This window comes from Sarcophilus harrisii, chromosome 1, assembly GCF_902635505.1.
Source record: "Sarcophilus harrisii chromosome 1, mSarHar1.11, whole genome shotgun sequence".
Taxonomy (NCBI): Eukaryota; Metazoa; Chordata; class Mammalia; order Dasyuromorphia; family Dasyuridae; genus Sarcophilus; species Sarcophilus harrisii.
In genome coordinates, this window is record NC_045426.1 from 332,669,837 (window position 1) to 332,958,194 (window position 288,358).

Genomic DNA, 288,358 nt, shown 5'->3' on the forward strand with positions numbered 1-288,358 from the left:
AATAAATGCTATCTGACTTGACTTTAACTATTTAACACCCATGCTGCTCATTCAGCACTTAATCCTCTATATAGTCTTGTCTCAGTCTTAAATTTCATGCTTACATCTTATCTTCATAACAATTTTCAAAGTCTATGAGGGAAGGAAGAGCCATGTTTTGTATTTTTCATGTGCATTCTTGAGCCTGGTACATGGCATAGAACAGATTCATAGAAAGATCATAGGTGCTCAATAAATAATTGCTGAACAAATTACCTTTAAGTGCATTAATTTTGTAGCAATTTTGGACCAGACAACTTATATTTACTCTATTCTTTACCTTTACTTACCTTTCTTTTAAGAAAAGAATCTTATGAACACAAATTAATAGTGTAAACAACATTGCAGAGGGCATGTTTTGCCTAAGTGAGAAAATTGTTAAGGAGTTAGCACATTAATTGCATTCTAATAGCACTGCTGATTACAAATGAGTTATCTATTCTTTAAAAAAAAAAAAAAAAAAAAAAGCCCCCAAGGGTGTCTGTTTTGAAATACTCTTAGCAGTTAGTTCCAATTACTGTATATGCTTTGAAACGATAAAACCTTTCAAACTAACCTATAATTCAGTCTATCCTTTCTCCCCATTCCCACCTTAGTCTAAATTGATGACTTTAAATCTAAGTCTCAGTTTAAGTTCCACCTTTTGCAAAGAATCCTTTTAAATCTTCCTTAATACTTTAAATCCTGCTGTCTATGTCTTGTTTGCATGTTGTCTTCCCCATTAGACTGAGATTTTTGAGAACATGGAGTGGTTTGGGTTTTTTTGCTTTCCTGTGTATCCTCAGCACTTAGCATAGTGCTAGGCACAAAGTAGGTTTTCAGTAAATGCTAATTTACTGTATCTCAAGCACTGAGGCTTAAAAGATGATTAACTGCCCAGAGTAAGGGCCATGCTCCCTTTCCAACAAGCTCAGGCTCTCTTCAGCACCCCCAATAAACATGGAAGAATAGGCTTATTATAATAGTATTTCCATCTCTGAGGACCTTCTTCCTTAGACTTTTCAGACTTTCTCTGTATTTTTCTTATGTTCTTATCACAGATTACATATAGTCAAATAATTAGCTAGCATTTATTAGGCACCTACTGTTCGCCAGGTATTGTCTTAAGTGCCTAGGATACAAAGAAAGGCAAGGCAGTCCCTATTTACAAAGGGCTAATATTCTAATGGGAGAGGTGACATGCAAATGTCATGAGAATTATGAAAAGGCTCTCCTATGAGATTTGAGCTAATCCTAGAAGAAACTATATATTTGTTTTGACTGGACTTTTTAGGCAATCAGCATCATGGAGTCAAAAATTGTGTTTATACAATAAAAACTGCTGCTAGACCCAAGGTTTTGGTACATTGGACCATCTCCCACTCCATTAAGGAGCTCTTTTGGCTTTTGACCTATAGACTTAGTGATCAAGTTCAGTCATGAAGGAATGTGACCATCTGTAAAAAAAAAAGGTCACGCACTTTTGTTTCATTGATTTCTTGGTTCTTTACAATCTGTTCCCCCTTCTCCCCAAGAACCCTACAGGAAATTATCTTTGGTTTTGGTTCATGTCTAAAATTTCCCTAAGTTAGAATAGAAAGATACTCAACATACCCTACCTAGACCAATCAAGTATTAGGAACAATTTCCTTTGTTTTTAAGAGGAAAGAAGACTTAGCCTCCCATGACAAGAAATGTGGTAGATATTGTTCCTAATGTGTCTGCTGTATTCTTGCCATTTCTTCCAGAATGGAGGAGAAGGCACCAAGTTTCTCCCAGGATAGGGAAAAGGCACCAAGCTCAGAGTCCTCCCATACGGGAAAAAATAGAAAACAGAAGGGGTAGGGATGTGGTGATCACACACTTGAAAAAAGCCATCAAATCATTAGTTCTTCCTGATTAAGTGGCCAGTAAGGGGATTGTTTCATTATTTCAAAATACAGTGTCCTTTATCATTGAATCAAACATGTCCTTCTTCTTGAAGGTGTCAGGGGAGGTTAGTGTAAGCCCAATAGGTTAGTTCTGTAATTATCCTTATATTTCCCCTAAGGCCTTAGATGCTCTGTAGAGCCTTAGAATGGTGATATATAGAAAAAGCACTGGATTTGGAGTCCAAATACCTAAATTTAAATCCTAGCTCTGCAGTTTAATTAATATGTATGATCTCGGGGAAGTCACAACTTTCCTGGGCCTTTTATAGAATGAAGGAAATGATCTATATGAACACTAATGAAGCTGCCAGATTGAATTTCATGATCCTAATTAAAAAAAAAAAAACTTTATTAAAAAAAAAAGCCCAAACTCTTGCTGCCCCTTCAGTTATTTCTTCTATGGCAAGATCCATAAAAGCCCCTCCCCACACAGTATAGATTTCAAGTGTCTGTGGTCAGAGGAATTAAATTCTAATTATTATAAGCTCCTTAAGGGCTTGTATATCTTCATTTTGTCCTTGGATCCCTGGTGCCTAACACAGTGCCTGGCACACAATAGGCACTTAATAAATGTTTGTTGAATTAAATTGATTTTTATGTTAACTATTGCTTAGGAGAAAAGAAACATCAAAAAATGTGTCTCCAGGAAGGTTTTTTGAAGAGCTAAGTGACTGTGGCAAAACAAGGTGACAGAGGCATTTTGTAACCTATACAAGGTTTAAAAAGTGTACCTTCTCTTTGCTACTGTCTACTAGAAGATGTGAACTTTCACATGTGTATCATATGTATTGTGAAGAATATATTAAAATGTAAGCATAAAATGGGAGGGAGGGACAAAAAACCTTTTCTACCTTGTATCCTTAGTGACTGTATATCTTTTCGATTCCAAATTTCAATTCTAAGTGTTAGTTTGTAGGTTGGGCGTGGGAAAGAATTGTGAAGAAATTTTACTATTTTAAAGAAACTAGGTCCCAAAAATATGAGAATAGATTTGAATAAAGGAGTAGCAAGAGTCTTTCTGTCTCTATTTTCCTCTCTCTTTGTGTCTCCTTCTCTCTCTCTCTCTCTCTCTCTCTCTCTCTCTCTCTCTCCAGAAAAAAAAAAAAAAAAAAAAAAAGAGAAAAAGAGTCTATTTCTCTGTCTGTCTCTGTCAAGGAAAAGGAATTTCTAGTATAGAGATATGATATTGGAAAAATCTGGAGAAGCAAGTGAATTGAAGGGCAATGGTCTGAATAGAATCTTAGAATCACACTCTCAGGAAAGGTTCTTCCTTTCTTCATGTCTCTTAATGCCAGTGCCTTCCTTCTGAGCCAACTTCCAACTGATCTGGTATAGATCTTATTTGTACACATTCATTTATATGTGAGAATGTAAAATTCTTGAGGGCAGGGACTGATTTTGCCTTTATATCTCAGTGTTTAGCATACTGCCTGGCACATAAAAAGTGCTTAATAAATGCTTGATGATTAATTGACTGATCTAGTCCAACTTGGACCTGACCTGTTCAGCCAGATTCCACTTAATGTCCCATAGAAATTGCTGTTGTTGTTCATGGTGATGTTTGTCCTTTGTTCTCAAAGAAGACCATAACATGCAAGTGAATTAGATTTAAGTGAGGGAGGGTTGTGCAAACTTACAAACCTCACTTTCCCCTCTACAGACATTTGGTTCCAGTGGCAAGATGTAGATCCGGATGATTGGAGATGGCCCTAAAGGCAGTGAAAGGCTTTGGCCTTTATAAATTAAGATTTTTAACAGGTTTAAGTTTGACTGAGGCAAAGTCTAATCAGTGATTAAGACTAGGTAATAAGACAAAGAATGTAAATTTTGATTCCTGAAACCTCACATGATATGTTGGGATTTACTGGCCAGATTTCTTTCATAAGGACCATGCCTTAATCCCACCCCATCCCATCCCCAGAGAAATAGGCCTCTTAATAAAGGCAATTTATTGCATGTTTAGATAGTTCTTAATATTAGGAAATTTCTGTGTGATTATAGATGTGTGTGTATGTGTGTGTCTGTATGCATAGATATATTTCTACCAGGGACTGAAAGAAGTATTGAAACTCAAAAACAACTTTACATTGTATGAATGACTAGAAAATCTATACTACCCCCCACCAAAAGTGTTAGTTTTGAAGGAAAGGGGAGAAAAGAATTATTTCCTACTTGTACTGTATGTAGTTTGTTCACACAGATTTGTTTGCATGTTGTCTCCTTTATTAGACTGTGAGCTCCTCGAGGGGAAGAATTGTCTTTTGCCTCTTTTTTGTTATCATAAGAGCTTAGCCATCCTGAATGATGTGTAGTAGGTATGTAATAAATGCTGGCTGTTTGAATCTATGTCATACTAAAGTGAATAATAAAATTGTCCTTCCTATATTTGTCTGTATTATGTTATGGCCAAGGATTAAATCTTTGTGTGCAGGTCCCACCCTCTGCATAGGAAAGATGTGGGAGCATGCAGTCCTATCTCTTTAAGCCCTGGAACACCTTATTCTCCCTTTCTTATTCCCATACAAGGAAGACTTCTCTAGGATTCTGGGCAGTGTAATCAATACCAACACAAGAAGGTGAATAGGGGAGAGAATTCAATTGGAAGACAATAAAAAAAAATTTCATTTACTGTCAAGAGTAATTCTTCAGCTAGCCAGGGACCTTAGTTCCTGATTGTCAGGCTGCACAAAAGACTTGTGTACACTTTGTAGACTTTATCTCTCCTCTTCTTCTATTCCAGCCCCAGCCCAGATAACTTTATTATCTGACATCACCCAGTGTGTGGTTACCAGTTACCCTTACACACCCACACAGGTTCACAGGGTTCAAAGACTCAATAAAATTTATTTATAATTCAAGTAAAACAAAAAAGGCTTATGATAGTTGATGGAAAATGAACCAGCCCATGAACAACCTTCCCCCAGAGTCTAGTTTACCCTACCAGTATCATGTTGGGGGTCTGTGCTCCCAGCAGGTGATGTGTTCAGGGTGGTTTCCCAAAGTATGCTTCATTTGAAACTCTCCACCCTTTCTAAGGATATGGTATCTCATTGCTGGGATCCTCCTGGGTTCTTTCATCCAACTGTGTGGGCTTTCCACTGTTTGCAATTCTTCTCACCACCCAGCAGATGGCAACTAACACCCTCTTCAGAAACTCTCAGAAGGCACTGTTCCATTCAGAAGTTGGTCCAGGGACCAATCCAGGTCTTCCCCATGTGACTAGAGACACTTAGTTGCCCTTCCTCCAACTTGAATGCAGGGCTAAATAAGTATACTGCTTCTGGATTCGCTACACTGAAATTCTGATCTCCGAATTCACAGAAGTTCACCCATTGGTCAGGAACATATTGCCCCCCACATTTTTCCCTAGGTGCACTCTTTTGCCAGTATCAAGTTTAAGGATGATCTTAAACATTAGGACATGCCATTATGTCCTTACTCTCTCAGCATCCATATAGACCTCCGCCTAGCCACATCAGCTTCTCCCACAGTTCTAGTAGCTCAGCAGAACCCCATGATTCTTGGTCCCAGTTGTTATATTTAGGTTTCTCACATTCCTCTGGAGACTACTTGGTTCAGTTATTCAAATTAACCTAGATTACACTATTCAGAATAGGAGCAACAATGACATTGGAGGGAAGAAAGAAAAGAAAATTTCATAGTAGCTAAAGATTTTTTAGGCAATTGAGTGATAACAGAAGAGAATATTGGACTCGGCATCAGGAAGACATTCCTGTCTCATATATTTAGTAGATCTGTGATCCTAGACAAGTAGCTTAACCTCTCAGCCTTTTTCCTCTAGGATAATAATAGGACTCATCTCATAGGGTTGCTAGTCAGCTAACAAATATTTATTAATTATTTGCTATGTACCAGGAATTGCTGTGTTCTGGGGAGACATATACAAGCAAATAAAGACAAATCCCTATGGTCAAAGAGTTTATATATTCTGAAGGGAAAAGTCAACACACCATGGATGTATGATAATAGAATATGGGATCAGAATCAGAGTAGGAGAGGAATGAAGGATAGCTGGAGTAGGCCTTCCTCAAAATTGTGGAATTCATCAACTGCAGAAGGGCACTGGGGGGCACTCCCAGCATTTAAACGCTTTTAAATGACAAAGCATTTAAGCCATAGTAGAAAAGGGTAGAAAGTCAAAAGCAGAGCTGAAAGAGAGTTGTGAAGATCAAATGAAAATGCTTTGCAAATTGTAAAACAGTACTTAAATGCAAGCTAGGTAACTATTATTTACCTTCCATGTTATACTTTAATATTTCAAAAGATCATGATTTTATTGGGGTGGGCACTCCCTTATTTGATCACATCAATGACACACATAATTATAGTTTCACCAGTTGTTGCAATTAAAAAAGAGAATAAAAAAACACTTGGTGGCCAACCTTCTGATAATGGGCTTTTGCAAAGTATATTATACTGGTCTTTGAGCTTGCAAAGGTTTCCATGCCAAGATAAGGCATCAGGAGAACACTTTAGTGGAAAAAGTGGAATCCAGAAGGCAGAGAAATGTTTGATGAAGCCACAAAACATTGTGGCGGCTGCCATAGAGAAGCAGCAAGAGAGCACCCCACCCACAATGCCTTCTAAAGACTAAGTCAACAAACATCAATCCCTAGCAAAATGCTTTTAACAAGGCTGGTTATTTTAGATGAGGTGGTCATTAAACCTGTAAGTAATTGTTAAAGCACAACTCTCTTTGGTTCTTTAGTCCTGAGTGTCTTCCTAGAGTTGGAAAAGACTGAGCAGTTTGTGGGATAGGCTAAGAAACTATAGAGGGAATTCCTATGGCAAGAAAATAATCTCTTTGTACCCTATCAGACCAGCTATCTCATATGAGATGATTAATTGATGATTTAGCTAATATAATGTTACAAAGGAAAAGAAAAAGAAAATCTCCTCAAAAATGCCTTAAAAATAAACAAACATTTTTATTTGCCATAGCTTAAATTCTTTGCCATGCCTTTTTACTGTTTTACAATCCTAATAAAATGTCTTTGTCCATATGCTTTCAGGAGTAGAAATGATCAAGAAGTAAGTTATATGAGAGAAAATTATAAAAAGCAAAATACTTTCCCCACCAGACACTAAATTTAATAGTATCTTATTTTGGAAGAGGCATCCTTGCTTTTCTAGCCTTCTACTCTCACATACATGTTGTTGTTGTATAGAAGAGAGCAAAATTAATAAAGACAACATAATGGTACTCGGCAAAAGAAGTATCAGCAAATTTGTAAAGATTGACACAAAGGATGAATTCTAGACCAACCCATTTCCAAATTCTTATATTTCCCTGACTAAATCTTTTTATGAGTAACAACTTCCTTATTTATTTTTGTATTTCTGATGCAATCTAATCCCCTCTCCAGCAGGGTCTTATACCTAGTAGGGATTCATTAAATTGTAATATTATTACTATCATTGAAGATAAAACTTCTATTTATGCAAGCTCTTTATAGTTGTAGAATAGTTCTAGTAAGGCTTGGGAGCCTTAAAAGGGAGCCTAAACTAGCAAAGATCAGGGGAACTATATTTCTTCTCAACCACAAAGAGAGGAAAATAAAGAAATAAGAGGACTGCAAAGTGGGGCTTTCCCCCTACAGCAGTAGTTTTGAAATCTCCCTAAAGAAAGAAAAAACGAGATGAAGTAATATTTTCTCCCCACACATGGAATAGCAGCATGCTCTTGTAGCAAGACACAGCAATACCTGCATTTACCTTCCTTCCTCAGACTTAAGCATCCAAAGGAGATTACAAGAGGTAAAAACTAAAAAGCAAGGAATAACACTGTTTTGTGAGAGTTTTATATTGTTTTTTTTTTTTAATAACCACTCTTTTATGTAGTTGGAGTGCTAAGATAAAAATAGGAATAGGTTTCTAGAATCCCTTTCTTACCTTTGTCTTAGTTTTGATAGATATGAGTGGTACCATTTCTACTTGTGTTCATCTAGTCCATTAAAGATAATATATGACTTTAACATATTTAACATATATGGAACTACCTGCCATCTGGGGAGAGAGTGGGGGGAAGAAGGGGAAAAGTTGGAACAGAAGATTTTGCAAGGGTCAATGTTGAAAAATTACCCATGCATATGTTTTGTATATAAAAAACTATAGTAAAAATTAAAATAAAAAAAGATAATATATAGGTTTTCCCCCTTAATTATAAAATTATAAAAAAAATTAAGGGAAAAGGATCCACATTTACAAAAATGTTTATAACGTCTCTCTTCAGAAACCAAGAAGATGCACATCATCTGGAGAACAGCTGAATAAACTGTGGTATATGAATATAATGCAATACTATTGTCCTACGAGAAATGATGAGCAGGAGGATTTCAGAAAAGTTTAGAAAGACTTACATGAACTGATGCTAAGTAAGGAGAACCAGAACATTGTACAAAGTAACAACACTGTCTGATGCTCAATTTTGATAGATTTTGTTCTCAGCAATACAGTGCTCTAAGACAAAAGACTCAATATTGTAAAATACTATCCACATCCTAAGAAAGAACCATGGAGTCTGAATGCACAACAAAGCATACTATTTTCACTTTTTTTTTTTTTTTTCTCATGGTTTCTCCCTTTTGTTCTGATTCTTCTTCACAACATGACTAATATGGAAATATGTTCAATATGAGTGGACATGTATAAGCTATGTCAGATTTCTTGAAGTCTTGGGAAGAAGAAAGGAAATATAAGATACTACTTGGTGGTAAAAAAAAAAATATATATATATACATATATATATATATATATATATATGTATGTATATATATATTTTAAAGTTCTAGTGACTTGAAAAGTAATCATGGATATCTAGGTACTTTCTTACCATTTCCCTGTAGTTTCATCTCCTTAGGAACTTTTTAAAATGATATCATTTCCAATCCAAAGATCAATTTCCTTGACAGAGATAAGAGAAGCAGTTAATCTAGATCTGCATTCTCTCCGGCACTTGTTATGATCCTACCCACCCAGTTACACACCCTTTATAAATCATTTTTTTAGCGTTAAATAGATGTTAACCCTATTAGTTAAAACAAAACTTTGTTGTCCTTAGTTTGCCTCCCCATCTTGAGCTCATTCTGAGCTTTATTGATACAGGAACTAATTTTTAGAGAAGTATTAAAAGTATTCACCCTGACCTTGCCTCTGTCTTTTGTATAGGCCATTCTATATATCAGGTGATGTGCTCCCCATTACTCACATCACTCTCTTTTAGAAAGCTAATTTCTTTACTTGTACATTGGAAATGTGTGTTCCTTTGTCTTCTGAATTTCATTCCTGAGAATTCTCCATCCATCTTGGGATGACTTCTTTGGTAAAATTGGCGTCCATAGGCTCTTATTTACCCTTTGCTAGAATACTTTCAAATCTGATCTTTTAAAATTTAGGTTTCATGTCAGATTATATCTGTGGAAGGGGCTAAGGAAAGCTGCAGACAATGACTTAAGGAAGTCTGCAACTTTGGAGAATGAGATCCCTTGTGGACAGAAAAGTGATGACTGTGGACCCAAGTCACAGACTTTCAGGGCCCTGATGGCCAGGCAGTCCAGAATGGGTCTATTTTTAAGAGGAACTTCAGAAGTATGCTGTGAAAGGAGAATAGGATTTCCAGGATCAGAAATTGAGAGGTACCCCTTTGCCACTGTTCTCTAAACAGATACCTCTCTTATCATTGTATTTTTTTATGTCCTCATGGTTGTGAGAGGAAGAAGCCCAGTTTGGGGGAGAAATGCATTGTACCAACTGTTTTACTACAATCTTTTGTAAAACCTAAAGGAATCCTGCTGGCTGATTATTTATGTGACAAACCCTAGTGAGGTCTTGTGATTGACAGCACTAGAATCCTCAGTACATGACATGCTGAGTTTTTTTTTCAACATTCATTTTTTTCTTTATTATTTTATTTTTTCTGGTTATATATGTATGTTAACTCTTTAATACACATTTCTTTATGAATCATGTTGGGAGAGAAAAAAAAAAAAACAAGTGAACATAGCATGTGTTGATTTAGAGTCAATCTCCATAGTTCTCTTTCTGGATGCAGAGGGCATTTTCTATCCAGAATTTATTGGGATTGCCTTGAATCACTGAACCACTGAGAAGAACCAAGTCTTACATAGTTGTTCATCATACAATCTTGCTTTTTTGTGTGTACAATGTATTCCTGGTACTGCTTGTTTCACGCAACATCAGTTCATGTAAATCATTCCAGGTCTTTCTAAAATCAGCTTGTTCATCATTTTTTATAGGACAATAATATTCCATTACATTTATATACCACAGCTTATTCAGCCATTCCCCAATTGATGGGCATCTACTCATTTTCCAAATCTTTGCTACTACAGAGCTGCTACAAACATTTTTGCACATGTGGATCTTTTCTCCTCCTTTATAATTTTCTTAAGATACAGATATAAAAGTGGCACTGCTGGGACAAAGGGTATGCACAGTTTTATAGCCCTTTGGGCATAGTTCCAAATTGTGGAGCCAGTTTTAATAGGCTTGCAAGGATTGTGTTCAATTTTCAATGCGAGCATTTATGCCTTAGAAGTCAGTAATTGCTATAAATCAGTGGTTGATTTATTTTTTTTAAAATGATTGCCTAAACTATTAATGGGGATTAAATTAAAAAATGTATGTGTATATGGTTTTGTTTTGGGGAAACCTTGTTTTTTTACTCTAAAGACATTGCTTGAGCCCAGCAGGAGTGCAATGGAAGAGTCAGGATGAAGTTATCACCAGCCTGGGGAATGAAGGATAATAATAATAATATTAATAATAGACATTTATATAGTACTTTGAGGTAGTTAAGTGGTGCAGGAGATAGGTGCTACTATTATACACATTTTATAGGAGAAGTACAAGGATTCTGGTCAAGGTTCCAGAGCAGAGTCCTTGTAGTTGCTACCGGAACACAACACAGGAGAAAAACACTTTGGCACCAAATTGAGTTCACATCTGGCTTTAGACACTTATAGTTGTCTGACTCTCAGAAAGTCACTTCCTCATCTGTAAAATGAATTAGAGGAGGAAATGGCAAACCACTCAGATATCTTTGCTGAAAAAATACCAAATAGGGTCACAAAGAACTGGACAGCAGCAAAACAACTGAAAATAACATATAGCACTTTTAGTTTTTAAAGTTGTTTACATCCATTATCTCATATGAGACTTTCAATACTGTAGTCTCAGTTCCTCCCAGAAATATAGAATTCAGCCACACTCTGGAAACAGTAACTTTTTAGTGCAAATTGGAGACTGGGGGTGGAGAAGAATTAGATATTCCTGGGAAGAATGTTACATAAGACATAAGAAAGAAAGAAAGAAAGAAAGAAAGAAAGAAAGAAAGAAAGAAAGAAAGAAAGAAAGAAAGAAAGAAAGAAAGAAAGAAAGAAAGAAAGAAAGAAAGAAAGATGATGAGAACCTTGAGGGGAAGTGACCACAGTCCTCTTAGAGTTCGTGACAAGGAAGGGGAGGAAAACTGGCCATAGTGTAATATGAAACTTACATTTTAGAAGAACAGGTTGTAAATTGTTATCCATGTCTACTCTTTATACAGTAAACTCCATCGGCCCTATTACATATAGGATCAAATAGAAAATATTCTGGTTGGCTTTTAAAGCCCTTCAGAACCTGGACCACCTCCATCTTTGCTGACTTCTTACACCTGACTCACATCCACATATTCTTGTGATCTAGTGACACTAGCTTTCATGCTATCCTTGATAGAAGACTATCTCCTGACTCAGGTTATTTTTATTGGCTGTCCTTCATGCCTGGAATGTTCTCCTTCCTAGCCTTCCCGCCTTCTGGCTCCTGTGCTTCATTCAAGCCTCAGCTAAAATCTCATCTTCAAAAAAAAGCCTATCCAGGTTCTGCCAAATTTATCCCATGCCTATCTTGTTTGTATATAGTTGTTTATGTAACTATTTCCTCCATTAGATTGTGAGTTCCTATGCTCAAAAAGTTATCAATCTGTGCATACCCTTTGATCCAGCAGTGCTACTATTGGGCTTATATCCCAAAGAGATACTAAAGAAGGGAAAGGGACCTGTATGTGCAAGAATATTTGTGGCAGCCCTGTTTGTAGTGGCCAGAAACTGGAAAATGAATGGATGCCCATCAATTAGAGAATGGCTGAATAAATTGTGGTATATGAAAATGTGGTATATGGAATTTTATTGTTCTGTAAGAAATAACCAGCAGGATGATTTCAGAAAGGCCTGGAGAGACTTACATGGACTGATGCTGAGTGAAATGAGCAGGACGAGGAGATCATTATATACTTCAACAACGACACTATATGATGATCAATTCTGATGGACCTGGTCCTCTTCAACAATGAGATGAACCAAATCAGTTCCAATAGAGCAGTAATGCTACATCCAGCGAAAGAACTCTGGGAGATGCCTATGAACCACTACATAGAATTCCCAATCCCTCTATTTTTGTCCATCTGCATTTTTGATTTCCTTCACAGGCTAATTGTACAATATTTCAGAGTCTGATTCTTTTTGTACAGCAAAATAACAGTTTGGCCATGTATACTTATTTTGTATTTAATTTATATTTTAATATATTTAACATGTATTGGTCATCCTGCCATCTAGGGGAGGAAGTGGGGGGAAGAAGGGGAAAAATTGGAACAAAAGTTTTGGCAATTGTCAATGCTGTAAAATTACCCATGCATATAACTTGCAAATTAAAAAGCTATTAAAAAAAAAAGATTGTGAGTTCCTTCAACATTTTAAAAACAAATGTTAAAAATTGTTCTACATGTAATGGGAAGAATAAGATATTAAATTATGAAAAAAATTGTTTTAAAGATTGTGAGTTCCTTGAGAGTAGGGACTATCTTTGCCTCTTTTTGTGTCTCCTTCCTCCCCCCTGTGTTTAGCATAATGACTGCTTGAAGAATGCTTCCATATATCATAGTTGGGTTTTTTGTTGTTGTTTTTTCCGGCCATTCCTTGAAAAAAAAAAAAACAAACAAACAAACCAACCAAACATTTTTACCCACTCTTGTTGAAAGTACTTCATACTAACGAGAAAGCCCTTCCTTCCTATATTTTAGGCAATGGTCCAAAAATCCAAATCCTATCCCTGGGCACCATCTTCTTAACCACATATATATTTCTCTTCTAAAGCCTTTGCCTTTGATTGGCAGCAATGTTGAAAATACCATGCAGGACTAGAAGGTATTTGGTTTCTTGCCTAAAGCTTCATAATCCTTAGCATTGCTTTCCAGGTTTCTTATGGTACCATTATGGGCTATGTGAAATATCAGAAGTAGGTACTTGTTTCCATAAAACCTCCAGGTCTCTCAGTCTAATCTAATTATTCTGGTTTTGGGACCATCCTAGCAACACTCAACTCTAAGATTTGCTTATAGAAGCACATTCATTTACAAAGAATACACAGACTTAGCTATAACAAAAATATATTACTGCTTTATTATAAAATTAATTCATAGCTCCAGGCTTCAGTTTTCTCATCTGCATAATAATGATTATTGTATAAATGGAAAACTGCTAAGAAATTATACTCTAGTCTAGTGTTCTCAAAATCAAATTGCATTGTTTTAAAACTTTTTATCAGTAACTTACTTATATTGCTAATATTGTAAACTTTTTCTTCTTTGCACAAAGTTTTTTTGTCCAATCATATATTCATCTAAACAAAAGACTTCATAGTATGACTGAAGAGAGAAGATTTGGAAATTTGATTAGGGGTGGGGATTGAAGGAAAGGCTGTGTTTTTGAGATCTGTATCCTAGTTAATGTTTATTTGAGTCAGCGTCTTTAAAATACTAAGAACGTAAAGATAGCAAATGGCTATTGGCTTTTAGTCTAATTCTGAGTAAGAATATTCCTTTTGAAGAAGTCCATTACTTCTGTCAAGCCCTTTGGTACTGTTTCCAATAATCACTCCTTATATTATCATAGATGATGTCCCTTTTATTTTTTTCCCCCAGTCATTTTAGTTGTGACTCCATTTAGGGTATTCTTAGCAAGATACTATTGCCATTTTCTTCTGTAGCTCATTTTACTGATGAGGAAACTGAGACAAACAGATTTAAATGACTTGCCCAGGGTCATACAACTAACTGTCTTGAGACCAGATTTCAACTCAGGGCTTCCTGAGTCCAGGTCCAGTCCATTCACTATACCACCTAGTTCCTGGATAATAATGCTCCTAAGGACTAGAAAAATTTAATGCGTCTTTTCTTAGTGAATAATCCACTCCCTTTTCATTGGTGGAATTCAACCTATTCGATTTCTAAATTAGACTCTTTATTAACTAACCACCTTAAAAAAAAAAAAACATTTTTGTGGGTTTTCTAATATTAAAACAAGAAAAAGGAAATTTCCATTGCTAGAAGAGGGAATTTGCCAATGGTATATACTTCATTGGGGTCCACTACAATGACACCAGAAGGTAATGATGGCTCACGCTATTTTGCTCTTGCTTTGCCATTTATTTCCTAAAAAGGTCCTCATTTTAAATATTTACAAGCAACAACTTTTAATTCCATTTCAACAGTGTCCTCTCTTCCATGACTGTCAGAAAGAGCAAGAAAGAGAAAAGAGAGAAGAGAAAAGAGAAAGAGAAAAGAAAGAGCAAAAAAGAGAAAGATGTTTCAGAAGAACCATCCAAACTCTAACATGTTGTAAAGATAGGTTGTGAAATTTTTCACTGAAGTCTTTTCTTTTTTAAAAAAATAATTTTTTATTTTCAAAATATATGCAAAGGTAGTCTTCAACATTCACCCTTGCAAAGAAATGGATGTGTTTGTTTATTTTTACATAAAGAATTAAATTCAGGGAGAATATTTGAAACCTTTTATTGTTGCCAAATTATCCAAATTTTTTTCCCTTCCTTCTTCTCCAGCTACAGTAGACAGCAAGTAATCCAATATAGGTTAAACATGTGCAATTCTTCTATTCATATTTCCTCATTTATCATACTGCACAAGAAAAATCAGATCAAAAAAGAAAAAATGAGAAAGAAAACAAAAAACAAGCAGACAACAACAAAGGTGAAAATACTATGTTGTGATCCATACTCTGTCCCCACAGTCTCTCTGGGTACAGATGGCTCTCTCCATCACACTATTGAAATTGGCCTGAATCATCTCATTATTGAAAAGAGTCATTTCTGTCAGAATTGATCATTGCATAATCTTCTTGTTGCTGTGTACAAAGTTCTCTCTGTTTTATTCACTTCACTTAGCATCAGTTCAGCTAAATCTCTCCAGGCCTCACTGAAATCATCCTGCTGGTCTTTTCTTACAGAACAATAGTATTCCATAACATTCACATACCATAATTTATTCAGCCATTCTCCAACTGATGGGCATCCATTCAGTTTCCAGTTACTTGCCACTACAAAAAGGCTGACACAATCATTTTTGCACACGTGGGTCCTTTCCCTCCTTTTAACATCTCTTTGGGATATAAGCCTAGTAGAAACACTGCTGGATCAAAGGGTATGCACAGTTTGATAGCCCTTTGGGCAAAATTCCAAATTGCTCTCCAGAATGGCTGGATTCATTCACAACTCCACCAGCAATGTATTAATGTCCCAGTTTTCCCACATACCTATCAACATTTATCATTATCTTTTCCTGTCACCTTAGCTAATCTGAGAGGTGTGTAGTGGTACCTCTGAGTTGTCTTAATTTGCATTTGTCTGATCAACCAGAAAGTTTTTAAAAACAGTGATTTCCTGATTTACATATTTAACAGCAACTGTAGTTCATATTTCTATATCATTTCAAATTTTATAAAGCATTTTCCTCAAAACAACTGTGTGAAATAGATAATGAAAGCATTTCATATGCCCTATTATTGATGGGGAAACTGAGGTGCTAAGTGTTAAATGACTTGCCTAAACTAATAAGTATAAGATCAAGAGTTCTAACTCCAAGACCAGTGTTCTTTTTATTGAATTTGGTAAACACTATACATACTGTCAAAATGAGTAGTAAGAAGGAAAAGTCAAGAGGCAAAAATGAGACAAGCAACCATTCTAATTAATTCCCGTGGTTTAAATTGAGTGGTTTAAACATAATTCTGCTCAAAGGCAAGGGAATGAATTATGTAACTTCCCACAATTCTGTGCTACTATGATATGTCTGCTGCATTTCCCCCCACAGATTCTTCATGTACTTGGCATCAAGGAGAATAGAAAAAAAAAAAAAAAAAACAAAACCTGAGGTTTGATTTTCTTTAAAAGAAACTGAGGTCAAGACACTAAACCTCTGGGAACAGAAAGATAATCATTTTAAACAGCTGGGCATTACTGCTTTTTCTCCACTGTTTGAGAAGCAGCAAAAATAGTTGTTTATTTTTCATGGATAATCTCTGGAAAGGCTTCTTAAAGTTTTTCCACTCACAACCCTTTTTTGCCCAAAAAATCTTTACAGGACCCAGTATGTAATATATGTAAGTATATAAAATAGGTAAACAAAGCAAATATTTACTGATAATAAAGCATAAAGAAATTTATTTTAAAACAATTTTTATAATTTTACCATTAAGAGGAAAGCAAATTTGCATACCAAAGAAATGGATGTGCTTGTTTATTTTTACATAAAGAATTAAATTCAGGTGGAATATTTGATACCTTTTATTGTTGCCAAATTGTTCATGACCCCTACATTCAGTTATGCAACACCAAGTAAGATCCAGACCCACAGTTTCCAAAGCTTTGATCTAGGGAAGAGAGAGATGGTTTCTCTCCTTAGGTGGGGGAAGTCTTTCACTTTAGCACTTAAGAAAAAATGCTTTCAGGTCACATAAGAGCACTACTGTCAGATAAGCAGCATCTTAATTATGGAGACAAGAAATATTCCATATAATTTATACACGTTCTTCTAAATTACACACTATTAGTAAAAATGAATCAGCCTAGCTCCAGTAAGAAAGGAAGGTCTGAGAGAACTGATGGATTTTAATGGTTTGCCCAATAAAATATGAATAATTTTTTAAAGTCTTTAAATTCAAGGTAATAATTACAACTTTTATTCTCTACTATAAATCTATTTGCACACCTGGATGGAAATTGACTTGCTGGGAGATAACCCTCACATTTATTAGTCAGGCAAAATATGCTTTCTTCTGCAATGGTACACTAGGCCCCACATTATTTTGGTACAAAATGGATGAAATGGTGGTCAGAAATTGACTTGATTCGCAGATAGCTGATATTTTCTTAGAGCACTAGGGGAGCCAGTTAGTTTCTCAAAAAGTGATACCTTGCTACTCCAGAAGAGTTCAATTACTTCACCTAGGTTAGTAATTTCCTACCAGGGGGGAAGAGTCCTTATCCTAATTCTCCAAGGGACAGAACATGGTGTGAACATTTCAAAGATCCGGACTTCTCCAGTTAAGGATATGGTCAAACCTTAACAAACTTAGAATTGTTGGTGAATGGGAGACATAATTTATAAATACCATCACTTTTGTAATTATGTTAATATTTACTGATAGACATAACTGAACAAATACTGACCACTTTTGAGGTTAATTTATATTTTTCTCTTTTTAATTTTTTGTTTTGGTCCTCATGAATTTCCCTTTAGATAGAGCTGTCTACTGGATAAAAAGAGAAGGTCAGTTTTGTAGTGTATATAGTCAGCACTTCCTCCACCACAAAAGTTGATACTCCAGAAGCTGTTTTCTTCCTCCTGTGCTTCTATTTGAGCACCTATCTTTATATGTTTTAGCCTCAGTGGGCCTTTGGTGTGTTTCTCTAGGTGCATTGTCTGCCACTGGTTCAATCTCTCCAGAAAAACTTTCTCTCTTACCCTCAAAGCAATTCCCAAGGACTTGAATGTTGGGTCCTCCAGCACTGGGTTGATCCACAACTTGACTAAATAACTGCTGAAATCTTCCCAAGTGATATAAAGGTCCTATGGACACAATTGCCTTACATTTGGTTCACACTTCATAAAAGATTTGGGGGGTGAGAGGGAGCCAGCTACACATTTTAAAGCATAATCCCATCTGTTGACTGATTCAGCTGAGGATGTAGAATTTTCTCTTACATTTCAATAATCCTCATTTTTTTGGGGGGACATCATTATTATTCACTCTTTTCTCTCCCAAGGTCCCCAATTCTCCCCCCTTGAAAATAACATCATCATCAACAACAACAAACCACCTCTCCTTGTGAAAATAAGCATAATAAAGCACAATAAATCCACATACTGTTCTTGTCTGAAAATGTAGATCTCATTCTGCATTTACCTAGATGCTTCCAAGAAAGAAAAACTATTATGCAAAATTATCCAATATAGTGATAACATAAGATGATGTATACAAAATTATGTCCCAGTATTCTCCTGCCTTTTAGCCACATGGAGGAAGGTACAATGAATTATCTGTTCAATCTGGAAAGTCTTAGTTGTAACCTTTCCTATCTCCTCTGGGCCCTTGCTCTATAAATTAGTTATATTTCTCCTTTGCATCATTAATCTTTTCATCTAAATTAGCTTCTTCCTCCATGCCCATAAATATGCTCAAGGCTTTTCCTTCCCCATCCCCTACTTGTTTAAGTGTAAGATTTCACTGGTATAGGGCTCCTATCACCCTAACTTCCAATAATGATTAGTAACTCATGTATATTTAGTCTCAAGGGCTGTCCATGGGCACTGAGAGGTTATAAAACTTGCCCATGACATGACGACATCATCTTCTCTTCAAAACTTGCTCTTCCCTCTTCTCTTCCTCCTTCTGTAATTGTTAAACTTATAGCATTATTCTCTTATAGTCAGTCCAGACTCAAAACTTCAGTAATCAGTCAGTTCTTGATTTGATTCCTATTTTCAATTAGTCATTAAGTTACTTTTCCTCTAGAAATGTCTCTTTCCTCTGGATCCTCCTTTCTACCACCATAAATTACCACACTGATAACTCTAAATCCCAGACATGTTTCCATTCTGATACATTATACACAATACTGTCAGATTAATTTGCTAAGCAAACAAACAAAAACTTTACTGGTTCTCCATCATCATCTAAATGATGATCTAAATCTCACCATTTCTTCTAGTCTTATTTTCTACTTTTTCTCTACAAAAACCTTGTATTCAAAGCTACATTAAAACTTCCTAGATCAGTGGTTCTCAAACCTTTGTTCTCAGTATCTTCATGTTGTTAAAAAACTATCGAAGATCTGTTCAAAGAGTTTTTGTTCACATGGATTATATTTATAGCTATTTACTATATTAGAAATAAAAAATATTTTTGAATTTGTAGACCCTTTTCTGAAAGGGTTTCAGAGACCCCAACAATTCTTTGGACTACACTTTGAAGACCACTGTCCTAGATAAACATTATAAATTTCCTGTCTTTCTTTTCCTGGATAGTGCATCTGCTTTTTTTGACTAATTCAATCTTTCAAAATCCTAAACTTCCACACTTAGTTCAAATGTTACTTCAAAATAATATATAAGCATATATTGTATTTAACTTATACTTTAACATATTTAATTAACATGTATTGGTCAACCTGCCATTTGGGGGAGGGGTGGGGGGAAGGAGGGGAAAAAGTGGAACAAAAGGTTTTGCAACTGTCAGTGCTGAAAAATTACCCATGCATATAACTTGTAAATAAAAAGCTATGTTAAAAAAAAAAAAAAAAACAAGAAAATGTATGAGGTGAAACTAAAAAGGGGGAGTTCTTAATTAATGATGTTTCCCAAGTGTATTAATGAGATTAAAAGGCATAAGCTTTGTTGGGAAGGCATCTGAGGACCACCAACTCATGGAAAGTGGGCATTCTATTAGAACCTTGATGAAAGAAATCAAGAGAATCACTTAAAGGGATTAGAACTAAAGAAGGATTGACTTTTGTTGAAAAAGCTGCCTGGCCCCTCCATAAAGCAAACTGATAATTCAGTTCTCTCCCAATCTCTTATTGATATGTATGTACCTGTGCACTTACACAGTTTTCTCTTTTGAGACAATGATGGGAGTTTCTCACTTTACTCATTGTGGGAAAGGAAAGATTCTAAGAATGTACTTTCCTAATTCAAAGCCTCTCCCCTAGGCCATATCTTCTTCCTTTTTCTCTGTCTCTGTCTCTGTCTCTGTCTTCACTCTGGGTTTTATTGTTTTACTAAGCTAATTTACATCTCAGGGAATCCCAGATTCCTCATCTAAAAAATGACACTAAATGAGATTAGCAATCCTCAAAGTATGGTCTGAAAATCCCTTCTGAGACCCTTAAAATTCAAAACAATTTTCAAAATGATAGTATGTGATGACCGTGTATTTTAAAATCAGCCGGGGTCAGGAATTCAGGTTAAGGGAAAATCTTCAATCTTTATTCTCAGTAGAGGTAAAGAAGGATTGGAGGTGAAAGGGGATCAGAGGTGAAGGGGGGATGGTGATAGCAATGTGTGCAGCTGCGACAAGAAGCCAGCCAGCTGTCTCTCCCCGCCTCTCTTCTTGCCCCTCTGCCTCCACCCACCAAAATCATCATTTCCTATACAACACATCAGGACTTGCACAAAGAGTGGGTGGGGGTCATTCTTTCTCCAAGCATATATATTATTAGAGTATGGTCCAAATTACTATTTAGCCTCACATGCTTGGGACCTCAGTGCATCAACTGAAGTTTCAGCCCATTACATCTCCCGCTTTCTTTTGTTTTAGAACACAGGTGGTCATGGTGATCACACCCTCCCTACTTCTCAGGAAAGGAGGTAAAGCACTGAAAAGGAGGTGATCATGACCCCCCTGACTTCTCAGGAAGGGAGGTGAAAAGTACCAAAGGGAAGTGGGGGTTGCTAGCGGGTTTCTGGGCTGAAGGGTCTTATTATGCACAAACCCATCAGCATGGGAGGTATTACACAAGCACATAGCAATAACGCAGAGGCTATTAGTGATAACCCTCCCCTCAGTCAGTGCAGGCTTGATGTGGGTTTGCTTGTATCTCTACAGGTGGAGAAGGAATCAGATGGGTGCCAACGAGCCATATTCGCCTTGTCCATCGCAGAGAGACGGAGCAGACCTTTGAAACAAAGGAGAAGACCCAAGAAATATCGGGTGGTGCTGTTGCTGATTGTGCTCACCATTGAAAGAGCGTGGCAGTTATGGCGTTTGACTCATGGACATCAAAGATTGTCGGACTTCAAAACCCTCAGGAATCATTGGATTCTCTGAGCCATAGGACTCGAAAACCCTCAGGAATCATTGGATTCTCTGAGCCATAGGACTTGAAAACTCTCAGGAATCATTGGATTCTCTGAGACATAGGACTTGAAAACTCTCAGGAATCATTGGATTCTCTGAGAAATGATAAGACTGTTACAACACTTCAAAATCTGCTGGAATCATTGGATTCCCTAACACATAAAAAGACTTTTTCAGGACTTCAAAAACTCAGGGGGAATCATTGGATTCCCTGACATGTGAAACAATGGACAATAGATTGGTTTTGGACTATCTCTTGGCTGCTGAAGAAGGTGTATGTGTGACTGTTGTTTACATACCCACCTTCTAGGACTTCTGGTGATCTTTTCCAACACCATGTTGATTTATATTGTTTGCTATTCCACTACTTGTGTGTACAATTCATGTTTGTTACACCACATCGAGCCTGCACTGACTGAGGGGAGGGTCATCCCTAATAGCCTCTGCGTTATTGCTATGTGCTTGTGTAATACCTCCCATGCTGATGGGTTTGTGCATAATAAGACCCTTCAGCCCAGAAACCCACTAGCAGCAAACAATATAAATCAACGTGGTGTTATAAAAGATCGCCAGAAGTGCTAGAAGGAGGGTATGTAAAAACAGTCACACATACACCTCCTTCAGTAGCCAAGAGATAGTCCAAAACCAATCTATTGTCCATTGCTTCACATGTCAGGGAATCCAATGATTCCCCCCCCCAAGTTTTTGAAATCCTGCAAAAGCCTTTTTATGTGTTAGGGAATCCAATGATTCCAGCAGATTTAGAAGTCTTGTAACAGTCTTATCATTTCTCAGAGAATCCAATGATTCCTGAGGGTTTTGAAGTCCAACAATTTTCGATGTCCATGAGTCAAACGCCATAACTGCCACGCTCTTTCAATAGTGAGCACAATCAGCAACAGAACCACCTGATATTTCTTGGGTCTTCTCCTTCGTTTGAAGGGTCTGCTCCGTCTCTCTGCGATGGACAAGGCAAATATGGCTCATTGGCACCCATCCGATTCCTTCTAGACCTGTAGAGATACAAGCAAACCCTCTCCCCCAAGCAATTAGCCTATCTGGTCCCTTCCATTCATCTCTTTCTGGGTCTCTCCACATCACCTGGTGATTATCTAAAGATAGTGGAACTGCTCGCACTGGACACTGCCCTTCCGGTGGGTTATAAACCTGCTTGCCGGAGCCAGTGCATCTTTGTCAAAAATCAAGAAGTTAATTGTATAAAGGGTTAGATTTAGAAGTTCTCTAGGGTTACCTGTGGCTCCCCCTTTCTTTTGTTTTTGGAGGAGCGTCTTAATGTCTCTGTTTCTCCTCTCTACTATTGCCTGTCCTTGAGGATTAAAAGGTATGCCAGTGGTGTGTAAAATCTTATACTGTGCACAAGTGTGCAAAATGTTTGGAAATATATTCAGGACCCTTGTCTGTTTTTATTGCTTGTGGCACATCCATAATGGCAAATGCTTGTGTGAGGAATTCAGTGACCACTCGGGCTGTCTCTTTTGCTGCTGGGATTGCAAAAGTGAATCTTGAAAAGGTGTCTACCACAACGTGGATAAAAGACAGATGACCAAAAGATTTATAATGGGTCACATCCATTTGCCAGATTTAATTGGGTCTCAAACCATAAGGGTTCTTCCCTGGAGGCAGTGTAGGAACGTGGAAAGGAAGGCAAGCCATACAGGCTTTTACTATGCTCCTAGCTTCCTCTCTTGTTATTCCAAATTGTAGACGTAAAGCTCGAGCAGCCTGATGATATTTAGAATGAGATGCCTGGGCTTCTTGGAATAAAGGAGTATTGACCAACATAGTTAGAAGGCTATCTGCCTTTGAATTACCATCAAAAATGGGACCTGAAAGTCCACTATGAGAGTGGACATGCAAGTATAAATCTTACCTGGATGCTTTCTCTCTCTTTTTTTTTTTTTTTTTTAATTTAATAGCCTTTTATTTACAGGATATATGCATGGGTAACTTTACAGCATTAACAATTGCCAAACCTCTTGTTCCAATTTTTCACCTCTTACCCCCCCCACCCCCTCCCCTAGATGGCAGGATGACCAGTAGATGTTAAATATATTAAAATATAAATTAGATACACAATAAGTATACATGACCAAAACGTTATTTTGCTGTACAAAAAGAATCAGACTCTGAAATATTGTACAATTAGCTTGTGAAGGAAATCAAAAATGCAGGTGTGCATAAATATAGGGATTGGGAATTCAATGTAATGGTTTTTAGTTGTCTCCCAGAGTTCTTTTTCTGTGCATAGCTAGTTCAGTTCATTACTGCTCCATTAGAAATGATTTGGTTGATCTCGTTGCTGAGGATGGCCTGGTCCATCAGAACTGGTCATCATATAATATTGTTGTTGAAGTATATAATGATCTCCTGGTCCTGCTCATTTCACTCAGCATCAGTTCGTGTAAGTCTCTCCAGGCCTTTCTGAAATTATCCTGTTGGTCATTTCTTACAGAACAGTAATATACCTGGATGCTTTCTCACTTGCTCTTGAAGTTTCTTAAAGAGCTGATATATATTAGAGGCTACAAATTTTATTTGGGCTGGGGCAATTCTTTGTACCACACCTACTGAATAGATTGAATCAGATATTATATTTATATCTCCTGGATAATAAGTAAGAGCTAGAAAGATCGCATACAATTCATTCTGCTGAGTGGGACTGAAAAGGAGTTCTGACTACTCTCTTTATAGTTAAATCATGAGAGTATACAGCACAAATATTATGTTTGGATACATCTGTGAAGATAATTGGTCCTTTAAGAGGGACTTTAGAAACTTTTTCTTCAAGAATCTATTGCCAATTATGTAATAGTCTGGTTATCTTTAATGGAGACCCATGTGTAAAAAAAAAAAATAACCATGGCTAATAAAATTTGCCACTCTGGGATGGCCTCACAGCACACATTAATTTGTGTATTGGTATAAAAGGTGTATATCTTGTTAAGTCTTGTCCCAGATAATTGTACTGCTTGCTTAATGGCCTTTAATAAAATTCTAGCCACAAGCAATGGGTAAGGAATAAGGCTTTGTTCTGGTTGTGCCAGGAGGTTCACCCACTCTATCACACTGTCTCCTTGATGAAGGACTGCTTTGGGTGCCTCTTGTGTGGCAAAAACTGATATTTCCAAAGGTTTTTGAGTGACTCTTTCAACCACATTGGATAAAGCCAGTTTAACTTTTCTCAAAGCCTCTTGAGCTTCTTTTGTAAGCTAGTGTGGTGAATTTAAAGCACTGTCTCCCCTTAAAATGTCATATAACAGTTGCAATTGATAGGTAGTCAGGCCTAACACTGATTGCATCCATTGGATATCTCCTATCAATTTCTGAAAATCATTCAAGGTGTTTAGCTTCTCTGTTCTTAAGGACAGTTTTTGTACTGTAAGCACCTTAGGGTATACTTCATATCCTAAATATTGAAAAGGAGCATGTCTTTGAATTCTTTCTGCAGCTATGTACAATTTGTAATTCTTTAGTGTTTCTATGGTCTTTTGTAGACATGCTTCTAACATTTGTTCCTCAGGTGCACATCCCAATATTCGTCCATATAATGTAATAGCATAACTTTTGGAAATGCTTTTCTTCCTGGAGCAAGAGCAGCAGCAACATACATTTGAGACATAGTGGGGCTGTTTTTCATTCCCTGTGACAAAACTGTCCATTCATATCTTTTATAAGGCTCAGCTAAATTAACGCTGGGCACTGAAAAGGCAAATCTTTTCATATCCTCCTCATCCAGAGGGATAGAATAGAAATAATCCTTAATATCTATGACCCAAAGAGACCATTCTCTAGGCAATTGAGTAGGAGATGGAAGTCCAGGCTGAAGAGTTCCCATAGTTTCCATCTGTTCATTTACCTTTCTTAAATCTGTCAACATCCTCCATTTTCCTGATTTCTTTTTTACAACAAACACTGGGGAATTCCAAGGACTTAGAGAAGGTTGTAAGTGTCCTTGGTCAAGCTGCTCCTGTACTATATCTAATAAGGCCTGAATTTTATTGCTACCTAAGGGCCACTGTTCTATTCACACTGGTATATTAGTTTCCCATTGGATAGGAACAGGTGAAAGTGTTGGCAGGCCTTCAACAGCAGCCCTGCTTAAAAAACCAAAGTACTCATTTTTAACCCTAATTGCTGTAAAATGTCTCTTCCCTACAGATTGATGGGGATTTTTTCAATTGTAAAAGGAGTAAAAATTCCTGTTTTGCCTTCAAAAGTCCATCTCATAGGGGCAGCACTAACTTCAGCTGCTATTGATCCTCCTACACCAGACATGTAGGTGTCTGCTTTAATCTTTGGCCAGTGACTGGGCCAATTGGCACCTCTAATGACTGAACAATCTGCACCTGTGTCAACCAATCCTTCTAATGGTAGGCCATTTATATAGATTGTGAGCATAGGTCGGTCAGTTGTTACAGCTGCTGTTCAGTATATTCCTGGATTTTGTGGTCTGGAGTCAGAATCTGGGTGACTATCATCAGGTTGCTTATTAGGATTCTGTATGAGTAAACCTGATGCTGCTACTTCTCCTGGGTGATAAGTCACACATTGTCTCCCTGTATTAGTGACTGGGATATTATCTATACATTCCCCAGTTTCCCACATCAGTGTGTGGATGGACACTGTTTTGTACATACAAAAAGGAGGTGAAGTGGTCAAGCCTACTGTGCCTGGAGACAAGGCATCCATAGGCTGGAGAGGAACAGATTTCACCTCTCCAGGGGGTATCTCAGTTATCCCAGCTGCATACAACTCTATTCTCCCTAATTGTAATCCATTTCTCCCATCAGGTTGCTTCCTGGCTCATTGGTCATGTCTGGGTATTGGACTTCTAGGCATTCTCTGGGTGCACCATTGGCTGCCATCATGCCCCAAGTGTTTTTTTGCCTGGGGCCCTGGGGCTGAGCCCCTCATCCTGTTTCCCTGAACCTGTCTACATTCTGAGGCCCAATGGAAGCCTCTGTTACATTTTGGACATGGGGTATTGGGTCTTGTTCTCCCACCCTGTTTTCTCACTCTGGTTCTATACCAACATTGAGATTTCAAATGCCCTACTTCACCACACTGAAAGCATTGATGAGTCTCTCTGGAAGTCCCTTGCCAGAAGGGACCCTGTCTTCCCATGTTGGGATCTTGGAAGTCTGCATCATAGCCCGGCTATAAAAGGCATTTGTGCCCACTGTGGCACAGCATCTTATGATCCTCTCTAAAGGAGCATCCTTGTGCAGTCCTAGTATAATTCTTTTACAAACCTCATTAGTATTTTCCTTAGCAAGTTGCCTTATCAAAATGTCTGGTACTGCATTTTCCCCATTAGTTCTTGTGATAGCTGTCTGCAAATGTCCCACAAAGTCAGCAAAGGGTTCATTTGGCCCTTGTGTTATTTTTGTGAAGGCCTCACCCTTGTTGTCTTTATTGTGGAGAGAAGCCCACACTTTGATAGCATTAGCAGCAATTTGCTCATATGCTGCTATGGAATAATTAATCTGTACTGCACCGTCTGCATAGGAACCTACACCTGTTAGTAGGTCACAGGTGATTGCAGCATGAATTGCACTTTGACTATTTTGTTGGCCTTGTATTGTACAGAGCTCACTATATTCAGAAAGCCATTCAGAAAGCCACAAGTAGTTTTATCCAGGTTCTAGGCATACCCTTGCTATAGATTTCCAGTCATTAGGGGTCAAGATTTCAAAAGCCAAATTCTGTAATAACATCTTAACATAAGCTGATGTAATCCCATAAAGAGTGCAAACCTTTTTCAGGTCTTTAAGGAATTCTATATCAAAAGATGCTAATTTTCTACTTTCTTGACCTGAAGAATTAAACTGTTGAATTACAGGAAAAATGTGATGTTGAAGTTCTGTTACATCTCTCCTTCTGCTTTGGCCTTAATTAGTCCCTTTTGCAATCTAGTCATAGGAGCGGCTGTATGCTGGGGAGGTGCTGGTGCTGTCACTGCCTCCCCATCCCTCCCTCTACCTGTTCTCCCTCCATCCCGGAGGAGAGTCAATTACCTGCTTCTTAGGTGGGGCTGAAGTTGCCTCAGATTCACCACACCCTTGAGCCTCACTTAAGTCTCCACACCCTGTGGGGATATGGTCATTAATCTGTTCATTGTCTTCCTCCTTTATCTCAGGCTTCCTCATTTGGCTATTCCTAGAGCTTTTTTCCTTTCTTCTATAAATCATAGGATTTTTTAAGGCCAACTGTATTATATTGTATAAATAGAATGCCTCGATGGAAATTGAATGAGGACCGTTTTGGTTGTAATATGCGGAGATCTGTTGCCCAATTAATGTCCAATTATCTTGAGAGGTTTGCTCTTCCTCTAAAAACCAAGAGGAGGTGTGTTTTAATGTACCCAGAAGTCTAGCTATCTGTTCCCAAGTTATAAGTAGCCCTTGTTCTTCTATCAGCTTAAGCATGGTTTCTATAGCGCCATTCCTAGGTGAGGGTGGGAGGATTGGGGGAGGGGATGGAGAATCTTTAGCTAGCATCTGTCCCATTTCAGCCAAAAAAGGTTACCACTTTAGTCTTTAAGAAAATAAGTTCCCTGTTTGTCTATTACAATACTCACCCAAGTTCCTGGTCACTGGAGACTTCTTCAGTGAAAGTAGGGTCCTTGGTTCCCACGCTTGTGCACCAAATGTGATAACCACGTATTTTAAAATCAGCCAGAGTCAGGAATTCAGGTTAAGGGAAAATCTTCAATCTTTATTCTCAGTAGAGATGAAGAAGGATCGGAGGTGAAGGGGGATCAGAGGTGAAGGGGGATTGTAATAGCAATGTGTGCAGCTATGGCAGGAAGCCAGCCAGCAGTCTCTCCCCACCTCTCTTCCTGCCCCTCTGCCTCCACCCACCAAAATCATCTTTTCCTATACAACACATCAGGACTTGCACAAAGAGTGGGTGGGGGCCATTCTTTCTCTAGGCATATATATTAATAGAGTATGGTCCAATTACTATTTAGCCTCACATGCTTGGGACCTCAGTGCATCAACTGGAGCTTCAGCCCATTACAATAGTAAGATGGATTTCTCTATTAAAAGATTCCTCTCTTTTCCAACTACATAGCTGTATGAGGCAGGATTTTCTTGATATACTTGGACCAAAACAATAAATCACAGACTGAATGCAGAAAATAGGAAATTACAGTTGTCTTTTATTGTCAGACAATAAAGAGATTTGTAAAACTATGTAAAATGATGTTACTCATTAATTTTTGGAAAGTAGTATTTTTCATAAAATGCTATTTATGTTAATATGTAATAGATTTAACATTGTTTTTAATGAAATAAAATTTTTAAATTTTATGAGTTTTAATTTCTAACACAATAAATGTTATAGAAACAAAAACTCTCTAGGCTCCTCAAAGAATGTAAAGGGATGCAGAAGTCAACCCCCCTCTCCATGAGAACCACCATACAGACAATCTTCTCCCAATTTTAAATCCTATTATCCTAGTTACTTTATTTAAGCAAAGGTCCTAGGCCCTCCCCTCACCCAATTTTTTATAGCTGAGACAATATTCATGACAAATGAGTGACCAATCAGCCTCCCAATTATACTAGCATTCTCTTTTCTCCCTATCTCATTCCTCCACTCCCCAAAAAACCAAGATAGAGAACTTCAGATATTTTTGTATTATCAGGGAGAACTGGGCTTGTGAATTCATTGGTAGAGAGAACCCTGGTTTAAGGGAGAGACTCCCTCTTTTCTTTTATTCCTTCTTTTTCTTTTTTTTTTTTGGCTGAGACAATTGGGGTTAAGTGACTTGCCAGGGGTCACATAGCTAGGAAGTGTTAAGTGTCTGAGGCTATATTTGAACTGAGGTCCTCCTGACTTCAGGGATGGTGCTCTATTCACTGTACCACCTAGCTGCTCCTGAGACACCCTTTTTTCAAAGCAGGTATATATCTTCACTGCAATTTTTAGTCACATTGTTATTATTATTATTATTAGTAGTAGTAGTATTCTCCTGGAATACTATGAGGTTGCCTGAATTACCTAGGCTCACATAACCAATATGCATTAAGCAGAGATAGGACTTAAGTTTAAGTTTTTCTGGCTTGTGGGTCAGCTTTCTATCCAATATGCCACACTTCCTCTCTCGTATTACAAACATATTCTAATATTAAGGTTGCTAAATTATATAGATTTAGCTTTCTGGCAAGTGTCAGATAATTAAATGAGATCACGTATGCAATGTATTTGATATATTTTAAAATGCTACATAAGTGCCAACTACTGTTCTATTATTGTACAAATGACACATCAGGTGGCAACTCAGACATTTGGTGAATGACTTTAAAAAGGTTATAAATTAAAGTAAAATCAATTAAAAATCAATAAGAATTTCTTAAGAGTGTATTATGGACCATATACTATATGAGGAACTGAACATACAAGCACAAAAAAAAAGAGACTGTCTTTGATTTCTAGGAGCTTCCATTCTATAAAGGGATGGAGTACAATATGTTTACAAATAAGCAAAGACAATTTATATACAAAATACTTATTTATTTTTTTATGCCAGGAGGGGTAACAACTAGGGTAAAACAAGAAACATCTTTTGAAAGTAAAGCAGTATTTGAGCTGAATCTAAAAGGGAGCTCTAAGTTTCAAGAGATGGAGATGAGGAAGAAGAATATTCCAGAATGATATGGACTGTCTGTGCAGTCATGAATGGGGAACAGCAAGTAGGCCAGTCTGGCTGTAACACAGAGTATAGTGTGTGAGGGGGAGTGATGTGTGATCAGCCTGGAAAAGAGGTTAGAGCCAGATTGGGAAGGACTTTAAATGCCAAACCGAGGAGCTTCTTGAAAAAGCTATGGAAAAAACTCTGTACCCTACTCCCACTCCACCACAACAGTGGTGAGTAGTCCTTAAGAAAGCCCACAACTAGGACCTAAGAAACAAATTCAAATGAAGTCATAAATACAAATTCATATTACCAATTATTTTTAATGAATATAGGAATAAAGAATCATTAATCATAATTGTCGACAGGAACAAAGTTGTTGAGCTAGGGATGTAAGATGCTTCTAAGCAACTTGTATTTATCTAGGAATAATAGATTTTTTTTATTCTGTTATGCTATGTCTAATTTCGGAGAGACTTCTTTTCTTTTGGCCTTTTACCTTCTGGGTTCAACTAGAATATTCAGGTCCATTTGTGTATTTCTCAAAGAGAAATCTGCTCTTTTCTTCCTGGTAATGAATGAAAAGTTACAGCCTCTGGATACAATTAGTTCTTCCCATTTGGAGTTTCTCCCTGAGGTTGTTTGTAAATGTAAAGCTTAGTAGTTGAGTTTGCTAAGGTTCTCACTGATCTGGATGCCTACACTCTCTGGCTGAATAGGATCTGTTCATTTGGTATGCGGCTGTGAACACAGTATGTGCTAAAATTTAAATAAAACAGCAAAAGCACCAAATGCCAAGGTTTTCTAATCATGAGAATAATCTAATTTAAGCAGTTTAAAAAAAAATACAAAGATTCTTCTCCCCAACCAGCTTGAACAATAGGAACCGAGGATCAAAAATGCTGTATCAGAACAGCCTGATGGATCAGTCAGGCCAGAGTTTTGCCTCCGGCAGTGGCCAATACCAAAAGCTTCATCTAAAGCAGAAAACCCCAGAATTCACATGGCCAATTATGCAATATTATACCACCGGGAAACATTTCTGCCTGGCTCAGCTGGTGATCAGCTTTTACCCTGAAGCACCAAGATTGATGGACCTTATAATTTTATCCTGGCTAGTGCAGATGCTATTCTTACATAAGTTTTAATCCTTTTTTTCCTTCCCATAAACAGACATACATACATTTACACACTCATACATACCTCTAAACCCTTACCAAGCTATTTGCCTTAATGACATCCTACTGCAGTGAGCTACATGCCTTAATCATGTGCTAAAGGAAAAAGCCAAGTTATTTTCTTTGGTGTTTCCTGCAGTAGTTTGGGTGAATCTGCAGTACTTTCATTATACTGAGTGCTTTCTTGTGCTTGTTTATGAGGAGGGGTAATGAGCAAATAATAAATTTTCCTTCTCTAAATAATTTTTTTAAACATCTTTGTGGGGGAGGAGGGAGAGAGGGAGTAGAAGGGAGACGAGAAGTTGTACAATGTCAATTTGAGAGACCACAGTTCCTCATGTGGTAATGAATATTCCTAATACATAAATTGAAATATTCCTATGCACTCCTACATAATTAGAATACCAGGTATTAACAAACCAAATTACTGACCCTCAGGATTATTTGTTCTTTTAAACTAAATAATATTGTTCATTATTTTCTCTAGAGAATTGTGGTTCAGGTAAATTAAGTCCAAGATTTTCTTGATCACCACCTCTTTTTAAATCATTACCATCAAACATAATTACCATCAAAAAGCAAAACTTGCATTTTCTTAACCATCATCCCTTCCAGTAGCAGGTAAGAAAGATCTTTGAGGTCAGGGATTGCTTTATTTTTGTCACAACAACCCTGAGAGGGTGGTGGTATTATGTCCAATGCAATTCAGACTTTTCAGAGGAACCAAGGCTGAGACAGATCAAGTGACTTGCCCAGTATCATACAAGTGTCCAAGGCAGAATCTGAATAGTCTTCTTGACTTCAAATCTAAAACTCTTGTTGCTGGGTCATCTAATGGCCATCATTAAATTGAAAATTATATCAATAAAACTTTCAATAGAATGTTCTCTTTCCTTTCCCTATTTCCTCAATATTCCTTAAAAGTATTTATTAAATGGTTGACAATGGTAATATAAGAACATTTTTCTATGTCTATACAAAGCAATCTGTCAAAAATCAAGCCACAGAAGAAAGTCTGACTAGAATTATCCATACACCTTTCTTCTTACTTTGACATCATGCAGTACTATTTCTACCACACATATGATACTTAGCCATACTTTATTAGAGGGGCCTTAGAAGTCACCTAACATATTAACCTCATTTTCCAAATGAGGCAACTGAGGTCAGGAGTAAATAACTTGGTTTAAGATCACACAGGAAGGATGAAGAAGAATCTAGGTCTATACTTAGGTGTTATGACTCTAAAATCTTTTCCACTATACCACATAAGTCTTCTCACCTCTCACTAGGCATAGGCATTTTCTTTAGAATATACTGAACACATATATATGGTCTTCCAGCCTCAGTTTGAATACTTCCTAAGGCAGAGGCATTCATTACTTTTCTTACTCTTTAAAGTGGCCTATTGTTTTATGGAGTGAAAAAAAAAAAAAACAAATCAGTTACAGAGTATCCACCAAAAGTAGTGGTTGACAATTGAAAGGATTTGAATTAAATTTACTCCTAAATACTCTCTAGGTCTTTATGGTATCACTAATAACCTTTTTTTCTCTTCCCCAGTTTTGGGAAGGAAATTTTAAATTTCAGAATTCTCTTGTTCTGAAGCTTTGTTTTTCCTATAACCTTCAAGGATATCAATGTGCTGTGCCAAACTCTTCCTCTTCTGCTGGTAAGATTCTTTTAGTGACTTTGCAACATTGTATCATGTATAGATCAGTAGCAGACAGTGGAAGTTCAATACTTTTCCAGACATCACATTGTCCCTTTCTTGAGGACATAACCCTTTATCAAAAATTCCACCCTCCCTACCCCTTCATCTTTCTTTCTTTTAAAGAGCAAATAGGAGATTAATAAAGAGAAAATAAGATATTTCAAATATCTGCAAAGTAGAACTGAAAATGAAATTATACACAAAACTGTGAATCTGTATATTGGACAGTTTGCTTTTCATCTAAGTATATGCTAAATTCAGCAACTTTATGTTCAGATTTTTGTTGTCTCTTTCCTATGGAACTCTATTATGCTTTTTTCTATGCATCTCAGCTGGACTTTTGTAATAGTTTCAAAAGTGACTTCCCTGCCTCAAATTTACCCCTTTTCAAATTATTCTCTTCACAACTGCCAAAATGATAACCCTAAAGCATGAAATCTAGCCATATCATTTCTCTGCTCAAGAAACTCTAGTGACTCCCTATTACATTTGGGATCAATCACACGACCTTAAATATAATAGAGGGAGGAATAAGATCCTATGTTCAGTATTTACAAGCTGGCTCTAACCTACATTTTTAATATTATAACCTGACTCCTTTCATCCACTTCACATGTTCACCACACAGATTATTCCTTTGTCCTCTCAGAGACTTTGTATAGGCTGTCCCCTATGACTGGAATTCACTCCCTCCTTACCTTCAACTTAGAATATTTAATTTCTTTTAAAGCTCAGTTTAAGGGCCACCTTTTTCACATGAACTTTAATGATCAGTCTCCGTTAAATTAACTGGTATAATTGGTTTGGCAATCAACAGTCAATAGAAGTGGTTTCCTCGTCAGTACTATTAATCAATCCCTCTTTCCCCACACAAACTCAACAAAAGTAAAGGAAAAGATAACAGATAAACGAAGTTTTTAGTGTTAACAAAGATCTTTATTTTATTGCCAAAGTGTGAAGGAATTCTTCCTAATAGAAGTAGAGCAACAAACCATTGGCTGTCTAAAGACTGGTAACATTAGTGGTAGTCTTTGAAAACATAAGTTTTGGAGACATTCTAGCATTTGCGGCAGGAAACAGCTTTTGGGAGTGAGACCCCTTCATCTCTATCCAAGATATTAGGGACATCTCTTTTCCACTATTCCCCCTCCACTCTCCACATCTTCATCATTTATAGTGTGTTGCAAAGGAATTAAAAGCCCAGAATAAGAGGGAAAAAAATTCATATGGATGTCAACGTGGAGACAAAACAATGGGAATAATTTCAATGAACTTGACCTTTGGCATCTGAGAAGTGAGCTGACTATGGATTCTAGAAAATTACCTTGAGAGTTGAGAATGAGAGAAGCAGACCCAGGGAGCCCAATCAAGCACCCTGTCTAGCAGCAAAGCTGCTTCCAGGATAAAAAATTATGAAGACATCAAGAGAAGATGGATTTGGGGCCCTTTCAGTTCCAGGGATGTTAGTAGCTTTGGGCACATGTATTCCCTACTTGTGTCTCAATATCAGAAAAGAGGGAGATATATAAACATATATGATATACCTTTTACTGTGCACCAGGCATGGTGTTAAATACTTTAGAAATATCTCATTAGATCCTCATAATAACCCTGTTACACCAATTTTACAATTGGGTAAACCAAGGCAAACAATGGTTAAGCAGCTTGCCCAGGGTCACACAACCAGTAAGAGACTAGATTTGAAGTCTTGTCTTCCTGACTCCAGGCCCAGTACTTTAATCTTGTGCTCTCTCTTGTATTTTGTAGAACGGCTCCAAGTTCATGTAAGAAGAATGTTTTGTGCTTTGTTCTGAATACATCATCTCAGTAAATGTCTTTGCTTGGAGCTGATTGTTACCTAAAGGTTGACTGTTTACTGTGGGAGCACGAGATATAATATCAGGAAAAGAGTCAGAATTTGGAAGTAGTCCCCTCTTCACTCCATCCAAGGGGCCCGGTCTGTAAAAACAAGTGAGAGTCTAGCTGGAAGGAGAACTTCCAGAGGATGCCCCTATTGTCCATGCTCCTTAAGGGAAAGCACTGTTTCATTTTTATCCTAAGTGTCCCGCACACAGCAGGAACATTAACAAGTACTTTTTAAAGCACTAATTATTAGCATCAATAATTTAAAGCATTAATTATTATTCGAGAAAATCCAACTCCCTACAACATCCATAGCCTAGCATTGCTCTTTAATATTAATGACTTCTGTCCCTCTAACGAGAGTATAAACTTGAGAGCAAGGTACGTACCTAAGGCTTCCCCCCCCCCCAAAAAAAAAAAATCTATTACGGTGCCCAAGAAGCATAAAGACCATATTTTTAAAACTGGCTTATCTAATACCAAGAGACTTAAGGTTAAGTCAGCGGCTTGCTCCGGGTAACCCGGTAGGAAGCATTATGGGTGGAATTCCTAATGAGGTCCTCGGACTCCGGTCACCCCACCCCCCACCCCCGGTTACACCCCCGGTGGCTGTTTCCAGCGTTCCCAGCCCTCAGTTTCCCAGTCAGTAAAATGGAGCCGATAATAAGAAGGGATTACCCGCCCTCTTTTCCCCGACCTCCACAAAGATGAGGGTAACGGCTGGTTTCCTTGTGTCCCCGAAGCCGGAAGGATGCTAGGAGATGGGGAGGAGGAGATCCGTCCCGGGAACAGCCCCAGCTTTCCCGCGGGGCCCGCAAGTCCCGCTCCTAGCCCGAGGGGGAAAAGCCTCGCCTCCCCGCCTTCGCTTCGCTCCGCCTCAGCTTCCGGAAAGCGCCCGGCTCCTTTTAGGCAACGTACCAGTACCGCTCCGCCTTCCCTCCGAAGCCCCAGCAACAGCCCGCCTCCTTCCTTCCCCGCCCGGGCCGCGTCTGTGCCACAGAGAACTCGGCTCGGGAGCTGCTCGGTGCCGCTCTCCGAAGGGGCCGCGCCGCGCAGGGAGCGCGGGGGGCGGGGGGAGGGAGGGAGGAGCACGAGGAGGGTGGGGAGCCGGGACTCTGATGGGAGACTGGAGCGGCGCGGAGGAGGAGGAGGATAGGGAAAAGGAGGAGGAGGAGGAGGCGCCGCCGCCCCCCGCCCCTTTCCGCTTAGAAGTAGCAGCAGCAGCCGCAGCAGCAGCAGCAGCCGCAGCAGCAGCAGCCGCCGCCGTCGCCGCCGCGGCCGGAGCAGCAGCAGCCGCAGCTTCAGCAGCAGCCGCCGTCGCCACCGCCGGAGCAGCAGCAGCAGCAGCAGCGGCTGGAGCCGGGGGAGCAGCAGCAGCAGCAGCAGCAGCAGCAGCGCAGCCGCCCCCCGGGCATGTCGCTGGTGCGGGTCCTGAGCAGCTCCCCCTGAGCTGTAGCCGTCTGGTCCCTGAGGCGGAGCAGCACTGAACGCCAGCGGGTGCCCGCGGAAGAGGAGGAGAAGGAGAAGGAGAAGGAGGAGGACGGGGGGGACAGGCCGGCTCCCTCCCCCGGGCCGGCCGCCGGGGTTGTGGATGCCTAGGGGCCCCGGGGCGTAGCTAAGCGCTCGCCCCCTTCCCCCTTTCCTCCTTGGCATCCCCGGCCCCGCCATGGGCTGCTGCAACTCCACCTCCGCAGCACAGGTGAGCCTAAGGATGTCTCTCCCCTCTCTGTCCCTGTCCCCAGGGCACCCCGGAGAGAGTCTCCTTCCCCCCTTCCCTTCCATCCTACTCCCCCCTCCCCCGCCCCCCGGGTCCGCCAATCTGCAGCCTTTCCTCAGGGAGCCGACTGGCCCCGACCTAAGGGAAAGCTCCTCATTCTCCCCGAAAGGGTCCAAGCTCCTACCCGTCCTCTCAGGTAGGACAGGTTCCTCCCTATACCCAAGTCACTAGGTTAGACTCCTCTTATCTTCCTAGATCCGCAGCGCTCCCCACGCTCCCCAAGTGGGAGTCTGAAGCTCCCTAATCCCCATCCTGTGGCGCCGGGAGGTGCTCAGCTCTCCTCCTTTCTCTCTTTACATACTTACTGGGACGTCAGTCTCTCCATATCCCAAACGGAGCTTTTATCCCCTCTTCACCGATCTGATCTTACCACCCCCCCCCCACTCTTCTCTCTTTGTGCCTCCATCCCTGGACTCCCCCTTTCCCTGAAGCACCCTGCAGGAACCCAAGGGTGGGGTGTGGAAGAGGGATGAAGCACCTGATAGAGGAGCGCCGCGAAAACTCCCTCTTTGTTGTCCATGTAACAGGAGGAAGAGGTGCCAAATTTAGTTTTCTGTGGGCACTGGCCAAATGTTGTCAGGGCTGAGATGCAGAGATTTCTCAGGGCTTCTACCCTGCCCCCACCCAAATATTATGAGCCACTCTCCTTCCCAGTCTTAGACTTTACCCTGAAAGGCTGTTTTCTGATTAAATTGTATACAAATCAAATGTAATAGAACTTGACTGCTGCCCACTAATAACTGAGAAGACCTGTTTGTAAATTACCTAATTTAGTGGATTAGTGAGTGTGTTTACAAATACGATAAAAAGCAATCAGGAATACTGCATCAAACTGTCCTGTGCTGTACAGTGAAAAATAGGCTGTGACAATGACTAGGATGTAATCTAACAACCTAGTAAGTGTAGTATTTGTGGTTTGTTTGCCAATGGGGGTACTTCATTTTCAGAATTAGAGGTTGGTTTACACTTTGGAAAATGCTTGCTTGCAAAAATTTAAAAAAAAATTTCCACCAGAAATCTAGCATCTGTGGTTAATGGCAGCAAGGTTTTTGCTGTTGCTAAAGCACTATATATAACTCAGTTTTAAATAACCTGCATATTTATTCTGAAAATCTCATCTGTTAAGGAGAAAATGTCTCTAGAATTACAGATGAATGGGGGATGTTTATTTGAGCAACAGAAAATCATAAGAGTTAGGGACCTTAGAGGTCACCTAATCCACTCTCTTCCACTTGGTGCAGGAATCTTTCTACAGCATTGCTGACAAGTGGTCATCTACCTTATTCATGCCATATTTATACAGTTTATTTTTCCGGTTTTTTTGTTGGATCCTTCTCCTTTCCCTTCTCCTTCTCCTTTCCCTTCCCCCTCCTCCTCCTCCCTTGAGGGGTAATAGGGAGGCTGGGCTATTTGGTTCACTATTAGTTGGTAGCATTCTATGCCATTAAAATAACTGTAAAATCTGTGCAGTGGTAGCAATGCGTATAATCAGAAAGAGAAGGGGTAAAGTGGCAAAAGCTCTTCAATAGATAATGCATGGAGTGGTTATAGGCAAAAACTTTCAGCTTATTGGATTTTTAAATTTTTTTTATATAATCCTTCATCTAAACCTTAATAATGATTATAATAAAATAATGTATATAAAAACACTTTCCTAATAGCAGCTCTGTGAACATACGATCATGGATTTAAGGTAGAAGGGGCCTCAAAGGTCATTTATTCCTAGCCCTCATTTTATAGATGGAGAAATAAGTTGCTTTCTACTACTGATAGAAATAGTATCAGTTTTATTGATTAAGGAACTAAAGTTCAGAGACATTAAGTGATTTGTAATTTCATAGATTTGGTAGTCAGTGGCTGAAATGGAATTTGAACCTTGGTCATTTGACTTCTAATTCTGTATTCTTCCCATTATACTGTATAGCCTTTCATCAGTTAAGTACTACATGAATATTTTGTAAATGCTACATTTTCTTCTAAGCACCAGCTAATTCACACATCTTCATTATTTTGGCCATGAAATGCCTTTATGATGGGTAAGTGTTGATGGATTTTATGCCTGTTTTTTTTTTGATGTGAGAATAATTAAATTCTGGAGCCATAGATGTCACACTATAACTCTCACCTTTATTTTTCACTGTTCTCTCTACTTTTATACAGTGACCAAGAAAAAACATGGATATTTTTTGCCCCATGGAGTGACTGAACTCCCACAAGGACAGATGTCACTCATCTTTAGGGAATTTTGTGTTATGTGAGGGAATATCCAGTAGTAGGCTCTGTACCACACAGCTAGCCATAGAACATTCTTGGATTTTTCATATCATTCCCTACTTGTGAGACATTATGACCTACTAAAACTGCTGACATAATAATAGATCCTCTTCCATTGACAATATATTTGTGGAGCATTGCCAGTTTGGAAATCTTGTCTATTGCTGTACAAATTTTCTTGAATAAGCTGGTAAACATTGCTATCCTGATATTACAAGGTAATATATTTATAGATTGGGTATCAGGACATCCGGATTCAAGTCCTAATTCTGTCATCAAATTGCAGCACGGTTGGGCAAGTCATTCCTCTATGATTCTCAGTTTCTTCTTCTGTAAAATAAAAAAAAAGTTAAGACAAGATTAGGTGGTCTCAAGAAATCCATTGATAAAGGTTTTTTGGGGGAAGGGGAAGGTGAGGGCCAATGAATTTGGATTAGAAAAAAAAATATTTTTATTTCAATATAATTGGTTTCCTTTGTAATCCTATGTATTTTATGTATTTAAAAACATTCTGTGAAGATTTCCACAGGCATAACTAGACAACCAAAGGGATCTACGACATAGAAAATGTTAAGAATCCTTGGACTAGATTACATTTTCCTCTCATAATAAAGTAAGGGTTAAAAGCTTTTGATATAGGCCTCATCTTGGATTGTATGCATTCATCAGAAGACCAGCCTAGCTGAGGTATGACCCAAATTCAAATTTAACCTCTGATGTTACTGTATGACCTTGAGCAAGTTGACTGATCTTTTTTGGCCTTAGTTTCCTCATTTGTAAAATGAGAAGTTGAACTAGATAGTATCTAAGGTCCCTTTTAGCTTTAGATTTATGACCCTAAATGATAAAAGGGTTTGAAATCTCCATCATTGTCTTTATCACTGGAAATATAGTTATATTGATACGTAAGTAGGGCATTTTTACCCTGATAAATTGCTTAAACAGTAAATTTTGACATTGTTATCCAGATAACGTAGAAAATATTAATATGGCAATAATTATCACATTTAACAGAGACTGCCTAAACTTAAACTTTACATATTTGTTGCTTAACAGAAATATATTAAGAGAATTGAGGATATAAAGAATTCCTAAGTTTAGAAACCATTTCACTTTGAAAAACAACTCTTGAACTTATAGAATGTGAAAGTCTTATGTTACCATCTTATTCTTGCTGCAGCTATCAGCTAATGAATGCCTGGCTATTGTATCTATTTTTTTTTTTTCTTTTTCTTTTATATTTTATTTTTCCCAGTTACATGGGAATCAATTTTTTAACATTTGTTTTTAAATTTTTGAGTTCCAGATTCTTTCCCTTTCCCCCTCCCACCCCTTATCCCCATTGAGAAGGCACATGTGAAGTTATACAAACCATTTTCATAAAAGTCATGTTACCATTTTTGTTATCTATTATAGTTTAATTCTCAAAACACTAGCTGATATATAGCCAGCTTGATCCCAAGACCAAGTAACATCATTTGATAAGCTAACAGTCCCTTTTGAGAACACCTAACATCACTTTAATGAGTTATCCAATTGTAAACAGAAGGACAATCTTCAGAAGTACAGTTTTGAATATGTGATTCCTGAAAATTACATATACAACCTATGAAGCTGTTAGTCTCTACTGCTAAATAAGAATTACAAATTTCAGTCACTGATAGATTGTTATTGGAGTTGGAAAAAAGGATATTAGAAATCATCAACTCTTTCATTTTTCAGATGAGGAAACAGGCCCACAAATTAGTGACTAGTCCAAGGTCACATATCTTAGTGGAAGAACTGGGACTATGTCCCACTTTGTCTCATTTTGTCTTCACCCAGTGGTACTCCTACTCTAGCACATTGCCTTTTAATGTGCGATTGCCTCCCCACATCCATAGGTACAGAAATTTTCGAATGAAGTTCTTAGAAGCAGAGATCAGCAGAGCCTTTATAACTGTAGCATTATATAATTGAAGAATAGCACAGCTCTAAATATGTAATAAATATGTGGGGATGAGGGGGAAGTACTTTGTATCAATTGGAATTCCTCAAAGTGAGTTGTCAAATCTGAATCAGTAAATTGAGTCTATTAACTTCCTATATGATACTCTTCTTGCTACTAAAACAAGTACTTTTCTTCCTAGAATTAGGTAGGAAAAGTGTTAAAGAGTTCCTGGCCTTTTGATGTTATGGCAAAATATTTACATTTTAGCTGCAATACTGGTTTGGATACACTGTTTTCTCATCTTAAAAGAAGCTGTGTACAAAGGCCAATGATAACAGGCCTTATAAAACCTGCAATGTACATCAAAGCAAAATGCTCTGAGCTAATCTCTAGCTCAGTTAAAATTTTCTCAGAGGAACTTAGTAACTTTCAAATCCTGGCAGTTTTTTTATCAATGTAAATAAAGATATTTCACCTTTATAGTGGGAATTCACCTTTGGAATTGAACTCTGTTCCATACCCCTATCCTTCAGTTTCTTACAAACTTATCAATATTTTCTTTTTAGCTCAAATATTTATGATCAGAGATTTTTATTATCCTCAGTCTATTTTTGTATATTTGTATCCGTACTCCCAACATGATGAATTTTCTGTTTGATTCTGCACTGATACGGTGTTGGATTTATATCTCATAATGAATCACACATAAATTCAGCATAATCTCAGTGGCGAATCAAACCTGAAGAATTTTTGTTGGCAAAGTTTTGGATGTCAAAACGAAATTATTCCTTCACTATAAGATTTAGATTGAAGAGAAATTTCTCATTAAATACTTGCATGCGAACTAATTGTTGGGAAAATATAAACAAAAACTGGCATATTAATGTTCAGTATAAGGTTAAGAACATCTATTTAAATCTAAGGCTGATTAGTTCTGTGATAGCTCTTAAAGATTGTTTCTGTAAAAGTAACTATAAGCAAATCACTGTCAGCACATAAGGAAGTGAAATAGAGAAGTGGTTACGCCTAATTCACACTGAATGGCAAGAAAATATAAAACTTCAAATTCCTTCTGAATTGGTTAGATTAATCCTCATCCAAATTCTTTTAAAAACCATTCCCATCTTTCCATATTGCTCTGTTTGACCCAGGATATAAATTCTATAAACAATTGCTATGTTAAGCTTCACAGTTCTCATGGTAAATCTTCAGATTTATTAAATAATATTTCTCATAGAGAAACCAGTTTGAATGGAAAAGTTTTTGGAAAGATTACTTAGCAAATTGCCATAAGTCTTTATTGCTAATGACTAGATCATCATTTCTTACAGCAGTAATGTGGAGACCAAGAGATTTTGTAAGGGCTCTGATGTCCTGTGTCCTTCAGTTCTGACATTAGAAATTGTGAGAAGATGGAGGAAACTCTTTCTGTTTGAACAAACTGCCTGCCTAACCAGGAAAAATAGTATCTGTCTGCTAGCTCAGAATGAGCTCTTAAATTTGAAATGTGTAAGTTTAGCTAGCTTCTCTTTTTGTCTTCTGTCCTGAGAATGATTTTCTTTTTTTTTTTATTATTATAGCTTTTTATATACAAAACATATGCATGGGTAATTTTTCAGCATTGACCCTTGCAAAAACTTCAGTTTCAACTTTCCCCCCTCCTCTAGATGGCAGATAGTCCCATACATGTTAAATATGTTAAAGTATACGTTAAATACAATATATGTATACATATTTATACAGTTATCTTGCTGCACAAGAAAGATCGGATTTAGAAAGAAGGTAAAAATAATCTGAGGAAAAAAAAAAACCAAAAATGCAAGCAAACTATAATAGAAAAAGTAGAAATGCTATATTGTGGTCCATACTCATTTCCCAGTGTTCTTTCTCTGGGTGTAGCTGGTTCTGTTTACCACTGATCAATTGGAACTGATTTGGATCCTCTCATTGTTGGAGAGCCACGTCCATCAGAATTGATCATCATTAGTATTGTTGTTGAAATGTATAATGATCTCCTGGTTCTGCTCATTTCACTTAGCATCAGTTCATATATGTCTGAGAATGATTTTCAAAAAATTATTAGAAGCCCACAAATTTTATTAGCATTTATAATATATCACTTTATGTTATCTTAGGATGTCAGTCATCATATTCTTGTAAATTTGCTGTAAAAATGTAGAAATTTAGTATCAATTACTGACAAAAAACTTTTCATTTACATGTGATCTCCAAATCCTGCTCGAAATACCTAGAGAAAATTTGGAGAGGATCTTTATTGTGTGGAGCTTTTTTTTCCACTAAAGTTATCCTTTCATACCTTATCATATTATGGAAGTGTGATGGTCAGAAAAGACTTTGGATATCCGCCTGATTTTTAAACTTTTTTTTCTTGACCATCCTAGAAACTTAGTACTAATTTGGTCAAAGGATAGAGTTTTCCTGTAATAGCAATTCTCAAAGACTGTCTTTTAAGACAAAGAAATTGTTATTTTCATGGTTGGAGGAATTAAATACACTTATTAAAAAGTGAATCCTTTTTTTATGAATGTATGGTGCCCTGTCTCTGTGAAAGAATCAGGCAAACAAGGAAGTAAATTTTGATGTCATATAGAATAACTAGAAAATATTCATGTAGCAGTCAGGGTCCCCAAATCTTAAAAATATAAGTCTCTAATGCCTAACTTTTTTAAAATAGAATTTAGAATATATAGAATTTATAAGTTAAGGATTAGACTTAATCTGAATAACAGCATCTCTTGAGTTTATAGTCTCTGAAGAGACTTTGCTGCCATATTTCCCTTTTTCCCAGATAATTGGTGCCTGGCCATCAAACTTATTATGGTTAATTCTCAGAAACTAGCCTCTGTTTGATAACATGTTCCCAGGTTCAGTGAACACACAATATGATGTGCTAAAAGCTTCTTGTGAAGACACTTAATATAATAATACTTTAACAAATGCCATTGGTTTGGAACAAAATTGACCACAAAGGTAAATCCCTGATTTTTGTTGGATATATTTTGTCTCTTGTAAAATCAGATTATCTCTGAAGCTATTGGTGAATCTCCACATTCGACTAATGATTAAAGATTTAAATCTACTTTGACTTTTAGAGGTGGAAGTGATGTTAAAAATCATGAAGCCCTTTATTTTACAGATAAGGAAATGATTCCTTAAAGGTAATGACTATTCCAAGGTCATATAACTAGTTAGTGTCAAAGGTATAGTAGATCTAACTTGCCTAAGCCCTTTGGTTTTTCTACCATACCACAATGCTTTTTAATGTGCTGCTGCTTCTATCCTTCCAATAGTATAGAAACCATCTTCAATTTTAAAGTAGACTAGTGATCTTAAATTGAATAAACATCTTCAAGCAAAGACTGAATGGCAGTTGTTAGGGATTGCTTCACTGATTGGAATAAATGCTTCTGAGATTCTGTACTATCTTACATATCAGGTTTCGAATTTATACAAAGATAAAATGGAACTGATTTTTTACCTTGGAAAATAAGTTGTCATAGGTTTCCATAAATTAACAATCTTCCTTTATATGTTCACTGATTCATTTTTGCCAAAACTGATTTGTACAAATTTTCCAGGAATACTACTTTTTAAGTTAAACTGTTACATATAAAGATATTTAGAAAAATGCCTAAAGTTCAAGTAATGGGAAAAGCCTTGGTTTTTAAGAAAAAGGAAAGGAAATTGATAGAAACATAGGCAATATATGAAGAAAAGAGGTAAAATAATGATGGGGACAAAGGGCATAAGAGCATACTGATATTGCTATTTATTCATGTATTTTTTAATATGTAATTTTGGATAGAGGTATTTTAGGGTCCATTCCTGCCAAAATAAAGAATTAGTTAGATTTCATAACTGAGAACAAGGAACTGTTTATCTAGTGGTTCTCTTGTGTTCTCAAGTGTTTGTCAGTCTAGTCAATGCATGGGGACCCCAGGATAGCTCCACTAAGGATGTTTTGTTGACTTAGAATAAAAACAGTAGTAGTTATGGAAAGAAACTTTGAATTCATCATTTTCTTTTACTTTCATATAATTGAGAGGGACTCAAAATCATTTAACTTAACTTAGAGGGTTAACTTAACCCTCTCGTTTTTTGTACAGGGGGAAACTAAATCCCAAAGATATGAACTGTCTTTGCTCAAGGTCATACTGGTAGTAAATTAATTAAGGTGCCCTGAGCATCCTTTCCAGGATCCCTAGATTTTTCTTTTGGACTTGGGATTTAAAACTTATCATTGAATCTTAAAGTGTGATTTAATTTTGGGGTTTTTTTGTTGATCAAAAATTTTTTGTAACCAATAAAGGGCTGTTTTTGGCTGCCTCTTCAAACTGCCCATGATAATTTTCATAAATGAATTTTAAAGGCAAACTCTAAACTATAGGGATTATTATATTTTAATATTGCTAGGTGTGCATATAACTGGTAGAAAAAAGTATGTTTTCTGATACATGTATTTTAAGTTGAGAATAGGGAATATAAAACTTTTCTTAATAAATGTAGAGATACACTTCAGTTCTAGTATGGCCAGTTAGGAAAGTGTAATGATTATAGATTTAGGAATTAGAAGGAACCTTATCATAGTAGATTTTCTAGTGGCTAGATGCAAATTAAGAATACTGTTTTAAATTCTAAAAAGTAGAAATCTAGCCTTTACTTTTAGAGGTCCTAGGCTGAAGAATTCAACATTTACCCTTGTGCAAGTGCACTTTTGCTCTGAGAAGAAGACACAGCTCATGTTCCCAGGGAATTTAGCTAATTAAGTGGTGGTGGAGAGGGAAAAAAAAGGAAATAGATACACAGAGGGAGTGAGAGAGATGAGAGACTGAGAAACAACTGTACAGAGGAAAAGAATGACAAATAAAAAAGAGGTACCTGCTTGTCAGTGTTATCACCTTAGCACTATCTTTGGAAATTCTGACTAATTACTTCTCATAGTTACTATCCTTAAAGTCTCAGAGACTGTATTCAAAATGTCACACACACAAAAAAACCAGGGTAGTCAGAGGAAGATAATTCAGGTCAGTGCAGTGACCCACCTGGATAATGCCTTTCTGAGTAGCTGTAGGTCTGAAGAAAAACTGAGGCTTACCATACTTCAAGATATCACTGTAGCAAAATCCCCAAAGCCTGAAAAATGTAGGCATTAATACTTTGCTTCTTCATTCTGACAAATGTTTCAAACCAGTATTGATCACAGGGGAGACTCTAGTAGTTTTAAGAGATCTGTGGTTTTGCAGGCAATTGAGGATGAGATCTTTGCTTGCTTGCAAGAATATAATCATGATAGTATTACTTTTTACTTCAATACCCTATTTCTCCCTTTTCACCAAAATGGATACTTTCTCCACTGACAGGTTGGAGGCACTCTACTCACTTTAGTAGACTGTTTGCCCGAGTTGCTGAAAAGAGTTCAGGACTAGTAGGCAGAAAGATTGGATTTAAATCCCACCTGAGAGACTACTGTACAACCACAGGCGTTCCTTATCTTTAAAATGGGAATTGTAATTACTAAAATAATTTTTCTTTTTAGACTGGGTTTTCTTGTCTTACCCTGGGTGGAAATATAGCAATTATTCATAAGCTTATTCCACTACTAATAAACATAAAAACTTTGCCCCAATTTATTTCTAATCTGTGTTGGTTTGCTTCTCTCATCTCTTCCACTCTGGAATTGGGAGGGGGGAGGGTAGAGTGAGGGAGAGAAGAATGATGGAAAGACACCTGATAGACTTTAACTTTACTGTGGCTTAGAACTCCTGAGCTCAAATGATCCATCAGCCTTGGCCTCCTCCAGCAGCAGAGATTACAAGGGGGTGCCTGGTTCATAGCATTGTTTTAAAACTTAAATGGGATGATATAAGTAAAATGCTGTGCAAACCTTGAAGTCTGCATAGATAGTAGATTTTGCCAGAACTATACTTGGAAGGTTTTCCGGCTTGGAAGAACAGGTCAGGGCTTGTTTTCTTCCTGTCATATTCTTTTAGAACTGAGCATCACATGACCTCTATACTCAGAAGAGGGCCTTGGTGGAAACATCTAATTACAATGCTATAAATACATCAAAACTTAATTCCTTCTAACATAATGTCTGTCACTTGAGCATCTTAAAATGAACACTGATTTTTTAACCCTTTTTGCCATTTTCTTACTCTTTGCTGTGATATATATTCCCAAACAACATAGAACCATACAACACGATTTCTGTTTCAACATTCAGTTGTATTATAGTTTATAATTGCTTTGGGGTTGAATTAGAGAGAATGAGGAAGCTTTGGAATGATCATCAGAAATTCCATGGAGAAAGTCAGATGTGAGTCATGGTGAAATGGAACAACATGAAATAAGACCTGCTGATATTATAATGCTTTTAAGTTTGTATTGAAAACCAAGTCTTACACCTGAGGAAACTGGCTTGATTAAAATGGAAACTCCATATTGAAGACAATTGAGCTAGGTATACAGTTATGTAAATAGGGTTTTGATGGAAAAAGAGGGAGTTCAGCCTTGACAGAGAGAAAAAAAGGAAGCATTTGGTTTTGGTTTTGGTTTTGGGTCAGGGAGTAGCATAGTGAAAATGGTGTTTAAAGAATATCTATCATGAAGTGATATGTAAGTGATTTGGAGGAAGGAAAGACCAGAACCAGGAGTTCTAGCTAGGAGGCCATTTTCAGTAATTATTGGAGGTGATTTTGAAAATGGAGAAGTACATATTTGAAAGGCATTTTTGATTTACTGTTTTTGTATCCCCAAGTTCACTTCTGTTTTCCACAGAATCAGTGTGTTTAACAAGCTACTATTATATTTAATTAATTAGTTTGTGGAGGTACTAGAGTCCACACAGAGTCACACAGCTAGTAAGAGTTAAGTATCTGAGGCCAAATTTGAACTCAGGTCCTCCTAACTTCAAGGCTGGTACTCTGTTCACTGAGTCATCTAGCTGCCCCTTTAGTGCTTATTATTGAATTATTGAATTATATATTATTATATTATATTTTAGGCACTTTCTTTACCCTAATTTCCCAAATCCAAAAAAAAGTTCTATCCATTTTATCTTTATCTCACATCTGTCCCTTTTTTGCATTTCCAGAGTCCTGATCCTCATAACCTCCCTGGTCCATTGCAATATTCCCTTAAGTGGTTTTCCAATCTCTACATTCTGGGTTCTGGCCTCTCAGACTACTGCTATGTTACTATGCTCAAAACCTATCAATAGTCCATCAATGTGGCTGAATAACCTTAAACTATGAAGACCTGCACTCAAATCCCACCTCTGACACATAATTGCCAAAATCTGGCAATTCTCTAAGACTTGTTAGTTGCAGAAAAAGAAGATGCCAGCATTCATTTTGTAGAAGGAGTTTCTTATCTAAGAGTTCCATATGCTAGCGACATTATAGATATAATCCTTATTCCTATGATCTTGGAATCTGAAATTACGATGTTAAATGTCTTCTCACATTTTAAAAAATAACAAAGTGATTTAAAAAAAATAATCCGACTCCTGTCCCCCTTCACTCTTGAACAAAAATGATTATGGGATGATGAGGATCGTAAACATTCCCCAATGTGTTCCTACAAAATCTGACAAATCAGATTCCCACTTTAGCCATGCCCAAAAACACGTCTCATGAAAGAGAAAGGAAAATGGAAATAATTTGATCCTTTCAAACTTGGGTGGTTAGAAGAATGGTGTTCATACACACACACACACAGGTAGGATTCTGATATGTTGGAAATTTTAAGTTTGGTGTTGAATAGATTGAAATTTAGCTAATAGAGAGTTCTGTTGTCTTCCCAGAGCATGTATCTGGAATGTGGCAAAGAACCTGGAAACCAGGACTGGTCAAACCTGATGAGTAATTGTGCTTAGCACAGTTCCTGGCACATAATAGGCAGAATAAATGCTTATTGACTGATTGGATGACTGATTCTCACTTCTGATGATTCACATAGGTTTAAGTCATACTGCTGGAGGGAATTTAGAAAAGCACTTCTAAGGATTATGAAGTCTGGACAAGAAGCTGAAAGCCTTAGAAACACAAGTGGTATTTTCTTCACAGCTGCTCATAAAAGACAAGGACTTCAGAAGAGAAAAACAGATTTAGGAAAAGAACAGCTGGTTAAAGAAGATGGAGTCTGAAAATGGGTTTTGAATATTCTGGTCCAGGTCTTAAAATACCGGAGTGACAGGCTCCTGATGAAGCTTAACTAACAAGAAATGGAACACACACACACACACACACACACACACACACACATACTTTGCCAAGAGTCTTGCAATTCACATCAAGAGCTTTAAAATGGAAAAGAGATGGGCAGGAAACTTTTTAATTTTACCAAGCTAAATACTGTAGAGATAAGGTTGACAAAGAAAAATAGCAGTTGAGATGCCCAGAACTTTACAGAGACAAAAACTAAAAATGGAGCCAACAGTAAAAGATGAGCTATAATGTTTATACATAGATGCCCAAAGAATAACTAACAAGAAAGCTTAATTAAACATCCTAACTTAAGAAATCAAATAAGTATCACTAAAATTTGGAAATGTATAATTGGTATAAAAAGAATGTAGTATAAGGCAATGATATATATGTGGGGAAGGAAGATAAGGGAAAGAAGGTATAGCATAGCTCTTAAGAAAATATATACATATGAGGAAATCCAGGAACCAAAGCAGGGAAACATAGTGAGTGAAAATCATTCAAGACAGATAACAAGTTGTTGTCAGAGTATACTACAGACTACCTAGAGGAGGGGACAAAAGGAAATAGGTGAGTGTTGAGTTCAGGAAATATATGATATGGAGACAAGATTTAGTAATGATAGAAAACTTCCAGACATGTACAGGAGCTTTATTTGCCAAAGTCAGAGAAACTAATAATTGAACCTTAATGATAATTTCCTCTTTCAAAAAAGCTGAAGCAACAAGAACTGTTATTCTGGATTTGATTCTCATTATCAGGGAGCAACTGATTACTGAAGTAGAAATGAAGAGCCCACTCCATCTTAGAATTTCTAATAAAGGACAAAAAAGCTGGGTATAGTCTGACTTGCAGCCTACATTTTGGAACAACAAATTACAAAGTGTTCAAAGAAAGAATTGGTAGGATCTTATGAACTTCTCTGGAGGAAGTAAGCTTAGAATGAAAAAAAAAATTTAAAAATAAAATTCCAAAGAAATAAGCAGAAACAATTCCAGGGAAGACTAAAAGGGTGAATTCTTTAAATAAATTGTTCCTGACTGACTATAGGAGGTTCATTGACCAATTTAATTTTAGAAAGGCATGCACAGAACATAGAAGCAAGTAATGGAACATATATACATGTGTGGCACTTTTGATAATAACTGAGACAATATTGTCTTAAAGTTTGCAAAGTATTTTACCTATTTTCTCTCTTAAACCTAACAACTCTATGAGGCAGATACTATAGGTATTCTCCCCTTGCCCCCCTATTTCACAAATGAAACAGGGTCAGAAATAAAGGGACTTATCCATGATGACATGGTAGCAGAAATGGGATTCAAACTCAAGTCTTCCTATCTTCCAACTCTAGCATGTTGGCCATTTTACCATGCTGTATTCTCCAAGGAAAGCTCAAGAAAACAAAAAGAATTTGTTTTTCCAGCAGTACTGAAAAAAGAGAATCTAAGAAGGACTAGACTGCTGCTAAAGGTAGATGGGAGATGATTTTTTTTTTTTTTTGGCTTGTTTTCTCTACTAAGGAGAATGATCTTTAATCTTTGGACTGTAAAGGACAGCACAAAATGGATAATAGTATGCTGAAATTCAAGATAAATAGGGAGAGCATCTGGATATCTTTGAGGAATTCTAATCACCAAGCCCAGATGAACCTTATTCTATGCTGCTGAGCCACTTTCAGTGGTAGAGGTACTACAATCCTGGAGAGAGACAAATGTCCTGATTTTTAAAAAAGGGGGGTAGGGGAATGGTAAAAATGGGATCTGACTGCTATAGACCATAAAATTTGGTGTCAATTTTTGACAAAGTTCTAAAATAAATTATTAAAAGAATGGTTAATGAACAGCTAGAAAAGGAAGAGATATCATAAAGTACCAGCTTGGCTTCATGAAAAAATCATGCCAGGCTATCCTCTTCTCCTCTCCCCCTCTCTCCTCTTCTCCTCCTCTGCCCTCTCCCCTCTCTCCTCTCTCTCCTCCTCTCTCTTCTTTCCCCTCCTCTTTTCTCTCCCCTCCTCTTTCTCTCTCCTCTCCCTTCTCCCGTCTCCCCTCAGTGATTTGAAAGCATGTCCCAGTAGGATACCTAGGAAGATAGCACAATGATTCTGGGCCTGGAATTCAAATTCAAGTTATCCTCAGATACTTAGAAGCTGTGTGACATTGGACAAGTCATTTAACTTGCTTGCCTCAGTTTCCTTACCTGTAAAATGAAGATAACAAGAGCATGTACCTCCCAGGATTGTTGTGAAAATCAATTGTGATAATATTTATAAAATGCTTAGCACGGTGCCTAGTTCATAATAGATACCATGTAAGTGCTTATTGCTCCCTTTCCAAAAAACTAATGCAATCTTAGATTATATTAAAATACAATTTCCAAGATGAGAACAATGATAGTCCTATTATATTATCTCCTGACCAGATGATAATCTGGAGAATTGTTTTCAGTGCTGGATACCATATTTTAGAAAGGATATTGATAAGGCAGAGTGCCCAGAGGAGATGGTGAAGGAAGGACTTACTTCATGCCACATAACTGGCAAGCAGTTGGCATGATTTATTTTGGTGGAAGGGAAGGAGTGTGATGATGGCTGGTCATGTTGAAAAAGAGTTAGACTTTTCTGTTTGGCCCCAGAGAGCAGAAATAGAAGCAGTAGAGAAAGATATAAAGGTACAGACTTGATGTAAGAAAAACTTTCCTAATCATTAGAAGTATTAAAAAATGGAATATACCAGAGGTGTGAAGTGAGACTAGAGAATATATTTGCGAGACAAAAATGTATGGAAAAAATGAAAATGAGAAAAGCTTATTTAGTTTCTATCAAATTCTGACTCGGTTTAATGTAGTTGTGAATTTTGTTTAATATTTATTGAATGTCTACTATGCTCAGGAGAGCAATTGAAATTATCAAGAAAATGGCTATAAGGAAGTTGGCAACTGCATAGTGCAAATGATTTAAGTTTTACTTTAGGATCAAATTATGTATGCAGAACTTAACTAGTAGAGTAGGAACTAGAGTTCTTACCTCCTCTAAACCACATTTTGCAGCTCAGTATACTTCAAAGGAGAATGCCTTCCCATGCCTGCAAAGTGCCTACTAGGAAGGCCCTTTTTCAAATGGATTTTGTAAGCATTTTTAGAAGATTTTGTTAAGAACAATTGAGTTGTTTTTTTTTGGGGGGGGGGGCTTCAAAAGATGGAGTTGCTTTTAAATAAAATCTAGCACTTGAAAATGTACTTGATGCCTTCCACTTTTCTCTTCAGATAGTCTTAGTACTGTGTTAGGCTTTATTGGAGTTAGAAAGCAGAATTCAATGAATGAAGATTTAAAAAATATTTTAATAAGATAGACTTTTTATATTTAAAATAGGATCAGATGAGGAAGAATTATTTTGGAACTGGTTGGATATTGTAATCCAAGGACAGAAGCTCAGATCAACATATTAAACTTTGGTAACTCTATGGATGCTTTTGTAGAAACATCTGCTTATAATAAGATAGTGACAAACAAAAAAGAACAGGAGGGCTTATGAAGCTACTCAGATTTTCTTTGAGTTTTATTTAGCCAATTGTTAGCAAAAGTGTAAGCTGTAGTTTACTCATCTATAAAATGAGAGGATTGGATTAGATGAGTATTAAGTTCTCTTTTAGCAGTAAAACTGTGATTCTATCATTAGGAACTGATGAGTCTGATGAGTTCCTATTACACATAGTAAGGTAAGAAATTGTCAGCAAATCTGAAATTGGATTTGACCACTTCACAAATCTTAATAGGATACTATTTAAAATACTGTGATTAAATGATAGAAATAGCTTCAAGCTGATCATTTAAAATATAGTATATTTTGAAATCTTTTGTTGGCATAATTATTTCTTGAATTGGTTCGAAAAGAATTATGGGTAGTTCCAACTGGGTTATAGAGATTGGCTCTTAAGAGAGAGAACAGCTGTTGGTACTGATGATGACACCTTGATGTCTACATGAAAAGGGTGAACTAGTCCTCTCTACTTCTTGCATTTTCTCTTTATAAACTTGTCTGTCATGAGGAGTTCAAAAGTTTTAGGATCTAGTTTGAAGGCGACTTTCTTTTTATCCTTTCTGAGAGAAGAATGATTAAGGGCAGGGCTCGTGTGTTATATATCTCTTTGGCACTTTGTACACAAAAGGTGCCCAATAAATATTTATGGATTGAATGAATACAGACTATGTTTGAAAAGGATGGAGTCTCCACAAATGATGGATTTAAATTAGGTAAGACCTTTGATACTGATTTATTAAAACAGCAGCATTATTAGCCCTCCCTTATTAGCCCATGGGAATAAAAAACAAATTCCATATTTTTTTCTTTCTGCTTTAGGGGAAAAATTCCTGAATTTGAACTTCTTACATGGTTAAATTTCTTCAGCAGCACATGTTAATGTGAGTTGTAAAGTTGGTTAAAGCAGTCCAGAAGAGAGAAAGAAGAAAGAGTGTAGTAAAAAGAGTAGTCATAGTTGTTGCTCTGAATTCAGTTGCACTGAATGCTAGAGACTGTCGCATTTCTTCACAATCTAAAAATGTTCCTGGACTACCACATATGGCATGGCTACTTCTCTTGCCCCTATGTACTGATCTGTAAAACACATAACAGCAACAAGAGAAGCATAATGAATTTTTCTTTGCCCTTTTCATAGTATCTGACTAGGTTCAGGGGAGAAACATCCATATCTTACCTTGTTCCAGATGATATGAGAAAGATCTTGAAGGACTATTGCAGAAGTTGCTTCCACTCCCACCTCAGGGGAAAAAAAATTTGAGCTGGAGCATGTTTGAGGAAAAAGAAAGGATTGGAGAGAATGAGACAGATGAATGTGGAAAGGAGGGTCTAGAAATTGTTGGTATGCTAAGAGGAAAAAAGTTCATTTGTGATCCCTATTACCTCATCTATTTGATGAGTATTATTTGTAAGCTCTTTCATTTATGAGCTTTCTTTTATAACAAAGTAATGCATCTCACTGGCAATTTCTGGACTAATTTTTAGATTAACTCTAAGATCTGAACAATATAAATACAAAAATAAGAAGGGCCTCAACAAAAAAAAGGCATTTCTTTTGAAAAGTCTTTTATAGCCAAATATATCTGTATTTAATTGGTAAGTACAAGCCTTCAATTCTGTAAATTTTAGGCTAAATATAAATTTATTTTATCTGTGAGCAAAAGTCTTCCTGCTTGTTCTCTTTAATATAGTCCATAAACAGGAAATAGGAAAACCACAGTTTTCCATTGACAAGTCCATAATACATGTAGCAGTCCAATGGAAATTATTAAAATGAAATTATTTAACAAACATTGTAAGGATGATATTGATATATTTAAGATTATAATTTTCTTCGACAAAAAGATTTTTTTCTTTTATAAGATTCTGGAAAATGAATAAAGGTCATTCTAGAAAGAGCAAATATTTTCTCATTGGTTATTAACATCTGGTGGTCATTTTGCTGCTTTCATATATTCACTGACTCATCCTACCCACTCTAGCCCAAATTGCTGTATTTTTCTTCTCTCCTACTCTTCCACTTCCTTCCTTTCCTATATATAATAAGGTTTACATTTTCTCTTATTATTTCATGTTCTACTGTGTTATGCTTGCATCTCACTTATTCTTTCACACATATAATATAAATCTCCTATGTGACCTGGTACACATTTGTTTTCTTTAACATGCATTCATTTTCTGTTTCACTCTAATACTTTAAAGGGGATGATAGTGACAAAAGGTTTGGGGGATGGGGAATGGAATATACCAAGCTGCTACATGCTTCACTTTTTTTCCCCCCAGTGCTTATTTTCTTTATTTGTTGGAGAAATTGAAACAAACTTAATTTTTTCCCCCCAAACAGGAATAATTTCAAGTAAAACCTAACTAGACTGTAGAAATTTAGGAAAATGAGGCAATAAAAGTAGCACAATCATCAGAAGGTGTAGGGGAGGGGAGTAGGCTTTCTTTCTTTTTTTTTTTTTAAGCAACTCCTTATGATTCATCTACTTATAGCAAGCATAGGGATTCATTCCAGGTAATTGTTTCCCCAAAAAATCTTTTGAAGAAACTTAAATTTAAAAATAAGTTATATTTTTAAAAAGTAACCAGAAAAACCCACCACAAATAACACAACTACAACTGCCTTCCTTTATTAATCACAGGAGTTTTTATTTTATAAAAAGATTAATAAAAATATTGAAAAAGTTATCCTTATTTTATAATTTTTAAGCTAGAATTCAGAAGTTTCTTAGAATGGAGGAGCCTGATGGTATGTTAAAGGGCTAAATAGGAATGAAAGAGAATTACACCTTTGTTTCAGTTACTCTGTTATTATGTATTTGTTTTCAACTCTTTTAGGGCAGAGAAGATGAAAAAATCAAGCAAAAGTCAAATTTTGACCTTATGTTTAATGTGATTTTTTTGGGGGGGCGGGGCAGCTTTCATTAAATAAAAGGAAAGGTGAGACTCATTCTAGTGAGGGATATAAGAGAAATTTATTTTTCATTTTAATTATTATGTGAGATGATATTTTGTCTTCAGGATACCAAGAAGAGGCAGAATGATAATGGAAATGGGGTAGGCTGAGAGCTCATCTTGAACTCGGAAGAACCCAACTTCAAACCTTACCTCTAACTCGTACTAGCTATGTGATTATAAGGCCTTTGGCCTCTCTGCCTCCTAGGCCATTAAGACCATAAATTGCAGGCTATTTGCAGATCTATAGAAGTAGAAGAAATTTCTGCATGGGACGTTGTCCCAAGGAAAAACAAGTACAAGATCAAAGAGTGATGTTTACTTTTCCCTGAGCCTGCCTTGGCTATCCTAACTTTAAGGATTTTAATTAAGTATAACCATACATATTAAGTATGTAGCCATATGTCATCAATTAAAGAAGTAATCAACTTTAATATACTGTCTTTAAAGAAAAATTTGGTTACCACTGGTTACTGATTCTTTGATCTTGTGATGAGTAGATCTTTCTCAACACTTAAAACATGTTATTGTCACCAGTTGTTATGGATTAGTCCACATAAGGTAAATAAGAATCTGTGTTTGGTTCATAATTGAAATTATTGATGAAGGAAAACAAATTAATTGACTCTAAAAAAGGCATATATTATTTTTGGGAGAAGAGTATTCCTCATGAATATAATTTGTACTGGACCCTTTGAGGCTAAATTTATTTTTACAGACTAGGAATAGTTTTCCCAAAGATGCCTCAATTAGTCTTTTAGGGACTATGCAAACTGTTTATGATCGAAAGTAACTTAAGGATCAAGTAAAAGAAATGTTAGTTTTACATATCAAATATAGGAATGCAAAAAATTTCGAAAATATTTTTCAAAAATTATTTTCTTTTTGTTATTATGCCATCTTTATTTCCAAATATATACCTTTCTTTCCCCCTCTCAGACAGCCATCCCTTGAAACAAATGAGGTGAAATGTTGATGATAACAATTCTAAGAGTTAATATTGAGATGGTATTTCACAGATTCTAAAGTTCTTTCCACACAACAATTCCATAAGATGGGTGGCATTATTTTCTTTATGTGAATTATTCCATTTGAACTTCACAACAACCTTATGAAATAAATGCTATGTCATCTTACAAATGAAGAAACTGCATTTTAAAGATGTAAAATGCCTTGTGGAGTCACAGACTAGCCTTTAAGAATCACTGAAATTTTACAATTGAAAGAAACTTACTGATTTGCCATCAAATCCGTCCAACTTATGGAGTAGTTTGTCATTTCTTTTTCCATATCACTTTCCAGATGAACAACTGAGGAAAGCAGGGTTAAATACTTTGCCCAGGCTCACACAGCTATTACATGCCTTAAGGCTGGATTTGAATTCATTAAAACATTAGTCTTCCTGATTCCAAACCCAGTGCTCTATTCACTTTGTAACCTAGTTGCCCTATTCAACTCATATCTGAAAGGAATTCCTCATTATGGCATATTTGACAAATAGCCAAGACAAATATCTTGAGCATTTCCACTGAGGGAGAACTCACTATCTCTTGAGACACTCCATAATTATTGGGAATTTTTTGTTTGATATCATGCCTATTTTTCCCTTTTTATGCCCATTGTCCTTTTTTCAGCTTTCTTGGGCTAAACAGATCAAATTGAATCTTGTTTTTACGTGTTAATCCCCCATATATACTTGGTGTGCCTTCCCTATCGCTCCTGCTCTTCTTTATGGGCACACACGAGAAGACATTTTTAGCAAAATTAACCAACAGATTACCCAAATCTGATAGTGTATGTAATGGTTCACTTCCTTAGCTCCCTGAATCTGCATAACAGAGATACATTTTTTTGGCCATAATAATTACACAGCTGAATTGTATTTCAATGTAGATTTCAGAAGATAGTGCTCCTTTATTTAAACTACTTAGTTTTTCTGTACCTGTTAATCCACCTGTGAAATATACTATTTCCCTTTTATTTAAATGGGCTTTTGAAGACTGAGAATACAGGCAGTTTCCTAACTTGGGTAGTGTCCCCAAAGTATTTTAGAAATTGCTGTTTTGAAAGTTGGGAATGAATGCTTTCCCCTTAAAGAAATCATAGGGTTGATGGTTAATTTAGGTTAGGAATGATGATCTGTTTCCCAGCCCAAGCCACAGAAGTCTATATTTAACCTGTAACATGGCTGAATGTGATATTAACTGGTACAATTCTGAATTATAGCTGCTGGGGGAGAGGAACTATTTAAAAGGAGGGAAAAGAGTGCCTTTCTGCACTACAGAGTTTATTCTAAGTCAAATTTTGAAATGATTTGTCTTTGCTATTCTCCCATCTTCTATTTCCCCTTCTATCTTTATTCCCCTTTAAGCCTTCTTCTGCAAGCATGTGTGCTTTGTGAGACTTTAGAATTCCATATGGTCAAATTACTTGTTTCTCTTTTCTTTAGAAAAGAAATCCCATTTTCTCACGTGTGTCTCATTTACAAGGAAGAAGAAAAGCAATCTGATTAAATTAGATTACATTAAGGTTTGACCCATTCCTCCTTAATCTTCCCAGAATGTTACCCCCATGTTAAGGGAATGCTTATTAGGAACTAAAATACTGATTAGTGGAATTTCAGGTAGTTTAGTAAAGTGAGGTGAAAATTTTGATGGTAGACGAGGAAAGATATTGTGGGAAAAGAGGATGAAGAGATTTATCCCTTCTGCCAACTCAGCAAAACCATTTGTGGTTTTTCATTGTTTTACAACAGATATTTTGAACTCATAGATTCTATTCTCCCTTGTACTCCTTATCCCTTGTTGTGATAGTTGTGACCATTGTAAGTGTGAATTCTGGTTAAATTGGGGAATGCCTTCAGCAGAGCACACTGTTTTATTTATAGACGTATCCACTTAAGCAGAAAATTCCCCATTTCAGACAATGAAGTCAGCCACACCCCCTCTTTTCTTAGACTTTCACCCCAAATCTTATCGTGCTTTTAACACTATTTTTTTTCCCCTTTATTTGTATCCCAGGTTTAGCAAAGTGCCTGGCATAAAGTAATAAATGCTTATTAAAGACTGATCCAGCTTTGAAGCTAAATTCTATAAATTAAAAATGGCTTAAACTCTTGTTAAGAGTTAGACCTAAAGAGAATTGTATAAATATGTTTACACAAATTGGATTTAACATATATTTTAACATGTATAACATATATTGGATTGATTGCCATCTTGGGGAGGGGGTGGGGAAAGAAGGAGCAAATCTGAAACACAAGGCTATGCTAGAGTCAATGTTGAAAAATTATCTATGCATGTTTTGAAAATGAAAAGCATTTTTAAAAAAAAAAAGAATTAGGCCTAAAGTATGGGTCAAAAATGAGGGAAATTTTAAAATTGGGAGGGCTGAAGGAGGAGAGTGTGGATATTCAAGGTAACTCTGTCATCAAGCAACAAATTAACCATAATCTGTTTAAACCAGAAAGATACCATTTAGACAGGAGGAAGGAGGTGGCAGTGAGATATAGGAAAAGATAAGAAGTAGGTAGGAGAAGGAGAGGAAGCATTCACAAACAAAGGATAAAGCCTGCTATAGAGTATATTTGAGATTGGTGGAGGGATGGACTTGTGAAGGAAGGGAAAGTCAATATGGTACCTCCACATTGGCCTCTGGCACAGTTGGGGTCCCAACTGTGGATGAGACTGAGAGGAACCTCTTGAGTCTGTGGATGGCCCATCCTGAGGACTGAGGCTTGAGGAGAAGGAAGCCATAGAAGCTTGTCTTCAGTGCAAATGGCAGCGGAGGCCCCCCCAGTCCAGTCCTGTTGCCACAACCTTCCTCCCCTGGAAGGAAGCTAACCAGAATAGGATTGCTCAGTGGTTCAATTGGCAGGCATTTTTTAAAGTGCTTTACTATGTGCACTAGAGGTACAAATACAAAGAATGAAACAATCCCTCCTCAAATCTGTACAAAATAGATAACTGAAAGCAAGAACCACTCCAAAAGTTAGTGAGGGAAGTATTTTCAGTTGGTAGGATGGGGAAAGACATCATGTAGAAGGTAGTATTTGAGTTGCAGGAAAAAGTTGGATTCTCTGAGTTGAGGACTAAGTGCATTCCAGTCATGGAGCAGGTAGTGCAAAGAGGGATAGATGGCAAGCAGAAACAGCTAGTGCAGGGGTCCTCAAACTACGGCCCGCTGGCCAGATGCAGCAGCTGAGGACGTTTATCCCCCTCACCCAGGGCTATGAAGTTTCTTTATTTAAAGGCCCACAAAACAAAGTTTTTGTTTTTACTATAATCTGGCCCTCCAACAGTCTGAGGGACAGTGAACTGGTCCCTTATTTAAAAAGTTTGAGTCTGATCTAGTGTAATATCTCCCTTTTATACCTTGCCCAGAGTCACACAGCTGGTAAAGAGGAGAGCCAGTATTGGAACAGGGTCTTCCAAAACCAACTTCAATCTGTCAATAATTATTTATTGAGCAGCCTTTATATCCCAAGGGATAAGCCTTAATTACTCTTTCTGCTCTATTTTGTTTTGTTTTTTTCCTACTATGCCATACTGACTCAATATACATAAATAGTGAGATCCTTTTGTGGTTTTAAAGTAAAGGCTGGGCAACTTTATCATGGGATATGTTGTAGTGTATAGTGTTTTGTTCCAGTGTATTAACTGAATTCGGAGGTTTCTTCCATTTTTGAGTTTCAGGATTTTACGATAAGATTTTAAGTGCCTAGAAGCAGGGATAATAACTAAGTCTTATATTTTGTATTCCTCCTTAATAAATAACTTGTTGACTGATTGATTACCCATTACTTTTAGGATAAGTAAATATGATGCCAGATGTCTGCTACCTTTACCTTAGTTCTCTTGTCCTGAGGAGATGGAAGGACAAAATGTTGAATTCTGGCTCTACCTGTGCAAGGATATCACCATATAGGGTCATACAAATGACCCTATATGTTATTTTATTACCTCTTGTTGAACATAAACATGACATTGATTTTTGATTCATTGATGGGATAAATATGGGCTGTTTGTTGTAGCCAATCTATTCCTTCAAGAGAAAAATAAAATGTCTAAGCCATCTTTGTCATTTACAGTGACCTTTAGCACTAGGGCTCCCCATGTGCAAATGATTAGTTCTGGGATTTCTGGAACTAAATTTTAACATCTGAGCCATGTTCTCCTTTAAGTAGAGTTCTTAGCAGTCCCAGAATCAATCAATCACAAAGCATTTATAAAGCACCTTATATATGCTAAGAACTATATTTTGAGATACTGGAAACTTAAATTCTGATAAAGAAGAAAAAATTTGCTTAGGGTGAATTTATTTTCCTGAGGGTTTTGGGGGTGGAGGTAGAAATGCATGTGATCCTCTGATAATGGAACCCTATTCAGAACTGTTGGAAACCAGGAGTGCTTTGGAGTTTAGAGGGCTCATTCAGCAGTTCTTTTAGGCGTTGTGAATATTATATGCATTCCCAAAGATCATTGCTTTTATCATTGTGGTTACTTACTCTACCAAAGGATCATTATAACCCTTTCATGCCTGTAATAGGAAAAAAAAAATTGACTATCTGATAATTAAACTTCTAGTGGCAAGTTTCTAGAATTTAGCTAGCTTGGATCTTCGAAAATAAGGTGCCACCTGTGGAGTTCTACAGATTTTGAACCATAAAGAAGGCACTCATTAGCCCATGTATTTAGCCCATATGTATAAATGTTAGCTATTCTAAGTTCAGAATAGGTCAAATCAATTTTCTCCTTTTTAATGAACATGCCTATAATATTTTCATTAATATTTATTCATTTTGTCTTTTCTCACCCATCGATATCCATGCTGTTACATGTTAAAAATATTTTAACTGCTCAGTTACTTGAAAAACAGGTTAATTCATCCTGCTGAATTCTTCTTATGTAGTAGATAACTTGTATAAAATGATAAATGGAAAAAGCATAGCATTGGAACCAGAAGACAAGGTTCAAACCCTGCATCTGATAACTACATGAGTGACTATACAATTCATTTAACCTCCATAGACCTCAATTTTCTCATCTCTAAAATGGATGGGTTAGATTATAGAGGCTAGACTACAGAGGCTTTGAAAGTTACCTTCCAGTTCTAGATTTATGATACTTAGATAAGTACTACAAAGTGTGGGTCTCTTGTAAAATGAAATTATTGTCTTCTAGGTGTTTTGAATAATTTTTGAACTTCATTTTCACAGAATGATAACATTACATTTTGGCATTCCAATAAAAAGATATCAATATCTTAGGTTATTATTATTTAATACTTTTTTGTAAAATTACTATTCCCATTTTTTACTGACAATACTTATTTTCTAGTTATTGATATTAGTAGCAAATTAATTTTCATAATGATGCTCTTTAAAGATTTCACTTTTTTTTTTAATGGTGAGATTTATTCTCCACCAGAATTATTCTCCTGTGCTTCATTGGTTCTTACAGCCTAATAGAGAAATTCTGGCAAACCTTTTCAGGCTGGAAAACCTTTGAATATATGTCCAGAAATATCTGAGGATCCACCTGCCCTGAAGGCTACCATAATGTAATATTTTGGCCAGAGCAACTCATGAAAAGATGGAGTAGTTGGCACTCTGCAAAATTGTACGATGTACTTCCATTGATAAAAATCATGGATCTTTTGAAAAATTGAAGAGAGGATTCCTTTATCTTGGATCTAATGCTTCTTTCCTCTTTTTGATGAAGATTGTTCATCCTTTGTTTTTGAGTTCATAAGCTCAGATGTTCATCATTATAAATACTCATTACTTGTATTTCTTTCTCCATTTGTGATCCAGTACAAATTTGTTATTTAATCCCTGTTAGGTCTTAATGCTAGCAAGATAATATTTTTTATTCCTCCCTAATTGATTCTCATCTCATGGACTTATTAAATTCTAATTCTGTCAGTTCTATTTTTCAGGGAGATTTTTATTGGATAAGGTTTTGTTGTACTTCTTGTTCTTATTTTTTTAAATAGTATTTTATTTTTCCAAATACATGCAAATAGTTTTCAGCATTCACCTTTGCAAAATCTTGTTTCAAATTTTGCTCTCTCCCCCCTGCTTCCTCCTCCAAAGATAGCAAGCATAGGTTAAACATATATAATTCTTCTAAACATATTTCCATATTTGTCATGCTGCTTAAGAAAAATCAGATCAAAAGGGAAAAAAACAGGAGAAAGGAAAAAAAGAAAACAAACAATATCAGCAAAAAGATGAAAATACTATGTTTTGATCCTAGATATTTTAGAGTCATTCTCTTTTGGGTTTATCTTGAGCAACTCTATTCACCATAATAGCTTTTTAGTATGGGATTCTTTGTGTGTGTGTGTGTGTGTGTGTGTGTGTGTGTGTATGTATATGAATGACTTTGGACTTTAGGTTAGGCCTGGAATCTGTGCACTTCTGGGAGAATTCTGAACTGAACTTTTGTTCTGCTGGGTCCTTCTGCTGCTTTCTTGGGATATTGAGTGATGTGTTATTCCAAGATCTCAATGCCAGCTCAGGCCGGGGACCCATAAGCTTTCATTATTTGTAGAGAGTTATGTGATCTAGGACAAAATGAGCATTGTACTCCTGATCTGATCTCTGCAAGTTCCTGATCTGCATTTGGGTCTGTATTACCTTCCGATTGACTTGTTCCTGATTGAAAATTCCAGTAGATTATGGTTGAACTCCGTCACTATCAGCCAGTTGTAAAACTCTTCTGGTTCTGAGTGACAGAACTATAAATTCTCCCCAGGTCTAAGATTCCTACTCCACTTTTTCCACTGTAGGCTTTAGATTGTGCTGTAGGCTAGAGCTGAGTTAAGCCTTGCTCCTCTTCCAGGCTCAGAGCCACACAACTGTTTTTTGCTTTTAAACTTGTTCATTATTCAGCACATAACTAGGGCCCATGACAGAACATTACCCCTACAAATAGTCTCCTGCAACTGTGATCTGGAATTGAGTAGTAAGAGATAGAGCTTTTAGCAGACACTTTCCCTTTCCATCTTGTGCAAGATTGAGGTCCTCCTGTGTAGGTCTAGGATCTCTTTTTGCTTCAGTGTTTTCAATTTCTGTGTGCTGGAATGCCCCAGCTTCACCCTCTTTAGGGCCTATAGACTTCTCTGTCTGTCTGTACAAGGATTGGAAAAGTGACTCACTGTGATTTTTTTTTTTCCTTGGATTTCTGATCAGGACTTGATCTAGTGCATTTTTTAGAACCTTGTAGAGAAATTGTTTTGGAGGAAGTAGATCATATTTCTTCCCATCATTTCTATCTTGATTTCACCTTTTCTAATTAATTCTCTATCTAATTCTACAATAGTTGTTTCAAATCTCTTTTCTTCTCAAACCTCCTCCTAAGACCTTGTCTCATTTTTATTAAGGAAATGGGAGTCCGTTTGCTGGGTATTTCCTTTTCTGTATTTCGTAACCCTTCAATTTGATGACCCATTTATTCTATTTCTCATTTGCTCCAATCTCCTCTTCTGGAACATTTCTAAACTAATGGCTCCAGCTCCTACTTTTTCCTCTTCTCTCCGCTTCTAGCTTTTTTTCCTATTAGAATTTCTGTGCTCTAGCAGAGTTTCAGGTTGTGAAGTAAACCCCCCAAAATCAACAGCAAATTTATGAGGTAATAATAAGAATGGAGAGATCATTTCAAAATAACTATAAAATGAATAAATTCTTTGGAAATCAGATTCTCAATACATACTCAATATTTTTACATATTCAATTATTTAAAGAAATAAAGAATAACTTAAATAGATGGAAGACTTATTTGGTGCCCATGCCTGAGTGTTATCAATATAATAAAAATTACAATGCTGTCAAAGTTAATTTACTGTTTTAATGCCAATCTAAACCCATTATCATAGGAGTACTCATCAGACTTTAATCAAATAATTTATTTGGAGAAAGAAAAGACAAGAAAGACAAAGAAAGACAAGAAAGAAAATAACAAGAGAAATTAAAAATAAAGTTACCCATAGCTGTGAAAGCTTAAGTAGTTAGGTCACACATTAGTTGTGAATTCATTGGGAATATGATGTTATGTGTTGGTCTAAGCCTAATTTCTGTCATATTGCTTTGTAGTTTTTCTAACAATTCTAATTAAGTGAGAGGTTTTATCTAAGTAACTTGAGTTTTGAGATTTATCAGATACTGAGTTACTGAGTTTCACTGTTTCTAATTCTTTTTCCAATATGTTCAAAATTCTCCATTTTTAAACCAATAACAAATAATTGAAGGTGAGATAGCTCTTCTAGATCTCAGTCTGTATTATAAAATAGCATTCATCAAAATTATTTGTTATTGGTTTAAAAATGGGTAACTTTATTTTTAAGGAAGCAAGGGACAGAGCTACTTACAAAAAATAAAATAGATAATTGTGCTGACATGAAATTGAAAAACTTTTGCAGTCAGAACTAATATATCTTAAGAAGGGATGCCACTAAATGAGAAAAAAATCTTTTTTTATCAGATGTCTCAATTGGATTTGGAATCAAAGAAAAATAGAAAACTAACAAAAATATAGATATATCTATCTACTGTATTTGTTAGTTGGGTAGATCTCTTGGTTGGGGTACAGGATGAGTTCAAGAAGGGCTAACACCTGTGGTATGAGGATTTGCTGAGCTCTTTTCTGTGCTGCTAATCCACTTTAGGTTTTTGCTTGCCTCCTAACTCTTGCCTGTGGCTCCAAGAAACTATAGCATGCATAGTGGTCACATCCTGAAAAACCATCTCAGCAAATGGCCCATACCAGGTTGAGAATAACCACAGACTTTAATCCATCTGTGAATTTGGAGGGGTTTGTGCAGTAGGGGGCTAAAGAGGTGGTATACTCTAAACATGTGAAGCCTTTCCGGTGAAAAGGATAGCTGAGAGCAGTTTGTTCCAGCAGCCATGAAGATGACTGAAGCAGGTGCTATGGAGTACTTTAATAACTTCAGAAATAAAATTGTTACAAATTACAAAAACATTATTTAAAACTTTATCAAATTTGTTCCATATTTAGTTTTGTAAATTTTGAATAATAAATTTTTCATTTTAATTCATCATGGTACTATGTCATCTTGTGTTACACAGTTTATGGATGATATTTTATCAGATCAGTAGATGAAAAATGAAGGTCTTTTTGCTTGACCACTTCAAACATTTGATCTATCTCTGTTAGACTTTTTTCTTGTGGAGTTATGTCAAAACTGTCATACATATATCAGAACCTCATTCTTTCAGTTACTGAATAGCATCTGATAAAAATTTTTTACAATGTCTGAAAACTAACCATTGCAATGTATAGTACAAGATAGTGGTTATATTAAACTTTAATAAGAAACATCAATATTTTAAAATTTTAAATAATTAATCTTTCAAATGTTGCCTTTTTATAAGTTTGTAGCTTTTGTACTTCTGAATTAAAGTTTAAAACTGCGATTAGTACATTTGGAACACCCTGCATATAGCCAACAGATATTTTGTTTGTAGTTTGTCCTTCATTTTCAAAGAGGACTGATGACATCACAGGGCAGTGTCTTGACTTTATAAGTAAAATGGATTTAAGTGAAGCAGAGTTACACAGTTATTAGAATTCAGTGGCAGGACAAAAGTCAGGACTGTTGGCGATGGCCCAGGATGCAGTGGGCACCATTGGTGTCTTCAATGTCTGACCCAGCTCTAAGCACTCCATAGCTTTTATTTGTATCCAGAGCTTAGTACTTAATTGGATTGTTCTGTTTTTTTTTCTTATTTCTTATGTCTATAATGATCAATATATAGCAGGTACTCTGAAAATGTGAGGAGGAGGAACACCTTTTGGTGTAGTGTTTGCTCAGTGTTTGTCAAGAATCATTTCTTGACAAAATGATTTTACCCACAAGCCCTCTTCGCCACTCTTTGTTTCCTTTAATACCAGACCCATCAAAAGATGCAGACCCTTGGATCTTTAATGACTAGTTTGTCACTTATTAGCCCAGAGTGGAAGCAATGAGGTGGCTCAGTGTATAGAGCACTGAGCCTAGAGCCAGGAAGAACTGAGTTCAAATATGACTTCAGACACCTGGTAATTGTGTGACCTCTGTTTGCCTTAATCTACTCAAAAAGGAAATGGCAAACCATTCCAACTAACTTTGCCAAGAAAATCTCATTGATAGTATTGGTGTAATATACTTCATGAGATCAGAAAGAGTTGGAGAGGACTCTAGTGTAGAGTCACATTTTTTCCCTTTTCTTTCTTTTGAGGCAAAATCCTGAAGTAAAAAGAATGTTAGTCTTGAAATCAGAAGACTTGAATTATAGGCTTAGCATCTCCCACATAACAGCCATGTTGCTTTTTTGAACAAATAATTTGACATTTCTAAATCTCAATTCATCATCTGCAAAATCAGCTTAATGATTTTTAATAATTTCTAAGGTAGTTTTGAGGCTCTTGTGAAATAATTTGAATATATTTAATGTATTTTAAAATGCTAAAGCACTATATGGTGTGTCCTCAAAATCTTAGTGCGGTTTTAATAGATTAATAACTTAAAACTTCACTAAGACTTTGGGGACATATATAAATGTAAGTTATCTTTTTTCCTATCATCTAACACTACCCTTCATGTAGCAGGTACTTAACATTTGCTTATATAAATGAATAGCCCATGTCATTTCTGTAGAATTTCTATAAATTAATAGGAAATGGGAAAAACTGGAGAGAAAAGTAGGTGTTCAGTGGTTGGGAAATGTCTAAATTAATTCTGGTAAAAACAAATAAATATGTAAAAATAAACAAATTCTGGTTCATGAATTTAAGGAAATGTAAGGAAATTGTCGCCATATGAAATGTCAAATGTGAGGAATTAAAAAGAAATATGGAAATATTTGTATGAATTGATGCAAAATGAAATTAGCAGAAACTAGAGAAAAGTATACAGAAATGATTAAATAAGGTATGAAAAGTCAACTGTGCATACCCTTTGATCCAGCAGTGTTACTACTGGGATTATATCCCAAAGAGATTATAAAGAAGGAAAGGGACCTGTATGTGCATGAATGTTTGTGGCAGCCCTTTTTGTAGTGGCTAAAAACTGGAAACTGAATGGATGTCCATCAGTTGGAGAATGGCTGAATAAATTGTGGTATATGAATGTTATGAAATATTACTGTTCTGTAAGAAATGACCAACAGGATGATTTCAGAAAGGCTTGGAGAGACTTACACGAACTGATGCTGAGTGAAATGAGCAGGACCAGGAGATCATTATATACTTCAACAACAATACTATATGATGACCAGTTCTGATGGACCAGGCCATCCTCAGCAATGAGATCAACCAAATCATTTCCAATGGAGCAGTAATGAACTGAACCAGCTATGCCCAGAAAAAGAACTCTGGGAGATGACTAAAAACCATTACATTGAATTCCCAATCCCTATATTTATGCACACCTGCATTTTTGATTTCCTTCACAAGCTAATTGTACAATATTTCAGAGTCTGATTCTTTTTGTACAGCAAAATAACATTTTGGTCATGTATACTTATTGTGTATCTAATTTATATTTTAATATATTTAACATCTACTGGTCATCCTGCCATCTAGGGGAGGGGGTGGGGGGGTAAGAGGTAAAAAATTGGAACAAGAGGTTTGGCAATTGTTAATGCTGTAAAGTTACCCATGCATGTATCCTGTAAATAAAAGGCTATTAAATAAAAACCAAAAAAAAAAAAAAAAAAAAAGAAAAGAAAAAGAAAAAGAAAAGAATACTCAAACAAAGCTGAACTTTGATTTGTCACTCTAATAACAAATCATGGCTCCTGAGAACAAGTGAGATAGAGAAGCACAAATACAAAGTTTTGAAAATATTGTTGAGTGCAGTGACTATGTCATTTGGTTTTTGCTTAATCATTTTAATTTGTTCCAAGGTAGAGTGTTCGTTGGATAGTAGAAGGGTAGTACATCCAGCAGTGAATGTGTTGTTATTTCCATACTTGTCACACTGCACAAAAAAAACAAGAAAGGGAAAAACAACAACAACAAAGTGAAAATACTATGTTTTGATCCACATTCAATCTCCATAGTTCTCTCTCTGGATCTAGGTGGCTCTCTCTCCACAAATCTATTGGAATTGTCTTGAATTACCTCATTGTGGAAAAGAATCAAGTCCATCACAGTTGCTCATGACATAATCTTGTTACTGTGTATAATGTTCTCTTGGTTCTGCTTACTTCACTCAGCATCAATTCATATAAATCTTTTCCAGGTTTTTCTGAAATTAGCCTGCTCATCATTTCTTATAGAACAATAATATTCCATAGCATTAATATACCACAATTTATTCAGCCATTCTCCAATTGATGGGCATCCACTCAGTTTCAGTTCCTTGCCAGGACAATAAAGGCTACTACAAACATTTTTGCACGTGTGGGTCCTTTTCCCTCAGAGAATCTTGTTAAAGAATTGTGTGGGACGAGTACTAGACCCTCTTACCCCAACTGACTACTCAAAAAGGCATCTTCAGATACAAAGAAGCATTTATTTGGTCCTTGCAAGGAGAGGCCCAAACTTATCAGCTGAGCAGACAAAGAGCCTTTCAGCTCCCATCTCATAGCATGGCGTGCCTGGCCTGGCGAGCTAGAAATAGTGAATTAGTTAACTAGCAAAAGACTCGAATTCATTGGCTGAATTGAAAAGGAAGTAATCACTGACCAATGGTCAGCAATGCTGTCTACTTCCTGTGGGTTATGTAAATGCCTGAAGCTTAGGTCTAGGGTCTGACCTTTTCTGCCCTATAGACCCTTGAGAATAGGGATCACATAACTTAACTGAAGCTTAGCTCCCTTCCAACTCAGACTTTCTGAAAACTCTTCACCTGGTCCCAGTCAGTCCCTCTGCTTTTTCATACGTGTGAAGATTTTTCACACCAGTCCTGATATATTTCTTCCACTAGAGCATCTTTGTTACCTAGACCTTCAGACTTCTCCCTCTCTTCAGTATTAACTGTGACCCACCCTCTATCATTTAGAACCAATACCTGAACATCTATGGAAGCTTTCAGAAATCATTTTAGCTAAGAAATCTTGAACTATTCTAGTGATTAAGCTCATAAGCTAGTGGGTGATAGGATACTGCTGCTTAAAGCAATAAGGAGGAATCGGAGACCTCACTTCCATCAACTCTCACTATCTTTCTTGGAAACCCTGTCATCACAGACCAACAGATTAGCATCTGGCAGTCAGTTATCCATAGAACTAGATAGAGCATTGTGGAGGTCTGGGGCCTCAGGGCCATTGTCACATCATTTCCACCTCAAGCAGCCCGGACCCAGATTCATTCGGGACAGAGGGATGAAGGTCTCATCTTCTGGAACTGCTTCAGGCTGACCAGGGGCGTAGAGCTGGCCCTGCCCAGTTGGGTCCAGACTGAAGAGGAGACGAATGACTTGTACATGGCATCAGCTGTGTCTGGAACTGAATGTCAGAAGCAAGTATCAGGTGATTTCAGGTTGACCAAGTCGTTGGAATTTAATGAGTCTGGAAGAAGCAGCTCTCATAAGTATATTAAAAATACAAAGACTGAATATGAGCAAAAGAGAAAGAATAAATGGAAGTGGAGTTAATATGGAGGTTACTAGGAGCAATAACCAGGAACCCCACCCAGAGGAAGACTGGGGGTGATATGAGGCTATCATGAATGTCTCTCATCCAGACAGCTTTTCCTGGGGTAAATACCAAAGAATGTTTTCCCCAAATTCCTGCTTTTGTTCCTCAAAGGAGTAGGGACGCTGGATGGAATACTACTGTGGCCTTAAGTGAGTATGCTCTCCTTTAGTAAAAACTCTTAAGGCTTTTTCATTCTTACAAGGGAAGGCTTTTACCCAATTAGTACAGGTGTTAACAAAACCGAAAGCACTTTGAAGCCCCTGCAAGGGGGCATGTGTGCAGGTCTTTTTGACAGTTCTTTCAGAATTTACTTGCCTGGGAGCTATATAAGGGAATGCAGGAGTCAGGAGTTGGGGAATTAAAGGTGCTATGATCAGGGACAAACAATCAGCAGCATGGGCAAATGAATCTGCAAGGCTATTTCCCTTGGCCTGAAGTGAATCCCCTTTCCCTTACAAAACATAAAAGAAACCTCTTTAGGTCCATGGACAGCTTACAGTAATTGTTCCCCTGTGTACTTAATAGCAGAATATTTGGCTGTCAAAAATCTCCTTTCTTTCCATATACTCCCAAGAGACATGCAAAACATATTGGAGTCAGTATAGATGCTCAATCTCATTCCTTTCCCCAATTCTAAAGTTCCGATATAGGTAAAAATGCTCCAAAGCATTTGTTGGGGCCAGAATTTCCAACAATTAACCCAGGATGAACTTAGGAACTTCCTCAGTTAGACGGGCTGTGGCAGCTAGCTCTAAGGCAGGAGTTTCACCCCAAAGACACCAAGTTTCTTTGAGAAGTAATCAAAGGGTCTAGGATATGGTTCCAGAGACCCCTAGGACCTGCCCCCACCTTCTATCATTGTACAGTATAAGAGGCTTTAGGTAGGGCTAAGGCTTAGGCAAGAGATTAGTTTAGCTTTCAGGGTCCTTAAAGAGGGAAGGTGAGAGGTCGGCCAAATACTGAGTGCCTGAAGTAACACAAGGAATCCCACTCTTAACCAGAATAATTCTTCTAACATGACAAAAAAATTGCCCCAACATCCATCCTCTACCAAATCACCCCCTGCCTAAATATAAATATCCTCATTATCCTTGTGGAGTGAGCCTTCAGACAAAGAAACTCTCGCCCCAGGAAGCAAGAGTTAAAAAATTTTATAGCTGCAGCTAGAGAAGCCTCCAGAGTTGGGCTGTAGATTTGTTTTGTGCCTCATATCTTCCACTGACCACTTGCTCTGATTACAGAAATTTGTTATGAGGAAAAAGCAGGGATATTTTTATAACATAATGTAATCAGTCAAAACATTATTCAGGGCCTCAATCTGAGAGTACATACATGACCAGGATAAAGCATCCTTAACTCTGATTCATATAGTAATAATTCACCCCATAGTCAGACTCGGGAATAATCAGGTGGGAAGCAAAGAAACAGAACTGGGAAACTAAGTCAGAAGTTTCCCATCTTAAGCAGAGGCTAAGGTTGTCCTCCCAGCTCTTATCCAGATAAGACACCTGCCTTACAGGTAAATCTGTACCTGTAATCTACCTGTAAGGCATTCCTCTGAGTAACTTATAGCATTTCTCTGGAATGGTGGGTTACTGACTTAATAATCCATCAGGCAATCATATCCAAATTCGAAACTCAAAACAATATTAGTTACAGTACCAAGAGATTTCATCTCAACAGCAAGTTTCATCAATTAAGGGCTTCAGGTTTATATGAAAACAAAGAAAGAAAAATCTTAGAAACTATTGTGCATAATCTATCAAATGTACCTGCAAAACAGTCAAAACTACTGTAGGGATATCAGGCTAAAGTTCTGCTCTAGGTATTTCAACAAAGCTATAGATCATGTTCATTAAACAAGGAGACCATTATGCACTTAAATAAATATTAAATAATTTGCTAAAGACAGATGGAGACCTAGGTAGAAATAGTAATTTTCGGAGAACTTGCAGTTCTAACAACCCTCTTAAAAGTTCCTTACATTGCTAGCCGTGGAATCTTTGACACAGCATCAAAAATGAACTTGCCTTAAAGCAGCCATAAACTTGAAAAATAAAAACATTCAGTTGTTAACATCATACAAATGTAAGCTATTCCTTTAAACGATAAAAATAATGTTAAAGTAATTTCATTTAACTAGCAAGGGGGGGAGGAAGGAAAGGGAAGGTGAATTCCATTGAGTGGGTTTATTCTCTCACTCTAAGAAGCAGCCACACCCAGTAGGAGGAGGGTGAATTAAATCTTCACCTTTCCAAGTCCACAGATCTTTCCCTATACCGTTCCTCTTCCCCCACTTCATGTAGTGTCTCTCCAATTCCACCATGCTTCCTGACCCCACTTCTCCCTTCAGGATTTAGTCTGTCAGGCTAAGAATATACCCAACCTTATGGGGTATTTTCTTTCCCTTAGCAAATGGCAAGTTCCATTAAGAGCTTTCCCCTTTCCATAATAATTCTACCTTTTACTAAAGATAATGGCCAATGCAAATTTCCCACATGACCGAACCCCAACTTTGGTGCCTATCATCACTTGGTATCTATCTAACCCACATAATACCTAACAATTTTCAATTGAAACCTAACAAGGTTTCAATATTACAACAATAACCCCAAATAATTTTAATTAGCAATTTCACAATTTTTATAAGTGATAGCCAGATAAATATAAAATAGTCTATCACAAAAATGTCTAGGAATGTCATGTAACTTACAGTCTTTTCCAATTTTAACATAGACACCAATTAAAAAGTTATTTTAAAAATCTATACTTTACCTTGTAATATTCTAACTTAATGTTCCATTCAAACTATCAATTACTTTTGCAAATCAATTGTTCTTGCCCCTTGTTTTTAAAATCACCTCTTTTTTTTTTAAACTTTAAGATTCACAATATAGTTAATATCTAAATAACTTTGGACCAAATTTCATAAAACTTACACATATGTCTAACAGAACTGACAAAATTTTAAAGCATAGCTCATAATTTTTACAAATTACGTAATGTACATTTTAAAAAGCAACATGCTTTATCTAGATAGGGGATACAAACATGTGACCCCCTAAGGTAAGCTACCAGAACTTTATTTTAATAACCTATTTTTTAAACTTCAAATCAAATACAGATTTAAGTTTCCAGTAGTAATGTTTTAATATTTGCACACAAATTTCTAAGATCTTGTGCTTAAAGTAAACAATCTCACAATTCTAGCACATATCATTTAATAGTAATCATCTTATATAATTGTAAGAAATTCATCATATACAATTTACAATTCATCTTGATATCTGCCTTAAACTCAACATTCTTCATGTAAAAGCCAATCATTATAAATTGTTCCTACTTAACAAAGTTGTAGATTGTCAGTAAACATTCCTTCATTGGGACCCATGTAACTGAAATAAGTTATTTCTTAGGGATATTAACCTTACAAAACAGTTTTAAGAAGCTTAACAAATTTACAATTTAAGAGAAATTCCAGAAGAAGACTCCTCTTTACTTCTTATCAGTTTACTTTCTTTGTTTGACATCAGTTTTCTTTGTTCTCTTTAACCTCCCCCCATTTGGAACTGCATAGTCTCAAGTTGCCAAACTTTAAAAATGCAAACCTAATGAAGATAAAGTTTTGCTCTCTCCTTTTTTTTTCCCTCTGTGAATCAGAAAAGACTTGTGGACTAGGCCGTTTGTTTTAAAACCAGCTGAGCACTTTTTTGTTTTTCCCAAAGTCAGTGCAAAAAGATAACAATTTATGCAAAACTGCTTTTTCTATCATATCTTAAATTAAAAAAAAATTGCTGAACTGATTGAACATATTTTCTTTCTCTCTAGCACTCACCTCTTTGTTTATGTGTCTCTGCTGCAGTCAGGGAATGAGGGAAGGAAAAGAGACTCTCTTCACTTAGCACGCTCCTCCTCATGGAGGTCTTAATTTAGTTGAATTTGTTTCCAAATTACTTTACACACACACACACACACACACACACACACACACACACACACAATTCATTTATCTCAATGTTCGTATTGCATGTTGGTCACATCTAAAAACAAATATAAAGTTACCAAATAAGAAGCAATTAAATCCAGTACAGTACTTAAGACTCATATAGCATTTGTTTTATGCTAAGCACATTTGCAATCTTGAAATGACCAATTTCCAAACTCCCCAATCATTGCTCTAAAAAAATTAGCTAACTTTCTACAGCCCTCAGCTTGGCCAGAGCTGAAGTACACAGGAAAAAGTCAGGCCTTTTCTTTTTTTTTTTTTTAAACAAAATCTAGCTCACAGAACAGACATGACACAGATGTTCTGCATAAAATGACACTCAGACAAAAATTACATAAGAGGAGGGTTATTCCTTCCCCACACATGAGGCAGAAATATTTCATCAAGTGCACTTTTGCTATAAAGATTTGATTTGGATTGCTACTTCCCCTCTCTGGGGAGAGCAGCTCCAATCTCATGGCTTGAGATCCTATAAAACACAAAGCTGACCTCTCAGCCCAGATCCCCAAACTTGGAGGGGTCACTCCTATCCAGCAATCATCCAGAGCACCCCTGCTCTGTGCCGTTTATCAGGACTTCCTTCTGTGCCTCTTCAGGTACTACCCTTTAGCTTAGAGCACTAAATCTTGATGATCCCAGAGTTCCCTTTTGCCTAACAACAGCCTAAGGACACAGGCAGTTCCCTGGAGAGAACAGTTCCAATCTGAACTAGTCCTCCCCGTTGCCCCTGGATTATGCATGCATAAATTACCTGACTGGCTATTTGCCCATGGGTTTCTTCTTCTTCGGAGACTCATGCTCCTGGTTGTATCTGGGGGCCTATCTTCAGGCCCTACTCACAGAGAAGGAGGCTGAGAATCTGATCTCAAGGATGGTCAAAGAAAACTCAACCTGGTACCTCTCTTGAATCAGAACCCCAGCCATCTCTCTAGGAAGTCACAGATCTCGGACAAGCCCCCATAATCTGTGTGGGATGGGCGCTAGATCCCCTTATCTCAGTTGACTTCTCAGAGATCTCTTTAGATACAAACAGTGAGAATTTATGTAGTCTTTGCAAGAAAAGGTCCAGGCACACCAGCTGAGCAGGCCCAGAGCCTTTTAGCTCTCATCTCCCAGCATGGGGTGCCTGGCCTGGCAAGCCAGAAGTAGTGATTTTGGTTAAATAGCAATAGATTTGGGTTCATTGGATGGATTGAAAAGAAAATAACCATTGACCAGTGGACTACTTCCTGTGGGTCCCATAACTTCCTGAAAGACCTGGAGTCTGACTTTATGTGCCCTACAGACTCCTGAGAATAGGGATCATGTGACTTCCTAAAACTTAGGCCCAGGGTCTAATCTACTCCATCTCAGAGACTTTTTGAGAAATTTTCACCTGGTCCCATTCAGAATGTTGGAGTCTTCTGTCCTAAATTCTCTGGTCTTTAGACTGGCTAATTTTATTTCTTTGGTGTTTATACTTAATTTTAATTCTTCTAGAGATTCTTAGAGTTGCTGTCTTGTCACTTCAAGGAGCATTTCAGATTTTGTCATGCTGGCTTCAGCTTCAGGAGATTTGATTGTTTTTGTTGCAAAGTACTTGCTCATTGTGATGAAATTTTTCTTAGAATGCTTATTTATTTCTCCTTAATTAGCTGTGGTCTGTCTTAATCACTTTGTGATTTTTTTTTCAACTTTGGGCTTGCTGAAAATTTACCATAGATCCCTTTTCATAAGAACTATTGTGTCCTTTCCCCACCCCTTGCTGTCTGCTCTTCAGACTCTTGGGCTTGCAAGGTTGGACAACATCAACATCAAGTGTTTCCAGTCATGAAGGTGGCCAGTTTGGAATATTGAGGGAGGGAGACTGAATAGCTGATGTAACTAAGCAAGTCTCTATAGTTACCAGTCAAATGTTCTGTGAACTGCACTGAAACCGAATTTCTTTAGTCTTTAGACTGGTTACCAGAGGCTGATTAGGAAATAAATAAGGAGAGGCCATCCCAGGACATTACTGAGAAAAGTTTTCCAGAAGTCCTTCTTTTATATCTGTTCACTGTATTTTTCCTTCTGTATAAATATTAATTTTAATTAGCATTGTGTTTCTAGTTTCTTCCTCTATTTTTTTATACCTCCCTCCCTCTCAGGCTTCATACTTTCCAGAATTGTCCTCTTTCCTCATTTTTTGATCTCATGACTACTATAACTGAATAATTTCAACTTATCCCCCAAAATAGGTACTTAAAATTGCAGCAGCTGAGAATATTACCAGTGTACTTCCTATTTGGAGAAAGCTTTGTGAGTAGTGAAGGAAGCTGAAAGCATGCTCTTCCACTCAAAGATACCAATACGAAACTTATACCCAGAGAGGTAATAGAGAAGAAAATAACTATATTCAGGGAAATATTTATGGTAGCTTTTTTTGTAGCATCAAAGAACTAGAAACTAAAGGGTGTTCATCAATTGGAATTGATGAAATTATGGCACATGGCATATATGGATATAAGAAATAATTGTACTATAAAAAAATGATAAAATGAATAGTTTAGAGAAACTTGGGAAGACTTGTATAAATCAATGCACAGTGGAATGGACAGAACCAAGAGTACCATTCACACAATAAAATTGTAAAGACAAGTGATTTTGAAAAACACCCATTTTTGAATATCACCAAAGATGGGAATGAGTTTTGCTTGACCATGAACATTTGTTTAAATTTTTTTTCCTATTGAGGAGGATACTTGAAAAGGATAGATAATAAATGCTTGTTAACTGAAAAAAAATAAAAATTTTAAAATAGATACTTGGATATTCTGGTATATAACTTAGTTGTATGGATACTCTCTACTAATATATATTGCTACTCTTCATGTTGTATGAATCTTGTCTGTGTCTTACTCGATGTATTAGAGATCTTTTTTCTGTTATTTTTTATATTTTTCTGATAATTTAATATCATGGCTATCAGTGTAATATGGCTCTTCGGTATTCTTTCTTTGCTCATACTAAATGGCCAGATTATTTCCTGTTCCAGTCATAAATGGCCTCTGTGACTTTTTGCAGTATTTTTTTGCATATCTTTGCTCTTGAAATCCTATGGTCTTAAATTGTTTGCTATATGTCTTTATCTTTCACCCTGGAAATCTTTTTAAATTCTTATGAAATTTTGTTATTTGCCCCTATTTGACATGACTAGAAGTCTATGACTTAGTACTTCATTCAACAATTTCTCTTGTACATATATAGTTGTAAAGAAGGATAGAGTTAGAGGTCAGCATTAGAAAGAAGTCAAGTGTTTTATACAGTGTGTTTCAGAAGTCTTAATGCTGTTTTAAGTTATTAAAAGCTTATCTGAAGCTTTCTAAGTTTAAAACTAAACTTTTTCAGTTGGGACAACCCATTTTTTTTTTTAATTGAAAATGAGCAGGAATTGGTGAAAAACATGATAAATAGGTTTATAAGTTGTAAATTTCAAGATAAATTGATGTATTCTAGGACAAATGGTTCTAAACATTTGGCCCTATCAAATGGTCCTAATAGTCATTTTTTTATTTTGCCATGTTTTTGCAAATCCTTGTCAAATATTGAAGAGATAGTAATTGAAGATTGTGGGTCAAAACATCATTGTAATTTTATCAGGAAATGTATAATTCTATTAATAAATATATATACTTTATAGATGAATGAACAATATTTCTTGCTCATATGTGGGGTTTTGTTTTTACTTTTGTTTTCAATCTGTACTTTTGAATTCATTATTGTAGAGAAATTCCTTGGTGTAGAAACTCCCCCTACTGACAAGATCAGCTTACTTTGCAAAGATAGTTTTTAGAGAATTGCCAGGGGATACTAAGAGATTAAAGGAATTATCTGGGATAACAGAGCTGGTATGTGTCATTTCTCTCCTCACACCCATGCCATTCCTTCTCAGTAGCTTTGCTGGGGGCTTCTGTGACTAAGCTGTTAGATGCTTGAATCCTTCCATTTCCAACCAACTACTGGGTTTTATATGTCTCACAGAGAGTAATCATCTCTCTGCCAATATGAACAGACTTTCTGCCTCACCTAGTTGATGTGCCTTTGACTGATTAAAGGGGAGGTATTCAAGGCTTGTTCACACCTAGTGAACAATTGGGGTGTTCTCATTTGATAAAGGTATCTAGGCATCTTGTCACTTTAAGTGGAATGAGGTTATTGATTGTTGACTCAGTTAACACTCACCCTTATGTAATTAATAAAATATTAATTTGTTTTAAAGTTTTACTGATTTCCTAATTGGATTTTTTTTTTGCCTATATGTCTCAATCAACAGATAACAATATAATGTCTACTATGTTAGGATTTCATCAATTTTTTTTTTTACCTTTTTTTTTTTTAAAGGGATCGTGATAGAAAGATTTGCTCAAATTCAAAAGGGATGAAAATAGCTGATTTTAGAAGTTCTGAAATCATTAGAAATACTGTTTGAGGATTACAGCAAAACTTTAAGGGTTGAAACATTGTACTTTATTATTAATGGGACATTCGTTTAAGATCTATTGCATAGATTACATTATATATATTTCTTTTTACTGCTATATACTGACATTTCTCTCTTAGATTTCTGATTTTATCAATGATCCTGAAGAAAGGTTCAACTACTGTCAAAGTATGTCTTAAGGTTTATCCCTGAAAGGTTTTTGTGTTGATATGTATACAATTTATAAAAACTGCTAACGAGTGACATTTCTCTTTGATTTTGTTTGGTGGTAAACTAGATGAATTTTAGGAATTTAGCATTAAGTTCATGAACTAAGAAAGTCATTTGGACACGGATGACTGTATTTTTCCATTCAGTGTATCTTATTACCTTTAACTGCCTGTTACAATCATGCTTTTATTTTTACCTTTCAAATATAGATTGCTGTCATCAGACTTAGCAAATGAAGCAGATTACTTATAGTAACTGTAAGTAGTTATACCCTCTAAATCCTTGACAGAGCTTTCCCAAAGGACAGGCAGTGTCTTTCAAAATCCTATTACAGGGTTTTATTTGCAGGTGGTATGAACAGAAGGATAAAAAGCCTCCATGTTTTATTGCTATCCAACTTCATTAAACTGCTCACTGTATTGAAAACTGTGGCAAAAATGATACACATCAGCTCTTTTATCCTTTTGTTGCTATAGTACTCCCTACAAATAAAAAGCATATTGTAGAATTTCATGAAGCAGAATGTCCTTGGAGGGAGCTTTGACAATTTTGAGTGTATACCTGTTTGTCTTACCAAAGGAGACTCCTGTCTAAGAGAAATTAGTATAAACTAATATATCTCCTCTCATCCCTGAGAGATCAACTTTTGTCATCTCTATACCTGAATTCTCGTGAGAGTTTGAGGACAAGTAACCATACAAGACTATTTATGAGTGACTCCTGGACGTGGTGAATTGAAATACTAAACTGGTTGAAAAGTGTTTGAGATATGTTCTGTTTTCTAAGAAAAAACAAAGGAGTCTGTGAAATGGTCATTAAAGTGGTTTCAAAGAGAAAAATTAGAGACATTTAATTCTATGTTAATCTGATTGCTATTCCCCAGGTACCAGTGCATATGCCAGCTTGCTCTGGCTTTCATTTACATGACTTAGTAGTTTTTTTCTTTTTTAAGCTTTTTATTTTCAAAACATATGCACGGATAATTTTTCAACATTGACCCTTGCATAGCCTTGTATTTCAGATTTTACCCTCCTTCCTTCACCCCCTTCCCCAGATGGCAAGCAATCCAATATATGTTATACATGTTAAAATATATGTTAAATCCAATATGTATAAACATATTTATATTATTCTCTTGTTGCACAAGAAAAATCAGGTTTAAAAAGGAAAGAAAATGAGTAAAACTTGGTATTTCTTAAAGACTAAGAGTGGTTACTGAGTTGAGGTAGCAGTGGCAGAATATGAGTCTCATTTATTTTCCTGATTTCTCCTTGGTTTTCAGAGCTGACACTGAGGCCCTTGAATGCCTCTGTTTGTCTTCAGATACTCTGCCTATTCCCACTTGGAGTATACTAAACCTGCCCAGTCTCCTGGGACAAAAGGTTGACATATAGTACTCCATCCTCCCAGAAGTCCTCTGAATGTGGGAAAAGCTACTGAAATATGAAGTTAGGTTGCCCTTATTTTGTTAATGATATCTTATTTTATTCTAGTAAATTGGTAAGTAGGGCACTATACTAAATACCTTAGAGAATTAAGAAAGACTATTTCCTTTATCCTCAAGAGGTATTAAGACCTCATCTTTAAATGGAACAGACACATCTTTAAAAGAAGCCTGGCAAAGGTCGTGTGTATTTGGGATGGGGTTAGAGATAGGAAAGTTTGTTTTCTGGGCATTGATGTTTATTTTATTAATTTTAAACATTTCTGAATAGGATGGTCTACATTTGACATTCAGCATTGCTCTTTCCCCTCTAATGAAATAATGTTCATGTGCTTGAGTAAGAAATAGAAGGGGGCTTATTTACAAGGAAAAAAAAAGGGGGGGGAGATGGAAACTGCTTAAAATGTTGGAGTCATCTTAATTTTGGTAGTTCTTTGTGAATTTGAATTGGATGGGGAAAACAACATTACAGTCAACTGTCCTTATGTTAAACCTGTTAAATAACCATTAAAATCATTCAACCATTGGGCTTCCTGCTTCATTTCAGTAAGTTCATGACTCATAACAGGTCTCCCATGCCTCCTTCTCTTTCTGTATACTTATATGAGTACAGAATTTGGCTACTGATTATATCACACTATAGTGTCAGCATTGAGGGAAGAATACATTTGAGGCTTTTACTGTTGTTAACTCTTGTAGCAAGGTAACTGGTACCATGATGACAAGGTTTGTGGAATAGGGAGTCACCCCATCTTCTCTATCCTTATCAGGCCTCAAAGTGCCACTTTTATTCTTATACCAGTGAGACCAGGATTGCCATTATACTGAGTTTTCAACAATACCATATTCTCTCTATCTTGGGTTTCCAGTCACACACAATTCCTTCCTCTTTCCCTATTTCCAAGAGTATATGGTTTTTTTTTAGCTGAGAATGACCTGATATCAGTCCAGAGAAAAACACATTAAGTGCTATGGATATAATACAGCATAAAGGGTGTTAGAAGGTTTTTCTCAAAGTTCTTATAAATTAGTACCAGTATAGTGTTCCCTCTTGAAGACATTGGATATGTTTTTTGAAACTCCCTCTTCCCAAATCTCTTACCTGACCTTGACTTTGATATCCACTACTTCTAGTTCTTTTGCTATGGTTTTGACCATCTGGGCTCCTGCATTTCAGCCCTTTAGACTCTGCTTCTTCCAAATTCTAGGGACCATGTACTCTTTTTCCTCCTGTGTATCTCCTTTGTCTCTTGCCCTTAACCTTTTCCCATTCACTCATTCTTTGGGATTCAGTGAAATATATTACCTAATTCTGTTGGCTATGACCTTTTAAAAATTTCTTCTACAACATCTAGCACAGTGCTGGATCTGCAGTAAGTGTCCCATAAGTAAATGCTTGACTGATTTGATTAGAACAAAGGAGAAAGAACTATAGTGGCAGGAAACTCAGGTTTTTAATATTATGATATATGGGCTAAAGCAAGAAAAAAAAGGAGGGTTGCATGATTAAGTTGTTAATAGATAATTTTGTTGTAATGAGATATGTATAAATGTTTATATTTATATACATACATGCATACATATATTCATATATATCTCATTACAAAAAAATTATGTGCTCTGGGCTGGATACTGGAGCTTTAAATTTTTATTAGAAAAACACAATTAGAGCTTTGGGAGCATGTTATAATAGAAAATTATCCATATTTCTTTGAACATTGATTTGGGTATTTTGTTATCTTGAAATGAATTTTCAAATGTAGAATTTTATATGTAATTGTAGAAGGTTTATGAATATGGGACAAGTTAGTGTCTCACTAGTAAAGTAATTATTAGTAGTGTCCTAGTACTGTAGTGTAATTATTATATTTTTCTTTCTGTTTAGAGTTGTATGATTGGGTATGGTTGCACAGGCCAATAATGTGCAAGCAGAAGGTACTCAGTCAATATAAATTGATTATGATGGTGACAGATCTTTTATAACAGGGTGTTCTGAATGATTATTTTTCTAGGCTATAACTTTTAGGTTTTTCCATTACACAACTAATGGGGAATTAGCTTTGTTTCTATTTTTTTGCTACCATAAATGTGCTGCTATAAATACTTGTACTGTATGTAGGGTTTTTTTTTGTTTTGTCAGTGAATTCCTAGGATCAAAATACCTGCAGATGAATACCTATTGCAGAATCTCTGGGTCAAAGGGTTTGGATATTTTAGTTACTTTATGCAAAATTCTAAATTGTTATCTGATAGTAGTTTTTATATTATGCCTTAAAGTTTTCAAAGTGCTTACAAACATGATGTCATTTGATCCTCATAATAACTCTAGGAGGTAGTTAAAGTTATTATCTTTATTTTACAGATAAGGAAATTAAGTCAGCTAGCTGTTGAAATGACTTGTTCAGGATCAGACAACTGGTGTGTTTTTGAATCCAAATTTGAACTTGGGGCTCCCTACCAGATTCAGTACTTTATCTACTTAACTACCTAGCTGTTTCCAAAATGGTTGTATGAAAGTATAATCCAACAGCAATGAACTGTTATACCTATCTTTCTACAGACCTTTACCTATTGACTTACCATCTTTTGTTACTTTTATCAACTTACAGGATCTGAGATGAAAACTTCAGCGTTATTTTGGTTTGCATTTGTTTTGTGCTGTAATACTTTTTAATGATTAATTTGACTCTTAAATATAGTACTGGCAGTCTTAGATATGTGAATTATTGGAGCAGCTATTGGACTGCCTTCCAATGAAGCTGACTCGTCTGCTAGAGCCAGCGCCTAAGAGCCAGCATCTTTTTTTTCAAGCCATTCCCATAATGGCCATATAATCCACTATGCTGCCTTTATGCTGCCATGGAAACTTACCCATCTATCAGAATATTCAACCTGTTACTGGTTCTCCTGCCCTACTCTGCATATTACTTTGGTTTTAGAAGGTTTTAGAAAAGTTAGAAGAACTTGGGTATCAGCTTAGAGATCTTTTAAAGGAAGGAAGAGCTATTATTAGTACTTTTCCTTCTATATTATTGGATAATTGGATTTTTGTGAAGTAATCTCAGATTTGTTGTTGTTATTTAGTCATTCAGTCCTATCTGACTCTTCATGACCGTCATTCTGTCCTTGGGATTTTCTTGGCAAAGATAGTGAAATGATTAAATGACTTGTCCAGAGATAGTAAATATAGAGTCCAAATTTGAATTTGGGTCTTCTTGACATATCACTCCTTTATGTACTGAGAACCTACCTGTTTCTAGGGAAAAGTTTCCTAAAACATATTTAGCAACAGAATTATAAAATCTTAGAGTGTAATAAGTGCTTGTTGACTGATTGACATTAACTTATAGAGAAAAATCATTTTTTTTCAAGGTTGGAAAGATCTACAAATATCTTTATACAGCAGGAAAGAATCTAGTAAATAAGAAAAGATCAAAAATCAGTGCGAAATTAGGGCATTTAGAGCACTTTGCAGATTTACAAAGAGCCCCAATTTGGTTAAGAGACTTGCCTCTGAATCCCTTCCAAACTGCTTTTTCCCAACCTTTAACCCCAACTAGAAAGGAGATCTCCTTTATCTAATATCTCAAAAGTGCCTTTTTAGGTATCTTTGTGTGCTTTTAATTTGTTACATTGCCTTGTAGTCCTTTTTAAAATTTTCCTGACTAGAATATAAACTCCTTGATATCTTGTTCTCCTTTATAATACTAATTCATAGCACTATGCTTTGTTTGTAGTTAAAAATTTTTTTTCCTGACAATTTTTATTTTAGAAAATCATACAACCTCCCAACTTAATGCTCTCAGATTGTACAATTTCTCAAAACAGTAAATCAACATAAGATTGATTTTACATGTAATCTTATGTTTCTAAATTTCCATTTCTTAAAAGAGGTTTACTTTCTAAATCAGTACCAATGTTGTCTGTTGTTTTTATGTGTGAATTTTGTAGCCATTTAAAGTTCCTTACTCAGGCCACAGCCTCCATAATAATATTTGTCATCATTTGCAACACATGATCAACAAACCTATAAACCCTATCTCAACTCTCTGACCATTGAACCTCCCTTTCAATAACTTTAGCTCTGGCCATCAAACTAGACCTTGCTCCCTTCTACTTCTGAGTGCCCGAAGTAATCCTTTACATAGTTTAGTAATTGCATCCTGTTATTTTTCATCTGATTTTTTAAAATCTGCTCACTTTATATGTCTTTTTTGAAGAATTTTTGACACAGTAATATTCTAACAGGTGACTGAAATATTAATTGTTTCATTTTTGCCAGTCACATAGCTATAAGTAATGGAACTGGGACTTAGTCTCAATTTTTTTCATCTGGTATTTATCACTTTCTTTTCTTGCTTAAAAATCTTTAATGTCTCTCCATTACTTACAGTGGAAATCCCTCCACACCAAACTCTTAAACTTGTTATTTAATTCCCTCCTCTATTTTTCATTAACAAAAATGGAACTAATCACTTATAAGCCTGACATTTTTGTTTCAGAGAAGACTGTCTACTCAATATCCTGATCATGTCTTTGATCAAAGAGCATAGATTTAGAGCTGAGAGGAACCTTGAGTTCATTTAGTTTAACTCTTTTATTGTATAAATCAGGGCTTCATAAACTTTTTCCACTCCCATCCCTTTTCACCCAAGAAATTTTTATGTGACCCTAGGTATATAGGTATATAAAATAGGTATACAAATCAAACATTTACTGATAATAAATTATAATTTTGCAAACCCTCCTCATTCAGTTATAATCCAATATGGGGTTATAATCTGAAGTTTAAGAAGCTGGGTTATAGATAATGGAACTGAAACTTAAAATGGTGAAGTTATTTGCCTCCTAAGTCATACTGATTAAACATACTTATTAAACAATAATTAAACTCCAAATGTATGATTCAAGCGCACTGTTTTCCCTCTGCTGTGTCAGAATTATTTCTGTTTCCTGTTTCAAATTCTGCCCATTCATCGAAACCCAGCTTGAATTCTACTTCTTCCCAGAGGCCTTTCTTTATGCTTCTAGGAAACAGCAGTTATAGTTCCTAGAACTTCACAGCACTTATTGTCCATACCAGTAAAAATCATTTAACTGTGTTTCGCAATTTACTGTTACTTGCTTTAATAAATGTCTTTGTAGCTAGATTGTAAGCTCTTCATGGAATGTCCTCAAGCCTTACACTTTTTAATCTCACACAGTAATGTTCTTAATGAGCATTTTTTATTTCATCTCACCTATTTTTTCAGGCTATCAGTCCTGCTATCTGACCTTGCTTTCCTCTTCAAAATCTTGACCCTATCCAGTCAACTTTGCACTACTCAATCTTCAAATTCCGTGTCCCATTGTCCTATTGTCAATCATCACTTTCCAAACACTAGCTGTCTTTCTTCTTTACTCCTGCTTAAGTGTTACGGAACATTGTTGGAGTTGCAAAACTACACTGACTGTAGCATTCACTGCTGCATGCCAATCCTTTTACTCTCTCTTGATTGATTCTATTGTACACCACATAGCTTTTTCTCAAGATTCTTATGTCATTGATTACTTTCCCCATCCTTTTCATTAGTTGCCATTACCTCATACTTTCAGCTATTGTTCAGTTGCTCACTTTCCTCTCTTAAGTCCATGTTTCAGTCTTTTTGACATCATTCCCCATCTTCTATAGGAGCATGAGGTAGACCTTGTCCTTGCCAACACCAGTTCTTTTAGCTGTCTGTGCTCTTGATTCTATCTCCTCATATCATTCAGTAGATTGCATCTTTGACCAAGCCCTTTTTTCTCACTAATTTTCAACCTTTTCTATTTAGTGGGTCTTTTGGTATTCAGATATTCTCAGATCTTTCCACCCTTGAAAAACCTTCACCTGATGTTTTTTTTTTTCCTTTAAGTTCTTCTCAGTCAACAAGCATTTTTAAAATGCTTACAATATTCTAGGCATATACTAAGCTGCATTGGTAATACAAAGAAAGGTAAAAATACAGTCCTACTTTATAGTAGTTCGCATTTTAATTGTGGAGACAATATACAAATAGCTATGTATATATAAGATACTTTCAGTATAATTGGATGAAGGTATTTGTAAAGGGATGAGTCTAAATCAGGAGGGGGTGAAAAAAAATCAGGAAATTTCTTCTGCAAAAGGTAGTCCTTGATTCGAGTTTTAAAAAAGGGATTCCACGAGAAACACTACATTCCAGCAAGGTTGACAACTAGTTCAAAGGCACAGAGACAGTAAATGGAACATCTTGAGGATGAGGAAGTAGGTCTACAGAGCTTGACTGAAAAATGCTCTGGGGGAATTATGTGTAAGATAAGAAAAGTTGGAAAAGGCCATATTGTAAATAATTTTAAAAATCAGACAAAGGGATTTCTATTTGAGGTAACAGGAAGTCACTAGAGTTCATTGAATAGAATTAGGCTTGTACTTTAGGGAAATCTTGGCATCTGTGTGAGAATGGATTAGAATAGGGACCTAAGTCAGGGAGACCAAGAGGTTATTGTAGTAATCTAGGAGAGATAATGAGAACCAAAACTAAAGGGGAGACTGTGAGTGGAGAAGATAGGGATATACTTGAGAAAGGTCGAGAAATACCAGGAATTAGCAACTGATTGTATATGTGGAATGAGAGAAATCAAAGGTGTTGCTAAAGTTACAAACCAGGGTAACCATAAGGGTGCTGGTGCCTGGGCCCATAATATATGACTTCAGAAGAAGGGTGGGTTTCATGAGGTAAATGAATTCACTTTTAGATATGTTAAGATGCTTGTCAACTTGCCAGTTTGAAATGTCTCATAGGAAGTCAATGATGTCTAACTAATTACTAGAACTTAGAAGAGAGATTAAGCCTGGATCTCTGAGATGTGCAAGTCATGCATAGAAATAATGAATGAAGTTAGGGGAGCTAGTGAGGTTGAAGAAGGGACCCCAAACTCTAAAACTCCTTGAAGGAGAAAATCTCCTTCAACTCTGCCTCAGTGAGGGGCCGCACCTGAGGGAAACAAGACAACTATTTCATTCTGTTATCTAGGTGGGATTGGTTCAGTCCTGAGCTAAAAGAATTCCAACCCTATTCAATTAAAGAAACTCATTCAATTCTACTCAAATTCCAGCTCAAGCTGAAATCCAGCTTGTAGATGAGCCAATTTGGGACTTCACCCACAAGCCCCCTTAAGCTTGTAGCCAAAGCTTCTATTATAAAAGAGCCAATTTAAATCCTCTCTTTGCAGAGGTTCTAAACATGCTAGGCTGTGCCATGCTAGGCTGTGCCATGCTATGCCAAGGAAACCTCTGCCCACTGGAATAATATTCTCTTCCAGTGTTACCCTCTCTTTATTCTCACCAGTTTCCCTAAGGAGACTTTGTGCCTTTCTGTCAGGTTTTCTAACCTTACTTCCAATTCCTATAATAAACCTCTTTTATCAGTCTAGGTTTTCAGGTTTTTAAATTCCTTTACAGAGAATCCCTGCGCCGCCAGAAGGGGGGTCCCCCAAAACTCCCTACCCTTGTGCCGAATCCCAAGGAGTTGCAGGGGAGCCAAACCTCTCCATTTGGTTCCCTGAACCCCGAATTGCCACTAGACCTTGTCATTTAACTCCCTGACCATCAGAAACTAATCTCATTTTGGTTCCCTGAATCTAGACCTTATTTATCATTTGGTTCCCTACTAAAGGGAACCCCAAACCTAAACCTCATCATATTTTTGTTTCCCACACCGGGAGCCCCCAAAACTAGACTTCACTTCATCAAGGTCACCAAGTAAGAGAATATAGGACTAAGATAGAGCTTGGTGGTATAGCCACAGTGTATATCATGGATGAAGTGCATATCATGTATGTATGACCATACAGCTAGGAAAACAGTCATGAAAGAGCCTGACAAAAAAGCCAGAGAGTAGAGATTATCTTGAAGATCTTGGTTAACACTATTAAATAGTGCATGCTAAGAAAATTGAGAAAAGACTTCTTCAAATTATCAATTAAAAGAAATTTATGGTGATTTTGGTGAAGCAGTTTCAGTTGAGTGATGAGAGTTGAGACTGGAAGCCAGATTGCTAAGGATTTATTTAGCATTGGAAGAGGAAGAAGATAGAACAAACATGTTCTCTCCTCCCTTGAGTTTTTGTGACATTGCTCTGTCATGGTTCTTTCCCTGCCTATTGAATTGATCCTTTAATCAATCAATCACCAGGTGTTTGATGGCTGCAGTGCTTAAGACACTGTGTTAGATTTTAGGGATATAAATACAAAAGGTAGATAGTTCCTATCTTTAAGGAGTTTATATTCTAAGGGGACACAATATTAAGTAGGGGAGATGGCTGACAGAGGAAGTTTTGTTCTAAGAAATTCATAGCTATTATAAATTAAGGTCTTGAGGTAGCTAGATGGTATAATGGATAAGGCTCTGGGCCTAGAATCAAGAATACCTGGTTCAAATCTGGCCTCAAATACTTATTAGCTATGTGGTTCTTGGGCAAGTTCCTTAATCTGTTTACCTCAGTTTTTTCCAACTCTTACAAATTAGAATAATAATAGCATCTACCACCCAGGGTTGCTATGAGAATCTAATTAGACAATACCTGTAAAATACTCAACTAGCCTAGCACATAGTGGGCACTATATAAATGCTAGCTTTCATCATCATTAATTTTGTTCTAACAGCATGAAATGGGAAGTGGGGGAAGGGGAGATAGTAATTAGTCGTAAACTCTGGGTGGCTTTGGTGTCTTGGTGGGTAAATGGATAAGACAGAAAATATAGTCTGGATCTAGTCTAGCTAGAGATACTGAGGTGAGTTACCTATCACTTTGTTTAGTCATGGTCTGACTTTTTGTGACCCCATGGGCCACAGCAGCCAATACTGTCCATTAGATTTTCTGGAGTGGTTTGCCATTTCCTTCTCCAGGGGATTAAAGCAAATAGAGTGGGGCCCATGACTCTGGGCCCAGCACTTTATCCACTGATGGCTGCCTTTTATGCTTCCACTTATTCCCCAATAAAAACTAGAAAAAGTTTCAATACTGGGTGGTCCTTAGAGGTCTAATCTGGAGGCCTCTTATTCCTAGTAAAGAGAAAGGAGTCATCTGTCATATTGCAGAGTCATTATCCATATTCCTTCCTTAAAGTGTTAATGTAACTCAGATATGTATCTGGACCCTCTTTTTTTTTTTTTTTTTTTTTTTTTTTAATTCTATGCAGATAACTCTCAGCTCTCCATGTCTAATCCACTCTCTTTTCTGCACTACACAATGATATATCTCTCACTGCCTGTTGAACAGTTCTATCTGGATATCTTAGAGGCATTTCAAACTCAACATATCTAAAACAGAACTCATTATCTTTTTTCTTAAATCCTCCCTTTCTAAGTCTCTTACTTCTGTTGAGGGTACCACTATTCTTCCATTCCCTCAGGATCTGAGCTTAAGAGTCCTCTTTCCCTCTTTACTTTTCATTTGAACACCTCCCAACTCCCAAAGCCAACCAGTCATTTTCCAGGATTGTTGATTTTACTTCCTAAATATCTTGCATGTGTACCTATCTCTCTTCATACTAAAGTGTCTTAGTACAGGCCCTTATGAGCTCTTGCCTCAATTATTGCAATAATCTCCTAATTGATCTTCCCCTTCCCCTCTTGAAACCTTTAGCTTTTTTCAAGATTCAGCTCCAATGTCACCTCCTTCAAAAAGCCTTTTCTGATCCCCTAGTTGTAGTTTTCACATCCCTTCCACTGTCTATTTTTTTCTCTTTAAAATTGTTTATTTTGTAAATATCATAGATATACTTACCTCTGGATATGGGCTATCTCTCAATAAAAATTAAACTCCATACTCTCATCTAACTTTCATATTTATATCTTCAGTGCCTGGCACAGGATTTGGCACATATAGAGACTTAATAAATGTTTATTTTAATGATTGATTTGTTTGTTAGATTTCTAAAGGCAGAATAGGGAAGTGATCTGGTTTTTGTGAGTTTATATATATTATGGTTTTTAACTAACTTATCTCTATTCTCTCTTATTTTGTGTTTTCAATTTAGAGCTCCAAGCGAGAGTGGAAGCCTCTGGAGGATCGAAGCTGTACAGATTTACCATGGTTACTGCTCTTCATCCTCTTCTGCCTTGGGATGGTAAGGAGACTCTCCTAGGTGGAGATGTAAAACATTTATAATTCATGGTTGCAGTGGAATCCTGGGGAATCTGTTTTGCATTTGCCTTCTTTTCCCTATTGCTTATTTCATGAAGGGCTTTGTTTCTTTATGCCTGATTTAGTCGGTGTGTATAATATAGTATGCTTATTTTCTTCTACAGGAAAACTGACACTTAGCCTTTGAAACCTCATTTAATTTTTAACCTTAAAGTTTCCGATGTCATACTCCTTGATGAACAATATTAGTGCTAGGACCTAGGGATTATTTTGATCATCACATGCTTGCTAGTATTGATTTTGGTTTCTAAATAAGATAATTCGGAGCAATGCAAGTACAAAACCCTTTGTTTTTATAGTTGCTTTCAGTTTCCATAATGTCAAGATTTATAGGTGATTTTTTTCTTAGTCTCTTCCATTGGTTTGAAATGTGGCATATAGAAAATTCTGTGTATGAATGATTTGTTTTTATTTCTAAAACTTTCTTTTTGATTAGTGTTAGAAGAGATATTATCCAGATCTTATTAGATTTTATTTAATTCTTTGTTTCATGTTAACAACTTAAACTGTCATGAAAACTAATGAAAGGATATAAGTTATACACTTATACATAGTCCCTTTTCTTTGAGTAGTAGAATCCCTTCTCTTTGAGTAGTAGAATTGTTTGTATTATGAGATTAGTGTAAAATTTCCCCTGTAATTTTTTTCCTTTTTTTTTTTTTAAAGCAAAGGTTGATTCAATTGCAAATGAAATAAAATATAAAAGTATATTAAAAAACTTAAAACAGTATATATATATATATATATATATATATATATATATATAATTGCTCGTTTTTACATGTTTTACTTTTAAACATTCAGAAAATTGCTATATTTTTATTATGAGATTATTTAGAAATCATTTATAATCTGGTTTCTGTTTGCATATAAGCTTGGGCAACCTTGTCTTTCTGGCTAACTGTCTTTATATGTAAAATGTTGTTGGAGGATTAGATAATGTTCTATGAGTCCATTCCAGTTCTAAATTTCTTATAGTCCAGTTTGAATGTGTATAAATATATAATATCTGATTAGAAAACTATGCTCTTTGTTGAAGTACTTTGCATAAATAAGTTTGATTTCTTTTTTAGCCATCGTGATTTACCTTTCTAAAATTTATTATTTTTAATTGTAAGCATTTAAAAAGAAAGTTTGCTAAGTGTGGGAGTTACTTTTTTTAGCATGATTTTTTCATGTGGTTTAAATTCACTCTTGCAGTAAAACCTCTTCTTGTAATACTTGCAAATTCAAAACTTCAAAAGTACTAACAAAATATGAAACTAAAATTTTTTCAGGAGGTTTGCTTTTTAGAGAGGCTCAGGAAAATTAGACCTATTTAATTCCTAATTTCTGTATTCTTTAGCTTTATTATTCTTTTGAATAAGCCATTTAGGCTTTGGTGAAGGCATTATTATAATTCTCTATGAGAACCTACATGTTCAAACATCAGTCAGGAGGTATAGATAGATAGTTATCTCTTTCCAACTTGAAAGAAGATTGTATCAGAGGATAATGTTTACTAGAATCTTACATGGTTGGAGATAGTTTAAAAATCATATATTTAAAACTCTCTTCTATTACATACCTGTTAGATGGACATGTAGCCTCTGCTTGAACAATTCTGATGATTATGAGTCCATTAAATCAAGAAAAAGTTTGGTGCTTTGTTGGATAACTCTTCTCTGCCACTCAATAACTCTGTGATCTCGAATCAATCAATTTACCTCCCTGAGCCTCAGTTTCTGGATATGAATGTTAGGAAGTTGAATTATATAATCTTAAAGTTTTCTTCATGTTTTAAATTGCATGATTTTATTTGGTGAAGTGAATTTATGAATTTCCTGTGGTCTTTATAATAAAAAGTAATGAAACATATAAGAATAGATTTTTGTTTTCTTAAGAGATGGGAGAAAAATGGTAGTTCAGGCTTCACTCTATGCTTAAGAGCACTTTTAAAATGTTATTATATCTATTTTCTTGGCTCTTAAACCTTAAAAGTTCTAACAGGTTGTCAGTTCTGATAGATTATCTATAATATACATGAATAGAGTTAGAGATAGTTCTACAGCAGAATTAGACTATGAACTTCCTCCCTCTGATTTTAATTCTAGCATAAATAGCTTTTGATCTCAGAATTATATACATGTGGAACATGGGTTAACCATGATTTTGACTTTTTGTGTGAAAATAGTTCTGTGAAATGCAATCATTGATGTTAAGGTTCTGGTTTAGGGGATGATTAACTTTGTGTGCTGAAATATTTTAATGTAATGGTGATTAATATAATTTGGATGGCAGTTAAGACCCACCATGTACACTTTTAAATGCAAGAATAATTGCTTTGTTTATTTCTAGATGATTTTTAAAGGGATTCTTTTAATGGTATTGAGGGATTATAAAATTATATAGCATAGAAATAGGTAGAGATCTTGAAAGGTATGCTACCCATCACAATTCCCTAGAATGTGCTCAGTTAGTCAACCCAGTTTTAAATGATTGCATCTTCAAAGTCCAATTTTTTTTCTCTTGAGGCTTTCTTTCTTATACCACTTTAATGTGTCCTTATGTTCAAGCTGGAGACATACCTTATAGAAAGTTGCCAAGTATTTTATAAAGTCGTTACTAATATGTTATGAAGTTATGAAATTGCATTGTAACATAGTTCTTCTAATTGCCTGTTTGTAATCTGGCTTTCCTAGAGATAACTGTCTCCAATAAATATGTATTCCTATTATCAACTAAGGACATTATGTGGGTTATTTCTTTATATCCAGAGTTTCACTACTTCTGCTTTTGCTTTTGTACCCAGTTTTGCAAAAATAAGTAAGTTGTTATTTACTTTTGACCAACTCTCAATTTCATAGAATCTTTTGATTTACCCATTTTCATTTCCTACGGTTTTTTCTTTTTTCTACCCAGTATTGCAGAAGTTTTTTTGAACTTAGTATCTTATAAAAATCTCCACTTCTAAGTGGAGAAATTATATCCCATTTAAAATTTGATGCCTCTTTTTATTCAGCCTAAAGTTAGAATAGATCCTTTTGCAACTTTTTTTTATTTACCACATACTCTTGTGTTCTTTCAATGATTAGCATAATTAACACTGCTGCTTTCCAAGTCTTTTTCATCAGCCATTTCTATTTGTTGAGGAGTTTATCTTCAATGTATTAATGTTGGTCTTTTATAGAATAACATTTCACAATTTTTAAATATATAATAACTCCTTAGTATAATTTGTTATACAGTTTTTTAATAGTAGGAAATTTTTCAATAGCTATCTAATGGATAATTTTACAAATATAAATGTGAAATAATAGTGTTTTTTTTAAATAAATTTTATTTCTATCTTTTATTTTTACATCGCTTAACATTTCTAAGTGTATTCTTCCCCCCTTTCTCTTCCAGAAATCCATCCTTTGTATAAAAAAAGAATAAAAGGGGATCAATGGGAAGGGAAATCCAAAAAAAACAATCAGCAGAGTGAAAATTCTGAATTCGTGTAATATTGCACATTCATAGTCTTCCACTTTTGCAGTTAAAGACTTTGATTCTTGTCAAAGAGCCTATTACTATCATTCTTCTTAGGTCCAAGCTTAGTCATAGTTACACAGAATTCACCTTCATTATCTTCATATTGTTGTTCTTATTGTTCCTTTTGTTGTTGTTGTATATATTGCTTTTCTGTTTCAGCTTGTTTCACTCTGTACCAATTTATAGTAGTCTTCTTGCTTCCCTGTATTTGTCATATTCATAAGTTTTTATTAAAAATAAATTTTACAGTTTTATCTTGCTTTTACATTGCTTAAATTTCCTCCTGTATCCTTTTCCCCTTCAAAGTTATCATTTCTTAAAACATAGTAATAATATTCCATTTATATCATATATTACAACTTGATTAGCTATTTCCAAAGTAGTGGACATCAGTGTTATACGCATTTGCTTCCACCCAAAAGAAAATGCTTACAAACTATTTTGCTTATAAACTATATTTTCAAGCTATTTTGGTATATGTAGAACTTTTGTTTTTATAATCTACTTCCTTGGGAGATGTCCTTATCTGTAGTATCTGTGGGTCAAATATTATGTGCGCTTTTATTTATTTGTTTGTTTGCTTGTTTACTTATCTATTTTGGTGTTCTTTTAAAAGTGTGACATTCTATCCCTTTTGCAACAAAATGGAAAAGTGAACACATGTTACTTCCTTTACATTATAGCCAGATTCTCCAAGTTAAAAGTTGTGGTATTTCATAAAATAAAACTTTTTTTTCTTTTGCAAGGGGGAAGGAAAGTGAGAAGCACCTCTAATACTTTACTGTGTGACCACAGCAGGTCACTTACCTCTCTGATCTTTAGTTTCTTCAACTTTAATATGGCAACAACAATACCTGTTATACTTCTTTCACAGGCCTTTTCGTGAGGCTCAAATGAGATAAACTGTCAACAATGTTTGACATAGAAAAGAGGGGCAAATTAATTAGGAGACTGTTATCCTATAGGATTGAAGAAGCTGAGAGCTATACAAGATTCAAGTGGAACTTGGTGATTGGCTAGATATTGGAGAAAAAAATAAAGGAAATTAATTATAATCCCAGGTGTTTGAGCTCACGTGATTAGGGATAGAATGGCAGATAAAGGGAGCCCTTGAGGTACACTATCATCTGCAGCTTTAAGAGATCAGGATCAGACTTTGATGGATCCTCTCTAAAGACCAGAATGCAGACCAGAGCATTGGCCATAGGTCTTCTCATCACACGATCTTGGAAGCACTGAAAACTTTTAAAGCTTCATAATTAATTCTGAAAAGAAAAGTGCAAAAAAACCTTGAAACTTTTGAAAGTACCTCTCACCTACCAAGAATAGAGTCCACGTGTAGTGTAATGTTTCAAAATCAAGAAACAGGTTGGGGAAATAAGCAAAGAACAATAAAACTGAACATAAAAAGTTGCTATGATGATAGGAAAGCTCAAGACAGAAATTTAGAATAAGACAATGATGTCAAAATAGTTACAAGCAAATCCTCAAAGAAAAAATATGAATTGGATTCAAGCTTAACAAGATTTCCTGAAAAAGTTAAAAAAAAAAAAAAACACAACCTTATTACCAAATAAGAGTAGTAGAGGAAAAATTAGGAAAAGAAATGAGAGTGATGCAAGAAAACTGTGATTGGTAGCTTGGTAAAATAAACACAAAAAATAACAAAGTATTATAACAAATAACAAAGGTATTATTATACCTTAAAAATAGAATTGGCCAAAAGGTAAAGAGAGCTAAAAAGCTAAATTGGTGAAAAAAAACTCCTTAACACTAGCAATTTGATTTTCTTTTTTCCCTTTTCTAATCAAATTAACTAAAGTTTATCTATTTCATTGTTTTTTTTTCTTTCATAAAACCAACTTTTTGTTTATTACTTCAATAGTTTTTCTCTCAATTTTATTCATCTCTTTTATTTTCGGGAATTTCAAATTTGGTATTTAATTGGGAGGGGAGTTAATTTGTTCTTTTTCTAACTTTTTTAGTTGCATGCCCAATTCATTGATCTTATCTTTCTCTATGTTATTCAAGTAAGCATCTAGAAATATAAAATGAAAATACTAATATTTCAAGCATCCAGAAAGAAACAATTCAAAAATTGTTGAGCTACAATCAGGATCACACAAGATTTAGTATTCCAAATTAAAGCAATAGACAGCTTGGCATGTGATATTCTGGAACACAAAAGGAGCAAATATTACAATCAAGAATAATAATACTCTAGCAAAACTTAGTATAATTCTTCAAGGGGAAAAAATGAATATATGGTGAAATGGAAGGCTTTCAAGCATTCTTGATGGAAAGATCAGAACTGAATAGAAAATTTGACATTCAAACATGACTCAAAAAAAAAAAAGCCAAAAAAAGGTAAACACAAAAGAGAAATAATGGACTCAATAAGATGAAACTATTTACATTCCTATATGGAAAAATGATACATAGAACACCTAAGAACTTTATCATTATTAGGGCAATTAGAAGGACCTTTCTACATAAACAGATGCTGTGGGAATGAATCAGTTGTTTTGGAATGATGTTGAAAAGAAAATGAATGGACAAGAAAGAAGGAGTGGGAAGAGGAAGAGAAAAGAAGAATGGGGAAAATATCTCACATAAGAGATATGTCAAAAGGATGACATGAAGGATGACATATTAAGTATAGATTTGCCTGTCAGATCTATAGATAAGTGTTTAAGACAAAACAAGAGGGAATGAGATTCATAAAAATAATAATAATGTTGATCACATGAAATTAAAAATATTTTTCACCAGCAAAACAAATGCAGCAAACATTAGAAGGAAAGCAAGAAACTGGTAATTTTTCACAACAGATTTTTCTGATAAAAAGCCTCATTTCTCAAATGTATAGAGAATGGATTCAAATTTATAGAATACAAATCATTCCTCAATTGAGGAGTGATCAAAAGATATGAATGAACAGGCAGTTTTCAGATGAAGAAATCAAAGCTATTTGTGGTCAGATGGAAAAAAATGCTCTAAATCACTATGGATTAGAAAAATGCAAATTAATGCAACTCTAAGGTACCAGTTCACACTTAAATCAGATTGGTTGATATGACAGAAAAAGCAAATAACAAATAGTGGAGGACATGTAGGAAAAACTGGACACTAATACATTGTTTGTGAAGTTGTAAACTGATCCAACCATTCTGGAGGCAATTTGGAACTATGCCAAGGGTTATAGAACTTTACATACTCTTTGACCCAGAAATACCTTACTAAGTCTGCAATCTGAAAGAGTACAAAGGAAAGGGAAAAGGACCTTTATTAAAAAATATTTATAGCAGCTGTTTTTGGGGTGGCAAAGAATTAGAAATTGAGACAATGCTCATCAATTAGGGAATGAGTGAACAAATTGTGGTATGTGAATGTATTATAAGAAATAACAAGGGGGATGATTTTGGAAAAATCTGGGAAGACTTATATGAACTGATGTAAATTGTGGTGAGTGCAACCAGAAGAACATTGTACACAGTAACAGTAATAATGTAAGGATGATTGACCATGAAAACTTTTATACCTCTGACCTAGAAAATGATACAAGACAACTTCAGTCATTTATGAAAAATACCCAGAAAGAGAACTGAGGGTCATTGAATATAGATTGAAACCTACTTGTCTCATTTTCTTTATTTTCTTGTCCTTATTATTTTTGGGGGAGGAGCATGACTAATATAGAAGTATTTTGCATGACTTCACATGTATAATATACCTTAAATTGCTTGTCTTCCCAATGGATGAGGGAAGAGTATGAGGAAGGAAGAGAATTTGGAACTGCTCTATTTTATGGTATATATAAATATTCATTTTACTTAATATTTAATAATTAAAATTAATATTAAAATAATTTTAGAAGTTTAAAAAATAAAATATTTAAAATTTTAAACCAATGTAAGGTGATTTTTTAAAAAGAGAAAATAAGCTATCTTATCTGGTCAATAATCATTTATCAACCATATAATTATGTTCCAGGCACTATATATATATATATTAGAATTACAATTATAAGTAGGAAGAAAGATAGTTCTTGTCCTAGAGTAGTATACACTTTATGCTACATTAAGGGGAAGATAAGGCATAAATGAAAGCTATAAGTTGGTGGAAAATTGAAGGTATTCAGCAGAGGATCATGCTAGAAAACCTTGTAGAGATTAAAGCAATCAGCCTGGAGTGGAATGAATACATAGTTGACCTGGGGATCCTTCTTACAATGGAGGTGGTGGGAAGAAACATAACTATCAGAAGAAAATGCCACAGAATCAAAAACAACTGACCTAGAAAGCAGATTAAAGAGAGATAATTTAGGAATAAATGTTTTGAAAACCACATCCAAATAAAAAACAGGGACACCATATTTCAAAAAAAGAAAATTGTGTCAATCAATTAGAATCAGAGAAGTAAGAATAAATATAATCTATCAATTTTCTCTGTAAAGAAACTCCAAACAGAAAATTCCCAAGAATATCAAAGCCCCAAATCAGAGCTGCTTGGTTAAACACACACAAACCTCATCCCTTTATACATATATGGATGTATGTGTGAATATAATATATATATATTATACATATATACATACATATATAATATAATATATACATATATGTTTGTATGTATGTGTTTGGGTAAAGATATATATATATATATATACATATTTTCATTTTTATTCTCATATAAAAACATAATTTATCCATGTTGAGTTCTTTGAAATTAATCTTTGATATTGGCTCTTATGTGTCAAATATATATATATATATATATATATATAGAGAGAGAGAGAGAGAGAGAGATAAATATCTCTCTGTATACACACACAGGTGTATATACATATAATTACATATGTGTATGTGTGCAAGTATCAAAAAAGAAACAGTTCAAAAGTCAAGGTACTATAATCAAAGATCATTACAAAACTTGCCAGCAACTGTTATAAAGAAGAGATAATTTGGGAATGTGATATTCAAAAAAAAAAATGAATGTGATATTCCAAAAAACAAAAGATTTATAGCCAAGAATGATTTCCCTACAAATTTAAGTATTAATTCTATCAGAGAAAATAGATTTTTAATAGAATAGAGAATAGCTCACTAGAACTGAAAAAGAAAAAACAACTTTGAAATGTGATATGAATCAAAAGAAAACTAGAAATCTAAATAAATACATTTGTGCAATTATTTATCATTAAACAATGATGAAATATTTTTTAAAAGGAAAAGACAAAAGTCCTTTCAGAATCCTAATGTCTTTAGGTGTTAACAGCAGGAGTTAAATAAGACAAACATAAGACATGGTTAGTGTTTTATTCTATTTTGTTGCTTTTAAGAGAGAAAAGCAAAGTAAATCGAGAAAAGAATGAACTAGGTAAAAATGACGAGGCAGTGGAATGAATTTGTATTTTCATATATTAAGTGCATGAGAAGGTGAGCATACAAACATGAAGGACTGAGAAGTGGACATCTCATAATCTCACTTTTATAAACTCCATAAAAGAAAGTTGAAAATAATACATGGATAATACAGAAAGTTTTATATCAAAATATATTAAATTGAGATTTGGCGAGATGCAACCCAAACAATCTGTAGAAGAAAATTTATATATTTAAAAACCTTTATCAAAATGCATTTGGTGTATTACAAAAATTAGAAATGAAACCCTTAACCAAACCCCTCAGAAAGAAAAATTTTTTAAAAATGATAAAATTGGGGGCAGCTAGGTGGCACAGTGGATAGAACACCAGCCCTGAAGTTAGGAGGACCTGAGTTAAAATCTGGCTTCAGACACTTAACACTTCCTAGCTGTGTGACCCTGGGCAAGTCACTTAACCCCAAATTGACTCATTAAAAAAAAATTAAAATAAAAAAAGTGATGCAGTTAAAAGTGATAAATAAAAGTATAAAATAACTAAAACCAGGAGCTGATTTTTAATATAATTTATTCATATTCTTTTCAATTAACAAAATTATTTTCTCTCCTTTACAATCTCCTTTTCTTCCTCTGCCCCCATCATTGGAGAGAAAAACGACGACAACAACAGACAAAAACTAAAAACAGATCCTCATAACAATTATACATAATCAAGCAGAGCAAATTCCCTTACTGGCCATGTCCAAAAAATATATCTCATTTTGCACCCTAATACTGTTGTCTTTGTAATATGCTTGTTTAATCCTCTTATTTATTGCATTGATCAGAATTCCAGTGTTTTCCATTGTTTTGTTCTCATATTTCTATTACTTTGTATAAATTGTTCCAGCTCTGCTCACTTTGTGTTGTATCAGTTTAAATAGTCCTCTCCAGGTTTTTCTAAAACTGTCACTTTTTAAAAATTTAAATTTTATTTTTAAAAAATTAGTATCTGTTATTTCTTTTTCATACTCCCTCACTCATTGAAAAAGGAAAACAAACAAACAAACATAATAAAACAAAACACCCATTCCACACCATCCATATCCAGATATATGGGTCTCATTCTAACATTAGTTCATCATTTTACTGTCAAGCAGTAGACAGCAAAGTTCTTAAGTCTTTCAGAGTTGTTTTTGCAGTGTTTATATCATAGTTTAAATTGTTCCAGTTGCTCATTTCACTCTATCTTAATCCATATGTGTTCTTACCAAGTGGTTTCCTGAAGCTATCTGTTTCAACATTTTTTACAATATAGTGCTCTTCCATCCCATTCATTTGATATAATTAGTTTAGCAATCCCATGATTGAGGAGTACTCTTTTGGTTTCTATTTCTTTGCCACCAAAAAAAAAAAAAAAAAAAAAAAAAAAGAACTGCTGTAAATATGTACATTTATAGATGCGATATGTATAACTATGTGTATACATGTCATATGTATAAATAAATTTGGGTTTGTGTAAATATGTCTATGCACATACATAGATATACATTTTTATACATGGGAACATTCCCTCTTTATTTGATTTTCTTTGGCCATAGACCTCATCAGGATATTGTTCATTCAGGGGGTCATACTTCCAAATTGCTTTCCAGAATAGCTATACCAATTTGCAGTTCATCCAACAATAGCTCAATGTACTTTTCCCTTGTAGCCCTTTCAGCATTTGTCATTTTCCTTTTTTGTTCACTTTACCAATCAGGTGGATGTATGTAGCAAATTTTCAATGATCTGGAATGTTTTAAAATAGAGTTTATGGAAAGCTTAGATTTCTTGGATAACTGGTCCTTTTCAGAAATTTGTCACAAAGATTTTTTTTCTCCCTTGTTTGCCTTCTGAAATTAGGATTAGATTTCTTAATGACAAATCCTTTCTTTGTACTCTTATTATTATCCCTACTCTTGTTTCTTTCAATTTCCCTATTGAATTAAATATATTTATTCATTAAATTCTGTATATATGTGTTCTATTTTGCATTTATCATTTCAGATGAAATTGAATTTGTTTACTTCACCTCAGACCCTTCCTCATTTGTGCTTTTACTTACTCCCTCTTGTTATGTGAGATAAGTCCTCTCTGAATTCTTCCCATTTCTCCTTTAGTTTTCCTTCCCCAACTTACTTTTTTATTTTATTTCATTTTTTTGTTAAACTAAATACAAAATAAAAAATAGAAAAAGAAATTTTAAAAAATTGTCATATGCCTGATAGAATATCAGAAAGGATTCAAAATATATAACAATAAATTTCCATTTCAGAAGTATATGATAAATTATATTCATGACTGCTCATCTTTTCTTTGTTTCCCCTTGTAGGTAATTCTTTTATTCTCTGCTGTGAACTTTTTACTTTATTCTTTTCCCCCCACCTTCCTCAAACAGGCTCCAGTAAAACATGCATCTAAAACAATATTAATATGCTGGCATATAATGTATATTTCTCTCTTAATTGAATTTTTAAATTTGACGTTGAAATTTTCTAATAAATTCTACTCCTGATTCTTGTTGTAGTGTTTGTATATATTTCTTACTTCTTATCTCTACTAATTTTTCTACTTTAATACTATTCCTTGATTTGACTTGCTATTACTTTACCTCCCCCACCCATGAATCCCTCCTTTATTTTCTCCCCACACCCTTTCCTTCCCTCTTTATTCTTTAACCGTAATCTGTACACCTTGTCCCACTGCCATTTATAAATCTACATAACCTTCTGTACCCACCTTATCCTATTCCCTCCCCTCTTATTTCTTTATAGATTGGAGGGTGCTATATACCCTTTATCACACACACACCCCTCTGTTTAACCCATTCTCAACATGAGAATAATTGTTATTTATTATAACATAATTATATTTACTTCCTAGACAGTTTTGCGTTTTAGAGCCATATCATATTTAGCTCTGCTCCAATCTTTCTTTTGAGTTACCCAATTACTGATGCCAATCTTAAACATATTTTCATTTTTATTCTCATATAAAAACATAATTTATCCATGTTGAGTTCTTTGAAATTAATCTTTGATATTGGCTCTTATGTGTCAAATTTTCTATTAAGTTCAGGTTAGATTGAGACAAAACCCCAAAAATCTATAAATTTGTTGATTCTTTTTTCCCCCATTCATTATTATGGTTAGTTTTGCTGGATTTGATATTGTTTTGGCCATAGGCCTAGTTATTTTATTTGTCAATATATGTTATTCCAGAATCTTCAGTCTTTTATTGTAATTGCAGATAAATCCTGTATAATTCTAATTGTAGTTCCAGCATATTGAATTTGTTTTGTTTTGTTTCTTGTAAAATTTTCTTTTTGATCTGGAGGTTTTGAAATTTGGTGACAACATTTCTATGGATCTCTTTCCTATGTGTTTTCCACATAGATGGTAATCTGTTTTTTTTTCTCTTTCTATTTTCCCTCATGTTCTATCACTCCAGGACAATTTTCTTTGATTATTTCTTGCATTATTTGGCAAGGTTCTTTTTTTTGGTCATGACTTTCAAGGCCATGATCAATTATTCATATGCTTTATCTTTTTAGTCTATTCTCCAGATCTGCTGTTTTTCTTGTTTCACCTTCTGTTCTATGTTTTTATTCTTTATATTTTCTTTTGTTATTTTTTGTTTTCTTATAGCTTCACTGGTTTCCTTTGCCCAATCCTAATTTTCTTCTTCTTCTTCTTCTTTTTTTTTTTAATAATAATAGCTTTTCATTTTTCAAAATACATGTGAAGATAGTTTTCAACATTGTCCCTTGCAAAACCTTGTGTTCCAAATGTCCTTTTTCCCTCCCCACCTCCTTCCTAGACAGCAAGTAATCCAGTATACATTAAATATATGCAATTCTTCTAATTATATTTCCACATTTATCATGCTGTGTATGAAAAATTAGATTAAAAGGAGAAAAATGATAAAGAAAAAAAACAAAAGAACAACAGCAAAGATGAAAATACTATGCTATGATCCACACTTACAGTGTCCTTAGTTCTCTCTCTGGATGTGGATGACTCTCTCCATCACAAGTCTACCCAATTCTAACTTTCAAAGAATTAATTTCTTCTTTGAGATTCCTTTTCTAGTTGGTCAATTTTTTTTTTTCATAATCTTGTATGCTTCTTCTTTTCTTTTCTTTCCTTTTTTGTTTTTTTTTTTTTCTTTTTCTCTTTTTTTAAAGCTTTCCTCTATCTCATTTGATTTTTGAAGTCTTTTTCTGAGTTCTTCTATAAATTCTTTCTGGGTAGGTAGCCATTTAACATTACTTTTTTCTAAAACTTTTTTTTTATTTCACTGTTCTCCTCTGAAGATAAACTTCAGTCTTCTCCATTCCCATGGTAAGTTTCTATTGTTGGTTTTTTCTTCTTTACCTGTTTCTTTTCTTTTCTTTTTAATGAAAACTGTTAGTGTAAACACCTCTAATATTAAAGTGGAGAGGGGAGGGATGGTGCCTCTAGCTTCACTTTAGCTCTCCTCTATGACCTGGAACTCCAAACCAAAAGTTTTACCTTCTTGCAAGTATCTCTAACTAGTAGCATCCCTGTCTCACTGCTTTTGCATTCACCAGATTTGTTGGTTTTTCTTGGCCCTTGTCTCAGCAGCACAGGTGGGCCTGACATTCCTAATCTGCAGAGGTTTGCTCAGTCTTCCTAAACTCAAACCCCAGACTCCTGAGCTGTTTGTGAGGTGAAAGTTCTTGTTATTAAGGCTGAGGCTTTCTCCCAATACAGTTAGCTGCAGGGTTCCCCACTTGCTTTTTCTGTGGAGCTAGCCTGGAGATGTTTAATACTTTGCCAGTTAAACTCCCCAAACAGGGGTTTTCATGTCTTCTAGGATTGCACTAGAAGGTCTCCTGCTCTGCCTCAAGTCTTACTTATTTTTCACTACTCTATGTTCACCCTGAAGTGCAATTTTGTTATATTTATGGGGGAAATCTGAAAACCTTGAAAGGTTTTGATCAACTCTGCTATCTTCCCAGAATCCCTTTCCTTCCCTTTCTTTTAAAAACATTATTCAAAAAAATCACCCCCTATTCTTCATCTCATTTGACTTCTTTTATGATTCCTGATATTGTTATACTTTTCAGAAAATGCATATCTCATTTCCATCCTGAATCTCTCCCCATTAAAAAGCAGACATTTCATGCAGTCTTTTCTAAGTACACTTCAATTTAATTTTAGATGTTGAGCTTTATTCTTGTGTTTGTATTTCAAAGTTTCTATTCAATTTTACTTGTTTCACCAAGAATGCTTGAAAATCTTCCGTTTCTTTAAAGGTCTATCTCCTCCCCATCTCTTCTTTTAGGATTACATTCAGTTTTGTGTTTTACATGACTTCAGATTTATAATGGATATTGTACTTCTTACATTCTCATTTGATGAGGGAGAGGAATGGGGAGGGAACTGAAAAATAAAACTTTTACAAATAAATTTTTTTCTTTTTCTTTCTTTTTTTTAATTTTTATTTAATAGCCTTTTATTTACAGGATATATGCATGGGTAACTTTACAGCATTAACAATTGCCAAACCTCTTGTTCCAATTTTTCACCTCTTACCCCCCCACCCCCTCCCCTAGATGGCAGGATGACCAGTAGATGTTAAATATATTAAAATATAAATTAGATACACAATAAGTATACATGACCAAAACGTTATTTTGCTGTACAAAAAGAATCAGACTCTGAAATATTGTACAATTAGCTTGTGAAGGAAATCAAAAATGCAGGTGTGCATAAATATAGGGATTGGGAATTCAATGTAAGTTTTTAGTCATCTCCCAGAGTTCTTTCTCTGGGCATAGCTGGTTCAGTTCATTACTGCTCCATTGGAAATGATTTGGTTGATCTCGTTGCTGAGGATGGCCTGGTCCATCAGAACTGGTCATCATATAGTATTGTTGTTGAAGTATATAATGATCTCCTGGTCCTGCTCATTTCACTCAGCATCAGTTCGTGTAAGTCTCTCCAGGCCTTTCTGAAATCATCCTGTTGGTCATTTCTTACAGAACAGTAATATTCCATAATATTCATATACCACATAAATTTTTTTTCTTTAAAAAAAAGATTATATTCAGTTTTGCTAGATGTCATTCTTGTTTGTAAGCATATATCATTTGCCTTTTGGAATATTGTTCTTTAAACTCCCATTAAGTATAGCTAATAAATCTTTTGTGATCCTAACGGTGGTTTCTCAGTATTTGAACTTTTTCTTTGTGGTTACAGTATTTTTTTTTCCTTTGATTTGAAAGCTCTAGAGTTTTGCTCTGAGTTTTAATTTGAGAAGTTTTTTTTTTTTTTTCAGGTAAATTCTTTCTTTATCCCCATTGTCTCTGGTTCAGCTAGATTCAGGCAGTTTTCTTGATTTTTTTGACTAGTACTTTTATTTTTTCTTTTTGTTCTAGGCTTTAAGGTAGTGCAGTGATTTTTATTTTTCCTTGTTATGTTTTCCAGGTCAGTTTCCTTTCCCCCTCCCCCATTTTTAAACTTTTTAAATTTTTTTTTTCTTATGGAGTCATTAACTTTGGTCCATTTCAAAATGGGAAATAGTCTATTATTTGGGTAGGTTTTTTGTTTCTTCAGATAAGTTGTTAATTTTCTTTCCAAGTCTCCTTTTAAAGTCTCATTTCTTTTTTAATTCCTTCTGCTACCACTCACTTCATTTAATTAAAAAAAATTCTAATACCTAGGTATTTTAGAAATTCTTCTAAGAATTCTAATTCATCTTGTGGGTGCTTTTTTTTTTTTTTTTTTTTTTGGCTCTGCTTATGGGTATTTTGGAATACTCCTTTTCTAGATTAGAGTCTTGGCTATACCTGGTATTATAATGGCTTTTTTTTTTTCTTTTTGGTAAAGTTATTCTTCCTGTGATCTGCGTTGTCAAGCTAGCTAGGAGCTCTTAGGAATGAATCTCCAGTCTTTGCTCTTTTAGGAGACAACCTTTTTGTTGTGTTATTGCCCCTGGTCTCCTTTGGAAGAAAACACCATTCTCTTTGCTGATGCCATGGGCTAGAGACTGAATTCATGATATGCTCTGGGCAACCCTGGATTGATGTACTCTAGTTACTGAGTCCATATGCCAGTATCCCTGAAAGATCTGGAACTGCTGATCTGACCACTGGATGAATCTGAAGTCAGCTCTGCTTGTCTCTGAACAGCTGACCTAGCTCGTACTTCTAGACACTGAGTCCAGTCATCCCATTCCATAGTTTCTACCTTGGCCATTTGCTTGTAGTTCAGTTCTATAATCTTGAGTTTGAAAAATCAATCATTTCCTTCAATTTCCCAATTGCTACTTGGTCTGGCATTCTTTTTAGATAGTTGTTGGAGTATTTATGAGTAAAAAGGCTAAATTGCTTTTTCCTATTCTGCCCTCTGGATTCAGTCTTTCTAAGAGCTGATTAAAAAAAAAATAGTAACATAAAAAAAAACCAGTTACAATCATTAGCTAATCTTATCTTTTAAAAATGGAGAGGAAAACTGAATTTCTACCATTAAAAATGAAAAATAATTCACAGAAATGATAGAATAATGGAAATTCATCAGGATTGTTTGTGTCCATGTATGTGCCAATACAATTGATTACCTAAATCAAATTAATAAACATTTTAAAATAACTTCATGTCTTTAAAGATTAAAAGTACCTAGATTAAGAGAACAATCAATAGAGGCAAACCCTGTATCTCAAAAAAAAAAAAATGACATTTAATAAATCATAAATGAACCCCCAAATTTAAAAAAATCTTCAGGACTAGATGAGTTTTCAAGGGAATTCTATCAAATTTTCAAAGAATGATTAATTATAATATGATATGAATTATTTACAAGGATAGAGGAAGAAGAGATGGTAACCAATCTCTTAATATAATGAATATATAATGAAGGTCTTGATACCTAACTAGGGATTAATAAAGTAGAAAAAGAAAACTATAGACCAATATTTCTAATAAACATTATTTTCATAATAGTGAATAAAACATTAGGGGTTGCAACAACATTGTAAAGAAAATATACAATTTACTAGGTTGAATATACTTAAGGGATGCAAGGTTGGTTTAATATTTAGAAATTATCAATGGCAAAAACAGTAGAAAATATATCAGAACATCAAAAGATACAGGAAAAGCTTTTGACAAAATGCAGTATTCTCTTTTGTTAAAGGTATTAACATAAATTAAAAAAAAATAAAAACAGAAAAAGGCTATAGGAATAAATTGACCATTCTACAATAGCATCTGTCTAAAACCAAGAGCTGGCTATGTTTGTAATGTGAAAATGTAAGAGGACTTTCTAATAATATCAGAGATAAGTCACCTTATTATTTTATATAGTTATAAAAATGCTAGTTATAATAATAAATCAAGGAAAACAAATAAAATAAGTACAAGAAAGAAGAAATAATCATTACTTATTGGAAATAACATTACTTAGAGTATCCTAGAGACCCAATTAAAAATCAAGTGAAATATGTAAAAAGTAAGATAAGTGTTATGACCAAAATCCAACAGAAAGAGAAAGACAAATAATTTCTATTAAAAGTATCCAAAGAATGTGTAAAATATTTGGAGGTCTAGCTACCAATGATGAGGTTTAGGTTTTGGGGTTCCTTTCTGTAGGGAGCCAAATGATGAGGTCTAGATTTAGGGAAACAAAATGAGATTAGGGTTTCTGGTGGTCAGGGAATTAAATGATAAGGTCTAGTGGCAGGTTCAGGGAATCAAATGGAGAGGTTTGGCTCCCCTACACCCCCTTGGGATTCAGCACAAGGGTAGGGAGTTTTGGGGAACCCCCTTCTGGTGACACAGAGATTCTCTGAAAAGGAATTTACAAACCTGAAAATCTAGATTGATAAAAGAGGTTTATTTTAGACATTGGGAAGTCAGCCTTTATTATGCAAGAATAGAAAGGCTGTATTTCTCAGTGGAGGGGTTCTGGCAGAGAAGTAAAGTTTAGAGAAATCCCGACAGAGGAAAAGTCTCATTAGGGAAATAGGTGAGGTAGCACTGGAAAAGAATTCCAGTGGGCAGAGGTTTCCTTGGCATAGCATGGAATAACCTAGCATGGCATAACACGTCATGGCATATCAGGTCTTCTGCAAAGAAATGAGTTTAAAATTGACTTTTTAATAGGAGCTTTGGCTACAAGCTAGGCCTGCTCCATGGAGGCTGGGCTAGTGGGGGTGGAGTTCCAAGTTGGTTCTTTTTATCTACAAGCTGGATTTCAGCTTGAGCTAGCTAACTCTACCTGGAATTGAATAAAAAATCTTCAATTGAATAGGGTTGGAATTCTTTAGCTCAGGACTGAACCAACCTAGGTAATAGAATGAAGCTGTTTATCTTGTTTCCCTCAGGCGGGGTCCCATAGATGCAGGATCTAAGGAGAATCTCTCCTTTAGAGAGTTTCAGGGTCCCTTCTTCACCAACATGTAGCAATTATGAATACAACTATAAAATACTCTTTCCAGAATTTATAAAGACAAGCCAGAATAATTTTAGAGATTTAACTACTTATGGCTTTAGTTATATCGATATAATAAAAATGACAGTACTAGCTAAATTAATTGGAAATTCAGAGTCTTGCAGTTTAAACTACCAAAGGACTGCTTTGTAGGGCTAGAAAAGAGTTCAACCCGATGAGCTAAGAGTTAAGACTCTCAAGGGGAATAATGAAAAAAGTGGGAATATATAAGATATATAAGATCTCAAACTATACTTAATCATGACTTATACTTAATCAGACTATACAGTAATCATGTAAATAATTTGGTACTGAAAACAAAATTATTCAGTTGTACTGATAAGTTACTCAGAATTCATAAGTAGTTGAATAGTATTTGAAAAAAACTGAAAATAGTTACTGTGGACTCACTCTTTGAAAAAACACTGCTAAAGAAACCTGGAAAGCAGAATGGCAGAAATTAGATTTAGATAAAAATTTCTTACCATATATCACATTAAAGTCTAAATGCTTACATAGCCTAGGAGCAAGAAAAGAGATACCTTTCACAACAATGAGGAAAGTAAGTTATTGACCCACCAGAATCACAGTAGATAAGACAATTTTGATTACACAGAATTAAAAATTTTCTGCATAACCAAAATCAGTCTCATTCAAACTTAAAAAAGAAATGGTTACCTAGGAGAAAATCTTTGCAGCAAATGTTTCTGATAAGGATCTTATATTGAAGATTTATGAGGAATTGATATAATTATTTAAGAACCAGAGTTATTCCCCAGTTGATAAATAGTAAAAGCATATGAATAAATACTTATTAAAAGAACAGCATGTAATCAATGACTATGTGGAAAAGGTGCTTTTGTTACAATTTTTCCCCTCCTTCCCCCATCCCCTCCTCCAGATGGCAGCTTGACCAATACATGTTATATATGTTAAAGTATATGTTAAATACAATATATGTATACATGTCCATATAGTTATTTTGCTGTACAAAAAAGAATCAGACTTTGAAATACTGTACAATTTACTTGTGAAGGAAATCAAAAGTGCAGGCGGACACAAATAGAGGGATTGGGAATTCTATGTAGTGGTTCATAGTCATTTCCCAGAGTTCTTTCCCTGGGTGTACCTGGTTCAGTTCATTACTGCTCTATTGGAACTGATTTGGTTCATCTCATTGTTGAAGAGGGCCACTTCCATCAGAATTGATCATCATATAGTATTGTTGTTGAAATATATAATGATCTCCTCATTCTGCTCATTTCACTCAGCATCAGTTCATGTAAGTCTCTCCAGGCCTTTCTGAACTCACCTTGTTGGTCATTTCTTACAGAACAATAATATTCCATAATATTCATATATCACAATTTATTCATCCATTCTCCAATTGATGGGCATCCACTCAGTTTCCAGTTTCTGGCCACTACAAAGAGGGCTGCCACAAACATTTTTGCACATGTGGGTCCCTTTCCCTTCTTTATGATCTCTTTGGGATATAAGCCCAGTAGTAACACTGCTGGAACAAAGGAAATGCAGTTTGATAACTTTTTGGGCATAGTTCCAAATTGCTCTCCAGAATGGTTGGATGTATTCACAATTCCACAACAATGTATCAGTGTCCCAGTTTTCCCACATTCCCCCCCATCATTTTGCATTCTCTTTCCCTGTCATTCTAACCAATCTGACAGGTGTGTAGTGGTATCTCAGAGCTGTCTTAATTTGCATTTCTCTGATTAATAATGACTTGGAGCATCTTTTCATATGGCTAGAAATAGTTTCAATTTCTTCATCTGAAAACTCTCTGTTGAGATTCTGTTCATCACTGATCAATTTTACCATTTCATTTTAAAGTAATCTACTCCCCTTCCCTGTGATCTTAAATTTCAGTGCCACTGGCCTTTTTGCTATTCCTTGTACATGACAATCTTATCATCTGACTTGATGACCTTTTACTGGCTTTAATCTATGACTAGAACTTTTTCATGTCTGTCTCCTGGCTTCCCTTGCTTCCTTCAAGTCTCACTTAAATTCCTACTTAATGCACGAAGTCTTTCCTGTATTCCTCCACTGTTAATGCTTTTCTTCTGAGATTACCTTCCATTTCCACAGTATATGTCTTGTATGTACATGGTTTGCTTGCTGACTTTCCAATTAGAAGATAAGCTCTTTGAAGTTAGGGAGTGTGTGTGTGTGTGTGTGTGCGCGCATGCGCGCACGTGCGGGCTCATGTGCATGTGGGTACTCTTGTCTTTGTATTCTTTGATCTTCACACAGTTCCTGGTACATAATAAATGCTATTGAATGATTGCTTAGGTGAATTCCATTAAAGGGAATTCTTGTTTATGGTTCTCCATCTCTCTGTCTCTGCCTCTGTCTTTCATGTGTTTCTGTCTTCTTTTCAAGATTTATGGTGCTAGTAAATCTAGAAGCAGGAAGGACTAGTTATCTGATACACTTCTAATTCACCTCTGGCTTTTCCCTAGAGGGTTGGATATGTTGAGAAATTGACTAATAACTCTTTCAAAAGGTAAAAAACGTTCAGAAATGAAGAGGAAAATGAAAAGCATCTGTATGGGAGTAGACAAATAGGATCTTATTGACTTTTTCTCCTTCTTTTGGCATAGTACAATGGATATGGTGGTAGATTTAAAAATCAGAGGACCTGGGATCAAACACCAGTTCTTTACTTTAATATCTGTTTGAATACATTGGCAGGTTACTCAATTCCTCTGACCCTCAATTTCCTCTTTAGTAATCCTTCTGATTCTAAATCTGCAATCCTGTGATATGAAATCAATGAGTGGTTAATAATCTGTCAGGTTGGAATAACTATTAATCTTTTCAGCTAAAGGCAGTTTCATCTAGAGGAGCTTCTTTGGCAACAGTAGTTGCCATTTTAGGGCAGAAAGTAGTTTGAGGTGGGAAGGAAAAATAGTTGGGAAAACATTTTTGATTGATTTCTTTCATGTGTATTAACTACCCTATATGGTCAGATGTGAATTATCAAATAGAACTTTCAGCACTTGACTTCAAAAATAGACTTGAAATCTATCATGGCTACTTTGCATTAGTATTCTAATACTAATCTCACCTTTTGCTTTTTAAGAACTAGGCAAATTGTTAATACAGCTTATTGACTTTGACTTATTCTTATTAATCAGTCTAATAAAGACAATAAAACATGAATACTTTACAATGCAATTTGTTTGATTTTTTTTTAAACTTCAGCCTTTTTCCCAAATAGATTTAATTGGTCAATTGTGATTCCAGTATCTCTTCCCTTTCTTGTCATGAACATCCTTGGGTTGAATTAAAGTCTTTGTTTCCTTATTTCAGCCAGTTCATCCTTGATTTAACAAGAATAGTATATTCTTTAAAGTCTCCCACTGTTTGCCTTAGGTATTGTGCTAATGCATATGGCCATGTAATGAAATAACCTTTACAAGCATAACTGATCTTTAATGCTTTTCTGTGTCTCCCCTGTATGTAAAGTACTTTGTAAATGCTGCATTGTAAAATGCACTCTCTTGTTTAAAACTTTATTAAAGCTGGAAGGCATTTGTTTTGCTTGTTGAGGTAAGAATGATTCTGGTGCACACAAATAGCTACAGCTACTCTTCAAAGGAAAAAAATGTTTCTTTCCTTTTGCCTCTGACACTTTTTAGTTTAAAACATGGTTTTGTTAAAATGTATCAACTCCCTCCTGCAAAAAATTTGTTTGTTTACAATTGTAAGTAGTGTTTCCCATGGTCTTACTTGGGGGTATTTTCCCTTTGAGTTAGATGGAAAATCAGGCAAACAGTGGAATATTGTTACTCTCAGTCATTAGAAGAAAGTCCTTTGTTCCCTTGGAACAGACAGAAGCAGGGCGGGCATCTGGGTGTCAGGCTGTGACTGTTGCTATTGAGACAGTATACTGGTTTATTTATTTATTTTTTTTTTCTGCTTCTTTTCTAGGGATTTATTTGTGGCTTTTCAATAGCAACAGGTGCAGCAGCAAGACTAGTGTCAGGATACGACAGCTATGGAAATATATGTGGGCAGAAAAATGCAAAAGTGGAAAGAATACCTAACAGTGGCATGGACCACACCCATCGGAAGTGAGTAAATGAAAGCTCTGTGGTGAACATTGAAACATTTTAATAGCTTTGGGAAGGCACATATTCGGGTTTCCTACTTTTATAAAATAAAGTATTTTTATTAGCTACAACTCTCCTTGTTAATTTTTAAAATACTGTTTTCTTTTGCCTGAATAATTCTTCATTTCCAGTAGGAAAAACCATTTCGGATTAAAATTAGCTGCCACAATTAAAATGTGCATATTTTGTTTCTTTAAATATGTGCACATAAACTTGATTCTAATAAATCTTTTGATTATGCATGTACCCCTCCCATTTTCTCATCAATTGTCAGTTTTAATATTGGAATAAATGTTTAAACTGGAGAATAAAGCATAACATTTTTCTTTCCCAGATTATATTTGGATAGGGAAAATAGAGAATAAGATTGTCGAGTTTTTGAGTATGTTAAAACAATGAAGATATCTTTAGGATTTTGTTGTTGGAAACTACTGTAGGGGGCATCAATTTTGTGTAACATAGTGTTTAACATTTTAGTTTTTTTTTTCTTCACAGTCTTGTAATTTTCATGATTTTATTTATTTATTTCAACTAGATTTATTTATTTATCATAGTTTTAACTTTAAAGCATGTGTGTGTGTTATGGCATGTGATTCATTTAGGCCAATTTTTTATGATTGATACCACCCTATTTATTAATACTATGTTTTTAATGATTCATAGGATTCAATTTGAGTTTTGAGTACCTCTTAAGATCATTGTAAATAGAAATAGTTTTGAGATAGTAGAGTAAATGCAGTACATTAGTACTTTTATATAAGTTATGAATACTAAATAGCCAGCCAGGCATGAAAGGAAAAAAAGACTGATTAATCAAGATTCTATTAGTTCCATTATTTAAAAGATTATTTGTGTTTTGTTTATATTATAACCAATATATGAGGATGTTGCATGAGCCTAGTTCCCTATTAAGAACTACTATACCTGCCTGAAACCTTTATCTAACCTTTAAAAGGCATGAAAGTTAAAAAAAAATTTAGGGAAATGAAGAGTTATATTTTATGATTGAATACTAACATTTCTCATAAGAGTAAAAGGGAGTAGAACAGTTTGGTGATATATATTTGACAAGAAAAGTACAAAAGTATATGTGTGTGTGTGTGTGTGTGTGTGTGTGTGTGTATGCATGTATGTATATATCTAGCTACCTGTATAAATACATACACACATATCTAAAACAGTGTTGATGCTTTCTTGACAAGCACTCCCTGATATCTGTTATCTTTGGAGTTGTGATTGAAAAAATTCATCACCTGCTACCTAATACCCAAACTTGTTGTAGTGATAAGCCTCTTAGAATGTGAGTGGGCCTGCTCTTAGAAGAGAGAGGAATTGTCTTTTTCCTAGATTTTATTTAAAGCTCTTCCCTTTTGTTGGACCAGCCAGCAGATATATTCTTGGGCATATTCTTTGATGGGAATAAAGAGCTCTCACAATGAAGAACTGCATAATGTGCCTACCATTTGGAAAAATTTAGTTACACAACTATTTTCTATGTTCTGTTCATATTCTGTTAACTCGATTACCTCTGCAGTTCTTTTTTTTTTTTTTTTTTTTAACTTTCATGCCTTTTAAAGGTTAGATAAAGGTTTCAGTGTTACTTGTGTCCTACACAACAACACAACCCAAATTGAAGAGCAGAATTCTTTTTTAAGTTTATTCTCGTCAGCCTACACAATCTAGATTAATTTAAATGCATAAACTTTTTTTTTTTCTTGTGGGTCTACCATAATTTAAACATATGAGCACATAGTTATCAGTGAGGCTACTAAGCTTTAGGTAAATGTCACTTTTTGCATTTAAACTCTGGTACTTAATCTTTCCTCAGCATAATCTTTAATTATATTGGAGACAAATTTGAAATTCTAGGGCTGTTGTTAGCTTATGAATATACTTTTTCCAAAGAGTGCTCTGACATTATTTTATAAAAAGCATTCACCTTGTCTCCAGGTGGCTGGCCTTATAAAGTAAGCCACTCGTATATGAGCAGTAGAAAACATGTATTTTGAAAAATAGGTTGTACTCAGTGTACATGCTTAAAAGTATTCTCCACACAACCCCTCTCCCCTTTTTAAGTACTATGACCTTTTTATCTAAAATATAAATCTATAAATTTTAACTAAGTTAAATATGAAGGGGGAAATGAAAACAGTAGCCTTGGGTACAAGAAACAGAACACATAGTGACCTCAGTGTATTTGAGAGGATTAATTATTTTTCCTGGAAAAAAAGAATCTGCAGTTCATAAAATAAGTGTATTTAGCACAGTCTATTTTACATCATCTACCTTAAAGAGTCCCTTTTAATTGGATAAAGTGAAAAAACATGTTGTACTGAGAGAATGTCACATTCCTGTTTCATCTCCCTCTTACCTATTATTTTCGACCTCTCTCAAAAGGATCAGTCCTTTACCATTTGATCATCTCTGTTTATCTTCTGTAGTTTATCCACTTCCTTTGGCTTTTCATGAAAACATCCTGACAATCCCCAATTTTTTCTTCCAGTTATCCTATATCTTTAGCAAATACTTGTATTTGTGCTTCTTTTTCTTAAAACTGAGAATACCTAAAGGTGACTTTTTGGACCTAATTGCCCATTTTTCCAATTTTGCTTTGGACTTCCTTGTTCTGTTTTCTCAGGCTTAAAATTTTGTAGTTATCTTTGACTCATTCATCTCCTTCATCTTTATTTTTTTTATCCAAATAATTACCTTACCCTATCACTGTTTTATTTCCTTAATTAGTCATTTTTTAGTATTGATATTCTGTTAATTCAGCCAGCACCTTCACTATATAAAGTATTGCTGTATTCTACTATCAGTGTTCCCTGCCTCCATAATAATCTACTCTTCTACAACAGAAAACACTTATTAAACATCTGTTGTGTGCAGAGCAGTGCGCGAGTTGATAGGGTGATTCAGAGTTTTGATGAGGCACAGTCTTCTTTCTTGATGAAGGAAACTATTATTGTAGATTTTAATTTAATCAGTACATTTTGAGTCTTTTTTCTTTCAGTTAATATTGTTAACTTGATACAGTGTATGTGCTAGTTAATCAAACAGTACAGAAAAATGACAGTTAAAACTAAATCAAACAGATAATCCTTAGCGTGCAAACAGGTTGTATTCTAGAAGTTGCTTTCTTAGTTACCTATTGGAAACTTGATATTTGTTTTCTGAGAGAAATAATCTTAAAATAGACAAAAGGCTACTTATTTCTGAAGTCATTTTGACATGTGAGGGAAGTAAACTATAGTACTAATATTATAGAATTAATCATCATTTTTAACACTGTTTTTATTAGAAAATGTGTTCAGTCCCAATTAGGAAATGAGATATATTTTCCCTACCAAAAATTGATGGAAAAAGTACCTTCCACTAACCTGAAAAAAACTATCCTTCTCCTGCTTCTTATATTCTATAATCATGGCAGTGGTTCCTAGGGTTCTAATAGAAATCTGGTGGGCTTGAAGAGAAAAGGGAAACTTCTGACATTTGAGTCTCCAAGGAATATTGGAAGTAGGGAGGTTTGACCCTCTAACGCTGGAAGGAGCTTTCTTGTACCCTCCTGAAACTGGAGTCTGGGCACTCTGGAAATAGTTTCCATCAATGGCGAAGATTTCTATAGTACCTATTCTTGTAAAAACTCTGCCAGGGACAATGAAAGTTACTTTAGTGCAGAGTTATGGAACTAAGTATAGCAGGAGATCCATCAGCAAGGATAGTTAGGAATATGTAAGTCTAGTTATAGGCTTGGCAATGTGAGAATTGGAGATGAAGTTAGAAACACTTAAATTTGAATTCTATTTTGATCACTTGGTAGCAGTTATCCCTAGACAAATAACTTAACATCTTTCACCCTGGTTTTCATTTTCTGAAAAATGGGGATAATATATCAGTAGCACTTAGCTGATGGTGGTATTATGAAGATCAGAGATAAATGTCTATAAAGTTCTTTCCAGAATTTAAAACACCATACAAATATCAGTTGTTCTTAGTGTTGTCATCATCATCATTAGCATCCCATAACTTGCTACTTATAGGCTTAATTAGCTAATGCCATAAAAATCCTTTTTTTCTCTCTGATCTTTTGATATTCTTAATCAGTGAAATCTCATTCTTGGATCTGCATCACCATTTAATGTTCTTTCTCTAAGGCAGGGCTTCATAACCTAGGATCCATTCCTCCCTTCTCAAGGGGTCAGGAAATAGATTTTTATATAGGTTTCAAATAGGTTCTTCAAGTTGGATGGGAAAAATTACATCTTTATTTTTACTAATCTCTGCTAACTGAAATATAGCATTTCTTCCCATTACTTAAAAACATTATTATGATAAGGGGTCTTTAAGCTTTACCAGACCGCCAAAGGGGTCCATGACCCAATAAAAAAGGTTAAGTACTCTTACTTTAGGTCTTCTAAGGTGCCAATGGCAAATGTAGTGATACAGACTCTATTTTGTCCATGAGAAATTTCAATGTTCTTCCATACTGCATAGTGGTTAAACTATTTTACAATTATTATAACATTCCTTATTATCATTCTTCATCTTCTCTGTTTTGATCTTTTTTACTTTTGCCACCAGCTGTACTAATCTCCCACAGTTATAGGAAATGACTTAAACACTCTTCACTGAGAAAATTGAAACTATTTAATTAAAATCCCCTTTAACTCCCTTTCTCAATATCACCCCCCTTTGGGGGACAAAAAACTTTTTTTTAAAAAGCATGATCATAATAGAGTACTTTTATGGTTTACAAGGTATTTTTAGATCATTTTGTTCTCAACACTGACTGTCCTTCCTCTACATCATACATTAAAAAAAAATCAGTCATCAGTTATCATAAATGTCTCAAAATGCAAAGAATTGGGAAGGCAACCATACAAGAAAGTGAACTTCAACTACATGCAATGTTTTATTATTTTTTAAACATATAAACATACATATTCACATTTATGCACACATTTAAATAATATCTTGTTAAATAATATTTAACAAGTAATAAATTTTTCTTCCCACTTAACTACCCTTTCATTCTTCTCTGCTTTTTCAGTGTTCTTCTGCTCCCCCCACTCCCTTCCTCATAACTATTACTTTCTACAATTATATCTCTCAAGTAGAGACTTCCCTCTACCCCCCCAGATAGAAGCTGTTCCATGCATACATATATAGATACACAAACACGCATACATACACACACTTACTTTGGTGAAATATATATACTTCCAAATTGTTCCCTAGAATGATTTATTAATTCACAGCTCCATTACCACTATAAATATGCTTGTCCTCCCACATCCACTTTAGCAATTGCTATTTTCATCTCTTGTCATATTTTTAAATCTGATAGATATGAAATGGAACTTCAGAACATTTCTTTTTTCTCTTATTATTTAGTGTCTCTGGTTTTATCAAAAATTATATTACTATGTTTGATTGTAGCTATATCTTGATTATATAATCTATTTTCTTGATCAGCTTTTTATTGTTAACAGTACCAAATAGTTTTAATCATTATTGCTTCATAATATAATTTGAAATATGATTCTGCAAATTCCCCATTTTTTTTATAATTTCTTGATCTTTTTGTACCTTGAAATTCTTTAGTTTTTTTGTTTTTCCAAATATATGGTTTATATGTCTGTTTTTTGTTTAGCTATGTAAAATGATACCTTACTTGTTTGATTGGTGTAACACCAAATCTATAAATTAATTTAGATAATGGTGCCATTTTTTTTTTTATTATACTGGCATAGCTGAAGCATGGGAACCATATCCCCCATGTCTTAAGACTTCCTTTGTTTCAGAAAAGTATTTTTAGTTCTGTTGGTATTAGTTTGGAGTCTGCCTTGATAATAGAACTTTTGGTTTATATATTCTGTACTTGTTCAGAATGGGATTTCTTTTCTTCCTGCTTAATTTTTTTTAATTTATGCAGAAAAACCAAATACTTTTGTGCATCTTGGTGGGCCTTTTATGCAGCTAAGTAGCAAAGAAAAAAATGTACCAGACCCAAAGTCAGGAAGACCTGAGTTAAAATGTGACCTTAAAAGTTTACTTTGTGACCCTGAACAAATAACTTAACCTCTGCTTCTATTTCCTCAATTGTTAAATGGGTATCTTAAAACATCTACCTTATAGGTTTGTTGTAAGGCTCATATGAGGTAATTTTTGTTAAGCACTTAATACCTTTCACATAGTAGGAGCTTAATAAATATTTCTTTCCTTCTTTACTTCCTTTTATTTTATATCCTGCTTCTTTATTGAAAGTAATATTTCAATTAATTTTAGATGAACTCTTAGGTTCTTTAGGTAAACCATCATATCCACAATTAGTAATTTTGTTTTATCTTTCCCTATAAATATTCTTTGAATTCCTTTTGCTTTTCTTATAGCATTTCTAGAACTATATTAAGCAACGGTAGTGACAACAGATATTTGTGTTTTATCCCTGATCTTAATGGAAACACTTCTAGTTATATTATTGGTAATAGCTGGTTTTTCATAGATATGGTTTACCATTTATAGGAAAAGCATATTTATTCTTATGCTCTCTTTTTAAAAAAAAACCATAGATTTTTATGTTCTATTGTTATGTTTTATTGATTTTTTTCTACATCTTTTAATTTAAAAATTATTTTGCTATTAAAATGGTCTGTTACATAAACATTTACATTTTTCCTAACCTTTAGTCATCCCTGATTTCTTGGCATAACTAGCCTGCTCATAGTAGATAATCTTTTGAATGCATTGCTATATCCTCGTTGTTACTATTTTATTCAGTATTTTTGCATTAATATTCATCATAGATTTTGGTTTGTGATTTTTTCTTCCCATATTTATATCTCCTTGGTTTGGATATTAAGATCATATTTATTTCACAAAAGTTATTTTTATAGGATGCCTTTTTTCCCTAACAATGTATAATTTGGAGTTGTTATTTAAATATTTGCTGGAATACATTTATAATCTATCTGGGTTTATCTTTTTTTCTTAGGAGTTCTTTTATGCCTCATTTCTACAAGATTATTATTTAATTTATTTTTTCTAGTTATTTTCATTTTTTTTAAGTTGCACATTTTTCTCTTAAGTTGTCAGTTTTGCTCACCTATATAAATGGGCAAAGTAATTTCTAGCATTTTCTTTTATTTTCCTTTTATCATTAATCATTTTTCTTTTTTTGGCTTTTGATATTGGTGATTTTTCCTCCTAAAAATCAACTTAGCTAATAATTTGTTCATTTTATTAATGTTTTCAGTTATGCAATTCCTAGCTTTATTTTTTAATTCGTTATATTTTGTCTGTGTTTCAAATTACAGGACTATCATAATTTTATGGGAAAGCAAAAAGTATAGTAATACTTAGTAGTCAAAAACTTCCTTAATTCCTTAAAGATCGAGTTGTGTAGGTTGATATTCAAACTGCATTTCAGGTACATACATAGCAATAAAACTAGGCTATATTTTAGAATTTCCTTTATCATAATAAATGAAAATAAGTCAACTACTCATTAGCCCTAGACTTTGCATGTGTGTGTGTGTGTGTGTGTGTGTGCCAAACTCCACCTTAGAAAGGTAATATTCAATGTTAAATGTTTAAATTTGCCATTGAAATGGAAAAACTCTATGGTGATATTGAGTATCTAATAATATGTTGGTATATTAGCATCAATATTTGAATGATGATAATAATCAGGTTTGAAAAACCTAGTTGCTGAATATCAAACTAGACAGTTATCTAAAATCCAAATAAATATTTGATATTCAGTGAAAATAAACTGAATCAATCTAAGAATTCACAGAGAAGGATCAGTTGTCATCCTTAAGATTTTATTTTTGGGATGTATATAGTTTTTCCACTGTAGTACTTTTGTGAGGCTTCCTCAGGATATGGAGGTGACTAAATTCTTGAAGATGATGGTATTTCTCATATACCCTCTGAAACTAGAAAGGCTTCAGGCACAGCTTAGTAGTGGACTTTTTGTCTTGTTTGAAGATTACTTAAGATCAGAGGGCCATTATCATTTACTTGGCCATCAGATGGTAGTCATATTTTTTTTACATCTGTTACATCTTATGTGTTACATCTTTTTAAACCCTTTAAAATCTTTGTTGTGCTTTGCCTTGTCAGTGTCTTTTAAGGCATGTCACCCAGAATTGAACAAGCAGTCTCATCACATTGCTGTTGACTCACTGAGCTTACCATCAAATAAAAGTATTTTTCACAGAAATAACAGTCTAGCTATAATTCTTCCATCTTCTAATAATGTAGCTTCTCTTTTAAAAACTCATTGCAAAATTTTATATGCATCCTTTTTGGTTTTGCTTATTTAGTTTTGGGAGACAATATGATCTAGCAGAAAAGAATGTTGGACCTAAGGGTCAAAAGACCCAAGAGTTAAATCTTGCCTCTGATAATAATTAGTATGTCTTCACTTTGTGACTCAGAGCCTTGAGACCCTAACTATAAAATTGGAGAATCATTGATTTTAACAATCAAGGTTGTTAGAAAGAAAATGCTTTGTAAGTCTTAAAACACTATGTGTGAAGAATTGTTATTTTGTTATATTATTTGGGAAATGTCTTCCTTTCTTCTTACATGCTTGTCAGTATCCTAATGATCCTTCAAAACAATGATCAAAATTTTGCTTCCTATTTTATACACCCACTACTCTTAATTTTTTCAGAATTTCTAATAGAAGATCTATGGCTAATCATAGACATATGTTGTTCCAGTTTTTGTACTTTTGAATTTTTTTTTAATATTATCTACCCAAATAGATTGTTAATTACTTAAGGACAGGAACTATGATTTGTATTCTTTTTATATCCTTAAAAAAAAAAAAAAACATTAGGCCAGAAATTCTTTTATGACACTAATAATTAGAAAAATGCAAATTAAAACCACTGAGATTCCACCTCATATGCACCATTCAGATTAGCAAAGTTGACAAAAAAGAAAAATGACAGATGCTATAGGAAAGCAGGCATGGAAACATACTGCTTGGAAAATTTATGAATTGGTCAAGCCATTCTGGGAAACAGTTAGAATTATACCCTAAAAGTCATTTAATTGTGCATAGTTTTTAATCTAGTGATATTATTATTAGGCCAGAGAGATCAAAAAAGAAGAAAAGTTCTCTCTCCCTGGTACGGAGAGGTCAGAGGGAGAAGTGATGGGTAGATATCAAATTAAATTTGTATAAATGAGGTGAACTAGTTTGATCTTTAGTCACTTCCATCTCTGACGTGCTGTGAACTACTTGGAAATAGAGAGCTATAGAAAAATAGTCCTATTAGTAATAAAGAATTACTGTTTTATAGAAGAATTATAGAACATATTCTAAATAGCCAAACTCTTTTACACGTAAAATTGACTATGTTCATAGCATTAAAATTCATCAGACTCCTTGTCCTCCAACAGTACTCCAGTCCATGACCAGAACTGTTTCCTCTGTATCCATGTTATATTCCTTCTTTAGGCCCTACCTGTGGTTTCTGGTTACACTGGGGAACAGACCCATGTTAAGCTTTTCAAAGTCCTCATTAAACTATCAGTTGCCTGACTTTCTATTCTGTTTTGTTTCCTCTGAGACAAATTAGACATCTACATCTTCATTCCAATTCTTCTTTCCACAATTCATGAAACCACCCCTTGTTTCTATAAAGCTTTCCCCAAATAATTTCTTGGTCTACTCTGTTGTCTAAATATGTAATTTTTAAAACTTTAATTTAACCCTTTGTTCATGTGAAAGGGAATTACAGGGGAAGGGTCATCAAGAACTATGATTTTGTGCAGGGAACTATAGTATAGGTATGCAAAACTTTTGCAATTTAGAATTTCCAGTGGCATGGAGAAGTTAAAGATTTTATCCATCTGTGATCATAGCATTAGTCTGGGCAGAGATATAACCTGAAACCAGGTCTTCCTATTTCGAATGCTAGCCTTTTATTCACTATGCCATCCTTGTATATTTGGTATTATTGTATTAATCAGATGTATGACTATATTCCAATTGGATAGTATGTTATTTTGTGTTTTATTCCATGATAGCTCCAAAAAGTCACTCAGTACTACTGAGTGACTAATCAAATTGAGGACACTACTAAGTACAATAAACTTTGATGCCTTAGGCTTTATTTAAGAATGTTGCCATGTAGGAACAAGCTGATAAAAATTCTTGAACAAGGAAATTTTCTTTAACTTTTAGTAGATCTAGCAATATAAGAGCTAGAACCCCCATATTGTCCAGAATGTTTATCCAATTAATAATATTAATAATAATATATACTTAACCACACTGTTTGAGGTATAGCTGCCATCCCTATATTTCTGTCCCTGTGAATTGCATAGAGTGAAATCTGCAATCCAGAAAATAATTATGTATACCTAGTTACTCTTTCATTGTTTCTTTGTCCATATGCCTATCTCATTTTTCCTTCTGACCTTCCTTATTCTTCTAACCTTAGAATCTAATATTTCTAGTATGTCTAGAGTTCATCAGACTTAAAAATAAGTGAAAAATAAAGATTTTAAGTTTACTCTATTTGATCTTGATTTTTTTGAATATACAATGCATGAACTTATTCCATTTGTATCTGATACTTAAATCCTGTGCATTCCATTCTTTCTTACTTTTATTAGGATGGTTTTTAATTGTATAATTATAAAGAAAAGGGAAGTAAATAATTTGGATAAAGCCAGATTAATAAATAATTAATTTCTACTGTTCATAATTAATTTTCACTGTCTTTTTGTAAGTCTGTTTTCACTTTAATCTTTCCTTTGCTAAAAAAGAAAGCCTTATTAATCTTGTCACTTGTTAATATTCATTTTACATTTTACCACTCATTATCTTTTCCCTGCAAGCTTTAAATTCCTATATATTCCTTATTTGTAACTTCAGTGTAGCTATTTATCAATGTTAACCCATTGACTGTATTCATTTGTAAAACCACCTCTGTTTCTTTTGCTTTTTTTTCTTGGTAGAACCATAGTTATTTTAGAATTCCCATTTTTAAATAGAAATACATAATTTTATTTTATTTCTCTTGAGAATTAAAAAAAATTTAGAAATGTCACTGATATACTTTGTTTTTATATCACTTTCATTTGATGAATGTATCCTTGCCCTTTCCTCCTATCCAAAAAGAAATTCCTTACAAAAAAAAGCAAAAATTATATGAAAGGAATTGGTCTGATTTATTAAATGGAAGCACAAATTGTTCAGTTATGGTCTAATTATAGTGACATGACTTCTGATTCTTTTTAGTCTTGTTTTCCTTGTGGTAATTATGTATACTCTTGCATTGTTTGCTTTGCTCCATGTAGTTCATATAAATCTTCAAATCTCACTTCTACTATTTATCATTTTGTATAGTTCAGTAATATTCCTTTATATTCATATACTGTGGTTTATTTAAGGACTTCCCAATTAGTGATCATCCACTTGTTTACAGTTTTTTTTTGCAAAATAGGTTACTTTTTTGTTTCTTTTTAAATTTATTTTTTATTATAGCTTTTTATTTACAAGATATATGCATGGGTAATTTTTCAGCATTGACCCTTGCAAAACCTTCTGTTTCAGCTTTTCTCCTCCTTCCCTCTACCCCCTCTCCTAGATGTCAGGTAGACCAATACATGTTAAATATGTTAAAGTATATGTCATATACAATATATGTATACATATCTATCCAGTTATTTTTCTGCACACACAAAAATTGGATGTAGAAATAAGGTAAAAATAATATGTTACTTTTAAAAAAAAATCTCAATTATGATCATGTTTTCATTATCTTCTGTTTTCTTCCCCAGAAGTCAAATACCAAAAGCATTTCCAGTTAATATCAAATTATAATTAGTTGGACTATGCTTAATTGCATTTATACTATATTGATTATAAATATATCCCATATCAGTATGGTACTTTGTGATTATCCTATTTTGTGTTAAAAACATAGATATAACATAGAATATATTCATTGATTTTAATTTCATTGTAGGAAAAATGGAAGTCCTTCCAGAAGCCTCAGTTTGGCTGATACTAGTTATAGGTGAAGCATAGACTATTTATAATCTGTATCCTCTAGAGCTAGTTTGTTGTATCTTTAGATTTGCCATAGAAGAAAAAGACGTTGTTAAAGTGGACCATGATTTTAATCCAGCTGTGAGTAGCTAAATGGCCAAAAAACAAAAACAAAACCCTACTACAAATCCAACAATAAAAAAATCAACCTACAGAAAAGGGTTGTTAATTGTAAATTGATATATATGAATAATGGAAAGCCTTAGCATTGTTGATTTTCATTTCATTTGTGGGAAAAACTCAAGTCAAAAATCACTAAAATTTGAAGTTAATAAAAATTTGTTTCATCAATCAGCCTTTCAGCTCCTATAGAGCTGTCTTAATAATGTCTTGATAATGGAGAATACAAGAGATGCCTTCAAAATTGTAGATAGAGCATAATACTTTGGTAACTACCAGATGATATGAGAAAAGTAAAAAAGCCCAAATGGCTCAAAATCATCCGTCCTTCATATTATAGATTTAAAGGTTATCTAAATCTTCTGTCATCTGGAATCTAAGACTCTACCCCGGAGACATCACTGTCTGATAAGTGAGTTTCTGCCTTATCTTGTCTAAAACCAGGCCTCCATGACAGCCATTATTTTCAGCCATTCATCCTGTGTTGCCCTTCCTTCCCCCCAGCCTTTCCAAATTCCCCTTGTATTGTATATCTCCCCCATTAGAATATAAGCTCCTTGAGGACAAAGACTATGTTATATATGCATTTATCTGTACCCTCAGCACCTTGGCCAACGGCTGGCATGTAGTTAAATACTGGATAAGTTGTCCTATTGATCTATCTTCTAAGTCTCATTTATAGATGTTCTTTTGAGTCTTATTCCATTATATCCTTAATTAATCTGTATTCTAATCTTTGTGGATTTTAGCTATTCAACATTTCCCATACACTGTTTTCATTTGGTACTGCTTCCACCCTGATGCCAGCCCTTATCTCCTTACTCCTGAATTATTATTAGGTATCCTTCTGGTTAGTCTCTGTGTCTCTAATATCTCCTCACTGCAATCTATCCTCAGCTATCAAAGTGATATTCTTAAGACATATGTCTGACAAGTGTGACCTCTTTTTCTTCCTTCTTCCTTCATTAAACATCTGCTTGTTCCTTTCAGCATCAAATAGGAAACCTTTATTGGGCTATTAAAGACCTTCATACCCTGGTTCCTTCCTACTTTTAGAATTTTCTTAGACTTTACAGTCCTTCACATACTCTTCAAAGGATATACCATTTATACAAAGACTGTGGCTCTAAATAATATGCTCCATCTACAAACTCTACATTCTATAATTATTGGATAGAAAGAACATCTCAAAAAAAAAAAAAAAAAAGGAAGTTCTAAATCAAAGGTATCAGTCATGCAACTGGAAAGATTGTAGTCTACAGCACTCCCATTGTACCTAAAACCAGATTAAAATTTAATTGGGAAATATTTAACAAAATTAAAAAAAAATACAGTTTGACATCTTGGTATCACTGATGTAAACCACTAAAGTTAATCTTTTGCCTAGTCCTCATTTGAAGAGCAGTTGTAGCTTTCCTAAGTATGTTGATGGTGACTTCTTGTGGGTTTTTTTTTTTTTTGTTGTTGTTGTTGTAGTAATTTGACTTTGTTTTTAATAAATAGTACTTTTCCACAAAGTTTATACTTTTTGAAGAGCTGTTGCTTTACCAGAATATTGCTGTTTTCTCTATACTATAAATAACATTTTGAATCTAGATAGACTTGAGAAAAATATTTTTTAAAAAAATGTGTTCTTTTGACTAAGATAGACTTGAGAAAAATATTTTTTCTTAAAAAATTAGTTATTATCCACAAAATAATGTAAAATACCCACTTATTTGTATTTTCTTGCTATGTCTTTCACAAGTTAGTAATTACAATTACAAGTGCTCAATCACATATCTTTGAAAATCTTAGTCAAATAAACCATATGTTCCATAATCCTATCTCATTTATCCTGCAAAATCATTTAATTAAAAAAAAATGGATCTATGTGTATGCATATATATATATATATATGCATACACATAGATCCATTTTTTTTGTGTATATATATATATATACACACACACACAAAAAATTGGGGGCTCTTCTCTTTCCTGCAACATTTATCATGACAAAAAGATTTGATTGTTTCTTTGAATTTGGATTTGGTTCATTTGAATTATGATTGGACATATTAATATTTTGGATTTAAATTTAAAACCCTTTACTTAAATAAAATGTTATAGTTACACATATCTCAATGAGACATTCTCACATATACACTTTCAAGTAAAGAAAAATAGTAAATTCCTTCAAATGGTTACTGGCAGTTTAGTAATAGGAAATAAAATACGCTCCTTTTTACCAAACTTATTCACCCCATTACAATATATAATAATAGGTTGTTACTGTGGGGAAAAAAGGAAAGAAAGAAACTGGGGAACTTTTCTGGGCAAAGAAATCAATTTTTATTAAAAGAGAGTTCCCACCCCCCCCCCCCCCCCCCCCCCCAGTATGATCTGAGACCCTGAGATACAAAATTCACATTTATTTATAGGTCACATGTTCATGTATGGTGCAACAATGTCTTTTACTTTTTGCAGGTCATTCCTTTACATGATGCAGGGCTTTGATATCTTATTAATGTCTTTTACATTCCAGAGGGCTTTTATTCTTCATTATTTTAATATAAATATTAATATACAGATAATGATTATTATGGTCAAATGCTTAAGATACACACTTTATAATGATTATAATCACATTCCTAAGATTAATACTGGGATTCTTTTGGGACTACATTATTAAAACACAAATTTTCAAACAGGACTATACTCTTACTATAAATCACACAATTACTTTTAATTCTATTAAAATTTTTGTAGCTAACAAATGACTATCAAAGCAATACAAAGCAGAGAACTCAAGATATTGATCTCTCCTATTACATTGCCCAAATATTGCAAATGAGTCTGAATAAACAAAGCTATATATATGAATTGCTTAGAGGATTACTAGAATAGAATATTATGGGGGGAAAAAGTACTGGATTTGTTTGACTGGACTCAGCTACTATCTGCTTATATGACTATTGTTTCTGGGCCCCAGTTTTTTCATCTTAAAATTATATGGTTGTCTTAGATACTTATTATTATTATTAGATAACCATTTCACAGGCAGGATAGCATTTTGAGGTTATTACTTTGGGTAGATCAGTGTTTATGTAAAATCTTTTCTAAATATTTGTAATGTATTTGATAAAATAATAGCTCATTTTTCTATAGTGCTTTGCTACTTACAGAGTGAGTTTCTCAGTGTAATAATATTTTATTACCCCTATTTTACAGATGGGAATCACTAAGATTTAGAGACATTAGCATCTCAGAATAGATGGCTTTCCAGTGTTTGTTTGAATATTTCATGATGTTGGGAGCTCACCACTTGGAGTCACCTCAATTTTTAGAGAAACTTTAAGAGTTCTTTGTATTACTTTTTCTGATCTCCATGTGAGCCCTTGTTTTACATGGGTTCTCTGTAAAAGAGTCTTTAAGGCAAACATACTTTTGGCATTCTAATAACAGCCCATTGGAGTTGTACACTGTGCAGTAAGTTTGAATGCTGAGCAGTTTAGCTCAAAAAAAGACCTTGGCATCTAGTACCTTGTCTTACCAGGTGATTTTCAGAATCTTTCTAAGACAATTCAGATGGAAGTGATTTCATTTCTTATATGGTACCAATAGACTATTCAGGTTTCATAGACATATAACAATGAGGTCAGTACAATAGTTCTATAGATCTTTAGTTTGGTAGGCAATCTTGTGTCCCACCCTTTCCTTCAGAGCCTCCCAAACACTGAGCTAGCTCTGGCAAAGCATTCATTGACCTCATTATCTATGTGTACATTCCTTCAAACTATAATGCCACAATAAGTAGTGAACTTATTCACAGCATTCAGAATTTCTCCATTTGCTATAATTGATGGTTCCATGTATGATGTGGTGCTGGTTGGTGAAGAACCTGTTTTCTTGGTGTTGGTTGTAAGGTCAAAATTAGCACAAGCATCAGAAAATCAATCCATATTTTGTTGAAACCCAATCTCTGAGGCAGTTATGAATGCAAAACTTTATGAAGCTATACAGAATATTTGATCTTTTCATCCTTGAAATATTTTGAATTTGTTATTATGTATGCAGAGTCCAGAAAGGTTATTGTATTCTTTCAGCTGGTCTGTAAACTACCATTAATGTGCCTGAATATTGCATTAGCCCTGTTGTATTATATTGTGTTTATAGTGAAATCAAAGTCAAAGGTATTTGTGAAACCTACCTCCAAACTATATCTCCTAAATCTTTTTAACATGATTGAATAAATCTAAATTTCTCCTTGTCATATTTCATCTTTTTAATCTTAGTTCTAGTTTGGAGCATTTTTTTAGATTACTTAGTCTTTCATCTAAGGTGTTAGCCAAACCTGTCAACTTGGTCTCATCTAGAATTTAGATAAAGATAATAATGTCTTCATCCAAATCATTGATAAAGTACTTATTAAATGCCTCAGGCCATATGCTAGTTTTTGAAGGGAAAAAATTGTAAATCATTTCCTTTCCTCAAGAACCTTATAGTCTAGCCAGGAGAGATTGCATAGACATGTACTTATATAGTTATATATATAAAATAAATACAAGATGAATTTGGTGGGAAGGACTTGCTACTGAGGAAATAAGAAAAAGCTTCTTGTAGAAGATAATGCCTAGTACTGAATCATGAAAGAAACCAGGATTTTTGAAAGATAAGAGATAACAGGGAGAGAGCATTCTAGACATCAAGGTTGGCCAATGCAAAGATGAAAAGACAGGGAATAGAATAGAATATATGAGAAATATCTTGACTGGAAGAGTAATAAGGGGTTTTAAGTCTGAAACGCTAATGATTTGATATGGAAACTGGATGAAAGAGTTAAAAATGATACTGAAGTTAATAAACAGACTGAATAAAAAGCATTTTAAAGTGTATATGCCAGACACTCTGCTAAGTTTTAGCAGTACAAATATAAACAGCAACAATTCCTGCCCTCATAGAGTTTACATTCTAGTGGGGGGTTGACAGGGGGAATTTATATAATACATATAAGAGAAGTTTCTAAGTTGGAAAGTGAAGATGAGGGTAATCAAGGATGTGAGGAGACAATATGGGCTTTCTTACTATCTGGGAAGGGACATTGAAATCTGTTTCTGAGCAAGATCAAATGAAAGCTCATCTATCAGAGGTCAGAGTCCCATGTGTGGGAACCAAGTTCTAATGCTATGTGGAGGAGAATCAGAATATCTGTGACGTGAGTTGAAACTGCCCAAAAAGTAACTGAAAGAATGGTAGTACCCTTGACAAAAATAGGTAAATTTAGTTTTGGGCATGCTGAGTTTTAGATATCTCTGCGACATTTCAATTTGAAATATGTTTGCTGAGGCAGAAGTGATTCTCAGAACAGATTAGAGCTATAAATGTAGATCTGAAAGTTATCAGCAGAGATATAATAAATATATGTAAGATAATGAAGTCAGCAAAAGGAAAAAGGATAGAGAGACATAAAAGAAGAGAATGTAGCACATAATGCATCCTCATTTCTGGGCTCTTATGGATGATGAGCTAGGAGATCAAGAAGGTATGGCCAGATATGAGCATACGAAGAGAGGACAGGAAGACTTTTTTATTCTTATGATACTTGTAGTGCCTATATCACATGACTATTGGAAAGATCACACGAGCTCATCATTTAATGTATATGTCTAACCTTAAAGAGCTATACAGTTATTAATAATTTACGATTGCTGTTGACAGAATTCTAATAATTCCTCCCCTCCCTGAATTTAAAAGAAAATTCCTTTCTTGGTAATAGTGAAGCTGAAAATGACATAGTCAATTTCTGTTGAGATTCTCCTCACTTTCACATGATTAGGCAATTTTTAACTTGAGTCACAATTATACCTTGAATCGTCATTCTTCTCATCATTTCCTCTGTCTTCCCAGATTGTACAAAGCTTCTTAGGAGTTTTTTAGATAATTTTTTTTTTAGCAGAATGAAACTTGCATTGAAGAAAAAATAATTTATATCTTTTGAACAGGAAGGTATGCTATAAACAATTAAAAACATTTCACTTCTGTTTCTTTGTACCTCTCTCTTTCTCATTTTTAACCTCTGAACCCAGTGGTCTTTAGTGTGGTTTCACCTTCAGATTCAGTGATGTCCATATAAGTATGTATTTACCTTCTTGAATTTGATTCAGTTCAGTATTTTAAAAGATATTTCTCCATATAGAATGCTGTAGCAGATATTAGGGAAGATAAACAGTCCAGTAAAGACATTGTCCTTGTCTCCATGGAGCTTATAATCAAATAAACTCATCTATTTAACTTTAGTTAATCACAGAATATATATATTGCTAGAATTACAAGTGATTTCAAGTGGTCATCCAATAATACAACTTTCTCTTTTCATAGAAGAGGTAATTGAGGCTCAGAGAGGGGGAGTGAGTGACATGACAACCATTTTATAGCAAATCACTGGCAAAAGCAAGATCACAACCAAATCCATCTGACTTGTAGGGCACTTCCATGAATATTTAAATTGTGTAGAGGTAGCAATACCCATAATAACTGTAGATTATAAAATTATCACGAAGAAGGAAATTCTGATGTCTGTAATCATTACTACTTTTTTTTTTTAATAGAAAATGAGCTTCCTACTTTCATACTGTTCTGATGAGTTCTATGTATGATGATTACATTAAAAGAGTACAGTATTAGGGCTACTCTGATTAGCAAGAAGAGAAGAGAAAGATTTGTATAGACTCGACTAGGGGAATATATTAGTGCACAAGTCATAACACAGTGCAATGACACTTTCCAGAGGGTCTTCGCAAATATTTGTTGCATGAAGTATGCCCATCCATTTTTATGTTATAGTAATGAATTAAAGAAACTATATTCCCTAATGCCCATAAATTCATATGTACTTCCTTATGTCAAAATATGAAACACTTTTCACTCATTTTCTTGGCTCTGTATTTTGGTATATAGTCATTTTAAATAACTGTTAGAATCATAAACTATCAGATCTAAAGGGACCTTAGAGTTGAATTATCCCCTATTTTATTGATGAGGAGCATAAAGCCCAGAAAGGGGAAACAATTTACTCAGAATTTTATAGTTAAATGACAGAACCAAGATTTGTATGCTCAGTCAGTACTATTGCTATCAGTGCAGGAATATTTTATTAATCCTAACTTCTACCATGTTGTTACCCTTTTACAAGTTTTGCTATTGTTCTTTTAATTTGATACCTATTGACTTTTTTATAAGTTTTTAATCTGAGTATTTTTAAAAAGTTCTTTCTATCAGGTTGATGAGCCTCTTGCTACCCTCATCTTTTACAACTATTATGAGAATGTTCTCAATGTGTATAGTGTATGTAGAGATATTAGGGGTTCCATAGCCATCTGATATGTGAATTATTTAGATGTCTTAATGATTTTCTTTACTTTTACTATTTGATATGTAGACATTTCATGCATTTTGCTTCCATTAAAAGCAAGAAAATTTAACATTATTAGTTGCTAATAATTCCAAACTTGTAGAGCTAGCAGGCAAAACTGTTGACTTAAAATAGATTTTTGGATTATATGTAAATTTAAATTGTCTATAATACTTCAGCTTATCATTAGCATGGATAATGAAAAATGGTTGAATATTATTTTGCTATCAAGAGTTTAAGTGTTACATAGAATTAATTTTTGTTTTAAAAGGAAAGGAAGAAATCATGGAAAATTTTATTTACTTTAGAAGCTAAGGTAATTTTTAATTGCAAAGAGGATACAAAGTACATGATTTATATGAGACATAAATTATCTATTTGGTAATACATCCATTTTCCCTTAAGCTTTAAATAACCTTTTAAATAAATACCCACTGGTTAGAAATTAAATTAATTATAAATAAATATCCTTTCTAATGTATCCTCATGAATTGGGTGAACTCCAATATTTTAATATGGTGTTAGCTGTTTCAAAGTACTAAACCCAAGTCCAAATAGAAAAAATGTTAATCATATTAATGATTTTAAAATGGTAGTGGGAAATGCTTTCATAGTGACTTATTTCCTTTATGTTATTTTAAACATTAAATACTTTGATATGATTGAACATATGAAATGCACTAAAATTAAATTCATATATTCTTAGCATGGTGTGACAGTATTATTGACTAGAAACTGTAATGCTTTTCATTGAAAATTTTGCTGAATATTGAGGGAAGAAGGCTGGACACAAAACAAAGAATCATTTATTTAGAGCTAGAGAGGACCCTAAATGTTTTCCAGTACTACCTCTCATTTTTTAAATGAAAAAACTGAGATCTAGGAAGGTTGAGTCTCTTGCCTATGACCACATAGCTTGTGTCTTAGATGGTATCCAGACCCAGATCTGATTTAGGTCCAGAACTCAGTTCAATATTACACAATTCCTTAAACCCTGTTAGAAGATCTGAATTTGAGCCTTGGCTCCTGTGCTTTCTAAGTCATGTGATTGTGGCCTCATCATTTCCTAGGATTATAGAATTTAGATCTAAGAAGTACATTTGAAATCCTTTAGTCTGGTCTTTTCAATTTCTGAATGAGGAAGCTGAGGCTTAATCTCAGCCTATGGGAGTAGAAAGAATAGGTCATATCCATAGTTTTTTTTTTTTTTTTTTTTTTACTCTTCCAGCTTTATGCTCCTTTGTCTTTCCTGTCTTTGCTATATATACTAGCTATCTTACTCTAAGCAAGTCACTTCTCTGTGCTCCAGATGTCTCTCTAAAACTCTTTAAGTTGCAGAGAAAGTATAGCTTGTATTGATAGAGAGAGTTCTTAGTAGGATCATCCAACAATTATGAAATTACATGTTGATTTTCTATCCTGTCTTCTTTTATAACATGATATTTAATGAGATTAAATCTATAAAGCATACCCTTTAGATGTGAATTTCACCTTTGCCTTCTGTTCATATAGATGCTACAAATTAGACTGTGGTACCTATTAATGTATTAAATGCCTAGTGGATAACACAGTACCAGAAATGGCTAATTAAGTAAAGATTTTTTTTTTTATTATGGAAAAATTATAATTAGTTGAATTTAATGAAATACATTATTGCCCAAGAGGCAGTCAGTTGCAATGGACGGAGAACTGGCCTTGGAGTCAGAATGCACTTTACACGTGTTGGCTTTGTGGCCTTGGGTAAACCAACTTAACCTCTCAGTGCTTCCCAAAAACCCTCTAAGAAAATAATTTGCATAGCATTTGCTGATCTACATTGATAGAAGGAGTTTTTATGGGGGAGTTTAAACTCTTCAAACTCTTAACTATCTAAATCTGTAAAGGAAAAATTAACTGACTTACAAGACTTAGAGAATAATACAGTAATAGCAGGAAATTTTAATATTCTCACTTTTGGACAAATCTAACAGAAAGAAAAACAAAAAGAAAACATATTGAATGTATGAAATGAGCATAGAATGAAAGTAATATGTTCTTAGTAAACACTCAGTGACAGTATTATTGACTAGTGACTGTATTATGTTTAACTGTGTTAACTAGTGACTGTATTACATATAACTACTAAACATTGTAACTTAATGGAAAGAAGATTAGACTTGGAACATAGGTTCATTCACTAGATCATTTAATTTAACACTGAATAACAGAATTGAAACTAGAACTAAAATACTTATGATGTTTTTTAAATGAGGCAGCTGAATAGTACACTTATTTTCATTATCACATGGAATCTTTACAAAAAAGCTATTACAGATAGATGTAAAAAGATAGACATATTCTTTACAGGCCATAATGCAATAAAAAATAGCCATCAGTTCAGGGAGCACAAACAAAAGACATAGACTCAAAAGCAACTTAACAATAAAATCCTAAATAATGAGTGGATCAAAGAAGAAATGATAGTAATGAAGCAAAAGAAAATAGTGGTGAAAAAACATATGTGGGATCTAGCAAAAACAATCCTTGAGGGGAAATTATATTCCTAAAACATACTTCAACAAAATAGAAAAGGAGAGGATTAATGAACTGAATATGAATTTTTAAATTAGCTAATAGATAAACCCAAAATGTGCACAATAAAGGAGATAATGAAAATTAGAAGAGAAATAGTAAATTGGGAATAAAAAGACTATTAGAAATGATCAACCAAACTAAAAGCTGGTTCTTTGAAAAGACTGACAAAATTGGTAACCCTTAAAAAGGAGATAAAAAATGAAATCAATAAAATAGCAAAAGAACAAGGCAAAATCAAATAAAAAGTATCATAACCTGATAATGCATAATTTTAAAAGCTGAGACTACAAACAAAATAGAGAAATGCTTTCAAAAGTATAAACTAACTGAAGTCTGAATTAAGATCTTAAACTATCCAATTAATCTCATTGAAGCAAACAAAACTAAAGGAAGGGAGTGGGGAGATAAAGATCCTGCAAGAGAAGAAGAGAAAAAGAATTGCTGATCCTGATGGATTTTTAAAGAGGAATTCAATCAAACATTTAAAGAAAAAATAGTACCAAATATTCTCAAAAATTTGAAAAAGAAAGCAGTCCTCCAGATTCCTTTTGTAAGACAACCTAAAGCAGAATGCCTAAACCAAGAGGATATAAAAGAGAGAGAAAGAGAGAACTATAGGCCAATATCATTAATAAATATAAATTTAAATTTAAAAAATCTTGTCAATCAGACTACAGCAATCCACCCAAGCAATTATTCAACATGACCAAACTTGATTTATATCAAGGATACATATCTGGTTTTAGAGGAAGAAAACAATCTATATAACTATATTAAAAACCAAAATATACAAAGCCGTGTATTTATTTCAATAAGATGCAGAAAAATCCTTTGCCTAAGCAATATACATATTTGTGCTTAAAACCCTATTAAGTATAGGTAGAATGGAACTTTAAAAAAAAAACAGAAAACATCTTTATTAAAAAAAAAAACAACAACAACCTTATGAACTGGGGATACTTTAAAAGCTTTTCCAATAAATATAGGAATAAAGCAAGGGTGTTCATTCTCCCCACTGTTATTTGAAATTAAGAGTGTAAAGAAGAGCAAAACAAAAGATATAAACTATTGATTTGCTGGTGATACAGTAGTCTATTTAGAAAATCCTTGAGAATCAGCAGATTCCCTAATAAGGACAATTAGTCAGCTAAGTGACTCAGTGGATAGAATGAAGAATCTTGAGTCAAGAATACTTGAGTTTAAATTCATCTTCAGATACTTCCAAACTGCATGAGCCAAGCTGAATTTGGTTTTATTTTCTCTTTTTAAATTCATATTAACCAATGATTTATCTATTTATTGGTTTTTTTCCATAAAACCAATTCCTACTTTTATTTCTTAATTCAGTGATTTTCTTGCACTCAATTTTATTAATCTCACCACTAATTTTTAGGATTTCCAATTTAATATTTAATTGGAGGTTTTTAGTTTGTTCTTTTTGTAGTTTTTTAAATTGTATATTCAATTCATTGATCTGTTCTTTCTCTATTTTATTTGTTCATTTTCTTTGATTGCTCTTGTTTTTCCCTATTTTTTTCCTCTGACTTTTTTTTGTAAATAAATTTTATTTTTTCCAATTACATCTAAAGATAGTTTTTAACATAAATTTTTATAAGATTTTAAGTTCCAAGTTTTTTCCTCCTCCTCCCCCCCTCTTCCCAAGAAAACAAGCAATCTAATGTTAGTATAATCAGGTTAAACACATTTTCATATTGTAAAAGAAGAAACAGAACAAAACAAATACACATTACACCCCCCCCCCCACCTTTGAAAACAGTAACAGAACAAAAGGAAAAAACAAACACACCTTCTCCCTCTCCCTCCACCCCCCATTGAAAACAGTATGCTTCAATCTGCATTCAGATTCCATGGTTCTTTCTCTTGATATGGATAGAGTTTTCCTCATGAGCTTTTTGGAATGTTTCATTGTATTGTTGAGAAGAGCTAAGTCTATCATAGTTGATCATTGAACAATGTTACTGTTATTGTGTACAATGTTCCCCTGGTTCTGCTCACTTATCAGTTCATATAAGTCTTTCCAGGTATTTCTGAAATGCACCTGCTCATCATTTCTTATAGCACAATAGTATTCCATTCCATTCAGACATTCCTGAGTTCGTTGGCATCCCTTCAATTTCCAATTCTTTGCCACCACAAAGAGAGTTGCTATAAATATTTTTGTACATGTAGTTCTTCTTCCCTTTTTTTAAATGGTTTCTTTGGGATACAGACCTAATGGTGGTATTGCTGGATCAAAGATTTTCTTATTTGATTTTTGAAGTCCTTTAAAGTTCTTCCAAGAACTCTTTTTGGGCTTTGACATTTCTCTTCAAGATAGGATTGCAGTTTTTTACTTCACTATCTTCCTCTGAATATGAATTTAATTTTTCTCTATCTCTGTAGTAGCTATCTATGCTCAGGTTCTTTCTTCTTTGTTAATTTTTTTATTTTGCTTTATTTTTAGCAGCTTATTGTTGTAATCAGGTTCTAGTGGTAAAGTGTAGGAAATGGTATCCTAGGCCTCAGATCTTTCTTACTAATATTTTCTGAACTCTGTCCAGGTGCTCAGCTTTAGGCATTCCTCTCTCCCTAAGTCATGGTTAGGGCTCCCAGACTTGCTGTCCCTGCAAACATTCTTGTTCTCTGCTGTCATTTCTATGACAGCAAACTTTAACTCTCCCTGAGGCTCTGAAACCAAAACCAAGGATTCACTTTTCCTGAAATACCCACTGCCAACAGGGTTCCTGTCCCTCTCCTATAGCACTCATCTGTTATGTGCCAGTTGCTTCTTGCCAGCAGCTGCAGCCTAGGACCACATCTGGTCAGCACAACTGCGCCTGCCATTGAGAGACAAGAAAAGGGGCTTTCAGTCTTCCCCTACTCAGCTGCGTAACCCCCATACTGTCCATGAGGTGAAAGCTTGTGAAACTGAGCCTTCTTTCTACCCATCTATCTCTGGGACTTATATGTTGATTCAGGGAAGTCAGCCTGGACGTGCTTGCTCTTCAGTCAGAGCCATACCTCCATTCCTAGAGGTTGATTCTTTCCTTTTAAGTTGTCTCAGAAGGGTAACTACTTTACTCTGACTTTTTGTTTATTTTTGCCACCCTATGTTCACTTTGTGGAGTAATGTGGAGTTTTCTGACCTACTCCACCATCTTCCCAGAATCCTGTAGTTACTTTTTTCATCCCTGAGAGGAGCCATTGCATTATGAATCATGCATCATTGATTGTCTAACTGACACACTGTTTGGTATACTTAAAGAACTTCTTTTTCATTTAGCATTCCTTGCCTACTTATTCCTCATATTTTTTCAATCTGACTGACTTCTAGTTTAGATATACATCTCAGGTTCTCTTTCACTGGGCTTTGAACAGTTTTTTCTTTTACATAAAACAAACAACAAAAAAACCCCAGCTTCCTCTTTTACCATTATTAGCATTTGGAGTTGTGCCTTTTTATTGAATTGGGGGAAAGAGAGAATGGAGCAAAATGGAGGCATTTTTTTGTTGTTGTTCTCATTTGAATCTATCAAGAATTTTGAATAAAGGGGTTTGAGGTTATTTGTTTTAAATAGCTACCAAGTTTCATTTGGGTTTTTTACTTGTATCTTTATTTTATTTTTAATTTCTCTCTACACACATACACACATACACTTCACACATATACCCTTTTATTTTATCTATTTACTATAAATACTATACTATACTATTACTATAAAAATGGACACATAATCAGATTGTTTTTACAAACATAGGTATCAATATGTTTTAATAGTGGTGAAAGACTTCTGATAGCCATTCATATTTAGAAAACACTCTATGAAACAATGAAATTTGGCCAAAGATTATAGTTACCTCACTTATATTCTTCCTGAAATTATTTTTACTCATTTTAAATGAGTATTTAAAATACTCCCTGTCCCCATCCATAACAATGATAACAAAGAACCTAAGAGTAATTTATTATTGTGCTTTAAGTTTTGTAAAATGATTTCTTTAAATTAACCCTATAAGATAGGTGGTATAAGCATTATTTATTCCCATTTTACAAATAAGGGAACTGAAGATCAAGAAAGTCCTTGATCAAATAACAATTGTTAGAAGTGAGAGTTGGTTTCAACTCTCATCACAGATTGTGTGATCAACAACACTATGGCATCAACACAGATTCATCAAAGAACATCCAGTTCATTTTATTTGGGTAAATACCATAATCTTCTAACTACTTCCATCAATTTCAGAACCTTTAAAACAATTAACATTTTTTAGCATTTTTCTCCTTTCTGATGAATATGAATATACATTTTAAAAGAAATAATAATTTGAGAAATAAACAGTTCATCTGATCATATACATCCCTCAGCTTTAGAAGGGGAAGAAATGATTTGAGTTTTTTTCCTTTTGAGTTTATTATTTTTATTTTTCAAAGCATCAATATTTTTATTCTGTCCCTCTCATTAACCCCTCATTGAGCAAATTAAAAAAAAAAAAACTCAAATCATATTTACATAGACCTGCAAAACAAATTTCCACATTAGCAATGTCTAAAATTTTATAATTCTTTCTACATTTTAAATTCATCACCTCTCTGAGAGTATATTAGTGGTAGGGTCCATCTTTATTCTTTTGGACCTGTGAATATATCATTATGTTGATCAAAGTTCTAAAGTCTTTCTGAGTTGTTTTTCTAAGTTATGATGGTTCTCTTCAACAATGAGAAGATCCAAACCAGTTCCAATTGTTCAGTAATGAAGAGAATCAGCTACACCCAGAAAGAGAACTATGGGAAATGAATGTGGACCACAACATAGCATTTCTACTATATAAATGGCTGTACCATTTCTGCTGACATACTTGTACTTGAGTTCATTAAGATTTTCCTAGTTTCCTCTGAAATTGTCCATTTCATCATTTTCTGGAGCACAATAATAGTATTTAGATTGGATTATTTTGACTCATTAGTTTTGAAAATAAAATTTATCCGTTTCTTTTTGTACAGCAAAATAACTGTTTGGACATATATATGTATATTGTATTTAACTTATACTGTAACATATTTAATATGTATTGGTCAACCTGCCATCTGGGGGAAGGGGTGGGAGGAAGGAGGGGAAAAGTTGGAACAAAAGGTTTTGCAATTGTCAATGCTGAAAAATTACCCATGCATATATTTTGTAAATAAAAAGCTAAAATAAAAAAAAATTAAAAAAAAGAAAATAAAATTCAACTAACCACAAAGGAAATAGAAAATTAAAATTTAAAATAATATAGATTACAACTTTATATATGAGTAAATTTCTGAAATTTCTATAAAAATCTATACAAAATCTATAAATTTCTATATAAGTGAGATAGGCTATGAGTGAATATTTGGCCAAATGAAATTTGGTCATGTATCGTCAGATGTATTATTTCTATAAACAGTAATCTCTATGTTTTTTCCTGTGTTTTAGGTATGTGTTCTTTTTGGACCCATGCAATGTGGACTTGGTAAAACGGAAGATCAAGTCTATTGCTCTGTGTGTAGCAGCATGTCCAAGCCATGAATTGAAAACAATATATGAAGTCCAGAAGTTTGCGGAAAAGAATGGTGAGAGGGTATTAAAGCTAACCACTCAAGTAATGTTCCTGTCCTGCACCTGTTATCAAACATTTTGGGTTTTTGGAATTCAAATATAACTTCTTTCATCCAATACTAAAGTAAATAAATACTTATGTTCAGCACTAGTAAACTAAATGGAGGTTTTAAAGAAGGGGAAAAGCATAGATAATTTTTGTCATCTAACAAAAATCTCAAGAGAAAATTGGCTAAAACGTTTGAAGTGGTATCACAGGAAAAAGGAAGCATATTTGTTCTGTTTAGCCTTAGCTTCTAAGGCTAAACTAGGAGTAACCATGGGTGAAATATGCACGAAGAAATTGGTTTGATGTGTAGAGAAAAACTTCCTAACAATTAGAACTGTCCAAAAATAGAATAAGCTGTCTTGGGACTTAGTTACATCTAAAGGTCTTTAAGGAAAGACTTGATGACCTCTTGTTGTATATGATATAGAGGGGACTTTTTTTCAGGTATAGATTGGACTAGATGGTATAGTTAGTAGCTGGGATCCCTTTCAGGTCTAGATAGATAAATGATCCTGTGATCCTTTCTAAATCTGTGATTCTGTAATATTTTTGTATTCTAAACATAATATGTTGAGAAAATGTGAAGTATGGAGCTTTGGTATTATCTGGGAGAAATCCTATATAGCAGATTTTCTGACTTTAAGATCTTTTGGATTTTTTTTCAGTCTGTAATTTCCAGTTCTATTCCAGTATTCCTTTCCATAAAATCAATCATCATTTTCAGTCTTGTTTAGTTTAGCTTCTTTCAGAATACAGTAACTCTTATGATTCATATTGCTTCACTGTATGGATTTTACCCTAATTCTTCATTCTTCTGATATGTTAATCAAGCTCGAGTCTGAATATAGTCAACCTAAGGACCTACTGACTTGCTAAAGCTCTGTTTTGCTTTGTAGGATTCAGATGTGATCCAGGATAACCCTAAAGGGTGTATTCTCATCACCAGACTTTTCTTTCTTTAAAAGACATTGTTATATTTGTTTCTAACAATATTTGCATTTAGAACTCACTCTCTCTCTCTCTCTTTCTCTCTCTCTCTCTCTCTCTCTCTCTCTCTCACACACACACACACACACACACACACCTTTGCTGCCCTGCAATTACTTTTAATAAAGAATTAAAACACTTTTGTTATTCCAACTTTTCCCCTCCTTCCCCCCACCCCTTCCCCAGATGGCAGTTATCCAATACATGTTAAATATGTCAAAGTATTTGTTAAATGCAATATATGTATACATATTTATACAGTTATCTTGCTGCTCAAGAAAGATCGCATCTAGAAAGAAGGTTAAAAAAAAAAAAAACTGAGAAGGAAAACAAAAATGCGGGCAAACAATAACAGAAAGAGTGGAAATGCTATGTTGTGGTCCATACTCAGTTCCCATAGTTCTCTTTCTGGGTGTAGCTGATTCTCTTCATTACTGAACAATTGGAACTGGTTTGGATCCTCTCATTGTTGAAGAGAACCATCAGAATTGATCATCATATAGTCTTGTAGTCATATACAATGAGCTCCTGGTTCTGCTCATTTCACTAAGCATCAGTTCATGTAAGTCTCTCTAGGCCTTTCTGAAATCATCCTGTTGGTCATTTTTTACAGAATAATAATATTCCATAACATTCATATCCCATAACTTATTCAGCCATTCTCCAATTGATGGGCATCCACTCAGTTTCCAGTTTCTGGCCACTATAAAGAGAGCTGCCACATTTTTGTACATATGGCATGTACATCATTTCTTATGAAACATTAGTATTCCATCACACACATAATATGTATATATGTGATGAGGGATAGATATGGGGTACCTAAATGAAATTAGAGTTTAATTGAGGTCTTGTGGCAGTTTGGGGTACAGAGAGTCAAATAGAGCTCCCCTGCAACCCCTTTGGATTTGGCACAAGGATACGGCATTAAATGAAGTCTAGTGGCGGTGCAAGGCCCCCGCAAAGGAATTTACAGGCCTGAAAAGCTAGATTGATAAAAGAGGTTTATTATGAGGTTTGGAAGTAAGTTTAAAGTATAGTTAAGGAAATAGGTGAAGGCAGAGATAAGAAGGGCACCGGAAACAGGGTTCCAGTGGACAGAGCTCCCTGGCATGCCAGGAGTAAGGCTGGCATGTTTGGAACCTCTGCAAAGAGAGGATTTTAATTTGGCTCTTTTATAATAAGAGATTCGGCTAAAGGGGTCTGTGGGTGGACTCCCAGGTTGGCTCCTTTGGCTTTCAGTGGGGGCTTGAGTTTGCTTGGTGGGGGTTGGGAAACCTGAGCAGATCATTGGGCTGGGACAGCCCAAGTTGGCTCAGATCCAGGTGGGAGCTGGGACAGGCCTGGATCTTCTATTGGAATTCAAAGGGACCAGGATTTGTGAATCAAAGGTCCTATGGATTGATAATCCATCAGCTAGGAGGGGTTGGGAATCAGAAAGAAAGGAATAAATCAATTCTTAAAGGGACCACAACCCGCATCATATGCACATATCCAAATGTGTGTGGTGGGTGTGTGTGTGTGTGTGTATGTGTAGTGATGTGTTTAACTGTTCCCAAATATATGGTCTTATGTTTTGTTTTCAGTTCTTCATAACTATTTTAAAAAATGCTTCTTTGAATATTTTGCTCTATAAGACCTTTTATTCCTTTGATCTTCTTTGGCCTTATACCTTATAGTAGGATTTCTGGGTTGAAGGATACAGGTGTTGTAGTCAGTTTCTTAGCAAAATTCCAAATTGCTTTCCAGAATGGTTGAACTAATTCACAGTTCCACAAAGAGTATATTTTGCTTGGGTAAAAATTTCTACTAAAATAATTAGGTTATTTAATCATGGTGATATAATAGCCCTTAAGACCCCTGTGATTATCCAAACTTAATCCAAACTTGATTATTTGAGTTTTTGTCCTTGCATCCCCAATATCTAGCACAAAGCCTGTAATGTAGTAGGTTTGTAGTAGATGCTTGTGGAGTTCCATTGACTCCATATACTCTGGAAATGACTATGGTCAGGAAAAGAACTTTTATTATGGCTATCTTATGTATTACTATGTATCTGTTCAATCAGACATCCTGGAAGTCATGTTACTTTTACCCCAAGAGAAACTCAATATGATAGGTTCTTTTTGTCACAGAAACATTAGTGATAGGAACAGAATGCCACAACTTAATACTAGGTGAAGCAACTTTCGGCCAAAACTCAACATATTTAGTTGGAATCAAAATAGCCTGAGATAAAAGACCAGTATATGACTTCAACAACAATACTAGATGATGACCAGTTCTGATGGATCAGGCCATCCTCAGCAACGAGATCAACCAAATCATTTCTAATGGAGCAGTAATGAACTGAACTAGCTATACCCAGAAAAAGAACTCTGGGAGATGACTAAAAACCATTACATTGAATTCCCAATACCTATATTTATGCACACCTGCATCTTTGATTTCCTTCACAAGCTAATTGTACAATAATTCAGAGTCTGATTCTTTTTGTACAGCAAAATAATGTTTTGGTCATGTATACTTATTGTGTATCTAAGTTATATTTTAATATATTTAACATCTACTGGTCATCCTGCCATTTAGGGAGGGTGGGGGTAAGAGGTGAAAAATTGGAACAAGAGGTTTGGCAATTGTTAATGCTGTAAAGTTACCCATATATATATATATATATATATATATATATATATATATATATATATCCTGTAAATAAAAGGCTATTAAAAAAAAAAAAAAAGACCAGTATATGTGGCAAGTAAGATCAGAGCACTGAATTTGATGCCCTCTAAGATAATTTCTAGTCCTAAAATTTTGTAAATCTATAAAATATCAATTCCTGTTGTTCCAGTTAGTTTTTGAGACCTAGAAGTATTTGCAAAAGAATTAAACCAACCACTGCATAAAATATTCCTTTATTATTAGTACCTCTATATTTGTACAAAAGAAGGTATAAGATTTTAAAAGACAAAATGGGAAGGGAGAAACAGCAAGGGAAGTTTATAGCCAGAATGATCTGGTCCTTAAATGTGATAGTCTCCAGACCAAAGCATGAAGAGGAATCATTCAAAAAGCAAATACTTTTTAAGCATTTATTATCTTTCTTATACCATGATAAACACTCAAAATGCAAAGATGAAACTGAAATTGATAGAGTTTTAAGTTATACCTATATTTAAGGGTATGATATGTGTTAAGAACCAACAAAGGAGATTGAGGAATAAGCAAAAGATTGGAGGATACCTAGGAAAGAGCCCTGTTGAAAAAACCCAGATAAGAGAAAATAGCCAGAAGGAGGTAATCAACAGTTTCACATAATGCAGAAAATGTAAAAACGATGAGGATTGAGAAAGGCAATGAAGAGGACACTTAAAGAGGACAAATTGAGCTGTTAGAAGATTGAGAGTGAAAGGAGAGGAAGTAGAATCATTGAGTGTAATTGAAAGTGGAAGGATACATGCCAAGATGTTGAGGGATGGTGAAATTTAGTGAACATTTTTTAAAGATTGTTTAAAAGTAAACATTTTAAAGATTAAATTTTTTTTTAAAGATTGTTCAGTCATATCTGACACTTCTTGACCCCATTTGAGGTTTTCTTGACAAAACTACTGGAATAGTTTGTCATTTCCTTTTCCAGTTCATTTTACAAATAAGGAAACTGAGGCAAGCAGTTTAAGTGACTTCCCCAGAGTCACACAGGTAATAAGTGTCTGAATCCAGATTTGAACTCAAGGCTTCCTGATTCCAGCACTCCATCGATAAGACTGTACTACTTAGATGCATAGGGAAGATATATGCATATTTATAAACAGCAGAAAAGAAACCAATAAATGAAGAGAGATTGAAAATTAGGAGTGGGGATTGAGAGAGAGAGAGACAGAGAAAATAATTGAGGGAATAATTTTTTGTAGAAGGGAGGATGGATGAGATTAAGGACACATAAAGAAGTTAGCCTTGGCTAAAAGGATTTTCAGAGATTAAAATAAAGGAGAAGATGAGCAATGATGTTAAGGGGTTTTTAGATGAAGACCAGAAAGAGCTTAGGGGAGAGTGAGTGCTCTTTCTTCAGTAAAGTAAAATATAAGATCCTCATCTTGAGAGAGTGATAAGGCAGTGGAAAATTTTAAGAAATCTAAGTTGTAGAGAAGGTTTGGAACACTTTCTATGGTGGATAGGATAAGGAAACAAACAATAATAGGGAAAACATATTTTTTTCAGAATCATTTCTCAGATTTGGTACTTCCATTTTCAATCTTGATCCCTCTTCCTGTTCAGTGTTGATAGTTGGAGTCTTACCTCTTCTACTAGACCATCACACTTAACCCCAAGAGAGAGTTAAATTCACCCTCCAAATGGACCATTAACCAGGAATTTTACAGTGAGGAGTAGGATCATGCTCAGATGTGATTACCAGGCTGGTATAGAATTTCTAACAAGGGAGAATTCTAAACTTTAGATGATTCAAGAAAGGAGATGGGAGGTTATGTAAAAATACGGGTCCAGTTTAGAGCAGAAACAAAACAGCTTGTCACAATAAAGACTAGTCCCCATGTCCCATAAATTTGTGGGGGGTTTTAATTGCTACCTATATCATTAAATCTCTCTTTTGTTGATGTTGCTTGTCTAATACTAGCTTATGTATCTCAGAATAATAGAACTGGAAAGAACCTTAAAAGTCTTCTACTTCAGCCCCCTCCCCTGCGTTTTATAGGTGAGGAAGCTGAGATCCAGAGATATTGTTACTTGCCAAAGATCATGGAGATTTTAAGTGGCAAAACTGGAATTTGAACAAATGATAATATTTATATCCACTATGCCATGTTCTTGTTTTCCTTGAAACCTAAAAGCAATTTCTCTCTACAACCAAGTCTTATATATACATACATATACATGTACATACACACATACGGGAACATCAGCATTTCCAAGGAATGACAACATTTTAAATGCGTGATTATTTTTATTAAAATTTTCTAATAAATCCAAGGAATAACAACATTTTAAAATTCTCAACTAGGAGAATTTAAAACGAGAGATTTATATTTTATTAGTGTCTCTGCCTTTGTGGAATGATCTGACTGCTTATTCTGGTATAGTCATGTAACATATAGCCCGAGTTCATCACCATAATCAAATAATCCTAAAATTGTTAGATCACTAAAAAGTAAATCATCACTTTTCTTTTTGAGAAACAATTGATTCCTTAAGGATTTTTCTATAATTATTATAAGTTAAAAACAAAGATAGCACATATTTTCTATATAATCCTGCATGTATTAGTGACTAGAAGTATGAACTTGGAGTTTCAAGACTTTGAGTTTAAGTTCTATCTGTGATACATACTGTCTTTTTTATTTTGGTGAAATCCCGTAACCTCCGAGAGTCCCCAGACAATTTTAAAACCATACATTACAAATGAGTTTGTAATTTGCTTTTTTGCATTGATGAAGTTTACATTAAGGGAGTTCCCCACACCAGGGGAATCACAGGTTCAGATACATATTGCTACTATTTAATTAAATGTGACAATATATTTCTGATAATAGGCATCATGATTTGGCTGTCATAAATGAAAGGATTGCCTTCAAATGCTTGACACTTTGCAAGGTGTGTAGATGGAACTGTGATTAGGCCCTTAATAAATGTTTGATTAGATGTAACTTAAATTTTTTTCAAATTTGAGAAAGTAAAGTAATTTTTCAAAAATATTAAACTATTTGCAAAATCTCTTTAAGAACTGATCCAGTTTTATGACCTTTATTCACAAAATCCTGAGAATTTAAATAACCTTTTTTTGTTTTGTTTTTTTACATTTTTACAAATGATAAAACTGAGACTTAGATTGTGACTTACTTATCCAAGGTTACATGGCTAGTTTCAGAGTTGGAATTCAAAATGAGATCTTCTGGTTTCAATGCTATTACCACATGGTTTCTCTTAGTAATAAAATACTATTTACATAGGTGCACTTAGGCTTTTGCTGTTCAAAAATATAGCTTCTATTCTGGATAACTCATCTGTTACTACTTGAGATTATACAAATCACTAACTTAAAAAGAAGACATTGTTTGCTAAATTTAATAGTTAACATTTATGTAAAATTTTTAGGTTTGCAAAGCAATTTACATATATTTTCTCATTTGATCCCACAACAACCCTATGAGAAAACTGAAATTGGGCAGGCAAAGTGACTCTTGTTCAGTCACACAGCTAGTAATTATCTGTGGCAGGATTTGAATTCAGGTCTTCTTGAGTGCCAAGATCAGTACTCAATCCACTATAATCTTTTGTTGTTGTTGTTGTTTTCAGTTATGTTTACCTCTTCATGGCTCCATTTAGAGTTTTCTTGGCAAAGATACTGGAGTAGTTTACCATTTTCTTTTCTAGCTCATTTTACAAATGAAGAAATTGAAGTAAATGGTTTTAAGTGACTTGTCCAGGATCACACAGCTACCAAGTATCTGGGGACCAATTTGAATTCAGGAAGAGCATTCTTCCTGACTCCAAGCCCAGCCGTCTAGAGGAAGAAAGCTACCTGGACATTTGAATTGAGGAAGAGAATAACCCAGTTTAAATCCTCTGGACATTTTTCAGAAAAGCTTTTAGTCAGAAGAGTTTTATATTCATTTTTACCCAGAATGGGACTAATCAAGGAAGCATAACATCTAGAGGTCATAGCTCTCAAACTCCCAATATCTGAACAAAGTGATTGGGAAGGAAGGAAGGCCTATGCCCCAAAATAACATCTGTTATTTCCTTCTCAGGAAAGATGGAGTCTCTCTGCTCCATCTGCTTGCTCTCTCCAAAGCAATTATGTACAAAATGAGGGAATAGAATAGTGGGAAGAGGACACACAGTGGCATCTGGATATAACAAGATAAGTAAGAGAGGAATGAGAAGGGAGGGGAGAGAGGAAGTAGAAAGAAAGAGGAGGGGGGGGGAGAAGGAGAGAGGGAGAAAGGGGAAGGAAGATGTAGGCTGGCGTCAGTTACTATAGATGTAAAAAGGATCCCGTATTGCTGTATATAGTAATAAGTGTAGTAAGTGACTTGTCCAAGGTTACACAGGTAGTAAGTAATATACCACAAATGCAGGATTTTTTCTAAAGTACTATATGTTGACACATTTTCTGTTTTGCAGTGAATTGATTCATATGGATCACAGAAACAAGGATACCCTGCCTCACCACATTAATTGTTCTCTTAAAAATAAACAATGTTTATAGGAGTAGAGGAACATAGCAACAATGTAATAAAATGGACAATTGATTAAAAACATTCCAGGAAGGTTTGGTTGTGATCTGTTAGTGACAATATTGTTGAAAGATGTTATCTGTGACCATGAGATGTGGGATGTTTATAATTCTTATTTGAGGAGTTTTGAGACTGTATGATTTTGTCTCAGGTTGAAAGCAAACCTCAAACCAAAACTCCTTTAAAATTGTTCATCTGTGGAGCTACTCTTCTAGAAAAAAGAATATAGTAGGGTTTTTTTTTTTTGTAAATAGTATTTTTTCCCAATTACATGTAAAGATAGTTTTCAGAACTCATTTTTATAAGCTTGTAAGTTAAAATTTTTTCTCTCTCCTTTTCTCCATCTAATATAGTGAGCAAGTTGTCTATGTGCAACCATATTAAACATATTTCCACATTAGTTATGTTGTAAAGGAAGGATCAGAACAAAAGGGAAAAATCATGAGAAATAAAAAAACAAAACAAAAAAAGTGAAAATATGTTTCAATGTGCATTCAAACTCCATAATTCTTTTTCTGGTTATGAGTCTAAAGGGATTGTCTTGGATCATTGTATTGCTGAGAAGAGTTAAGTCAACCATAGTTGATCATCACACAATGTTGCTGTTACTGTATACAATTTCTTCTGGTTATGCTTACTTAACTTAACATCAGTTCATGTCAATCTTTCCAGGTTTTTCTGAAATCTGCCTGCTCATCATTTCTTGTAGAACAGTAATATTCCATTACCTTCATATGCCGTAACTTATTCACTCATTCCCCAACTGATGGGCATGCACCTTGTTATTACAAAAAGGGCTGCCACAAACATTTTTGCACATGTGGGTTTTTTTCCCTTTCTTATGATCTCTAGAATACAGACCCAATAGAGACACTGCTGGATCTAAGGGTATACACAGTTTGATGGCTCTTTGGGCATAGTTCCAATCAATTATATAGTTTTTTTTTAAAGATATTTTCAGTTAATGAAATTGAATAATAGTATTTACCTGGTACCAATTTTTAATGCTAATTTTAAACACCATCAGAATTGAAAAGTAACATAAAGCTTATTTTTATGGAGTACAAATATACTAAAATATTTGCAAAGACTTTCAGATTATTATAATAGCATTTGAAATTATTTTAAAGTACTTATGGTTATCTACTAGTGGAATTTTAAAAATAAATCTTTTAAAAATGTATGAATCTTTAAAAGTTGTACTTAATTCCTTTATTTTATATATGTATTTGTGTATATTTGTTTGGTACATTTTCCAGATATGGAGAATGTTTTCTTATTTGTTTTCTTCTCTCCATTCATGAGAAATTCATCTTTTACAATATTGAGAGTTTATGAAAAATTTCTAATTGTTCTTATTAAAGCAGCATGGTATAGTGAAAAGAACACTGAAGAAATAAATGAATTCAAGGGACACTCTGAGACACATTTATGTTTATAGTCAGTGTGAAGATTTGTTTTGCTTTACTCGAGAGGTAGGGAACATCCAGCCCAGAACCCATACAAAGCTTGCAAATCATTTGCTAAGGCAACCACAGAGGATGATGAACTGAAAGCTAGGTACAACATCCTCAATGCTTGGTTTCTATAAGTTGATAATTTTGTGTGGTCCACAAATGATATTATGCCAAGTCCAAATGGCATTGGCAGAAAAAAAGTCCCCCACCCCTTTGTTTTACTATATAGAGTATATATATATATATATCTGTGACCATGAGATGTGAGATGTTTATAATTCTTATCTGAGGAGTTTTGAGACTGTATGATTTTGTTTCAGGTTGAAAGCTAGTATGTCAATTACTTGTTTGGGTTAGGAAGAATAAGGGGAAATTTGGTGGGGGAAATGGGAGATTATTAAGGTTACCAAAATTTTTAAAAATTAAGAAAATTAAGAAAAAAGAGCTACTGGACAGGCAGGACAGCTATAAAATGTACTAAATTTGTTTTACATAGAGAAACTATAAGTGATTTAGATTTGTGACTGCATATGCAGTATTCTCTTTCTTTTTTGCTTTGCACATGGAAACATTCATCTCATTTGGTTTTTGTTAAGTGCTGAATTTTTTATTTTTCTTTTTTAGTTTTTTCAATAAAACTAAACTAGGACTCAACCTGACTCAGATACTCATTAGCTTTATGGCTAACATTATGACTTTAGGGAAGTTACTTAGTTTTTTTCTCAGTGTTTCAGTTTCCTCCTTTGTATTAAGAGAAATTTGGACTAGGTAATTTCTGAAGTCCTTTCATGTTTTTGACTGTGAGATAAAATTTTTATAGGAGAGTAATATGAAATAAGGTTGAAAAAGTTATGGAGGACTTTGAAAACTAGGCAGATGAATTAGAAGACTAATCATTAATAGTTCTTCCTTAAGTCAGTCTGTCAATCAATAGCTTCATGTGCTAAGAATTATTGTAGGTGCTAGAAAAACTTCTTTGAGCCTATTTCCTTCTCTGTAAAATGAGAGAATTGGACTAAATGATTCCATAGCCCTCTTTCAGCTCTCAACCTATGATTCTCTGATTAAAGACAGAAAATTAAACAGTATCTACTATCAAGGACTTTATTTATGCTTATATAAACACACACACATATATATACAGAAGTCTTCAGCTTTTCTGCCTACCCAATAAATCCAAATTCCTTATACTTCTCTTAAGACTTCTTTCCTTATTCTCAGCCCACTCACATTCTTTTAGCCTAGTCACTCCAATTATCATTCCCTACATATAATTCGCTAATTTTTGGATCCATGCTACTTTTAAATGTTTTGTCCAACCTGCCATTATTCCATTTTACTCCTTGTTCATCCCTAAGATAGTTCCCATAGTGCTTCTCCCAGCCTCACTCCCAAGTTTCAGCTCCTCTGTAAAGTCACTTCAGACTTTATAGAGAATAGACCACTTAGCATGAGCTTCTTCCTGTGCTTCTAGAATCCGTTTCTCCTTTCCCCTCTCCCGCTAGCATTTCCCTATTCCTGCCTCTACTCTTAACTGACTGAACTTGGAGTGGAGGACAGAAGTTTCAGGAAGAGGTAGATTTGTATTTGACATGCTTTCTGACAATTAAAGCTATCTCCTAATTGAATGAACTCCTTTAAACAGTGAGCTCCTCACCACTGGAGCCAGATAACATTTATAGAAAAGATATTTTTTCTCAAGGGCAGGTTGTATTAGATGATCACTGAAGTTTCTTCTGCTCCTAAGAGTTTATAATTCTATCTCTTCATCTTTTTTTCAATCTTAGAGGAAGAAATTTTTCTCCTTACTTAGTTCTTCCCTGGTGTGAAGTCTTGCCAAGTTTTAAGATTTGAGTGAAAGAAGTCACTGTAACACCATAGGAGATCCAAGAAAATGATTTATTAAATGGAGCAAAAGAATTCATAGCAGGAACATGTATATTATCAGGCATGTAATTGCTCCTGGTCTCAGGAATCCTGAATCTGGGATATAGAAAGTGGTTTGGCAGCTAGTGCTGCTAGATACTAGAATTGCTCAAGATCCAGTAGAAATTGAATAATACAACTTGCATTTGTATTACAGAAGTCTATATAAGTTAATAATTAGTTTGCATAAAAGGGTCAATGTATTACCATAAAAACTTCATATGTACTCACAGATATATTATCCTCCTATTCACATACTAAATATTCTTTAAAGCTTTTTTTGTTTTATCTAGTTCCTAGAATCTCAATTTGATTGTACTGTGCCTGAGTAGAGTAATAACCTGCCACCAGATTTTTTAGCCATGTTTTCTGAATTTGTTCCTGTATGATAGATTATGTCAAAAATCCCTTCATAGACAGACTACCTCAATTAAACATCCCTTACTTTTTCCTTCAGGATATCCTTTCGTAGTTATCGCTTTCCTTTCTGTTTCCTTAAACCTATGAATGGCTGTTGGCTGCTTTTCCTTTTTAAAATTTTTTATCTTACATATTCCTAGTTTTCTTCTCACTTATGAAAACTTAGTCTATTCCTTATGGCCACAATCTTTATATTTTGTCTTGTGTTGTTAAACTCATCAGAGGTGTCTTGTATACCTGTAAATTCAGTCCCTTCCTATATAACCTCTTGGAATCTGGATACTCTCCTAGCTGAAACTGTATTTCTCTATCTAAAATGCCACTAAAACTAGTGGTCATTTACTGCTTCTTGAAGTTTCTTCCATCTTTGTGCCTTTTTATTTCTCCTATCTTTGACTTCTCACTTTTCCTTATCATTCTCCCATTCCTCACTATATGATTATTCTATAGCTTATATTTGCTCTTTTTGTGAGCTTATCTAAATATTCCTTTTGTTTTCTTTTCTAAGGTGCAGCTTTCTCTCAAGTCTGTACTTTCATCTGTCATTTTTTAAATAATATTTTATTTTTCCAAATACATGTAAAGATAGTTTTCAACATTCATTTTTGTAAAACTTTGTGTTCTAAATTTTTCTCTCTCTCTCCTTTACCTCCCTAAGACTATAAGTAATCTGATATAGGTTAACTACCACATCCCTCATTTGCACCATGTTTTCAACTCCCTAAAGGATATCTTAACTAGATTAACCTAATTTTACTTCAAATTCAACATCAAACATTGGACAAGTAATCAAAAGGCCTGTGATCTTAGTACTGACTTTATCATTAACTAATCATGTAAACTTGGTGACATACCCTCTTTGGACCTTAGTTGACTTAACCACAAAATGAGGGATAGTTGTGATTCTTCTCTAGGTTCATTTCTGCCTCTAAGCTTTTGTTTCCATAAGTAAAAAGTAGCATATCAATATGGATAAAGTACTGAATTTGGAGGGGGAAACCAAGGTTCAACTATCGACTCTATGTGAGTCACTTCACCTCTCTGAGACTAGTCCCTTCATGTGTAAAAATGGGAATCATAATAAATTTAGTACTAACCCAGAGTTATTTGGACACTTAAACAAGATGATAAAAAGTGTTTTCGAATCCTAAAGTACTATATAAAGTTATCTCTTGTTACAACTAATTTTATCTTTCTTTATGCTGCCTTCAAACCAGGTTCCTTTTCCATCTATCCCATATCTACCCATGGTTCCACTGTTTTTCCATTTCCTAAACTGGACATCATGGAATTATTTATTTCATCTCCTATATGTAGCTAATTATAAGGGCCTATCACTTTTTTTGTTGAAATGTTCCATAAAGTCATCTTTTCTCTATTACCATTACTTTCACCTTAAACTCTTATTTTGTCTACTATAGCAGTTGCCTCGTTGATTTTTATAATTTTCTAGTTTATCCTTCCATCCCAACTCTCCAATCCACCCTTAATGAATCTCTAACATGCTGATTTTCCTAAAGTACCCCCAAACTGCAATATTTTCTTTCTATTATTTACTGTATCAAGTCCAATGTTAAAGATTTTGCATAAAAGGCATATATCCTAATCTATCCAGCATTATGTTCACTCTCAATTATTAGTTTATTTAGTGTGATACAATAGAAAGAATATTGGATTTAGTTTTAGCTGACCAAGGTGCAAAACCTATTTCTGTCACTTACTGTTAGAGTGACTTTTGGTGAATCATTTAACTTCTCTGGAGTCTTAGTTACATATTGATCACAACACAAACTAATAATTTTAATTAATATTTTAGCATTTAATAGGTTATTTTGACCTTACAGCAGTGCCATAGAGTAGGTGTTTTCCTTTTTATTGGGCCTTCTGGTATCTCTAGTGTAGTGAATTCTTGGTGTTCACTAATATGGATATGGATCTACAACCTCACTTTAACTTAATTTTAGAAGGATATCTAGAGCACTGAGAAATTGTGATTTTCTTCATGATCACATAGCTGTGGTATGTGTCAGTGGCATAATTTGAACCCATATATTTTTTTGAAAACTGGATCTTTGTCATCCAAATTGGAAGTGGATGTACCAAAGACTACAGATATGTACCACCAAACACAGCAGACTCCAAGGACCTTAAAGCTTATCTAGTCTGATTCTCTTCTTTCTACAGGTGAGACAGCTGAGACTAGAAAAATTAGCTGTCTTGTTGAAGAAGTCAGAGAAGTAGCAAGTGGCAGAGTTGGATTCAGACAAAGTAGTAAACTGTAGAGGTGGGATTGAATTTTGTTCCTCTTGACTTTTAACCCAGCCACTATCCCAGCTTCTTATCTAAGTTTTTCTCAGCTTTCAAGGCCCAACTTAAGTCCTACCATATGTTGTATTCAAATTATTTGAGAGTAAGGACTGTACTTCTGTTTTTAGTACTTAATGTTAACTTATAGAGACTTTGTGAATTTTTAAAAATTGTACTAATCTGGGTTCTCTTGCTACTAAAATCCTTGATCTCTTTTAAACTCTTATTTGTACATTAAGCGTACAACTTAGCGTTGAATTGGTCTCTAATTCTTTCTTGTTCTTCTTCCACCTCAAGCTAGATTGTTAACTCCCTGAGAGACTAGATGAATTTTAGGTTCCTTCAAACTCCAAATCAGTCAACAAGCATTTATTAAGAGTCTACTTTATGTAAGCATTGGTGCTTAGGATACAAATACAAAGAATGAAATAATCCCTACTCTGATGGAATTGAATCTATCTTTTTTTTCCCACTCAACAAAAACTTGTAGATTAAGCTCCATATTTTCATCACTAATTTCTTATAAATCCAATCCATTGCTGTAACCAAATATCAGGTCAAAATTCACTTCCTTTTCAGATTAATGACAATTCTATTGGTTGTACTTACTTTGAATCTAATATGTTCAAGGTTTTTCTTGAAGTGTTTGCCAGTGGTTTGTAGATTCTGGTAGATTCTAATGAATTGAGACTTTGAATATAAGCAGGTAGTAATAAACTTTATATCTATCACAAAGGGGCAATCTGGCTAAATTTAGAAAGACTTAGAGAGCAAAAGTTTCATCACCACATGATAACTTCAGTAATTATAATACTAAAGTACTCCTATTTCTCTTATGATAGGAAGATGAATTAGGAGCATGGGAAGAAGTAATGTTTCAAATAGTTTCTCTTCCCCCTTTCCCTCCTTCTTTCTCCCCCCCTCTTTCTGTGTGTGTGTGTGTGTGTGTGTCTTTCTATGTCTATTCTCTGTAAAACCTCAGGTGATTTTTCAGAGGGGATGAGACTTAAGGAAAAGAAAAAAATATCAAAAGATGACTATGCGAAGTCTCTTAGGAATGAGTAAGGACTAAGAAATATTAGCAGAGGTAGGGTTGAAATGGAACAAACTTTTTAAAGTGTCTAGATTCACTGTTTTAAAAACATATCATCTCATAGCTACCTTAGTTATAAGGAAGAATGACATTAAATAAAGAAAGTTTTGCTTCTTAATTCTTAATTCTTTGATTTGAAGTAAGAACTTATGATGAAAAGTCTAAATATTTTTCTTCATCAAAGCTCCTCTTTCTTGTGGTAGCATATGGTAGGTCAGTTGCAGGCTTGAACAAGAATGCTAGGAACAGGTTAGGGAGAAGGGAAAGAGCTGACTAGACCAGAAGCAAGGGAGAGACCAATATTTACAGGATGAATTATAAACAGAAGACTTACACGGTTCAGCAACAGAAGAACCAGGAGGAAAAATAGATGCTTAGAGCTAGAAACTAAGGATTTTGTCAGTCAAAATGAAGACAAGTTGGCACATAGCAATTCAGTTTCAAAAGGAGATTTTTAATTATAAAAAATAACTGTGAGACATTTAAGCAACTAATTTCATTTCTAGAAGATTGATAATAAATCATACCTCCCACTTTCTCTATAGAATTAATGAATTAGAAGTAGAGAATAAGGAGTCATAAGCCATGTCTGGATCTGTTTTATGGACTATGCTTTTTGTTAAAAAGAAGATCTTTTGGGCGAGGGAAAAGGAGAGGGACAATATGGGAACTAGGATGGTAATGATGATACTTAAAAGAAGAAAAAGAAGAGGGTCAATGAATCATGTTTAAAAAAATAGTAGAAGGAAATTCAAACAAACTGCAGAGACAAAAACTGCAATATTAGAACTACCATGTTAAATTTGAATTATTTAAAAAAAAAAAAAAAAAAAAAAACTAGGGGCAGCTAGGTGTTGCAGTGGATAGAGCATCAGCCCTGAAGTCAGGAGAACCTGAGTTCAAATCTGACCTCAGACACTGAACATTTTCTGGCTGTGTGACCCTGGGCAAGTCATTTAACCCCAGTTGCCTAAGCAAAAAAAAAAAAAAAAAAAAAAGAAAGAAAGAAAACCTAGGCTGTATGGTAGGGAAATAAAGACCATTTGTACATAACAGAAGTTCAGTTTAATATAAAAGTTCTTTTTTTTATTTTTCAATGCTTACAAAAATGTGCTTATTGGTGTTTATTAATTTTATAACTTTAAAGTATTAATTTTTGAGGCAAGTTTATTAGTGTTGGCTAGACCTACTTTTGAATCTTAAAAATATGTGACTGGAGCATTCAGAAATCATAATTCTCTTTGCTCCTACAGTTTGACTGCTAGCACTCTTATTTAATATTCTTCCTTGTCACAAATTGAACCTACCATTTGATTGCTGAATTTGCCTTTCATAAAGCCATAGAACTTCACAATTAGAATGGAAAACATTACTGATACAGTCCAAACTCTAGTCGTACCTTTGAGCCTTTGTTTGAATGTGAGTGTCAGGGGCAGTGGGAACAGGGGAGTACTCATTCACTACTTCCTGAGGCAAACCATTCCATTTTTGGCTAGCTCTTAATTGTTCTAAAGTTATTCTTTACATCAAACCTAAGTTTGCTTCTTTTCACCTTCTACCCATTTGCTTCTAATCCTATATCCCATGGCCAAAAGCCTCAGTTTTTTCATCTGTAAAATTAAATGATTGAACTACATGACTTTCAAAATTCCTTCCAGCCCTATTTTTATAGTAGTCATTTTATTTCTTCTTTCCAATTACTGTCTTCCACATATTTAAGATAAAACTATCATTATTTCTCTAAGTTTCTCTTTTCTGGTCTAAATATCTCCAGTTCCTTCAACCAGTCTTTATATGAAAGACTCAAGGTCCTTCAGTGTTCTTAGTAATATTTAGCATCCATTTCCAGTCTTCTGTCCTCAAACAAGTGATTCCTTTTATCTACACTGTATCTTCTCACTTCATCTCTTAGAATTCTAATGTTCTTTCAAGACTATGTACTCCACAAATGTTTTAGTTGATTCCTTCTTATTGTTAGTCCTCTTTTCTCCCCTTAAAATTATTTTGAATTTACTTCTCTGTATATATGTTATGTCCTCCAGTAGAATGTAAGCTTTTGGGGGTCAGATATCAGTTAATTTTTTTTCCTCTTTGATAGCCCCTAGAATAGTACCTTACACAGAAAAAATGATTGTAATAAATTAATAAATGGCCTTAATAAATTTCTTGGATTGAATTAAACTTGTCTTAGGTGATACATTATTATTCTGGTGTTTTTACATGCTTCTTGTGGCCCAAGTCAGCACTGTAATTCAATGTTAGAACTAAAATAATTTTTGATTGGTTGCCAAGGCATATTTGCCATGGTGAAAGGAGGGGAAAGTGAGTATATTACCTGAAATGTTCAATAAAAATAAATTTTCTTTAAAATGGAACTGACTAGTACTTGAAAGTATTAATTTCTTTTTTGTTTAACACTGTATCAATAGAAAAGTTGTCAGATTCATTAAGATTGTTACTACTTATGAGTTGTAAAGATGTTTTTCTCCCTCCCCCAATTCCCAATATTTAATATTAGTCTTTGTCCTAGAATAACCCTGGTGATGAGGCTATTATGCTTTCATTGAGTCTTATCCTGAGAAAATATTTATAAAAATGAGCTCCATTATACCTGCTGATTTTTTATATGTGGAAGTGCTGGGGATGACAATAATGTTTTCTTACTGTTGATGAAGCCCCATAGTTGCTAGAGTTAATATACAAGCACTAACAAGAGGGTTTTTTCTATTCTTTAATTCTGGGAAATTCTACCTTTAATTGGCAATTCAGATGAGGACCTCTGTAATTACTCTTAGATCCATGCTTGACTAGAGCACTTCCTTAGCTAAGTCAAGCAATTTAACAAAAGGACTCAAGATACTTAAAATTATTTTTAAAAATTTGCCTACCAGGGCTCTTCCTGTTTGACATAACATTGCTGTTAATAAATTGTAGGAAGTATATCTTCAAACATGACAGAAATGTATAAGGTGTTGAATATTTTTCATAATAGAAAAAGAAGAGAATCTGTACCTATGATTCTTTGACAGAGACGTCCAACTCACTACAAAAATGCCTGCCCAACTGGAAGTAAAACTAGTGAATGCAGATGATGCAAATTAAAATGTAGTTGAGAAATGTTTAACAAAATTTAAAAAAAACACAGTAAAGAAGATCACATTAATTTGTGCTTTTCTAAGTCAGCTTCTCTTTTTCCTCACCTTTTCACATCCAGGATCCTCTTCTATTAGAATCTGACACTATTGAGGTAGAGAACCCTCAGGTGAAGATCCTACCTTAACTATTATAGTTTGTCACCTTCTGTTCATCTTTAAGGAGTTGCCTAGAGCAGGGCTTTTTAAAACTTTTTCCATTCATGATTTCATTTTGCCCAAGAAATTTTTACATGACTCCAAATATATAGGTATATAAAATAGGTAAACAAATCAAACATTTAGTGATTTAAAAAATCATAATTTTGAAACCCTACATTCAGGAGTACTGAGAAATTAGGCATTTTGAATTTGATGTTTTCCCAATTTTTGAGGGATATCTACAATGCCACATTGCCACTATTATAATTTTAAAACACCTAAACTCTCATTATGTATTCATATTTAAGACAGCATGCTAAAGAAGGTGAAAAGATGTGGCAGTATGTTTTAATATGCTAATTATCAGTGTTAAAATCTGGAAAATTTTTGTGGTCTCAAGCCACTCAAAATATCTTAATGTAAATTAGATTATATGTCTTCCCTCTGATTAGCCAGAATGACGGTGAGTACTTGATAAGAGACTACAGAGTAGTGTCATTCCTTTTGGCTTCTCCCAGTTATCTGAATATTGTAGCTTAGGCTAGAAGTCTCCATTGGTCTTTGACTACCACTGGGTATATTTGGTTTGATACTATAGAAGTCTGGAATTTGGAGAAAAAGATGCTGATCCTTGTTTTACTGATTCTTGATATAATAATAAATAGAACTCTTAATTCAAATACTGTAGTATTCCGATGATGCTATTCAGATGTTTTTTATTTATTCATGTAGACACATGGAGTAATAACTTTTTGTTGGGGCCTCTTCCCTTTTCACTCAGTACACTTGCATATCTCTCTTTGTCTCACTAACTTTGTGTCTTTGTTTCTGTTTCTTCACACACACACACACACACACACACACACACACACTTCATCCCCTCTTATTAGTTCCCTTGTGTTTAGTTATCTCTAGGTAGATTCCTAAACCTACATATCCAATCCTTACTTCTCTCCTGAGCTCTATTCTCACAATTATCCAATGGCTATCTCTACTTGAAAGATCTATACACATCTCAAACTCTCCAAAATAAAATGCATTTCTCCCCTTAAGCTCCCTCCTAGCTTTTCTGTTTCTTTGTTTCATTGTCCTTCCATCTACCCAAGTTTTCAATTTCAAAGTCATCCTAATCTTTTCTCCTTATATTCAACCAATTTTTAAAGTCTTATTAATTCTTCCTTCATGATATCTCTGTCATATGTCCTCTTTCTGTTCACCTCTTGTTTGAATTATTGCATTAACCCTCTAATTAGATTTCCTGCCTCTGATCTTTCCCTTCTCTACTCTCTATCTCCAACACAGCTGCCAAATTGATATTCCAAAAGCACAGATCTAACCATATCATTGCCATGCTAATCAAGAAACTCAAATGACTTGCCTCTAGAGTAGATAGCAAACTCCTCTGTATACAAGATGTTCCAAAAGTCTTAGTACAGTTAAACTGTAGCAGAAGTATCAAAGTCACAGGAAATGGGATCCACAAAATTCCTAACTACAATGAAACCAGGTTAAAATGTAATTAAGAAATATTTAATAAAATAAGTAGCAGTACAGTAAGACAGACAATGATAATTTGTAGTTTTCGAAGTCAATTTATTGCCCATCTGAGATGATACCACTGCTGTATAGGCATTTAAAGCTTTCACAGTTTTGCTTTAACCTGTTTTTTCAAAATGTATTTAATATTGTTCCTCCACATCCTCTCTACGTTCCAGCTAAACTGAACTATTTGCTGATCCCTATATACAATACAATATAGTTTCTATCTTTGCACAGATAATTCCTTGTTCCTACAATGCTCATTTTTCTGATCTCTGCCTCTTATTATCCTTAGTTGCTCTCAAGGCTCTAGTCACATCTGACATGGTATCTTCTTTGATCACTTCAGTTGTTAGGGCTCTTTGCAATTATTTTGTATTTTGTATTTACTTTAGCATATGTTTTCTTCTCCTAGTAGAAGGTTAGCTTCTTGAGAGCAGAGATTATTTCCATTATTGTCATTGTATCTCTGATGCATCATAGCACATTTAACAAATACTTGTTTGATTTAGTTTAATTGATACAAGTTAACAGATCCTAAATAAAACCAGAAGTAGAACCAAAGCCATCTCACATCCTTTCTCCAGCTCTTAGCTTCCTTATCTCTAAAATGAGGAGGTCAGACTAAAATCATTATGATCCAAAAGATTTTTGGCAAGGTGAAGTGCTGGACTGAATCTATTTAGGTCAGATTCAGGAGGGAAAACACAAAGTCTTGGCACTTGGTATAAAAATCTGCTTTACAAATAAATGATAGAGGAAGTATAATTAGGAATTCTGAAAAAGATCTGGGTTTGTTTGGTAGACTGCAAGCTCAATATGAATTAGCAGTGTGATATGGAAGACCTAAAAGCTAATGCCAGCTTGGGCCACCTTGAGAAGAGCATAGATTTCAGAAAGGAGGAGGTGATATTTTGCCTTCATCAGATCTCAGAAGGAGTATTACAATAAGTTCTGGGTGCCACAGTTTAAGAAAGACGTTTATAAACTATTTAGTATTTAAAAAAAAAAAGTCTGTGAAGGTGGTGAAAGTGCCTTGAGTTCATAGCATTTAAGAATCTGTTCAAGGAACTGGGTATATTTAGCCTGGAGAAGAGAAGACTCAGGAGGAATTTGATATATTTCTTGAAGTATTTGAATGGTTGTCTTGTGGAGGAGAAATTAGGCTTGATAGGTTAATATTACTAGGTAGAATTAATGAGACATGGAAGTTGCAAAAAATTTCCTAACATCTATCCAGAAGTAGAATTATCTGCCTGGAGTATTGGAATCCCCTCCTTGGAATTCATCAACTTTATGATGTGTTGTACAGGAGATTGCTTTCTTGTGTAGTTTAGGCCATACATTCATGTGTGATTATTGAAGTCCCTTCCAAGGGACTCGAAGATCCCTTCTAGCTCTAAATTCTAGCTACTCATGTTTCCTTGGTCATTCAAGATTTATTGAAAATTCATCATTTAAAGAATACTGTATCTTTTACTAGATTATATGCTTAGTAGGATAACTACTAAAAAAATTTCCCATATCAATTTGAATGTTTTGATAACTTTTTCCTTCTGAAATAAATAGATTATATATTACATAATTGATTAGATTATATAAATCTAATTTTCAGGAAAAATAGGCAGAATTTTACATAGCTAAATAGTAAGAAGTAAATATATTGTGGAATTAACCTAAGTTTATGCCTTGTTTAGTGCTTTCTGGAATCAGGGAATCTACTTATTAAAGTTTTATCTTATTTACCTCTACTAAAGCTATTTGGAGAGGCAGCCTGATGGCTTAGTGGATAGCGAGCTGGGCCTTAATCCATTGGAGAAGGAAATGGCAAGCCCTCCAATATCTTTGCCAAAAAACTTGCAAGTTTTGATGAGCTCATGGGGTTACAAAGAATCAGATATGACTAACCAACAATAATAATAGCAATTTGCTGTGGCTACTTTTATGTGGAAAAAAATAAATCATGTCTTTTGATAATTCAGATGCCCTTTTGTTGTTGTTGTTAAAAGCATGAATAAGTGGCTATGTAGCTCATTTGAAAATAGTTTTTAACAATAAAAATTTGATTTCATTTACAATTATTAAAAATTTTATATTTTAAAGACATTTTTAAGAATCTAAAGGCTTCATAAACTTGGCTAGTGGTTTTAGAACATTTCAATAATCATAATTTTAAAGCCAGCTAAAATAACTATAATAATATAATAACATAAATTAAAACAGGAAGGCAAAGAGAGAATGTATTAAGATTGCTGTTTCATCATAGTGTTTTGTTTTGTTTTGTTTTTCCAACAGGCTCTGCTTTATGTCTATACAACTTAAAGCCATCAGAATACAGTATGCATTCAAAAGCCTCTGTTCTCTGCCCCAAACTCCCAGTTCCTGAGAGGTAAATTTAATTGCAATGTTTAATTTTTGTGGGCTTTTTTCCGCTTTGATAGGGGTGGGGAAGTAAACAGAGAAAAGAAATAGGTAACATGTTAAAGTACACATTCTTATGGAAAATAGGTTTATAAGTTCAAATTTGTCATAAAGTTGAAATATGCTCTGAAATCATAATACTAAAAGACTATTATATAAAAGTCCTATCTAGAATGGGTAGAATGATAATATTTGTATTTTGTAATGTACTAAAGTTTACAAAATATTTTCCTCATAGTACCTTTGGAAGGATCAGAATGCAAATATTTTTATCCCCATTCTAAGGATAAAAAAGTATTTTCAGGGAATTAAAGCCACTTGCCCAGTATAAGATTGCTTATAAATTTTGGAGCATTATTCAATCTGAAGACTCTCTCTATTTCAGGCTTAGCATTCTTTTTATTATACTACACTACAAAAAAAAATTATATAACTCTTTTTTTAAAAAAAATTATCTTTTTTTATTTAAGCTTCTTATTTACAAAACATATGCATGGATAGTTTTTCAACACTGAACCTTGCAAAGTCTTCTGTTCCAAATTATCCCCTCCTTATCCCCCATCTCCTCCCCTAGATGGCAGGTAGTCCAATACATGTTAAATATGTTAAAATATAAGTTAAACCCAATATATTGGATCTACCCTCAGTTCCCATAGTCCTCCTTATGGGTGTAGGTGGCTCTCTTCATCACTAAACAATTGGAACTGGTTTGAATCATCTCATTGTTCAAGATGGCCACATCCATCAGAATTGATCATCGTATAGTCTTGTTGTTGCTGTGTACAATGATCTCCTGGTCCTGCTCATTTCACTCAGTATCAGTTGATGTAAGTCTCTCCAGGTCTTTCTGAAATCAACCTCTTGGTCATTTCTTATAGAACAATAATATTTCCTAACATTCATATACCATAATTTATTCAGCCATTCTCCAACTGATGGGCATTTATTCAATTTACGGTTTCTTGCCACTACAAGAAGGGATGCCACAAACATTTTTGCACATTTGGGTCCCTTTCCTCCCTTTAATAATATAATATAACTCTCACTAGTCACATTGATATTTTCCTATTTAGGCTCTCAACCTTGTAGTCAAGTTATATATTTGTATATTTGTGGACCTGACTTGTGATTTTATTGATATCAGGAATTCCCAGTAAACAAACTCCCACTACTGATGCAGATAAGTAGCTACTTTGGAATACTGATCTGTTGCTTGGGATACTGAATTATTAAGTGAATTCCTCAAGGTCACATTTGTGCTCAGTGTCAGAGGTGGGATTTGAACCCACATATCCCACCAAAATCAGTACTCTGTGTACTGTTGTGCCAAACTGCCTCCCAGTCTTGGGAATAAATTCTCACAGATTCCAAAGTTTCTAGAAGGCTGACCTTACACAAACATATTTGTATTACACAAATATATATGTATGTCTATATGCACATATATATGCATATGTACATTTATGCTTACATTGTTTGGTTACATTTTACTTACCTTTTAAACTTTAAAACATGGTAGATAAGTGTGACACATACTGCATTTTAAACCGTGCCTCTTAATGATGAGATCTTTTCAACAGCAAATTGGATTGGATAGAGTGCTAGCCTTGGAGGTCAAGAGATCTGGGGTCGAATACTCTCAGACTCTTAGGAGCTATGTTTCCTCCAAGCCTCAGTTTCTTTGTAAAAGGACACTAATACTTGTACTACCTATTTTATAGAATGTAGAAAGCACATCATGCAACTTAAAATGTTATATTAATATGTTGTTATTTATATTTCAAGATACTAATTTCTGTAATGAAGACTTCTTACTTGGTATTAATGTTTGAGATTACACAAGAGCTTATGTATTTGATTTATAAAGCCAAAGTCTTATGAAGGAATCAGATTCTCACAACTTCTATGAATATTATAAGACTGGAAATATTAGCTTATTTTGAGAGTGAATTTATAGAAGAGGTTACCTTGGATTAACTGAAAAAGGAACACCATTAATTATAGAACTTTCTTTCTACTCATACTTTTCCTTTGTTTAAACCAATTATGGAATTTTGGAGGACATGATCTTTCATGACCATTGGCAAAAGAACTTCAAAAATAAAGTGGGAAAATATTAGAATAATATAAAATCATCTGCTATTCAACTGCATAATCCCTAGTGGACCATAGTGCTCCCCTTCTTCCCTACTCTACTGCTATTCAGGACATGATTTTACACAGGAATACAATGTTAATCTCACAACAATGATGTAAGTTTGTGAGAAATATTCATATGCAACCGTACTTGTATTCCAGCTGAAAATTTTCTAGAACATTTCTCAGACACATTTCCCTCCTGTCTCTTCCCACCCCTGACCTATCTGTCTGTCCTCCACTCCCATCCCCATGGAGCTAAGAATTTTTGAAAGAACTCAAAAATTCATGATAGCATACTACTATGCCCAAACTATTCAAGAATGTGCTTGATAGCCATTGATAGCCATACTAGCTTATTCTAGTTTCTCAAAGTCTAAACATTGTTTCCTTTAAACTAAAACCTTAATATTAGAAATCAAAAGAAAAGAGATAGTAGAGAGAGCTCAGAAAAGGATGAAACAGGGGACAGTTAATTATGTTATAGGGTAATTATTTGTGACAAAGACAAAAGTAGAGTTTTCATCATAAGAAGAGTAATGGATAGGAGAAACAGGACTTGGAGAAGATTCTAAAATGTGGTTTGGTCTTTGGAGAAATCTGTAATAATTCAACTAAAAGAGAAAATAAAGTTAAAATGCAGAAATTTCTTTAGTAAAATTAGTAAGGAAAATGAAAGAATTAGAACAAATTTTGAATAGAAGTATATTTTGTACTTTTTCCTGTAATGGTCTTTTCTTCCTTACCTTCTAGGTGTTCTTTGCATGATTTCCAGCATATCAACTCCTTCCTAATGATAGAACTAGCTTCCATTCTTACAGCACTTTGAAGTCTACTAAGGGCTTTCCTCACAACCACTCTTAATAAGTTAGTACAAGTGATAATATCTGCTCGATAGAGTCAGAACTTGAAACTTGGAGAGGTTAAGTGACTGATCCAATGTTACACAGAGATTGTTAGAACTGACATTTGAACCCAGAGAGAAGACAACATGGAATAAAGCTCAAAAGACTTAGGAGACAGCTGTGACACTTAACTACTTTTGACTTTAAGCAAGTTTTTCCTTTTACCTAAAACGAGAGGGTTGGACTAGATGCCCTTTAAGTTCTCTTTCAGTTCAAAATATTGGTTCCTGAGATTTAATCTAGTACTATGTTTTCTGAGTAGTGGCTTCATATGTTACAGGACCCCTTCTATTACAGAGGAGAGCAGTCTGATTAACTAATTTACAATAAAGTGTTACTTACTGACAATACTTTACTGTGTTACTCCTCTTGGGAATATTTGTTTTTTCAAAGAGTATTCCTGGAAAGGGCAATGCTCAGCTCAATGGAATCAATCTCTTATGGTGACATTTTCAGCCCTGTGGCCTCAGGGGAAAAGAGATGTTCTGCCTCCTGGGCCAGCTTTTCTCCACACACAGAGAGAGCAAGAATAGAAGAACTACATTAAAGACATGATAAATAATGACTAGCTAAGAGAAAATGTTAATTTGTTGGAATGAAATTAAAAATAGAAGAAAGAGGTACAGGAAGAGAAGAGGGGGAAAGATTGATAAAGTTGGGAATAAGACAGGAGAAATATAAATAAATTTTCATTCTAATTAGATTTGTTAACTGATGTGCTTTATGATTTTTATAAGCTGGAAAGATATTGCCAGAAATATTTATTGCTACATTTTCTTAAACAATTAATTTTACATGGAGATTTTCTGCAGTTGTGTTTACAGAAATTTTAATAATTATGCAGGTTGCAGATTCCTGCCTTCTAATATGATACTGCTCTCAAGTCACCATCCCTATGACCACCAACTGCTTTCAGTTAAAAAGTAATATTTTAAAACCAGGTGTGTTAAATGTTTTTTGATGCTTCATCATATCTTGAGGGTGTTCATTAATTTGTATTATCACTTAATGAACTTAAAGGGTAATGGGCAAAATGTTTGCTTAGCTAAAATACTATTTGTCTTTGAAAAATCTTTTTTTTTTTTCATTTTTACTAATTAAGCTGGTATACTACTTGTTATATTTTCTTCTGGTTACTTGAGTTTCCAACAAAGGTAGTAAAGTAGCAGATTTTTAATGGAAATATGAACTCTTTTTAAACCTCCAGAATTGAGATTTCAAAAGGTAGCAGAAGCTTTCATTAGTAGTTCTTTATTTTTGTTCTTTCTTTTTGAATGAGAAACATAGTATCTTTAAAAAAAAAAATCCTGAATCAAAAACAGGTTCCATAGCCTGTGTTCTCCAAATTATTGTATATTCAAAGAGGCTTGAAAAATCAGTTAAATTTCATTACTTGAAACATATCATTTAATTGATAAACATAAAAAAAGTAATTCCAGGGTCTTATGACTAAGATTTTTAAGTATTTTAAATATAATAAAGCTGTGTATTATATGTGATGGGGTGAAAGAAGGATTTTTCAAGGGAATGTAATTAATGTTTTTAAATACTTAATTTTTAACTGAAGGATTTGCTTTTAGTTTGTAAGGTGGTCGGAATATTGATATTCCCTCCACTTTCCTGTTTGTATTATATCCATCAGAATGGAGAGCAGAACATTGTTAAGGCAAGGAGCCAAAAATTTATTAAGCATTGGTTGATTTCAAACTTCATACTTTAAAACAGTCTATTAATTTAATAATCAACATGGATCAAGTCACATGGTTATAGAGTCAATGTCATAGTTTTCTAATTTGGGGATGACTTCTGTGTGACTTCTGTTCTTAATGTGCTTTGTTTTTAAGTTTGGGGATTGGTTTGTCGTTGTTGTTTTAACACATACTCTGTTTTTATGCCACCTTCAATGCCCAGTATATCCATCCCCGCATGCATGCAGAAAACCACTCTCTATAAACAAAAACAGAAGAAAGGGGGGAAATAGTTTAGCAAAATTAACTAACATATCAAATTCCATCATTTATGCTGTGTTCAATCAACACTGTTACCCACCTTTATATTGTAGGGTGGGAGATAGTGTGTTTTCATATCCTTCTATGATGCTGTGCTGACCATGGAGCTGTTGTTTGCAGTAGTTCAGTTTTGTATTATCACATTTTGTTCATTCCACCATTGAGGTATAAGGATAAATAATAAAGTTGGAAGATTTCATTCTGCATTTAAAAAAAAATATTTATATGGTCATAGAAGAAAATAAAAAAGTACAAAAGGGGATACAGACAAATTTTTGTGGCTGGCTTTTATATGTTTCTAAAATATATGGAATGATGTACATATGCACACTTTAAAATGTATGACAGGTTCACAGAGTTTTTTTTTTCTGAATTTTAAAAAATGTTGACTATAATTGGATTTTTCATATAAATATTAGAATATTGTACCACCATATGATCTGATAACTTTTGTACAATGTAAGAATGAATTAAATAATCAAATGGCCTGGTTTTAGTGTTTTCAAATCTCTAGTTGCCATTGCAATTTGATGATGATTTGTTATATCACACTTAGAGGTAGACAGGACTTTAGAGATCATCAGGTCTATGAGGTTTTCAGGGGGTTTTTGTTGTTGTTGTTGTTTGTTTCCATATCCTGTGACTTTTACTAAGCCTCCCCATTCATTATTTTAAAAAAATAATTTCCAGAATACACCACAAATTTGCACATAAGAAATAAAGAGATTAATTTTAGTAAGATAGTATAGTTATATACTAAATAGTCCTGCAACCTCTTGACAGACTTTTTGTACTCTCTGAAAATATGCACATCCGAAGCTGTGAATTCATTTAGTCAGTCAATTCTTGAATTTGAAATATGAGAAAACTAAAGCCTTTGTGCCCTTGCCTAAACTAATACTACTAATGAGGTGCAGAAACCTAGACTAGAACACTGATTTGCTAATTAGTCTAATTTTTTTAACTGTATTACCACTTACCTCATGCTACATTGTTTTCTCATTGCCTAAATAGAAAAGTAAAATATGCACTTCTGCCAAATTAATCCTTCTACTCTAAACTCACACAGCTTTCCTAGTAAAATTTTAAAGACTTTAGAGGTGATCTAATCCAGCCCCTGCAATTTTAGATCCAGAGGAGTGGAGTAACTTTAGAATCAGGTAGTAGGTGAATGTAAGATGTAGAACCTAAGAACCTGGGTCTCTTGAATCATATTCTATGGTTTCTCCATTGTACCTGAAAAAATGCTGGAAGAATGGTACTAGAGCAAATGATCTATTATCTATCAGATTGAAATAGTTGTATTTCAATTTCTATGTATAGCTTTAAAAAGAAAAACTAATTATGGTTTATATGAATCTAGAACATACTAACTGAGGCCTTATCTGAGTTCTAAAATCTATATTTTGTATTTAATCATTAATTAGAAAAAAAGAATATAGAAAGGTTGGATCTAGAAACTGAATTGGTAAAAAAGACATTAAGTCCTTAAGATTGTTGTAGTTACCATAATGCAGGACTGAGCAAAATTATCATTATTAGGGGTATGAAAGACAGGGATGAAATTTAAGAGACTGTATTATATAGCGAGAGCAATAAAAGGGGATGAATAAGGGACTTCATGGACTGGAGAGGATGTAATAGACCCTAAAAATTTAGGGACAAAACTTCATCTAAGCAACTGCCTGAAGAACATTTAAAAGTAGACAGGGATATATACACGGGGGAGACAACAATCTTCGCTCAAAATTAGGAGATGGAAATAGTAAGTGGTCAGAATAGTTGTTTAATGCGGTGAGTCAGCATTCACATTTTAAAAGTTGAGAGTTTTTGATAATTTATAAATTCAAGTGCCATTGGATTCCCTTCAAAAATAGTTTAGAAGCCTATATCAGATTGCTTACTATCTTGAAAAGCAGGGAGGGAAGAGAAGGAAGGAGAAAAATTTGAAACACAAAGTTTTACAAAAATGAATGTTGAAAACTATCTATCTCTATGTGTATTTGGGGAAATAAAATACTATTCATTTTTTTTTTTAAAGAAAATTTTCTTCTTTTAAAGAGAAAAAGAAGTGTGTGAGTGTGTGTGTGGACACTAAAATAGAGTAGCAAAGAAGAACTCAAATCCCCAAATCACATTTTAAAAGATTGGAATACCTCTGGATCACATCTTTTATGGAAGTAGCTATAGTAAGAAACTAAGAAACGCTGGGCTCAGATGCTTGAGATAATAATGGAAGCACAAAAAACCTCTACTCTAGAATTAATTACTCTCTTTCGGTCAAGTTTTAGGGGTAGGAAAGGATGAGAGAAAGAGGAGGAAAAATGGGATGGTAGGAAACTGCATGGGTAAAGAAAATAAATTTATAAAGGTTTCCAGTTAGGAATGACAACAAAAGGAAAGGACACTTGTATTCGTGTTATCAGTTAACTACACTTATATGCATAAGCACGCAGATAAATAAATACAGCCACCTTCACAATGTGCTACATCTATAGCTATATCTAAAAAGAAAAAAATACAAAGAAGGAGAACCAAGCCTGTCTTATTTCAGATAGTGCTGACAACACAGAAAAACTGTATACATTAAAGAAAAACTACTTGAAACATGAAAAACACACTAATCCTTAAAAAAAGAGAAAATTCTAATTACTGGATTTACATATATATATGTATGTATGTATATATATATATATATATACATATACATATATACACACACACATAGGTATAGATATATACACATTGACATTTTAGATGCAGAAATTTTCCTTCTATTAAGAACTATAATGGAAAAACCAATAATAGATTTTAAGCTAGAAGACCTGGATTCAAATTCCAGTTCTTCTGTCTGCTTCTTATATGACTCTGGACATGTTACTTAACTTCTGCATTTCATTTTCCTTACAAAATTAGAAGAGTGGACCAAAAGTCTCATGAACCCCTATATAAATTATAACTGAGAGTATAAATTCATAATTTGAGCTTTGTAGCTCAAAGTTCCCTCCCTTCTTTTATCTAAAAAGTATCTAATCATTCTTCTAAAGAAATTGTGCCCTTCTGAGTCCCTGGATATAGAAAATGCATTCATAAAGTATTCATTCTCTCTACCAATCATTTTAGACATGATTAGAGACAAGGATAATGATCTTTGAATGTTCACACACATTATTCACTTCCATAATAATAATAATGATAACTAATAGTACCCATTATGTAACAAGCATTGGGCTAAGTTCTCTACAAATATTGTCTAATTTGATGCTACAGCGACTCTGCAAGGTAGGTGATGTTATTATCCACATTTTCCAGATGAGGACACTGAAGCAAACAAGGTTACATGACTTGCACAGGGTCACACAGGTGCCTAAAGCTAAATTTGAACTCATATGTTCTTGATTTTGGGCCAGGCTCTATCCATATACTACCTAGTTGCCTCCACTGCTGCTCCTTTCACAACATTGGTTCCCTGGAATGCATAATTGGATACTAAGGCATTTGGACTGAAGTTGCTAAAAGAATTTATTATTAATAAGTATCCAAATGAATTCCTGTCTCCTAGTACAGGTTAGAATTGCTGTGCTTAAGCTTCATCTGTAGCCATTCTTTATCCTCTTCTGATGAATTACAAATGCCCTGAATTCCTGATAGCCTAGAAAAGTCTCCAGAGACTGGTCTGTTAAACTCCCTTTTTAACTTGCTGTTTTGCAAAGGCCCCTAGAAATTAGTTATTTTGTTAGCCCTTGCTAACCAGTTATTGGAATTATCTGGCAGATACAGATAGAAGACACCCCAGAAAGAGCCAGTAAGATTGGATTACATATTTTATGCACCCTAAAATTTCCTTTAACATTAAAATTCTTATAGGTACAATTTGCCCCGGAAAGACGATAATATATACATGCAATGAAGCCAATTTATACCATAAAGTGCATAAATGTTGCATATAGCTGAGATAAGAAATGTTCTATAAGACAGGCTCATCTTTTTTTCTTCCTTTTTTTTTTTTTTTAAAAGTTATATGGTTGTTCATTATTCTTAATACCTTTGTATATCTCTGAGGCAGGAATATTGAATGCCAATGAGTTTTAGACTACACTCCTCAGTGTCCAGTCTGGACTTGTGGTCCTGAGATGTCATAAAATAATGGATCATCTTTAGCTAGAAAGATACTGTACCAGTTATGTAGATAGCTAATTGAAAGCAGAATATTAAAGCTAATTCTAATGCTACTAAATAATTTTATATGATAATTTAAAGTTCCAATATACTTTACCTTATTTCATTTTCAAGCCTCATGACAACATAATTGATATAGTTAGTTGAGGTACTATTATCCCCATTTTACAGATATAGATACAGGAATAGAGAAATTTGTGATCTATGTGTGATCACGTGGCTGATAAATGTCAGTCAAAACTTGAGCCCAAGTTTTTCTGATTACAAGTTAAAAGGCACAATTAAAAGAAAAGTGCCAGAATCTTTCAATATTTTTCTTAAATAATTCTGGTGGCAGGAGCCATGAAGAATAAGAAATTTTATATTAGGACGGGAGAGAGAGAGGAGAGAGACGGGGGCTGAGGTGGGAACAGAAAGTGATCACAGGGTGAATATTATCAGCCCTTTAAAAGATCTAAATAAGGCAACAAGATATGTTCCTCATTGACAACTTCTGATTACTTCTAAGAAGATGCCCTGTTTTCTTATTTAGAAAAGTTAGCCTGAGGTAAGTTAACAAAAATTGTATGACCTGATAACTTTGTTAGAGTATATGATTGGAAAATGAAAATTTTCATCCCTGCTTCATTCTCCTCCAAGAAGCCTGAGGATTCTAGCTTCCTGAAAATTTCAAATTTTGACATTTACCTTCAAGAAGTAAACTAAGTCAAATTAGTCAGCTGAAAAATCAGCATTGTTTTATTATTTCATATCACACGCAATACTTTCTAAGTTATATTTCAGACCATGAAGATATTTTGCTTACCAGTAAATAAAAATCAAAAGACTTTTGCAGCTCAGACTAGTGGGCAGTTTTTCTGAGGTAGAGCAACAGCATTCAAAGGTGGAAAGTTTTATTTCTCTCTTGATAGCAAATTGTCTATAAAGCATAAAATTACTTGTGATCACATGGATAGCTTGGTCTTAATAGTATGCTTTCTTTCTTGTACTTAAATACTAACAAAGGCAAAATAAATACCCTCTATACTCGAGATCCCTTGGATGGAATGAGTTCCTTTAGTATTTTTTAATTACTAGTGAAAAGTAATTCTGTTTTTTTTTTTTTCAGATAAGGAACTTAAAGCAGGAATAGTGTTATATTGCTGGTCAAGTACATGCTGAGGTTCTAATGAACCATAGGAACATGATTCCTAGCTCTATAATCCTAATGATAATGTTGATGATGATAACTGTCACTCATATATCTCTCTAAGGAGTAGAGAACACTGTGTGTTTTACCTCATTTGGTCCTCAAAACAATCTTGTGCTGCAGGCAGTATCTATATTATTATCCTCATTTTGCCCCTGAGGAAACAGATTCAGAGAAATTAGTTATTTGTCTAGGGTCACACTTTCAAGTGTATGAGGTAAGATTTAAATCCAAATCTTTTTGACTTCATATCCATGCTGCTTTGTCTTCAAAGGATGTGAACTTAGAAATTAATAATTTAGTCACAAACAAATTTTCTCTCTTTAAAATAAAAGCTCAGGTCCCTCAATAAGCATTTATTAAGCACACAATTAATACATATTTGACTTTGTGTGATGCACAAGTGTAAAAATAGGCTCTCTAGTAATATAAAATTAAAGTACCAGATGGTGTGATCACTGCTATCTTCTTTACAGTACTTCACTATGATTAACTGTGTGCTTTTGTCTTGGAGTATACCTCAAATACAACAGAACTCTTTCATAGCTTGCATACGTAGTTTGATGTTACAAAATTCAGATATTCCAGGGCTTAAATTGTGCCTTCCATACAGAACAGCCAGAAATAGTATTAGGCCAATGATAGCATAGTTAACTTAAACTGAAAAGCATATTGGCTGAGCCACACCAACATCAGTGTGTTAAAGGGGTTTCACCAAACTGATCTTTTCAGAAAAAAAAATTGCTAATGGTGTGGCACATTCCAGGCAAAACTGATTTTTTTTTTAATCACTCGAATAGGCTAGAAGTTAATTCTAAATTCACTGAAAGATATAGTTTTGAGACTTAATCATCTGCCACTTGATTGACAAATATCTAATCTTAGGAGTATAAGTCTTTGGTTTTACTTTTGTTTTGATTTTGTGTGTGTGTGTGTTGGGCTTTTTTTGTTGTTGTTATTTGTTTGTTTGTTCATTTTCAGAAGGGGGAGGGTAATATTATCTGTGGGAATATACACTCCACCCTCTCTGTAAGAGTTGTAGTAAAAACTGCATCATTCCCCATTACAGCCATCCTCATCCCAGAGCCTCTGTGCATTAACTCCTGCACTTTTGGCTTCTGTCTTTGGTGTGAAGAGGGTGGAGTGTATTGCATCTATTCACCTCTCATTTGTGTGTTTGATGTGGCATTTATATTAAGTAGGAGTAATTTTTTTTCTGATTTTTTTTTTCTTGTGTCACCAGTGCACCTATTCCATTCTTCCATCGCTGTGCTCCTGTGAACATTTCCTGCTATGCCAAGTTTGCAGAGGCCCTGATCACCTTTGTCAGTGACAATAGTGTCTTACACAGGCTGATTAGTGGAGTAATGACCAGCAAAGAAATTATATTGGGACTTTGCTTGTTATCACTAGGTAATTGTTTTTCTCATTCTTAGCTATTACATAGAACTGCAGTAAGAGACTGTTCTATTCTTTAGCCAGAGTTATGAATAAAAATTGGTGATAAATCTTCAGGAAATGCATAATTACTCAGAGTGACAAGGATTGCTTCAGAGTATATTTACTTGCACTCTGAAATTCCCACCCTACCTTTATTTTTGTGGAGATAGTAACCAGCCTTTGACTAATGGTGCCCCTTTGTTATATATAGGCAATGCCTTCACAATACTATGTTTTCAATTTGCTCCCAGAAAACCTATCTTTTAAAAAAAAAATAGGAGACAGTTAAATGTGTCTGATAGTAAGATGAGTTTTGTTGATGGTGCCTTCAGAAGTATTTCTTTTTCTTGTATTATATCAAAGTATCACTGATGAATTTAGGAAAGCTTTCTTCATTGACTATTGAGTTTCCTGGACATGAAAGATGAGAAAGTGTTCCCACTTTATTTCTAAAATAAAAAATTTTAAATTAAAGTACAATTATATTTAACCATATTTAATATCAGACTTTTCAGACTAGTAATATCTTAGTTGGGACCTATAAATTATCATAGGAGACAAGTTGTTCTTTATCACACTACTGTATCACATTGGGTATACCAATGCATAGTATATTACAGCTGTTGGCTTCAGTTACAGTTCAGTTGAGAGAAAATCTATCCAAATTTTTCTTGCAATTATGGAGTATTTTTGCTTAGGTCACACTGACCCAATTGAAATAATACTCTATGTGAAAAATCTTCTGTGTTATTTAAGGTTTCCATCTGTAGTGGTTCCTGTCCTCTTATTGCAAAATTGAAGCCTATGATAATTCAAAATATTTATTTCGGTTTGCAGATGGCCCAGAGAAAACTAGACTCCTGCTCTAGTTCAATAATAATTAATTATTGCTATACTATTTTGCATCAAGTTCCATGTAGATTTAAACACTGTATAAAAAGAAAATTTCACAGGCTAGAAAATCAGTAGTTGTTATATTGTACAGTTTAATCTTATAGAAATGCTTACATTGTCACTGGTAGCCACTTTTATATTAGAATAGCTTAATTTTCTAACTATGCACACATATGTGTAACATATATATAGGCATATGTAACATATATATATGTTACACATATGTGTGTGAATATAGAATATATATATATTTAAAATGTGTTTCTAAAATACCGCTATCCATAATCATGATTTCCCCTTTTTTTTTCCTTTTGGCACACTGACCTCCATACTGTGTCACAGGCAATAGAGTTTGCTTAATAACTCCCCTGGACTTTGTTAAAATGAAAAACTTTCACACTAAAATGCCTGACCTTACTCTGAAAGTGACACCAGTTGAGAGTCAGGGGATAAGGGGATAGGATCTTGCATTTATGAGCCATTGTTTTCTAGTGCCGCCCCATCGTGAATATGAAGCTTTTCCTATTAATTATAAATTTTAAAATAGTAGGAATGAATAAAGATAATGTAGTATATTCCTTTCTGTCCCCAAGTAGAGACTTCACTAAACCATTTAATCTTAGTCTGAATGCATATGCTACCTAATTGAATTTAACTAGACAAATGAAATGTCTTATCAAAAACATAATATGTCATATTTTCCATATTTGTTTGTTGGCATGTGTGTGTGCATGTGAGTTCTACCCTGCTGCCTTTTGAGAGAGATGACCTGCTTCCTTCCTTGTGGCAAACCCACACTAGTCATTATGTGCTCATTAAGTCACCATGTACATCTGCATGGATTTTTGTCTCTTGTTTACAAATGCACAGTATGTTCTTTTGTTTTAGTTGTTACTGTTTTTCAAATGGCAGAAGTAGCTAATCCAAAATGATAACACAGTAAAGGTTTTTTCCTTCTTATCTGAGCAGAGGTTATACATTAATCACTTCAAAGAATCAGTTTTTTTCTCTGAGGGGGGGGGGGGGGGGGGGGGGGGGGGGGGGGGGGGGGGGGGGGGGGGGAGGGAGAAAGAGAGAGAGAACTCCCCTTCCTCAGCTGTTATTGATTAAAATGTACTTATGCCAAATATTTCTCTTAGATGTTATTGTAATTTATTGTAATAGTTGCCCTTTATCTCCCTTATAATGATTGCTCTTTATCTTCCTTGCAGTTCTATCCATGATTTTGATGGTGATAATTAGGTACATATCCAGAGTACTCGTATGGATCTTAACAATTCTGATTATACTGGGTTCACTTGGTAAGCTATTAATTTCTTTGTTGTTGAGAAATTTGGCTTGACTGTTAATATTTACGCTTAATTTTCTATCATTGCTAAAATATGTAACATTCTTAATGAACTAACTTCTTTTGAGCTTTATGGACTCATTTATATTGCGAGGTATCTATTACAAACTGTGTAACATCTAGAAGATAAACTTGAAATTCAAGAATTTCTAGAGAGACCTTCCCAAATATAGTTCTGTCACTCCTAAAAAGAATTATAGATCACTAATCCTGATAAAATGGGAGGTTCATTGTTATTTGAAATAAGAGGAAAAAGAAACATCAAAAGGAGATGCTGTAAGGAAAAGCAAGCAATTTGGACACTTTCTCCTGCCAGATATAATATGATACCATTCCTTCTTCCCTTTTGTCTTTTCTTTCATTTTATTTTTCCAGCATACTTCCCTTGCCAGGTGAGTTGGCTCTTTCTTCCCTTTCATTTTTGCACTTCTCAATGCCTGAAGCAGCCCCTCCTGAGATGTTGCAACTCTCTCTTTCATTGGCAACTATATGCGCGTGCACACGCACTCATGTGTGCGTGTGTGTGTGTGTGTGTAAGAAAGACAGAGAAGGAGGGAGAGAGCGAGAGTGAGAGAAAGACAGAAAGAGGGGAGAGAGAGGGAGAGGAGGGGAGAGAGAGAGAGAGAGAGAGAGAGAGAGAGAGAGAGAGAGAGAGAGAGAGAGAGAGAGAATATGACTTAATAACTCATTCTTCAATTTTTTCTCCTCTCACTTTATTTTTTCTCCTCTCACTTTATTTTTTCTCCTGTTGCCTTATTCCTGGACTGTTCTTTTCCTTTCATTCCCTCATCTAATTTTTGAATGGCTTTTCTTCTTTTCTCACCCTATCCCTCAGCTGATTCTTCAACTTTCACTTGGTTTCCATAATCCAGTCTCTTTATCTCCCTTGACCTACACATGCCCAGAGCCTCTTTGTGGTCCCTCTTCATCCTTGCCAGTGATATAGAAGCTGTCTCTATTCTTTTCCCTGAATCTCCCTTAACTTCAAAGATATTCATTAGTAGAGATGGGGAAGGCTAGTCTGTTGCACTCTGGAATCATATGTCTGATGTGGGAGAGGATAAGGTGAGAAGAGCTCCCATCATGCTAGTTAAGTGCTGCAGCAGCATGTGTCCTTTGCCACTTTTCCCTTTGAATGGTGCTGCCAGAGTACCATTGGGTGCCATATTACTGTAATGTTCCTGTGTGTTCAGGATCTAGCTAACTTAAATTTTTAATTGATATGTTCTCTTGTGTCTAGCATTGCAAAATAAATCTTTTTTTTTGCTCTCAGGTGGTACAGGTGTGCTGTGGTGGCTGTATGCTAAGCAAAGAAAATCACCCAAAGAAACTATTATTCCAGAACAACTTCAAATAGCTGAAGACAATCTCCGAGCCCTCCTCATCTATGCCATTTCAGCTACAGTGTTCACAGTGAGTGTTTGCTCTTGTTGGGGTGTGTATTGGGGTTTGGTTATTTTCTTTGATTTGTTTTTTTCATTTAGAATAGGTGCATGATAGGAAAAACTTTTTACAGTTTTTGCTTTCTTGTCTTGATCATTGTAGACTACTTATATAATAGGATAAACATAGAAAAATCTCCTTTCCCTATCCCAAATTTTCATAATTGTTCCTTGGTTGTTGAGCCAAACTCAGTAATTTTGCACTACTCTTCCTGTTTTTGCAAGAATGAAGGATTTTCATTTCATGAGTTCTTATTTGCCCTGTTGTCATTTGCCACTAAAAATTAATCATTAGAAATCAGAAAATATTGGAAACATTCATTTTAGTTGGCCTTATCACAAAAAGTTGTAATTTTTTAAGGAAAAAAAGGCCTCTGCATATTCATTACATTTTCATATTTCTTAGACATCAAGTTTTTCAGTATAAACTTTTCCTGTGGTAATACAAATTTTTTTTAATTTGAGGTTGCCTACTCATTTGTTTTAATGAAGGCATATGATTAAACTGACTATATTTATTTCTCTTTCTCTTTCCCATACTCCCACTTCTCCACTATAAAGGATAATCGGTAACAGTTAATACTCCACAGTCTTTTGAAATGGTTACTTAGACCCTACCTCTTAGAATAGTACCTCATACCTAATGGACAGTAAATGGTTGAATCACAATGAATTCTGAGTATTATTCCCCTATTTATTCCTTAAATTCACTGACATTATAATAAGTAAAGAAATCCTCCATTAGATTTTTCCATACTACACGTATGGTGAAGTATCATGGAAGATGAGTTGTATTCTTTGCAAGATTCTGAAAACAGGATTGACCAAAAAATGTCTGTCATAGTGACACTCAAGAATCTGTATGACTACAGGACTTCCACTCAACGACAGATTTTCCTTTGAATTTGGAGGTTGGATAGCAGCTATAACATGGGGCAAAGATATCTATGCTGTGCTGGTTATCTTTGATGCTGGAAAACAGCTAGGATGAAATGATTAGGTGGCCTCTTAAAGAAGGGAATACAGTTGATTTTTATACATCCATTAAACTAAGGTTTAACAAGGGCTTTTCAAATATCCTTACAATAAGCCTCTGAGGAAGGTAGTATAAGTAGTAGTATTCCCATTTTATAAATAAGGATCAAAGATTTCTGGCATAGACAAGTTGCAGAACTAGAAATTAAGATAGGGCCTCCAGTTTCAAACCCAGTGTTCTTTTCATAACATAATGTTGCCTCCTTAAAATGATTTTCTTCTATTAGGTTATTATTTTTCCTCTTTTAAAAACCGTGTGTGTGTGTGTGTGTGTGTGTGTGTGTGTGTGGTCTATATCATAGCACCTGGTATAGTGCCTTCAGCCTTGATTCAGGGATTAATTGAGGCTGATTGGATAGTACTGGATAAACTTATTATTTAATGCTTTGGATTTTAAGTTGCTTATAGCTAAGATCTGAATCTAGAATTATATGAGAATGCTGCTTTACTTACTTCATGAGTTTGGACAACACTGTTGAATGATAGAAAAACTGGCATTTTCTAATGATTATTTTAATCTATTTAAGTTAAGATTTGATATCAATCTTGGATTGATTTTTTTCACCACCTGAAATGATGACTGGAAAATATGTCTCTCTTTTCCCAGGTGATCTTGTTCTTGATCATGTTAGTAATGCGCAAGCGTGTTGCCCTCACCATTGCCTTGTTTCATGTGGCTGGCAAAGTCTTCATTCACTTGCCACTTCTTGTCTTCCAACCATTTTGGACTTTTCTTGCCCTTCTCCTATTTTGGATATACTGGATCATGACTCTGCTTTTTCTTGGCACTCTAGGTGAGAAAACATGTTATTGTATGTTTTAAATGGTAATTTTGATTAGTTGTATTGATTTTAAGAAATTAAAAATATATGGAACAGTCAGTGAACATTCAAGCAGCTGCTGGCTGAGGTTTAACAAAATCCCCAGATCTTCCAGAACTATGATAGAGCCTCAAATTGCCATGATAACAGCTTTTAAAAATAAATCCTAGGGTTGTAAATACAGATCAGGTAAGAAGTGATTGTCCATTTTGGTCCTTAGTAGTCATCATTGTGTTGATCTTGAAACTTGTTTCAGTCCAAGATGGATCCAGAAATCTTCCAGTCTGTTGCCCAACTAACCTGAAAAAAGTCCAGATTTCAAAGGCATCCTGCCAGATTAGACTAGGATCTTAAGACCCACTCTAATCCAGACCTACAACTCAAAAGCTGGGACCGAACAGAGTAGAAGGAGGGAAAAAATTATTTGAGTGATAAACTTGGTGCATTTGCTTTGCTTCAGTTCATTACCCATTTTGAGGCTTTCTTCTGTACACGGATATTAACATATTTTAACTTGGCAGAGAGATGGGTGTGGAGAATAGTTGTTTTATTATGGTGAAAAGAAGGTCTTCTTAATCATTCTTTGAAATACTTAAAGAATATATCTATTCCAATTTAAAGATTTCTTATGAAGAAGGATTGTGATATGGAAGAAATTTCATAATGGTTTCCAGTAGCAAACTTGCTAACTCTTAAGTTTTGAGCTCAATCTAGTAACTGTGTAGTAAAAAAAAATTACCTGTCTCTTGACTATTAATAATTTTCTGTGGTGCTTTTGAAGTTAACAAAGTGCTTTCTTAACAACAATCCAGGGAAGTGGGCAGTTCAAGTATCTTTACCTCTGGTTAGAGGGGAGAAAGCAGATTTAGAGAAGTTGTATGACTAGCTCCAAGTCATATAATTAGTGGGTTTCAAAAATTAGACTTCAACTCAGGACTACTGACTACAAGACAAATGATTTTTCTTTTGAACCATTTGGCCTCATATTAGAAGACATGAATGCAACTACAAATCATCATTCTGTGGGAAGAAGTAGGTGGTCCATCATAGATCAATATAAAGATTATTTTGATTTGGTTGTCTTTTGCATGTCATAGGATAAAGTGTTTTACAGCAAGATTATTTAATCCAACCCCCTCATTTTAAAACATTTTAAAATAAGATGAGATCAGGGATATAAATGACTTGCCAATAGAACTAGGTCTTCTGTGCTTAAATTCAGTGGTCTAAATCACACCAATTCTTTTCATTCATTCTCTTACAAAAAGAGGGTAGTATACTATAAGGTGTACTGAAAAGGCTGTCTGCCCTAAAGCACTTTTTTCATACTTTCAGACTTTAACAAAAAGAAATAGAAATAAAATTTCCTTCAGTCACCTCAGTTTATCCCCATGTTGCTTTCAAGCTGATGCATATCAATTTTTAGGCCACCTTTAGGTTAAAGAATGCTAGGAACACAGGCAATAGGATCCAAAGGATGGGTATAAATAAGAAAATTAGTTTTTATAACTAGGGATATAAAATCCCAAATTCTAAAATCAGTCAAAAAGCCCAAATGTCAATAGTACCTGAGTTGTCCATTTCTCTAATTTAAGTTGATTCTTTAAAGCATTGGTATTTTTATAGCTATTTGGTTCTTCAGCCTACTGTAGTTAAGGTTAGTTAAGTATTTTTCTGCGTCATCTGCCCCTTTTGGGCTATTTGTTCAGATATTCTTGTCCCTGATTTTTTTGTTTGTTCCATAAACCCTTGGCTTCATATTCTTCTTCCATCCTGTATACAATCCCAGCAGAACCTGGACTCAGGGCAGGCAACACAGGAGGTTAGTCCTTTTCTTCCAATACCTTTGTGTTTCTAAGGCTCATTGAAGTCTTTTAATCTTTTGTACCTATTGCCCTTGTTCCTATTTATAGCCAAAAAAAGATGACCAGATTGAGTAGCATTTCTATGTGATCCTCCAAATATAGTAATTTTAAAAGATATTTAAAACTTATGCCGCTGTAATATGGCTAAGAATAAAGTATTAAAAATATATATATATTACAGTTAGGATTTCTTTGAGGTTTGACTTTACTAGAATTTGATGACATGATAGTATAGTAACCCTAGGATTTTTCTCAATCAGATCTTTTTGGTGTATTGGCTTAATTTTAATCACTATAGTGAATAGCTAATAAACTTTGAGGGTTTTTTTTTTCCTTACAAGTTTGTAATTCATCTCAGAATCAAGTTAGCACCTTAAAATATTTTCAAATTTTCATTTTGCACAGTAAGTCTAAAGATAACATGAAATATTAACAAATATATAAATAATTCATTCATTTTTCATGAGATGATCTTTAAAATGAGCTTAGATTTGATGATCTCCAAAGTCTCCTTCACCTTTAAGTCTTATGAGTCTGTCATCTTATTGGCCAAGCAGTTTTCACTGGATATTTTTCTAATCAATTCAGCAAGTATTTATTGATTACATACTATGTTCAGAAAAAGAAGAGTTCTTTATTGATCAGAATTCTGTGAAGGAGATGAGACTAAAGCTTGTTCTTGAAGAAGGTGTGGAATTTAAAGAGGCAAACTGATAATGAAAAAAAGCATTCCAAATGGGAGAAATTAGGAATAAGGAAGACATTCTAACTGGAATGATTTAAAAAAAAAAAAAAAAGTATGAATTAGGCCTGATTATTGAGAAACTTGAAAGCCAAATAGGAATTTAAATATTCAGTGTATGCACTTCATTATGGTTTTATATGAGGAAATAAGAGAGCATGGTGTAATGGATAGGGTGCTAGAGCTGGCATTAGGAAATCTCTACCTCCAACATTTCTTAACTTTCTGACCAATGGTTAGCTATTTAATCTAAATTTTTTTTTCATGTAATACCTATAGTACCTAATTCAAAGAATTGTTGAGAGACTCACATGAAATGATAGATGCAGAAGACTTTGAAGCTCTAAGTAAACATCTGCTAGGGTATAGGTAATGCAGACTACTAAAGAAGAAAGGATAGAAAAGAAGAATCTAACAGAGAAGAATCAAAGATGACTCATGTTTTCAGGCTTGATTAAATGGTGATATATATTACAGATAAAAATGGGAAAATTAAGAGAGAATTATTTGAGATACAAATTAAGTTCTCTTTTAGACATTAAGCATTTTAGATTTGTTCAAATATTGTTTCTTCTCCAATTGTTTGATTTTTTAAAAATTGCTTTTAATTTTCATCAGTCATTTTTATAATATTTCCTTAGTGTTTCTACTGTGAAGCTGTTTTTCAGTTGAAACAATGTATTATAAAAATCTTTGGGGCATTTGCATATTTAAAACCATTTTGGTGGCAACTATATGGGTGTTCCATGTTGATTTACCTTATTATTAAAAAATTTTTCTATAGCAGACATTGATGGAATGTTACCATTTCCTTGAATTACTTTTATCAGCATTGTAAATGTTCCCATTTGGATTATATATTTTCTTCATTTTAATTAGTTTAGTTCATACATAATGAAATTTGGATGATAATTATAAATTCTTTAATCATCCTAATGAGTAAATATTTCAGAAACTTTACAATTTTATTTTAAATTTGGATGGTTTAAGAATTTTATATTAATCATCCCTTTATCATTGTGTGGGACCTTTGGGTTCTTTTAGCACTTTCATTGTTACCAAATATACATTCTTCTGTTATAATAATAAATGGATTTGAGATAACACAGTTCTTTTTATCTGACTGCTATTTTCAAAATAGAGCTACATGTCAGTATTCTAAAGATGTTTAACAAATTTAATAAAGGCAACTCTATTTTATAAAACTGTTATGAAAGATTCTAAGTAGCTGAAAAGTTTGAATTCAGAGCTCCATCCTCACAATGAAAAGCTGTCCTTTCTTCCCCAAATCAGTGTCCCTAAAAGATGGCTATCTTAGAGAGTTAGTTATTTATTTCAGTATTATGAGTTCATAAGTTTCTAGTATTCAAAAGTCTGTTTCCTTGCTCTTCCATTATAATACTGTTTCAGAAGGAGCAAGAGAGGAGACTCTTGGGGAGGCAAAATGTGTGTCCTAGGATGCATAACCTCATCATAAGTTTAGAATTGGAAGGAACTTCAGGAGTCATCTAGTCTAACCTTCTTATTTTACACGGAGAAAATGGAATCTCAGGAACTTATGAGATTTGTCCACATTAATAAAATTAACTTTAATTAATAAACATTAATAAGATTAATAAAAGATCTAAGGTGAAATTTGAATCAGGTCCTTCAAAACTTTTGATAAGGGGGAGTTATTAACTGGGAATTCCTACATCAATGAAAATCAGAACTTTGGTTCCAAATTTTTATTTGAAAAAAAAACGTAATGTTGCTTTCTTAATTAATCAAGGTTGCAATTCTGAAAAAATTAAAATTTTGTAAAAGGTTGTAATGTTGGAAAGATTTACTTGATTTGGCTGATAATATGAATACTGGGATGATGAAGTTATAAAGTAACCCAGGAAGATAGATCTACTACGATAATTTTTTTCTTAAATTTTTGAGCTAGAGCCTTTCAACAATATAAGAACACTGGAAGGAAGCTTAAAATCTCCAAGAGCAGTAGACGAGGGCATTGGTAATACTACTGTCAAAGCTAGTCTTAGTCAAATTTGCCCACCATTGCCTCTGCCTCTGCTGGTGACAGTTCACACACCTAGTCTAGTTGGAAGGAAGAGGAATAAGAAGGAAAATGGAATGAGTTATAGCAAAGGAGCGAGCAAAATAAAAGAACCAGAGCCAGAAGCCATAAGGAACAGTAATGTGTCCTTTGTAAATAAATGAATAAGTAAATAAAATATGTCCTTTAGCAACTACTGTCATTTGAGCTTCATTTTTTATCAGAATATGATTAAAGAGACCTTCCCATTATGGCAGTTATGTGAAATTTTTATTAATCTTTTATTTTCCCAGTTACATATAAAACAGTTTTTAACATTATTATTTTTAAGTTTGCATTACAAATTTTCTTTCACTCCTCATTAAGAAAGCAAGCAATTTGATAGAGTTTATATGTGTGTAGTCATGCAAAATATATTTCAGTATTAGTCATGTTGGGAACACACACCTTCCCTCTTCCCCTGCCTTCCATAAAAACACCAAGAAAAATAAAGTAAAAAGAGATGTTCAACCTGCACTCAGATTCCATCAGTTCTTTCCCTGAGGGTCCACAGTATTTTTCATCATGCGTACTTCAGAATTGTCTTTAAAAAATTGCTAAGTTATTCACAGTTGATCATCAAACAATATTGCTATTATGTACAATGTCCTTCTAGTTCTGCTCACTTCATTTTGCATCAATTTATGTAAGACTTCAGGTTTTTCTAAGAGCATCCTGATCATCATTTCTTATAGTACAATAGTATTCCTTCACAATCATCTATACCACAGCTTGTTCAGTCAATTCCCCATTTTCTGATTTTTTTTGCCACCACAAAATAGCTGCCATAAATATTTTGGGGCATATAAGTCCTTTTTCCCTTTTTTAAAAAAGAATCTCTTTAGGATATAGAACAAGTAGTGGTATTACTGGGTCAAAGAGTACCTACAGTTTTGGGGCATAATTCCAAATTGTTCTCCAGAGTAGTTGGATCAGTTCATAACTTAACCAATGTCATATAAATGTTTTCCATTTTTCATGTCCTTTCACTTAAAACTCCTTTTAAAAAATGTTGAAAAAGAGAGGAATCTGGGTTGGAGAGAAGAATAATGTATTTTATCTACCAAATAATGAAAGAAAGAAAATCTGATCCAGCAAATTCTTCACTTTAACTAAGGGATGAAAATTCTACAGAAATATATGGTTAAACATTACTAGAAGCATTGTAAGAAATATATTTAAATGTGTCAGTTTGGATTCTCTTTCTTTCTTTTATTTTTTTTTGCTGAGGCAATTGAGATTAAATGACTTGCCCAGGATCACATAGCTAGGAAGTGGATTCTCTTTCTTTGAATTTTCCAATATGATTCCTCTTCACCTTCTCAACTTATATAATATTTATTTACTTGTCCATGGTTTTCATAAAATTTCCATAGAATATATATACCCAATCTGTCAGTACTAATATGACATTTAGGTTGTTTGTTGTCTTTAATTTTTTTGTCTTTGTATTTTTGTTTTTTGTCTTTTGTCTGTAATTTTTACTACATAACCATCCCACTTCTTTTCTAGTCCCATGTTTCTTTTTTATGCTGTTTCTTATGTGCAAATTATCCCTATTATTAAGCTATTTACATATCTACCATTAACTTTCCTTTTTAATTCCATATAAAAATATTGACAGATAAAATGAATCTAGTAAGATTATAATCTAATCTCCTCCCCAAAAAATCCTATTTGCATGTCTATTATTGATTTTTCTTTTTAATTACATGTAAAAATACCAACAGATAAAATAAATCATCTAGGAAGACGATAATCTAGTCTCTCCCCCAAAAAACAGAGAAGCAAAGAAAGCAATAAAGAACAATCCATGGGAATGTAAAATAACAGAGTGACTAAAACCAAATTTAGTCAACTAAAGATTGATGGATATAAAATTGAAGAATAAGCTCATTGAAGTGAGTAGAACCAAGAGAACATTGTACATAGTAACAGCAATATTATGTGATGATCAGCAGTGATGGATTTGGCTCTTTTTAACAATGCAGTGATTCAAGGCAATTCCAGTAGATTTGCAATGGAAAATACCAATTACATCCAAAAAGATATAAATATATTTTGAAGCATAGCATTTTTCTTTTTGTTTGTTTTTTTTTTCTTTAACTATACCTGATTGCTTTCTGTCTTGGGGAAGGGAGAGATAAGGAAGAAAGGGAGAAAAATTTGGAACACAAAAGTTTTACAAAAATAAAATTTCAAAACTAGCTGTATTATGTATTTGGAAAAATAAAATATTATTGAAAAAAATTATATTAAAAAAAGAAGCTTATAATGTAATAGAATTTAAAAAGCAACTAATGGAAATGCAAGACAGAATAACAAACTTGGGAGAAAAAAAAGTTTGAGCCCTAGCTTAATCAGATCAGGGGACATCAAAAAAAGGGGGAAAAAAACCCAGATGTTATATTTGAGAAACTAATTGGAAGCAGTTTCCAAGGAAAAGACAAGGATAGCCAATATACCTCAGGTGAACTGGATTCATAGGACTTTAGCATAGAGAATTACAAAGTTCATATCTCCAAAATCTAAAACAAAGAAATTATTCTAGAAAAAAATAGAAATTATCTGCCAAAAAAAAAATCTATTAAAATCTTGTTATACTTTCTAAGACACACACTCACACACACACACACACACACACACACACACACACAACACAATGAAACTATACTATAACATATTGACCTAAAAGACATGGAATTAAATCTAGAGATCTTATATTTTGTGAAATTGACCATATTATTTAAAGACAAAAGATTGTCATTCAAAGACCAACAGTTTGAAGGATGACCGTTCCTTCCTTCCCCATTCCTTATTATGTGTGGGAGGGCAGATCCCAAAGGACAATACCAGGAAGCATGAGAAAGAATTGGAGCTAGACCAAAAAAAAAAAAAAAAAATTAGGTCCTGATGGAGATATATTTCTGAAAGCTTACAATCCAAAACTGAAACTACCTCAATGATAGAACTCTGCTTTGTGACTACTTCCTTCATATTTCTGATTTTTCCATTGTCTTTAGAATGGAAAAGCTGCAAATGGAAAAAATAAGAAATACCCATAGTAGCACCAGATAGTTCCATCATGCATAGAACTGAAGGGATGCTGGATTAACACTTAAAATATAGCAGCTGTGTCTTACTTTCCTTGATAGTGGAATTTTATGTTAGACAACTTATCTTAAACAAATTTTTAATAGTACAATGGAACCAGAATAGTGATATAAATAATAGAACAAAATATATACAAAATGGTTAATGTTTGATGTGCCTTTAGAACATAAAAACTGGGGAAAGGATTCATTATTAGGATAAATGAAATGAAAATAAATGTTGTGCTTCTTCAAATTTTCTTAAATTTTTCTCACAGTTTCTATTCCCAACCTGCTTCCTAAGTCCAAAGATCTCCAAGTGACTTCATTGTTTCCTTCTTTTTATTCAGTATAAATCCTTCTACTTCCCTCTCTCCTCTAACCCCCAACTCCCCAAAACCAAAAGTAGAATTTCAATACAAAAAAAAATGTAAAATCAAGGAAAAAAAAAACTTTTAAAGGAGGAAAGGACAGGTATAACAGATAACCTACATATAAATTTTCTGAAGAATTCATAAAAATATTCCCAAATGAATGTTTGGAAACAAAACTTATTCATTTGGAATAGATATTTTTATGAAACACTTTTTATTATGAAGTAGAAAGTTATCAGCAAATATGAATATTTCTCTATGTATATAAAAGTCAGAAAATGGACAATATAATAAAACCAATCTATTATATACAGCTTGTTTTTTGTTATATGTTAAGTTTAATAAAGTAATAGCAATACTATCCTGCTTGTCTCTGCCCTCTTCTTGCTTTCCTTCTCCTCTCTTTTATTTGTAAAGGTGTACTTTAGAATCAAACAGAACTCTCATTTCTTTTTAAAGGACAATTTAAATTCAAAATTGAATTATTCTTTCTAATTTAACATCTAGACTTTCTAAATTAATACTCAATATTCTATTTTCTTCCTTTTTAAACTTTTTTTTTTTTAATTAGGTAGTGCTATTCCAAAAGGTGAATTTGTGGAATTTGAAGTTTCTGGCCCTCTGCAATACATGTGGTGGTACCATGTGGTGGGCCTGATCTGGATAAGTGAGTTCATTCTAGCCTGTCAACAGATGACTGTGGCAGGAGCTGTAGTAACGTATTATTTTACAAGGTGAGAACTTAAAATTGTCTGAAATTTCAGTTCATCAAAAATAATTAGAGACCCAGCTCTCTCAGGAATGTGATTTAAATACTTGTTAATATTTCATAAGGTTTAACAAAATAATTGGTTATTTTATTAATTTGTTTAACAAAATTATTTCTTTATGCCTATATACTTTTTGCTTTGGAGAAAAGTCAACCAAAATAATGGGAGATTAAGATTTTTCTTTTTTGAAAATAGGATTTGTGAAGTATTGAAATTCTGTAGGAATGTTGGCTCCAGTCTAAGCACAATGATCTTTAACATTCTTTTATATTGAAGCCAGTGAGCTTTAACATGCTTTTATATTGAAGCCAGTGAGCTCTGTGAAAATTTTCAATAAAATTACTTATGAGTTGAGTTATTGATATTGTTGTTATAAATGAAAATTTTAGATTACCTCACCAATGTTGACATTCTTTTTCTACCTTGTCATTTTTTTAATGTTAGTAAGCTGAATAAAAATGTCCTCCAAACTCTTGAATTTGAATAAATTTATTTGAGCTCCTTTTATGCTTTGACAGCTAACATATTTATTCTTTGAGATTAAATTTTTTTATGTTATTGTCTTTTTGATGCCTTTTAATAGGGATAAAAGGAATCTGCCATATACTCCCATTTTGGGGTCAGTGAACCGGCTCATCCGCTACCACCTTGGTACAGTGGCAAAGGGATCTTTCATTATTACATTAGTGAAAATACCACGAATGATCCTCATGTACATTCATAACCAACTTAGAGGAAAGGTAAGAAGTGAACTTCTGCATTCCATGATAATATTTGTAGAACCTTGAAAAAAAAATTTTTTTTTTGGTGATGATGGTAAGTCATTTCAGTGATGTCCATCTCTTTTTGACCCCACCTGGGGTTTTCTTGGCACTGGAGTGGTTTGCCATTTCCCTCTCCAGCTCATTATATAGATAAGAAAACTGAGGCAAACAAGGTTAAATGACTTGCCCAGACTTACACAGCTAGTAAGTGTCTTAGCCAGTTTGAACTCGGGGAGATGAGCCTTCATGACTTCAGGTGCCATACTGTGCCACCTGACTGCCCTCCTGAATCTTTTTTTAAGTTGATGTAATTACCTCTTTGAGAGAGAAAATAGAATTATGAATAAAATTCTAGACTTGGAATTAGGAAAACCTGGTTTCAAATATTGGCTGCATTTAGCTTTGTGATTGGGAAACAACTCATTTAACTTCTGACATTGTTATGTGCTTTAGGCAGTTTCATAGGGTTTTTCACTATGTGTAACACTGATTACAATCTGCTTTGGTAAACAGAGTTCAGTGCCAGAGTGTTCTACACTAAAGAAATCAAAGCTTCTTTGTATATGTATGTAATTCCATCACTGAGTTTTAGTATTTTGTTTCCTTCAATAAGGAAAAATCAACAACTATTAGACTCAGTAAGCCAAAAATATCTAGTTAAGAATTCCCCTATATGATGAGAATTGTTCAGAAAGCTGGAAAGTTTGGCAGGAATTGTTGAAAACAACATCTCATCCCTTACCACATCTCAAATCATACACCCACTTATCCTCTGGATTTCTTGAAAGGACCATCCCCATCCTTCCACACATCCAGGTATATCACTATGATTTCATCCTTACCACTTCACTCTCATTGACTTTTTATATTCAGTTATTTATCAAATTGTATCATTTCTACATAGCACCTCTTGAATCCAACCCTTCTCTGTATATACCCAGCCACCACCCTAAAGCTCTCTTCCATCTCTTCCATGAACTGTTGAAAGAGTTTTCTAATTAGTCTCTTTTTCTTTAAGTCTCTCCATTCTACTTCCTTCTTCACACAATTACTAAAGTGATTTTCCTAAAACACACATCTGACCATATCACTCCCTTGCATTTTATCCATTCAGCAAACTATAATTCCTTTGTGTCTCTCCATGGCTAGTATCAAAACTAAACTTCTTTATTTACTATTTAAAGCTTACCACAACTTGGAGCCTTCCTATATTTCCTTGGGGTGGAGAGGGAGGGGGCCAAAGAGCAGGAGGAGATTGGACTGGTATTGCTTTCCTCATTCACTCTACAATCCACATAGACTGGCTACTTTCTGCTCCTTTCAAGCAGTACTCCATCTCCTATACCCATTCCTTTATATTGACTTTGTTTCCTTCCTGGAATTCTATCCCTCTTCCCTTCAATTTCTTAGAATCTCCAGCTTGCAGAGTAGCTAGGTGATGCAGTGAATAGAACACTGGCCTTGGAATCGGGAGGACTTGAATTCAAATTTAGCTTTGACCCTTACCAGCTGTGCGATTCTGGACAAGTCACTTAACCCTGATTGCCTCACAAAAACAAAGCAAAACAAACAAAAAATCTCCAGCTTCCTTCAAATCTTAGCTTAAGAACTTTTCTCCTTCACCCTAGTTGCTAATTTCATTCTAAAATTACTTTATATCTACTTTGTATATGCCTTGTATATACTTTGTACATGTATATACATGTATTATATGTAGTCTTCATCATTAGATTATAAACTACTTAGAGCATGGACTGTTTTTGTTATTTTTTTGTATCTATAGTGCCTGACATACCTGGCACATAAATAAACTCTTAATAAATGCTTGAAGGTTGATTGATTGACATAAAACAATAAGCTCAATGTAATCAGAAGATAAAATGTCACAATATAAAAAGAAGAGCACAAAATTGAGTAGCTTTCATACTGATGATTAGGAGAGAATTCGTTTTTTAAGTTGTTGTTTTAATTAGTTTCTTTACTGATTCCCTGTGATTTGTTTTTTCTTTTAACAATACTATTGGTACTTTTGTTTTTCTGTAAAAAAGAAGGAAGGAAATGAGCATTTATTAAGTACATCCACTATGTTCTGGGCATTGTACTAAGCACTTTACAGATATTATCTAATTTGATCCTCACAACAACCTTGGAAGGTAGATACTATTATATGCCTATTTTACAATTGAAGTAACTATAACAATCCGAGGTTAAGTGACTTGATCAGGGTCATATACCTATTAAGTATCTGAGGCCAAATTTTAATTCAGGTCTTTCTGACTCCAGAACAGTGCTCTATTTTCTATACCACCCATCTCCTTTTATTTCCAAAAATCTCTCTTCTCTCCCCAACTCAATAAGCAATCCCTTCCTTGTGGTAAAGAATTTGAAAACAAAGCTAACCAATACATAAATAGAGTGACTATACAATGTTCTACCTCACTCAGCTTTGCAAAGAAGGGAAGTGGTGTTTTTCCATCTCTTCTCTTAGGCCAAACTTGATCATTGTAATTACCTAGAATTCAGTTTCTTTTTAAAAAAAAATTTTTTTACTAATATTATTATTTTGATTATGTATATTTTCTCTATTTCTATTTACTTACTCAGAATTACTTTATATAAGTTCTCATGATTCTTGAATTCTTTATATTATTCTATTCTATTTTATTCACATATTATAGTTTATCCAGCCATTCTCAAGGGTTCAACATCTATTTTAAATAATTTCTAGATTGCTACCAAAAAAAACCATGCTATTATGAATGAATATTGTCATATAGAGGACCTTTTAAAAACACACACACATATGTATGCATATGTAAGAATACTTGGAGAAGAATTCTTAATTAAACAAAATAGAAGCTATTCTCAAAGATAACATAGATAATCATGATGATCTGAAATTGAAAAACCTTTGCCTGAACAAAATCAATACAAGTAAAATGAGAAGAGAATGCAATAATTGGAAGGAAATATTTTTATTAAAAAATCACTGATAAGGGTCTTTTACCCAAGAATTTGGGAGAATTAATACAAATATACAGACCAAGAGATACTCCACAAGTAGTCAAAGGATATGAGTAAATCTCATATGAGTTCTGAAAAAGAATGACAGACTATTAACTAGAAAGAATGCTCCAAATCACCACTAATAAGAGAAATGCAAATCACTCTAAGATTTTGACATCATAGTCAGCAATTTGGCGGAATTGACAAAAGATTGAAGTCTGTGTTAGAAGGACATTATAAAGAAAAACACACTAAAAGTACACTATTGGTGGAGCTATGAATTGGCCCAAGTATTCTGGGACAAAAAGTAATTTGGAATTATACAATAAAGTACCTGAATTATCCCTGTGCTTTGATGTAGTAATCCTACTACTAGTAATATATCCCCTAGAGATCAAAAATATAAAGAAAGGGCATGTGTGTGCCAGACTATTAATAGAAATCTTATTGTGATACCAAAGAACTAGAAACAAAGTAGATGCTTATCATTTGGAGTTGTACAATACCATACTATACCATAAGAAATGAACATGAATTTAGAAAAGCATGATAGTCATATATAAAATAAATTCTCTAAATCACTGTTGATTAGAGAAATGAGCTCTGAGGTACCATCTCACCTATCAGATTGACTAATATGACAGAAAAGAAAAATAACAAATGTTGAAGGAGATGTGAGAAAATTGAGAGGATAATGCAGTGTTAGTGAACCTGTGAACTGATCCAATCATTCTGAAGAATAAATTGGGACTATCAAACTGTGCATACCCCTTAACCAAGATTTCAAAAGGAAGGGAGGAGGGAAGGAGCTATTTCTACAAAAATATTTATATCAGCTCTTTTTGTGGTGGTAAAGAACAAAGTTGAAGAGATGCCTAAAACTGGGGAATGGCTGAACAAGTTGTGATATATGATCATGATGGAATGCTATTGTACTACAAAAAATGATGAACAGGATGTTCTCAAAAAAACCTGGGAAGACTTATATAAACTGATACAAAGTGAAGTGAGCAGACCAAAAGAACTTTGTACGTAATAACAATAGAATTGTTTGATGATCAGCTGTAAATGACTTTACAGCTATTCTCAACAATACAAAAATACATGACATCTGAAGGACTTATGGTGAAAAATGCTATTTGTCTCAAGAGAAAGAACTGATGGAATGTAAAATATACTTTAAAAAAAGTTTCTATTTTTCTTGGGATTTTTTTGTCTTTGTTTTCTTTCACATGATTAATATGGAAATATGTTTTGCATGACTGCATATCTATAATGTATATCAAATTTCTTGCCTTCTTAATAAAAGGATATAGCAGGAAGAGAATTTGGAACTAACAGTTGTAAAGAGAAAAAGAAAATAAGGTTAACAATTGTTTATATGCACAGTACAAGGTTATTTGGCAGAGGAGAGAGTAAAAATAGGGAATTGAAATGACTGTAATGTAAAGATAAAACATATTGTTATACTTCTGCATCTTTTTCCCTATAAAATTCCTTATGATTAATTTTGTTTCTTCAGTTTTTTAAATATAGTTGCTTTTTCCCCCTTTCCAGGAAAATGCCTGTGCTCGATGTATGCTGAAATCTTGCATCTGTTGCCTCTGGTGTCTTGAAAAGTGCCTAAATTATTTAAATCAGGTAATACTATGTATACACAACATCTTACACTGAAAAGAGATATGATTTCTCCTTCTCCAAGACAAAATAATTAGTTTAATTCATTGGAAAGTTTTTTTTTTCCTTATTGCATCGTATTGGTTAACATGTTTATATATTTCAATCAAATCCTTATGTTAAAGTGAATATATATTTTGTTCCTTCTGAGGTTTATTATTGCAGTAGTCTCTATTTATAATGCATGAATAAAAAATTATTAGGGTTCAGCTTTCAGGAAAGTCATTTAGAAATGAATGTAATCATGTCCTCATAAATTAAAACAAATATGTCCAATAATTAAGTACTGGTTAATAATACACCTATAATTCTCAAGCCTTGTTATATTTGAAACAATGCATAGAAAGTAAAACTTGTTTTTGAAGTATATTTTTTAAATGTTTTAGGATTTATACAAAATATCTTCCAGAACAAAAAAATGTCTATTTTGTTTAGAAATACTTCCCCACCCCCCAAAAAAGAAAACTTGAATTTTTGTTTACTGCTTTTGAAGTGTCATTTTTTATCAATTATGACAAAGACCATCTTCATGATGTGATTTTCACTTGTTTCTCCTAATGACAATCTGTTCTTCTCAGGATTTGAGAAGAATATTCATTTAAGGCAACTCTCTTCATTATTACTAATTCCGCTTACTTAACTGCTCCATGAACCCAAGAGCTCTTGGTTTTCTAAGACTCCACTTCTATTGGTCATATTTCTTTTAATTATAAAGGTGATTTTTTAAAAAATTGATGGAGCAGCTAGTTGGTACAGTAATCAGAGTACTATTGCTGCATTCAAGAATATCCAAGTTTAAATTAATCTTTATACACTTGACTCTAGCTATGTGATTTTGGATAAGTCATTTAATCCTGACTGCCAAACCAAAAGTTAAAAAAAAAAAAATTAACTGAAGAACCATCTCTTATAATGTTGTTCAATATGACTTTTTCTCCCTCAAAAAAAGTTATGACTATCCTTAACTATTTTATACAATCATATGCTATTGTTCAAAAATTAAATTCCTTTCTCTTTTATACTGATTTTCTGTATCTGTACATTTTCCCCACCTTGAATTCTGTGAATCTTAGAAAAAAACCCAAAAGATAAATGGCTTCTGTAGTTCTTGAAGTGGGTGGAAATGGAAAATAGTGTTTGAGAACTGGCATACTCATTCTTTGAAGAGCTTTAATTTTGATTTCTCATTTCTAAGCAGACAAACTGGAATATTCTCTCCTGCCTTCTATTTTCAACAGTGTCTCATCACTTCACTATGTTTTCTCTTTTCACTCTAAAAATCTCTCTCCTTTTTCTCCCTATCCTGAATGGGATAATATTGTCAGAGTGCCACTCAAGTTCCTTTTTCTCTGCCACAAGATTTATTTTTAAAAATTACAGAATTATACAGTAAAAGTCTACTTTGTAAGCCATTCGAAAGGTATTAATACCTTCTCACTTGAGCTACTTTATGCATTGCTTCCCCCCCAACCCCCTTAGTCTGCAATGTTTGAATTAAGAAATAAAAAATGAGTTAGGGTGGTATTGATTTTTTTTTTCAGTAGATCCTGAAATTATTCTGTTTAGATTTAGAGATTGCTTAAAGGACCAACCTATTCATAAATTGTTTTTCCTTTTTTTTCCCCTTCAATAAAAATAATGTATAACCCCCCCCCCCTTACTTCCTTTTTTTCCCCTTTCACTTTTTTTTTTCATTTACTTTAAACATCATCTTCTTGTGTTGGTAACAGTGGACTATTTCAGGTGGTTCTATTTGACCTGTACACAAGAATAGTTGTTGTATCTTCCCCACCTGAATATGGAATTAATAAAACTGCTTAGCAAATGTTTCTAAAATTAACAAAAATAATATTTATATAGTGCTTAATAAAAAGCCAATTCTTTGAGGTAGATATTATAATTACTGTTCTCCACATTTTACAGATCTATATATTGAAGCTCACAGATTTGAGGTGATTCGCAATCACAGTTTTAAGCATCATAACAGGGATTCACAAATACCCAGGTCATATGACCCCAAAAGGAATCCTTTTTCCATAATTTTATATACTTTCTCTTTTAAATAAAATTTCTAATTGAATGTTTTCATGAATTCCTTAAGCAGAAAGAGATCTAACTGAGCTACAATTCAATCCAGTCCAATCCAACAAATGTTTTTTAAAAGCATTAACTAGGTACAAAACACATAGTTTCTTATTTTATATCTTCCTCGACTATAATTATTTCAACTTACACAATGGTATTTCTTGGCTTCTTCACTTTTTTTCTTTATATCTGCAAAGCTATTCAGAAGAGAGATTCAACTCAGTTTTTTATACCAGAGAGGCATTCTTCTTTGCAATTTTAGTTCATATATACAACAAACATAATATGAAATCATCACCAAGCTGAAAAAGGAGATTTGCTCCAGTAGAGCATAACATTATGTGGGTGCATCAATGATTCCAAGGTCATTCTGAAAGGGTCATGATTTAGGAGGATGGACATGGGACAAAAGGCGCCAAACTTGAAACCCATTGTCTCATCCGTCACTTATCAGTCATGTGACTTTTAGCAAGTTCTTCCACTTTCAGCCTCAGCTTTCTCATTTATAAAATGGAGGGAATTAGATAAGGTGATCTCTAGAATCCCTTCTGGTTCCAACAATCTTTCTTTCTGCCAAGTGGGGGAAAAAACCCCCAACAATAATAACAGCTCAGAGTGCCCAGTTCTAAAACTTATCCTTATTCCTGTACCCAATACTCTTAAGAAATTTTTTATCAACAATTTGAGTAATTTGCTAAAGAATATTCTTACTAAGTTCTCTGGAGACAGAAAATGAAGTGAGATAAATAAGTTACACTTGATAGAATGTGACAGAGATTTTAAAAAAGACCTTGATGAGGTAAAATTAAAGAGAATGATGTTTAAGACGAGCAGAGTTGTAAGAAAGAAAAGCAGATGATATTGCCTTTGTGGATAGTGATCATATAAAAGTGACAAAAGTCATTTGTTTTTGTATCTACAACTGAACATCACAGGGTTTTAGAACTTACTACAAAAGGGGAGAAATTAACTTAAGTTTTTAAGGTAAGTTACTTGATATTACTAAGTGTTTTGGAATATGTGGCCTATTTGACCTATAAGGAAAGTCTTTTCCCTAAACTCTCTAAAGGCTTATATTTTAGAACTAAATTGCAAAAATTAAAACTAAATTGGAGTTTATGGGAGTATAATATTTAGAGCTGAAAGAAACCTTAGAGATAGCTTAGCTCAAGTCTTTCCTGTTAGAGAAAGTAAGATCCTGAGAAGGAACTGTGTTGATAAGCATTAGGGCTAGGACATGAAACCGTAGTCCTCTGATTTTCAATCCTCTGTTCTTTCCAAAACACCATATTGACTCTCTCTCTGCTGGAACATCAGGAGAGTGTGAAGAAAAGTTTGAGTTGGGAAATTGTATGTGTAAAATATATATATTTCCCAAACCCAATATAACCCAAAGAATGGCCTAATGCAGTAATTTTATAGAGTATAAAAAGAATTAAAATGGGGACAGAAGAAGAGCTTTCATCTCCATGCGTATTGCCAATAAGGGGGAAAGGGGCAAGCTGAAACAAGAGGGACTTAACTAAAATATGAATGCTTGTTGACAGGACTTTGAAGGTTCTGCAGTCTTCTTCCTAGAGTCTTTTCATACAGAATAGAAGCTCTCTGTCTGAAATGTTTTAGACAATGATAAGTAATGGTGATATTCACAGACCTTCCTGAAAGCTGAAGACTAGACTTACTGATCTCAAGACAATTGTGAGAAATATGAAGTGGAAGGATAGGAGAATTGTCATGAGAGACAGCTGGTGGTCCAGTAATAGAGTGCTGGGGCTCGAGTCAGGACATCCTGAGTTCAAATGTGGGCTCAGCCACTTACTAGTTGTGTGACCCCAAGCCTCAGTTTCCTCAAATAAGTTTAGAAATAACTACCTCACAGGGTTGTTTTGATCCTCAGATCACATAATAAGCAATATATAAATGTTTATTTCTTTTCTCCCAAGGGAAGTTTCTCTTGATAGTCTGCTACTTGTCAAATTACTCAGTAGGCCTAATTCATCCATAGCAGATGCTCAAATAAATCTTTTCTCTCCTCAATTACTTTTCTTTGCCTTTTATTGCTCACTCTCTCTAAAAAGACTTTTATTTTTCCAGATACTTGAGCTCCTTATTAAAGAAAGTTAAAAATGGATAAATTATAAAACTCCCAATTATTTTTACCAACAGCAAGGAAGGATCAGTGATACAGGTCTCCAAAATTCATTGGTATTTGCTTTTCAAACGTAGGTTTTGCACTTGTGACTAGAGGCAGCAATGGTGTAGAGATTTCAAAAACATGAACCTAACATTTCCAAGAGCTGCCAAACTAGATTAAAATGTAATTGGATTGGAATACAAGGTTTTACACAAGGGATGAATATTGAAAATATGCATATATTTTGAAAATTAAAATTTTTTTAAAAATGTAATTGGGAAATATTTTTAAATGAATAAAATAGAGAAGAACATAAATAATGTTAATATGTAGTTTTCTAAGTCACTGTGCAATCCATTGGGATCCTTATATACAGTGTAATGGCTCCATTTCTCTTTTGAGTTTGACAGCTCAGGTACTGTGGCAGGGGACTAGGCCTCAGAGCCAGGAAGGACCTGGCTTCAGGTCCTGCCTCTGACATATACTGGCTGTGTCATTCTTACTCTCTCGATGTTCTAGGCATTTAGAACTCTGAGTTGCAGAAAAGATGGATGCAAACTGGTAGAATTTTCTCATCTGGGAAATTCCAGATCTCATATCTGCCTAGAATTCTGGCCATTATAGATAATATTTAAATTCAATATTTTGAAGAAACAGGAACCCAATGATCATTCTGGAAACATTTATGGCATATCTATTATGTTTGGTTGTATTGAGGTTATAATGAGAAAAAAAAATGAAACCATTGATGCCCTCAAGGAACAAAATATGACTGGCTCTAGAAAACCAATGAAGCTTTTCCACTTTCTGGCTTTGGCTCAGAACTTTTTTCACTAACCACTTCTTCTGTTAGGAAAAATCACGTCTCCTCCCAGACCTGAAAAGAAGAGCATAAGTTGAGCTACATCATAAGTTTTTTAGTTTATGCTTTTCCTACATAAGGAGAAAAATAAATTCAGCATTTTGAGGCCCTTCTGCTAGGCTATAGGCTACAAGAAAAATAAAAAAGAATAAAAGGACATATTTATTCTCAGCAAAGAACTTTATTACCTAATTTGTTGAACCGTGTTAGCAAGAAATTCAAAGATCTTTCCATCTGAATTTGCAATTAAATAATATCCTATATATTTTATCTTACATGTTAGGTTATTATAAGTTTTAGGTAACCAAAAATTGTAGTTAACTAAAAAATTAATTTTTGTTCCAGTAGGTCTTATATCTATAATTCACCTTTTTTTCACTCCTAGGAACTTCTAAGTAAAACCAAAGATCAAAAGAGTTCTTTTGATTGATGGTTTATAAATTTTAAAGAGAGCTTTATCAAGATTAAGCAGGTAGAAAATAAGTTCCTGTTATATCACAATTAATTTCAATAAACTAAAAATGACCAAATATAGATAGTATAGAAAATAATATCCAATGATCTTTGTCTCATCCTTCTTGACCTTTCTGCTGACATTTTGTTGACCTTTCTGGTGGCTTTTTTCAAACTTTCAGTCATCCTCAAATCTCCCACACTTTCTCAACTGAGAAGCTTGTCTTGTTTCACTTACTTTGTGTAAACTTCCCCAAAAATGTCTTTCTTCACTGTGATACCATAGTTTCCCTCTGAGAAAATGTGATAATATGCTTGATCATATGTCTTCAAGGGATATGACCGATCATTGCATTGATCAGAATTCTGAAGTCTTTCAAAATTATCAAATTTACACTGTGATTTTTCTTCTTTATATTGTTTTAGTTCTGCTCATTTCACTGTGAATCAGTTCGTATTCCTCAGGATTCTCAGAAATTGTTTCATAATTTCTTATACTATCACAGTACATTCATATGTCATAATTTTTCCCCCCTGAGGCAATTGGGTTAAGTGACTTGCCCAGGGTCACAGAGATGATAAGTGTTAAGTGTCTGAGACCAGATTAGAACTCAGGTCCTCCTGACTTCAGGGCTGATCCTCGATCCACTATACCACCTAGCTGCCCCCATATCATAATTTCTTTAGCCATTTGCTAGTTGATAGACATTCCTTAGGTTCTAGTTATTTTTTTCCTGCTTAATCACTCTTCAGGATCAGGATATTTGTTTCCTTTGTTGTTGTTCATACTTGTTTATCTTTAAATTTTGGTACATTTCTATATCAAATTGTTTGTGCGTTCAACCTTCCCTTTAGAGTTGAGTTCAGATAATGTTTATGTCTTCTCACTCACATCAATTATAAGAAATAGCAACCCCCTTCTTTCTCCTAAATACATTAGTACATTCACTTTACCCTCCCTTCATTTTCTGCTCTTAAAATGCTCAAAATAAAACCAATGTAACCGCAGACCTTATGCTTTTCTCATTTAACTTTCTCAGTAATCCTTGGAGATAACTTCTTCAAGATCTTAAAGGAACACTTGTTTCTTAAAGCTGTTAGAATGGTAGCATTACATTGTCATACAGCCCCTTCCAATTAAACAAATAAACTTATTTTTCTCTACATTCTTGTGTTTGTATTTAAGAATTCTTACTCAGCCACCTAGGAACCTAAGGGCCTAGAGTCAGGAAAATTTAAGTTCAAACCTACCTTCAAGCATTTATTAGCTCTGTAACCCTGGACAAGTGACTTATCCTTCTGGCTCTTTTTTCTTAATTATAAAATGGAAATAATAATAGCACCTGATTCCCAGGGTTGTTAGGAGAATTAAATAAGATAATATTTCTAAAGTGCTTAACAGAGTGAGTTATACATGGTAAATAATATAATAAATTCTTCTTTCCTTCCTACTTATCCCTGGTCTTTTCATTAGAATGTAGAAAATTCGCTATTCCATTAAAAGTCCAATTTTTTTCCCCTATAAAATTATTTTCAAGTTTTCTAGGTATGTTATTGTTGATAATAAGCCCAACTGATAACATGGATTATATTTTCATTTGTCTTCTGGTTTTAGTAACTATGGCAGCTTTTTTTTAATCCTTTTTTTGTAATATTATTTTTTTCCCAAACATTTCCATTCTTTTATTTCATACATCTGTATTTACAACATTGTCATAAAATGAATGATCAGTAGTCTTTAAATTAATGAAGGGCAACAGCTTAAGTTCTTAAAACACAGGAAGACCAAAATGAAATACATTAACTGGATTAAAACATGCAAAAAATCCATCAATGACAAAGTTATGAAATAATGCCTATGCTTAATGAAATAGTACTTTCCTTCATATTCTGTCACAAAAGCTCCCTATTAAATGATAAAATGAAATGAAAGAAATCAGATTGATTTTTGTTTTAATTGGAACAAGAATTATATCTCTCTGGTTTCATAGTTTATAACCCAAACATGAACTTTCCTGGTTCTGTTGCTACCAGTTTATAAGAAGTTGTATAGGTACATGTATACTAATTAGCAAAGAGGATTGGTTTTCTTTCCTTAAAAATCCTATCCCATGAACTTTACAAAAATCAATAAAGCAATAATGTGGGTCATGGGGAGGAGAAGGGGGGGGGGGGACCTTACTCAAATGCAGCTAAAACCAGACACAAGAAGCTTCAATAGAATTTTTTTAAATTAGTTTTTAAATTACCCATACATATGTTTTGTATATAAAAAGCCATAATAAAAATTTTTTTTAAAAAATTTTAAATAGTTTTAAAGCAAAATTTTCAGCATAATTTACAGAAACAGCTTTAAATAAAAAAGGTGGTGGGCCCTAGCTAATTATTTAATATTTTAACATGTAAACAAACACTCTCTCCCATTTCCACCTTGTTATCAAAACTGTGATCTCAGTAACAGCTGAAATGGCAGTTCTTTTTTTGGGGGGGAGGGGGTAGAAATGATTTATTGTAATTGAATGATATTGGTAACCAGGTTTTTAGGAAATCCACTGATTCTCAGATTATTTTTTCCATTCTGTTTTCTAAGCCAATTGTTACAGATAGTCGATACTTCACATCTCTATTTTTGATCTTTTGACTGTTAATAGCATTCCTACTATCATTTTTTAGTTTTATTTGTTTCATCCTACTTTTCATGGAATATTCTACTTGAATAAGGTTTTCAGTTTCTCTAATGTGCTGTGTATTCTCTAAGTTTTTCTGAAGAGCTCTAAATAGATTGTCTCTTCTCTAAATATTCCTTCATTCCATTCCACTGTGGCAGTCCTTGTGACCAGACTGACTTTCTCTCTCTCTCTCTCTCTCTCTCTCTCTCTCTCTCTCTCTCTCTCTCTCTCTTTCTCTCTCTCTCTCTTTATTTTAGGTCCTGAATAAAGTCTTCTGAAATATTATCTTGGGATTCTCCTAAAAGAATTATTTGTTGAAATATAAAGTTTTCTATCAAAAACTGTTAGAATATTTAAAATTTTCAGTGCTTATAGGTTATGTCAACTAATAAGAATAACAAGACTTCTTAATGTCAGATAAATGAAACATTGTTATGGATTTTTTAAATCACCTATTTACTCTTTGTTTTTATTTCCTCTCTTTGCATTGTATAATTTGAATGAATTTTAAAGACATAATTTTCTTATACCTGAAAAGAAAAAAATTATTGATGATTTTTTTTCATTTGTTCAGAATGCATACACAGCAACAGCTATCAACAGTACCAACTTCTGCACCTCAGCAAAGGATGCCTTTGTAATTCTAGTGGAGAATGCTTTGAGAGTGGCTACCATCAACACAGTGGGAGATTTTATGTTATTCCTAGGCAAGGTAGGACCATTGTATATTTTAAAGAGCTTCCATCTTTTAAACATGTGTGCATTGTATTTTAAAGAACTTTTTCTAGAAATCACTTCTGCATGTTTTCTCTTATATTTCAGAGTTATCTGGATACACACAGAATATGCTTTATATAATGTCACAGTTGGAAGACAGAACTAAAGCCTGCCATAGTTTTATTTTATACCTTTGTTTCACTGTATTTGGGAAGCATGTGATTCAGCCTTTAGTTGATTGATCATGAGATGGTTAAAAAAAAAAAATTAACCATAACAGCTCATGAAATAACTGATATTTACATAGCAATTTAAGGTTTTTAAAACTTTTATTTTTGATTCTCACAAAAATCTTGCAAAATAGATATTACCAGCATCATTATCCCCATATTTACAAGTGAGAAAACTGAGGCTTGCAGAAGTTAAGTTAATTACAGTTTACTAAGTTTTGAGACAGAACTTTTGTCTGTCCAATCTTTCTGGTTCCACGTCCAGTGTGCTAAGCTCTGTTCCATTATGGATTAAACTACCTACTTAAACATAGAATAAGGAATGGTCTGCATCAGGGATGAGAGTACAGACATAAGTGATATCACGTAGTTTTTGAAATACTCAGATATATTAGAAACCATATTATTTCACTGTATGTTTAAAACATACTTTGGACAAGAACTGGCATTTAATATGGAGAAACTGAAGCATAAAGTATATTGGTTTTATATGATTGGAAGTAGAATGGTACTTAAGAAAATGTTACATATAGAGTTAGAATAAAAATTATATATATAAAATGTAACTTTTGAAATGGTGTAGCTAATCCTGCTTTCTAATGATCTGATTAGATCCTAGCATATGTTTTCAATTAAGGAATTTATTATTCTAAAGAACTAATTTAGATGAGGTTAAGAGATCTCTGTCTACCAAGATTTTGTATCCAGGCTTACAGTTTGCCAGTTGCCTTTTCCTTGTGTTGTCTATTTCCATTAAATTGTCAGATAATAGATTGAGCTTATAGTTCATTTTTTTAAGCTTCAGCAAATAAATAAATCAATAGACTATGAGATGAGTGCATAATTAGATAATGGTGTTAGGGGGAGTGGTGAACTAAAGGACATTCTGACATTCCCAGGAATTGTTTGATATGTCATTAAATGTCTTCTCTGAAAAGATATTTCTCAAATCTCAAACTGGAAGTAAAATTAATGGTAACAAACTAAAAAAGAACAATGTTGGATACAAAATGGTTTTCAGTTAAAGAAGATGATTTTAAGAGAAAAGTCTTTGGAGAGAGATGTAGGGCAACTCTACCAGGTGGATGCTAATTTTATCCTATTTATACCTCAGCATATTACAACATTTTACATTGTGTTTTTTTTTTTAATACTTCTCTAGAATTGTGTGCCAAATAGTTCAGAAGTAGCAGCTAGATGGTACAGTAGAAAGATCTTGAGACATGAAGACTTGAATTCTAATATGGCCTTAGATACTTAGAAACTGGGTGCTTCTGGGAAAGTCATTAAGCATTTCTGCCTCAATTTCCTCATCTATAAAATGAAATAATAATAGCATCTACTTGCTAAGGTCATGGTGAGGATAAAATGAGATAGTATTTGTAAAATACTGTGTGAGCCTGTAAATACTAATGATTTTGTGCAAAGAAAAAGAAATCAAAGCCTTCTTTTGTATCATTTAACTCAGAGCCTTTAGACATTTACAAAAGCTAAGGCAGTAGATCCAATTGCCATTTGGGACCAGTAGCATTTGTTTGAGTTTTTCTTACCCATACACTCAAATTTGCCATTTTTCTTGTGACTAGAGAGGATTGATTGGATATATATATATATATATATATATATATATATATATATGCCTTGATAAAATCCATCATTACTCTTTACTGATATTGATTCAGCTTCTAATTTGTGCTCATGACTGTACTAGTTTAGGCATTGTGATATAGTATAGATTATAGTATTTATTATATTATTTTATTTCACTGCTAAACCCAATTTAGTTATCATATTACATATCATCATATTACATGTGATAAATGACATAAATAGTAGTATAGAAAAGATGGTTGTGGGCTAGAATGGTCAGGACTTGATAGAGGTAGGACTTGACTTGAGCTTTGAACAATGGGTAGATTTGGGATATGCAAAAAGGAGTAAGGAATACATTTCAAGCCAGAACAATGTAGTGAGCAAAGGAAAAAATATGCAAAATGTTTTAGGGGGAAAAAAAGTAGCTAGAATAGTTGAGCTAAAGCAGAAGATTAATGTTATAAGAGATAAGGTTTGAAAAATAAGTAGATTGTGAGCAGTTTTTGGAGGCCAAGATTTAGGAGTTTACATAATCTAAGAAATAGGGCATTTTTCCTGTAGATACCAGGTACTATAGTATGTTTTTGAACTGACAGTTAATGAGTTAATGAAAAGCCATTAATACAGAAAAATTTTAAAGTAATATAATTTTTAGAAGTTTTTCTAGGCAACCTCTTTGAAGGACTAAATAAAAATTATTTTGTAAGTATGCCAAGATTGTTTTAACAAATATGTGGCTCATTTGTAGATTAAATATTCCTCCTCACATACATCTTTTTGCCTATCAAAAATCTGAGATTTTAATGTGAATTTTCTTAGCAAACTTTTTTTTTATATGTAACAGAACCTCTTAAACTGTGGTTCATGATCCCACAAGGGGTTGCATAACTGAATGTGGAGGTCACAAAAAATTTGGCAACAGTAAAAGGTAAATAAAGATTTAATTCTTTATGTAAAAAATAAACAAGCATATCCACCTTATTAATTTGCACATTTGTTTTTGTCTTTAACAAATAGAAAAATTTTATGTATACCAAAGAATTGTTTTAAAATAAATTTCTTCATGATTTAATAATGTATATGTTTTATTTGCATATCCATTTACCTGGGATTACATAAAAATTTCTCTAGCAAAAAGACTTTGTGAGTGAAAAAAAGTTTAAGAAGCCCTGATATATATATAACACAGGCATATTGACAGCCTGGCCTAGATTAAATTATTCCAAATTCATATTTGGTTTGATGACATTTTATTATACTTGGCTACTTCCAGGGATAATAAAATTTTATTCAAATTAAATTTTTTTCCAGGCCTCAAATCAACATTGTATGTTATGAAAGCTGTGTTTATTTACTTGGGTTTGTATCTTCTTGTTAGAAGGAGTGCATAGTTTCTATAAGGAAAGAAATAAAATGTAATAGATATTACTTCCAGCTTGGAGGTGAAGTAGCATTATGATGAGCAGTGGCTACAAACGATTGCTGGAATAATAAGCAACAATAGGAAAATAATAAGAAAAATTGAAGCCACTTGACAAGAAATATTAAATAGTTTTTGTTTTCTTGACTTTAGATCCTGATAGTCTGCTGCACAGCATTAGCAGGGATTATGCTGCTAAACTACCAGCAGGATTATACAGTATGGGTACTGCCATTGGTCATTGTTTGCCTCTTTGCTTTCCTGGTTGCTCACTGCTTCCTGTCCATTTATGAAATGGTTGTGGACGTATTATTCTTATGCTTTGCTATCGATACCAAGTACAATGATGGAAGTCCTGGCAGAGAATTCTACATGGATAAAGTCCTGATGGTAAATATGTTGAATGCTTAATACTACTTTGAAGATAAAAATGTTTTGCTCATTTTCTAGTTCTATATTCCTTCCTTACCATTCTAAATAAAATCCTGTATTGGTATAAATATAGACTATACTTTTTGCCTAAATCTGGTTTGTATAAAACATAAGTGCTATCTAGATTCACACTATGTCTGTATATTTTTTCCTTTCAGAGAGAGCTCATTCTAGGGATACTGCCTGTATTCAGAAGTGGAAGCCCTGAAACACAGTTGTTTTAACTGAATAGTGTATGGATTCCATCTGTGTAACATTGTATGCATAAGTTGCTCGTATACAAACTGGGGAAGGGTACTGGGGCTAGTGAAATGGCAACTTGGTCAGACCAAGTAAATAAATGAGCTGAAACACTATTGCCCCTTTTAAGCTTAAATTGAGATCATTTCTTACTTAGTACAGTCTGTCCTACTGGACAGACCTAGACAAACCTCTGTGGATGTTTATTTAAATTTCTTTTGTGACCAGAAAGAAGATAGAGATCATAATATCATTGTTCTTCACTATCTTTTCCTGAAATGTATTTATTTGGGGGGGGGGGGGGGAACGACAAGTTTTCCAGATTCTATTCACCATCATTTTTCCTTATGTATTACTACTATTCTTAAAAGAAGATAAATGATACTAAATGTGCCAAAACTTAAGGATAAGTGGTTTTGTTTCATGACTTATTACAAGTGGCTTATTATTTTCTTCCATAAACTACTACCTGAATAATAACACATAATAAATTATATTTAAACTGTTAGTGACTTAGTAGATTTTCTTAATACCTGAAATAATAGAATATTAGTAAGGGTCCTTACAGAAAGCTTTGCTCTTGAGCTGTAAAATGATCTTGATTTAGTATGTTCTATAGAAGATTGAAAAATGAGTATTAAATAACAAATCTGGAAGTATCAAAGCAAATTTCTTAATAGGTACATTAGGTTCTGTTACAAGAAATACTACAAAATATTCTTTGGTTATACTGAAATTTAGTCATTGGAAACAAGTGAAGTATTAACTGAGGCTTGAAAATCTTTTCAGTAAACAAATTATCATTGTAATCATATTTGTAAGATCAAGACTTGATAGTTTTATCTCATTTGCAATTAAACCCTTTTAAAAAGCAGAAGATTATTTTTTTCCCATTAACAAAAATTTAGTCAAATTACTTTTCTTCCTCTAATAAGAATTCTGTAGAACTAGTTGGAATATTAATGCAATAGTGATCCAGAAAATACATTTCTTAAGCTTTGCATTAGAGGTGTTTCCCTATATCACATTTTCTTTGTCATTACGTCAGACCCATGACATTAACATCTCTTATTTTCATGATTTACAATGTAATGTCAAAGAAAATAATAGTTATTTTTTATCACCTAATTTTGATCAGTTTAGTAAATCTATATAAACATATATATGTTTGTTTATTCTTTCCTTCATTTTCCTATACCCTATGAAATTTTTTGGGGGGAGGGAGGTAAATTCATTCAGTATTTTTTTATATTCTTTATATAACATTTTATATGAGAAAAAATTAAGAATAGTAAACCTTATTTGGATAAATTAGGTATTTACTCCTGGGTGAAACATCTTATTTTGGGGGAGAGGTGGTTTAGTGAAGAGAGTATTTGACTTGGGAATTCAAGCCTTGGCTCTGCCTCTTGTTATCTTTTGTAACCCTGGATAAATCAGATAATCTGTCTTTGCCTCCATTCCTCATTTGTAAAACAAAGAGGTTGAACTGGATGACATTTAGAGTCACTTCAAGCTAAATCTATCATCCAGTGATCTTTTTGTTAATATTTTTTTGTTTTTTTCCAATTATATATAAACATTTTAACATTCAGTTTTAAAAAGTATAGTCTGATCTTCAGACTTCATCAGTTCTTTCATTAGAGGTAGATGGCATTTTTTCATCATGAGTCCTTCAGAACTGTCTTAGATCATTGTATTGCTAAAAATAACTAAGTCATTCACAGTTGATCATAGTACAATTCACTATTACTTTATACAGTGTTCCCCTGGTTCTGCTCATTTCACTTTGCATCAGGTCTTGTAAGTCTTCCCACATTTTACTTTGTTAGTCATTTCTTGTAGGACAATAGTATTCCATCACAATCACATACACTTTGTTCAGCAATTCTCCAACTAAGGGAGTATCCTCTCAATTTTGCCTCTTTACTACCACATAAAGATCTGATATAAATATTTTTATATATCTAGGTCCTTTTCTTTTCTTTCTTTTTCTTAAGTCACTTTGGAATATAGAATTAGTAGTGGCAATACATAAAGAATATGCACAGATTTGTTTGTTTTTCTTATGATATAATTTTCCTTTTTTCTTTTTTATTAATATTTTTTATTTTTAAAACATATGCATGAATAATTTTTCAACATTAACCTTTGCAAAACCTTGTGTTCCAAATTTTCTCCCCTTCCCCCATCCCTCCCCTAGATGTCAGGTAATACAATATATGTGAAACATGTTGAAAAAATGTTAAATCCAATATATGTATACATATTTATACAATTATTTTGTTACACAAGAAAAATCAAATAAAAAGGGAAAAAAATGAGAAAAGAAATAAAATTCAAGCAAACAACAACAAAAATAATGAAAATGATATGTTGTGGTGCACACTCAGTTCCCACAGTCCTCTCTCTGGGTGCAGATGGCTCTCTTCATCACAGAATCATTGGAACTGGCATATCTCATTGAAAAGAGCCATGTCCATCAGAATTGATATCATATAATCTTCTTGTTTCTATGTATAATGATCTTCTGGCTCTGTTTATTTGACTCAGCATCAGTTCTTGTAAGTCTCTCCAGGCCTTTCTGAAATCATTCTGCTGGTCATTTCTTACAAAACAATAATATTCTGTAACATTCATGTACCATAATTTATTCAGCCATTCTCTACCTGAGGGGCGTTCACCTAGTTTCCAGTTTCTGGCCACTACAAAAAGGGCTGCCACGAACATTTTAGCACATACAGGTCCCTTTCCCTCCTTTATGATCTCTTTGGGATATAGATCCAGTAGTAACACTGTTGGATTAAAGTATATGCACAGTTTTATAGCCCTTTGGGTAGAGTTCCAAATTGTTCTCTAGAATGGTTGAACCAGTTCACAATTCCACCAACAATGATTTAGTGTCCCAGTTTCCCCACATCCCCTCAAACATTCGACATTATCTTTTCCTGTCATCTTAACCAATCTAAGAGATGTGTAGTGGTACCTCAGAGTTGTCTTAATTTACATTTCCCTGATCAATAGTGGTTTAGAACACTTTGTCAAATGGCTAGAAATAGTTTCAATTTCTTCATCTGAAAATTGCCTGTTCATATCCTTTGACCATTTATCAATTGGAGAATGGCTTGAAAGAATTTTATTTTTCCAAATACATGCAAAGGCAGTTTTCAACATTCACTCCTGCAAAATCTTATGTTCCAAATTTTTCTTTCTCCCTCCCCCTCACTCCCCAAAACAGCAAGCAATCCAATATAGATTAAACTTGTGCAATTCTTCTTCTTCTTCTTCTTCTTCTTCTTCTTCTTCTTCTTCTTCTTCTTCTTTTTTTTTTTTTTTTTTTAACTTTTTATTGACAGAACCCATGCCTGGGTAGTTTTTTTGCAACATTATCCCTTGCACTAACTTCTGTTCCGACTTCTCCCTTCCCTCCTTTCACCCCCTCCCCCAGATGACAAGCAGTCCTATACAAGTTAAATATGTCACAGTGTATCCTATCTATAATATATGTATGCAGAACCGAACTATTCACTTGTGTGCAATTCTTCTTAAACATATTTCCATATTTATCATGCTGTGCAAGAAAAATCAGATTAAAAGTGAAAAACATGAAAAAGAAAACAAACAAGCAACAACAAAGGTGAAAATATTATGTTTTGATCCATATTCAGTCTCCATAGTTTTCTCTCTGGATGCGGATGGCACTTTCCATACCAAGTCTCTTGGAATTGGCTTGAATCACCACATTGTTAAAAAGAGCTAAAGGTCCATCACAGTTAATCATCACATAATCTTGTTACTGTATACATTGTTCTTTTGGTTCTGCTCACTTCACTTAGCATCAGTTCATATAAGTCTTTTAAAGCTTTTCTGAAATCAGTCTGTATGTACAATTTTATAGCCCTTTAGACATAATTCCAGATTGCTCTCCAGAAGATTCACAGTCAGTTCACAACTTTAACATTAGTGTGCCAATTTTCCCAACACTTGCTCCAACATTTATCATTTTTCTTTTCTTTCATATTAACCAATTTGATAGGAATAAAGTGATACCTCAGAGGTGTTTTAATTTTATTTCTCTAGTTCATAGTAATTTAGAGCATTTTTTCATATGATTATAGATAACTTGGATTTTTTTCATCTGAAAACTGTTTGTTCATAGACTTTGACTATTCCTCAATTGGTAAATGATTTATATTCTTATAAATTTGACTCCATTCTCTATATAGTTGAGAAATGAGATCTTTAGCAGAGAAATTTGCTCTAAAATTTTTTTTCTAAGTTTTTCTTCAAATTGTGGCTGCATTAGTTTTTTTTGCGCATAATCTTTTTAATTTCCTATAATCAAAATCATCCATTTTACATCTTGCAATGCTTGTTATCTTTGGTTTGGTCATAAATTCTTCCTTTATCCAAAGATCTGACAAGTACACTATTATTCTTCCCAAATTTGAATATGGTATCACTCTTTATGTCTAAACCATATACCAATTTTGACCTTATGTTGCTATACAGTGTGAGATCTTAATCTAATCTTAGTTTCTACCAAACTATTTTTCAGGTTTCGTAGCAGATTTTGTCAGATAATGAATTCTCGTCCCCAAATCTTGGATCCTCAAATTTATCAAACACTAGATTAAAAAGGTCATTTATTAGTGTGTATTGTAAACCTAATTTATTCCACTGACATACAACTCTATTTCTCATCCAGTCCCAGATTCTTTTCATGATTATACTTTTTATACAATTTGAGATCTGGTTTAGCAAAGCCACATTCCTTCACATTTTTTTTTTCTATTTATTCCCTTGATATTTTTGATCTTTTGTTCATCCAGATGAATTTTATTTTTCTAGTGCTATAATTTTTTTAACTTTAATTTTTAAAAATTTAATAATTTCTAAAATAATGTCTTGATAGATTGGTATGGCACTGAATAAGTAAATTAGCTTAGGTATTATATTGGCTCAGTCTATCCATGAACAATTAGTAGTTTTCCAATTGTTTAGATCTGATTTTATTTGTGTGAAAAGTATTTTATGGGTGTGTTCATATAGTTCCTGACTTTGTCTTGGCAAGTAGGTTCCCAGATATTTTATATTTGTATATAGTTATTTTAAATAAGATTTCTCTTTTTATAGCTTCCTGCTGGACTTTGTTAGTAATATAAGGAAATGTGGGCTTATTTTATATACTGCAATTTCACTAAAGATGTTAATTATTTCAAGTGGTTTTTTTAGTTGATTCTTCAGAATTCTCCAAAAATGCTATCATATTATCTGTAAAGAGTGATAGTTTTGTTTCTTCATTGTCTATTTTAATTACTTCAATTTTTTTTTCTTTTCTTACTGCTATGACTAGCATTTGTAGTATAGTAGTGAATCAATAGAGGTGATAATGGGTATCTTGGCTTCAGTTCCTGATCTTCTTGAGCTTATTCTATTGTATCCCCATTAAAGATAATGTTGGCTGAGGGTTTTCAGTAGATAACTATTCTTTTTAAGGAAAGCTCCTTTTGTTTCCTATGCTTTCTAGTGGTTTTTAATAGAAATTAGTGTTGTATTTTGTTAGATGTTTTTTCTGCATCTATTGAGTTATCACATAATTTTTGTTGGTATTGTTACTGACATGGTCAATTATCCTTATAGTGTTCCTATATTGAACCAGCCCTTCACTCCTGGTATAAATCCCACCTGCTCATAACGTATGGTCTTTGTGATATACTAATGTAATCTCCTTGCAATGGTTTTATTTAGATTTTTTGCCTATTCATTAAATGTTCATTAAAATATTGGTCTGTAGTTTTCTTTCACTGTATTTTATTCAGTGATTTTTGAGCCATAATTAAATATTCAGTTTAACAGATCATCATCATATTGCATTCTAATTGGGTAAATTTTGCAGCTTTTTTGTGTGGTACTAAATGTTATTTACCTTTTTGATATCTTTCCTTCACAGCACTGGGAAAGTTGGCATATTGGAATTGGAGATTTAAATGTCCTTTATACTTAATTCATTTATTTACTAAAAGTAAATGAGATTATAAAATATGTTGCCTCTTATTTTACAGGAATTTGTGGAGAATAGTAGAAAAGCCATGAAAGAAGCTGGTAAGGGAGGGGCAGCCGATTCCAGAGAGCTAAAACCGATGGTAGGTGGAGATGAGGAGGTGACCACCCTCCACGAATTTCACTTTTGCTTCCTACCCCTCTCTGTCTTCACTGACTGCACGTCTTCAGGAGATGCTTATGTTGTCTGTATTACTCAGGATATTCTGCTTTTTCTCTTTGTGTGCTTACCCATCACTTGGATAGCTGAGTTTCTGTCACAAATGAGACCATCTTCTGTCAAAGTAAGCTGAAAGGAACTGCAGTTTTTAATGCATTAAAAAAAAAATCCACTATCATAATTTAATTCTCTTGGTTGGCTAGATTGCCTCTTGGATTTATTTAGGTTTTTTTAGTATATGCATAAATACTGGGGCTGAAATATTGGTTATATATGTTTTCAAAAACAAGTGTAGAGTGTGTGTGTATATATATATATATATATATATATATATATATATATGCAAATCCTTTTTGATTTCATCTAATATTTGTTCTCATTGATATAACTGCCTTTACAAATACAGATCACAGTTACTCCCTGTGCCCTTTTAGACAATATTAATGAGAAGCTATGCCCCCAACTTCCCCTTCCGCCAAAAAAAAGTCCCTGACTTGAGCCAGTTTACCTAGACTGGTTCTTTGGAATCGAGTTTGGAAGGACCTTCTAGACCTGACATTCTGCTGGCATAGCTTGTGAAAATCTAGGGTCATCTCCTTGTCATGGTGAAGTAGTGAAAGAGGATATTAATAGATACAGTTCCTTTCAACCTGCTAAAATGCACATTTTTCCATTTGTTTATAATGTACTATTTACGTTGCAATATTTTCTTCTGCTGATTTTTTTTGTTTTCTCAGCTGTACTTTCTTTATATTTCATAGGTTTAATTTTGCCACAAATGACTCTGGCAATGTAATTTTAAAATTCATATGTACATTTAATTCCAGACAAGAAAACTTTATTTTTCAGTTATTCCTTTTAGTCATAGTAGGGATAAACTATTCCCAATTGGGATGGCTATATAATCAAAACATTCCACTGTTTTGTTTTGTTTTTTAAATTCCTTGACATTGATTAATCAGTGTACCCAGGTTCATGGGTTATTTCACTAATTAGGATGTCAACCATGTTAGAATGGAAAGCCTCTGTAGTAACATTTAGAGCTTCACTTAGGAGTTCTTAAAATAGCATGTGTAATTTCAGATTATTCAACTATTTAGAATATCAGGGTATTATAAATTAAAACTAACATCTAATATCATGATCCCAAATCTAAGAAAGTTCATCTTCTTTTTCCCTACATTTTAATAAACTATTGAGTTAATAGGTTGTTAATGCAAAGAAATGGTTTTTTTTTTTTACAATTTTTTACAATTTTTGACACTGACAAGCATTAAGATGAAGAATAAATTGGAAAATCTTTTAAAAAGTCCACCCCAATTTCCAAAAGAAACCTTGGTTTAATCTATAAAATAATTCAATTCAACAAGCATTTATAAAAGATCTATTAATATTCAAAGTATCATGCCAGATCCTGGCAAAATAAAATGATAAATAGGCCCTTTCCTAGTGGAGCCCATACTCTAAGAGAGATAGTAAAACAAACACAAATAATTAATAGATGAAAAGTAAGAAAGATACAAAATATCTGAGGTGGGTAATCGGCACAAAGATGAATACTGAGTAGAAAGGGCAGTTGGGAATGGAGAGAAGATTTCTAGGAGCAGTTTGTTTCTGAGCTATATTTTAAAGGAATCACTTAGTCATTCAAATCCAAATTAACTGAAAATCTGTGAAATCTTTAGCTGAGAGTTCTTTTGGGCCTATTACACAGTAATACTTAGATAAAGATATTTTGATGACTTTGATGCTTTTCAAGGTGGGTCAGTGGGAGATAAATACGATGATATATTATCAGTATTCTTAAGATGCTTATAATCTTATAAAACATTATTTCCCCTATATGATACTCTACCATACTCCCACATACATACCTATATATTCTTTGCTGTGAACATTTTAAATTTTTAAAATGTTTTCCTCACATAATTCTCCACCTCAGGATTCCCCAACCCTCTATCTCCTCTCCCTTTATCCACTTGGTTCCTATCTATTTTGCCTTCATAATATATCCCACCTCTAACTCTTCATGTACAGTCACTAATATAATATAGGTCTCACCCCGACTTTCTAATTGATCTCCCTGATTCTAGTCTATCCCACTCTTCAGTCCATCCACACCACTATCAAACTCCACAGCTACCAAAATAATTTTAAAAAATAGATCCCCTCAGAAACCTTCACCATCTCTCATTTTTGCCACTTGGATAAACTCAGCAGCTTGACATTAGGGCTCTCCACATCCTGGTTCCAAACAGCCTTTCTAGCCTTCTTTCTCTATATTACCTTTATACAATTATTTCCCAATCATCCAGGATACCTTATTTCCTCCCCTTGTACATTTGCCCAAGCTGCCCTCTCTGAATAACTTGCACACCCTCTTCCATTCCAACTCTTTATCTTCCTCCAAGATTTGACAACTCTTGTAAAGTATCCCCTGATCGCCTCCCTATTTGGCCCCCACAAATTGTTAGTATCTTTTTCCTCCTCAAATTAACTTATATTTATGTATTGTGTATGTAAATTTTATGAGGGCAAAGACTTATTTGGCTTTTGTCTTTGTATCACCAGCACCTAGCATAGCACCTTGCATATAATAGACAATAAATGTTTGTTGAATTGAATTGGTCTTTATTTTTCTTACTTGAAACAGCAGCTACTGCTGTTATTAATAACTTCTCTTAAACCAAGCTTCCATTGTCATTTCTAAGGCAGGTAAACAATATTCAGATTATTTTTCAGAGTAAATTTTCAAATTATCATTCTGAAATAATAATAATTTCAGAAATATTATATTTCTTGCCCAATCTTGGGCAAGATTGGGGGAAGAGAGAGCAAGTCACCACTCTCTTGGCAAGCTGCCACTCATTTCCTCCTCCTCTTTATATGTTTCAAGAGGAGTGTAGCTACAGAGATGTTCTCCCTGGGGAAAACAAAAAATAAAACAAAAACAAACACTCCTAAAGACAGAAAAGTAATCTGGCTGCTTCAGATAATTGGTTCTCTTTATTAAGGATCAAAAGTTCTAAAGTTCAAAATCTGAAACTTGAAAGGAAACCCTAATTGTTAACACCATTTTTCTTGCAAATCACTTTTTTATTCTTTGCATATTGTCATCTCCTTCCCATTTTCTTTCTGCCAAACCCAGAAACTCATTTTTACATACCAAAGGTCCTAATGGTTTTTTTGTTTTTTAGTAACTAACTAGCAGGAATAGGTCATTTTCAGTGTTCTCTGAAATCTAGGACCTATAAAGATGAGCTTTAAATGGTCAAAAAGGAAAAGTATGTGTCACTGCTTGGCTCAAAAATATTTTGTAAATATTTTATAAATATAAGAAATAGTATGTATTATTAAGTAAAAATATAAATAAATGTCATTTAGAATTGTCTCCTCTTTTATAATATAAATAATCTTCTCCCAAAAGATTTATTTGAGACACTTTCCCTAAAGTAGAACTTGGTAAAATTTAGTTTGGATTATTCATATTTTTATAGTTTAGTGACCTGTGATTATTTTGGAGATAATTCTATATGGGTTTGTCATTATTATTTTCTCACCTTTCTGGAAATTCTACTATTTCATGGAGAGTATATACCATCCTATATACAGAACATATTTTTAGGAATTATTATGAGCCTAGAAATCAATATTCTGAAGTAAGAAGGCTCTAATATTTCCTTTAGGAAGGAATTAACTGAAATAAATGTTAAGCCTGCTCTCTGTGTTAATACAAATAATGGACAAAAATATTAAATATTAAAATATTTTGAAAGTTTATGAGATATCTGTTCTCATGGAAAAGTTTTTAGTAAATTAATCATATCTGAGAAATAACTGATATAACCAACAGGTTTCAAGATATATATATATATATATAATTCTACTTTCCTGTTTGTTATGGAGTTTGGAGAGAAGAAAGATATTGTAGGAAGGAAGAAATAAAGGGGCAAAATATTCTTAAGCACTTACTTTATGCAAAGCTCTAGATATTAGGAGAAATTAATTTTTAAAAAAATATCTTAGCTGAGACAGAATCTCTAATCTCAAGTTTCCAGTGTGTGCAGAGAGTTGAGAGTATCTGGAGAAATTGAGAGGAATTGCCAAAGCAGGTCTACATAGTTGTTAAGGTTAGGGAAGTGCAGGGTACCTTTATATTCAGTCTGTCGCCTTTTTGTTCTCTCTTTTTTTTTAAATATTTATGACATCACTTGTGGTATTCCTTTAATGACATTTGTCTAAGACTGTACTTTGTATGACTTTGTTTTCTAGGCTTCGGGAGCAAGTTCAGCTTGAATCTAGCCGACCATTATGGAACCCATTGACATTCCAAAACCATATATATACATATATATGTATTTGTGTATGTGTGTGTATATATATATGTATATGTATATGTATATGTATATGTATATGTATACATAATCAGCCAAAATCAGAGAAAAGGAACAGGGATTTAATACTTTTTTTAAGATTATTTTTGTCAAACATGTACTCCTTTCATACGGGTGGCTTTTACAGGCAATTTTAGTCATTTAGTTTTTTCAATAGTAATTGTATTAATGGAAATGTTAAGATTCATATCTGATGAAAGTTTTTAATAATTTAAGGGAGGATTGAATTATAATTATTTTAAGTAAAAGCATTAGACCAAATTCTTTGTCCAAAATACAAAAATTTATTAATGGGGTCAAATTCCCCAAAATATGCATTATATTCAGAGTATGTTTTATAGATCCTTAAGCCCAAATGAATGGGACAGACTATTTGGGCATATATATATTTTCCAGATAAATTAGACATTAATTTAAATCCTTGCCTTTAAAAAGCTTCTCTATACAAGGAAGTCATGAGATTAGATGGCATTTTACATACAAATGGGCCCAGAATCAATTTCCATTCTAATTCATGAATTTATTAATTATCATTAAAAAGTAAACAGATCCTCAGGTATTTTTAGGTGGCCCTTAAATCTTATGTCAAAGGGAATAGCAAAAGGAATAGATATTTTCTGATGTAAACTTTTTCTTCTTATATCACTTTTTCCTTTTCTTTTTGATTTCAGTAACTTCCTTTGTACTTCTGTGCCCTGGCCTTAGAAGGGCATACGTTCCATAAACAAACAGCTGAGCAAACTGCCAACTATGAAAGTTGAGCATTTAAATATCTGTATCTTGGTTTTGCTGACTTAATCATGCTGGTAGAAAGAAAGCAGGGACAGAAATGCAAAAATTACTTAAAACTTTTGTGACTTTGAGTCAGTTCTAGGAACTATCCATTGATTTCAGGATAAATGGCCATTTTATTTCATTGCTTGTGATCAAGTGTGTAAACCATGTCAACTCAGCCTGGCAGGTGCTTCTCACTATGAAAATCATGGAGTATCCAATGATACAGTGACTACAAAAGAACTGGTTCATGTTTTGTTTTTTCAAATGTTGAAAGTTTCTTTGGTTTTATTTCAACTCTCAAAGCTTACCAGATATGAATGGCTAATGTTCCATTGTTCTGCTTGTTGTAATGGTGAATGCTTTAAAACAAAGTGTATTTGCTAAGAATAATTCATGATCTCTTTATGTGATAACTCCTTTTTGTTACAATTTTTTTAAAAAAGCTATTTTTGTTAATGTAAAGTAAATATTTCAGAGCAGAATTTTTAAACTTATTGCACTAAATACAGGCTCTGTAAGAAAAATAACGCCTCAGCAGTTTATCATTCCATAGAAAGAGAATCTTTTGAAAGAAAGCATGCCTTTCTATCAAGCTTAGACAATGGATTAGAGTGGTGTGTATGAATGTATGTACTTTTAATGTCACCAGAACTTCATAAGCAGCTGTTTGCTAATGTGCTTCCTTTCAAAGGATTGGACCTTTAAATTGCTACAGAAGGTAAATTGTATTTTTTTTAAATGACTTTGTGCTCTTTACTCAAGGTAAGCTAGCCAAATGCCTTGATTTTATTTTTAAAGCTCAAAGCAACACTTCTGATTTTTCAGAATCTTAGAAATAAGAATCTGAATTTTAAAAATACAATTTATAACTTATGTCTTAAAAGGATCAAGGGAAGCTAACTTTGTGAGAATAACCATTTGAAGTCAGTAATTCTCCAGAAGTTAACTTCCACAATTTAAACAGTATCATTCTTTTCTATATGCAATATGGTATAGTGGAAAGAGCATTAGAAGACCTGGATTCAAGTCCCAGGCCAACTACAGATGACTTAACGTGAGTATGGGCAAGTCATTTATCCTCCCTAGGCCTCAGTTCCTCAGATTTAAAATGAGGACATTGAACTAGATTATCTCTAAGGGCCTTTCCTGCTTTTAATTTATAATTAAATAATTTGAAATGGCAAGATTCTAATTGTGGAACTAACCAAATTCTAGTTCAAATTGATGTAAGGGAAGAATCAGTGTTATATTTGAATGTAGAATGACATCAGCTCCATAGCAGTTCCAGATTTTTGACAATTTAGGAACATTGGCAACCAAGTTAAGGACTGGAATCAGGGAAGATTGAATACCAAAACTGAAGTGATTACAAGTTATAAGCATTTCAGGAGGTATCACCATCCCCCACTCCCATCCCACCTTCACCCCACCCCCATGGCCTGATGGAAGTCCAGGATTTGGAAGTTTTAGGTTCTGCTCACTTGGACATCCTGACATCATGGATTCTTGCTGCTCCCTGTTCCATATGCTTGCAACCTCTGCTGTTTGGAAGCCACCAGAAATGCTTTCTTAATATCATTTGCAACTAGAACTGTAATCAGAAAGAAATTTTGTATTTTTGTATAACTTGACTGTGTGCCATTTTATATAACAGGCCCTGTTTTGCAAATAAATTTTGTTTTACTAACACTGTGTTTAGAGATTATGGTCAACGCTTTTCTATGGTTAAATGTAATGTCGAAGTCAGAAATTAACGCCAAGGTAGTTGCCCTTAATAAAACAGTGTATAAATTTGTGTGGATATATAGAATATATATGTATGTTTATATATATATTTTTATATATAGGTTCAAATATATATGTATATATCACACAGTCTCTCACACACAGATATGATTAAATTGCTAGTTTCTTTTCCACTTTCATACCAATTTCATTCTTTGCCTAATCAGAACAAAGCCTCACACAACTCTTCCTAGCAATATATAAATGTTTTGAGTTGATGCTTTGGACAAAATAACACTGCTGTCTTTCATTCATTGCAAATCATTCCACCATTAGATGTAGACTGCCTTCTTGCTGTCCACCTGTTGCCTCCATCTCTTGACCAAGTGAGAAGAATAAGATGAGTTGAAAATTAAAATTGTCTTTAAAATATGGTTTCCTGAGCAACTTTAGCTATTGTACTCAGAATAATGACTTTTATCTACCTGCAAAATGAAACTTCATAGCTCTCTCCACAGTTGATCTTTTTGGAGAGAAATAATATGTTAGTGTTCTAAATAAATTTTGTCAATGTTAGAGAATTGACACCATTTCTGTCAAGTGGTCACCAGAGCTCTAGTGTGAGATTATAATGTTTCCAGATTCATTGTTCTGCTTCTAGGAAGAGAAGATGCTACTGAAATAATTTCAAGTAAAAGAAACTGAAGGAAGGAAAGGGATCTGCCTTATAGAGCTGCCCAGGCATACAGAATTCAAATCAGATTGTTTCTTTAAACAATTTAGTCCATTTAAAAAGAGTTAAGATTAGGATTTTGATTTGTTTTTCTAAAGCTTTATCAGCTTTAGAATTCCTTGAGCTTAAGAGGTTATTCCTTAAATGGGAGTTATAGTTTTTTCAGCATCTGAGCGGGATGAATTTGTAGAAGCTCTGTACTACTCCCACCTCAATTCTCTTTACCAAAAAAATTTATATATATATATATATATATATATATATATATATATATATATATATATATATATATATATTACTAGAAATAAATGGTTCATTTGTGGAAAAGCTCTCATTGTTATATTTTTTTTCAGCAAAGGGGCATCAAGCAGCTGAGTTTAAGCTCTCCTCTGCCCCTCTGACCTCAGCATCTAAGGGCACCCTTGCCTTCCCAAGGCAGTGATTCAGGATCTCACCTGGACAGTGGGGTTGGTGAGGATTTAAATCCCTTCATTTGACATTTTATTTATCTTCAGAATGATACCACTCTCCCTTCCTCAAAGCAGCTACCATCACTGCAATTACCACGTGTATACAAGGATATGTCACCACTTCTGAGACTCCAGCCTTTGTTCCACAACTAGCCACTAAGTTCATGATCAGAATAGCCCAAGATGTAACCCTGCTTGGAAATATATTTCTGAGGTCTATTCCAAAACTAGGGTTGTCTATTAGGATGACTTTATTTTATTCTTTATTGGAGATTATTATGAGGAAAAGTTGGTTCACTTTGATATCTAGGATGGGCTTTTAATGAAAGTGCATCAGGAGGTTTTCCTTGACCATTTTGACCAAGATAACCAAAATGTTGGGGGGGGGGGGGAATATATATGTATATGTATGTATACATATATTCACACACACATACATATGCACACATAAAACCTTCTGCAGTTGTTTCCCCGTCTCCCCTTAATTTTCATTTTTAAAGCCCTTTCTCTAGGGACAAAAACCAAGAGTCTTAGAGAGTAAGGCTTCTGATTGAAATAGTCTTTCTTCCAAAAGGGCTCAAGATTTACCCTTGAATAAGCGATCTCTGTTCTCCAACTGCTAGTTCCCCCCTCTGCTATCAGTGGTCCTTGTTGTCTGTTTCCAGTAGGGCATGTCAGGCAGAAAAAGCTTAGACTCCAGTATCTCGTCAATATGCCTGCTGCAGTTAATTTGTGGCTTCTTTTTTTATGTTCACACTGAGAAACAACAGTGCACTGTTATAACTCGCTTGGAGTTGTTCATATGTGTTCTGTGAATGTTTATTGGCTTATTGTGGATCCATAATACTGAATGCATATGACAGAGATTTGTGTGTTATGTTTTCACAGCATAAAGCGCCTTTTGCATTGAATGCATATGAATGTATTTTTGTGTATTTAAAGAATGCATGTTAAACTTTTCAGAAGTAGTTACTGTAAATATACAGTGACTGCTTTTTGAATCTACCAATTTTTGTTTAATGGGACCAAGCCCACATTTTGAAAAAGCAGCTTGGTGGGGTTCATTTTACAAACAAGATCTTTGTGAGTGTGCCAAAAGAAACTGTCAAACTAGCAAACTTGGGGGGAGTGAGGAACATAACATGTTGTATACTCATGACTTTAAAAAGTAAAAAAATTAGTAGGTTTTTGGGCCAAATTGTGACACTTCAGTGTTTCACCAAGAAGGAAATTAACTTATCAGATTTTAATCTTTGAAAATAACCCATGTCATATAGAAAACATAAATGAAAGTTTTTAAAACTAAAAAATTTCCATGGCAAGCTATTCTTTTCTAAGGAAACTCTATATGTCCCTCTTTCTGCCTATGTCACACCTGAGGTTTTTATATTTTAAAAAAACAAAAAACTTTCTGAAGCTTTTATGGCATCAACAATGGTCATTTTTTGTAAGCTACATGGAAAGGATTTCAATTCGACATTTTCTATAATGTTTCATTAGTAAATATAACTGTTATTTAAAAAACAAAAAAGGCATCCATATGTTTGGCTGACTTTCCCCTGCAATTTTGATACAATAATAATATTGATAATCAAATGTATTTCCTAAAAGTTTAAACAATTCTGACCAGGAGACTCAACTAAACTTTTGAGAGAAAGTGGCCAAGTTCATGCATGACCTAACAGGACCTGTATGCAGGTGAAAACATTATGGTTTGCAAATGTTTCACTTATTTTTCACTTTTACCTAACAAAACCTGAATTCAGCATTCAACTTCAAGCAGACTTTTTGGCACCTTTTCTTTAAAAAATGAACAAATAGGGCCACCATTTTCTAACCTCATAGTTAATCTGTTTTTAAATTTACCCTTAACTCAAGTGGTGATGTTAATTGGAAACCATGGCTCTTGTTTAGAGTCTTTTCTGATCACTATTTCTACCTAACTTCCTGCCAGCCTAGGAAATACAGGCATCATGCATTTAAACAATAAATATCTTCTGAACCACAAAGGTTACTTCTGATTATTAAAGATATTAAGATTTGCTTTGGTCAGTTCAGATGGTTGATAGGAGAATAGAAGTAGTGTAATAGTGGCTACTGGCTTTAGAAGAAAAAAAAAAACACAAGGAATATTCCTAATCCACTTTACTAAAGTCTTTATTGCTTCTTAACCTACCAGCATGCCTTCTCTGTCTCTATTCAGAATTGTATATGAGAGGCTACTTAGAAATCTTGACCCAGTTTTCCTCAGTATATTAGTCTTTTTCCCCCCTTTAAATTAAACTGGCATCTGATCAATTTAGGATAAGGACCTAACTAGCAAACAAATTTAGTGAAGGAGAGAAAAAAAAAAAAAAAAAACTTGAGTGATCACATGTATTGGGGAAACAACTAAAGACAATGAGTTTTCCTACTTAAGTTTTCCTGCTTTACTAAGTATTTCTACTATTTCTACACCTACCTCAGTGGAACCTCTCTAAGCAAATGTGCTATTGGGAGTGCCTGGGGATTTTTCCACATTAGCAACTTCTTACTACATAACAGTTCTGGGCCTTCAGCACAGAGCATCATTTTGTCTGATAAAAATGGGCAAAAATTCCTGAGAATTTTATAGTTTAAGAGGATCCTTGAAGATAAACTTACATCAGCTGTAAAAATCTAATACAGCATTTTAAGAAGAAACCACATTGTAAAAATCTGGGATTTTCTTATTAATAATCTCTAGGTAGGTGCTAGTATTAGGGGAAAAAAGGTCATTCTACTCTTTGGAACACTAACAATGAGATCTTTTCAAATTAGTCTATGTAGAGACAGGTCTTATCATCCCCTGTGCATTTTAAACTTATATAGAATATTCACAAGGGCCAGAGTTCAGGAGTGGGTTCCTGAACCTAAAAATGGCTGTTGTCACTGAAATTTATGGTAGAAGAGGCATGTTCTGTTCATATGCTACTTATTCACTGTTAGGAAGGATGAATTAATTTTGAATTGCCTTTTTTAGGGATTGGAATGAATTTGCGTTGTTCCATCTACATTCAAGTACCCTATTGGTCCCACTTGTTCCTTTAATTCAACACATGTGTGTGCTGTAATTCAAGGCTCATTAGCAAGAAGGTGGGGGTAAGAATACTTTATTAGGATATTTTTTGAAAATCTAGATAATGAGAACCGAATCTCTGGTTGCCCTCTTATTCAGACACTATAGTCATGCAAGTCACTTTCCCTATTATGAGACAAGTAGGATGGGCACTAACTCATTCCAGGTGCTATTCTAGTTGACAATTTTATCATTACTTATAGGTAGAATGTAACTTTTTTTCTACTTGTGGTTCTTGGTGAGCCAAGGGACGATCCTTTGATTTTCTTTAAGATTCTATTAGACATATTCCATAGTAGTTTGATGAGACAACCTCTGAGGTTAATATTTTGAGATAAAAATTATTAATTAAATCCAGCTCATTTTCAAGATTGTGGTGACCTCTTTCACACCAAACAACTTCTCTTCCATAAATACAAGAGAAACCTCTATACATGTCTTTTCCTCTCCTCTCCTTTACTTTTGTGCTTCAAATGTTCTTTAATACTTATTTCTTCATATCAAACTATTTGATTGATGCTCTGTTGTCAAAATAAGTCATTATTAGGAGGAAGGTAACTGCATATCTGTTTCTCCTCTCTTTATGTGACTGTTAAAATCACAAAATTTAGACTCTTCTTGTGGTTCTCTCCCTGCTATGTTAGGTTCATAAAAAAAGTTTTCAAACACTCATGTTTTCTTAGTATATCAGATACAGTCACAAACAACATACACCACACCACTGAAGTGGCTTTACTGTGGCTAAACTGATTGATGGGCAACAAGCCTTTGAGCATAGAACTTTTTCCTTTAAATTAAAGAAGAAAAAAAAAAAGATTGTGAAAGGGAAAATCCCTGCCAAAGAAACAAAGTTGCTTTGGAAAACCACCAAACGATTGTATTCACTTCAACAGTAACAAAAAGGGAAAGTGAAAAGCAGTTATTGGAGTCCTTCAAAGCATCTTGAGTTTGAGAAAGGGCTTCTCAGAAAAGTGAGTTTTTAACTGTTGTAAATCATTGAAATTTACAGAGAAGAAAACCCCATAACAGTGTTCTTCCACCAAAGCACCCTATAATGTTTGCTATGATTTCTCATTCCTGTGAAGCAATCTTAGAAATGTGTTTGCTGCTCTGTGATTCTGCTCAATTTTAAAGAGGCAGCATAGAATAGGGGAAAGAGCACTAGATTTAAGTCGGTGTTCAAATATTGTCTCTGATACTTGTTTTGCTGGTTGACTATGGGCAAGTCACTTCACTTCTGAGCCTCAGTTTCCTCTTCTGTAAAATGGGGGATAAAATCTTCAGTACCTACCTCACAGGGTTGTTGTGAGGATCAAGTGAGATAATATATGTAAAGCGCTTTGCAAAACTTAAAGCGCTATATAAATAGCAATTATTATTAATACTTTGGGAAAAAAAAGTAGATGTGTCTTATGGACTCAAGTCTGGACCATTTCATATCCTAAAAATAATTTTGTGCATCGGGTCCTGTCTCTCTCTCTTTTGGACTTGGATAAGATTGCTTAAGCCCTATTCAAATACTATAGTTTGGTATCTTTTTTAATTTAATAGTTTGGGGATTGTTATTGACTACAGCTTAACTGTATGGTGTTGGCCCAGTGGGGAAGTCAAGCATACAATTGGAAATGTCCCCACAGAAGGAGCTGTATCTTGAGTATTTCTGGGTATTATTATTTACCCAATGCAAACTTTTTAGATGGAGCACCCATGCTTCTAACAGACTTTCAAATTATGTCTATAAAACAATTAACTTTGTGGAGTTATAGAATCTTGCTGGTAAACTTGCTGCCAAGAGCTCTGACTTGGATGGAATTCCATCTGGCTTGAGAGAGAAACACGATAACGTGAGGGAGAATTTGAAATGTTTTGTTGTGCAAAACTATAAATGGGGGAAGGGGAAAATAATACCAGTGCTGATCTAATGATAGGTTGTCTATGTATACTGACTCAGTTTCCAGAATTCTAATGCAAACTGTATTTTAGTCTAACAAATGTATAGAATTTTTTATGTAACAAATAAAATTTTTTAGGAAAATGTCCTCTTGTGTACTCAATTCTTCTGCCTGTTCATTTGGTTAATGTTCAATCCATAGTTGGCTCTTTCAGATGTTTTTTTAGGTCAAAATGACACAGTTAGTATTTCAGAATTTCCTGACTCTTCCCTCAGAGCATTTTCTTAATTTTTGCCAGGAACCTTGAGGGACCAGATACTTTACTTGACCTTAGCCAAAAGACCAAGAAGTGATAGAGAGACTAAATACAATGGTAAGATTTCTAAAGGACAGAGGTCCCTCTTGCATAGGTATCCTATACAGCTGGGGTTAACATATACATATTAATGTTACAGCTGAAGAAATATTCCAGGCATTGTGGAACAGTGGCTTTTTGACAACCGGTGAACAATTGAGAATATACATTGTTCAAGAGTGCTCTTTGTATGGAGTGGTGGATGGCATTTTAATACATCAACCTAGAAGCTGTCTTGCATGGCAGATGTGTAATTAGGACAGGTGGTGAATGGTTTTTTCCAGTGGGAGTGCTAGCTGGCACTTTCTAGTTTGATGTATTATCCATTATCTGTCCTATACAGAAACCTTTTCATTTGTTGTTTATATTTCCTATTGTAACCTACCTCTATTGCATCAAAGAACTTCACTGATTTTCTTTTGTAACATTGATAAGATACTGATCAGCCAAGAAGTATAGAAGAAATAGAGGAGATTGGGAGAATCTGAGTTTGCTCTTTTGTGGAGAGGAAGAGAAATAAACACTAATACAGTGGTTATTATGTGCCAAGCGCTGTGCTAAGCACTTTTTACAAATATTAACTAATTTGATCTGTAGAAATTGAGATGAAAAAGTAAATGTATCTGAGAGAAAAGGAAAGTTTAAAGTATCTCTAGTTGGATATGTCCCAGGTGAATAATTCACTTGGAAACATGTATGGGGACTCCCAAAATAAAGGCAATGTAACACAGTGGAAAGCACTGGATTTGGAGCCCATGATTATTATATTGCCTGTCAGACCACTTTAGTGGATTCATGATTAATTTTAGTAGCTACCTTAAACTTTTTGACTTCTTAGAATCTAAGGGCTAGAATCTCTAGTTTGTGCTATCCCTTTTGAAATGTATGATGATCAAAATGGAATGTAATATTCCATTTGTGGATTAATTAGGCCTGAATTCAATAGAACTATCACCTCCCTCATTATAGATTTCAGTATCTATTAATACCACCTATGTAATCATAGGTGGTATTTTTGACTGCCACATCAAATCGTTCACTCCTATGAAACTTGAGAGTTCATTAAATTGTTAAGTCCTTTTTACATGAATTGTTGCCCAGCTATCTCTCCTCTTTGTACCATTGTTTTTTTGAACCCAAGTATAAAATTTTATATTTATCCCTAAATTTCAGTCTATTATGTTTAGCCCATTTTTCTAGCATCACAATGTCTATTTTGACTTTGATTCTATTATCTAATATAAACTGAAGCACATATAAACCACTCTCTGTCATTTTAAAATTTACAACCCAGCCCCATCCTACATTTCTACTCTATTATGTATTCCTTCCTATCTTCATACCTTTCCATTGATTATCCACCATACCTAGAATTCTTTCCCCTCTTGTCTCCCTCTTAGAATTCTTAATTTCCTTCAATATTTAAATGTAATTCTACCTTCTAAATGAAGTTTTTATTAAGACCACCTTGAATCGATCTTGTAATTACTTGTATACCTATATGTCCCCCAAAAGAATATAAACCCTTTGAAGATGATTATTATTTTTTTGTTTCTTCAGTGCCTAGCACAAAACTTGTAGCAGATACTTAATAAATGCTAATTGATTAATTGGCAAAAAAAAAAAAACAAAAAAAAAACCTCTTGTCATCCTGGCCAGCTCTATTTTGATTGATATTTTTTAACAGCATGAATGACAACAGATGACATAATTTTTAATCACATATAAAGATATATGTGACTATAGGCATATACATGCCAATATCTATGGGGGAGGAAGCAGTGTTTTATGGTGGACAGAAAGGTAGCCTTAAAGCTAAGAAGTCCTGGATTCATGTCTTGATTCTAATACATACTAAGTATGTGATGCTAGTCAAATCAATTAACCTCCTAGTCCTGGATATTGTCTATGTCACTTCCTTTAGAAACTATAAGTTGGGGGGCAGCTAGATAGTATAGAGGATAGAGCACCAGCTCTGAAGTCAGGAGGACATGAGTTCAAATCTGGCCTCAGTCACTTAACACTTCCTAGCTGTGTGACCTTAGGAAAGTCACTTCACCCCAAATGCCTCAACAAAACAAAAAATTGGTAGTAGTTTCTAGTCCCTGTCCATATATCTTAAATAGATAAATGATAAATGTGTGTATATCTGTATATATATATATATATATATATATATATATATATAAAACATATATATATATACATATATATTATATATATATATAAAACATATATATATACATATATATTATATATATATATGTGTGTGTGTATATATATGTTATATATATATGTATACACATACATACATATATTCAGTTCAGCCCTAATTTCTCCTAAACTATAATCCCATATAACCAATTACCTCTTGGAGACTTCCAATGGGATGCCCTATGGGCTGTCCAAAATGAAACTAAGTGTCTTTTCCCCAAAATCATTTCTGCCTTTTAGTCTCCAAGTTTGCAACTTCAGAATCAACCATGATTCTTCTTCCCCTTCTATATCCAATTAGGTGTAAAACTTCAGTTTTTCTTCACAGCGTTTCATATCTTATTCCCTCCAGTCATACGGTACAGTCACCAGCCTCTCCTCCTCATCTCACCTTGACTTTTGCTTTAGTCTCTTAATTGGTGACCATACCTTCTTTCTTTCTCCATATAATTGCTAAAGTGATATTCCTAAAACACGTTTGACCACATCACAATCATTTTTTGAACCCTTTAATAGCTACCTATTACACTCTGTGTTCAAAAACAAACTCCTTTATTTGGCATTTGAAATTCTTCACAGTCTCTCTCCAAATTACATATCTGTCCAAGTTTATTTTACTTTACTCTCCTTCATCACCTTACAGTCTAAACATCTTCCATCTCAGAACCTTTACATAAACTGCCCCCATACCTGTACTGCATTACTTCCTCTCATTTATAGAATGCCTAGGTCTTTTCAAAGCTTAGTCTTTCCTGATCTTCTCCCTCAAGATGCAAGGGACCTCCAGTTACTTTGTATTTACTTTGTATAAAATATATTTTGTGTGTAATATATATTTATTTAGCTATATACATAGTAGGATACATTCTGATGGAATGTAAACTTTTTGAAGGTTAAGAAGTATTTCATTTTTATCTTTGTATCTCTAGTGCCTTGGATGATGCTTGACACATCATTTATAAATACTTGCTAGTTGACATTATACAACTCTTATTATTGCTTAGGTCATTCAGCTAGTTCTGAATCCTCCAACATTTCTCAGTCTTATTCACAAGAATATTGTTAGCATTTTTGTCAAATGCATTTCTGAAATCCTGAATATACTTATTTCTTATAATCTACAAGCCTAGTATACTTATCCAAAAAAAAATTAATTTAGTGTAGTCTGGGATGACTTTATTATAATTCAATTGGGGTTCAACAGACATTTATTAATTACAAGACACTACACTAGACTTGGGATACAAAGACCAAAACAACAACAACAATCCAAGTCCCTCTCCTCAAGGAAACCTATGCTGAATTGAAAAGATTGTCTTTCCCTTTCCCTTAAATTGCTTGCAAATCATCCCTTCTAAAAGTTGAAATCAAATTCACTAAATCATCATTTGAAAAAGCTACTTTCTACACACCTTGGAAAATTACAATATTTGCCCATGTCTTGGTTCCACAATTTTTTGACAGACAGTCCCTAATGGTGGGTCAGCAATCTTAAATGTACATAGTTCATAAGACCTTGGTTACTTCAAGTCAACTTGCTTGTCTTGGATTCCAGTTCTGGGTTAATTACTTTTATTCCATATTTTTCCAGCTTATCATCATTTTTCTTTGTTAGAGAAAATAAAAACAAAATAGGAATTGAATTGTTCTCCCTTTTCTCTATCATCTGTGGTTTAGTTCACCCCGCCCCCCCAAAGCAGTAGCATTATCTTTCCATTGATCTCTTGCTTCCAGCATAGCTTCACCTGTCCCCCATCCCTGCCAAAGTCCTCTCTTTAACCAAGTATTCACCACAAACCTCAGCTGACTCCATGTTTTAGTATACTTTTAACAGTTATTCTTACTGGCATTATGCTTCTCATATATCCATGTTTATTATTCACCTTTTCTGTCTCTCCTGCTTCAATCAGTAAGTCAATAAAGATTTATTAAACACCTACTTTGTGCCTTAGTCTACTGCACACTTTTCTGTCACACCTGACACTTCTTCCTATGCAGAATTTTAGTCATAGAACCTGTGTCTTATTCTAAACACTATCAGACATTCTCCCAAAATGTAGTATATATCGACTATGCTTGATTTTCTTATTTATCATGAGTTCTAGGGTACCATGGTCACTTCCTTCAGATTCATATAATGGCTACTTCTTTATTAATCTGATTCACTATGTCACCTCCTATAGCTCTGAAAAGAAGAAAACTCTAACTTTAAAATGCCAACTAGATAGTATTAGAAAGTAAGTACATAAGAAAGAAATCTATCCAGTAAATCCCAAAATATCTTGAGATTGCTTTAGGTAGAGGGAGGGAGGAGGGAAGGAAGAAAGGAAGGAAAGAAGAAGAAGAGAGAAAGTAAGAAAAAGAAAGAGAAAGCCACAGGGAAGGAGAGACAAGATGATGGAGTATCAAGAAGCTTTCTCCATAGAATTCATCTAAAGAAATGTGTAAAATTCATTAAACCAAATCCTATTAGGGAAATGCAAAAAAAAAAATTTAAAATACAATCATGGTGAGTCATTTTTCCAGCCCAGGTTGACATGGTAAGATAGCTCTGTAGACACTTGGGAAGGTGGAATGGGGCACTCAGAGCAAGAAAGTTGCAAAAGGAGGTCTCAAACCCAACGGATCATCCCCAGACCTATATAAGGATATTATAATAGTCTTGTATGATGTATTTGGTTCTGAAGCAGATACTAGATAGTATATGGGAAGAGGAGGATTCAAAAGCAAGCAGTGTGATCCAGAACCCAGGAGTGGGGCAGTGTCTCCGTTCCAGCTTCTACCAGAGTCTGATGTCTGTAGAGGATTAACCAGTACAGAAATCCCAGAGCAAGCAAGAGCTTGTAGTTGTCTCTCTGAACTAGCAGAATTTTTACTTGACTAATAGTAATGGAGTCCAGAAGCAGTCTACTATTACTCAAATCCAAACTCAGATCAGGAGCTTGTATAGTTTAGACCAAAGGGGCACCAATCAGACTTTGCCCTGGATCAGACCACTTTGGAAACACTGGAAGTTTTCAGGTCCCCAGCCTGAGCTATCCCTGAGATCCTAGAACAAAAAATTGAACACATTTAAAAAAAGTAGCAATAAGACCACCCCCAATCTTCCATCCAGAAGTGTTTAGAACCCAGCTCTAACATCATGTCTGAAGTCAGAAAGTAACCTGGAAGAAGGAGCAAGCCAAAAAAGAAATCTATAATGAGCAGTTACAGAAATAAGTACTCCCCAGACACAAATATAGAAGAGAATAACTTAAAATGTATACAAGCAAAACCTCAAAAAATAAGATATTTTGGATACAAATTTAATTAGGTTTCATGGGAGAGATAAAATAATTTTTTAAAAATTTAGAAATACTTTTTTTTTAAACCAATGAAATGATTGGGCTGAGGCAGGGAGTGACAGAATAGAAAAAGAAATGAGCTGGAATATGGAAGGACTGCAAAAGGACTTAAGATTTTAGTCAAGGAAGTATAAAGCTTTGCCTCAGTGATAAGTTTCCTGAAAATTAGAACAGCCAATCATATGAAGCCAATGATTTCATAAGATAAAAAGAAATATTAACAAAGTCAAAAGACTGAAAAAAAATAGTCTCAGCAAAAACAATGATCTGGAAATCAGATCCATAAGAAAAAAAAAAAAGACTCATTGGATTATCTGAATTTTCTGATTTAAAAAAAAAAAAGGCAAAAAAGAACCAACACCTCATATTTCAGGTCATAACTCTCCAGATCTTGTAGAACCAGAGAGCATTGTGAAACTAGAATTCACTAGTCATCTCTTGAGGGGGAAAAACTTAAATGCAAATACTCAGGAACATTATAGCAAAAATCCAGAACTTCTATCTTTTTTCAAAGGTGGTGGGGAATATCTGACTAAAGGGAGAATCAACACTTTCCCAGACCTGTCTGTGTAAACACAGTGGACAGGAATATACCCATTAGCCTAAACTTAGAATTTCTTTTATTTTCCGATTAGATCTTAACCTAGGTAAATTTCCAAGAGAGATTTGCCATGCTAGTTGTTTTCTGAATGAGGAAGTAGAAAAAGGGGAAAAACCTTGGTTGTAATTCAATAATTAGTCATTAATACAAGAAGTAATCATTTCTCACAAAGGTGAAAGAATATTATTATACTGTAGGAAAAAGTTAAATACTATTGTACTAGATGATGATGAGTATAGTTTTAGAAAAACTTAGTAAGACTGTTCAGAGTTAATTGAATAGGATCAGGATCATAATTTATAAAAATACATCAATATGATAAAAGCAAATAATTTTGAAGGAATTAAGAATTATGATCATTGAAATGACTAACCACAATTCTGGAGGATTAATAGTAAAGTATGCTACCCACCTCTTATTCAAAATATAAGACTCAGGATGCAGAATAAGGCATAATTTTTTGGACATGGCCAATATAGAATTTATTTTGCTTGACTATACATCAGGGATTTTATTTTATTTTTTTCATTCTCAATTTGGGAAGGCAGGGGGAAAATTAAAAAAAGAGGATATGGTTGAGTTTTTGCTGACCGAAAAAAATAAAATGGAGTAATTAAAAAAAAAGTAAAACTACTCTCAAGGCCAAAGATAGCTTCTCTTTCAACTATCTTGCTGATGTAGTTTGAGGACCAAAATGATGTAGGTAATATAGACATCAAAGTTGGGGTTTGGGCATGTGAAGAATTCACAATGGCCATTATCTTTGGCAAAAGGTAGATTTATTTAGGGGAATGGGTTACAGACAAAATGAATACAAAAAGGGATACAATAGACACCAGGAATGGTAAATATGAAAGACAAATTCCTCAGTGTAACTCACAATTACCCAATAGAAAAGGAGCACCCCACGAGGTTGGGCCATTCCCTTAGCTGGCAGGCTAAATCCTGAAAGGGACTAAACACCCTAAAAGAATTAGCTATAAGGAGAAGTGGGATTGAGAAGCACAGTGGAGTTAGGGAAGACACCATGTGGTATGGGGAAGGGGAGTAAGGAGAAAGACACTACAAGGTAGAGTGCCATGGTGGGCTGACCCAAAGAAAGGCAACAGCAAAGTCACCGACCATAAGTTGTTTTATAGGGAAAATTTAGCCTGAGCGTCTTGATATAACTTGGATTTCTAACTGGATTACCTTTAGAGGGTGGGATCATGGAACTAAATAGATATCCATTATCAAAGCCTTCTTCCTGCTTGTTTCAGGGATTAATTTTTATCAGTTCCTCTGCTAACCACGCCTAACATTGAAGACCTCATAACTTGCCTCTCATTTATGAAATAATTCCTGAAAGATGGAATATGTGCCTTTCCCTTGTTATATGGGTTAATTTTTTTTTTCATTTTCATTAAATCCTCAACATAAATTTACTGGGACCTACTACATTTCAAGATGCAATTAACTGGTATCTTTGATGTGTTTTTTTTTTTATTGAAGTATTAAGTGGAATAATTAAAATGGCTAAGAAGTGACTTGTAAAGAAATTAAAATGTCTGTTCCCTTGTAGATATTTTAAAATGTTATTTTAGGCAGTATAATACAAGAAACACCAAATTGGTAGGTGATTTGGGTTCAAATCCCAGTTGTCACTAAGTTATTTTCTTCTCCATGATTGCTTCATCTGTGGTATGAGAAATATATAATATGTTTTACATTTCTGAAAACTACTGTTACTAAAAGAATACTTCCACTCTTTCTCATACTTTATTATATGGAAACTCTCTCTGATTTTATGTTCAATCTTTAAGTGATGATAGAAGACCTTCACTTGGGATGCTATGTATTGGAAATAAATTTTACTTTTTAACTGGTAAAGAGCATAGTACAAAATGTTAAGAGTCCTATCTACTGAATCCAGAAATCTATACTTTCCAATCATTTCACCCCTTAAGGTATGGGAAACTGTAGTTTCCTTTGTCACATTTTGGAAATATTTTTGTTGGGAAAATAATTTCTTCATTAGATGCTTCATTTAATGAATTTGTCAAACATTAGGTCAGCCAAGTTATATCATCTTTCTGAATTTCAAATCTTGTCTCAGACACTTACTAATTATGTGATCCTGGGCAAATTGCTTAACTCTGTCTGCCTCAATTTCTTCATTATAAGATGAGTTGGAGAAAAAAATGGCAAATTCTTTCACTTTCCCTACCAAGAAAATCCTAAATGGAGTCACAAAGAATTGGACATGAATGAAAACAACTTAACAACAAAAACAGACATGATGTAATAATCTATTTCCCCACTCTCTTGCTAAATGCTTTAGGAATAGATGCAAAGAAACACAGCCAAGGTCCCATAACAGAAATAATTGTTAATGGTTGTACATGCACCTAGATTTGCAAACAGGAAATATATAAACTTCATTCAGTATTAGTATACAATTTCTAATTTTTTTTCTTTATTTCATTTCTAATTTATTAAAAAAAAAAGTATTTCCATAACAGTAAATTTTTTTAAAAGGTGACTGCATGTGAAACAACAAATCTATTATATACAATATGCTATTTCTTTTAAATATATAATAGTTACCATATAACTGTCCTTTTTTTCACACACATATATGTAAAATCATTCCATACTTATATCTATCTATCTATCTGTTTATCTATATATACATATCTATCAGTTCTTTCTCTGGGTACAAATGTCTTTCTTCATATATCCTTTGTAGTTAATTTAGATATTTATGAGTCAAAAAAGTCACAAAAAATGTTGTTCTTAAAACAGGTATACAACAATTTCTGCTCATTTCACTCTTCATTATCTGTGCAAATCTATTCCTGCTTTTCTAAATCTACAAACTCATCATTTCTCATAGCACATAGGGATTCCATCATGATCATATTCCACATTGTTCAGTCATTTCCCCCAATCATCTATGGATAGACCAAATAGAGGTAGTGCTGCGTCAAAGGGTATAGGCAGTTTAATAACCCGTTGGGCATAATTCCAAAGTGCTCTCCAAAATGATCACATCAGTTCACAATTCCACCAGCAATGAATTAGTATCACATTTTTTCCAAATCCTTTTGTAATTTTCCCTTTCAATCATTTTAATCAATGTGACAGATGTAAAATATGTCAAGATAATTTTAATTTGCATTCCTCTAAACAATATTGAGTTTGAACATGTTTTCTTATGATTATTGTTTTAATTTCTTCATGAGAAAACTTTCTGTTCATATCCTTTTACCATTTGTCAGTTGGGAAATTACTATTTTCTTATTGATTTGATAAAATGTTTTATATATTTGAAATATGAGACCTTTATCTGACAAACTGTCTATAAAAATTTTCCCCCAATTTTCTGCTTTCATTTTGATCTTGGGTACACTTATTTTATTTGTACAAAACTTTTAAATTTAATGTAATTAAAATTATTTGTACAAAAACTTTTGAATTTAATGTAATTAAATTTTTAAAAATCATTTTATATTTCACTCTGCTTTCTATTTCTGTCTTTTGTTTATTCATAAATTGTTCACCTATTATGCTCCATAGTCTTCATTTTTTCTTATGATCTCTATTTATATCTAGATCTTCTATCCATTTTGACCTTATCTTAATAATGGTGTAAGATATTGGTTTATGCCCCAATTTCTGCCACACTGCTTTCTGGTTTTCCCAACATTTACCAAAATTGTTCATTCACACTGATGTACAATTGTCAAATAAGTCCATGTTTTGTGAGGTCTGTAGTAGGTATATGGATTAATGCACAGTTGAATAACCAGGTAAGGTTCAAATAAGCATGTAGCAACTCTCCTTCTGTGGTCTGGAATTTATTTCTGGTTTTTTTTTCAATGTTTTGTCACCTGTACTTGATGAAGACTATCAGGTGTTCATGGAGTTTCCACTAAGTCCCAGTTGCTGAATGTAGTTCATTCTCAAATCCTCAAGTCACTTTAGAGCCAGGACACAGAATAGATCAAAGAAGAGATTTACCCATTGATGAAATGTTCTGTTCATTCAGCATAAAACCACTGTATTTTTTTCTCATTGACTAAGCTCAATCACCTTCCACCTGGAAAAAAATCCCAGTGGTGGGCATCTCACATGCCAAGGACACCAGAACTTAACACAGGAATTAGTGAAGGTGCTAAACAAATTGAGGGATCAATTATAGGGTTTTTCCACAATTGCAAATTTTAGGAGTTGAAAGGAACCTCAGAAACTCTAGTTTATTGCATATGTGAACCAAAATCCATTCTGCAATATATATTATAATAAAATAACTTTTATTGTTAGGAAATTTAGGAGAAAGAGGGAGCAGTAGTGCTAATTTGCTTTTTAATCTCTGGGTATGTTTCTTGAAAAAAAATATTGAGTGCAACATTTATTTTAGATTGAAGGATAGTAATAGACATTTGTTGAATGTATTAATAAGTTTTAGTATCTTGGGAGGAGACATTGCTAATTAAGGTTTTCAGGATGGAGGTTAAATAGTAATCTCTAAGGATTGATTAGCAGCTCACCTGGAACCACATGATCTGTCAAGGTTGATAGACTGGAAGATAGAGGCAAGGAATGAAAGAGGGGATGGAGTTCTGTCAAAACAGAAATCAGACAGAGAAAGAGCAATAAATTCTGGAACCAATGCAGAGAAAAGCCAGATAGAGGCTTTAGTCTCCTGGCACAGGTGTTCCAGGTGTGCTAATGGCAGAGGAGAGGAAGACTCATGGAAAAAGTAAAACCAGATCTGAGCTTTGAAGAAATATTAGGACTCTGACCAAGTAGAATTAACTTGTCCTCTCCCTTATTCAGAACACAAGTCCCAGTTGCTCCTTACAAGTTACTCTCTCACTTTAATCTTATTTATAAAGTAGGAATAATAACCACACCAACTCTTGTTTAACTCAGAGAAATTGTAGAATCACATAAGATAATGAATCTGAGTGTGCTTTGAAAAGTTATTATTTATCCTGCCCTTTAGATTATTAGGACTTTATAAATTCATGGGTTTTAGAGCGAACAGAGGCCTTAGATATAACCTAACTCAATCCTTTCATTTTGTAGATTATGAAGGCTTATACACAGGAGGTGACCAGAAAGCAGTAGAGCTGAGCTGGGAAAAGGACTACCTTCTTCTGATCATAAACCCCATTCTCCCTTCACTGCAGAATACCACCTGTTGTATGGTCATGTTTTCTGTTCTGTTTATTTGAACTATTTTATTTTGAAAGTGTCTCTCTCAATGAATTTATTCAGGTAATTATTCTAAAAATATAAATTATTTTGGTCCAAATTCTTTCATTGTTGTTTCATGTACCATTTGTGAATGGGAAAGATTGAGAAAAGGGACAAGAAGGTAACCAGAGAAATGAAGGGAGGAATCAAGATGGATTTGGTGACAAAAGGATCCTGCTTCTACTTCTATAGGTCAAAGAACTTAGATCTGGAATGGAGCATACATATTGTATAGTTCAATCTTCTCATTTCATGAAGGGCCACCAAAGAGTAAAAGGGACTAACAGAATCTCACAAAGAGAGCTTGTACAACAGCCAAGGTTACATTCAAACCCTAGTTGTCTGTTTCAAATCCAGTACTTTTCTCACCACACTAAACCTCAGTAGGGACTGTTTTTCTTTTGAAAATTCCAAATGACTGCTTAAGTAAGAGAAAAAAAGATTTCCCTCCCCCTTCTCCCCTTTACTTGAGTAAGAAGAGAGTGACCCAGGTATTATAACTGTAGGAATTCCAGTTTGGCCCCATCCCAAACTTAGCTTTGATCCCTGCTTTCTTGCTATGTGTTCCCAATTGTCCAGGAACCTGAACCACTTTCTAAAGCCTGGCATTAACAGTGGACACTCTATCTAATCTCCAACTACCCAGGATTATGCATTTCCTTATATCCAGAATTTCCTCAAATCAGATCATTGTTTCCTGGATAAGAGAAGAACTCAAATTATTCTCTTTGAGGTTGACAGAGCACTTTCCTCATACAACTCTATTAAGATGGATGGTACAAATATAATTATTTTCATTTTAAAGATAAAGAAACTGAAATTTAAATAGATAAAATGACTTGGAAACCACACAACTAGTATCAGAGTCCAATTCTGTCAACTCCATCTCAAGCAAGCTTTCCATTAAATTGCCCTGCCTTCCCTTCTGATATAATCTCCTCCCTCCTACTCCTTTCCTCCCCCAGCCCATCGGTCTAGAGATAACTAACTAGTTATCAAGGCAGAGATGTGAGTTTTTACCTGCATAAGGTAATCTCTGGCAGCCCACCCATCTCTGAATAAAGGACTATTTTTTACTTCGTAAAAGATTTGCAATAGGGAGAGGAAAACCTTTTGTAAGTAATAAGGCCAGTAGACAAAGTCTCCTTTGCTTGATAGTTTAGACAGACTCCATCTCACCCCTATATGTGAGTAGCCCTCAAGGGTCTTTCCTATGTTCTCTCTACTTTTTCTGCTTGGTGATCTTATCCACTCTCACTCATTCAATGATCATCACCATGTAGGTGATTCTCTAGTCTACCTATAATACCTAATAGCAGGTTTCCAGATCTTCAGCTTTGAATCTCCAACTGCCCATCTATCCTTCACTCAGCTGCCTTCCCAAAGCTGATCTTCCTAAAGATTTGACTTTGTCACATCCCATTCAGTAAACTTCAATGGCTCCTCAGTGTCTCTAGGATCATAAGTAAAATACTCTGACTTCTAAAACCCTTTATAACCCAACTCCTTATTATGCCAGTTTTCTCTCATTTTATACCCTCACACAAACATGTACTTTTGTGATCCAGTGGCAAGGCTCTTTGCTGTCCTCACACAAGATACTCCATGTCCTGACTGCATTTTCGCACCTGAAATCCTTTTGCTCATCTCTGCTTCTTGACTGGATTCCTTTAAATCTTTGCCAAAACCCACTTTCTCCAAGAAGCCTTTTCCAATCTCCCTTAATGCTAGTATCTTCCCTACTTTATATAATATCTCTGTAATACATGTATATATTTATAATTCTTTGCATGTTGTTTTGCCTCCTCACAATGCATACATAAGAGGTTCTTAATAAGTACTGGACTTGAAAAGTAATTGCAAATAGCACACCAACTCTAGATCAGGAGGACCTGACTTCAAATTCTGCCTCAGACACTTAGAGTGTGACCCTAGGCAAATCCACTTAACCCCAATTTCCCTTCCCCCAAAAAGAAAAGTAATTACATATTCTAACAGTATTATAAGCCACCTGGTAGCCCTGTTAGAGAATAATGACAAGGTAATCTTTTTTTATTTGCATTGGGGAGAAGTAGGAAAGGAAGAACTATTCAAAAGTTCTATAAGCCAACTAATTAGAAGCAAGTATCAGTAATATTTTTTGTTGGTTGTCCCCAATTTAAGTTTTCTGGGCCCAGAGAGAAATGGGAACTGAAAATGGAACAGGTTTCTGAAATAAGGAACATGTTAGAATCCTTAGTCATCTCTTTGTAGCACTGGCCCACCTGTATTTAATGTGCTTGTTTCTGGTGACATCTTCTGGTGAAAATGCACTCAAGTTGTAGAATTATATTTAAGGGCAGTAGCCCCTAAAAATTATAAGGCCTTTCTTCTCTTGGTGTATAAAGTGCCCAGAGGTCTCACTTTTATTATTTGACTAGAAAGAAGTTCCAGGAGATTTGTAAACATATCAGTACCTCCAGTGATTCAGGGGAAGCAGGCTGCAGAAGGTAGAAGACTACTTTTACTTCTCTCTTATATGTCTTAAATACAAAGTCCTCCACTCCAAAGACTTTGGGACATTTTTTTTTCTGGGTACATTTGATGATCCCTAAGGAACTATAGTGGTTTATTTTTTCTTTAATCTTCCTTTCTCTCATTTGAAACACTACTAATACATGTATTCTTTTTAAAGGATTTACTAATCAGTTCAACTGGGGCTGCTAGAGAACACAGTGGCTAGCGTTGAAGACCTATGTTCAGATGTGACCCCAGATACTTCCTAGCTGTGTGACCCTGGGCAAGTCACTTAATCCTGTTTGCCTCAATTTCCTCCTCAGTAAAATGAGCTGGAGAAGAAAATGGTACTCTGTTATCTATGCCAAGAAAACCCCAAATGGGGTTGGTTACAAAGAGTTGGACGTGACTGACATGACTGAACAATAAAATCATTTCTATTAGAAAATGGAATTAAGTTGAGTGGTTAGTAAATTATAAGCTCCTCGCATGGCATAGTGGGAAAAGAGTACTAGTCTTAGAGTTAGGAAATCTGAGTTCCAGCCAGTCTTGGCTTTGACACTTACTGTGATTTTGGATGAATCAACCCAAGGCTCAGATTCTTCACCTATAAAGTGGAGATAATAAGTACTTTGTATACTTTAATATACTTTCTATGTTTCTAGAATTATTTTTATTAGGATGCAGCATGGTATAATGGGAAAAGCACTTGATTTGGAGTCAGAGAATCTGGATTCAAAGGAACTGTGTCAACTTGAGCAAATCACTTAAATTTCTGGGCTACATTTTCTTCATCTACAAAATGAGAGTTGGACTAAAGATTTTTGAGGTCCTTTGTAGCTTTAAATCTATAATTTTATATTTCCACTAAAAACATTGTGCCTTATATTTAATAAGTATCAATTGCATTATCTCAAGAACTATTTTCTTTACTAGTTTAGAAAATGATAAATCAACTTTACTTCCTCTTTGATGATTTCAGGTAAGATGTAGAAAAGGATTCACAGATGATCAAAGTTAGAAAGAAATTTATTTAGTCCAATCTATTCATTTAACAAGGTAAGGAAACTGAGGCCCACAAAAATAAATTAACTTGTTAAATATTACATTACTACTTTTGAAATCAGAATTCAATCTAGATCTCTTGACTTTAGTCTGGTGATCTTTCTATTATACCATACTACCTCTAATAGCTTTTAATTGGATTCTTATTTTTATTTGAGATGATAACTGACATAGACACAAGTAACTGATTGCCAAATTCAATGACCTTTTCTCAGTCCTCATCCTTCTTGCCCTCTATGTAGTATCTCATATTACTCCTAGTGGTTATTCTCCTTTTTAAAATGTTTGTGGCATTGCATTTCCTTGGTTTTTTCCCATCTGACCATTTCTTCTTTGCTGAATCATCTTATTTATCTCGTCCCCTACCTATGAGTATGCCTTGTAGCTCTAAGACTCTCCTTTTTCTCAATATGTGTCCATTTTCACAAGTAATCTCATTAGCTGCCATTGATTCAATTGTCTTCATGAAAAAAAAATCCCAGAACTATATATATATATATATACAGAGAGAGAGAGAGAGAGAGAGAGAGAGAGAGAGAGAGAGAGTTCTGTATATATCTCCTGAACTCCTGTCCTTCATTGATAGTTGCCTATTGTACATTGGATGTTTACAGGCAGCTAAAACTCAAAATGTCCAAAACAGAATTATCTTTCCCTCAAGTCTTTTCCATGTTCCAGTCTATCATACACATTGCCAACAAAGTAATTTTCCTTAGAGATCTGTCCATGTAACTCTTCTATTCAATCAACTCCATTGCCTTCCTATTGCCTCTAGGACAAAATATAAACTCATATGTTTAGCTGTTAAAATCTGATACAATCTCAACCAATCTTTCCATCCCCAGAGAACATTATTACCCTGCACACACTCTGTGATCCAGCTAAACTGGCCTTCTTTCTATTCTTCACATGTAACATCTTCTGGTCTTCATGTTTTTGTACTAGCCATCCCCCATGCCAGGAATGACCTCCTCCTTATTTCTGCCTTGCAGAGTCCCTGTCTTCATTTAAGATGAAATTTAAGCACCATGCTCTGCAGGAAACCTTTTCTGATTTTTACCCCCAACTAATAGTGCCCTCTCTCCAAACTACATGTTACTTAACAATTTTATATATTTTTGCATTTATTCACTTTATATTTTTCTGTATACCTATTATCTCCTCCATTAGATTATGAATTCATTGTTTCATTCCTTGTGCTAATATCTCTGCATCTCTATTACCTATTAGACACTTCATAAATTCTTGACTGAGTTTGAAATCACCAAACTCTTCTTTCATTGAATTCATCCCTATTGCTTCAGTCACCAGATTCATAACACCACAGCCATTTTTTACTCTTCACTCTCCTTCATCCCATACTTCCATGGCCTATAAATTTCCACCTCTTTTTGATTCCATCTTCACAATATGTCTCATCTCTCCCCTTCCCCCCCCCTTTTTTTTTACATATTTTATCTTAAATACAAAATAAGAAAAAAATTCCATGTGCACAACAGAACATGATAGGATTCAAAATATAAAGCTAAGACACCATAGACAATTTGGAAGGTCAGCAGGAAAGGTGTAACAGCAGAGTGAGAGGGCCTTGGCAAACTGGCAAAGCAGGAGTGGGCATGGGTGTTGGTGGCAGAGGCATCTTCCACTGGCCTCAGCTCATAGGAGATTGCTTTACAAGCACTCCAGAAAGACTTTGTTATTTTAGCACACTAGAACTTATAGCCAGTGTGGAGTAGGAACATAGGGCAGAAAAGAGTGATCCCTAAAAGGATTTCTGAAAACGGCTACACAACTAAGTTGAAAAGAGTCAAAATCTTAACTTCAGAGATTCTCAATAAAGGGCCTCTATCAAGGTGAAGAAATCTCACTATAGGAGAGGGTTGTTTCCTGGGACCCTTTTTTCTGTCTCTTTTCCTACAAAATACCATGGGTGAGTATCATGACTGAGACATTTAACAAGGTTTGAGGGTTCTAGAGACATAGTATGTGGAGAATTTAATCCCCTTATTTAATACTCCAGCCAGAGTCGTAATAAAAGGAAGTTTATTTTGTCTCTCTTAGATCAAAGACTCAGAGTGATATCTCTTAGGCACTATTTCTCAAAAAACTTTGATGTTCAGTAAACTCAAGAGGAGTTTTTCTGACTCCAGATCTGTCATTCTATGCACTATGTCACCTAGCTGTCCAGAATAAAATACCCACTTTTATATTTGGCATTTAAAGACCTTCACATTCAGGCTTTAACATACCTTTCCAGGCTTGTTATATATTACAGTTCTGCAGTGTCACAACCAGACAGATCTATGTTGCTTTTCTTGCATCTCATCTCTCAACTCCTTTGTTCAGGCTATTCCCTTAACCTGGAATGCCTTCATTCTTCACTTTCTCATTCTTAGAATCCCTAGCTGCCTTTACCACTGGACTCAAGTGCCATGTCATATATGAGAATCCTCCAAGGTACTATTGACCCCATCATCTTTGAAATTATATTGTTTGCCCTTGATCTTTACTTATAAGAATACATGTTGAATTGGGGGGGGGGGAGTTTTAGGGGAGAAGTTTGCTCTGATAATAAAATTCCTTAAGGACAAGGACTAGGTTTTTTTTTTCCCTTGAGATTGTGGTTCTGGAATTTCACAACAATATTCCTTGGGGTTTTCCTTGTGAGAGCTCTTTCTGAAGGTGATCGATGGATTCTTTCAATGAATATTTCCTCCTCTGTTATAGAATATTGGAACAGTTTTCCTTAATGATCTCTTGAAGAATGCTATCCAAGTTCTTTATTTTTGGTTATGGCCTTCAGGTAGGCCAATAATTTTTCAATTGTCTCCTCTGGGTGTATTTTCCAGGCCAGCTGTTTTTCCAATGAAGTATTTCACATTTTCTTCCATTTTTTCATTTTTTTTTTTTTAGTTTGTTTGACTGATTCTTGCTGTATCACAATCATTAGCTTCCATTTGCCCTGTTCTAGTTTTTAATGTGTGATTTTCTTCAATTAGCTTTTGTATCTCTTTTTCCATTTGATTAATTCTACTTTTTAAGGAATAATTTTCTTCACACAATTTTTTCCTTCCTTTTCCATGCTATTGACTCTCTCATGCATATCTCTCATTTCCTTTCTAATTTTTTCTTCTCCCTCTCTTATTTGTCTTTTAAAGTCTTTTATGTACACTTCCAAGAGTCTCTTTGGATTTGAGACCAATTTATATCACTCTGTGAGATTTCTTGTGTGAATATTTTGCCCTTGTCTGAATTAATGTTTTGGTCTGCCCTGTCACCATAGTAGTTTTCTATGATTAACGTTCTTTTCTTTTTCTTGATCATTTTCTTTCCCTTTCTTTTGATATTTTCTCTTTTTTTTTAGTTTTATGGGTGAGCTCTGCTCCTGGGGTAAAGGGGATGCTGTCCCAAACTTCCTGTGCAGCTCTAAACCTTGGCTTTGAGCAGGGGGTACTTTTATCTGCTCTTTTCAGGAAACAGTCTGGAAATTTGCCAGTCAGGAAACAGGAAATTTGCCTTCTGAGCTGAGACTGGAGGTTGCTCCACTGATCTGCTCCTCTACTAAGCCAAAGCTAAGCATCTTAGTTGCTGATATGCTGTGATTAAAATATTCTCATTGGCTTTCCCAGAGTTTATCCAAGCTGGACCAAATGCTTTTTCCACTCAGTGAGACTGATTTTTCTTGAAGTTTTTTTCAGTCTGTCTTGAGCTGGAGAATGGTTTCATTCTGTCAGATTCTGTTCAGAGGCTTGGTTTCATGTGGTTTTCTTTTTTTTTCTTTTTTTTTTTTTTTAATAGCCCTTCATTTACAGGATATATACATGGGTAACTTTACAGCATCAACAATTGCCAAACATCTTGTTCCAATTCTTCACCTCTTACCCCCCCACCCCCTCCCCTAGATGGCAGGATGACCAGTAGATGTTAAATATATTAAAATATAACTTAGATACACAATAAGTATACATGACCTAAACGTTATTTTGCTGTACAAAAAGAATCAGACTCTGAAATATTGTACAATTAGCTTGTGAAGGAAATCAAAAATGCAGGTGTGCATAAATATAGGGATTGGGAATTCAATGTAATGGTTTTTAGTCATCTCCCAGAGTTCTTTCTCTGGGCATAGCTAGTTCAGTTCATTACTGCTCCATTAGAAATGATTTGGTTGATCTCGTTGCTGAGGATGGCCTGGTCCATCAGAACTGGTCATCATATAGTATTGTTGTTGAAGTATATAATGATCTCCTGGTCCTGCTCATTTCACTCAGCATCAGTTCGTGTAAGTCTCTCCAGGCCTTTCGGTTTCATGTGGTTTTCAAAGGAAACTGGGAGAGCTTGATCAGCTTCATGGCTTTACTCTGCCATCTTGGCTCCACCTTTGGAAGTCAACTCAGGACTGGTTTTTTTTTTCTTTTTACCTCTAGTGCTTAGCACAGAAGTGGATGTTTCATAAATGATTATTGATGAATTGAACTATAACATAAAATAATATTTTAAATTTAATGAGTAATAAACTACTAATGTAATTCAGTTAAATATTTATTAAATGCCCAATATATGTAAGTCACAGTCATAAATACTACAGCCCTCTTGTAAGCTAATGCTCCTAATTGTGGAGTCATCTTTGATTCTTCTGCCCTCCTCAGCCTCTAATTGCCAATCAGTTCTAAGAACTTTGAGTTCTGTTTCTATTTCTTTTTTCTTTATTCTGTACTTTATTTTATTTTCCCAAATACATGTAAAGATAGTTTTCAATTCATTTTTGTAACATTCTGTGTTCAAATTTTTTCTCTCTTTCTTCCCCTTACTTTAAGACAAGCAGTCTGATATAGGTTAAATATGTGCAATTCTTTTAAACATATTTCCATATTGCTCATGTTGTGAAAGAAAAATTAGATCAAAAGGGAAAAACCACAAGAAAATAAACAAACAAACAACAACAAAAAGTGATCCACATTCAGTCTCCATAGTTCACTCTCTGAATGTGAATGGCACTTTACATCCCAAATCTATTGGAATTGCCTTGAATCACCTCATTATTGAAAAAAGCTAAGTTCATCACAGCTGATCATCATATAATCAATCTTGTTGTTACTGTGTACAATATTCTCTTGGCTCTGCTCACTTCACTCAGCATCAGTCCATGTAAGTCTATGAATTGTGTTTCAAAAACATTTCTTAAATCTGTCTCTTCTTTTCTATTTCTCCTAATGTCATCTTGGTTTAGGTTTGCATCAATTTTAACCTGGGCCATTGTAGTACTCTCCTAATTAGCCTCAAACTTTTGTTCTTTCCAATCATACTATTGCCAGATTAATTTTCTAAATTATAAACTGGATCATTTTACTGCACAAAAACCATACACCTTAAATGGCTCCCCACCACCTACCAAACTAAATTCAAATTAATTAATCTTGTTTGTAAGGCTCTTTGTAACTTGACTTTAACTTGTTTAGTCTTATTTCATTGTACTTCCAGTCAAATGTCACTTTCCTATGTTTGGCTATACTGATTTCCTCTCACCAGAAATACCCCTGGCCAGGTTCAACTTGCTAAAATTCTACCCATATTTCCAGGCCCAATTAAAATAATAATCCCTCCCTAAGGCTTTTACTAATACATATCCAGCCAAAGGGAATCTCTTCTTCTAATGAAATAGGTAAGTCTCATATTCTAATTATTGTTCACAGAATAATCTCAAGAGGTAGCTCACTAATTCCCGATAAAGTCTTGTCCATTTTTGGAAAGTTCTTATTATTAGAAAGTTTTCCTTTAAACTTATCCTAAATCTACTTCACTGTAACTTGCTCAAATTCTTCTTTATATATTGCAGTTCATTTGGGGATTTTAGCACACCTGACCTTCTTTGTGAACTATACCACTCTAGGTGGTCAGATTCTCTTATCATTGTTACATCTTCCTTCTATGCTAGACTTGTAAACACCTTCCACAACACATAATCCATTCCCTCATTCTGACTGAATGGTCTGTAATATGCTTCTCCCATATCAATTCTATTTTTCCTTTCATTCAACTTCAACTAAATGATTTCTTCTTACAGTATGGATTTCCACATTTTAAAAAAAGTGTCTTCTGAACAATCAGCAGGATGATTTCAGAGAGTCCTAGAGAGATTTACATGAACTAATGCTAAGTGAAATGAGCGGAACCAGCAGATAGCAACAGTACATAGCAACAGCAAGATTATATGATGATCAATTCTGATGGACGTGGCTCTTTCCAACAACAAGATGATTCAGGCCAGTTCCAATGTTCATCTAGTAATGAAGAGAGCCATCTACACTCAAAGAGAGGACTATAGGAACTGAGGGTGTATCACAGCGAAGCACTTTTACTCTTTTTATTGTGGTTTGCTTGAATTTTATTTTCTTTCTCATTTATTTTTGCTATTTGATATGATTTTTCTTGTGCAGCAAGATAATTGTATAAATATATATGCCTATATTGGATTTAACATATATTCTTACCAAGTTTAAAATATATTGGATTACATGCCATCTAGGGGAGAGAGTGGGAGGAAGGAAGGAAAAAATTGGAACATAAGGTTTTTCAAGGGTCAATGTTGAAAAATTATCCTTGCATATGTTTTGAAAATAAAAGGAACTTCAATAAAAATTTTTAAATGATTTTTTAAAAGACTTCTGATAGGAACACTAGCTAATCATATATCATACTATTTCATTACCTCTTTACCTAATTAGTTTTGACTTCTAGGTCATGTCAACAACAAGATGGTGAATTAGACATTTTCTCTGATTCCCATGACCTCTCAAGCCCCTCTAAAACAGAAATTATGCATCAAAGACAAAGCAATATCACCTGTTTCCATGGTTTATGACATCAAAATCCAAAAGAAGGTTTTAAAAAGGCACCAAAAATCCAGGAACTTACACTCATTAACAGTGAGCTCAATTAATACCATCCCCACCCCCCTACTTCTTATGGTACAGGGAGTAAGGCTTCACTAATAGACTCAAGATCAAGACATAGGTTTACATCAAAACTCATCCTCTGTACCCTATTTCCTCCCCCCTCTCTTTTCAGTACCAGGGAAACCTGGACTGCAGGCTGTGGAAATTTATTCAGGCCTTCATAGTAAGCTTGCCCACAGACTTCAGAAGCAAAAAATCTTCCAGAGGCACCAGTGCTGCAAAATTACTTCAGGGCTTCTGAACTACTATTACCTAAAAAATAGGCTCTAATCTGCAGGTACCAGGGAAAGCAGATTCTGAATTGCTGGTGCCCATCCAAAAAACTAAGGGACTGAGGGAGGAGGAATAGGTCAATAGGACAGAACACAGAGAAAAACTTTGTGGCCAATCTTTTGAGTCTGAAGGAAAGATCATAAGTTCCAACTGGGGCCAGTTCTGATTACCCAAAAGTCACTTGGAATAGAGAATTAAATTAATAAAATATGAATTGCCCAACATGGAAGGAGATTGAGAAACTTTGAGAGGTGTGTCTCGGGAGGTATGTGAGGGGGAGACTAAAAGCACCAAAGATTTCAAAAAAAAAAAAGAAAAGAAAAGAAAAAACCTGAAATATAAACAGATAAATCGAGAAGAAAAACAGTAACAGAAGGAAATATGATCTCTACATCACAATATATTGGGAATGCAAATACACAGAAATGAAGAACAGCCTAGAAGAAGAGAAGCAAAAAAACCCAATAAGATCAAAAGAAAATATGTTCACTGTACAAGCAAAACACACAGATCTTGAAGACAGGATATGTAAAGACTACTGAAGAATCTTAGGTCCCCCAGAAGAACACAACAGGAAAAAAAAATCTTAACACTAAAACAGGAAAACAGTGGAACGCTGACATTTGTCTGCTTCAAAACTTCTCAAATTCAGTATTTGATGCATTTCACTGAGAAAAAAAAGCTTCAGCACTTCATGCTTGCTCAGCCCTTGTCACACTTGGTTGTTCTCTTAGTTGAGCAGTAGAGATGTGAGGTTGGCCAGGTGTGCTGCCCAGCCTGAGATGCTACTGCTATTGCCCTAGGTCATGGGCAGCTCCTTCTCAGTAAAGGCAGTAGTGCACAGAACTCTCAGGTTGAAGTCCAGGATGCTATGATTGTGTATGTTGGCCAGCAAGTTTGGGGGCAGTTCCTGCAGGATGATATTATTGCAGCAGTTAGTCTCCCAGCCCTCAAAACAGTAGTACTGAAAGGGGCATGGAGTAGTTGGTGTGCAAACAGCAAGAGAAGGAGCATTAGCCAGGCAGTAATGGCAAATGACCCAGAACTCCTGGCAGCCTTGAGCCCCAGGCTGTGGCCAGAGCCCTTGGGTGACAGAGTGCTCCACATCCAGGCCCCCAAGGAAGTATCAATGGGGATGGGGGAAGAATATAAAGGTCATGCTTTCTCTTAGAAAGTGAGTTGTGTCAAGAAGAGAGGAGCCTGGCTGGGCAGGCTTTTTCTCTGCATCCAGAAGTCCCACTTACCCCTTTGGAGAGCTGGATGGGGAAAGATGATCAGGCTGTGGACTACAGATGTACTCCTTATAAAAATTCATTTGTTTTTCACCATTCATTATGCCTTTCTGAAATCAACTAACAACTGGTACTGAGGTACCACTGTATAGAAGAGGTAATAGAAGAAAACTGTACAGAACTTTTGAACATAGAAAATGAAATTTCAAATTTAAATCTGTGAAATTCTATTTCACAGATTGCTTCTAGCAAAAAAACAAAAACAAACCAAGAGTGGAAACTCCCAGACATATAATAATTAAATTTAAAAATTCAATTCAATGGGGGAAATTTTTCAAATTATCAAGAGAAAGATCTTCAAATAGAGAAGAAAGGATGTTTTAATAATGTGAGACAATTCTATACCCAGTAGAAAAAAAAGGAAGGAATGGAATGATGTGTTCTGAAAAGCAATGGAACTCTGTGACTTATCCCACAGATCTGACCTTAACCATACCAAAAAAAAAGATGGAATTCAATAAAAAAAAAGAGGAGTTTGAAATATTTTTAGGAAAACAATAGGACTAAAGAAATAATTTGCTTCTCAAACACATAAAACAACAGAATTATAGGAAGAGTGAATAAATGCAGACAGAAATAAAGTGACAACAGAAAGATCAGTAAAAGATTTCTTTCTAAATATACACAAAAAGATAGATAAAGGCAGAAATCTGGTAGGAGGGCCAGGGAAGAGGCAGACAGGAGGCATAATAGACAAAATTTACTGACACCCTGCCTACAGGCAAATACTTCTTTTATAGAACTTGTTATAACATGGATTTGGTTAGGTTATTGTCTTTTGTTTTTGAAGAGGACCAAAATGGTATCACTATGTTACAGTTAAATTACAGTGTGTTCAACTGTGGCTGATCAGACCAATATGATCAGGTTGGACACAAATAGTTCCCATGGAAAAATTTTTTACATCCAAAGGTTCTGAGAAAGGCTTCATTTCCAAAATATAAGAATACAAGCCATTCTCCAAATAATGTAAATGGTCATTTACATTAAATGATCAATGGTCAAAGGATATGAACAGACAATTTTCAGATGACATTAAAACCATTTCTATTCATACAAAAAATGCTTTAAATCACTATTGATCAGATAAATGCAAATTAAGACAGCTCTGAGCTACCACCACACACCTCTCAGACTAAGATGACAGGAAAAGATAATGATGAATGTTGGAGGGGTTGTGGGAAAACTGGGACACTAATATATTGTTGAGAACAATATGGAACTATGCCCAAAGGGCTATCAAACTGTACATATCCTTTGATCCAGCAGTGTCTCTACCTCTGTATCTCAAAGAAATCATAAAAATGGGAAAAGGACCCACATATGCAAAAATGTTTGTGGCAGCCCTTTTTTGTAGTGTCAAGGAACTGGAAACTGAGTAGATGCCCATCAGTTGGGGAATGTCTGAATAAGTTATGATATGTGAATGTTATGGAATATTATTGTTCTATAAGAAACCGTCAGCAGAAAGGCCTGGAGAGACTTACATGAACTGATGCTGAGTGAAATTAGCAGAACCAGGAAATCACTGTACATGGCAACAAGAAGATTATTCGATGATCAATTCTGATGGACGTGGCTCTTTTCAACAGCAACGCAATTCAGGATAGTTCCAATGGTCTTGTGTTGAAGGGAGCCATATGTACCCAGAGAGAGAACTGGGAGCATTGAATGTGGATCACAACGTAGTATTTTCACTTTTTTAATTGTTGCTTGCTTGCATTTTATTTTCTTTCTCGTTTTTTTCTTTTTAATTTGATTTTTCTTGTACAGTATGATGATTGTGGAAATATATATAGAAAAACTGCACATGTTTAACATATATTGGATTATTTACTATTTAGAGGAGAGGATGGGGAAAGCGAGGAAGGAAAAATTGAAACACAAGGTTTTGCAAGGGTGAATGTTGAAAATTGAAAACATATGCATATGTTTTGAAAATAAAAAGTTTTAATTAAAAAAAACCAAATAGTCCCCATGAATATTTGGGGTGGTTTCTCTAACAGGGCATCTCACATTTTTTCTGAGTTAATTCAATTCTCCTTTTCTCATAGAGCTCAGCACTTTCTCTGAGGGTACACCCATACTGGGTGGTTCTGTGCCAGTGTCTCCCATGTTATATTATCAATTCTAAAGATCTTAAGAGAAACCTTGGGTTGCATGAAAGGGAAGGAGGAGAATTAGGGGACAGAGGGTAGTGAGAAGTGCTCAGGAATCAAATCAAAGATAGCACTTAAGAGAAGATGACCCTGTCACAAAGAGAAGAATCTTGTAGGAGGGTGATGAAAAGGAGGGTGAAAAGATGGGAAAGAAGGAGTAAAGAGGTCTTATTTTGTAGACAGAAGGACATATATCTAAGGGTAAACGGAAATGAAAACCTTATACTGGGGAATTTGGTGCCTGAAAAGTCTACTTGTCCTAGAAAAGGGAAGTTAGAATCTTGGGGGCAACTAGTACCTGGAAGAATGGGAGAACAAAGACACAGAGAGATGATTTCTTTGTAAATTAAGGTAGAAAGTCAATGAAAGAGTGTTTCTTAGTGTGGGATTAACAAGGGACAGTATTCTCTCTGAAACCTGCAGTAACTGGCATTATTTTAAGTGTGAGACATTATGGGAAAAGGGAAACTCTAGGTTAATCCTTACCATCTGATAGCAGAAAGCATCTAAAGCTGTGAATTGTTTCTAGTAGTTTTTTAGTTAATTATCTAGGATTCTCTAAGTATATCATCATATCTTCTGCAAAGAGTGATAATTTGATCTCTTCACTATCTGTAAAGGGCTGAAACTCTGATCAGATGCACTTGGACAACCAAGCACTTAAGGCTAATTACTTATTGGACAATATTCTATTAGCTTATGGTTGGAAAATGGCCCGCCCCACCATTCTGTGCTGCCTCCATTTGTTGGTATATACAGAGAATTGTAAGAGAGATTAGAGGGTGGAATAAGACAAGCCAGAGTCACTTCGGGCGGGAGACAAAGAGGAGAGGTTGTGGAGATAAAGACCAATGACTTTTGCTTATCCTGATTCTGGCTGATTCTAAGGTATCCAGGGTGCTAACTTGGTCTTCACAACTATCTACTCTAATTCCTTTAATTTCTTTTTCTTCTCTTATTACTAAAGCTAATATTTCTAATACAATATTGAGTAGTAATGGTGATAGTGGGCAACTTTGCTTCACCCTGATCTTATTGGGAATGGCTCTAGTTTATCCCCATTACATATGATGCTTGCCGATGGTTGTAAACAGATGCTAATGATCATTTTAAGGAAAATCAATTCATTCCTATACTCTCTAGTGTTTTTAATAGGAATGGGCGTTAGATTTTGTCAAATGCTTTTTCTGCATCTATAGTAAAAAGCATGAATGAATACTTTGGAAGTTTTGATTGTATGGAGAATATGGGAGAAAGAGACTAGATTATTATATAAGAGTTATAAATCAGAGAATAAGTTTAGAATAAACAGAAAAACAGTATAGATAATGAAGAGAATGAGAGAAATACTTTGTGGAAAGGGGCAAGCTGAAGGGAAGGGGAAAAAGGGGAATTTACATGACTGAGAGGAAAAAAAGAAAGGAAGAAATATATAACTAGGAGGGAAACAAATATCTAAGGTGTTTCTTTTGAATAAAATATTTTTCTATTGCCATATTCTAGTTGAGTCATATCCCACAGGCACACCGATACCAGATCAAATGTATCTCCTTGTGTTAAAGTTTTCTTTATTTCTCATATTCTGTATACTTCTTATAAATATCAGAGGCCACAGGTATTACTTGTGTCACTCTTCTGAATATTTCCTCTGATGTATTATTTTAGAGCTCCACTGCCTTTTTCCTCCCTACATTGTACTTGCTATTCTCTGATATCTGGGTTAGCAGATATATGGTGATAGTTTCCTACCTCCCCCTGCATTTTAGATTTAAAGCTTTCTAACCATATCCACACACCTCCAAACAGATATATGTTCCCTGGCTTTCATAAAATATGCTCCATCTCTGGCCAATATTTTCCTTTTTTATTAATTTTTTAAAACAAAAATCCATCTTCTTTCCCTCTCTTTTCCTCCCAACACCATAGAGAAATAAAGGAAAGGGGAATTATCTTGTTACAAATATATATATAGTCAAGCAGAACAAGATCTTACATTTGGACAATCATATCTTGAGCACTGATTCAGGAATACAAAATCATTTTCTAGCATTTTTCTTACCAATCTATTCACTTTGCATTACCTCTTTTCTTTTAAAGCCTCCATCTTCATTTAGCAACAATGATGAAAACACTACCTGTGACCATGGGATATTGAACTTAATGCCTAAAATTTTTTTAACTTGTAGAAATATTTTTTGTTTCCTGTTAACATTTAGCACAATGTCTGGAACACAATAAGCACTTAATAAACATTTGGCTACTGACTATTAATGAAATCACTCATATCCACTTGAATAGCCAATAGCCAAAAGTCACTGTTCTCAAGAGACTCCCCATTATGTCCAGGAGCTATACCCCAGGAAGAGAGCATAGCTGCCAATTATTTGTCAAGTCAACATATAGCTACCTTCATATCCCTCTGTAGGAAGCTGCCAAACAACTCTACTCATCTCTTGTTTCTGTCACAAATATCAGATGTCCTCTTTTCTGACAGCACTTTGGGATCTTTACCATCAGCCCATGAAACATGGAAATGCCCCAAGACAATTCAAGAGAAAGTCAGGCTTTTGGGTTAAAACATTGTCTCTAGAAGATTCCTGTTAATGTACATTCATGTTAATTGGGATAGTAACATTAATTCACTGGATCTTATTAATACTCTCACATTGATTATCAAAATTAGCTATAAAAGTTTTGATGTAAGATTAGAGAGATTGAATACTCTAGAGCATGGGCCACTGATTGAGGCAGACAAGACTGGCTAGAGCTTCATTATGGGAGCCCTGGGTTTCTAAAGATACCATAAGAGTACTAGGTAATAAAAAGGGAGTGAAGAGTAGGTGATATGGCCAAGATAATTTCACTATTTGACATGAAGCCTAACTAGTAAATATAATAAGAGTGGATGAGGTCCATCCTCCTGACCTGAAATACATAAAACTAAACACAAAACTCCAGATTTATTTGAAATAGAGTATAAGAAAATATCTTTCTCTGTATAGATGTCTGGAAAAATTACATTAGCGTTTTTTTTGCCATCCTACTATACTATTGACCTATATTGAATTTGCAGTCCATTAAAATTTCAAGGGCTTCTTCGTAGTGGCCATAAACTGGAAACTGAGTGGATGCCCATCAATTGGAGAATGGCTGAATAAATTGTGGTATATGAATATTATGGAATATTATTGTTTTGTAAGAAATGACTAGCAGGATGATTTCAGAAAAGTCTGGAGAGACTTGTATGAATTGATGCTGAGTGAAATGAGCAGGACCAAGAGATTATTATATACTTCAACAACAATACTATATGATGATCAATTCTGATGGACATGGCCCTCTTCAACAATGAGATGAACCAAATTAGTTCCAATAGAGCAGAAATGAATTGAAACAGCTACACCCAGTGAAAGAACTCTGGGAGATGACTATGAACCACTACATAGAATTCCCAATCCCTCTATTTTTGTCCACCTGCATTTTTTATTTCCTTCACAGGCTAATTGTACACTATTTTAAAGTGTGATACTATTTGTACAACAAAATAGCTGTATGGAAATGTATACATATATTGTATTTAACTTATACTCTAACATATTTAACATGTATTGGTCAACCTGCCATCTGGGGGAAGGAATTGGGGGGGAAGGAGGGAAAAAGTTGGAACAAAAGGATTTGCATCTGTCAATGCTGAAAAATTACCCATGCATATATCTTGTTAATAAAAAGCTATAATAAAAAAAAGAGAAAAAAATTTCAAAGGCTTCTCTCTTTGAATTGCCATCTTATCAAGCCTCCTCCATTTTGTGTTTATATTATTGGTTTTAATACATATGTTTAAGATTTTATAGTTATACCTAGATAATTTAATCTAATTAGATTCAATGTGTTTACATTTTTTGGATCCCAGCTAAAATTCATAGTTTTGTATCATATGGAAATTCTATTAACCTGTTAACTATTTGTCAACCACCTCAGTGAACTAGATCATCTGCTGTGAAGAAGTTTGATGGGTAGATGAGAGATGAGAGGGTTTGGAACACTCACTGGAGAGAGGGTGGACAGAGAATTTATAACTTTAAATAGTATTACCAAGCAGCAATAAAATCTCAAACTCAGGTTACCCATCATAAATCTAGCTGATTCCTCCAGAATCTTCCAAAGCCTAGAAATAGAAGCATCAGATGATGAGTATTACCCAAGATTGGGGGACCACCAGAATGGAAACAGTAGAAGATCCAGACAAAACTTACTGGTTATAAGTGTGGTAGTTCAAGAATTTACTTTCAGGAGTTAAAATGGGATAGAGGAGTTGAGTTTAAACAACCTGATACAATGGGAAAAACTTAATTTGGGGTCAGAAAGCCTAGATCCAGATCTCTAATCTGTTATTTATTACAAGTGTAAATTTAAGCAAGTAATTTCCACTATTTAGGAATGTATCCTTACAGTAGGCATTACTAATTTCCCCTATTATTCTCCTGGTCCATCGTTCCATTGCTTCCCCATCCACCTATACACTTTCAACACACTTTTTATATATTTATATGTATCTTTGTTGTTCCTTTTAATACTCGAAAGACCTTTACCATAATCCACCATTCCTTCTAGTTTTTATCCCATATCTCTTTCTCATCCAAATTCTCAGGAAAAAAAAAACAAAAAACTATGTGTCCTCATTGGCTTTACTTTTTCTCTTCTCATTCATTTCTCCAGATCTTGCAATCTGGTTGCTGATTTCATCACTAAATTAAAACTGTTTTCCTCAATGACAAATTTCCTTTTCTTAACTCTTGCCCTTGATCTCCCAGTAACTTTTGACACTGTTGACTACCCTCTCATTCTGGATAATCTCTCCTTTTTGAGATTTTGTGATACTTCTCTTTCTTGTTACTCTGCTTACTTCTCTGACCTCTCATCATCATCCTTATTATCCATATCATGTCCACAACTATCGGCTTCCTCCAAGGCTTTTTCCCAGCCCCGCTATTCCTCTCTTCCTTTGCACTGTCTCTGTTTCAATTTAGGTAGGATACCTCTTGATTGGACAAATCCTATTACTGAGGTTTACAGGATAGGAATAGGGGATGTGGAATCCCATGACTGAACACAGGCTGTTGCTGGGATTAGTAACAGAAATGGCTCTTGTAATCCCATCCAAATAGAATGAGACTATCTTTGCAGTAAGGAAGGTCACAGACAGGTGAGAGTTGTAATACAAACAGGGTTAGGAGTACTATAGAGGACTGTAGACAAAAAGGAGTTGCTTTAGCTTTCTTGGCTAACTGTGCTCCACTTATGAGCCATCTTTTACGTCTTTCATGATTCCCCCAAATATTGAGTCTTTCACCCCACCAAAGTCACTTCGTTTCTATTTTGTATACATAGATACATACATACACACGTTGTTTCCCTCAGTAGTATACAAACTCTTTGAGGGCAGAGACTGTTTCACTTTTATCTTTGCCAATGTCTGGTACATAGTTGGTACCTAATAAATGTTTAATGATTAATAATATGTGTGTGTATTTATTTGTGTTAACCCCTTATAGGTAGATTTTGTTAGGGAACTCAGTGACAGAAGTCTCAATATATAAAAGAATGGCTCTGTAATTGCAGAATTTCTAATGATTCAAGTATGTGTTTGGGAGGAAACTATATATTTTGAAGCAATGGCTCTTTTTCATCACCTCTTAAAATCATACTTGGAAAGTAGTCACCTATTTTCACTTCAAAAAATGTTCAACACATGTTTAAATGGATATGAGAAGTTATTTACAAATAAATAAGATATGGTTCGTGCCTTCAAAAAGCTTACCGTCTGGTAGGAGAGATAAGGCAGGCACACAAATAACAGGCAACTTGAAATGGGTTTAGCACATAAGAAAGAGGAAGAAGAAGGACTCAAAAATTTTAGTACAAGGGATTTTTCCTAGGTAAGTGGATCATTTGAGAAAATACTGTTATGGAGATGAAATCTGAGCAAGGTTTTGAAGGAAGGCAAGGATTTCAATATCAACAAAAATGTGGAGATGAGGGGGTAATCTATTCAGTAAGATATCTGGCATTTGCAAAATTCAGGAAAGTAGAAAAGGGCTAGATGAAAGCCAGGAAATAGCTTATATTCCCGTTTGCCTAAAGCGTAAAATACATAGAGAAAGCTAAGGGAATAAAAATTTATATAATATCTACTATATGCCAAGCATTGTGCTAAAAGCTTCTTACAAATATCTCATTTGATCCTCACAACAACCCTTAGGAGATAGGTACTATTATTATCCTTATTTTATAGTTGAGAAAATCAAGGAGGAAACTTTTATGTAGAAGTGAAATGACTTCTCCAGGGTTGTGTAGCTAGTAAATAATGAAACTTGATTTGAATTCAGATCTTTCTAATTCTCAAATCTTCCCATTGCTCAATCCATTCCAAAAGTCAATAGTTCCCATAAAGGGGAGTCTGGTGAGATAAAATTACATAGATAGGTTGGAATCAAGCAATGGAGAATGCCAAGCTAAAGAATTTATATTTTATATTATAAACATTGAGAGCCATTTAAAGTTTTTGAGTAATGGAATACTAGGAATCAGATTTGCCTATTACAAAGATTACTCTAGTAGCAAGTAAGGGGAGAGGCTACAATCCCATAGGAAATCATTATAATAGTCCAGATGAAGAGGAAAGAAAAGGAGGGTACGTGAGAGAAATTTGCATCTTGCACCTCTGTTACTGAAATATTTTTTGATTTGAGTACAAAACAAATATCAGATTGAAATAAGTAGTGTAGTCAAAATCTTTGAAAGTAAAAGAAGTAACCATAGACAGTATAAACAGCATAAAATAACTGAGAGCATGCCTATTAAGACAAACCCAGGACCTAATGAACATAATTATAAAATACTTTTTATAAAAATAAACTCAGATTTAAATAATTGGAGAAATACTGATTGTTTGGGGGAAGCACATCCCAATGTATTAAAAATTACAATTCTATTATTGTTCTGTAAGAAGTGACCAGCAGGATGATTTCAGAAAGGCCTGGAGAGACTTACATGAACTGATGCTGAGTGAAATGAGCAGAACCAGGAGATCATTATATACTTCAACAACAATACTATATGATGATCAATTCTGATGGACGTGGCCCTCTTCAACAATGAGATGAACCAAATCAGTTCCAATAGAGCAATAATGAATTGAACCAGCTACACCCAGTGAAAGAACTCTGCGAAATGAGTGTGAACCACTACATAGAATTCCGAGTCCCTCTATTTTTGTCCACCTACATTTTTTATTTTCTCCTCACATTAATTGTACACTATTTCAAAGTCCAGTTCTTCTTGTGCAGCAAAATAACTGTATGGACATGTATACATAGATTATATTTATCATATACTTTAACATATTTAACATGTATTGGTCTACCTGCCATCTGGGGGAAAGGAGGGGGCAAATTGAAACAAAAGGTTTTGCAATTGTCAATGCTGAAAAATTACCCATCTATATATCTTGTAAATAAAAAGCTATAAAAATTACAATTCTACCTAAACTAGTCTACATATTTAATGCATTCTCAATTAAATTACAAAAAAGTATTTTATTGAGCTACAAGAAATAATAACAAAATTCATTTGAAGAATAAAGATCAAGAATGTCAATAAGGAACTAATGAAAAAATATAAACAAAGGAAGTTCATCAGTACCAGATTTTAAACTATATTACAACACAGAAATTATCAAAACTATCAGGTACTAGCTAAGAAATAAAAAGGTGGATGAGCGGAACAAAGAAGACATACAGTATACAGTAAAAATTATTATAACAATATTATGTTTGACAAATATCAAGATTTAAGCTTTAAAGATAAAAAATTCACTATTTGATTTTTAAAATATTGTATGGAAAACTAGAAAACAGTTTAGTAAAAATTGGGTATAGACCAATAACATTGTTTACTAAGATAAGATAAAAATGGATACATTATCTAGATATAAAGGGAGATGACATAAGTAAATTACAAAACATGGGACATTTTATCTATCAGATTTATGGATAGAAAAAGAATTTGTGAATAAACAAAAGATAGGGAGGATTATGAAATGAAATGTAAAATTTATAATTTTGATTAATTATATATAAAATATAATTATACATAATAATTTAAAAGTTTTTGTATAAAGAAAGTCAAGGTAGCCAAGATCAGAAAGAAAACAGAAAATGGAAGGCAGAGGGAAATTGTATAGCTAATTTCTTAGATAAAGGTTTCATATTTCAACTACTAGAGAACTTTTTCAAATTTTTAAGAATATAAGTCATTCCCCAATTGATAAATCAAAGTATATGGACAGGCAGTTTCTGGTTCGTGTGTTTTTTAAAATAATATTTTCCCAATTACATGTAAAGACAATTTTTAATATTCATTTTTTTAAATTTTGAGTTCCAAGTTTTCTCCATTCCATCTATTACATTGTCTCTCCCTAAAGTGGTAAAAAATTTGATATAGGTTATATATACACAATTATTTAAACGTTTCATATTAGTCATATTGTAAAAGAAGAAACAAACAAAAAGAGAAACACACACACACAAAAAGTGAGAAATAGTATGCTTAGATATGTATTCAGACCGTGTCAGTTCCTTCCTTTGATGTGGATAGCGTTGTTCATCATGAGTCTTTTGAAATTGTCTTTGATCATTATATTGAGAATAGCTAAGTGATTCATAGCTGATCATTGTACAATATTGCTATTATTTGTGTACAATTTTCTCCTGGTTCTGCTCACTTCACTGCATCAGTTCATGTAAGTCTTTCCAGGTTTTTCTGAAATTAGCCTGCTCATCATTTCATATAGCACAATAATATTTCATTACATTCATATACCACAACTTGTTCAACCATTCCCCAACTGATGGGCATATCATCAGTTTTTAATTATTTTCCACCACAAAAAAACTGCTATAAATATTTTTATACATAGAAGTCCTTTTCCCTTTTCTTGATCTCTTTGGCATATGGACCTAATAATGGTATTGCTGGGTTAGAGGGTATGCAATTTTATAGACTTTGCAACATATTTCCAAATTGCTCTTCATAACGGTTGGATCACTTCACAACTCTACCACAGTGTATTAGTGTATCAATTTTCCCACATCACCTTCACTATTTATCATTTTCCTTTGCTATCATATCAGCCAATTTGATAGATGTGAAGTGGTATTTCAGAGTTATTTTAATTTCTATTTCTTTCATAGTATAGATAACATTAATTTCTTCCGCTGAAAACTACCTATTCATATTCTTTCACCATTTGTCAATTAGAGAAGGACGTGTTTTCTTATAAACTTGACTCAGTCTTCTATATAGTTAAGAAATGAAAGTGACAGCTAGATGGTGCAGTGGATGGAGTATCAGCCTCAAAAATCAGGAGAACCTGAGTTCAAATCTGACCTCAGACACTTAATGCTTCCTAGCTGTGTGACCCTGGGCAAGTCACTTAATTCCAATTGACTCAGAAAAAAAAGAGGCCTTTTTTAGAGACTATAAATAAATAGGCTAATAAAATTAAGTTAATAAATAGGTAAATAGGTAGTTTGGGGATAAAGAAATCAAAGCTATATAAAGTCCTATTAGAAAATGCTCTGAATCTATTGATTATAGAAATGCAAATTAAAACAACTTTGAGATTGATAAAAGGGGAAAATAACAAATGTTGGAGAAGATATTGGGATATACATTTTGGCAGAACTGTAAACTGCTCCAACTGTTTTGGAGATTAATCTAGACTAGTGCCCAGAGTTATTAAACTGTATATGTCTTTGACCCAGCAGTACTGCTATTAGTTCTGTTTCCTAAGGTGATCAGGGAAAAGGAAAAGAAAAGAACATATATATTTTTAAATATTTATAGCAGCTCTTTTGATGATAGTAAAAAACTGGAAGTTGAGGGAATGCCCATAAATTGAGGAATCACAGAACAATTTATGATTATGATAGTGGTGGAATATTACTGTCCTGTAAGATATAATGAACAGGGTTCAGCTAGGTGGCACCAGCCCTGAAGTTAGGAAGATCTGAGTTCAAATCTGATTTCAGACACTTAATCCATCCTAGCTGTGTGAATCTGGGCAAGTCACTTAACCCCAATTGCCTCAGCCAAAAAAAAAAAAAAAGATATAATGAACAGATTGACCTATGGGAAATAATGAAGATTGAAATGATCAATAAAGAGAATATTACATACAGTAACAGCAATATTGTCCAAAGAATAACTGTAAATGAACAAGTCATTCTAAGTATTATATTCAAATCAACTACAAAGACCTATGATGGAAGATGTTATTCATCTCAAGAGAAATAACTGATAAATAGAAGTTTGAATTATATGGTTTTCATGTGTGTGTGTATGTGTGTGTGTGTGTGTGTGTGTGTGTGTGTGTGTGTAATGGTGGTCTTCTGTAGTACAGGTGGGAAGGGAAGGAGGAGGATAGTTCAGAACTAAAAATGGAACAAAAATTAAATTAAAATTTTTAAAGAAGAAAGCAAATATAAAAAAAGAAAAGACAAAATGGGATTTTTATGTCTCAAAGTATTTCATTTTCCATTATCCACTTTATCATCTTCAAAGATCTGTCATCAATTGTAAGTATAGTTTCATAAGGAATTTCTGCTACCTCATCTGTTTCTTTTCAATTTTGCTTCTTTAGGAAATGTGACTTTCTGATTGTAGTTTTCCTCTTTCAAATGAATGACTCCAAGGAATACAAGAGTACCAGTTAGGAGGCACAGTTTATCCTGATAATAGCTTACGAAAACACATTCATATCCCCCAAAACAAAAACAAAGATGGGAAAAGACAGTGTTTTCAAAATATTTCACCAATGTATGTAAAATTATGTTTCATAAAATAAATGGTATCATTCAACAGATTAGAAATACATGTCCTGACCCTGATACCCCCTAAATAAAAACTCAACCAAATAATAGCAAAAGAAATTCTGTCCCCAAAAACTTCTGCAGGGGAAAAAAATCACAACTTACGGGGCAGTGAGGTGGTACAGTGGATAGAACATTAGCCCTGAAGTCAGGAAGACCTGAGTTCAAATCTTATCCCAGACATTTAACACTTTGTAGCTACGTGACCCTGGGCAAGTCACTTAACCTCAATTGCCTCAGCAAAAAGCCAAAAAAAAGGAAAAAATCACAACTTATTCACCCCTTTATATTGTGTGATTGTTATCCATAAAGGATTTGCCTAATACCCAGGAGACATCTCTTTAACATTCTGTTGACACTCATGAGGCTCTCTGTCTGTCAATCAATCAGCAGATATTTATTAAATGGCAACTATATACCAGGTCCTATGCTAGTTATTGAGAATATAAAGACAAATTCATTTTTTATTATAGCTTTCTGTTTACAAGATATATGCATGGGTAATTTTTCGGCAATGACCCTTGCAAAAACCTTCTGTTCCAACTTTTCCCCTCCTTCCCCCCCACCCTTTCCCCAGATGGCAGATAGACCAATACATGTTAAATGTGTTAAAGTATATGTTAAATATAATCTATGTATACATATGCATACAATTATTTTGCTGTACAAGAAGAATCGAATTTTGAAATAATGTACAATTAACCTGAGAAGGAAATCCAAAATGTAAGTAGATAAAAACAGAAGGATTGGAAATGCTATGTAGTGGTTCACACTCATTTCCCAGAGTTCTTTCGCTGGGTGTAGCTGGTTCTATTCATTATTGAACAAATGGAACTGATTTGGTTCATCTCATTGTTGAAGATGGCCACATCCATCAGAATTGATCATCATATAGTATTGTTGTTGAAGTATATAATGATCTCCTGGAAAGACAAAAAATTATGATAATCTCTATTCTTAAAAAGTGTATACTTTATTAGAGGAAACAACTGTAATGGGCTGAGGCTTGAGTTGATGCACTGAGGTCCCAAGAGGCTAAATAGCAATTGGACTATACTCTCTTAATATACATGCTTGGAGAAAGAATGGCCCCCGCCCACCCTCTGTGCAAGTCCTGATGTGTTGTATAGGAAATGATGATTTTGGTGGGTGGAGGCAGAGAGACAGGAAGAGAGGCTGGGAGAGATTGCTGGCTGGGTTCGATTCTGGTGGCTGCTGGTCTTGTGGCTTCTGGTCTAGCTAGCTGCTTGAGTCAGCTGCTGACATTGCTATTACAGATTCCCTTCTACCTCTGATCTTTCTTCACTGAGAATAAAGATTGACAATTTTCCCCTAACCTGAATTCTTGACTCCGGCTGATTTTAAAATATGCGGTCATCACAAACAACAAATATTTATATTCAAAATAAATACAAAGTGAATATAAATACAGGATTAGAAAAGGGCACTAAGGAAATGCTTCATGTAGAAGATAATGCTTGAAGCTGCATGTTGAAGAAAGTGAAGGATTCTGTGAGGCAAAAGGAAGGAAGGTGTGCATTTCAGAATTGGGAGATGAGTAATACAAAGGTACTGAAGATTGTTGATAGATCACCCCGTCCAAAGAATAGTCAGAAAACCAATTTGCCTGGATCATTGGGTGTGGAAAGAAAAATAATGTATAACAAAGATGAAAAGACAGATTGGTACCATGAAAAGCCAAATAAAAGCATTTATATTTAAACATTAAGGCAATAGAGAAACTCTGAAGTTTTTGGACTTGCATTTAACAAAAAACCATTTTTGGCTGCTATGTGGAAGATGAATTGCCATGAGAAAGGACTGAAGCATAGAGACCAAACAGGAGGTTATTACAATATTACAGGCAAGATATTGTGAGGGTCTGAAGTAAGGTAGAGGCTATGTGACTAGAGTGAAGGGCATGGATGAAAGATATTGTGAATTTAGAAAGAATGATATTTGGCAAGTAACTGCATGTATTGTAATGAGGGAGATTGAAAAGTCAAAAGTAACAACACATTTGCAAACCTGGGAGCCTTGAAGAATGGTGGTCCAACAGAAATGAAGAGGTTTAGAAGAGATAATAAATTCTGTTTTAGATATGTTGAATTTGGGATGTCTCCTGTACATATCAATTGAATATCCAATAAGTAGTTTGGTAATGTAGGTCTGGTATTCAGTAGATTGACAGAGACTAGAAATATAGATCTATGAGTCATCTGCATAGAAAAGATAATTAAACCCATGAGAGTTGATGAGGTCATCCAGTAAGAGAGTATAGAGATGACAAGAGGGCCTTGGGGAACATGCAGAATTTAGGAAATATGATTTGTTTGAGCCAGCAAAGACTAAGAAGGAGCAGTTAGGAGAATGAGAAGAGGGGATTGTCAGGAAAATCCAGGGAGAGCAGACTACCCAAAAGAAATGGGTAATCAATAGTGTCAAATGCAGCAAAGAGATTAAGATAGATGAGGACTCACAAAAGATCATTAGATTTGGAAGAGGTCATTGGTAACTTGGGGGTAACCAAATCTAATGAAGAAATCAGAAGCCAAATTACAGAGGATTGAGAAATGAGTCAGAGAAATATAAATGTAGGTAATGAAATTATATAGCTTTTCTTAGGTATTTGGTTAAGAAAAGGAGGAGAAGTAGAGGACAATAGTCTGAGGGAGTAGAGATACTAGTGAAGATTATTTTTAAGGGTAGGGAAGATTTTAGCAATGCTTGAAAGAGGCATGGCAGAAACCAACAAATGAATATTGAAGATTAAAAAGAGAGTTTGGTAAAAGAAACAAGCTGCTATAAAAGATTGCATGGGATGGGATCAAGAATGCATTTCCATCTCTCCCTGTATTTCTACATGAGGAACCCACTGTTTTTCAGATGCTATAGTGGATGGAGCGCTAGACTTAGAGTCAGGACCTGAATTCAGATCCCACCTTAGACACTTACTAGTTGTATCTGGCTAAATCACCAAAATGAGGAAATAAATGACACCTATTTGATAGGGTTATTGTGAGGTTTAAATAAGATGATACATGTAAAGCATTTTGTAAATCTTGAAATGTCTATCTTAATTCTTACATTATTATTTCACCATAGATGAAATCTTTTGTATCACCTGTTATATACAGGTCATCACAGGTGATAAACTTCAGCTATTGATGTCTCCATTGACTTTTGAGTCACACCATTTTAATTCTTCAGAGCCTGTAGAATTCTGAGTTTTTGCAGCCATAAACACACTATAAACAAATAAGAAAAACCTGCCACTTTAAAATTTATGATGGCTTTACTGTGAAATATTTATCATTTAAGTATATTTCTGGGTCCATTGATATCAACTTGCTTTGATTTATTGCTACCATTCCACAAACATTTCATGTGATATGTCCTATAAGTGACCTTGGATAAAATGAAGCAGGAACAGGATGAAGATAAGGAGTTTTTTAAGACATGAAACTTGATTGGATAAGGCAAATCCAACCTCCAAGTGGGAATATGGATAAGTCCTCATCAAATGCCAGAGTCAAGGGGTGAATGACAGCCATCTGCTTTAAGAAATGGAGGCTGCCATAGGAAGCTTGATGTTCACCCCCTCAAGAGTTCCTTTTAGAACTAGGTACTTGCAGGGCAGATAGTGTTCAGCATTCCCATGGTCCTGACTCCTGTATAGCATTCAGTATCCCTCTCTGTAGCCATTCAAGTATCAAAGAACCGGGCTGAAAGAGGCAACATTCTATTATTGAACTTGTGAGGAGGCTGAATTCAATCAGGGAAATTTTAACCTGATTCTGTTTTTCAGGTTTAATGACCTTGTCAAAAAAAACACATGACAGCACCCAGAAATAAAATAAGTATAGATAGAATCTATGTAGTTTGAGGCAAAATCACATGTTGAATGAGGGTATGCATTGCTTAATGGCATTATTCTGCTCTGGGCTCATCAGACAGAGGGAGCCCTGGGTGCTTGAAAGCTATGCCAGGAAAACCCAAACTCTGTCAAGAGCTGCAATGGTAAAGAGGCATCCAGTACAGACTCAAAGACAAATCTCAGTGTCCATTGCCCAAGGTCCAGCTTTCCTGAATGTAGAGGCTATGCATCAGGGGATGAACTTTTTTGGTCAGAGAAACTCATCCAATTTGACTGTCATCAAATACCCATCTACATGGCCAGGAGGTGGCAGTGGGAGAGGTGTACCCACGCCTTGGAAATAACAGTTTTCCAAATTAGCAAAGGAAGAATGCTGTACCGGAATCCACAGAAATTCCAAATGCCAGTTTGACTGATTCATCTCTATGTTTCTTCATCTATAAAATAAAGTGATTGGACAAGATGACTATATGTAACATGTAAGTATGATGTATATGTGTATTGTGTAAATATATATGTATTATGTAATTGAAAGATGTAATAGAATAGTGGATTAAGGGCTAAGCTTGGAATTAAGATCTCTCTCTAATACATACTATCTTTTTGACTATAGGCAAATCATACAACCACTCGATATCCCAAGGCAACTTACTAAGACTATAATTTTTTGATAAATATAATTTATTTTTATAAGCTTTTTAGTTTCAAAACATGAAGTTTTCAACATTCATCCTTGCAAAATCTTGCATCCCAAATTTCTTTCTCCTTCCTTCCTTCCTTTCCCTTCTTCTTTTCCTCTCCTTCCTTCCCTCTCCTTTTTCTTCCCTCCTTCCCTTGTCTTTCCTTTCCCCTTCTTCCCTCCTCCCCACCCCCTCCCTTTTTCCTTTCCTCATTCTCTCTCTCTCCACCTTACTCCCTCTCCCTTCTTCCTAACCTCTCTTTCCCTCTATCTTTCTGTCTTTCTGTCCCTCTTTCTCTCCCTCTCTCTCTCTCCCTCTTTCTCTCTTTTTCTCCTTTTTCCTCACTATTTCCCTCCCTTTCATTCCTCCCTACTTCCCTCTCCCTTCTTTCTCTTTCCCTCCTTCCCTATTCCTCCCTCCCTCCTTCCTTCTCCCTCCCTCTCCCTTTTTCTCCTTCTCTCCACCTCCCTCTTCCCCTCCCCTTTTCCTTTTTCTTGAAGGTTTTTTTTTGGGGGGGGGGGGGGGGGGTGGGGAGATATATGTTTTCTTTCTCATGGCTTTTATGGAACTATTTTGCACAACTTCACAAGTGATTTCTTAATGGAGGTTGGGGGTAAAGGAGAGAATTTAGAAATCAAAAGTTTTAAAAACAAATGTTAAAAATGTTTTAAATGTAACTGGGAAAAATATTAAATAAAAAGTAAAAGTTTTAAAAAATACAGTTTCTCCAGACATCAAGATCATACTCATCTATGCCACAATCTTTCTTTTAAATTACTCAATTACTAATGTCAACCTTAAACATATGTGTTACATTGCAGTGTAAAAATATAAATAATTTTTGCTTGTTAAGTCTCTTGAAATTAATTTTTGATGTTGGCTCATATATTAAATTTTCTATTGAGTTCAAGTTTAGTTGAGACAAAGTCCTGAAAATCTGAGTTCTTTGAATGTCCATTATTTTTCATTCAATATTATGGTTAGTCTTATTGGATATGGTATTTTTGGCTACAAGCTCAATTCCTTTAATTGTCGATCTATGTTATTCCATTTATTGTAGTTGGTGATAAATCCTGTGCAATTCTAATTGTAGCTCTAGCATATTTGAATTGTTGGTGGATTTTGTTTCTTTCTTGTAAAACTTTTTCTTTGATCTGGAGGTTTCAAAATTTAGTAATATTATTCCTTTGTGTTTTCTTTGCAGGATCTGTTTGAGGTATTTTTTTTTTCTATTTCTACTTTTCTCTAATATTTTATCACTCCAGAACAATTGTCTTTGTTTATTTCTTGTATAATAGTGTCAAAATTCTTTTTGTGGTCAAAGCTTTCAGGTAGTCCAATCATTCTTGTTTTCTCTTCTTGAGCTGTTCTCCAGATCTGTTGTTTTTCTCATGAGATGTTTCACATTCTGTTCTATTTTAGGACCCTATTCAGCTATAAGTTTTATTTGTTTTTCACAGATCTATGTTTGCTCTGAGGCACAATTTTGTTTTGTTTATGGGGGAAATTTGAGGAGCTTAGAAGTTTTCTGACTTAGTCTGCCATCTTCCCAGAATCCTCCATTGTTAGAATTCTTTATGACCTCAGCTAGTCTGGGTCCAGTTGCAGACATTTGAAAAGCAGGCAGGTGGTGCTGTTAATGAAATACTGGGCTTAGAGGCAGGAAGTCTCAAGTTCAAATCTTTTCTCAGATACTTATAAAGTGACTCTGGGTTTCTTCATCTGTAAAATGAAGGGTATGAACTTATTGTCCTCTGAGATCTTTGCCAGCTTTAAGCATGATTCTAGGTTGGAAGTTCCAAGAGATATAATATTAATAAGTTTTAGGACTAAACGTAAACGCAAAACTTCAGCTTACTAATTTAGTTCTCTTTTCACCAAATCATGCTGCTTATACTGCCACCTCTTTGGGCTGACCTTGATTTCAAATCAGGAAACAAACAACTCATTATTATAAATAATGTTGGAACTACTAAACACCTCATTTATGAGTATATGACTCATAGCATAACAAAAGGAGGAGGTCAGGATGGATCACACTTAGAAATCATAAAGTGTTCTTTACTTCAAACATCCATCTCTTGAGGATATCTCTTGAGACTAATAATCTCCCAAATATGCCAAAACAGAACATCACCATCTCAGAAGACTCAAAATTATAAGTAACCTCTGAAAAGATGCATGGATATGTCTAAGTGGATACAGAATAACACCAATGTTTTAAACAAAATAGCTTGTTGGAGTGGAAACGGCACTGGATTTTGAGTCAGAAAATCAGATTCAAATTCTGTATAATCTGCAAATCAACTTTCCTGAACCTGTTTTCTTTATAAAATAAAGTGGTTTAAATGGATGATTTCTAAATTCCTTTTTGACTCTAAATTCCATAATACAATGTTATTGACTAGGGCAAAAGCATATTATGTAGACTGAAAAAAGAGATAGATTAGTCATTTATCAAGAATGAAATCCAATAGACATAATAAATTAAAGGAGAAAGAAATTGCCCTTTAGATATATGGTGAGGGTAAGAGTTCATGACCAAACAAGGGATAGAGAGAATCACAAAAGGGAAAATACATATTTTTGATTATGTAAAATTAAAAATTTTCCCTCAAGTATAACCAATGCAGCCAAAACTTTGAGGGAAACAGGTAACTAGGAAAAAATCGAATAATAATTGATTTAAATCTATAAGAACAAGAACCATTCTTCAATCTATAAATGGTCAAAAGATATAAAAGATATTTTCAGGGAAAAAATCTGACATAATCAACAACCATATTAGAAAATGTCCCAAATCACTAATAATTAGAGAAATGCAAATTAAACCAAAACTCTGGTGTTCTACCTCATAAGCATCAGATTGGCACAGTTGAAAAAAAAGGAAAATGACAAATTTTGGAACAACTGACAGAAAACAGGCACATTAACATGCTGTTGGTGGAGTTATGAATTGGTCCAGCCATTCTGGTAAGCAATTTGAAACCATGCCTACAATGTTCTTCATGCATGCATATCTTTTAACCCAGTGATACTACCACTAGGTTGGCAACACAAAAGACCATAGAAAATAGAAAAGATCCCATTTATATAAGAATATTCATAACAGGTAGTTATAGTAGCAAAGAAACGGAAATTTAAACGATGATCAATTGGGGAATGGTTGAACAAATTATGGTTTATAAATGTGATGGAAAACGGTTGAGCCAAAGAAATGATGAAGGGAATAATTTGAGAGAAATATACATACTGATGCAGACTGGAGTGAAAAAACTTAGGAGAACAAATTGTATAACATTGTAAAAAACAAACAGCTCTGAAAGAATTAAGATCTCTAATGAGGACAATAACCAATCATGATTACAGTGGATCAGGAATGAAGTGAACTAACCACTTTGTGAGAGAGAGGTGATGGATTCAGTATATAGAATTGGACATATTTTTTGGTACATGGCTAATAAGAGAATTTGTGTTTGATATTCATATTCATTGAAGAGGTTTTGGTTTTCTTTCTTTCCCTGCTTTTCCCCTATGATGAGGAGCAAGGAAAAATAGGAGACAGAAAAAAAAATTGATTTTTATTAATAGAAAAAATAAAATTTAATTTAAAAAAATGAAATCCAACAAATTGGTATTATGAGTGCTACACTAATTCTCCCTAAATATAAAAAGAATCAGAGGAAAGCTTCCTGGCCATTGAACTGATCTTTTATAGAGGATTTATGGGAAAAAAAGAGATAAGAATTACACAGAATAAGAATGTGGAGATGTAGAAAAATCATAAGCTTCATTCTTTCTGAATAAGAGTTTCTATACCAAATGAACCATGATTCCATCAAAGTTATTATCTCATAGCACATATATATATTGCATTACTAATAATATTTATATTGGATAATGTAATTTTGACTAGTAACAAATGGATTTGCTTCATTTTATGAGCAACATCCTTGTAAAATGAAATTATATTTATTAAATATCTCTTTCCTATTATCTTTCATTATATATTTGGAGATACTCCTCTAGAGAACATTAGGTCCCTTAAAATAGTACTCCTTCTACATTGAGATATTTAAAAGAAAAAGTAAATTTCTAATAAAATATGACAAATGATCCAGTTGTAAATTATAGGCAGAAAGGAAGCTTATTTTTATGTTTGGCTCAACAGCTTAAAGATCCAAAAGAAAAATATTGACAATTTGTGGACTTAGAAATCCTTTAGGTTCAATCAATCTGCCCTCTAGTATTTTCCCATAGAATAATATACCACTCTCTGTTTGCTCAGATCATATAGGAATGCTCAAGTATTCATCTTTATACATTTTACAAACAGAAACTGGGAGAGAGCAATGAGGTAACAAAAGGTCATTTGTTATGTTAGGGAATGGAATTAAGTTTAACTCCTACTCTGGTGTACCTTAGCAATGTAAAGCACCAAATTTCAAAATTTGGTATATTGTTTAGCAAATTTTTTCCTATTTTCTTTTCTAAGTTAAAGATCTATTGGCAAAAAGAAAATGTGAATCGGCATCATCAGTTTAAATTTTGGACCAAGAATGACCCTTCCCCCCTCCCCCCCAATTCCCAGCCTATCATCCCAGAAGTAGTATTTGTGAAAATATTCATATCTTTTCACCTTGGTTCAAAATATCTTTTCTTTTCCTTATAAATCTAGATTCCATGCATTGTAATTGTATTAACTCATTCCAGAATATTTGCTAGAGATTTTGCCATGAAATATCTCTGGGTCCATGGGTCTCCCATCCTGCTAGATATCACTTGTCACTAGGAATTCTGATTTTTCCTTCTCCTAAAGTACAATATTGTCCAGGAAGCACAACACTTTCTCAGGAGTAGTAGTCTCTCTGAGTACGAAATCTCTGCAGACTATTCCCTTTGTCAGTTCCCCATATCCTATTATGGACTATCACTCTCCTTCCTATGGAAATAATCTTTATTGAGGTAGCCTTTGAATACTGAAATCAAGATTTTCTCTTCTCTTTCTTACTCTTTCTATTCCATCTTTTCCCACTTGTCCCATCCTCCCATAACCTTTCATCTTCTTGAAATGATATTTCATTTCATTATTTACCATTGAATTAATTAGGGAATATCACACATAGCCTTTCCTATCTTCTTCCTCCCCTGTTCTCTTTTAAATACCCTCCAATTCTTTCATTTAGTTCCAAAGAAAGCATTGATTACCTACAGGGGGGATGTTGTGAGATCTTGTCCATGTTGATGTGATGCAGCCCTTAGGAAGGATGTAACAATAACCCAAAGGCCACCTGACCTTGGGAGTGATGTAGTTGGAAATGATATATTTCTCCTGCCCCATTTAACTCTATATGACCAGGATACTATGGCTACAAATATTGCTGGCTGTCAGCTAACAGCCTATTGGTCAGTGTTAATGAGTTTCTGAGACTAATGAGCAACAATAATGAGGTGCTTAAAGTTAATGCAGGCACAGAACAGAATTGGATGTCTGCCATTTGACCTAGTGCTATTTCAGGTTGAAAAACATACTCTGGGAAGGTTCCCCAATGAGCTCTGCCCAGAGAATTATGGGAATTGCACCTGCACACAAAGGTAGAACTAGACCACTCCTCATCTCCAGTCTAAGCCATAAAATTAGCATATCAGTGGCATGAGGCCAGATATTTGGTGGATTATTTCATGATGCTGGGCTGGAACCCCAACATTTTGGGGTCCCCCATGAACACCAACAATGACATTTCAAGCTTGTTCTGCTATCATGACTTCTATTGATGTTTTACTTTCATCTTTATCTTTTTATGTATTTTCAGAAAGAAATCTCTCGTTATTTTTTAATTGTTGTTTTCTAACTTTATAAGTATCTTTCTTTCTAGATTGTTTTGCCTTAATGGGGGAGGGAAAAAAGAAAAAGTGATAATTAATTTTATTAATTCTGCTTTCCTTAATAGTTGCTTTGTATACAACTCCAGAAAACAGAAAAATGGTAAACATAAAGAAACTGCTCATATCAGTTTTTTTTTTTTTTAGAAATGGTGGGGTGAAAGACCAGGTCCTCAGTAGCCAAGTGGGCTATAAAGAGGGGCATTGACAGAAGAGGGCCTTTGTTAAGTGAGCCTTTGTTGCTGTGGATCCTAGTTGAATTCCTAGTTACTCTCAGAGGCAAGCATAGAGGGCCACTGACAGAGGATTATCTTGTCTTTAAATGAATTTTGGTTGTCCTTACATGGACTTTTGTTAAATTCCTTGAATTGCATTGCATTATATTGCAATAACTTTAAATTATTCCTTGACTATATAAGGTTCTACCCTCTCTCTAGTGAATTGTAAGTTCATTAAGAACTGTCTCCATGGAATCCAGGTTTTTTTTAGGAACTTAGCTTGCCTTATAGCATCTTCCTTGTTAATTATGAATTTTACTGGCCTTCATCTTTTTCTTTGTTATCACTAATTTCTTTTTTGGAATTTAGCCTTCCAGTTCATGGTATAATCCCCTACTTCTTCGCTAAATTCTTTTTTGGAACGTAGCCTACTTATAATAATAATAATAATAAGCAATAATAAACAAAATAAAATCTTTGCCTCTTGATTTGGAGATGCTCTAATCCTACAAATGTTTTTGCAATACTGACCTGACACCCCCACTTATTTGGGGGTTTCAACCCCCACACTCCATCAGAAATTCATCAAATGCAGTCTCTTTTATTGAACATTAATTTTTTTTTCATTTTTTTCATTGGTTTAGTTTTACAGGGTGTGTCACCATGTTATATTTTCAGCTCCTTTCTCCTTTGAAATGCCATATTCCATGTTTCCCTTCAATTTTGTGTGGGTGCAGAATGGTGTTGTATTATGTGAAATTCCTTTTCTTTATATTTAAAAGTCTTTCTCCTTGCTTTTTGTAGAATTTGGTGTTTATGAATATAATTGTTAGATTAGCCATTATATGTCTTGGAGTTTGCAACATAGTTGATTGTTATCTCTTGGTTGGTTGATTTTTTTTCTAGATGCAATCTCTGAATTCTTTCTTTTGACATTTCATATTCAGAAGTTCTGGTCAGTTTTTTATATTATATCTTACATTATGATGTCCAATTTTTTTGTTTGTGTTTTTATTAGATACCTATGATACTTAAGATGTGATTCTTGAAATTAGTATATATAGCAGTCATGTGCTCTTTTAATATTATTGCTTTTTATTTCACACATTATTGTCCTTCACTTCTCTATATTTCTATTACCAATCAACCGTTCTCTCTTTTGCTTCTATAAGAGAGACTTGCCGCCATAAGTTCAAATTTTTCTTTCCTGACAACTATTTCTGCCATGCAAGCCATAAATTCTGCTTTTATCTTATTTCTCTTGAACTATTTGAAAGCATCCTGCTATGGTTTCTTGCTTTTTGGAGAATCCATAGGGTTCTTTACCTTACCTTTTGTTTTACTTTTTTTTGTATTGCAATATTTATTCCAGAAATGTCTGGACTTGTTAAGCCATCATGGAAATCATCTTCTCTTCTGTTCCCTATTCATTTGTCCACTTGTGAACAAGGTTTTAAACCACTTTTTTCCCTAGTGAGAGCTTTGATAATTTTCATATTTTAACTTTATATTCTCCTATTGCCCACATTGATAATACATCACCCAAAGGCTGAACTTCAAAAGGTGTTTCAGTTTCCATCTTCATTAAGAGGTCTTTTCAATTGACCTCAGTCCCTGCCTCATGCAGCTACCACACACTAGCACCCTGACCCAGTTCTTTCTGTTCTTTAGTTGTCTGGGTGAGTGCTACTATTGCAGCACAATTAGAATGTGCAGGCAGAGTCCCATTTCCTTAACATGGTGAGAGGGAGTCGAGTGGGGTGATGGGCAAATCTGTAGTCTGCTCATTGTTGCTGAAGAATGGTGGGAAAAGGACTGAGGCAGAAACTATAGCAGCAACAAAGGAATTTCAGATTGGATCTCAGAGAGTAAGCCTAAAGATCAGGTTATACCCTGCCAGGAGATAATGGAGAGGTGGTGCTGAGTCACATTGTTAGAGTTTAGGGAATAGCCTTCTCTAGTATTAATTCATCATATTGTTACCTTATTAAAACTTTTTGGTGTCTTGAGCCCTAGAGACAATGGCAATTACTTTATATCTTGTGCATAATTCTTGAGAATTTGAGAATTCAGGAGGATCAGGCAGAGTCAAGATGGCAGAGAGTAGGCAGGTCTTTGTCTAAGCCTGTCCTGGTTTCCCTCAGATCAACACCATATCAAGCTTCTAAAGTGGTTTTATAGTGACAGAACACACAAATATTTGGAGTATAACAAATTTTCAGCAGAAGATATTTTGGAAGAACTTCAGAAAAGGTCTATTTCAATCAGGCATGGGAGAAGCTGCTGAGCACAGCTCAACACAGGGACACAGAGTGGTGTGGTGTCCGTGAGTCAGGGAAAATCTCTCTGGAGGCTGTTAGCCAAAATAGATAGCAGCATTGGCTACTCTGTTTTGGTTCAGAAGCCAGTTGATCAGCAGACTAGCTGTGAGACATTCAACATAACCATAAAAATCAAATGGGATCCCATGAATCCCAGAATAACACGAGACTTAGCCAGGTCTACCCAGCACAGAAAGGAAGCCAGTGGCACTAGCCCTGGGGCAGTATGAAGACACTGTCATCTGTAGAAGAAGCTTAAGACAATCTTGCCTTTGCCCTAAGAGCACCTTACCTTTAAAAATGAGCAAAAAAGCAAAAAGAGCTCTGATCACAGATAGCTTTTATGGAAACAGAGAAGAACCAACCTCAAACCCTGAGGACAACAAAGTCAAACTGTCTCCAGATGAAGCCCCAAAGAGTGATATGAATTGGTCTCCATCTCACAAAGCTCTCTTGGAAGAATTTGAAAAGGATCTTTAAAAATAGTTAGAAGAAAAATGGGGAAAAGAAATGAGAACTTTGCAGGAAAGTTTGAAAAAGGAAACACAGAAAATAACTGAAGAAAACCCTCAAAAATAGATTTAGTGAAATGGAAAAAGCATCTAACTCCTTACAAAATAAATTTGGCAAAAGGGAAAAAGCATATAACTCCTTACAAAATAGATTTGATGAAGTGGAAAAAGAAACCAACTCATTGAAAAACAGAATTTGTGAAATGGGGAAAAAAACCCTAATGAACAAAACAATTCATTTAAAAGTTCAACTGGTCAAATGCAAAAGGAGATAAAAAAGCTAACTGAAGAAAATGATTCACTAAAAATTAGAATGGAACAAATGTGAATGACTCAAGAGACATCAAGAATCAATCAAACAAAATTTTTAAAAAATGAAAAAAAGAAGAAAATGTAAAATATCTCATTGGAAAAACAACTGACCTGGAAAATAGATCTAGGAGAGACAATCTAAAAAGTATTGAACTATCTGAGAAACCATAATTTTTTTTTTCCTGAGGCAACTGGGGTTAAGTGGCTTGTCCAGAGTCACACAGCTAGGAAGTGTTAAGTGTCTGAGGTCAGATTTGAACTCAGCTCCTCCTGACTTCAGGGCTGGTACTCTATCCACTACACCACCTAGTTGCCCCAAAACCATGATTTTCTAAAAAAGAGTCTAGACAACATTTTTCAGGAAATCATCAAAAAAACTGCTCTGATTTCCTAGAACCAGAGGGTAAAATAGGCATTGAAAGAATTCACCAATTACATCCTGAAAGAGACCCCCAAAATGAAAACTCCAAGGAATATCATAGCTAAATTTCAGAATTATCAGATCAAGGAAAAAATATTGCAAGCAGTCAAAAAGAAACAATTCAAATATCGAGGAGCCACAATCAGAATTACCCAGGACTTAGCAGTTCCGCTTTAGAGAATTCAGGAAGATCAAAGAAAATGTCTAGTTTTTCATCTCGTGGTCATGCCATCCAGCTTCATTCTTCTAAGTGTCTATTGGAATTTCCATCTTAAATGAGTAATTTAGTATTTGTTTTCTCTATATTAGATAAATAGAAAAACATTTGTTAAGTGTTTACTATCCTAGACACTGTGCTATATGCTGGAGATACAAATAAAAACAAGCAAGATAGTCCCTGCCTTCAAGGAGTTTGCATTCTTAATGATATGGTATAGAAATGGCAAAAAGGTAGAACAGAGACCCAGCTCTGAGCAAGACAAGGTGAAAGCCCACCTATCAGAATGAGGACCACTGTTCAAAGTGGAAGGGGTGGGGATGGAGAGTGCAGATGATGATGGTGGCCACATTCATGAAGAAAAATGGAAGACAGCATATTTTCAAGAGATTTTTTCAGCTGGAGAAAGATTGCTGCTTAAAAAAGGCAAAGCTGAAGAGAGCAAAAAATAACTATTTAAATTTACATTCAGAAGCTTGTATTTTTTTTATAAAACTATTCTCATTGGATCTTAATAATATACATTTCTTTCTGCATTAAGATCAAAATGCTACAGGTATGGCTGTTTTCTGTTTTTCTGAAAGTTTGCCAGGACCTCCATGATTCCATACATTCACTGTTTTGGATTGCAGAGGATGGGAGAGAATCTCTTTCCAAGAAATTTTTCAGCTTACAAAGATCTGTCAATTAGGATAGTCTTCTTTATGTAAATCTGATTAGAAATGGATAGTTCATAGATGACCTTAGCGTTTTCATAAAATCTTACAGTTGGAAGGGATCTCAGATTCTATCTAGTTCAACTCATGCATGAACAAAACAAGAATTCCCTCAATAATACAATTTGACATCCAGTATTTCCAGACCTCAAATGAAGAAATTCATTCCACTTTTGTTTGCTCCTAATCAACATTTTTTCCTGATTACAGAATCACTTGCCTCTATAATTTCTACCTGTTGTGCCTAGTTCTTACCTTTGATGCCATATCAGGTCTAATCTGTCCTCATGACAGCCCTGTCAAATACATGACAACTGTTATGTTCCCCTCACCTCAGGTCTCTCTTCTCCAGCCTAAACATCATTAATCCTTTTCAATGACCTTCATGTGGCATGATCTTGAAGTCCTTCTGTCCTAATCCTCTTCCTCTAGATGCTGTCCAGCATATCAAAGTTCTTCTCAGAACACAATACACCAGATGTGATCTCACCAGGGTAGAATACAGCAAAGCTGTCTATCTTCTTATTCCTGGCAGTTATACCTCTCTTAATGTTGCCAAAGACTGCATTAGCATTTTTTGATGGTTATATTACATTGTTAATTTATTCTGAAGTCACAATCCATTAAAAGACTCAGATCTTTTCCAGGGAAACAACTCCCCAGCAATGCTACCCCATCTTGTACTTGTGAACATTTTTAAATTTTTTTTAATTAAAGCTTTTTATTTTCAAAATATATACATGGATAATTGATATTCACCCCTACAAAACACTGTGTTCTAATTTTTTCCCTCCCTTCCCCCTAACCCCTCCTCCAGTCAGCAAGTGATCCAATATAGAACTTTTTTTTCTTTGGTTCTAACTTGTTTTTAATTAAAGCTTTTTATTTTCAAAACATATGCACAGATAATTTTTCAACATTGATCCTTGTATAGTGTTGTTTTCCAAATTTTCCTCTCCTTCGACCCACCCTCTTCCCAGATGGCAAGTAATCCAATATATATTATATTTGTTAAATCCAATATATGTAAACATATTTGTACAATTATCTTGCTGCACAAGAAAGATCAGATCAAAAAGGAAAGAAAATGAATAAAAAAAAATGCAGATGAACAACAACAAAGAGTGAGAATGCTTTGTTATGATCCATTTCAGTAGAACATTTTTTTGTATACAAATACAAAAGCTTTACATTTAAAGTGTAAATCAAGTTCCATTTTATAAGAACCTAGTGTTCTATCTTGTCAAGATCTTTTTGGATAATGACTATCTTTCAGCACGTTATCTATTTTCTCATTTTTTGTGTCATTTGCAAATTTAATAAGTGTGTTAACTACATTATTGATTAAAAAAAAAAAAGTTCATAACACAGAAGGCTGAGACATCCCACTGGAGATTTCTTTCCAAGTCACCGAAATTATTAATGATCCCTTTTAGGATCCATCCATTTAGGCAGTACTGAATCCACTTACTATTGCTTTGTTCTGAATTTACCTAATTATACTATTATCTATTCATTTTCATTGTTTCCACAAAACATTGTTTCAGAGATTTTATCAAATGTTTTTCTCAAATCCAGGTAAACTATTTTTGCAGCATTACTCTGAGCTTCTGATTTAGTAACTATCCCATTAATGCAAATCAACTTAGTTTGGCATTACTTGCTCTTGAAAAAAGATATACCATACTTTTTCTAGATATTCCTAAATTATCCCTTAAATAATAACTTCTGGATTTTTTGTGAATTTTAAGAATCATAGCCAAAACTACTGACTCAATAAGCCCAATTCTATTATCTTCTTTAAAAAAAAATTGAGACATTTTTGCTAAGCATATAACATTCCATATGTAACCGAGGGTCTCAACCTCTTTACATAAGACTTCTCTTTGGTGGAGAAAGATTACTTAATCCTCTATGACTACATGAGGGGGCAGAGTGACACTATGGGAGAGAACAGAGAATTTCATTCTTCTGGTTTCCAGTTCTGAGAGGTATTTTTCGGGGAGATGTTATTGGAAGGAGACTTTGAGATAAAACCAACATGTAGAAAAATTTGTGCCTCAATCAATTTTCAAAAGGATGGGTAAAGGAGATATTTGCTTATCCTTCCCTATGAGTCACATCTATTGACACCATTGTATAAACACATAACTTACAGTGGCAACATATACATGTTGATGTATTTGTTGATTGGTTTTTTTAGACAGCTTTTTTCTTTTTCTTTTATTCTTTAATAAAAGGTATGATGGCTTACTGAATAGGGAGAAGGGAGGGACATAATTAGAAATGTTGACATAAAAAGATATCTTTTTTTTTTAAATGGACAAATATAGAGTGTATCAATAGAAAGAGGATGCTCACTTAAATGAGATCATGGTGTACTAAAGCCAAATTATTGTTTATATAATAACTTATGCACTAATTATTAGTAATAGTACACAATAAACTATTGATGCATGCATATCACATACCTTTTCATTGCTATTTCACTCACATATAATTTTGATTCACCAGGATTTCTAGTGCTCCATAATTTGAAGTCATATAGCATCAAGAGAATATTGGTGACTCTTTTCAACAATGAAATGATTGAGGCTAGTTCCAATAATCTTGTGATGAAGAGAGCATCTACACCAAGAGAGGATTGTGGGAACTGAGTGTGGACCACAACATAGCATTTGCACTCTTTTTGTTGTTGTTTGCTTGCATTTTGTTTTCTTTCTCATTTTTTCCTTTCAGATTTGATTTTTCTTGTGCAGCAAAATAATTGTATAAATATGTATACATATATTGCAGTTAACATATATTTTAACATGTTTAACATATATTGGTTTATGGCCATCCTCAGCAATGAGATGAACCAAATCAGTTCCAATGGAGCAGTAATGAACTGAACCAGCTACACCCAGCAAAAGAACTCTGGGAGATAACTAAGAACCATTACATTGAATTCCCAATCCCTATATTTTTGCCCACCTGCATTTTGGATTTCCTTCACAGGCTAATTGTACAATATTTCAGAATCCAATTCTTTTTGTACAGCAAAATAATGATTTGGTCATGTATACTTATTGTGTATCTAATTTATATTTTAATATATTTAACATCTACTGGTCATCCTGCCATCTGGGGGAAGGGGGTGGAGGGGAAGGAGGGGAAAAATTGGAACAAGAGGTTTAGCAATTGTCAATGCTGTAAAGTTTCCCATACATATAACTTGTAAATAAAAGGCTATTAAAATAAAAATTAAAAAAAAACATATATTGGATTACTTGCCATCTAGGGGAGAGAATGGGGGAAAGAAGGAGAAAATTTGGAACACAAGGTTTTGCAAGGTCAATGTTGAAAAATTATCCATCCATGTGTTTTGAAAATAAAAAGCTTTTACAAAAATAAAAGAGAGAGAATATTGGTAATAAAGAAGCCTTGGGGATAAGAATTCATTATTTGGTAGAAAATTGTTAGAAAAACTGGAAAGCAGCCTACTAGAAATTGGGCATAGAACAGAATCCTATACCATTAGCAAGATAAAGTGAAAAACGGAGACATGATCTAAATATAAAGGGAGATAAAAGAAAATTAGAAGAATATGGAATATATTACTATCAGACTTATGGATAGGAGAAGAATTTGTAAACAAACAAGAGATAGCATTGTGAGGCACAAAATGGATAATTTGGATTACATTAAATTTAAAAAGTTTTGTATAAATAAAACCAATGTAACCTAGAATAGAAGAAAAGCAGGAAATTGGGAGAATTTTATAGATAGTTTCTCAGGTAAAAGTCTCATGTCTCAAATATATAGATAACTTTGTCAAATTATAAGAATTTGAGTTATTCCTCAATCGACAAATGACTAAAGATGAAGATGAAAAAACCAAACTTTATAGAGTTATATGAAAAAATGCTCAAAATCATTACTGATTAGAGAAATGGAAATTAAAACAACTTTGAGATACATCATTTCACACCTATTAGATTAGCCAAAAAGGTAGAAGGGGAAAATAACAAATTTGGATTAGAATATGGGAAAATTGGGACACTAAATACATTAGTGGTGGAACTGTGAACTGATCCAACTATTTGGAGAAAAATCTGGAATTATGCCCAAAAGGTTATAAGGCTATATATACTCCTTGATTTTAGAATACCAGTAATAGGTTTGTTTCCCAAGGTAATCAAGGAAAAAGAAAAAGAACTTAAATGTTCTAAAATACAGCTTTCTTTGTAGTAATAAAGAACTGGACATTGAAGGAATGCCCATCAATGTGAGAAAGGCTAAACAAGTTGTGATGTTTAATTGTGATGGAATATTATTGTGTTATAAGAAATGAACTGGTTGAATTTCGAAAAACATGGAAAGATTTGTGAGAAATAATGAGTGAAATGAGCAGGACCAAGAGAATGTTGTATTCAGCAACAGCAATATTGTTTGGAAAACCACTATGAATGACTAAGTCATTCTGAGTATTACAAATACTCATACCAACTACAAAAGACCTACGAAAAAAGATACTGCCCACCTCCAGAGAAAGAACTGATAAATAAAAGTAATGGTTTTGCATACATGCATGCTTGCACATGCACACATACACACACACACTTATCCATGTCTTCTGATAGCCTTCTTTAGTTCAGGGTGAGAAGGGAAAATGAAAAAAGGAACATAGCAGAGAACAAAAGAAAACTCAAAGGAAGCACAGAAAAAGAGAGTAGTTTTGGGCAGCTAGATGGCGCAGTGGATAGAGCACCAGCCCTGGATTCAGGAAGACCTGAGTTCAAATCTGATCTCAGACACTTTGACATTTCCTACCTGTGTAACCCTGGGCAAGTCACTTAACCCTAATTGCCTCAGCAAAAAAATAAATAAATAAACAAATAAATAAAAAGCAGAATAGCTTTGAAAAACATGTATAGTATTAAAAAAAAAACCAATGTGAACTTTAGTTTCATATTGAATCTCCTCATATTATGCTGTGTAAATGAACATTTTTTGTCTTTTTGTCTTTAAATTCAAAATGCACAAAAATAAATAAATAACAACTATTCATAGCCATCCAAATATACAATATATTGAAATGAATTCTTAGTTAATCAAAACATAAAATTAATTAAGCCATTTGTAAACTTTTAATTATTCTATGCATATGTCAATGTTTCTTTTATTTTTCAAATGTTAACTAAATCTTTTGCTATATCTTTTAAAAAAGAGTTTCTATCTGAAGATATTTGGGATTGTTGAAACTGCTATTTTAATTAAAAAAAAAAACCTTAGTTATCCTGAATTTTTTAAAAATTAAAATCAATTTTCCATGTCTATATCAAAGAGATTCTGAAAGGGAGAAGAGAACTTGGAGCAGTAATTTGAATGGATGGTAAACCCAGTTAGGTTTTAAGATCTGGAATTATCTCTAGGGAGCTATACTAGGATAGTCCAGCAAAAAACAGTACTTTGGTCTCTGATGTCTATGAGGCAGAATCACTCCTGACCTTCCCATGCGAGAAGGTAAGAGGATGGGCCTGAAAGACTTTGGCTTCGAAGTAGGAAAGAAAAGCAAGTCCCTGCAGTTTTTTGAGGCTATTTAGAAGCTTCAAGAAGTAGCTTTCAGGCTCAGTTAGTTGATTGTTGGTCCAGAGACTGGTTGAGGAAGTACACAAGAAAACCTAGCATCTAATTGTGATGAACATGGGATCCAGTCATATTGCAGTGAGAATGGAGTGTAAAAGAGCAGGGTATAAGAGAATGGCAGGAAGAAAAGGAATGCAACTATGAAACATAGGGGCCCTAGTCACACATTGGGACTAGTTATAGGAGACACTGTACAAAATCTTGAATATCCTCCAAGTGTGATAAAAAGGTAATAAAACTACATTGTGCTGTGTATGGCATATATCAGGATCATGGGTTTCTCACTCAGATCTTTGTTTTGTGGGTGGGGACAGAAGCAATTATGCAGGATGAGGGGAAGAAAAGACTCAGGGAAGAGGGAGGAAGATTACAGTAAGTCATGACAACCTGAGCAATATATATTCTTTATACAGTTATGCCCACAAACTTGTCAGCTTAGATATAGAAATCCACTTTCTTACAATCACTAATTCAGACATTCTCATCTCTAAAATACTTCCTTGTCCCAAGAGAGTCAGTCCCACTATTTACTGCAGTTCCCTGCAGCTCCCCTAATCCAATCCAATTCTGTCCCTGAGTTTCTTTTCCAAAGAGTTTGTCACTCTGAGATGTGACGGATCCCTCAGGGATCACCTTGCCCATGACTCATCCACATACACAAGTTTCCTCTTATAAGTCTTTGTATTCCTTAGCACTTAGCTAAGCTAGTAAAAAGTAAGAATTTAATAAATACTTATTAATTGATTATCACAATGGGCTATTGCCCATTAAACTACTTGGGACCTACAACAGCAGCTGTGGTTTATTCAGCTGACTGGATCTGGGAGCAGATTGGGGAAGAGAAAAAGGACGATGTCTGGTTCTACAGGTATAGTTCCTGCAGCCCAGCAGCAAGACCCAGTGAACCCTGGTCCTTTTCTCTGTTTTTCTTAAGACTAAATTTCTGACCCGCTACATTTTCCCCAGACCCTGACTTAACCCAAACCTTCTCTGACTTTTGTAGGTGACTTGGTGATCACATTGCCTGCTAGCCAAACAGAAAATTCACTCTTTCTCACCTACACCTCAAGACACTGTTTTGTTTCTAGGTCATTTGGATTTGTGAATCTTTTTATTGACATTTTATGCTTCCATTATTATTAAGATACTTCTATCTTTTCTTTTACAAGTTTTTTTTTTTTGCCCAAACAGTCAAAGAGAGGAAGAATAGTAGAGATCGTCAGAAGACCTAGATTTGAATCCTTGCTTTACTATTTCTTATCAGTGTGACCTTGGTCATAGAATAACAACAAAAACAAGAATTTATAATTATTTGGGAATTAAGATTTATAAAGTATTTTTCTCACAAATCTTTGAGGAAAATAGTTACTTAACCTCACTACTACTAAATTTCCTCCTACAAAATGAAAAATTGGGCTGGTTGAACTCTACAATCCCTTCTAGGACTAACATTATATGATCTCTGGTAGACTATCATGGAGAGCAGCCCAATTTCCTGCTCAACAGGTACAAACTTCTGCTCTGACCTTACACAGAACCAAGAAATATGGTATATTTTGTTGGCATTGAACTTTAAAGCACTATATAAATTCTAACTATTTCCCTTGTATAAAACCCAGTTTTGATTGGTAAAACTTCTGGAGCGAAAAGGCTCTTAGAAAAATTGTCTAAAACCAAGAAAGAGAAAATGCTTGAGAAATCCTTCTGTCTGAATGAATGCAAAGAGTTTTAATGATTGGCATTCATCCAGGGACAACCCAGTGAGTCAATAGCCTGATCTTACTGCTATAAATTAGTACAACTGCATTGAATGAGTAAGCACTTTGAAAGTTTTCTCTACTCAGTTTCATAGAAACAAGAATTCCATATATTTTTCTTCCCAAAAGACTGCTATTCATGTCAAGGTTAAAGAGGCAGTGTAGAATAGTAGTTAGAGTGCTGGACAAAGAGTCAGGAAGACATGGATTGAAATTGCTCTTCAGCCACTTCCTAATATATAACCTGCTGATTTATTTAATCTCTCTGGCACTCATTCTCCTCATCTTTAAAATGAAAGGATTATAATCTATGACCTTCTGAGGTCCCTCATTACTGTAAATGTATCATCTCATAAAGCAAAAATCAGCTCTGATTGGCAATTCTTCTCTATCAAAAAATCCTTTGCACATGTATTATCTTCCACTTTTCTATACCAGTATAGAGAAGAGCCAGGCTAAATTGTGCATTTTGCAAGGCACAAAAAAAAATGAAAATGTTAGAATAGTTAGAGACTTCCCAGTGATTTCTGTCAATAATCCAATATCATCCAAGTCTAAGATAAATTAATATAATTGCATTGTATAGGGGAGAAAATCTTCTCAGGTGAAGTGAATAATTTGCTGATCCAGAATGAAAAGAACTGGAAATTTTACATAAATCTCTACCTCATTCTGGAGTGGAGGTAAATCCAGGGTTCTAAAAGGCAATGTCAATAAAGACAAGCTTTAGCAAGCTGTATCAAACAGAAGAGGTTACAGGCAATTTCTAAGGACTATCCTAGCTGAATGTGCAGACACATTATCAGAAGATTAGCCATAAAGTAATAATAGAAAAATATACAAAATACCCTCCCTTCTGTGTTACTCCCTTCCATTTCTGCAGTTAAAATGGTAAAATGGCAGAAACATATCAAGAGTTCCAACAACTTTAGATGATCTATGAAATTCATTTAATTTCTTCATATGAAATTTTTGTGTGTTGACCACACTGCTAGAGGAATTGGAGCAATTCATGCTGACATTTTTATTATAAATGCAACCAAAAGATATAAAGAAGTGCCACTAAATAAAAGGATGGCTTACAGGACCTCCTTGGAGAAACAAATAAAGAAGATGATGACATTAATTTCATCCCATACCAAAGGCTGGGATATTTAGTGCCTTGTAATTTTCAGAATAAACATAAATGAATTAACCAATATGACAATAATTGCAACCCATGTAGCAAAACCTAAGAGAAATTCTATGATGAATTTGACAAGATGTTCCAACTTATGCCAACTTTCAGGGAAATGTTTAGGAGTTAAAAAATAAAAAAGGCTAAAATCTTATAAACTTATTAGAAGCTTCATACCTCTCTATTATGAAAACTTTTAAAAAGATTAAGAAAACAGAAAGAAATAAAAAAAAGAAAGCATAAGAGAAGAAAGGAAGGGAGAAGGAAAAAAGAAAGGGAGAAAGGAAGGGAGAAAAGAAGGGAGAAAGAAAAAATAAAAGAAAGAAAGAAAAAAGAAAGAGAAAGAAAGAAAGAGAAAAAGAAACAAAGAAAGGAAGAAAGAAAAGGGGAGAAAGAAGGAGGGAGGGAGGGAGAAAGGAAGGAAGGAAGGAAGAAAGGAAAGAAGGAAGCAGGAAGAAAAGAAAAGTGAGAAAATAAAGAATGAAGGGAAAAAAGAGAGGAAATA

At 34.3% G+C, this 288,358-nt stretch overlaps 1 protein-coding gene and 1 long non-coding RNA gene across 5 annotated transcripts; one reads left to right on the forward strand and one right to left on the reverse strand.

Moving 5' to 3' along the window:
• The first annotated feature begins 35,981 nt into the window (after positions 1–35,981).
• Positions 35,982–220,976, forward strand: SLC44A1 (solute carrier family 44 member 1). Of its 2 annotated transcripts, XM_031945566.1 has the most exons (16): positions 35,982–36,300; positions 90,115–90,204; positions 112,614–112,756; positions 140,420–140,556; positions 163,162–163,255; positions 174,949–175,118; positions 177,251–177,340; positions 178,661–178,800; positions 180,472–180,658; positions 189,410–189,572; positions 190,192–190,348; positions 194,936–195,019; positions 203,833–203,970; positions 207,372–207,608; positions 213,956–214,036; positions 218,386–220,976. In XM_031945566.1, the coding sequence occupies exons 1-16, from the start codon at positions 36,268–36,270 to the stop codon at positions 218,407–218,409; spliced, it is 1,968 nt and encodes a 655-aa protein (XP_031801426.1). In that variant the 5' UTR covers positions 35,982–36,267; the 3' UTR covers positions 218,410–220,976. The 2 variants fall into 2 exon arrangements, with proteins under 2 accessions (XP_031801426.1, XP_031801427.1); XM_031945567.1 differs by lacking the exon at positions 218,386–220,976 and having other exon boundaries at positions 36,234–36,300; positions 213,956–214,417.
• On the reverse strand, positions 167,902–197,338 carry LOC116420472. Of its 3 annotated transcripts, XR_004230803.1 has the most exons (4): positions 173,795–173,864; positions 173,322–173,435; positions 168,378–168,538; positions 167,902–168,275 (listed from the first exon to the last, which is right to left on the reverse strand). It is a non-coding gene; the product is annotated as an uncharacterized LOC116420472 (long non-coding RNA). The 3 variants fall into 3 exon arrangements; XR_004230805.1 differs by lacking the exons at positions 173,322–173,435; positions 173,795–173,864 and adding an exon at positions 197,289–197,338; XR_004230804.1 differs by lacking the exon at positions 173,322–173,435 and having other exon boundaries at positions 173,795–173,860.
• Positions 220,977–288,358: the final 67,382 nt, after the last annotated feature.

Excerpts from the sequence above, each read along its gene's own strand:
- SLC44A1 (XM_031945567.1), top strand. The coding sequence starts at position 36,268 with ATGGGCTGCTGCAACTCCACCTCCGCAGCACAG. Across the intron at positions 112,757-140,419 it reads ATGGACCACACCCATCGGAA|GTATGTGTTCTTTTTGGACC; the intron begins GTGAGTAAATGA and ends CCTGTGTTTTAG. Across the intron at positions 178,801-180,471 it reads TTTCAGCTACAGTGTTCACA|GTGATCTTGTTCTTGATCAT; the intron begins GTGAGTGTTTGC and ends CTCTTTTCCCAG.